The sequence below is a fragment of the Vidua chalybeata genome, chromosome 14 (genome assembly GCF_026979565.1).
Source record: "Vidua chalybeata isolate OUT-0048 chromosome 14, bVidCha1 merged haplotype, whole genome shotgun sequence".
NCBI lineage: Eukaryota > Metazoa > Chordata > Aves > Passeriformes > Viduidae > Vidua > Vidua chalybeata.
In genome coordinates this window covers 4,370,255-4,637,127 of record NC_071543.1, presented here as the reverse complement: position 1 = coordinate 4,637,127, position 266,873 = coordinate 4,370,255, and the positions used below count along the sequence as shown (strand labels likewise).

At 56.5% G+C, this 266,873-nt stretch overlaps 21 protein-coding genes across 51 annotated transcripts; 16 read left to right on the top strand and 5 right to left on the bottom strand.

The window, feature by feature from the left end:
• The first annotated feature begins 7,129 nt into the window (after positions 1–7,129).
• On the top strand, positions 7,130–35,730 carry NHSL2 (NHS like 2). 4 transcript variants are annotated; one of them, XM_053955926.1, is made up of 8 exons: positions 7,130–7,473; positions 26,892–27,044; positions 27,876–28,012; positions 28,095–28,299; positions 29,237–29,317; positions 30,395–32,593; positions 32,688–32,820; positions 33,142–35,730. In XM_053955926.1, the coding sequence occupies exons 1-8, from the start codon at positions 7,218–7,220 to the stop codon at positions 33,452–33,454; spliced, it is 3,477 nt and encodes a 1,158-aa protein (XP_053811901.1). In that variant the 5' UTR covers positions 7,130–7,217; the 3' UTR covers positions 33,455–35,730. The 4 variants fall into 4 exon arrangements, with proteins under 4 accessions (XP_053811901.1, XP_053811900.1, XP_053811902.1 ...); XM_053955925.1 differs by having other exon boundaries at positions 29,186–29,317; XM_053955928.1 differs by lacking the exon at positions 7,130–7,473 and adding an exon at positions 18,093–18,181 and having other exon boundaries at positions 29,186–29,317.
• Positions 35,731–36,154: 424 nt separating this feature from the next.
• Positions 36,155–37,342, top strand: PIN4 (peptidylprolyl cis/trans isomerase, NIMA-interacting 4). 2 transcript variants are annotated; one of them, XM_053955745.1, is made up of 4 exons: positions 36,431–36,538; positions 36,733–36,800; positions 36,916–37,035; positions 37,167–37,342. In XM_053955745.1, exons 1-4 carry the CDS (start codon positions 36,487–36,489, stop codon positions 37,323–37,325), a joined length of 399 nt encoding a protein of 132 aa, XP_053811720.1. In that variant the 5' UTR covers positions 36,431–36,486; the 3' UTR covers positions 37,326–37,342. The 2 variants fall into 2 exon arrangements, with proteins under 2 accessions (XP_053811719.1, XP_053811720.1); XM_053955744.1 differs by lacking the exon at positions 36,733–36,800 and having other exon boundaries at positions 36,155–36,538.
• Positions 37,343–39,654: 2,312 nt separating this feature from the next.
• Positions 39,655–44,052, bottom strand: ERCC6L (ERCC excision repair 6 like, spindle assembly checkpoint helicase). Its single transcript, XM_053955453.1, has 2 exons — positions 43,908–44,052; positions 39,655–43,748 (listed from the first exon to the last, which is right to left on the bottom strand). Exons 1-2 carry the CDS (start codon positions 43,985–43,987, stop codon positions 39,929–39,931), a joined length of 3,900 nt encoding a protein of 1,299 aa, XP_053811428.1. The 5' UTR covers positions 43,988–44,052; the 3' UTR covers positions 39,655–39,928.
• A 233-nt stretch (positions 44,053–44,285) lies between these two features.
• Positions 44,286–66,201, top strand: OCRL (OCRL inositol polyphosphate-5-phosphatase). Of its 6 annotated transcripts, none has more exons than XM_053955455.1 (24): positions 44,286–44,432; positions 44,523–44,602; positions 45,056–45,135; positions 45,996–46,034; positions 46,471–46,578; positions 46,651–46,734; positions 47,044–47,164; positions 47,253–47,414; positions 48,292–48,393; positions 48,823–48,937; positions 50,681–50,797; positions 50,933–51,123; positions 52,481–52,592; positions 54,021–54,130; positions 55,058–55,193; positions 56,432–56,542; positions 56,840–57,005; positions 57,200–57,435; positions 60,814–60,837; positions 63,014–63,133; positions 63,365–63,449; positions 63,876–64,003; positions 64,582–64,693; positions 64,796–66,201. In XM_053955455.1, the coding sequence occupies exons 1-24, from the start codon at positions 44,400–44,402 to the stop codon at positions 64,918–64,920; spliced, it is 2,697 nt and encodes an 898-aa protein (XP_053811430.1). In that variant the 5' UTR covers positions 44,286–44,399; the 3' UTR covers positions 64,921–66,201. The 6 variants fall into 6 exon arrangements, with proteins under 6 accessions (XP_053811430.1, XP_053811429.1, XP_053811431.1 ...); XM_053955454.1 differs by having other exon boundaries at positions 46,468–46,578; XM_053955456.1 differs by lacking the exon at positions 60,814–60,837 and having other exon boundaries at positions 46,468–46,578.
• A 2,723-nt stretch (positions 66,202–68,924) lies between these two features.
• On the bottom strand, positions 68,925–70,863 carry APLN (apelin). 2 transcript variants are annotated; one of them, XM_053955804.1, is made up of 3 exons: positions 70,706–70,863; positions 69,752–69,923; positions 68,925–69,658 (listed from the first exon to the last, which is right to left on the bottom strand). In XM_053955804.1, the coding sequence occupies exons 1-2, from the start codon at positions 70,779–70,781 to the stop codon at positions 69,757–69,759; spliced, it is 243 nt and encodes an 80-aa protein (XP_053811779.1). In that variant the 5' UTR covers positions 70,782–70,863; the 3' UTR covers positions 68,925–69,658; positions 69,752–69,756. The 2 variants fall into 2 exon arrangements, with proteins under 2 accessions (XP_053811779.1, XP_053811778.1); XM_053955803.1 differs by lacking the exon at positions 70,706–70,863 and having other exon boundaries at positions 69,752–70,044.
• A 4,027-nt stretch (positions 70,864–74,890) lies between these two features.
• Positions 74,891–80,828, top strand: XPNPEP2 (X-prolyl aminopeptidase 2). 3 transcript variants are annotated; one of them, XM_053955603.1, is made up of 21 exons: positions 74,891–75,019; positions 75,774–75,847; positions 75,936–76,046; positions 76,126–76,189; positions 76,367–76,471; positions 76,611–76,697; positions 76,797–76,943; positions 77,038–77,139; positions 77,248–77,329; positions 77,699–77,894; positions 78,010–78,099; positions 78,202–78,311; positions 78,398–78,475; positions 78,564–78,635; positions 78,738–78,798; positions 78,990–79,059; positions 79,173–79,277; positions 79,679–79,738; positions 79,917–79,993; positions 80,116–80,208; positions 80,484–80,828. In XM_053955603.1, the coding sequence occupies exons 1-21, from the start codon at positions 74,974–74,976 to the stop codon at positions 80,682–80,684; spliced, it is 2,031 nt and encodes a 676-aa protein (XP_053811578.1). In that variant the 5' UTR covers positions 74,891–74,973; the 3' UTR covers positions 80,685–80,828. The 3 variants fall into 3 exon arrangements, with proteins under 3 accessions (XP_053811578.1, XP_053811579.1, XP_053811577.1); XM_053955602.1 differs by having other exon boundaries at positions 74,892–75,019; positions 80,110–80,208; XM_053955604.1 differs by lacking the exon at positions 79,173–79,277 and having other exon boundaries at positions 80,110–80,208.
• Positions 80,829–80,913: 85 nt separating this feature from the next.
• Positions 80,914–86,386, top strand: SASH3 (SAM and SH3 domain containing 3). Of its 4 annotated transcripts, none has more exons than XM_053955607.1 (8): positions 80,914–81,616; positions 83,804–83,896; positions 84,124–84,273; positions 84,356–84,503; positions 84,577–84,725; positions 84,857–85,063; positions 85,335–85,485; positions 85,565–86,386. In XM_053955607.1, exons 1-8 carry the CDS (start codon positions 81,563–81,565, stop codon positions 85,750–85,752), a joined length of 1,140 nt encoding a protein of 379 aa, XP_053811582.1. In that variant the 5' UTR covers positions 80,914–81,562; the 3' UTR covers positions 85,753–86,386. The 4 variants fall into 4 exon arrangements, with proteins under 4 accessions (XP_053811582.1, XP_053811583.1, XP_053811581.1 ...); XM_053955608.1 differs by having other exon boundaries at positions 84,353–84,503; positions 85,568–86,386; XM_053955606.1 differs by having other exon boundaries at positions 84,353–84,503.
• On the bottom strand, positions 86,183–99,029 carry ZDHHC9 (zinc finger DHHC-type palmitoyltransferase 9). The gene is made up of 10 exons (XM_053955609.1): positions 98,968–99,029; positions 98,312–98,605; positions 91,490–91,650; positions 90,775–90,933; positions 89,818–89,955; positions 89,614–89,667; positions 89,243–89,340; positions 89,006–89,109; positions 88,727–88,892; positions 86,183–88,007 (listed from the first exon to the last, which is right to left on the bottom strand). The coding sequence occupies exons 2-10, from the start codon at positions 98,476–98,478 to the stop codon at positions 87,903–87,905; spliced, it is 1,152 nt and encodes a 383-aa protein (XP_053811584.1). The 5' UTR covers positions 98,479–98,605; positions 98,968–99,029; the 3' UTR covers positions 86,183–87,902.
• Positions 99,030–99,337: 308 nt separating this feature from the next.
• Positions 99,338–106,232, top strand: UTP14A (UTP14A small subunit processome component). 2 transcript variants are annotated; one of them, XM_053956052.1, is made up of 14 exons: positions 99,338–100,594; positions 100,860–100,924; positions 101,118–101,182; positions 101,295–101,437; positions 101,541–101,696; positions 102,581–102,700; positions 102,821–102,915; positions 103,014–103,137; positions 103,220–103,297; positions 103,739–104,090; positions 104,240–104,697; positions 105,092–105,279; positions 105,346–105,445; positions 105,786–106,232. In XM_053956052.1, the coding sequence occupies exons 1-14, from the start codon at positions 99,551–99,553 to the stop codon at positions 106,113–106,115; spliced, it is 3,318 nt and encodes a 1,105-aa protein (XP_053812027.1). In that variant the 5' UTR covers positions 99,338–99,550; the 3' UTR covers positions 106,116–106,232. The 2 variants fall into 2 exon arrangements, with proteins under 2 accessions (XP_053812027.1, XP_053812029.1); XM_053956054.1 differs by lacking the exon at positions 105,786–106,232 and adding an exon at positions 105,562–105,756.
• Positions 106,233–114,395: 8,163 nt separating this feature from the next.
• Positions 114,396–140,052, top strand: BCORL1 (BCL6 corepressor like 1). 2 transcript variants are annotated; one of them, XM_053955932.1, is made up of 14 exons: positions 114,396–114,467; positions 123,150–123,288; positions 125,673–125,763; positions 126,015–128,582; positions 128,864–129,038; positions 129,500–129,580; positions 129,736–130,152; positions 132,146–132,375; positions 132,475–132,681; positions 132,768–132,934; positions 133,059–133,204; positions 134,073–134,150; positions 137,422–137,575; positions 138,625–140,052. In XM_053955932.1, the coding sequence occupies exons 2-14, from the start codon at positions 123,203–123,205 to the stop codon at positions 138,899–138,901; spliced, it is 4,677 nt and encodes a 1,558-aa protein (XP_053811907.1). In that variant the 5' UTR covers positions 114,396–114,467; positions 123,150–123,202; the 3' UTR covers positions 138,902–140,052. The 2 variants fall into 2 exon arrangements, with proteins under 2 accessions (XP_053811907.1, XP_053811908.1); XM_053955933.1 differs by lacking the exon at positions 114,396–114,467 and adding an exon at positions 115,796–115,875.
• LOC128795372 (basic proline-rich protein-like) lies at positions 114,899–116,917 on the bottom strand. Its single transcript, XM_053956098.1, has 3 exons — positions 116,729–116,917; positions 115,538–116,687; positions 114,899–115,167 (listed from the first exon to the last, which is right to left on the bottom strand). The coding sequence occupies exons 1-3, from the start codon at positions 116,915–116,917 to the stop codon at positions 114,899–114,901; spliced, it is 1,608 nt and encodes a 535-aa protein (XP_053812073.1).
• Positions 140,053–140,803: 751 nt separating the features above from the next.
• On the bottom strand, positions 140,804–157,934 carry AIFM1 (apoptosis inducing factor mitochondria associated 1). Of its 6 annotated transcripts, XM_053955338.1 has the most exons (19): positions 157,607–157,710; positions 156,369–156,511; positions 153,678–153,771; positions 153,053–153,082; positions 152,517–152,629; positions 152,293–152,423; positions 151,635–151,725; positions 150,936–151,020; positions 150,121–150,197; positions 149,625–149,733; positions 148,895–149,002; positions 147,989–148,077; positions 147,732–147,908; positions 147,053–147,195; positions 144,915–145,039; positions 144,217–144,413; positions 142,881–143,125; positions 141,481–142,789; positions 140,804–141,340 (listed from the first exon to the last, which is right to left on the bottom strand). In XM_053955338.1, the coding sequence occupies exons 1-17, from the start codon at positions 157,671–157,673 to the stop codon at positions 143,054–143,056; spliced, it is 1,851 nt and encodes a 616-aa protein (XP_053811313.1). In that variant the 5' UTR covers positions 157,674–157,710; the 3' UTR covers positions 140,804–141,340; positions 141,481–142,789; positions 142,881–143,053. The 6 variants fall into 6 exon arrangements, with proteins under 6 accessions (XP_053811313.1, XP_053811316.1, XP_053811312.1 ...); XM_053955341.1 differs by lacking the exons at positions 156,369–156,511; positions 157,607–157,710 and adding exons at positions 155,469–155,596; positions 157,915–157,934 and having other exon boundaries at positions 141,481–143,125; XM_053955337.1 differs by having other exon boundaries at positions 141,481–143,125.
• Positions 157,761–161,378, top strand: MARS2 (methionyl-tRNA synthetase 2, mitochondrial). Its single transcript, XM_053955343.1, has 3 exons — positions 157,761–157,993; positions 158,146–158,480; positions 160,148–161,378. The coding sequence occupies exons 1-3, from the start codon at positions 157,792–157,794 to the stop codon at positions 161,348–161,350; spliced, it is 1,740 nt and encodes a 579-aa protein (XP_053811318.1). The 5' UTR covers positions 157,761–157,791; the 3' UTR covers positions 161,351–161,378.
• A 78-nt stretch (positions 161,379–161,456) lies between these two features.
• On the top strand, positions 161,457–166,382 carry RAB33A (RAB33A, member RAS oncogene family). The gene is made up of 2 exons (XM_053955345.1): positions 161,457–163,354; positions 165,874–166,382. The coding sequence occupies exons 1-2, from the start codon at positions 163,130–163,132 to the stop codon at positions 166,330–166,332; spliced, it is 684 nt and encodes a 227-aa protein (XP_053811320.1). The 5' UTR covers positions 161,457–163,129; the 3' UTR covers positions 166,333–166,382.
• A 242-nt stretch (positions 166,383–166,624) lies between these two features.
• On the top strand, positions 166,625–168,880 carry RBMX2 (RNA binding motif protein X-linked 2). Its single transcript, XM_053955344.1, has 6 exons — positions 166,625–166,663; positions 166,745–166,860; positions 166,934–166,985; positions 167,055–167,184; positions 167,285–167,465; positions 168,015–168,880. Exons 1-6 carry the CDS (start codon positions 166,659–166,661, stop codon positions 168,419–168,421), a joined length of 891 nt encoding a protein of 296 aa, XP_053811319.1. The 5' UTR covers positions 166,625–166,658; the 3' UTR covers positions 168,422–168,880.
• A 314-nt stretch (positions 168,881–169,194) lies between these two features.
• SLC25A14 (solute carrier family 25 member 14) lies at positions 169,195–176,309 on the top strand. Its single transcript, XM_053956051.1, has 9 exons — positions 169,195–169,332; positions 169,424–169,571; positions 170,318–170,412; positions 172,100–172,185; positions 173,016–173,111; positions 173,498–173,622; positions 174,719–174,854; positions 175,219–175,299; positions 175,880–176,309. Exons 1-9 carry the CDS (start codon positions 169,269–169,271, stop codon positions 175,919–175,921), a joined length of 873 nt encoding a protein of 290 aa, XP_053812026.1. The 5' UTR covers positions 169,195–169,268; the 3' UTR covers positions 175,922–176,309.
• A 2,591-nt stretch (positions 176,310–178,900) lies between these two features.
• Positions 178,901–179,941, top strand: GPR119 (G protein-coupled receptor 119). Its single transcript, XM_053956097.1, has one exon. The coding sequence runs from the start codon at positions 178,901–178,903 to the stop codon at positions 179,939–179,941; it is 1,041 nt and encodes a 346-aa protein (XP_053812072.1).
• Positions 179,942–183,314: 3,373 nt separating this feature from the next.
• On the top strand, positions 183,315–208,272 carry ENOX2 (ecto-NOX disulfide-thiol exchanger 2). 2 transcript variants are annotated; one of them, XM_053955422.1, is made up of 15 exons: positions 183,315–183,379; positions 190,848–190,985; positions 192,704–192,835; positions 194,419–194,574; positions 195,272–195,478; positions 195,957–196,190; positions 197,042–197,254; positions 198,721–198,827; positions 200,900–201,014; positions 201,388–201,569; positions 202,127–202,234; positions 203,031–203,087; positions 204,063–204,171; positions 204,436–204,521; positions 205,848–208,272. In XM_053955422.1, the coding sequence occupies exons 3-15, from the start codon at positions 192,739–192,741 to the stop codon at positions 205,977–205,979; spliced, it is 1,803 nt and encodes a 600-aa protein (XP_053811397.1). In that variant the 5' UTR covers positions 183,315–183,379; positions 190,848–190,985; positions 192,704–192,738; the 3' UTR covers positions 205,980–208,272. The 2 variants fall into 2 exon arrangements, with proteins under 2 accessions (XP_053811397.1, XP_053811396.1); XM_053955421.1 differs by lacking the exon at positions 183,315–183,379 and adding an exon at positions 183,551–183,817.
• Positions 208,273–208,648: 376 nt separating this feature from the next.
• ARHGAP36 (Rho GTPase activating protein 36) lies at positions 208,649–221,602 on the top strand. 5 transcript variants are annotated; one of them, XM_053955425.1, is made up of 11 exons: positions 208,966–209,042; positions 211,293–211,462; positions 213,364–213,426; positions 215,270–215,526; positions 216,069–216,264; positions 216,786–216,841; positions 216,999–217,149; positions 217,614–217,762; positions 218,131–218,301; positions 218,746–218,843; positions 219,767–221,602. In XM_053955425.1, the coding sequence occupies exons 2-11, from the start codon at positions 211,348–211,350 to the stop codon at positions 219,903–219,905; spliced, it is 1,395 nt and encodes a 464-aa protein (XP_053811400.1). In that variant the 5' UTR covers positions 208,966–209,042; positions 211,293–211,347; the 3' UTR covers positions 219,906–221,602. The 5 variants fall into 5 exon arrangements, with proteins under 5 accessions (XP_053811398.1, XP_053811399.1, XP_053811400.1 ...); XM_053955423.1 differs by lacking the exon at positions 211,293–211,462 and having other exon boundaries at positions 208,649–209,042; XM_053955426.1 differs by lacking the exon at positions 213,364–213,426.
• Positions 221,603–222,755: 1,153 nt separating this feature from the next.
• On the top strand, positions 222,756–226,028 carry LOC128795169 (regulator of cell cycle RGCC-like). Its single transcript, XM_053955732.1, has 5 exons — positions 222,756–222,855; positions 223,448–223,603; positions 224,057–224,137; positions 224,441–224,503; positions 225,513–226,028. The coding sequence occupies exons 2-5, from the start codon at positions 223,450–223,452 to the stop codon at positions 225,518–225,520; spliced, it is 306 nt and encodes a 101-aa protein (XP_053811707.1). The 5' UTR covers positions 222,756–222,855; positions 223,448–223,449; the 3' UTR covers positions 225,521–226,028.
• Positions 226,029–233,706: 7,678 nt separating this feature from the next.
• Positions 233,707–260,887, top strand: LOC128795009 (H(+)/Cl(-) exchange transporter 5). Of its 4 annotated transcripts, none has more exons than XM_053955388.1 (14): positions 233,719–233,805; positions 234,425–234,477; positions 243,118–243,267; positions 248,866–249,017; positions 250,039–250,138; positions 251,438–251,622; positions 252,080–252,202; positions 252,632–252,838; positions 253,127–253,207; positions 254,408–254,950; positions 255,568–255,754; positions 256,862–257,260; positions 258,746–258,962; positions 259,305–260,887. In XM_053955388.1, the coding sequence occupies exons 3-14, from the start codon at positions 243,135–243,137 to the stop codon at positions 259,393–259,395; spliced, it is 2,418 nt and encodes an 805-aa protein (XP_053811363.1). In that variant the 5' UTR covers positions 233,719–233,805; positions 234,425–234,477; positions 243,118–243,134; the 3' UTR covers positions 259,396–260,887. The 4 variants fall into 4 exon arrangements, with proteins under 4 accessions (XP_053811366.1, XP_053811363.1, XP_053811364.1 ...); XM_053955389.1 differs by having other exon boundaries at positions 233,720–233,805; positions 234,428–234,477; XM_053955391.1 differs by lacking the exon at positions 234,425–234,477 and having other exon boundaries at positions 233,707–233,805.
• Positions 260,888–266,873: the final 5,986 nt, after the last annotated feature.

Below are 266,873 nucleotides of genomic sequence, written 5' to 3'. Positions count from 1 at the left end.
TCTGAAACGGACACCAGCTGATGCTAACAGGGGACAGGGAATTAAAATGTCACAAGTTAAAACATCAAGTGCCTCTGGATGTTTTCACCAGGAATGCTGAGTTTGAAATGGCCAGAAGTGCTGGGACGTAAATGTCATAACTGCTGCAAGAGAAAAGGAGAAAGCAAAACCATCAACTTTTTGTCTCGGGTGGATCTGCTTGTAAAAGGAAATAGAGGCATTTCCACCCCACATCCCACCCATCCTCCCACCCCACCTTCACCACCAGCGATGGAATGACACTGCTGGGCTGCTGCGGACACATGTGACTCCTCAGTAAAGCTCCCTCAGGGAAGGAGCACGGCTTCAGCTGGAGTCCAGGCTGGTCTCATCTGTACTTCTGGGGAAGGAGATGACTAATGGGGTCAGGGATCATCTGGCTGCTATTTTTAGGTATTTACTGAATTCAGACTTCAGTTGTACGGCAGAGCCCCCGGCTCCCTGCACTGTTTCCCGCCGGGATGTCTGAGTGGGATGAGATGCTAGAAAAGTGCCAAACCTGCTGATTCATTGATTTACCGATAAAAGAAATCACAGCTCCGCACATTCCCTGCCATCGCTTTCCTCCCTCTCCAGACTTGGCTGCTCCATTCCCACCGGGGCTGCTGCACAGCTCTGGGCTCGTCAGGAGCATTTCTGCCCCTGCTCCCCTCACTGTGGGACAGGCTCTGGGGCTGCCTGGGCACTGAGTGGGCAGAGGCTGCACCTGCACCCAACATTTTGGCATCTGGTGGTTGTGTCTTCAGGCAGGAAGAAGGGTCCTGAGCAGTGAGAAGTTTGAGGTGGATCGAGTTCTTCCTCCAAAAAGAGCTTTTTATCCCAAAAGTGAAATGTGACCTGAAGAGAAACTGGAACAAGTGGCTTTTGAAGGTGTGGGAGGCTCAAAACAGATGAATGCATCAGAGCAGAGATGAGAGGGGATCATAAATAAACCTGCACCCACAGCAGGTCCTCTCCTCCATGTCTGCTTCCCACCAGCTCTGGACTTTCAGGAGTTACCACAGCCCTTCAGAGCCCCACCATCTGCCCAGGAGGAGCGGGAGCCTGAGCCAGAGGCAGGAGGAGAGAACCAGAGTGAGGTCCAGGATTTTAGCAGGAGGGGGAGAGCAACTGGAAAAGGACAGGCCAACAGAGACCAGCACCCAACTCCAAAGCTCTTGGCCGTCAGTAACACTGGCAGCATGTCAGGCTATGAGAAATATTTTCCTTCCCACTGCTGGGCCAAATCCCCTCCCAGGCAGCGCTGCTCAGCAGCTCGAGAGCGATTGCACAGTGACACCCAAAGGAGAGGTTCCCAAGCTGTCCCCATCACACCGTGCCAGTGCTGGGATGGAGCTGACAACAGGGACATCGTCACAGAGGAGCTCTTCAGAGCCACCCAGGGGTGAGTACAGAGTCAAATGCTCCCTTCCGTGGCCTGCATTGGTGCTGGATGTGCACATGTGAAATAACTAATTTCAGTTATAGAAATATGTATTGCCATACCAAAAAGTGACACTATTTATTTTCATGTACTGACACCACCCCCCTACCCTGGGCCCTATAAATATTTATATGAAGCCAGGGAAAAATATGTAGGTGAACTCTACCTTTGAGGTAGAGTTTGCATATAAAGCAGCCCCTATTACTGCTGCACCACACACAGCTGCAATTCAGCCATTCACAGCCACATCAGACATTAAAAGTTTGGATTAGGAAAGGACACAGTGTGAAGCCCAAAATGCAAAGCCACATTTTGGCAGAGAGGTGCTTTGCTCTAAGCCCCCCCAAGTCTGTGAGTGTGTCCGTGACTGTTCCCCGCGCTGCTGTGAGTCCAGCTGGGGCAGAGTGGGTGAGTGCTGATGGACAGAGGTCCTCTGGGATGATCCACACGTCCCCTCTCCTGCCTCACGTGCTCTTCATTTCACAGCACTTACTGGGATGTTTTCACACTTGGAGGATCTTGTGGTGTAGGAACAACACCCCCAATTCAGTGCCCGCTCCGAGACTCTCCGAACCACAGTGCCACTCTCTCCCTCCCCTGCATCCCCTACCCCCTGCAGTGGCTGGAGAGGGATCCCACAGGGACTAGCCATGGGAAGCACTGCACAAGCTCTTCTCCAGTACTGGGGTACTTTACTTGGGAGTATGAGGGAATGCCTCTCTCATGGAGGAAGTCCCCAAGAGACAATCCCTCACACCCATGTTTGTGCTGTTCTGCAGCGCGGGACTCCAGGGCTCACCACAGAGCAAGCACAGCACAGGCTGTCCGGGTGTGGAAGGAAATATGGAGGGAGTAAACTCAAAAAATACATGAAACCTGTGAAATCCACATCACTTCCTCACTGAAGTGCAGTGTGTCATCCTGACATTCCCTCCCCAGGAGGGACATGGGGCCAGGAGTCTGTCCATACACCTGGGGCATCAGGGGGATTCAGCATCTTGGCTTGAAGGAGCTGAGGTTTGTAGGGAACAAAAACCAATTTGGTGCACAACAGTGACTCAGTGGGTGTAATAATGTGGTCATACAACAAGGGAGATGTTAGTTGCTGGTCTGCTCTCAAAATTCTTCCCTGTGAGGGAGATGGGGCCCTGGCATAGGGTGCCCAGAGAAGCTGTGGCTGCTCCTGGATCCCTGGAAGTGTCCAAGGCCAGTTTGGATGGGACTTGGAGCAGCCTGGGACAGTGGAAGGTGTCCCTGCACATGGCAGGGAGGTGGAATGAGGTGGCCTTTAATGTTCCTTCCAACCCAAACCTTTCCATGATTCATCCTGCTAATGCAGGCTCTGCTCTACCTAGCAGCAATTCATGTACCTGGAACCAAAACATCACCGGGGTTGAAGGAGTTACAAGCCAGTGAGTCTGTGTTTGTTCCTGGAAAATGGCTTTAAATTGTGATTAAAAATAGGCTAATGGAGCACAGATGGGATGACATGGATTCTGTGATGGAAAATGTGTCAGTGTCTCCAAAACATCCCTGCTCCTGCTCCCAGCAGGAGGTGTGGATGGTTGGGGTAGCCAGAGGCCTACAGGACTACAGTCAGGTAAGAGCCAGGGGAACGGTGCCTGTATGGAAAAAGTTACTTGAACAGAAAACTGAGGGACTTATATTCAGTTTTTCACCATGGATCTCACCACAGCACGTGCTAATGTTTTCCACAGCAATCTGGAAAGGACGAAGGGATGAGCAGTGCAGCCCAGTGCACAGATGACACAGAGGGAAGTTAATTGAACCCAGAAAGTCCATTGCACCTCCAAACAGCCAAGCCAGGAAGCTGGAGGAGCAGTTTGTAGCTGAACATTCTCTTCAATGAACAAGTTATTCTGCACCTGCATTTCAGGAGCGCAAAGCCCAGCCCCTGGAGTGCACAGTGGGGACTGCCAGGGTGGGAGGGAGTGAATTTGGAGGGAAAAGGAGCTGCTATAATGATTAGGACCGTGTGTGAGCCAAAAACAGGGGATGTTGTAGCACATTTTGGTAGCAAATGGCATCAGTGACCAGCCTGGATTGTGGGACAACCTTGGGGTATTGGCTGTGCCAATTAATTTTTAGCAGGAGGACAGGGACTGGGAGGTGGTGGGAGCTGGATCCATGGGCCTGGTTGGGGATATTTCACTCTCCTCGGATGAAGTTCTGAAAAACCTGTGTGTAGCTTGGGAAATAAAGTGAATTGTGTGGGAGAAAATCTTGATCTCAGGTGCTGTTCCCTGTCCTGCCTCAGTGTCCTGGGCCACGGAATCACATCTGAGCAGCCCCATGGCCCCAGCAGCCTGTGTGCCCACGCTGGATCTCCTTGGCACCATTGCACAGCATGGCTGGAGGAGACACAGGGAAATCAGGGGGGCTGCAGGAGCTGTCAGGCTCTGGAGCAGGAAAGGGACTTCCCAGAGGCACCCCAAAGGGTGGCCTGGGAGGCACAGGCACACAGGCTCCAAGGCAGTGGGCTCTGAGGCTGCGGAGAGGGGCGCAGCGTGGGATGGAGGTGTTTACCCACAGCTCGGGCACAGAACTCTGCCCCACAGCAGAGCCTGGGAAGACAAATCAAATGGGGGGGAGCAAACGGGGGCAGGACCTCATCCTGGGGCATGTGGCCGCGGTGGGGATCCTGCGTGGTGCCCAGCAGTGTCCAGTGCTGTCTCTCGTAGATTCCACCAAAACCGCTCCAACCCGTCCCTTTTTTTTTTTTTTTTTTTCTCATCAAGAGCTGCTTAGAAGCATCCACGGTGCAAATCTTGGCAGAGAGCACCCTCCAGTGGGCACTGGGAGGCCAGTAGGGCCCCGCGCTGGGCACGGGGGGGTTCCAGCATCCGTGCAGCAGGAGTGAGTCCCTGGTGAGGGGTGGTGAGGCAGCTGGAGCAGCTCCCATCAGAAGCTGCCCATGAGGAGCCACGCTTGGCTCCCCTGCACGGCTGTGGGCTCCAGCTGAGTGTTGCCCTGGCACCAGAGGTCTTCAAGCAGTAAGAAACAGTTCTGCAAAAGCAGAGAATTTGGCTGTTGGACACCGAACATCTTGGGGTTGGCCCAACCAGTGACACTGCTCTGGATTCACCAGCATTCAGGGATGTGACAAGGGACAGGCAGTTGTTTGGAGAGCCGATGATCCCCAGTCAATCACCAGATGTTTAGTGAGTAGACACGAGGCAGAGGCAGTGGGAGTCCTCAGGACAAACTGGGGAGAAGGTCAGAACCTCCTGTTGACCCCCTCCAGGGTCTGGGCACCACCATCCCCTGACCCCCAGTGAGACTCACAAAGCCCCACAAAGCCCACCCGAGGTGTCCCCTCTGGGCATGCCTCCCCTTCCTCGGAGGGGATGCTCTCCATGGGGCGGAGCGGAGCCAGAGCAGGGAAGGCAATCCCTGCAACATCTGGTTGTAATCAGTGTTTGCAGAACTGGCCTCACTCCTGCCGGCCACTGGCCAGCGGAGCTGTTTCCCACGGGATGCCGAGCCCGTGGCTCCCCGCGCCAGGGTTTCACACATCTGGCACAGCAACTGCATCCCGGAGAGCCCCTGGAGCTGGCTCTGCCCGCGCCGAGGGAGCCGGTCCCGCCGAGAGCCAAAACAATGTTCTGGCACTGCTTGTCCCGGGATCTCTCCCTGGGCCTGTCCACAGCTCCAGAGCCACCACGGGGCTGTGGCTCCTCATTTCCAGCCCTCCCACCCTGGCCAGCCCCACTCCTGATCATCAGAATAATGTGGTGACTTCATGGTGCAGTTTACTTCACATGGAAAGGGCCCTTGTAATTTTCTCACACTAAATATTTGACAGAAGACTTCAAGAAAACACAATCCATTTAGGAAAAAAAAAAAAAGCCAGTTTAAGTTGCTAAGTGACCAGATTTTTGTCATTTATTGAGGTTGTTGCACTACACAATGGTTTTATGAATCCCTTGGCTCCCGGAGTCTGGATCTCGGCTCGCACTCAATGGCAAGGTGTTCACACCTCTCCATGTACAGAAAAAGCTTTGGAAACAAGGCAAAGGCACACAGAAAGCAAAAGGAAAAGCTCTTGGCACTTACCTGGCTTAAAATCCTCCTTGCTAAGCCAGCCTCGAGACCTGGGCACTGCTGTCACAACAAACCTGCATCATGAGTCAGAACAAGAGGAAATCACCTGAAAACCAGACAAAAAATTCAATAAATTCCCATTTCAGCAGGGTTGCTTGCCCTTGCCCTGACCAGCAGGACATTGCCCAAGTGGGTGTTGAGGTTGCTGGGGAGGACAGTTTAGGCCTCGTGCTTGAATTTCAAGACACACAGATCTGTGTTGAATAAACCACAGAGACAGGCCCACTGTCCATGTGCTCCTTCTCAGCTGGCAGGAGGAGAGGTCAGTGCTGGGAAGGGCAGCTGGGCTGGGAATGGGGAGTGAGCAGAGCCCTGATGGGCTCCAGATGCTCTCCTTACCCGGATGATGATTCATGATTTAGTCTGCCCAAGCCAAGAGAATCAGCTGACTTCACCCTTGCCGCATCCTAGCAGGGTGTGACACTGTGCCTCAGTTTTCCCATCTGTGCTGGGAACAGAGCCAAGGCACCAGCACTCCTCAGCTCCTTCTGCCTCGATCCCGTCCCAGGCAGGTGGCAACCACTACAGTCCATCAGCCCAGGGAATGACAGCACAGGAGAGCTCCAGGACTCCTGCAGGAGACATTGTTCTGTACAGAGAGGAGCTCAGAGCACTTCACAAAGCTGAAAGGGAAAGGGAAAGGGAAAGGGAAAGGGATAGTTCTCAGTGGTAGCACCCCATGGAGCTGGGTTTGGATGGACAAACATTTACACAAAGCCAAGCAGAGCAGGAATAGTTCAGGAGTCCAGCAAGGTTCACCACACAGGGAGAAATTGTATCACAGGAAATTCTCAGTAGGAATTCTAGTCCTGCTCTGTCCCAGGCAACTGGAGCTGCTGGGGATGGAGTGCTGGGCCATCTGGATTGGAGATTACATCCGCCACAGCCACTCTTCTCTCAGCTTTTGCTGCTGCCCTCACTGCTGCCAGGAGCCTGGATCTCCCTGAGACTGGGCAGCCAGGACATCCCCACTGCACCCTGGTGCCACCCCGGGGCCACCCAAATATTGCTTTAGCGGGAGCTGGAGCAGGGAAGACGGGGAGGGAGCAGCTGCTGGAGCAGGAACACCCACGGGAAATTCGGGAAAATGCGGGATTAACGGTCTGTCCTGCTGGGCACTGCCTGCCTCGGGGAGCCTGAGGAGGCCGGGGCAGGACACGGGGAGGCTCCGCAAGCCCCCGGTCGCCGCACGGGAGGGACGTCTGCAGCTGGAGACAGCGCTGGAGGAGCCCGCAGCGGGGAATTGCCGATACCGAAGGGTGCCCGTGCCCTCGGGCAAGGCAGCGGGAGGGAACAGGCGGCACTGGCAGGGGTGCCCGTGCCCCAGCCCGAGCCGCGCCAGCTCCGGGGCTCCGGCCGGCAGCCAGCCCGCAGCGTCCCCGCAGCTTCTGCCGCCTTGCCCCGCCGCCGGCCCGAGCATCCCCGAGCGGGGCCGCCCCTCCCTCCCCTTCCTCCTCCTCCTCCTCCTCCCACAGACCGGCTCCGAGCCCCGGCGCTGCGGCCGGACCACAGCCCTCGCAGCTGCGGGGCTCGACGGGGGGAACAGTGCCTGCCTTGGCTGAACCGAACCGGGCCGGGGGCAACCGGACCGGAGGAAATAGAGGCGATCCGCCCCGAGCCGATCCGCCTCATGCCGTTCTACCGACGGAGCGTGGCAGTGCGGGTCCGGCCGGTGGGGCCGCTGACCGATCTGCGGGACACCTGTAGCGTGTCGGCCCTCGCCCTGCTGCGGCAGCTGGCCGAGCTCTGCGGCCACTCGGTCTCTCTCCTGGGGGACATCGAGGGCCACCTGCGGGCTCTGGCCCGTCGCGCCGCCCGCCTGCACCGCCGCGCCGCTCGCCTGCAGTCGCTGCTGCGGGGCCGCCCGCTCCGCGCCACCGCTACAGGTAAGGGGACACCCAGCGAGGGACGGGGTGTCCTGCAAGCCCCATCCCCCTCTGCTGGGGCCGCTTCCCGCTCCGAGGAGTTCCGCTCCCTGCCCCAGTGCCGGAGGGCCAAGCTGCTGCTCCTCCGACGTCGTCACCCCGTGTCCCCTCCCCGGGCGGGTAACCCACGGCAGCTCCTGCTTTCGGGGCCCATCATCCCTGCTTCATCAGCAGGGAGAGCTGGGGGAGCAGGGTAGGGGTGGCAATGCCTTGCCAAGGCCCGTGGTGCCAGTGGCCAGGGAACCTTGCCAGGCCCTGGGGTGAGGTGTCATTGGGATGCTGGTGGCCAGAGCAACCCTGTCCTGGGGTGAGGCCTGGACAACCCTGCACCCTTTCCCTCTGCCCAGACTTTATTTCCCTGCTCACAGTGGGCATTTTCCAGGCTGCCAGCAAGCACATCTCACGCTGTGTCTGCAATTACTGGGGGCTGTTTTGAGAAAGCAGGGACACCGGGCTGTCAGGGCCGGTCCTTGCCACCCCAATACTGTCCCTGCCTCAGGTGTTTCACCTCATCCTGGGGCAGGGGACCAAGGGGGCTGCCCTGCCCAGCGTGGGGCAGTTTTTCACTGGGGGAAAATGTTGGGTTTTTCATCTGGGGAAGATGTTGGGTTGTCATCCAGGCATTGTGTCAGCTCGTCCCCTCTCCTGGCAGCCACAGGGTTTGGGTTGCCTTGGACTGCTTCCACTTCCCATTCCAAGCATTTCGATCTGGCACAGGCTGCTGTGCTGGGTCAGGAACAGGCAGCGCCGTTTCAGAGGATCTTAAAATAAGCTCATTTTGGAATTGTTTATAGAAGTTTATTTTAAAGGCTTTGCGGGGCGGGGAGAGCAGTGCTGCTCCAGCACGTTCCTCTCAAGCACCGCGCATTTCCCAGGCCCTTGGCAGAGCGTGTGCCTCTGCTGTCGGCAAATCCCCTTGCAAGAGCTCTCCTTGCTGCTCCATCTGCCTGGAGCCATGGGAAATGACTACCAGATCCTCGCAGTCCCGGATGCCGGGAGCGAGCGGAGCACTCAGCCCTGGTGTGGGAGCTGCACTGCTCCTGACAGCGACAGCGCTGTGGACCCGTCATTAGACTGGGAAGCGGTTCCCACTGTCCTGTGCATCGACCAGGAGGGGACAGCGAGGTTTCACAGTCACCCAAGCTGACCCGCACACTGCACCAGCGTGTGCCAAACCTGGCAGCATCACCGTACGTGCTGGACCAGGGTCTGCTGGAGGAGGAGCTGATCGTGCCCATAGCCAGATGGTCCCTCACTGCCTGTGTCTGGCCAGCAGGCTGGGACTGCTCCAGGTGGCCACAGGAGTACTGCTTGTGTGCCACCGTGGTGGCAGGGCGTTAGAGCAGGGGGACCGTGGAGGGCACCATGGAGGAGATGGTGTAGGGGACAGGGGTGAGCAGAAGGATGGTGTGGGGGGATTGTCGGGGGATGCCTGCAGTTGCTGCTGTGGGCAGGTGGAGCCCGCCTTGTGTGTTCAGCTAATTCCATGCACCTGGAAAGCAACACCACAGGTAGCTGCAGGTGTGTGTGTAAGGCAGCAGCAAATTGTCCTCCTGTGCTACAGCTCCTCATCAGAGCCATGAATAGGCACGTGAGTAGATGTACTGGGCTGCCTCAGAGCTGGGGTCAGAAGTGTGTAGTGATAAAAATGCTGTGATTTATCTTGTGGGAAGGCCTGGGGCAGTGTGAACAGAAGCAAGCTCACCTTCATTGCTGCTCAGTGGCACAGAGGCTTAAGAGGTTCATTTCTCCCTGCATCCTAAGGGAACACAGCCCATTCACCCCCCCCCCCCAACCTGTTCCACATCCATCCACCACCAGCCAGTGGTGGGATGCCAGAGTTTCCAGTGTGACTGAACTTACTTGGGTAAAGAGCAAAATTCTGACTGGTACTTCAGCAGCAGTTTGCTTTGCTAAGTGCTCCAGCATCAGCCCATGGTGGGGGGTCAGATCATGTCTTGGGGGGATGGGAGCTCCTTGTGAGGCCCCAGCACTGTGGGGGAGTGATGGCTGCCCAGGGCTTAAGAGGACACTTCCCACTGAGCTGCAGCACAGCAGGGACCCAGGAGTGAGGAGCAAACACTTAACAATGCCCCACACTGAGTTTGGGGCTTATTTTCTCCTCTGGTTTCATTTCTTGAAGAGGATCCAATGGCAAAAATCACAATTCCCCTCTTAAAATTGAATGGAAGCCCATGGAAGATGCTCTAGGGGAGCTCACCCAGGACCAGTCGTGCCCTGGCGCAGCCTCTACTTAGCCAGTGTGGGTCCAGGTGACATGTCACAGCCTGTCTGGCCAGCTTGTAAGGACGGGGATGGATCAGGCTGGAGATCCAGCAGGTGCCTCCCAGGCAGGGCTGGAGACAACACCAGCCCAGCACCAGCCACAGCATGTCCTTGCTGCAGACTCAACATCATCCTGGGCTGGAGTAGTTCCATCCTTTAGCTCCTCTGAGGCCACAAGATGGGGACCAGACAGTTCTCAGGAAGTAGAAATGCTCCAGGCATGACCAAAGCCCAGCTGCAGTGCAGGCAGGGCATGGGGGTGGCTGTCCAGCTCTCACAGATGACCTGATTCAGCTTCCATAGGCCTGTGGTGGTTTGCCCTGCCCAAGCATGGTCCTTGGGCCAGCTCCCAGATTTGGACATCCTCATCTGGGTCACAAGCCTTGCCTGGTTTTGGTTCCTACCAGACAGGTTTAGAAAGATTCAAAAGCCATGGGCCTCCTCACCCCATGGCTGGGGAGTTCAGGTCACCACTGAGCAGAAGGACATGTCCACTGGTGTTTCCAGAGGCTGTGAACTGAGGGAGCTGCCTCATCCTCTTCAGGAAAGGGAAATGCTAATGGAGCAGTGTTGCTTCCAGATGAAGAAATCACCCAGCAAAGGGCTGGGGAAACACTTGTCCAACAAGGCAGTGTGGCTGTTTCCAGCAGGAGACGGCAGCCAAGGGCTGTTGGATTCCTCTGCTCTTATTCACCAGCCGTGCAGGGAGCGGGGAGGGCTCAGCCTGTCACCGGGAGCTGGGAGCATCCCTCATCCCTTGGTGCAGCCAGCCAAGGATGCCACAGCTGGGTGCAGGGTCCCACTGCAGCCAGAGCAGAGCAGGGACCAGGCCCCCTGTCCCACTCCCACTGGCACAGCCATATCCTGGAGGGTGACACATGCCAGTATGGCTCAATCTCCTCTTCAGGACCCTGCAGCTCCAGAAATAAATCTCAGCGAAGCACAGGATGGAGCCAGTGCCGAGAGCTATTCAAGGTGCAGTCCCTGAAGAGCTGCAGGACAGTTCTCTGGAAGGAACCCCAGACTGTGCTGGCAGGAGCAGCTGTTTACTGCTCCTGCTGAAATGTGCAGCGTTCCCATCCTCTGATCTCCCAGCCTTCTCTGAAAGCAGCCATGGAGATAGACAGAGCTGTCGGCCAGCCAGGGCTGCTGCCCCCCATGCCCTCTGCTCAGCTCTTCCCTTACTGAGCTAGCACAGATGTTTTCCCCCATATTCTGAGACTGGATTTTTTTAAAAAGGAATGAAAGAAAAAAAAAAAACAAAACCCTTCTGACATGCTGGAGTTTCCTGCGAGGCTGAAGTGGCTGTCTGTCCTTCAGTTGCTGGGACAGGGGACAGGGGCTTCAGCTGTAACTGCAGTCCCAAGGCTCACCCACGTGAATCTACTGAGCCCCACTCCTTTGACCCCACAGCTGCCCTTGTCAGCACCTGTCCATGGGGTCAGTGCCCTTCAAGTTAAAACAAAGTGCCAGGAATGGTGCAGGGCTCTCACTGCAGCACCATGGGAAGGACATGTCCCAAATTCAGGGGACAAGAGGTGTTGGTTTGGAGTGAGATGTGGTCTCAGTTCACCCTGATGCTCTCTTCCCAAGCAGCCCTGGCCTGCCGTGGCCACAACCACCTCTGAGAAATGGCTCTTGGAGCCTTCTTAGCCACCAGGCTGTGGCCAGTGTGGGGTGAGAATTGCTCAACCCACAGAAGTGCCAAAGCCTCACAGTAGTGCTGAAGACGCTTGTGGGGGCCCCCCACTCAGGAGCCCAGCACTGCTCATTCCAGCCACAACCCACTGCAGCCTCCTCTGCAGGGCAGAGCAGCTCCCAATACCCTTACAGACCTTCCAAGACATTTTCTCTGCCTGCATTTCCCCAAGCCAGTGGTGACTGCAGTGTCAGAGGGGTGAGCACATCTCCCCAGGCTGCTGGTGTGGGTGGGAAGTGGGATGCTGACCAAGGCTGGATAGTTGGCTTGGCTGCCGGAGGAGGAGGAGAGGAGCCACACCCTCCTCTTAACAGGAACCGTCTGCCGGCTCAGCGAGAGGTGGATGGATGGATAACGCACGGCTCCCATCAGCCTGCTCTGGATGAAAGCTGTCTTCGGCAGTGGGCTGATGGCCACTCCCTGAAAATGCGTGCTGCAGGCAGTGTGAGGGGAGGATACCCTGCTGATGTTCCTGCAAGGAATGGACAGCCCTGTCTGGGCTTTTCCAACCTCCAGTTTCCCCTGGCTCCCCTGCCCATGGGTGCGAGGTTCCTGCAGAGCCTGGCCATGCTGGTGGAGGGGGGCACGTGGGACATCCTTAGAGCTGATGTTGAGGATAGCATCTCCAGCTCATTGCTGCAACCTCTCTCCCACCCTGCTGGGTTTTTTTCAGGGCTGAGATTCCTGCTTGGATGGATCTAAACGCTCATTCAAAAAAAAGTGTTTTCACCCTTGGGTGGTGTTTTGGAAGGATTCATGTGAGAGCTGAGCTGGTGGCCCTTGCTCAGGAGCTGGGCTGTGGCCCTCAGGGGCAGTAAGTCCCCTGGGGAGAGCAGGTCCTCGGGACCCCCATCACCCAGTCAGAACTGCATGAAATCACAAGGGAGTACAGCCACTGCTCTTCCGTCACAGCCTCAGACACCCCTGGTGTTTCTGGTTCCTCCTGCCTGGACCCGTGCAGAGCAAGCTTAGAAGGAACTCCACGATCACCAGTGTTCCTGGTTCTTCTTAGGAAGCACTTACAGCCTCTCTTTGGCTGGGAATATGGCAGCACTTACGGAACAGGAACATGGATTGGCTTCAGCTATGTGTCTCCTTGGAGTCTGCGTCATCCTAAGTCAGCATGTGGGATGTGTTCACCTCCGTGTGTAAGGAAGCGCTGCAGCGTGCCTTTGGCAGCTGGTTCTCCAGCTGTAGGGAGCTCTCTGGTGCTCCATGGAGGCAGAGGTGGGAGTGCAGGATGGCTCCCCATGGCACCCGTGCAACTTATCCATGCAGCAAGGCACCAGTGGCTGCAGGGCTGTGCTTTGGAGAGTAGATGACCCTTGAGGAGGGACACAGGAAGCCACCAGGGACCCACCTGGCTGCTTAGGAACCCAGCAGTCCCTTGGAAATGCGTATCCAGCTCCCAGCCTAGTCTGCACTCCCCAGGTGCCCAGTGCCGTGCCCACTGGCCATGCCCATTGCCCTGCAGGTGCTGGCACAGGGCTGGCCACACGCCAGTCCCCACGCGTGCACGGGAGCCCCAGGCTGCCAGCACAAAGTCTGGATTGAGCAGGAGCTGGCGCAGCGCCCAACAGGCCAAGCATGCTGGCAAGGAGAATCTTCTCTTTAGCTGTGCCAGCAGGTTCTGCCATCCTCCTCCTGCTCTCCCGCTGGCTGCCCACCTTGGCACCGGGATGCCTGGCAGGGAATCAGGCTGGCACCTTGGGCAGCGGCAGGCGTGTGGCTCTGTGGGAGTACCCATCAACACGGGGGGTTATCGTCCCCTGTCTGTCTGCTGGAGCCTGACCCCACACAGATGCCAGCCCGGCACAGCACAGTGTCTGGCAGCTGGGGACAGCTCCAGGAGCCAACATGGAGCTGCGTGGCATGGGGAAACTGAATGTGGTGGGGAGAGACCAGGGGATGGTCATTACTCCTTGAGTTAATTAATGGCAGCAGATCGAAGCAGACAGGGAAAAAGGTAATTCCACCTGTTACCCAGAAAGTGTCTGTGAGAGGCCATTTCCTCCCTTCCTGGCACCCTGAGTGGCCAGCTGCATCCATATGGAGCAGCATGGCCCCACTGTGAGCTTGGATCCTGACTCAGTGTCCCCATAGCCAGGAAGGAGGAAGGGGACAGCAGGGCACCGTACATCCCCAGCGCAGAGCAAACCCCCCTGGCACACATGTCCGTGATTCTGTTCATGTCTGAGTGTGCACACGTGTGTCTGTGATTCTGTACATGTCCGAGTGTGCACACATGTGTCTGTTGCAGAGATGGGGGCTCCTGGCATGCTGAGGGTGCCAGGATTTGTCCTGTCAGTGCTTCCGGAAGGGTTCTCCCAAGTTGTCTTGTGCTTGGTCTGTGCTCTGTGGAAATGGGGGGACTGTGGGGTCAGCCCTGAGATCACCCCCCACCCCACCCCTGTCAGATTTTGCTCCAGTGCTTTCCCATCCCTCCCAGTGGCTGCTGTGGCCATGGCTGCCCAATGCCCACACCTCTCCACTGGACAGGGAGAGGTCCATCACCATCCAGTCATAGCCATCCCCAGGGCCTCGCACATAGCTGCGTCCTGCGAGCAGGGAGAGCAAATCCCCCATTGCATACCCAGCATGGGGTGGCCATCCCCCGGGTGTTCCCCTCCCCACAGCTGCAGCAGCAGCCTCCCGGGTGGTCCTGGCTGTCAGGCAGAGTGTGGGCTGCCGAGGCCACCTGCAAGGCGCTGCCTGTGTGGGACCAGCTCCCTTCCTGCTGCACTGGGACCCCAGCCAAGGGCAGGGGGGGACAGGGGGGGATGGACAGCCACCTCCCTGACAGCCATGGGGTGCTGCCAGCAGCAGGAAACCTTCACCTGGCTACCTGACCCCTGTTAATTACGGGAGGGTCAGCTGGCACTGCCCACAGCACCCACGCAGGCTGGCACAGCTGACAGCAGAGGTGGTGGATGCCATCTCCTCTCCACCAATCTCATCCCTTGCTGTGGCTCTCAGACTCACCGGAAAGATGCCGGCTGGCAGGATGCTCCATCCCCACTCAATCTCCACGGCTCCAGCACCCGCAGCAGGGTTGTGTAGCTATGTCTTTAAGAAGGGCCTGGGCTGGGGTGGGAGAAGCGTTTCCATCCAGCCTTTCTCCAGAAACCTGGTTCGATTTAGTGCGAGCAAGCGACTGCCAGAGCTGGCGCTGTGGCCGTCTCCCGCTCCCGGCCAGGGCAGCCGCCAGTCCATCCCGGCCATGGGGGCTCGGGGCATCCACTGAGGTGTGGGGCAGCTGCCGTACCCCCGGCCTGGGGCCCGCTGGGGAGAGGAAGAGGAGGAGGCAGAGTTGGGTAAGTAAGAGTTTTGTTCTTTCCTGCCTGTGGGACTCCCTGCCCCGCCCCGGGAGGGTTTGGCAGCACCGCAGGACAAGGGCAGGGAGGCGTGGGTGCACGACATGGTGGCTGTCACTGCAGGTGGGTGCAGGCAGCAGCAGCCCCAGGGTGGCACAGCCGCCTGCTCGGCTCCTCGCTCCTGCCTGCGCGCACCAAGGCATGGGGGTGGTGGGATGGTGCTAGCTGGGCACCCCGTGCCCATCACGGCAGGGCTCGCAGGCAGGACACATCGATGGCGGCAGCAGGCAGAGCCCCGGGAGACGTGTGGTGCCCTCTGCTCCCTAGTAGTGCCCGTGCCCAGCCCAAGGACTGGATGTGTCCCTGCTCTTCTTCCTCACGCGCTCGGGCTGGGACAGAAGCCTCCCCAGAGACCCCACCGGGAGGAAGGTGCACGGCGTGCCCCTGCAGAGGGGCTGGGGGATCCAGTGGCAGTGCGGGGGCGGTGCCAATGCCACCCCTCGCACCCCGCGTCTCCCGTAAGAGGCTCAAATGGCAGGTGCTAGTGATGGTGCCACGGCACGTGGTGGCAGCCTGGCTCTGTGCTGCTCTCTGGCATAGCTGTTTTGGGGGGCATTCAGAGGAAGCTCTAGGGGTGTGGGTGAAGGTTGTGGGGTAATCAGGGCTGGGACAACCCTGCCCCCTCTGCCTGACTCCACACACCGCTTCATGCCGAGCTCTCACACTGCCGGGGTGTAGCAGAGCCGGGTGACTGCATCCTGCAGCCCTGGCACACCGGGAGCAGGGAGGGCAGCCCTGGCAGTGCCGGTCCTGGGCAGGACGGTCAGGCCCCCAGTGCAGTTACCAGGACACAGAGCAACGAAATATGTTTGGTGCACTGAAGGAATCCCAGGAATGCAGAGCCTGGAGGGGACTCGAGGTGGCACGAGGGTGCTCCAGCCCTGCACGCAGATCCCCTGCCGGGCCTCGGGGGGCAGCTTGGGGGTCACCTTCAGCAGCATAAGCTGTTGTGGGGCTCGGTGTCCCAGCTCTGCCCTCCAGCTTGGCGGGGACCCTGCCGGTGGCTCTGCTGGGACGTGGCACCTCTCAGGGTCCAGTACAGCCCTGGGAGCGACTCACCATGGTGCCGGCGCGGGGCCGGGAGCCCTGGCCCTGCTCCTCGGCTCTGGCCCGGCCCCAAGCCGTTGTTCTCCAATGAGCTCATCTGCCTTGCTGACTGTGAGTTTTAATATGGCCTCTTGGCCCGAAAATAACCAGCTCGGCCACTTAGCAAATGTTTATGGCTTCTTCATAGCCGGGTTCTCTGCCAGGAGAGGGTCTGCTCCGGGAACGCGGCGCGGAGCCGCTTCCGCGCTCGGGCTGGACTGAGCCGTGGCACCGGCGCTTCCCCACTCAGCCACCTGCAGCCTCCTGCCCTTGGCCCCGGCACGGTGAGCCCGGTGTCCTGGATGAGCCACCCGCATCTGCCTGGGCCCCCAGGAGCCAGGACAGTGCAGGCAGCCGTGTGTGCCCACGGGGCTCGAGGAGGATGCGGGGTCTGGGGCTGCCCCGCACAAGGTGACAAGTGGCTCGGACTGATGGGCACCTGGCGTGGCTCCCCAGGGCAGGGAGCAGAACAATGGCCACGCTGTCGGATCGCAGCTCAATGACCCACAGTGGGGCTGTTTGTACAGGGGCCGCTGCCACCCCTGCCTAGCTGTGCTAGGCTCAGCTGGGGCTTGGGGAAGTGGCAGAAAGTATTTTCTTGTTGGAATTTCTGCGAACCACCCCCAACTCACTCCAGTCCTTCACCTCCCTGGGGAGTGCAGAGGCTGGGTGAGGTACCTACAGCCCCATGCTCGGGTCCCTTTGAGCTGAGGCACTGCCACAGACCAGCCCCAGAACAGGGGCACAGCATGGGGTGCCACCGCGGGGCCCCCGCACCACTGCGGCTGTCACACCCACCTGCTCCCACATCAGTCACACAAACTGCTCCTTGCACCAAGTACTGATCCAATTTGTGGCTGTTTCCATAACAACCTCCCAGCGCTTTCTGGTCCTTTCTGTTGCTATATGGATGCCGAGATCCGATGTGTCAGGGATGCTGGGTCCTGGGATACAGCGACTGGGCTGAGGCGTCCCAATGCTTCTTGGCTCCCAGGGGTGAAGTGCTCTGCACGTGGGAAGTCTTGGCATGCTAGACAGGTTTCCCCACTCTGGAAGGGCTTTTTTCCCCATGAAAGGGATATGGTGAGGTTTGGGCCAGGGGAAGAACCCCAAGGGCAATAGCTGATCCAAGACTCCTGGGGGTCCCTGCATGCAGCTGAGCTTTGTGCAGTCGTGGCATTGCCCGGGACACTCAATACCAGGATGGGGATCTTGGAGGCATTGGCAGACAGAGACGACCCCGTTTCTGTTATCTGACATCATCACCCCCAGGCCTGGCTCTTGCAATATCCTGCAGCTCTCACATAGGTTTCCTGACAGAACCCAGCCCCAAAGCTCTTCCCATACCTCCTATTTCCCTCTGTGCATGGCTCCAGGTGCTCTTGGATCTGACCTCTGCCTCCTGTCAGAGGTCCCCGATCCCTTGCCTCCATCCATCCCCTACTCAGCCACCCACCCCACAGGGCCAGCATTGGCGTCCCCACCCAGCCCCAACACCCCCGGTGTGCCCAACCCCAGGACCTCATATGCAGCCCCATTGCCTCAGGGGTTGCCCAGCCCTGGCACCACCTCATCCCCACCACCCCCGGGGGCTGTCCAGCCCCCTCCACTCATCCCTAAACCAAACTCCACTCATCCCCAGGGGCTACCCAGCCCGAGGGCCCCCAACCCAATCCTATCGTCCTGGGGGCTGTCCAGCCCTGGTATCCCCACACTAGTGGTCTGAGGGTGCCCGGCCCCGGCACTGCCTCACAGTCACCCTGACACCCCCTATCTCCTCGGGCAGTGTCCAGCCCCGGTACCGCCATCCCCATCACCCCTGTACTCCCCAGCCCCAATCCCCCCACCGCATCCCCATCACCCCGGTATTCCCGAGTCCCGCACCGCCCCCGCCCGGCCCCCGCAGCCGCCGCCATTGGGCGCCCGTTCGGCTCCGAGGGGGCGGCGGGGCGGGGGCCGGTGCCGGTGCCGCCTGGAGCGGCTCGGCTCGGCTCGCCTCGCCCGGGCTCGGAGCGGCGCGGAGCGGAGCGATGCGGCCCGGCCCGGCCCGGCCCGGCCCCGCGGCTCCTCCCCGCGCGGCGCGGCGGGCCCGGCGGGGGGCGGCCGGGGGGCGGCCCGGGGGCGGCGGCGCGCGGAGCCCGGGCCGGGCGGCGGCGGAGGATGGGCAACGCGCAGCGGAAGGGGCCGCGCAGCCAGCGGCGGGGCAGGATGCCCTCGGCAACAGGTACCGGCGCGGGCGGGGCGGGACCGAACCCGCGCCCCCGCCGCCCCCGGGAGCGCCGCCGCCGCAGCCGGCTGCGGCGGCGGGCAGGGGGCGGCTCGGGCTTGCTCGGGCTGGGCTCGGCACTTCTCGGTCCCCCGTCCCGGTGGGTCGCTTGGAGGACGCGGGCAGAGGTCACCCCGGCCGACGCTTGGCCTCCTGACGGGGACGGCACGGGATGGGGCTGGCGGTGGGGCCACCGCGGTCCCCCAGCGTGTGGGACAGGTGCTGGCTGTCCGAGCTGCTGTGATCCAGCCCCGGGTTACAGGGAGCCAGCCCCATGCAGTGGGGAACCAGTCCTGGGCACGGGGATCCAGCACCAAGGTGGGGGGATCCAGCCCTGGGCATGGTAATCCAGTCCTGAGCTGTGGGAAGCCAGTGCTGGGCATGGGGCTGCAGCCCAGGCAGTGGGGAGCCAGCCCTGGAGGCAGGGATGCAGCCCCAAGGTGTGGGGAGCATTGACTGTAGTTGCTGTCTCCGGAGCTGAGCCCCCCCAGGCAGGGAGCCCAGTGCCTGTGCAGCCCCCGCAGCCCAGCTCCCTTCTCCCACACATCGCAGTGCTGGTGGGTGTCTGGGGGCTCCTGTACCACAAACAATCTCGGGGAGGCGGACAGCCCTGCAGCCCTGCAGGGAGCTTTTTGAGGGGGAGCAGAGGGAGCAGAGGACCCACTTGGAGCTGGGAGTGGGCAGTGAGGGCAGGTGCCCTCTGAGGAAGCAGGGTCAGACAAGCAGGACCTGTCTAGTCACTCCTTTGTCCCCATGTAGCTGGTCCAGGCAGTTCAGCAACCCTCCCCAATGCTCCAACTCTTCTTCCAGCCCAGCTCCTGGGAATGCCAGAAGAGCTGCGAGCTGGGGTCTGCCACAACTCCTGGCGCCAGGCCCATCAGAGTCCTGGAGTCCCGGAGTGCAGCATGCTGGGCTCTGCTGGCTCCAGCTCCTGCTGCCCTTTCCCTGCCTGCTGGCTTGGGAGCGGGACACAGCAATGTGGGCAGCAGCAGGGAACTGAGCCCTGGGAGAGACCTGGGAAGATTGCTTAGAAACTGTAGAAGAATGGGGACTGCTTGTCACAGCCCAAATGACTGTCACAGCTTAATAATCAGTGGCAGAGAGGGTGGCAGCACAACCGCTGTCTAATTTTGCAACCGCTGTTGTAGCAGTGGGTGCAAAGCACCGAAATGGGGCACAAAAACTCAGGGTTGCACAGGAGGCGGCCAGGAGAGAGGCTGAGCTGTGGGTCGGAGGGGGTGAGAGATATGGGGCTGGTCAGTATCCATCACATCATCCTTGGCTCCCCTCTTGGGTCCATGGGAAGTGGACAGTGGTTGGACAGTGGGGCTCAGAGGGATCATGGGATGCTGTTCCCTACCAGGAGGCAGTGCCTGGACCACAGGCCTGCAGGTCACGGGGGATGAGGGATGCTGTGCCAGCTACTACCCAGCACAATGCCCTTGGCTCCCATTTGCAGGCATGGAAGATGAGCAGTGCCCAGACCACTACTGCTCTGCTCCCTGCCTGCCTCTTCCACCTGGTGCCACTCAGAGGGAGAACTAATCACACTTCTGGATTGTCAAAGGAATTCTTGGAGCTGTGGGAAGGGCCCAAGGGGGATTGTGGGACCAGGCCGTGGCCAGAGCTGGTTCATCTCTGTCCTCAGGTCACAGTTCCCCACCAGCCTGGAGATCTCCAGCAGATCTCCCTCAGGTGCCTGGTCTCCCTGGAGAGACCTGCATGTGGCTCCTGGGGTCAGGGAAGGGTGGGATTTGGCATTGCATGGCTCAAAACTCATCTTGGGTGTAAAGCTTGAACAAATACTTGGATACTCACAGGGCTGCTGAGACCTTAGTGCCTGGGGCATTCCTGAGCAGTTGCACACAGGCTTCCATGCAGAAAGGTGGCAGCAGGTCCAGGCTGGAGCTTATCTGCCAAGGGGAGGGAGCTGAAGCTCCATAAGGAGCAGCCCTGTGGCGGGTGTGGGTCGCTGGTGGTGTGGGATGTTCCTGAATTAAGCCTGTGCTTGGGGCAGCATTCTTGGCTCTCCTGCAGCCCTGGCTCCCAGGAGCCTCCATCCTCTGGGAGAAGCCAGCTCAGCTTTACAAAGCCCTGGGGCACTGGGAAAGTGGTCCCCGAGGAGCCTTTGCTCCAGACTTTGGAAGGAGCTGAAGTGTGATGAAGCTCCGGGCGCTCTGGCAGCTCCCAGGTCAGAGCCAGGGCGTTCAGAAGGGCCCCTGGTTTTGTAAGCTGTAAGGACTGGGGGAGCTGGCGGGCAGCGGTTCAGCCGGGCTGGGGGCAGCCACAGGCTCCAGGTGCTGGTTTCCCCACAAGGAGTCTTGTGGTTGCTCCATGTGGGAACGGCCATGCTCTGCTGAAAGGACAAGACCCCACGTGCTGTGTCCCCCCAGGTCACCCACCACTCTCAGATGGTGCTCCAGCCACAGCTGGGGGATATTTTGGTTCCATGACCCTGTCCAGCTCGAGGAGTCCAGCCTGTCCTGGCTATAGCATCCCTCTCCAGGTGCTGCAGCAGTGATGTACATAGAGGGATGTGCTTTCCTGGGGCTGAGGGCAGGTGGATGTGGATGGGCTGTGCAGAGTCACGGTCCCTCCACCATCCTTCCCCGGGAAAGGAAGAGGGGCCGGGCCAGGACAATGGGCTGTGGCGCTGACTCAAACAGTCAGTTCCTGGTCGCTTCCTCTCCCCGCTTGGAGCTGGAGGCAGCGAGGACAGGGAAAGCTCAGTGCTCTCGGCTTGGTTTGAGGCAGGAGCTCCTGGGTGGCTGGAGCGAGCGGCCTTCCCCCGCCCTCACAGCCATGGCCAAGGTGGAGTGGCTCCTGGCACCCTGGCACCGGGCAGGTAAGACAGGCAGTAGGGCAGGGCTGAGGTGGGCAGTGGGGGCGGTGGGGTCTGCAGGCACTGCTCACTCTGCAGGGCAGGACCCTGGGCTGGGGGCAGCTCTTGGGCACAGACCCTCTGGAGGCCATGCAATAGCCCCCAGGGTCAGCGCTGTCCAGCAGTACCAGTCTTGTGCCACTTCCCCAGACTGACCTGAGCTGTAGAGTGTCCCTGTCCCTTTTAATTCCTTCCACCATACCCCAGCCTAGTGGGGTGTCCTTGCTCTGACAAAGCAAGAGAAAGACAGACTCCCAGCCCACGTGTCCCACTGACCACTCATCAGTCGTGCAGGGACAGGTCCTTCTTGTCCCAGAGGTACTGTGCCCTCCCAGCAGCTTCCACGTGCTGCAGACAGCAGGAGGGAGGACCATGGGACCGTGGGACTATGGACCGTGGGTCAACACAAACATCACAGAGACCCTCACTGTTGTCACTGCTCTCAGTCCTGCTGTAGCTGATTTCAGGTCTCAGGCCCCTTTGTCCCAGGGCCTCTGGCCACATTCCCCTCTCAGGCAACTTCCTCACATTGTCCCAGCCCTGCGGAGTGTAAAACCAGCTGGGCACAGGGGAAACCATGCTTTCCTGGAAGCAGCCTCTAGAAGCAGCCTCTGGCACAGGCAGCCCACACTGGGCAGAGTGGTGAGCACTGCCTGGGCTTCCATGTGCCACCAAACAGTCCCAGCCAGGCTGGGGACATCACTGTGGGAAGGCTGGTGGGCAGCCAGCTATGGCCACCCTGTGCCCAGTGGCTCCTTCGGCCATGATGCAGCGATGTTGCTGCTGGGACTGGCTGGGTCTGACAGGTTGCCATGCCAGGCTTCCTGAGGCTCTCAGGAAAGGTTTGTGGCTGGAGTTTTGCTGGGAAGCATGGGAGAGTGAGGGTTGCAGTATGAGGAGGCTGCCAGGCTCCCAGGGAGCCACCACAGGGCTGGGAGAGGGCTCTGGGCGCCCATGGTGCCCATGGTGGAGGGCTTGGTGCAGAAATCTGGGTCCAGCCAGACTCTGGGGCTCCAGTGCTTGCCCCAGTGCTGCTGCTCTGGCCCTGGGAGCTGTGGATCTCAGCCCCTTGTCAGGGAGCAGCCTGAGTCCACCTTGGCTGGTATGGTCCCAGGCCAAGCCCTGCTGCCAGCTCAGCTGCGGGCAGTTCCCATCCCCACATCACGGGCGAAGGGCACAGTGGGTTCCTCCTGGGCCAGGCTCAGTGGCCAAATCCTGCAGCACACACACCTCCCCTCCTGCCCAAACTCCCTGACGAGGGCCCATCGCACTGCTGGGACTGAATATCCTTGCACACTGCAGCTCTGAGTCCCGCCGAAGGACAGGGATGTTATTGACTGGTTTGCTGCTAGTGGTTTTCATAGAAACCTCTCATAATCCAGCCTTCTCCCCATGAGCTGAGAGACCCCCAGAGCTGCCAAATCCGCCCTGCCGCCAGCAACTTCTGCAGTGCCTTTTTCTCCCATCAGTACAAAAAGCAGCTGATTCCTTGTTAGACAGGGAGCTTGGAAGAGCCGAAAACCTCTGGCAGATCCAGTGTGTCGAGACAGTGTTGTTTCTCAGGGCCTGTGGTCCTGCTGGGCACCTGCACGGGAGCACGGGGACATGCTGGACCAGGGTCCTGGCATGGCCAAGCTGGGGTCTGGGCATGGCACCCCTGAAAGGCTTCCTGCCCCTCTGGCCTCAACCACCAGCAGGTCAGACACCTGTGCAGGTGGCCCTGCCTCGCTGGGGGATTGAAGCTGAGCCACCAGACATGTGACAGTGGGAGGTGTCCTGGAGAGGGTCAGATTTGGAGAGGGCACAGTCTCTTGGCTTTCCCAGTGAGGGTTCATCCGAGGTACAGAGTGTGCAAGTGGCACACAGGGCAGGTCTGCTCAGTGAGCACCGCTGCCTTGTGGCATTGGGCCTGGGGGTGTCAGCAGGGTGCCACTTCAGGATTTCATTCAGACCCGGGTGGGCATCGGGCCCTGGGGCTGCCGTGCACATGGACGCGGCTCCACATCCCGCAGGGAGCTGGTCCGGCAGGTCCGGTTCAGCAGGGGGTGAGCTTGGGACAGGAGGTGTTTCTGCGGCTGCTGCCAGCTCCCTCTGTGTGCTCTTTTCACTTCCTCTCTGCTCGCCGTGGAGCAGCATGCGCTTGGCTCATAGCACGGGAATGTCCCCAAGCCGCACACGCCGGCAACGAGCAGTCCAGGATCGAGGGCAGGCCGCAGCACTCGCTTGAAGCTGGTGGCACACGGTCCCAGCGCTGCGGCACACAGCTCCGGCCAGCGGGTTCGGGGTGCTGTCAGCATCGGTCTCGGCCCCCAGGTTCACTGCCCTCACTCTGGCGTGCTCAGTGCTCCGGACCGGCGGCGGCAGCTGCCGCTGTGCCTATAGCCGTTGCCATGGCTGCTCTGCTGATGGCGCATCGCCTGCTGCTGCCGTTACATCATTCCTGACAGTGCTCCACGCTGGCAGAGAGGGTCCGAGCGGCTCCAGACGCACCCCCGGCATCTCCTGCACGTGGGGAGCGAGCCTGAGAGGGAGAAGTTTGGCAGTGAATTCAAGCGAGAGGCATCGTTTCACAGGAGCTTCAGCCTGGATTGAAACAGCTTTGATGGCTCTGTCAAATATCTCCCTGTGGATTCGGGATGCCTGGGCTGTGGGTGAGTAGGGATGCTGGCATGGAGCAGGGGTGACTCAGGAGATACTGAGGGGCTGGGGGTCCTGCAGGGATGCCGTTCCTGCAGGAGAGAGCAGAGCTCAGCTCCCCTTCAAGCGCACTTCCCTGGAATTCAGCCTCAGTCCTTGTGAACCCACCATGGCCACAACACCCCAAGCCTGGACACTGGCTCATGCTCAGCAGGACTCCAAGGCTGCAGCATCTGCTGCAGCTGATGGTGCTGACTCCAAGAACATTCCAGGCAGATGTCCATCGGCAGGCAGGGTAGGGGATGCTGCCTGCTTCTCTCTGCATGCCCTGGGGCCAGGAGGGGGCCTGGTGCCAGCAGGCAGCATGGTGAACCCCCTACCAGCCATGCCTCAGTTTCCCTCATCAGCAAGGCTGGCCAGGCTCAGGTCTAGACTGCTGAGGTTGGTGGGATGGAGCTGTCCCTCTGGCTCTGCTGTCCCAGGATGCCTTCATCTCCTGTAGACATTCACCACGGGGTGGGAGCCCCTCAGAGGTATTTTGTGCTCTCAGCCTGCCGCTGATAAGCGTGGTAGGAGGGTCACTGCCAAGGGCATTGGCTCAACTCAGCTCCACTATCCTGGCCAGCCACTGTGTCCTCCTGCTAGACACTCCTGCTTGGCTGGGGCATCCCGTGCCCACAGATGGGGTGGCAGCTGGGCTTCCTTGGACACTTAGAACCCAACCTTCTACTGAGTCTGCATCAGTGTGCTCCCAAATACTGCCTGTCCCTCGGGAGCACTGTGGCAGTGGCACTGAATCAGGACTGCCGGCTCCTTACACCCCATCACCGAGCTGCCATGCGGTGTTGGGCTTGGCATGCTACTCCCAAAACACCCTCAGAGCCACTGCTCCTGAAACACCCTCGGAGTGGCTCCTCCCAGGGAGCCAAAGCCTCAGGGTGCTGCTCACTCTGGCACAGTGCTGCCATTGCAGTGCAAGTTTGGGGCATCTGGGTGCCAGGAGAGTGCTCGACTCATCGGTTCTTGCCCCCACCCCTTCTCCCCTGCTGGGGAGATGGAACCCACGATGCCTATGCCTTGGTGATGCCAGCACCTCGGCAATGCCAGCGGCCCAGGAGTGCCTGCACCACAGCCCACACCGGCTCAGGACTTCACTGTGTTACTCACAGTCCCAAAGGAGCATGTGTCAGCAAAGAGGGGGAAGCTCCACGGGGGAGGACCCCCGGCACTGCGTGCTCCCCTTCTGGCCGAAGCTGCCTCCGCGGCGGGGCAGGGTGCTGGGCGTGGGTGCTGCCACGTTTCCGCCGCGCCCAGGGCGGCCCCGGGTTTGGTGCTGTGGTTTGCCCACGTGGTCGGCGCCCGTGGTGGGTGGCGGGGGTGACGCGCGGCAGGGCCGAGGAGCAGAGGTGAGCTCCCGTATTCCGGGCATGGCAGCAGGGGCTTGGAAAGCTGCAGGGGCTGCTCAGGATGTCCCTGAACCCTTGGTGGGGGGTGGCTGCAGGGAGATATATGGGCAAAAGGTGAGGAGCATCAGCTGTGCTGAGGCCAAAGGCTGGGGCTGCGTGAGCTAGGCAGGAGGTGCAGCAAGCCAGGATTTGGGGTGCACCGTTGGGCTATTCTCAGAAATGACACGGCAGCACTGGATCCCCCACCTTGCCAAAAACAGCAGGTTGTGGGGTCTGGAGTCTGCAGAGGGGAAGGTGTGGTCTCTGCCCCTGGCACTGGAGGTCAGGTTTTTTGGGAGATGCCCAACCTTGCCCTGTGCATGGCACACACATGCACACATGCGCCCCAACACCTCTTGGTTGGTATGGAAACAAGTCAAATTATTTAGAGGAGGAGGAATGGAAAAAAAAAAAAAAAAAGGAAAAAACCCAGTGTTAAGGATCGTTGTTATGGAAACCAATTATAAAAGTAACTAGGGTGGGGACATGGCACCTTGCTTTGGGGTGCTGGGCGTTGTGCAGGCTCCATCAATTGGTGGAAGGGTGTGCATGAGGGCACCCAGGGGCACAGGAGTGTTGTAGGCAGGAGGGCATCTGGGGGCAGGATGGCACCATGAGCAGCAGGGGGGATGCTCATGATGCAGTGCAGATGAGCTGGACCGCAGCTGCCTGACCAATGGGGGCAGAGGGAAATGTGGCTTGTGCTGGGGGTCCCTCGCCAGTTTTCGGGCCATTCCCCTTTCCAGGTATGTGGGATTGCTTCCACTGCCTCAGCTGGGGCCTGGCACAGAGCAGGCTTTGGCAGCAGGGCAGTGGTGTGTTCCTGGGGCCAGGCACTGCACTGCAGGTGGCAGAGGGGAAGTGTTTGTCACACACTGGTAATCGGAGCATCTCAACTGATGGGGAAGGGGACAAGACCTCCTCAGCAGAGGATGAGCCCTAAATCTCCAGGGATGAGACCTTGGTCATCCATATCCCTGTGTAAGGCTCACAGAGACCCACTCTGTGCCTGACAGGGCATGGATGCCCTTGGAGACAGTGTGCCAGTGGTGGCACTCCCTTGAATCCATGCTGGGTACAAAACCCACATCCACTCAGAGCAGTGCAGTCAGGGCTGCAGTGTTCCCATGGCAAAGCGTGTTTGTGGGAGCAGCGCTCAGCTCCCCACAGGGCCAGCTCACTGCTGATCCTGCTCCCAGGGACTTTTCCACCCATCAAGGTGTTTCAGAGGGTCTGAGCAATCCTCACAGAGGTTTCCTTCCCTGGAGAGCTTTGGGGGTGTCCATGCCAGGGCAGGGCATGTGAGCCCCAAGCTGCAGTGCAATGGAAGCGGCAGGTCCCTGGGTCCTGCCTTTCAGTTGCAACTTCTGCTCCTCCACAGCCAAGATGTTGCTCCACCAGAGCGTGCAGCGTTTCCTGCGCCCGGGCGCGGTTAGGCACGAGTGGCAGAGCTGGTTTCCTTCCCCAATTTCAGCCAGCTCCTATCTTGGCAGCCCTCAGGGACAGCGTCCAACCCCCAAAGTGGTGGCGATGAGGGCTGGTCCCAGCAGGCAGCAGCCTGCCAGGGTGGGATGCAGCCACATCCCAGCATTCCTGGAGAGCTGGGGTGGGATGAGCATTGTGCTGGCAGCATACTATGCCACAGCAGCAGCCGCAGGGAAGCTGCCCCCCACCTGCCTCTGACCCCACTCTCCCCTGCCTGCAGCCACCTCTAACCTGGACGTCGAGAGCAAGAAAGCCGTCCCCACCAAGCTGCCATGGCAGCAACCCGTGAACGTCTTCCTGGCAGCTGGGCGCCCACCGGGCATGGAGCAGCTGCACCAGGAGGCCCAGCTCAACCTCCAGAGCTTGCTGCAAGGTAGAAAGGAGAGGGGCTGGAGTGGGCTAGGTGAGGGTGGTGGGTGGGTGCTGCCCAGGCTAGGTGGCCACCATGAGCCTGAGCTCATCTCCCACATGCATGTCTGAGCCACTCCTTGGACCTCACCAGGCTGCAGGAGTTGGGTCCTGGGGGTCCCAGCCTCTGGTAGTCCCTCACCGATCTCTGCTCCCAAGTCACAGCTGCAGGTGCCAAAGCAACTGGGACCAGGATTGCCTGCTGGGGCCGCTGATGCCAGTGGGGCCACCAGGGCACCCACGAGCTCCACCACAGCACAGTTCTCACAAGGGCCTAAGGGACCTGCCATGATCTGTCTAACTGGATCAACGTGGCCAGTGGTTTTGTTTCCTTCCAATCTCTGGCCCAGGCTGTCACGCGGCCCTGGCTCAGATGCTCCTCAGGCATCAGATGAGATCAGCAGCCCAGCCACCCCCCAGCTTGTAATCTCATTAAGTCAGCCTGAGCAGCCCTGCTTTCCGCCAGTCCACAGCCACCAGCATTAATTAGCCCAACAATTACAGGATGGGGACACACTGAGTTCCTGGCTGTCCCCAGTGGGGCTGTTTCCCAGTGAGACCCACCGCATCCCCTGACTGCACCCCAGGAGGAGTGGGCCAAGCTGCTGGCATCTTTGCACTTCTTCAGTTCCCCTCCTTGGGGTCTCCCTTCCTCACCTTCTGAGCTGCCTGTCCTGAGCAGGGATGGCCAGCTAGGCTGGGGACAGCCAGAGGGGACAGTCACCATCCCTTCACATGCCCCCTGCTCCGGGATCTGGCAGTAGGAGCAGGGTCCCAGGTGCCATTTTTCTTGCAGAGGAGTATGAGGAGCAGTACACCGAGAGCAGGGTCACTGGGCAGACCTTCCGCACTGCTGGTCACTTGCCCCCCGACACCTCCCCTGAACCATCACCTCGACCCCCACCTGCCAAGCGCCTTGAGTTTGTGCTTATGGTGAGTTCTGAGGTGGCAGGGTGGGCAGCAAGTCCCTGTTTGTGTTCCACCTTTAGTGGTTGACATGCCTTTCTCCCCATAGCCCCCGAGCCAGCGAGCGGCTGAAGAGGAGACCAGCAGCAGCACTGTGCTCAGTGCTCGGCCTCCTGACACCTCCCTGAGCCTCCCCACCAGCCCGGACAAGCAGCCCCCCTGGCCCAGGGCCTTCCCCTTACCCCCTGTGGAGGAGAAGCAGTGGCACCAGCCTGGCTCCATCCAGACCAACATTGTCCCCATCAATGTCTCCGGTAGGGCAGCACCCCATGGCGAGGTGGGGGGGACACGGGGTGCAGGCAGGGATGCGCTCCAGCAGCCATTTGGGGCAGGGGATGAGTGGTGGGAGGGGGCTGTGGCTGTGAGCTGTGTTCCTGTGGGTTAGGTGGGCACCGGGGCAGAGAGGGGACAGCAGGGTCATGCTGGTGTCCATCACTCCCAGCCATCTCTCGTGCCATCTGCAGCTTTGTGCGTCTGGTCCACTGGCCATGCTGCTGGCAGGTCTCACATCCCTGATGTAATGCCCAGCCAGCCAGGTCTTTTGCCACCTGTGTCTCCACACACCGTGCACCCTGTCTGCCTCACCTGTCTCCCCTGTCTGTCCATCTGCTCATCCTCTCGGGGCCGCAGGTCCCAGCAGCATGGTCCTGTCGAGGCCTTGCAGACACAGGTGCCATGCTCTGGCCCAGGTCAGAGTCGGGGGTTGGTGGCTGGGTGAGGTGCCCCTTCTGAAGGGCAGAGGTGTTTCTCTTCACTTTCCCTCCATCATGGATAGCTGTGCCAGGGCCACACTGGTCCCTTTCCCTCTTAATGCCTCATGTACCCATTCCCGGTCTGGCTCACCACAGTGGTGTGGGACCTGGCCTCACCAGCACAGACCAGTGCCTATCACACAGCACAAGGCTGGTCTCTGTGGCTTTCCATCCATCTCACCTCCCTCTGCAGCATTCCCACCATGCCTCCATCTCCCCCGTGCTCACCCCACATGGCTCACACCATCATCCTGCATCCCACACTCCCACCTATGTCACCATCCCAGGCTGGGGACACACAGAGAACACGGGTGATGGAGGGGGCCGAGCGCCCGGCCCAGCAGCAGCTCCCAGCACTGCGGCGTACCGCTGTTTGTTTTGGCTACAGGGCAGCACTTTGCTAGGCACGCGAGTGCTCGTCACTCCCTGTTTAACACAGAGACTGCGATGAACCCAAAGTCCACCCTGCGGCGTAGACGGACCATTATTGGATTCCCTAACCTGTCCCTGCGAGACCAAGGTGACGGCAAGAACCGCGCAGGCAGCACCCGGGCAGGGCTGGCAACCCCCAGAGCTGCCCTGATGGTGGCACAGCCATCCCAGGGCTGGCAGCCAGCCCAGGCATAGATGGGCTCCCGGGGACACCCGGACCACAGGGAGGTGCAGGCACCACACTGACTCTGCCCCCTCCCAAGGCACTGAGGTGCTGGGCTCACTGGTGACACTGGGCTGGCCTGAGGCTGGCATGGCATCCGGGACAGCCCCTTCATCCTGAGTCAGGGTTCTGAGGCAGGAGTCGCCCAGCCTCGGCTCCAACAGCTCCCTGTGCCCACCTTCCTCATGAGCAGACCCTGTCTCAGGGTGCCATGGCTGTTAGGCACACATCTGGCCAGGTCTTTGCTGGGGCTGGCGGGCTGGCCATGCCATGTGAGAGTGCCTGGAGTGCTTCCAGGCTGGCACTGGACCCTTGGGAACACCAGCCACTGTGGTGGTGTTCAGGAGCTCTGAGTTGCTGTCCCCTATGGAAGATGTAGAGAAATCAGAGCCAGCCTCTATCTAGAAGCAGGTAGAGACAGGGGGAGAAGCCGTGGCACCAGCTGCTCCAAGGCAGTTTTCATTGGGCTAGGGGGAAGGTTTCTTCCCATGACAGTGGTCAGACCATCAACAGGATGGTCACGGCTCCTCCTTGGAGTCAGTCAGACCTCAGCCCACTACTTGAGCATCCCTGTCTGCTGGGGGTGTTCAGAGTGGGGCTGCTGGCTCTTGTGCTGGGGTGGCACTGTAAGCCACCATGTCCCTCCCTGTCCCAGCTGGCAATGCCTGACCTGGCTCCTCCTGAACCCCATCTGTGTCCCCACCATGGAGCAGCACTAGGGCAACACTTTGGTTGCCATGGGACTGATGTCCTCATGGGTAGAGCCTCCTGCCATGGCTGCTTATTTGTCCATGGCACATTCCAGCCAACAGATCCACATTTTATGCCTGGGCAGAGGTGCAGCTTCAAGACTGGCTAGGGGCTGGGACAGCATGCAGAGCAGGGCCATGTCCCTGTGAGGGAGACGGGAAGGCGCTCACCAGGCTGTGTCTCTCCATGCAGGCAGCGCCAACGGCCCCACATCCAGCACACACGCGCCCATCGGTGAGTCCCTGTCCTGCAGCTTCGTGCCTGAGACCACGAGCAGAGGGACGAAGCCCCAGGAGATCAGCCCTCGCCCGCCCCTCTCAGCCCCACTGAGGAAGACCTTCAGTGACCTCGGGGCCTGCTGCTGCCAGCCACCTGCTGCCATGGATGGGGCAGCCAACCCCTGTGCCAGTGCCTGCAATGGGACACAGGGCACCCCTTTTTCCCTGCCCTGGACCCCCCTGGGTTATGGGAGCCCCCCCAGCCTCACCACTGGCCCAGGCAAGGGGCCCACCTGCACCTCGCCAGGCGGCTTCATCCCATCACCCAGCCCAGGTTCACCCACCGCCTCCACCTCCTTCTTCATCGCCACAGAAGAGCGCATGGGCAGCAACGGGCCCAGCTTTTTCTCTGGCCCAGTGCCTGCTTCCCCCCCTAGCTCCGAGTGCATCCAGGGAGCCCAGGGGAATTTCTTGCCAGGAAGCCGAGAGGAGCTGGAGCCAGCGGCAGGGCCAGCGCAGCTGAAGGTGGAGCGGGCAGGGTGCCGGTTCCGGGAGCGGTCGCTGTCAGTGCCCACTGACTCGGGGTCCCTCTGCTCTGTGGACATCGCATATGCCGAGACCCGGCGGGGCAGTGCCAACTATGCCCTGGGCTACCCCAGCGCCAGCTCCGAGGGCAGCACCAGCACTGACAACATCTCCCTGGGGCTGGAGCCTGAGGGGCAGCGGCGGCAGCGCTCCAAGAGCATCTCCCTGAAGAAGGCCAAGAAGAAGCCCTCGCCACCCACACGCAGCGTCTCACTGATCAAAGAGGGGCAGGATGGTGATGAGGGGCTCAGTGCGGCACTGCCCAAGGACCAGCGGCCCAAGAGCCTGTGCATCCCACCAGAGCTCCAGGGTCACCGGCTGGTGCATGCCAACCCCCAGGGAAGTGCAGGCAGGGAGCCCAACAGCACAGCTGCCCCCCACCAGTGGCATCTCACAGACTGGAGGGCTGACGGTGATCCCTACCAGTCCCTCTCTGGCTCAAGCACAACCACAGGGACCACGGCTGTTGAGTGTGCCAAGACACGGGGCAGCTCTGAGTCCCTCATGTCCCCTTCAGTCTCCAGGGCCACAACGCCCTCTCAGCTCTCTGCTGAGGTAGACCTCAAGACCTCCTCACCAGGCAGGCCCACAGGGCTGATGTCCCCCTCCAGTGGGTACTCCAGTCAGTCGGAGACCCCAACCCCTACTGTGCCCACCTCCACCATCCTCGGGCACTCCCCGCACCAGGTGCGTGTGAGGCCACTGGTCCCCGAGAGGAAATCCTCTCTGCCCCCCACGTCCCCCATGGAGAGGAGTCCCAAGGGCAGGCTGTCTTTCGACCTCCCACTGACTCCACCCACCCACCTCGACCACATAGGGCTGAAGATCTCCCTGAAGGGGAAGACAAAGGTCAGCCGGCACCACTCTGACTCCACCTTTGGCACCAAGCTGGCCCAGAAGACCAGTCCCATCACACCCATCATGCCCGTGGTGACGCAGTCTGACCTGCGCTCTGTCCGCCTCCGCTCCATCAGCCGCTCAGAGCCAGAGGACAATGTTGATGGCCCAGAGCACACAGAGGAGCCAGCGCACATCCCCTGCCCAGGGCCGGAGAGGAAAGTGAAGCCACCCGTGGCAGAGAAGCCACCACTGGCCAGGCGCCCCCCCTGCATCCTGCCCAAGCCCCCAGTTCTGCGGGAGGAGGGTCCCCTGTCCCCCAAATCCCCACCAGGCACAACCGCCAAGGAGAAGGGGCTGGCACAGGACACCTTTGTGGTGCTGCGGAGAGGGGAGCTGAGGAGGGGTCTGGGGGAGCCCCATTTGTCTCTGACCCCAGCGGGGCCCCGGCGGCTCTCGCAGGGCAGCCTGGATGAGCTGCGGCCAGAGCGGAGCGGTGCCGAGGGGGAGCGGAGGAAGGCCAAGGTGCCCCCACCAGTGCCCAAAAAGCCCAGTGTGCTGTACCTGCCGCTCATCCCAGCCCCAGCACAGTTGGGAGCTGGTGTGGGGGACCTGCCACCCACCCCCAGCCCCATCATCACCCTGGACACTGACCCCACCTGCTGCGACCCTGACGCTGAGGATCCACCAACCCCCAAGGCTGTGGGCACGTCTGCCAGTGAGCCTGCCAGCGAACCTGCCTCAGAGCAAGGTGAGGGTCGCTCCACCCCTGTGGTGGGATCACCCCAGGGACAGGGGTTCCCCATGCTGCACAGGGGGAACTGCTGTATTCTCCCTGCCCACAGGCAGCTCAGCAGAAGCCGGCACGGAGGAGAAGAGCTTTGCCAGCGACAAGACGGCCGAGTCCATCGTGGAGGAGGATGATGAGGTGTTCACAACGTCCCGCACTACGGAGGATCTCTTCACAGTGATCCACAGGTAAGGCTGGTGCATGCACTGGAGGGGACAGCCCCTGCACCCACTGTCACAACTCTGGGTGTAGTGTCCCTCCACCATGACACCTCCATTTTCCATACTGGGGCCAATGTTCATCCTTGGGGACAGCCCAGTTGCTGCTACCTTGAGCAGAGTGCAACCAGCAGGGAGGGTCCAGATTAGTCCTACTGGCCAGGAACACCACCTGCCATGCTCATGTTGTCACCTTCCCCCAGCAAAGCAGGCTGGGGACTACCATGCCCCTCGCTCTGGGACCTCACCACAGCCCCAGACTGCTCCAACCCATGTCTCTTTGGTGCCTAGGTCAAAGAGGAAGGTCTTGGGACGAAAAGAGCCTGGTGACACCTTCAGCAGCCGACCCACCTCCCACTCACCTGTAAAGACTTCAGGCTCCCCAACTGGCGAGTCTCTGGCAGCAGCAGGCAACAGTGGGAAGTCTTCCAGCAGGAATGAGGATTTTAAAGCCCTGCTCCAGAAGAAGAGCAGCAAAACAAGCCCCGGTACTCGGCCATCTGCTGCCGAACTGCTCAAGACCACGAACCCGCTGGCCCGGAGGGTCATCACAGAGTTTGCCCCTGAGCTGGACAGTGCAAACAGCCCCAAAAGCCAGCCCTGACCACACAGGGGCCCCTCCAGCCGGAGGGGTGGCAATGGCTGCAGAGGGAGCGCTACTGCAATGGGCTGTCCTGGCTGCTGGGGAGCCCCTGTATCCTGCTGGGGGGGTTCTTCTGCTTTTATTCCTTACTTGGAGAGCTGCTGGCAGAGAGGCAGTGGCTGGAGCCCAAGCTCTCATGACTCTGGGCCCTTCCCATGCGGGAAGTGGCTGGAACTGGCCCTGGCTGAGCCAGCTCCTAGGATTGAAGGCACCTGCCCAGGATGCAGAAGAGGATCACAGCCCCTGGTGTTGCCCCGTGCCCACAGCAAAGCAGCTTGAGACTCTTCGGTCCCTTCGGCATGTGGTACTTTAAACAGATTTTCTAATGCACAGTGGTGGTGATGTTTGATTCTCTTCCCTTTGACATTGTACCTTGAGTTTCCCATGCAGACATCCCCTGGGTAAATTCAGCTGGACACACAGATGCACTTTGGGAAGATGCCAGGGGTTCGGCTGGATCTGCGGTTGCTTTTGAAGAGTCACAGGAGGTTCCCTGTCATTGCCCTGAGCATCCTCCCTGTCACACAGGGAACCGGCACCCGGCGTCCGCAGCCAGCCCACCACCTCAAGCCAAACCCCCACCCCTTGAAAGCCCCCAAAATGCTGCATTTTGGAGCTCCTCAGCTCTCAGTCCAAAAACAAACCCTGGGGTCACCTCCACTGCCAGTCCCCCTGGCCTCACTGCACAGGGGGTCTGGCAGCCACCCCACCCCCTACCAGCCCCCACGCCAGGGGTCCTGCACCCAGCTGCCAACTGGGGCAATGAGGGTGCTGTGCCATGGGAAGGAAGCTCGTCCCCAGCTCTGCCTCCTGCATCGCCACGACAGACCCTGCGACAACTTCTCCTGCTGCCCTGGCCACCGGAGGTCCTGAGATGCTACCCAGATGGTGGCTGGAATCCAGATGGACATCACCTGAGCCACCTCCCTGGTGACTCCTGGGTCCCCCCAGGGGTGCCCACCACTCACCTGTGCCCACTGGCCACCAGGGAGCCGAGCAAGGCCGAGTGGGACATGTGCCATCAGGGCATGTGCACGGGGCTATGGAAGAGGGTTTGCACATCCCTGGATGGGATTTGTCCCCCTCACCCCCAGCTCCCTCTTCCTGGCCTGGCTTCAGCATGGGGGCCCAGCAGCCAGTAACAGAGGCTGTGGTGTGGGGCTCAGGGCAGGGCGGGGAGGAAACATGAGCTCCAAGCAGGAGCACGGCCACACACCCAGAGAAACAGGAAGGGCCAGCCACAGCTGACAAGGAAAAAGGGCGTTTAGGGTAATTTCTGCCTGGTTTCCTGATGTATTTCCACAAACTCCAGCCCTCCTGTGCTGGCGGGGAGCGGTACAGTGGGTCCAGGCAGCAGCAGGGCACCACAGCAGTGCTTCAGCTGCCCCTCCGAGGGGCCTGGGCTGCTCTGGAGGGTCTCTGCCCCACCAGGAGCTCTGCATCCCTGGGGAACACAGCCCAGGCAAACACTTCCCCATCCTTGCCACCACCCTGGATCTGATCCCACCGAGGCTCCAGCTGGTTCCCCTCTCCTCCCTCCTGGTACTCGCCCATCTCTCTCTTTCCTCTCCCAGAGCTGCAGATTTAAGCCTGTAATTAAGAGCCAGGCTGAGAAACTCAGGAAAAAAAAAAAAAAAACCACAAAAAAAGCTCTAATGAATGTCCACATTTCACCCCCATCCCATGGCCCCAGCCAGTGGCAGGATGCTGGCACGGGATGGGGCCAGGGCACAGCTTGGGAAGCTCTGGGGACAGGTACATTTTGCACATGACTGCTCAGGAAAACAGGGACAGAGTCGGCAAAGTGGGCTGGGGACAAGCACAGGGCAGGGACCTTCCTGCAACACCCCCAGCACCACTGGCAGCTGGAGTGGCCAGTGCTGCTGGGGTAAAATATCCAAGTGGGCCAGAGGTCAACTGTGGGACAGAGATTTGCCATGGGATGGAGATCAGCTGTGTGATGGAGATTGGCCATGGGATGGAGATCCTAATTTCCCTAGCCGAAGGAACATGCTCTTCCTGGGGCTCTTCATGGCTGAGTGCTCGTCTTTGGCCACTCACTCCCTGCTCCCTGCTCCCTGTGGCTGCGGCTATTCCGCTGGGAAGGCAGTGGGTTCCCGGGAAGAGTCCAGCTGGCAGGACAGCCCTGCCCCGGGGTGGGGGCCGCCAAGGTGCCAACTACGGAATGTTGTACTTTTTATCTCGCCAGCTTGGTAAAGTGCTCCCTGCTGCCCGCCTGTGCCTGTGCTTCTTTGGGCTGCCGAGGCACCGGGGCTGGGGAAGTGGGCAGCCCCTGACACCCCTGGGTTACTCGAGGGGAACCAGCCCCCTTAGCTGCGGCCTTTCACAGTGTCTGCCGCGCACTGCCCCCAGTGGCTCTGGGGCGGGGGGACAGGGACACCGTGAGGTGTCAGGGACAGCCCAGGCTGGGCACTGCGGACAGGCCGGAGCAGGGGCCGGGCATGGTGTGAGGGGCTGCGGATGGACTTGACGTCCCGGGAGCAGGTGGGATGGATGAGAGGGACAGAACAGCCGGCGGGACTGCTGGGGTCAGCCCCGTGCTGGGGAGAGCTGCGGACAGCCCTGGGCCCCGGGTACAGGCCGGGGGCAGGACTGGAAGTGGGGAAGAGTGGACTGGGATTGGAATCCTGGGACCGGTGGGATGGATGAGGGCGACAGCCCTGAGTGCTGGCGACAGCCCTGGGCGGGCGCTGGGTACGGCCGTGGATGCCGAACACAGCCTTGTGTGCCGGGTGGCTCCAGCCCCGTCCGGGTGGGCACAACCCCGTGTCCCGCGGCCCCGCGTCCATCGGCCCCGTGTCCATCAGCCCTGTGTCCATCGGCCCCGTGTTCATAAGCCCCGTGTCCCGCGGCCCAGCCCCGCGCGGCAGCTCCGTGCCGGCACAGCGCGGGCAGCCGGGGAACCTCGGGGCGGGGCAGGGGCGGCCCCACCCGGCGTGGAGTAGGCAGCGCGAGGGCCTTACGGCGGCAAGATGGCGCCCAAAGGGAAAGGCGGCGGAAAAGGCGGCGGCAAAGCCGGGAAGGGTGAGCGGGACTGGGCGGCACCGGGACCGGCCGGGAGGGGGCTCAGGGACGGCACCGTGACCGGCCGGGAGTGGGCTCGGGGACGGCACCGTGACCGGCCGGGAAGGGGCCCGGGGGCGGTGGGGGCCGAGCCGGTCTCAGAGCCCGGCAGGGTCGGCGGGGACTGGGCCGGTGTCAGGGTGCTCGGTTCACAGGCGGCGACGGCGGCGGCGGCAGCGAAGGCAAAGCACAGGGCCCGAAGGGAGGCGGCAGCGCCGTGAAGGTGAGCGCGGGAGGCGTCGGGGACCCCGCGGGGTGCGGGTTCTCCGCCCCAGCACCTGCCGGCTCGTCCCGCCCGCCGGCCCCGCTCGCCACAGCCCCGTTGCCCGCCCCTCTAGGTTCGGCACATCCTGTGCGAGAAGCACGTCCGGGCCATGGAGGCCATGGAGAAGCTGAAGTCAGGACAGCGCTTTAGCGAGGTGGCGGCACAGTACAGCGAGGACAAGGCCAGGCAAGGGGTGAGTGAGTGCTGCACCCGGGACCGGGCAGTGGGGCCGGGCAGCGGCTGCGGGAGCCTGGCCCACGACCTCATCACCCACCCTCCCTGCTCTGAGTCTCAGAGCTTAACCCTGACGGTCCCTTGCTGCAGGGGGACCTGGGCTGGATGACCAGAGGCTCCATGGTGGGACCATTCCAGGAGGTAGCATTTGCCCTGCCTGTGAGCAGCATGGACAAACCCGTGTACACGGACCCTCCCGTCAAGACCAAGTTTGGATACCACATTATCATGGTGGAAGGCAGAAAATAAAATGTGAATGACCACGATGACCTTGTTGACTGCTTGAATCCTGAGTCCCAGACACCTTGACCTTGGAGCAAGTTGGGCACAACCAGCAACGTGCCTGGAGGCAGCTAGCTGTCCCTGCCACTGTGCTAGCAGAGCAGGGCCCTGCCTGGAGAGGTAAAATGTCCCTGGGAGGGGTGGAACAAGAGCCTCTTACAGAAGTTGAAGTCTCTGTTGCCTGGCTGGCCAGCCTCTTGCTTTTCCACATTATCTGTGGAGATAATGGCCTGTCAGTGGAATGAGGTGTCCAGGTTTTTATCTGCAAACAGAAATAATGCAGAAGGGGACAGAGGGGGCCTCAGGGCTTGGTCTCCATCTCCATCCTTATCAGGAGGATGCAGACAGCTCCCATGGTGCAGTTTGTGCTTCAGGGCTGCAGGACGGTCCCTTCCGTGGCGGGTGGGTAACACTGGAGCTGGGTCGGGTCAGGCCAGGCAGGGAAGGGAGCAGGGGGCAGCAGGGGAGGAAGAGCTCTCCTGAGCACAGACTCATCTCGTCCTACAGCTGTACCTTGCCCACTCAAAGATGGGGAAAAAAAACTGGATAATTCAGGTTTGAATAAGAAAAAAAGCCACTAAATGCTTGTGTGCCACTTCCTGCACTTCCTTGTGCTCTGGAGAGTGCAAAGGAAGCAGCCCAGCAAGATTCCTGCCATCTCAGGAATCCAGCCCAGAGCCATGATCCCCTTCCTGCCCACAGAGCCCCCAAATGAGCTCCAGCAACAGGCACCAGCTTTGTTTACAGGTGAGCACCCTGCACAGAGCTCAGAGATGTGGAGGAAACATCAAAGAAAAGGTCCTTCTCTTCCATCCCTTTTCAGGGCGTTGGTTTTGCTGAGTATGGAACACTCAGAGAAGCCAGTGAATGGCCTGCAATGGAGGGCAGACAGGCTTCCCAGAGCAGACACTGCCCCATGGAATGGTGCTCTGTTAATAAACCACTTGTTTCCAGGCTACCAGAGCTCTGTTCTTTCTTTTGGCAAAAACACATTGACACAATTGCACCAGCAGAATTTGCCATGTTTGCTGTGGTTCTGAATTCAAAGAGTTCCTCTCCCAAACTGCACAGCTCAGCCAGGTGTTGTGCTGCAGAAGGCAATGCCAGGGCACAAGGACACATCCATATCTGCTGCTGCACTGTTACCAGGTGAGACTGGCAGGAGTCAGTCCCAGTGACGAGCACACCAGACTGAGGCTGTGTTGGTAAGGGAAGGGTCACTCAAAGCCAGAACCAGGAGCTTTTGAGCTGCTGGTTTGTGGGATTGAGGCACTCTCAGCCAGTTTGCTGACAACACTGAGCTGTGTGGTGTGGTCACACACTGGAAAGGAAGGATGGATCCAGAGGGACCTGGATAGGCTGGAGAGGTGGGACCACGTGAAAAGTACAAGGTTCTACACCTGGGTCAGGGCATTCTCAGGCACAGCTGCAGAAGGGCCAGAGAAGGGATTGAGAGCAGCCCTGGGAGAAGGGTTTGGGGGTGATGGTTAACAAAAAACTCATGAAAAACCATGATCCAGCAGTGACCATTCCCAGCCCAGAAACCCCCTATGTCCTGGGCTGCATCCAAAGGAATGTGGGCAGCAGGTGAGGGAGGGGATTCTCCCCAACTGCTCTGCATTCCCAAGATCCCACCTAGAGTCCTGCACACAGTTCTGGGGCCTCCAGCATGAGAAGGACATGGAACTGTTGGAGCAAGTCCAGAAGAGGCCATGAAGTTGATAAGAGGACTGGAACATCTCCCATGTGAAGAAAGGCTGAGAATTGAGGTTTTTCAGCCTGTTCAACCTGGGAAAGGTTGTGTGGACACTTCATAGCACATTTCAGTATCTGAAGGGGCCTACAAAGGAGCCAGAGAGGAACTCTAGAACTGGAATGACAGGATACAGAGTAATGGATTCAGGCTGACAGGGCAGGGTTAGAGGGGATATTGGGAAGAAATTCTTTCTTGTGAGAGTGATAAAATACTTGCACAGGTTGCCCAGTGAAGCTGTGGCTGTCCCATCCATGGAAGTGTTTCAAGGCCAGGCTTGGAGAAACCTGGTTTAGTGGAAGGAGTCCCTGCTTGTGGCAGGGCTTGAAACTGGAAGATCTGTAAGGCACCCAAATGGCAGGTGACCTTCAGGCACCCAAATTGGCTTCTTTTAAACCCAAAAGGAGGGAATAACCAAAGCACCACAGAGCTGGGCTGTACAGCGGCCATGGGGCTGTACTGTCCCCATCTGCTCGGGGGAGAGGAGCAGCAAAACCTGGAGGGTAGAAAGGTGAATCCAGGGCTGCCAGCCTGGAGAGGGTCTTAGACATCAACAATACCATTCATTTATTGAATAATCAGACAGGAACGTGAACCATTTTCACCTTTGTGAGTTGACTCCACTGTGACATTCCCTCCCCAGTATCCAACACCTGGATGTTTGGGCTGTTTCCTCAAGCAGGAAGTGCTGAATTTGCTCAGTCCCATGAATATAGGGCAGGCACCAACCCGGAGCTGGCTCAGGGATCCCAGGGCTGTGGTGCAGACACACAGTAACAAGGAACAGCCAGACAGTCTTCACAGAGCCACATACACGTCACTTCTGGGCCAGCTGTCGGTACAAGTTCAGAGTCAGCAGCATAACTTCAGGATCTCCATTTTTTATGTCAAGAGCTTGCAGGAAGCAGTCCAAAGCCTCCTGGAGTTTTCCATCATTCTGAAGTTTCTTCCCACTCTGTACCAAAGTGTCATAATCTGCAGCAGGAGAGGAACTCTGCTCAATGCCCTTTTCAGAGCTGCTTTCCTGGGTAAAGTAGTCAATCTGCTCGCCTGACTGGAGCTCAGTGTCACCTGTGGATTCCTCCTGAGATGATTCCATCTCCTCTGCCTCAGACTGCTCAGATTCCACACTGTCTGTGTGGGAAGACTCTTCACTTGTATCAAGTGTTTCTCCACTAGGTTCTTCTTCAGGTTTAGCAGATTCCCCAGTGCACTCCTCAGCTTCATCTTCCACAAGCCCATCTTGCTTCTCATCACCATCATCATCATCATCATCTTCTTCTTCATCAGTGGTTCCCATGCTTTCCCCCATATCCTCCACCTCATCTACCAACCTGCTGATGAACGAGCGCCTGGAAGCATTAGACCTGTTTCCACTGTTATTTAGTTGGGGAGAAAAGATGGCTCTAGCTCTTGTTGTGTCATATTTAGGGGTGGAAGCGCTAATTCCTTCCAGAAGTCCATGCCGAGTGCTGTCCAAGGGAGAGGAGGGCACTTGTTCAGGCTGCTCTTCACTCTCACTATCTGAAGAAATTCTGTTTAAGCGTTTCTTCCTACCAAAAGTAAAGAGACCACTGCTTTCCTCCAATGATTTACTCCCTTGCAGGGAGGCATTTGGCTCCTCTTCAGCTGTGGGACAGGGTTTGCCATGGCTACTGGTCTCACTTGGCCAAGTTTTGTTTGGAGATTCTTTGTCTGGAGATTCACACAAGCTTTCTGCCTGGAGTTGTAAGCTCTCCTTCTCAGGGTGTTGCACTGATCCTCCTCTATTTGAGGCATCTTGCCATTCCTCATCAGACTCTTCCAAAACCAGATTGAAGTCAACTTGATCCTGGAAAGAAGGAGCAGATGTACCCTCCAAGTTGTCTTCTAACACGTGAGACTTGCAGAGCACAGCATTGATTTCTGGTGTAGCATTTGATAAACTCAGCACTGCAGAAGCAGAAGCTGGCTCAGAAACATTGTTCTGCTCTGTCCCGAGGGCAGTGTGTGGGTCACATACCTGAACTGACAATTCTGCCTCACTTCTGGGATCATCAGCCATGCCAGACCCAGAGGGATTGTGACAATGCCAAGACAGGTCATTCCTTGTCTTGGCCAAGCTGTCTGAATGTACCTGTGAATGCTGTTTCTCTTGGAGGCTCTGACTCTCTTTCTCGAGTGCAGGGGATGATGGTGTAATGCTAGATTCAGGATTTTGCTCATATTCTTGTTCTGCTTGTTCTTGTTCAGATTGTTCTGCTGTCTTGCTAGTATTGAGCACTCCTGTCTCCATACTGGACACACCTTGTGCCAGTTGCTCTTCATCCAAGTCACCAACAGTCAGAGCTGTCATTCTGGAGCTGACATCAAGCATCTGAGCCTCTTCATCCTCTGTAAGATCAATAACTTTGTCTTTTTCATGTGCATCAGCTACTGGTGGTGAAACAAAGTGATTTTTGTTGTTCAACCCTGGAGACAACTTCTTTGGCCTAGAAAGTGATCCCGATGGTCTTTGCCATGTCTCTTCACAAGCATTTCTGATCCCCTCCATCCTCTGATCTCTGAGCTGGGACTCCAGCTGGACCAGCTCATGGGCTTTCTGTACCCTCCGCTGGATGTACTGATGGGCTTCCTCACTCTCCACCTGCTCCTCATGAGCCATCTCCCTTGTGTAGATCAGGTCATGGTCAGAAATGCCGAACATTGCCAGGGAATGCAAGTAAGCAAGATGCTCATCCAGCTGCAGGTCAGACTTCCTTTGCATGGCGTGCAGGGACTGCAGCTGGATCTGAGTTGCAGATGTCCGAGTATCTTCCAACGTGAAGAGCTCCCTTAGTTCCTGTTTGGAGAAATAACGGAACGGGTTCTTTTTGTCACCGGTGGTCTGTCTGATTAACGAGTCCTTGAATACCTGCCGCCTGTATATCTTCTCTTCCACGGTGCCACAGGTGATCAGTCTGTAAATCACTACGTTCTCTTTTTGCCCAATTCTGTAAGCTCTGTCCACAGCCTGAGCATCGGTTGCTGGATTCCAGCTGGGATCAAAGATCACCACTCGGCTGGCTGCCGTCAAGGTTATGCCAACACCCCCAACCTGCGTGGTGAGCAGGAAGACAGAGTAGTTGGTGTTGCTCTGGAAGGCGTTGATGCGCCTCTCCCGCTCTGTCAGGTGGGTCACTGTGCCGTCAATGCGCAGGATCTGGAATTGTCGGTGAGACAGGACGAGCTCTATGATATCCAGCATCTTCCTCGACTGTGAGAACACCAGGGTTCGGTGTCCCTCTTCTCTCAGGCGTTCCAGCAGTCCCACAAGGAACTGCATCTTCCCAGACTCCTGGATCACAGTCTCATCAGAGAGATGATCTATTTTGTTCATGCCTGAAAACATACCTGCTTCCATCCTGTAATCCTGTTCAGAGTCCACCTCCTCTTCCAAGCCCAGCTGGACACAAGCTCTCGCAGACAGAAGCCTGGGGTGGTCACAGAGTTTCTTCAGGATTGTCAGCTCAGCCAAAGGCGATCGGTTCGTCATCAGTACTTCCTTCACATGATCCAGGCAGAGAAAGTTCCTGTAGATTTCTTCCTGCACCGGTGCCAGGTACACCCACACAACAAAGTCATTTTTCCTAGTGAGAGATGGCATCACAGGAGCCTTGTTCTCACTTGGATCCTCAGGAAGAGGAGCATCAGCTTTATCAGCATGATAGCTTTTGATGTCTTCCTTGGTCCTTCTGAGGAAATAGGGCTTTATAATTGACATGAGATTCTCTGATATCTTTAGCCCCAGTGCTTTCTCACCTTGAGTTGCATCCTTCTCCCTTGCCCTGGTAATGGGATTCTCATATTCCATTTTAAAAGTTTTGGCAGTTCCCAGGAGGGAGCCTTGACAGGCAAAGTCAAACAAGGACCACATTTCCCGCAGGTTGTTCTGCACAGGGGTGCCTGTAAGCAGGATGCGGTACCGGGCCGGGATTGCATACACACACTTGGTTGTCTTGTTTGACGGGCACTTGATCTTATGTGCTTCATCGAGAATTATGTAGTCCCACACAAACTCCTGCTCATGGTGGCTGGCCAGCTGCTTCCAATTGTTAATGAGCATCTGGTAGCTTGTGATGATGATGCCATTCTTCCTCTGGACCCTCTCCAAGTTCCTGGTGCGCTCTGTCTTGCTGGTGCCATGGAACTCCTTAACGCGTAGGCCGGGGGTCCAGCGAGCGAACTCAGCCAGCCAGCTGCTGACCAGGGTGGTGGGCATGATGAGCAGGACATGCTGGACGAGCTCAGCATCGAACATACCCGAGAGGAAGGCGATCACCTGGATGGTCTTGCCCAGGCCCATGTCATCTGCCAGGATGCCACCAGGCTTGCCCTCCTGGTGCAGGCGGTACAGGAATGCAACACCTTCCCGCTGGTGTTGGAACAGCTTCCTGTGCATCTCCCCGTAGATCAGGAGGCCGCTGCCGCACACGTCCACGAAGCCCTCATCCTCCTCCTCCTCCTGCTGCTGCTCGGCCGCCGCCAGTGCCTCCTGCACACGCTGCATGCGGTTCCGCAGCTTCTCGCTGGGGCGGATGGCAGCCGCCAACCGGAACAGCCGCAGAGCCTCTTCCAGGTCCCCGTTGGCCGCCGCCGCCTTCGCGCTGGCCACGAGCCTGTGGGAGTCACCGTGAGCAGTGGGTGGCCAGGCCCGGGCTACACCCAGGAGTGCCGGCCCGCCACCGCCACCGCCACCCCCGGCCCGGCCCGGCCCGGCCCAGCCCAGCCCAGCCCAGCCGCGGCCGCCCGGCCGCTCTAGTCCCGTCCCCGCTCACCCCCGGTAACGGTCCTCTTCTTCTTCTTCTTCTTCTGCTGCTGCCGCCGCCGCCGCCTCTCCCGGCCCAAGAGCGGCCATGGCGCCAACGCTGCCGCCCTGCGCTTCAAACCCGGCCCTTCCCGGCCTGCACCGCGCCACATGTAAATCAGCAGCGCCCGCAGCCAATCAACGCCGGGGGCGGGAGCAAAGGGGCGGGGTCGAGCGCTGCCCGCACCTCCTCCCTAGTCGGGGCAACACCGGGATGAGCACCAGTCCCGGCCGGTCCCTTTCCCGCCGCGCGGTGGGGAGCGGCGTGCGGGACATCCAGGGGAAACCCAGCTGATCCACAAGTCCACCCAGCCCCGGTGCACTGCCGGTTCCTGTCGCGCAATCAGTGCGCGTCACGGGCACGGGCGGTGGGGACCTCCCACCAGCAGGGGGCGCGGCGGCGGGCGCCGCTCTGCTCCGCGCCCGTGCCCGGCCCGGAGTCGCCGGGAGACCGAGCGCTGCCATGGAGGCGCGCGCCGCGGGCTGCGGCCTGCTTGTATCCACCGGTGCGGGGGGCCGGGCGGGCGGGGGGCAGCGGTGGGGCGGGGCAGGCCGGTGACCGGAGGTTTTCTTAACTGCGGCGCAGAGCGTTGCTGGTGCGGAGGTGCGGGCCGGGCGGCGGGAGCCGTGCGTGCTCGGCCTGGAGCGGCGGGCCGGCCGTTACGGGTGAGTGCGAGCGTGGCGGGGCCCGGCTCTCCTCGCTTGGTGCCGCCGCGGCGGGGCTGGGGGCGGGACACACCGTGCCCGGGCACGGCTCGGTTCTCCGCCCAGCTGCCACAGCCGTCGTGACTCTCGGGATCCCTGCGGGCTCACCTCACCCTTCGGGCGGGGACCCGCGGGACCGGCGCTCCGGAGGTGCCTTCCCGGCTCCCCGATGCTCCTCCGGTAACCAGAGCCGTTGCCACCCCGGTGTTGGACCTGCCCCGTGGCAGGGAGAGTTCATCAGCTCTTACTGCTCCCCCGGGTTATCCGCGTCCTGCACGGTCTCACCTTCGTTGCCTTTTTCTCCTCCTGCCCCAGAAGCTTAGCGATAAAAATCAAACATTGTGTCTCTGTACGCACAGCTCCCGTTTGTGTGCGTTGCTATCGGGTTTTTACAAGCCTTCCTTCTATCTGCAGGGTCGTTATTCGCTCCCAGGAGAAAGAAAACTCTGATCCAGATTATATTCCCATCAATAGCCGTTTTAAGTGTGTGCAAGGTACTGACTGCTGGGGGGAAGGTCGAGAATCCCCTGCTGTTCATCCACAAACCTTAAACTTAATGGTATTTCCTGAGCTGTCTCCTGAGCTACAGCAGATTGAATCCTTTCCCTGTGAAGCAGCAAGTCACATTTTATGGCATCCCCTTGTTCCTCATTCAAGCAGGTTGTCATTCCTTGTCAGCATGCACTTGTGAGGAGCTTGGCTGGCTCCAGTGTGTGATGAGCTTGGCATCACACAGAGCCAACACATGCAGCACCTGGTTTCAGGGTCTGGAATTTGGTGTCTGCTGGTGTCTGTCTCTCAGACTTCTCTGCTATGCCAAGAGTTGGGAGCTGTTGCTTTTTCCTGCATGATTGCATCTAAACTTCCTAAGGTCTAGCAATCTCTCAGTATCCCAGGTGTTGAATGAGGAAGGGCTTTAGGTCTTGTCTTGGAAGAACTTAAATAGCAGCAAGTGGCCCTGGGGTGAATCCTTGTAAGAAGAAAAAAGTCATTTTTTCTGAATTTGCTCATTCCCTTGTGTGCAGTTCAGGATGTTCTGCCCCTGGTTTTGCTCTGTAGAGAAGCTCTGAAGTTCCTTGTCAAGTGGGTCTTTCCCAAAGTAGCTGCACTGATGGGGAAAAACCATCCAGGTGGATGAGAACTGTGTGGTGGGAATCTCTCTGGGACACTTGTTGGGAGGTGACTGTCGAGGTTCTCTCTGCCAGAACCGTTAGGAACGTACAGGTGTAAATTAGAGCTCTTTGTTCCTGTCAGGACTCTCTCATGGCTGGTAGCAGGCAGTGTAATTATATGAGTCCTCAATTACTGCAGCATCCAGCGTCAGCTCTACTGATCCCGTTTTTCTCTTTTCTAGAGGCAGAAGAAACTCTGCTGATTGATATAGCTACAAACAGTAAGTTTCATTAGGGTAGTGGTGTAGCTAAAGGTCCTGTCATGGAACAGCCACTGGTGCTTGTTTTGCCTTCCAGTCTTCCTGCAGGCTCTGTGTTTGTCCTCTGCTCAAACAGGGATTGTTTTCCCTCTGACATTATCATCTGGCTCTGTGAGACACTCAGTTGTGACAGACAAGGTTTGAAATGCAAACGGTCAAAATGTTTGCAATTTTTCTTCCTGCTTTTAGAGCACTTCTCTGCAAAATTGCAGTAGGGAGGATTCCTAAAGCCAGGAGAATGTGCTGGGGATACCCCAAGCAGGGCGGGGGGACCTCAGAAGCGCAGGGAGGGTAACTTAGGTGCAGGTTTCCATCACAAACAACACCTGGAAGCTGGGTGGGAAGCCTGGGGACTCTGAGGCAGCCTGGGCTGACTCAGTGAGTGTGTTTGAAGCAGGCTGCAAGGTCCGGATCCAGGGTGACGAGGCGCCAGAGCGGCTCTTTGAGATCCCTGACGAGGAGCGCTGCTTGGGATTCCTGTCAGAAGTGCAGAGCATACAGGAAGGTGAGCAGAGTTGCCCCTGTGCATGTGAAATCCTCTGACAGCAGTTTCTGACAGAGATGGATTTTTTTCCAGCCCACCTGAAAGCATCTCTTCCTGAACCTAAGGACTCAGCCATTTGGCATCAGGTGGAGAAGAGCCTCACAGGTCTATCTCCAGGTACAGCTGACTTTGCTCTGCGGCCTGTGCAGTGCTGGGGTGCCAAGGGTATGAGCTGGGTCTGGCCATGCTTCCTTGTCTGTTAATTCCTTCCTGAGTGCTATTTTCATCCTAGGTTTGTGCATTTTAAGCTTCTTCCTGCCTTGCCTTGTGGTTAGTGCCCCTTTCTCCCATTTCCAGGGTCACACAGTTGATGTATTCCTACTCTCATTTGATTTTTTGCTTTATATGGAGTTACAATTTTTCCTTCTTGATCTGAGCTGTTTCAGATTGTTTCTCAGGGTGTTTTTCTTGGATTTTTCATTATAGGAGCTCTGGGGTTTGAGGATGACTTCAACACTCTGAGCCTAGAAGAGAAAAGAAACATGCAAAACCACCAGACAGGATCTCGACGGGAACCCCCACCTCCTCCTGTCCCTCAGAATAAGCAGTAAGTAACATAGGGGATCTGTTCCCTTTTTTACTTTTCTTCCTAGATAGCAGAACTAGTTCTAGTGCTGCTCTTGCTTCCTTCCTAGATTTCACCGGGAGAGAGAAGGCACATCCAGAGACCCGCCCAAGGTGACCAACACGATGCGCAAGATGTTTTTGCCCAGCACACAGTCAGGGCAGAGAGAGGGGCTCATCAAACATGTGCTGGCCAAGAGGGAGAAGGCCTACATCAACCTGCACAACTTCAGGTGAGACCTGGGAGGGAAGGACAGAGCTGCAGGATTTCTCCTTTGAGCTTGGATTTCACCCAGGATTGGACCCTGGCAGCTGGTGAGGGGTTGCAGCTCAAGTGGCCAATGAGGATGGTACAGCCCAAAAGTCTCGTGTCCATGGCACAGCTGCTCCTTTTGTCTTCTCTCTGTGTGTGTCAGATCTCCTGAACCTTGGTGAGGCTGGAGCAGGTGGGCAGAAAGAGTGAAGACAGAGGTCCCACCACAGTGTCGTGGTGTTGCCCCTCGTGACGTGATGTTCAAAGAGCCAGGTGTTTGCTGGTGGAATGCCTTACTCTGAGGGGACTGTCACTCGGAGCGAGCCAAGCCTGGGAGAATTTTCAAGGAGCAGCTGAGGGAGCAGGGAAGCTTCAGCCTGGAGAAGAGGCTAAGGGGGACCTTATGGCTCTCCCCAGCTCCCTGACAGGAGGGGGCAGCCAGGGGGGTTGGTCTCTGCTCCCAGGGAGCAAGGGAGAGTACAAGAGGAAATAGCCTCAAACTGCAGGAGGAAAGGTTCAGGTTGGACACCAGAAGGAATTTCTTCATGGAAGGGGTGGTCAGGCATTGGAAGGGGCTGCACAGGGAAGAGTCCCCATCTCTGGAGGTGTGCAAGGAATGCCTGGATGTGGCACTCAGTGCTCTGGGCTGGGTAACAAGGTGGGGATTGGGCACAGATTGGACTCAATGATCCTGCAGGTCTTTTCCAACCTCAGTGATTCTGTGACTTTCAGTTCCCCTGTGGCAGTTATTGCCCCATGCAGGGACAGCTCACAGTGTGTGCTTCCAGCCAAAACACTGCTGTGCTGCTGTGGTTTTAATTGTGTTTTCTAACAGCTCAGCTGCTTTTGTGTTGTAGGTTCTTTGTGGGAACCTGGAATGTGAATGGGCAGTCTCCTGACAGCTTCTTGACCCCATGGCTGGTGTATGACATGGAGCCCCCAGACTTCTACTGCATCGGGTGAGCAGCTGGGGGGATCCAGGAGGGCTGGGTTGGGTTTGGGTTCCTGTCATGCTCTCAGAGGCTGCACAGAGCTGAGCTGTGCCACATAGGGGCCGTCGAAGGGCAAAAAGCCATTGGATGAGGCAGAGGATCAGGTTGAACAAAGCTAGCATGACATAATAGATTTTCCTGGAGAGCTGGAAATATAGATTTTTATCTGCAGAGCTCGCTCATTGTCCTCTGCCTAAAGTGGTGTTTCTCAGGGAAAGGGCTGCTGGGGGATTTGGGGTGGAATCTCAAAGGCACTATGGGGGAATTCTACTGCTTTATTTAGCAAGTGGCCATAACGAGCTGTTCCTCCAAGGGCTGTTGCTGGAGGTTTCCCATTCCTGTAGGAAGAGGGGGATATGCAGGAAGGCTGGAGGTGCTAAGCTCTTGGGTTTCCAGATTCCAGGAGCTGGACCTCAGCACGGAGGCTTTTTTCTACTTTGATTCTACAAAGGAGCAGGAGTGGCTGTCTGCTGTGGAGAAGTCCCTGCACCCTAAGGCCAAATACAAGAAAGTGAGTTCTGCTCAGTGGCATGGGGGATTGTCATGGAGCTGGCATGATGGGAAGGAAAAAGGAAAAAGCTGCCCTTTTCCTCCCTGTTCAAGGAGCAAGGCTTGGAGAAACCAAGGGTGATACTGGGCATGTGCATGCCTGGGCATGTGTCAAATGTGTGAAGTTAAATCTGGAGAGTCTTTTTCTGTACCACAGTTGTAGGAAATACTGTGCTTTGAAGTAGAAATTGGTAAAGGTGGGGACTACAATACCTTTATCAAGTAGGAGGTAGGTGTAAGGGAAGCAGCAGGTTCAAATTCTCTACTTATATTACCTTCTCATCCTGTACTATAGAAGCCAGGGGTGTCCTGAGCTGGTAAATTAAATTAATAGCTTTTCCCTGAAGGAATGGGATGATTTATGAAGTGAAATCTTCCAGATGCTGCTGCCTTGAGTCAGAATTGCTTCAGCTGTGGCAGCAGGACTTTGTTCTGGCTGGGTTAGAGCTGGGTTTTATCTCTGCTGTGAGAAACCTTCCTGCTGCAGGGATCAGCCCTGAATACACAAATGTGTTTCCCTTTCTTCCTTTGCCTGTGTTTGCTGTCACACCCCATACTGCTTGCTCTGAGCAGGTGTTACAGGAAATGAAGCAGGGAATAGAGTGTCTTGCTGAACTGAGACCTACCAAGAAGAGCCAGGAGTCAGGGCTCAAAACTGCAGAGAGGCTCCTGCTCCCTCTCCTCCCTTTGCTTCACTTTAGTTTCGGGTGAATTTCTCCCACCTTAGTGAAAGGGAGAACACAGGATATGGCTGCAGGAGGAGGAAGTGGCTGAAGCTGTAGATAAAGCTTGTGGTCACTTGCAAATTCTGCTCCTGCAGAGCAGACTGGGTGCTGGGCTCTTGCAGCCAAATTCTCTGCTCTCAGCTTCTTTCCTCACTCGATAGACTTAATCCCAACACATGTGAATGTTTCTGTGCATAGAAGTGAGCATGCAGACTGTGCTCAAGCAGGCAAGGCCTTGTCACTGTTTCAGAGTGGTGATGTCACTGTTTCAGAGGGGTGATGCCACTGTTCTGGAGGTGCAGGAAGGTCACAGACTGGTCAGTGTTGGCTTAGCACATGTAAAAGATCAGCAGCAGACCTGAGATTCCCATTGGGACAGGGCACATGAGCACTGTGTTAGCCTCTGTGAGCTGAGCTCTGTGGAAGCAGATAACTGCTCAGATCCAGAGAGGCCCTTGGCTTTAGGGAACAAGTATTTCCTGAGAATGAGTCAGTCTCTGTAGCTCAGAGATGCCTTTTGCTACCCCATGCATCAGGCACATCTGCCTCAGGGAAATAGGAACATCTCTGTCCATTCCCCTCTGCACTGGAGTCCACAGTAAGCCAAGGTGGGCTCTGACTCCCACTGCATCTGCAGCCTTCTCTGCTTGTGCTGGTTAGAGCACGGCAAGGGCTGAGACCTGAGTCACAAACTTCCTGGGCATTTATTCAGTTTCTCTTTGCCCACCCTGTTGTAGGGAGGGACCAGAGTAGGGAATGCAGTGGGCTCAGCACTGCCGACAGCTCCTGGGGGGTGACAGATAGACCCCAAGAACCTTGCTGTGGACAGGAGACCCTTTGGGTTCTGTTGTTGCAATTAGGGATTGAGTAGAGAACATGAGGAACAGGGAGAGCCAGAGCAGCAGAGCATCAGGCAGAGCAGATCAGACCTGCATTCCCACTGCCTCTCTGGGAATTCAGGATCCTGTTTATTTTTGCAGGTGCAAGTGGTCCGCCTGGTTGGGATGATGTTGCTCATATTTGCTAAGAAGGATCATCTGAGCAATATCAGAGAGATTGTGACAGAGTCTGTGGGCACAGGAGTCATGGGAAAGATGGTGAGTCACCAAGGCCAGCTTGTTGCTTCCCTGTATCCATGCAAGAAGTGGCACAGTCTGGTTTGGTTCACCTGTGCCATCCCAGTCCCCTCACCTGCCACCTGCTCCAACCCCACTGGTCCATCCTGTCCCTAGGGCAACAAGGGTGGCGTGGCCATCAGGTTCATGTTCCACAACACCACCTTCTGTGTCGTCAACTCCCACCTGGCTGCCCACGTGGAGGACTTTGAGCGCCGAAACCAGGACTACAAGGACATCTGTGCCCGGATGAGCTTCCTGATCCCCAGCTCAGACTGCCTGTCAGAGTTCAACATCATGAAGCACGAGTGAGTTGTACCCTTTGGCAGTGGTGTTGAGTAACCCAAGTCAAGTCAGAACTGCAGCAACAGGAGGTTTAATGCAGATAAGTTTTCTGGCTTAATAAAATAATTTGAAATTGAAGGGCTGTGGTGTGCTGCAGTTCCTGCAGACAACTGGTCACCTTCTTGTTGCAGTGCCTTGTGCATCCTGTCCCCAGTGTCTCTCTCCTTGCATTTGTGTATAACTTCCTTTTCAGCAGGCCTAAACAGAATACAAATGGCTTGTACCTAAACAGAATACAAATGGTTGGTACTTCCATAATGACTACTTAAACCATTTAAAAACCAAAAATGAAGAGTGGATTAGTACAGAAAAAAGCCTTCAAATATTAGATTATCCTTGATAATCCACTAATGGAAATGTTGAGGTTTGACTATAAACAGGAAGAGCTTTGGTACTAGCAAGAGGTTTAAATTTTAATCTTTAAATGAAACCTTTATGGAGTAAAAAGTCCCATGACTGTTTCTTTAGCTGCTGATAGCAAGAAGGCTGTAGACCTGGAGAGGAGCAGGGTGGATGCAGGTGTTGGTGAGGTGTGGCTGATAGCAGGGATGGGAAACAATGTCCAGAAGGTTGTAAACTACAGGAACCTAATTCTGCTCCTGCTAATGCTGCTTCAGGCGGTCGTGGCTCAGTAGGTGGTGCAGCAGTGGCCTGCTCTGCTTGAAGGAAAGGCAGTGAAAAACCAACAGGTAAAAGCAGGGTGTCACATGAGGGATGACCCTGCAGATACAGATGCCTCACCTGTCTTGCTGGCTGACAGGTTGGCTCCACTTAATGAGCTCCACCATGGCCCTCTTCTTAACATGAGAAGAGCCTCAACATCAGCTGGATTTTGTGTGAACACTAGTCTTGCTTCATTAGAGAGTCAGTGCTGTTCTCTGGCTTTTTTCAGACTGAGACAAACACATTATCTCCTACTAAACCAAGTTTTCCATCTTTGGGGAATTCCAAAGGAGATGTACTTAGTCCTGTAGGATCTGCTGTCACTAGAAATTTCTGCTTTGGACTCAGTCTTTAAGGTATCCTTTCTGTCTTCCACATGTCTCAGCTTTAATGTGGTTTCAAAAGGGGAGCTCTTAACTGCTGATCTGCTCCCAGAATTCTTTCCTGTGAGGTTGCTGAGGCCCAGGCACAGGCTGCCCAGAGAAGCTGTGCCTGCCCCATTCCTGGAATTCTTACAGGCCAGGTTGGACAGGGCTTGGAGCAACCTGGGATAGTGGAAGGTGTCCTTGCCCATGGCAGGGGGCTGGAACAAGATGAGGTTAAAGCTCATTTCCAAACCAGACCATTCCACAATTGTATGTGTATCTTTGTTTGCAGCGTTGTTATCTGGCTGGGAGACCTGAACTACAGGCTGTGTCTGCTGGATGCCAGTGAAGTGAAGAATCTCATCAGCAAGAATGAACTTCAGAAACTGCTGACTTACGACCAGGTCAGTGAACTCGCCCCATCCCTGGGAAGTCATCTTGGTTTGGGACATGCCTCTCCTAGGGAGGAGCTAGCAGACATGGAGCTGGGGAAGCGGCTGGAGCACAAATCTGATAAGAAGCAGCTGGGGGGGCTCAGCCCGGAGAAAAGAAGGCTCAGGAGGACCTTCTCGCTCTCTACAACTCCCTGAGAGGACAGTGCAGCCAGGTCAGGGTTGGTCCCTTCTCCCAGGTAACAACTGGCAGGACAAGAGGAAATGGCCTCAGGTTGTGCCAGGAGAGGTTCAGACTGGATATTAGGGAAATTTTTTTAATGGAAAATGCTGTCTAGCCATGGAACAGACTGCCCAGAGCAGTGATGTCCCCATTCCTGGAGGGATTTAACAGACATGCAGAGGTGGCACGTGGGGACATAGGTTAGTTGGGGCCTTGACAGTGCTGAAGGAACTGTTGGACTCAATGGTTTTGGAGGGCTTTTCCAACCTACATAATGCCATGGCAAACTGCAGTAAGGGTCTGGACACAGACATAGACAGTGGACTCTGACAGAGCTCTGGGTGTGCTGGTTGCAACATCCCCATAAAACCAGATTGTCCATACTGGGGTAACTGTGTAACTCAGGCAGTCACTGAGTAAGTGTGTCTATGTCTCAGTGCAGGAGTTCTCTCTTAAATATAAGCTACAAGCTGAACACAGAGATTTGTAACAGCAACAAAAGCTGCTGTGATCGGTGTTGTGAAAGAGGTATTGATTTGGAGTCCAAATCTGCTCAGCCAGTTTGACCTGAATTCTGTGCTGTCGCCTTCCCTGCAGCACATGGAAGCTGATGGCAGGTGCTCTTCAGGTGAAGGGTTGCACTCGGGAAACATAAACAGCAGTGGTGTAATATCACCTCTGACACAGTTTTAACAATAAATTTGGTTGATTGTTCTCTGTAGCTCATTTTTGCTACAGAGCTTTGTTCAGGAAACAGCTGTAGCTTAGGTCTTACTGAGGAAAACATGCAGGAGGTTTTTCAGAAGAGGAAAGGAGCAAAGGAGGGTGGTGTCAGGTTGTCAGGCAAGTGCAATCCTGGAGGCTCTTGCTAAAATGATTGGTGGGGAACGATTAATGATGCCAGTCTTAAGCCTGAAAACTGATGAAAGCATTTAGTAATTAATATTTCCCTTGACTCTTGCTTGATGCTGCCTGCATGGTCTGTTGAGCAGTACCGCGCCCATTTGTACTTGGTCTGTTTGGAAAACATTCCACTTGTGTTTTAAAGGTGTGAGGTCTGAGAGGCAGTTTGGGGGTGTCTGTGAATCCCACAGAATGGCCACAGGCCATGATTGCTCTGCCTGTAGATCTGCTCTCTAACACTGCGGTGGCAAGGGAGGGTTTCTTGGGTTTGGTTTGTTTTTTTTTCTTTCTAAAGCTTTCTTTTTCTGCTTTAGCTGAATATTCAGCGCACTCAGAAGAAAGCATTTGCAGATTTCATGGAGGGAGATATTGACTTCATCCCCACGTATAAATATGACTCTAAAACAGATCGCTGGGACTCCAGGTACAGTGGCTGCAACTGGGTGTATTTACCTATGACATAAAATGTATTTTCTCACAAAACCTGATTTCCTGCTTCTTAGAACTGTGCATACCCGTCAGTGTTAGTTTGGCCTTCCTTTCTTTCCTGCTTTCTGCAATAAGCAGCCCCTGTGTACGTTGACCAGGCACATCCCCTAAATCTCTGTAGCTGCTGATCCCACTAGATGAAGGCGGGTGAAGTGTGAGCTCAGGTCACCCTGCAGTGGGGGCTTTTTCTATTACCAGAGAAAGGCAAACAGTATAAAAAAGGAATCGAAGAGCTAAGGAAACAGGCTCTCTGAGTCACCCTGTCCCCTGACTGGCACACTTACAGGGTGGCTGCACTGTGATAGGAACTGTTGTTCCTGCTTGGTTCCTTCCACAGACATGGCTGCACCTGCTGCAGGGGCTGCTCTGAAGGGAGAAACTCCTAAGAAGGACTTCCAAACTATGTAGTGATTGAATATGTCTTGCCATGTTTATGAATCATCACAGTAGTTAATCTGAAGAAGGATAACCCAGGATTCAGGCTTCACAACATAATAGTAATCACTGAGTAGACTTTCTGTAGCAGAAACAATAAGCGATGGGTTGGACTGTGGGCAGAAGGGCCTGGCAGCACAAGAAAGTCATGCAGCTTGGGTCACAGAACACATGGGTTCAGGCTGTGGAAATGGGCTCAACTGAGCATTGCTTTGTTTCCTGGTGCTGGAAAGGATGGGAATTTTGTCTGCTGTACTGGGAAAGGGGGAGAGAGCAGAAGAAATAACAGAATTCAAGTTGGGGTAAGTGATAGGAGTTCATCCCATCACTGCTGTGATGATATGAGTGGAGGGAACTGCCTTGTTGCAAAGAGGAACAGCTTGGACAGGATTGTTGGATTCTCCTGATAACCTGTTTTTCTTTGTAGTGGGAAGTGTCGTGTGCCAGCGTGGTGTGATCGGATCCTTTGGAGAGGAGGGAACGTCAGTCAGCTCCGGTACTGCAGTCACATGGAGCTCAAGACCAGTGACCACAAGCCTGTCAGCGCCCTGTTCCGCATTGGGGTAGGTTTGTGTGTTTGTTGGGGCAGGATCCCAGCACTGCCAGGCATTCCAGGCATTACTGTGGGAGGCAGTGATGGTGTCGGGGCACATCTGCTAAGGCTGTTGCAAGAGGACAGATGAACCCAGCTGAGGTGTGCCTGCCCAGATGCAGGCGTGCCTGCTGCATCTGGCAACACTGGAATGGGTGAGCCCCGCTGTTCCCTGCTCCACATGGAGACACAGCAGCAGCCTGGACCTGGCTGTACCTGTGCTGCATCAGATGTGTCATCCGGTTCACACCTGGATGTCTTCGGTGGGGAGTGACAGCAAATTCAGGTTTTCTGGTGCAGCAAATGGGGACATTCTATGTCCATTTTTGCTACCTCCTGTTCCCTGGGTGGCTGGTGGTCAGGTTGAAAGGCACCAGAGTGGGTTGTTGGGTCCCATCTCCCTGCTCCAGCAGGGCCATCCCAGAGCACATGGCACAGGATTGTGTCCAGGCAGTTCTGGACTCTCTCCACTGAGGGAGATTTCACAACCTGTCTGGGAAAACCATTTCAGTGCTCTGTCACCCACACAGTGAAGAAGCTCTTCCTCATGGTCAGGTGAAACTTCTTGGGATCAGTTCCTGTCCATTCTTCCTGTGCCATTGCTGGGCCCCACAGAGCAGAGCCTGGGCCCTCTCTGAGCCCTCCCTGCAGACATGGAACCGACAGGGCTAAGAACCCCTCTCAGCTGTGTCTCGAGGGTGAACAGCCCCAGCTCCCTCAGTCTTTCCCTGTAAGGGAGATGCTCCAGGCACTTCAGCATCTCTGTAGTTTTTGCTGGCCCCACTCCAGGGGCTCCATGTCTCTCCTGTACTGGGGAGCCCCAAACCAGACACAACACCTCATGTGTGCCTTACCTGCGCTGAGTAGAATAGGCTGAGTCTATTTAAAGAAAAGCCTTTCTCCTTTCCCTCTGGAGAATCATGAGGAATGCTGCAGCATGCCAATGCTGTCTCACAGAGGTTGCCTCCAGTGATCTCCCAGTTGTGTGACCAGTGGTCAGTAACACCTGGTAACACCTGCAGGGGTGAAATCTGTGTAGAGTTGCAGATGCAGCTTGGGACTGCACACGTGTGTGTGAACTCTCTCAGCCTTGCAGCTACAGAAGCAAGTGCTTAGAGAAATAATTCACTTCTGCAGTTTGCTCATGATCAAGAGAGTTCCTGTGAAAGCCAGTCAGAAGTTTCGCTGAGTGTTTTTTGTCTCCCACAGGTGAAGGTTGTGGATGAGCAGAAGTACCGGAAGCTGTTTGAAGACATTGTTCGTATCATGGACAGGATGGAGAATGACTTTCTTCCTTCGCTGGAGCTGAGCAGGAGAGAGGTGAGGATGAAACTGGGATCACTGTCACTGCCCAAACACAGGAGCCTTCAAAGTGCCAGAACTTCTTTCAAAGACTTTGTTTCAATGAACTGGATTATAGAAAATTGAACTCTATCCTTTATCTTATGATCAGGAATTGGGTTAGCGAGGACATGTTGACATGGCAGGACTTCTGTGAGGAATTCTGCATTAGGTGGGCTCCTCTCTGCCTTGAGGGGCCACTGCAGAGTCTGTGGGGGACTGGCCATGGGCCATATCCTGGCCAGTAATATCACTTGATTTCTTTTTGCTCTGCAGTTCGAGTTTGAGAACGTGAAGTTCCGTCAGCTGCAGAAACAGAAGTTCCAGATTACCAATAATGGGCAGGTCACCTGTCGCTTCTCCTTCATCCCCAAGCTCAATGACAGCCACTACTGCAAGCCATGGCTTCGGGCTGAGCCTTGTGAAGGTTACCTGGAGCCAGGTGAGTGTAGTGCTGTAGACCCTCCCATCCCATCTCCATTCAGTCCTTCTTGTATTTCCTGTGTTCCACCTTCCTTGCTATCAGTCTTGTATGTTTGTCTTTTCTGTGTGGCCTTTGTCCCTGCTACTGTATGTTTGTCCCCATCATCCCTTTTGGAGAGTATGTGTGTTCTTGAGAGCTCCAGTGTGTTGCAGATGAGAGCACGGAGATCTCCCTGGACGTGTACGTCAGCAAAGACTCAGTCACCCTCCTGAACTCTGGCGAGGATAAAATTGAGGATATTCTTGTCCTGCACCTGGACCGAGGGAAGGACTATTTCCTGACGATCAGTGGGACCTACCTGCCCAGCTGCTTTGGCACCTCGCTCGAGGCCTTGTGCCGGATGAAGCGACCCATCCGAGAAGTTCCAGTCACCAAACTCATAGACCTGGTGAGTTCTGAAGCGGCTCTTCTAACCTGGAGAAGCCTGATTCCCTTCTGATTGCTCCCAAATCAGGAGCAGTACCTGCAGGTTGGGTTGTCTGTGCTGGCTCTGAGCTGAGTGACTTCACAGAGCTTGAGGTGCTCTTTTATTCTTCCTGTCTACCACAGCCAATGGCTTTTGACAGCCTGTACTTTATTTCTTTTTTGTGTGTGGGCTCTGAATATTGTTTGATGGGACAAAAAATTGATCCCAGCACCTCATGTTGGTGTTACTGGTGCTGGCAGGCTCAGCTGGGTGGCACTTCGGTGTCATAAGAGATGTGATTAGGGTCCTCTCATCTAAGGTATATGGGCTGCTTCTGCTGTGGTGAGTGCCTCAGGGGCCTTTTCCTTCTGGATACATTCCCACTGCTCAGGGGAAGGATTAAGCAGAAGTAGGAGGACTGAAGGAAAGTCTGTGGTGTGGGTGTGGGGTGCTGAAGGACACAGCTCAGCAGATGAGCAATGGTGCAGCCTCTCTGGCCATTTCCTCCCACACCAGCCACAGTGAGAGATAATGCCTCGGGTGAGAGATAGCTCATCAGGGAAAGATCTGTCTTTGGTGCAGCGAACTGTTCCTCTCCCCAGCCTATGCCAGCCCCCAGCATCAGTATTCCTCCTCCCACAGCTCGTTGTGTGCATGAGAGAGGGTGCAGTGGTGCCCTAGCCACCTCTTGTTTTTTGGCTACTCTCAGCTGTTTCTGGGGTTGTCCCATTTTGGGGATGTAATTCTGATTTCCAGGCTGGTTTCATTCATCTCTCCTTACTGCCTTACCTGGCCATGTTCCAGTGAGGTGCAGCAGCTCCTGAGTGCCAGTTCATGTCCCTATTCTTGTTCAGCCAGGAGAGTCCTTTCTTTCTGTCCACCTGAAAGCTCAGCCCAATTGTTTGAGTCTCTCTGCCATGTGATACCTTTCCTCTCCTCTCCTATCTCACAGTCTCACCCTTACATAAGGGGTTTTTGTCCAGTAAGCTGCTGCTTTTCCACCTCTGTAGATTTGCCACCCTCCACTCCCATTGTTTTCATGTTTTCATATCCTTTCAGCAGTTGTCCAGTGCCTCTCCAGTTCCCGTCTTTTATTGTAGGTATCTACTTTTCTCACAAGTCCAATATACAGAGAAGTCCATTTTATAGGAGAATTTTGCCTTTTTAACACACTATTCAGGCTAGGCAGGATGCAGGTGGCAAGATACAGTGTTTGCCTCTTCAGGTCAAGCAATTGATCCAGGCTTCAGGTTCCTCAGATTTCTGAGGATTTGGTTATAGTCAGCCTTGTTCTAGAAGTGGGTCTGGAACATTTCACTGGCCTTGGTTGCTTTTCCACCTGCTTTTTCCAGCTCAGCACCAACTTCTTGCTTGATAGAGAGGAATTTGGGCCCAAACTCTTGGCTCTGCCCTCATAGACACACACTTTTAGATTTCTAAGAGGCTTCTTCTCCTTTCATATATAGATTTCCTTCTCCTGTTACTCAGCGAAACACCTGGAAATAAAGCAGGCAAAACAATCAGCAAGGAGCACCTGCTCCAGTGTCTGCAGTAGGGACACAGCTCTCCTTATGGACATGGGGGATATTTTAAGTTTTTTCGTTCTGATTTTACCTGTGAGCTGAGAAATCCTTGGAATCAGACCAAGCTGAGCACTTATTGCCTAGGTCGGTGGTGCTGGTGCTGTGTGCCCTGCAAGCTGGAGCATTTGGGTGCAGTTCCTTGAGTTTTGGTGCTGCTCAGGCTGTGTGAGGCTGGCAGTGTCTGTGCATTAAGAACCTTCTGCACTTGCATGGGCTCATCCTTCACTGCCTCCAACATTTTCCTCAGCCTGGCTAGACTTTGTCTATAATTTTCAGTGGAGAGAGGTCTGGAGATCCAGTCACTGAGTGGCTGAGGTAGGTGGGTGCAGGGTAGCACCATGTAGGTTGGAGTTTGTCTGGGAATGGCTCTCCTGGTTCTCCCAGGAGGCAGACAGTGACATGGCTGCTGTCACTTGAGCACGTCTCCTTTGGGATTTGAGTATTAGTGTCTCGTCCTGTTTTTTCTTGGGATCCTACTTGGGGTTTTAAAAGCCTCTTGAAGAACCCCTGTCTGGAACAGGTGAGTCTTGTGGAACAGATTGTGCTGAGGGCTCAGCATTAGGGAGAAATTGTTCCCTGTAAGGGTGGGGGCGCCTGACACAGTTTGCCCAGAGCTGCCCTATCCCTGGAAGTGTCCAAGGCCAGGTTGGAAGGGGCTCGGAGCATCCTGGGATAGTGGAAGGTGTCCTTGCCCATTACAGGGGAGTGGAATGAGATGAGCTTTAAGGTCCCTCCCAACCGAAACCACTTTGTGATTCTGTGGAGAGGTGAGCAGGCAGGCTCAGGTTGGGGAGTGAGGTGGAGATGACTCACGCTTTACAAAATGTGCAGGTGGCTGTCTGCCCTCCCAAACCTGTGACTGTGTCCCTCCCCCTTGCCTCAGGAGAGAAACCTGTGCCAGCTCCTGTTTGGAGCAAGCTGTTCTCAGGAAGAGGACAGTCTGTTGTGGCTCTGTAAGAACTCAGGGAGGCTCCAGAGGAAGCAGGCACTGCAGAGGCCACAGGGGACCCTGAGATACTCCTGCCTCCATGCGTCCCTGTGCCATAGGAGCTGCAGCTGCTCCCAGCTCAGCCTGGGAATGCGCTGGGGCTGTTCCCAACCTGAAGAGTCCATCTGCCAAGACTCATCATGGACAGCCTGCTTCTGTTTCCTCCTGCAGACCCATGAGCAGTGTCCAGCCGGCCCTGGCTGTACAGGGATGGCTCTTTGGGGATGCTGAGGGCTTGGCACACTCCTCTCTGGGCTATGCTAATGCTCTTAGGCTGCAGCAGCAGCAGCCGGGTTTGAGCACAGACCCTCATTTCCCTGACCCTACCAAAAGCTGCTTAGGGGCCCTGTGAGCTCCACAGCTGCCACACACTCAGAAACACAGATTTAGCCCAGGGAACGTTTTATCTCTGGCCTGGTCACAAGGGAAGATGGCTGAAATAACATGGGGACAGTGATTCTGACCAGGGAACTTCTTCCTAGCAGACACGTCTCACCTGCCCGTGGTCTGTCTGTTGGCCAGTGAACAGTGCTGTCTAAGCCCCTTGGAGAGCTTTCCAGAAATCCTGACAAGGCTGTACATCATATGAGCAGGATTGTTGTTAATTGGCAGGCAAATCTCTCACCACAGGTTTAATTTTGGCCGTGTCAGCAAAATGTGTGAAGGACCTGGTGTTCAGTGGGTTCTTGTAATGCAAATTAGGCTTCTGCTTAATCGCAAGAGTTAATCCAAGAGTGCTTTCTCCCTCTTAACCACACTTTTTCCTCTCCTCTTTCCTGCTGCTCTCAGGAAGAAGACAGCTTCTTAGAAAAGGTAACACAAGCATTGCTGCATGGCAGTCTGCTTCTCAGTGGTGTGTTTGTAAAGAATGAGAGCTTTTCCCTTGTTTTCTGTGGCAGAGGGAAGGGGAGGGGAGCACAGAGGGGACAGGGCTGCCAGCAAAGCTTCTTAGCACAGCTGTGGGCTGGATGAGAGCTGGATGAGTGACCCCAGAGCCAAGTCCAATTGCGATGTTAAAGCTCACCAAATTTGCTTTGAGGGGGGAAAAATTACTCTCCTGATCTGACAGCAATGCTGGATATTCCCAAAAAAAATTGGCAGCTTTTGACATACTTCTGACCATAAGGAGGGGTTCACCACAGCATCCTGTCAGACCTGTGAGAAGAGGGCTGGAGTAGGAAACTCAGGTCTTTTGTTCCTTCCATCTGATGGTGTCCCTGTGGAGGCTGGGGGAGGGCCTTGTGCAGGAGGAGCTGGATGTTTCTGTGCCTCCTCAAGCAGTGGAGCTGGGGCTGCTTCCTCTGATGGCCACAATGCCTGAGCGGGATCACTGCTTCCCTTGGCATCCGTGCTCGGTGCTGCAGCCAAGCAAGGAAAACTTCCTTGGGAGAGCAAGTGGGAGATGCTGGGGCTGTTCATACTCTCCCTGCGCTGGCTCTGCACCGACTTCCCAGTCTGAGGGACTTGTTCCTCTCTAGGCTGTCAGCACAGTGGCAGAGTACAACAGGAGAGGGAAGGAACGTTCCCTCTCCAAGAGGGGATCGAGCTCGGGTGTTTAACCACATGAAGCTCACAGACTCCCTCCTGGCGGAGGAGAAGAGAGGAATTTTGATTTTTTGGGAGCATCTTCCCGTGGGAAGGACGTGGCCGTGCCTCCCTTCCTCACACGCGGCAGGAGAGGGCGCTCGGGGCCCGGCCAATGCGCACCCTCCTTTTCCCCCTGCTCCTCCTCCTCCTCTTCCTTCTCGTCTGCCCCGAGGCACCTCGAGCCTTCTCCGAATACTTGGATCTCCTGTACGTGGATCTCCACAGCTCTCCTAGTCATGCCACAGGCTGCTCCAGCACTGGGCTCCAGTGATGCCCTGGCACAGGGGATTTCTGTAGAAGAGCCTCAGCCCGGGAAGAGTGTCCACAGCCCTGGGAGAGGGCCTGCAGCTCTCCCCCTTTCCCTCTTAGAGGAATTTTGTAGTGCTCTTGTCTGACATGCTGCTTCCCGACCTTTGGCAGTGCAGGTGACTGAGTGAGGCAGCCATGCAGCCATGACTCCTTATCTACTGGCGGGGTCAGACTGGTGCAGGGCAGAGCTGTGCTGTGTGGCAAGTGGGGCTACTGCCCATGCCACCAAGGCTCGTGTCAGCTGGGGGTGTCTCTGGGCATAGCAGGGAAGATTGAAGACTGACTGGCTGCTGTCAGTGGCTCTGTGTGCTGCAGGGACAGCCATAGCAGTTGTTGTCTCAGCTGGAGTGAGGTGCTTTCTGTGTGGCTTGTGGAGTCCTCTGCTGGTGGCAGGGTTGTGTTCCTGCTTGTGCTGGTTCCTGGGTGCTTTGGGAGTGCTGGGCATGGCTTCTTCCTTGGAGGTCACAGGAATGTGAGTGATTGTGAAGTGAGAGTAAAATCAAGCCAAGAACATGGATCCAGTTAAAGCTTGGTGTGATGGAGACATCTGAGCCATGGAGCTCATCAGCTGCTCCACAGGAGTAAGCAGGAACTGTGACAATGGTGGCCCATATGCAGTGAGAGCTCTCCTTGGGAAAATCAAGGAAGAAACTTCAGGAATCAGGAGAGTTGCAGAGCCCTGAGAGCAGCCGTGGCTGGAGCACCCTGGAGTCAGGGAAGGCGTGGGATCAGCGGGGATGGGGCTGGGCTCCCCAGCGTGGCAGCTCCCTCAGCACAAGGACTTGGGGGGTCCCGGCCTCTGTTGGCTGCAGGGTGGGAGCTGGGATGGGGCCAGGGCACCGTGGGCAGCCAGACCCACTTCCTGGGGGTCTGAGGGGGCTATTGGAGAGACCAGGCAGGTTGTTCCATGGGGCAGCAGAAGGGAGAGGAGCCAGGACCGGTGGAGCAATGGCTGGTGCTGTGAAAGCGAGTCAGGGCTAGAGCACCCCAGGGTCCTGCTGCTTCCCCTCTCCCAGCTTTCTCTACCAGGGACTAAGGGCCTGAGGCAGAAGGGGTTGAGGTTTCCCTGAGCCCTTGTGTGCTTTCTCCCCAGGAGAAATCCATCCTGCAGATGGGCTCCCTGGACAGCGAGGAAGCAAGTGAAATGCCGCTGCAGGTGCCAAAGGAGATCTGGCTCTTGGTGGACCACCTATTCAAGCATGCCCTCCACCAGGTGAGAGGGAGGGCGAGGGAGAGGGCCTCTGCCACGCTGGAGATCTCCTGGTGACCTGGTTCCTCACACACACCTGGAGTTTGGTGTTTACAGGGCAAGGCTTTTCCCTGTGCTCAAGGCACTGGCTGGTGTCCCGGGGTTCACCATTCACTGGGACTCACCATCAGTCACCATGTGCCTCAGCCTTTGTGGGGAAGGTGACTTACTCCATCCCTGTGCTGTTTTTGACAGGAGGACCTGTTCCAGACTCCAGGCATGCAGGAAGAGCTGGAGCAGATCATTGACTGCCTGGACACCAGCATTCCTGAGACAATCCGTATCCTTCCCTGGTGGATCTCAGCTCTGCTGGGAGAGCTCACTCTCGGGAGAGCTTGTCTGTCACCTTTACCTGGCAGGGTTCCTGGAAGGGATGGGCTCCCCTTGGTCCCCCCACAACCTCTCTCAAAGTTGAAACTGTGCTGGCCAAAGTAGCCAGGGGCTCTGGAAGCTTCTGCAAGGCTGTGCCAAGTGCAGGAGCTGGGATACTGAAGAGCATGGTCTGGAGAAGAGGCTAATGGAGCAGGGGGCTCCTGTGCAGCCAGAGGGTGAGAAATGCAGTGTAGGGTTTTTCATGGATGGGGGAGAGCGGAGGAGGAGGAGAGGTTAGACAGGCAGGAAACTTGTGTGACCTCCTGCGAGATGAGCATCTGGGGAGGGAGGGTATCTCTCTGCTCAGCATGACCCTTGATTCCCAGCGCTCCAGCGGGCAGTAATCACTCTGTGGCTGAAGCTCTCCTCATCTTCCTGGAGGCTCTGCCAGAGCCTGTGATCTGCTATGAGCTGTACCAGCGGTGCCTGGAGGGGTCCCACAGCAGCCGGCTGTGCCGACAGGTGTGGGGCTATGCTGACATGTGGGGCTGCTGCTGGCTCAGGGCAGCTCCTGCTACCGTGGGCTGTGCCATGCCTCTGGGCCTGCTGGGCCCTGCTCCCTGCCTGGGGGCTGGCAGTGGCTCTGAGAGAGTGGGCAGCTCTTCCAGAGACCCCAAGTGAGCCCTGTCTCATCCTGAGCACCTGGGGAACACGGAGGGGCGAGCCACCCCTGGTCCTGAGGGCTTGAGCACCTGCTCAGAGCTACAATTCCTGTCCTTCATGGAGGGCTTTGCATGGCTTTTGACACCTGGTGGGGCAGCAGGCCAGCTCAAGCATGTCTCTGAGCAGAGGGGGAAGTTTTGGGGCAGTGAGAGCTGGGATCTGACTCGAAACAAGCAGGAAGCAGCCCCAGGGCACTGGGGACTTTTTCCTGGTGACACAGCTTTCCTTGAAGCAGTGTCAGCAGGAGCCACAGCCCGCAAATGCCATCAGTAGCGGGCTGCAGCTGTGGGTAAGTTGCCGTGGAGCCTGGAGTGCCACACATGCCCAGACTGCAGCAGTGGGAGCTGGGAGAGCTTCCTGACACCATTTCCTTGCAGGTGATCCTTCAGCTGCCGAGCTGCCACCGCAACGTGTTTCGGTACCTAATGTCCTTCCTGCGAGAGCTGCTCAGGTACTCGGAGGACAACAACGTCAGTGCCACCATGATTGGTGAGTGTTGTTCCTCTGCAGCCCTCACTCCATCCCAGACTCTTCCTGCACCTCCCAAGGTCTTCGTTCCTCACCAGTGACTGATTTTACCTGCCTCCACAGCCGCCCTGTTCTCCAGCCTCCTCCTGCGCCCTCCGCCCAACCTGATGGCCAGGCAGACCCAGCAGGACCGCCAGCGTGCCATCAACTTCCTCTACAGCTTCCTGCTCACCGGGGACGAAGAATGACTCGTGCCGTGTGCCAAAGCCGGGCCCGCACCTCAGCCGGGCCTCTGACAGCTCCGAGGGGTAAAGGCTCGAAGCTCTCCAAGTGCCGTGTTTACAGTCGGAAGGGACGCATTCCCCCTCCTTGCCATGCCATACCCCACGCTGCAGAGGACCTGCACGCTCATTGCACTGCCATCCATCTCTGGAGCCTTCAGCTTCCCCGTGGGAGCCAGGTGGATCTGTCGATACCCGAGCACTGTGCCAGCACCCATCATCCCGTGGCAGTATCGCCACTTCCCCAGGTCACGCTTCTCTCTGTGTTACCCCCATCTCCCAAGAGCTGCTGTAGAGGAGGGTGGGGATGGCTGGTGCTCTTGGAGGCCGTGGCACACTGCGTCCCTCCAGTGCCAGGTACATGTGCTGGTGTGTACACCACCCCAGAATGCTGTGGGACATGTGCCACCCTCTGCTACACAGCCGTGCCAGCCCTGATGCCATCACTGTGCTATGGACCGTGCTGACTCAGGAAGGTTGTTTGGACATTCGGCCTCTCCCCCCTTCGGCATGGCCTTTCCCCTCTCCCCCCCTGCCAGGACTCAGGGCCTTGGCACACAAGTCTGTCCCTCACTTTCCTCTCCCTTCCCTTCCCCAGCTTCCCCCGAGGACACAGGATGGTGGGTGGCTCACAGTGACCAGGGTCAGGAAGAGCCATGAACTGCCCTCGACTCCTCCTGGGCTGTCCTGTGCGTCAGGATGGGACTGTGAGCAGGATGGGACCGCTCAGCCTGCAGTGCCCAGCCTGCAGTGTGGGGGTAGGACAGGCTGGGTCACCAGGTGCCACTAGATGGAGTCCATTCTCTCCCTCCTGCATGCTAGCAGAGGGTGCAGGTTTTGGGGGAGTGAAAGGAGCCTCAAACACTCCTTGGGGGCCAGAGGAGCAGCTTGGGGGGGCTGTGCAGAGGGGCTGCAGTGCAAGGGTCACACTCAGCTGGCTGAGGGGACAGCCCTGGGGCTGGTGACTGAGGGTGCAAGAGTGACCTGTCCCACTGAAACACTAAGAGGCCTGTGGGGCCATGTGGCCTCAGGTGAGGGAGGCCAAAGCCAAGGGGAGGGGTTGTGGTCACAGAGCCCCTGCCGGTGCCTGGGTTTAGCCCAGGGTGTCGTGTGGCCCTGCAGTCCCCATGTACTGGCTGAGCTGCTGCAGGCTCCCCTCCCTACTGCCTTTTTCTTATCCTTAAAATTTTTAAATTACATAATTTATTGGAAAACCATTAGTTCCAAATAAACCTCCGTTGTGCAAGGCCTGGGGGCTGTGCAGGGCACGCCTGCCCTCCCTCATGCAGTTCTGCACTGTCATGGAGCCCTGCCTGGAGCTCCAGGCTCGCTCCGGGGGCAGCTGAGGGCTGGGCTCTGCCCCAGCCACTACTGAAGCAAGCTGGGGACAGTGGCAGAGGGTCCCATGCCACTGGTTCCTGCTGGATGAGCTCCTGGGTGCACCCCTGATGTGCTGGCACTGCAGCTCAGTGCCCGTCTCACGGTGGGTGGTGGCATGTGCCACACCGGGATGGAGATGGCACTGGGTCTGGCAAGGGGCAGCAGGGTGCTGGTGCCTGTGTGTGGCACACGGCTTTGGCAGCCTTGAGCAGTGATGCCTGTGGTGCCCAAGGCCCTGCTGGGCCAGCAAGGGGAGCGCTGGTGGAGAAAGCCCTCACATCCTGCCGCAGGAAATGGCGGCCGTTGTTATCTCCATCTGCTTCCTGCCAGCTCCTTGGGAGCAGGGCTGTGCCTGGGCAGCTGCTCCCGTGCTGTCACGGAGGTGACCAGCACTAGGTGCCGGCATTGTTCCCGCGGCTACCGCATTCCTGCCACTGCCGGCGGAAATGCCAGAGCAAGAGGGAAGCTCTGATGCTCCTCGGGGATGGGACAAAGCCTGGGCCTGCCCATCCTCATCCTCAGGAGGGCATCCTCCTCCTTGTGGGGCACCCTGGAAGCTGTTGGGGTGCAGCTCCAGGGGTCTCACGCATGCATCAGCCCACCATGAACATGGGCACTGAGGGATGCTTGTGGTACCCAGGTGGTGGTGCTGGAGGAGCTGGTGGTGTCCCACAGCCACACTGAACATCCCTTGCCAGGCCTAGGTGAGCAGTGAGCTCTCGCTCTCCCCCCTGGGGACAGCCAGAGGTCCCCAGGGCCACAGGGCTCCTATGACTGCTCAGCCCTCTCCCCATGCCCCCAGCACCCCTCTTTCCCTGCTCAGTGAGCTGGGACCTGGCAGACCCCATCCTTGCCCTGCCAGGACAGACCCTGCTTGCACAGCAAGTGGGACAGGACTGCCCCGTGCCCCTCTGTCCATGTCCCCAGCACTGCCCTGTGCCCGCTGCCCACTCTGCCCCACCTGTTGCAGTACAGGAGCTCTGGCACTGCCGTGGCACACAAGGCACGGGCAGCACAGCCGAGCTCAGCAGCTCCCACCTGCCTTGGGCAGCTGGCCAGGCCAGGAAGAGCCAGAGATTCCTTAGGTCTCCCGCCCCAGAAGCCTTTTCCTCCTTCCAGGCTGGCCACAGCCCAGCCAGGAGGTCCTCCCTGGCCTCCTCCTTTCAGGCTAGTGCAGGAGGGCTGGGGTCAGGGCTCAGCTGTGCAGCCCCTGGCTGCAGCCCAAGCACTTGGGGCGATGCCTGGGGGACGTGGGACATCGCTGCCTTGCTGCCACGGCCTTTGCTCGAGGGGTCTACTGGGCCCCCCACTGCCAGTCCTGCAGCACGGACCTCATTGAATCTCTTGGGCAAGGTGCCTGCTGCTGCAGCTGGGGAGGCAGACCATTGAGGGGTGGTTTGAAATGCAGGGGGAGAGCCCTCCCAGTTCAAACCAGTAGCAGCAGCACTGTAAGCTGGCAATAGAGGAACGATAACTCCCCCAACATCCCACAGCTGGGGGCAGCTGGAGGGGGCTGTGGCTGTGGCACCATGTCCTGCCCCACTCCAGCTCTGGGAGGCTGCTGGGTCTGGAAAACTGGGTATGGGGGCCAGGACAGGACTGGGCAGTGAGTGGGCAACCCTCGCCCACCTACCCAGACCATCATGGGGGCACTGGCAGTGACTCCTGGGGTGGCCATGAAGGCGGGTGGGGGTGGCAGGGTCTCTCAGGGCAGCTGGCACTGGGGACGTGGGGCAGCAGTGGCTCACAGGGCCCCCGCGGGTGGCGGGGCTGGTGGATCGCGCGGTGGCAGCGCGGCCGGAGCGCTGGCGCGGGGCCGGGCAGTGCATCCCTCCTGGTCCCAGCGGATGAGCTAATGGAGGCCAGCTGGGTCCCGGCGCTTCCCCAGCTCCGCTCCCAGCCCGCAGCTGCAGCCCTTCCGCTCCTCCACAGCCCCTTAACCCCCTCCCCGCCGGCACTGCTGACCCCTGCCCACAGCCCCGCGCCCAGGATGTGGGCAGCCCCCTGCAAACAGTGAGGGGTTTGGAGGCCTCGCATGGGCACCCCCTCTCCCAGCTTCCCAGCCACGGCTGGGGGGGTCCTGTCCCATGGGGTCCCATCCCTTTGCAGGGCTCAGCTCCTCCTCCCCACCTGCAGGGTCCTACTGGGACCCTCAGTCCCCTGAGCCTTGACCCCCCCTGCCCCCCATATGGGTCCTGCTCGCATCCAGCCCCATAGGGTGGGAACACGTAGGGGAGGAATGCCAGGGATACCAGGGACAGGGACACCAGAAACAGGGATGCCAGGGATAGCAGTGTCTGAACACAAGGGACAGGGATGCCCAAGAGGACCAGCATCCCTGTGCCCTTCCAGCATCCCCTCCTCCATCTCCCAGCCCCTCTGACCTGTGTTTTCCCACCCTCCTTGCCAATTCCACAGGCTTAGTGCACAGCTTCATTCCTTGCTGAGCACCTTCTCTGCCAGCAATGGGCTGGGAAAGGGGCTGCCATGGCCCCAGCCATGACCCAGAGGCAGTGGAGGCACCTGAGATCCCTCCCCACCAGCAGGAGAGCAACCCCTACCTGCCCTTCCAGAAATCAGCATTTTCTGAGTTAATAATCATAATTCTTTATTATAAAGATGTATTTACATGGAATAAATCTTTACAGACACAGGAGACAATCAGCAGGGCCCAGCTCAGAGTCAGGGCCTCTCCTTTGGAGTACGGCAGAGCTTGAGAGAGACCCCAGTGTCCCCCCATTCCTACTGTCCCATGGCATGAAGCAGAGGGGCCCAGGGCCCCACAGTGTGTCCTGGGTGGGCACCCCACTCCACCACGAGGTGGGTCTGCCAGTGGGAAAGGGAGGACAACTCACCCAGGGTATGGGATGAGCACCATGGGAATAAATAGACCCAGGAAAAGCTGTGTGCTCCCCCCTGGCGTGGGGGTGACAGACACGGCTGGGGCAGGACCCTGAGGGAGCGCACAGACCCCTGAGGAGAAGCTGCTCTGCCTGACAAAGTGCTGTGCACAAAGCCCGTGGTCCCAGCGGGCCGATGCCCGAGCCAGTCCCATGCCCACCGGGACAGGGCATTGTAGCTATCCTGGCCCCTCTGCAGGCAACCCCCATCCAGCCGGCCCTGCGAGGCAGTGAGGAGGGGCAGAATGCAACCGCAGTGCCAGACATGGCACCGGGGCCAGCAGGGGCAACCACCGGGAGCAGGTGGGGCGAGCTGAGGGCTTACAGAGGGGACCTCAGGCTCAGGAGGGCCGGAGGATGAGCAGATCGGGCAAGAACGCGGCGCGAGCAATGGAAGCCGTGTCCGTGGAAGGCTGGTGGCAACCCTGCAACGAGAGCAAGCCCAAGTACATATGACTTGTTCCCTCATGGCACCGTCACACGTTTCCCCGCATCCCCCGTGCCCCACTGCATCTCACCTGGCTCAGAATGGCATGGGGCCCTTATGGGAGAGCCGCGGCCGGGGCCGCCGGGACCTCCGCCAGCCCCCGAGCCGCTGGCCGGTCCCGCGGCGTGCACCCCGCGGCCGCACCAGCCTTCGGGTGAGGCCATCCTGGGCATCCTTCCCGTCCGGCGACTTCCCCAGTGGCCCTGAGGAGATCAGGAACAGCGTTAGCCACGTGTCCCCCCACGCAGGACAGGGACGGCAGTACCGTGGGGTTGCCTGGCCCCGGGCCGGCCGCTTTCCTGGATTGTCCCCAACAAGACTCATCACTGCCAAGTGCTTCCTGTGCCAGCGCGGCCCGGCCACCTGTGCCAAGCACGGCCATCTCGTGGGCCACGGCCACCAACCGCACCACCGGGCATGGGGCTGCTCAGCCTCTGCTCTCGGGACCAGCCCTCCCCACAGCCACCCCCTTCTCTGAGCCACCGAGACCCTCAGCCCTTCACCCTGAGCCAGTTCCTGCCTCCCCGTCGTGCCTGGTGCCGGTGCTCCCAGCAGTGGTCCCATTCCCCCGGGACCCTGGAGCCCCTGGCCGGGATGCTCTGCTCCCTGAGCACTGGGTCCTGCTCCCCTGGGTGCCTGGCGGGGATGTTTTGGTCCCAGCTCCTGTCTCAGAACCCCCGCGGGGTCGGTCGGCAGCCGGGGCTGGGGCTGTGCCCCGCGTGGGTCCAGTTGCAGGACCCGGCGATGCCCGGGACTGTCACCGCGGCTCCGGACGCTCCCGCTCTGCACGGGGCCCGGGGGGGGGGGTTTGGCTCCAAAGAAAGCGCTTTGTCTTTCACCAGTCCAGCGGCAGCGGATCCCGGCGACCCCCAACCCGCGGTCACCCCGGCGCGGTCCCCGCGGTCCCCGCGGCCCCCTCTTTCCTCACTCCCTCCCTTCATCCCCCGCTGCCGGCGTGGGGTCCCCGCGGGTGTTCCGCTCTCACCGGGGGCGGCCAGGATGAGCCCGAGCAGCAGCAGCAGCAGCAGCAGCGGGGCCAGGAGCCGGCGCGGGGAGGCCATGGCGGGGGGCGGCGGGGGGCGGCGGGGGCGGCCGCCGGGGGAGCCGCATTTGTAGGCGGTGAGAGCCCGGCCCGGCCCCGCCGCCTCCCGTCATCTGGCCCCCGGGATGGGGGGGCCGTGTCCGCCCTCCGCCCCGCCCCGCTCCGCCGCCCGGGCACCTCCGCGGGTTTCCCCCGATCCCGGTTTGCCGTCTGATCCTCTCCCAGCGCATCCTCCGGGGGATTCCCCGCCCACAGTCCCTTCATCGCGTCTCCAGTGCTCTGAGACCACCCCAGCTTGTGCAGGGACCACCATCCAGGCCGAATCTGGGACCGGCTCCCAGCCTAGCCCCGGCCTCTGTGCCCAGCCTGGACCAGGACTCCCTACCCCGGATGGTGCTGGGACCCCCACACCCAGAATGGCCCCCAGACCCTAACACAGTGGCCAGCTTGGCATGGGACCCCTGCAACAGCCTGGATCCAGCATGTCCCCTTCCACCCTAGTCCTGGGACTCCCCCTCCCAGCCTGATCCTCAGGTTCTGGGACCCTCCACTTCACCTGGCTCATGCAACCCCTCCCAGTGCCCCCCTTCCCCCAGCACCCAAGGGGGCAGAGGCCTGTCCTGCCCGCCCACTGTCCCCTCCAACCCCCAGCCAGGCAGTGTCTGCAGAGGGGTCGGTGTGTGCGGAACTGCCCACAGTCCCCACTGCAGAGGGGAGAAGGGAGAGAAATCGGGAATGACTTTGGGCCCAGGAGGAAGGGAGAGGTGGGAAAAGGGGTTAAGGTTTGGGGTTTTTTCTCATTACTCTGCTCTGATTTAATTGGTGATAAATACATAAAAGGGGAGATTTAGATCAGATATTAGGAAGAAATTCATGGCTGTGAGTGGGTGAGGCCCCGGCACAGGGTGCCCAGAGCAGTTGTGGCTGCCCCTAGATCCCTGGCAGTGTCCAAGGCCATGTTGGACAGGACTTTGAGCAGCCTGGGATAGTGGAAGGTGTCCCTGCCCATGGCAGGAGCTTGGAACAAGACGGGCTTTAAGGTCTCTGCCAACCCAAACCATTCCATTATTCCATGATTTTATGAAATTCCATTAATTTCCCCAAACTGAGTCTGTTTGACGCATGCCTGTACCTGGTGATGTACTGATCTTATCTTGATCTTTTCCTTGTATTTTCCCTCCCTGCCCAGTTGAGGAGGCAGTGCTGCAGTAGCTTTGGGGGCACCTGGCTAGGGTGAGCCTCCACAAAGGTGGGTGTGATGAACTCTCAGAAAGGTGGATGACAACTACAGCTGCACCCCGAGAGAGCCCCTGCCAGCGGGGTGAGGGGGGTGCCCCTGCCAGGGTGTGGGGGCAAAGAGGAGCATATGGGGGGACTGCAGGAGGAGTTGTATGGGGGCATGGGTAGAGAGAGGTGCTCTAGGAGGGGCTGGTGACTGTATTGGGTGTGAGGGGATCTCTAGGAGGAGCTACAAGAGGAGTGGGGGGATCTGAGGAAGGGCTGTACCAGGTGTGGGGGTACCATGTGCACGGCCCCACACATGTCTGTGGTACCATGGGAGGGCCACATCCCCTGAACCTGTTCCAGCCCTGTTGGCTGCAGCCTCTCACCCCAAACAGGTTCTCCTGCAGCCCCCACTTCTGGCACAATGTGGGGTCAGCATGCCCCACCAGTGCTGTGCACCCCCAAAGTGGGGGTGCTTCTTCAGGGGGAGCAGGAGCTGCAGCCTCATCCCTGCAGCCCGGCTGCCGAGCTCTGTGGTGCAGGGAGGACACCCCAGCCCATCCCTGGGCAGGCATCACTGGGCACACCCTGCCTGCCAGGGCACCCTCAGGAATCCTGGCAGCATCCCGGTGCCACCACCAGCTTCCGCATTCCTGCGCCCGCACACCCTCCCCGCGTCCTGTTTGCCAGGCGCGTCTCCCTAGCCTGAGTCACCCCGCGGCCTCTGCAGGTGACGGAAGGCCAACAATAGCCCACAAAGGGAGGATGTCCCCCCAAAGCCTTCCTCCGGCTCGTCTTCGAGGAAACCTCCCGTGGGAGGGACGGGCCCCACCGGACGCACGGCGGCCAAGGAGCTTCGTCCGGTTGACGCTGGTCGGAGCGACACGTGGCCCTAGGGTCCCCGGGGATGGCCCGTGTCACCCCCGTGCTGGGTGAGGAGGAGGCTTCCACTGAGGGTGATGGCACCACGGATGGCACTGGGTGTGAGGGCACTGCAGGGTGGAGCTCAGAGGGTAGGAATAAAGGGGGTGGGGACCCCCCTCGCCGTGTGGACCCCCCGGGAGTGGAGTGCAGCCGTGGGGTGAGGAGTGCAGCCCCCAGCAGGGAGGACGAAGCACCATTAACGCGTGTCACTAAGGAGCAGGATGGCAGCAAAGTGCTGCCTGACTGTCCCCATGGCACCGCATTGCATCCTTGGGAAACTGCGTAACAATCACAGAAGCTTTGGAGTCCCTCTGCCACCCGTCCCTGTCTTGCCCCTGATGGGGACCCTGCCGTGCCCCTTCCTGGGTTCCTCTCACAGAGTGGGGAGCAGCGGGTGATGCCAGGCACAGGCAGCCCGAGAGCATTCGTGACATGAGCGTTCCAGGGCTCAGACGGAGGGAGCGGGTGGCCAGGGGTACCCCCGGCTCTGCCGCTGCCGGAGCTGCAGGTTGGTTAGGGACAGGACACAGGACAGTGGGACACGGGACAAGGGTCTGCAGCTCCACGGCGCAGTCCTGGTGCCACCTCGTGGTGAGCAGGGTCCCAGTGCCACAGCTGGACAGTCAGAGCGGTGTCACGGCGGGTGGAGTGGTGACACTGCTGGATACACCAGACAGTGTGGGGACACAGCCGGACAGTCCCTGAGGGGACACAGCTGGACAGTCGGAACAGTGACGCAGCCAGACAGTCACTGCAAGGACAGGTGGGTAAATACCTGTGTGCCCACAACAGGCCATGAAGTGCCACTGGGAAGAGGAAGCAGCTTGGAGGGTTTGTGGTCCCCGCACAGATCCAGTTTTGTCTGGCCTTGAGCCGAGCCTGTGAGAGCTGGGGTGCAGGGACCCCAGGCCCAGGAAGAGGGAGGCATATCCCAAAGATCTTCATGGGCTGTGATGAGCAGTGATCCTGCTGGGAAGCCTGGGAGGGTGGGGATGTGAATCTGTGGGCACAAACGTTTTGGCAGGGCCCATTGCAACAGATCAAGGTAGGGTGGTTTTAAATTAAAGAGAGTTGGTGTGGTTAGATAGAGGGAGGAAAATCTTCCTTATGAGGGTGGGGAGTCCCTGGCACAGGGTGCTCAAAGCAGCTGTGGCTGCCCCATCCCTGGAAGTGTCCAAAGCCAGGCTGGAAGGGGCTTGGAGCCACCTTGAATGGAAGGTGTCGCTGCCCATGGCAGGGGGTCAAAACTAGAGGATCTCTAATGTCCTTTCCAGACCAAACCAATCTGCAACTCCATTACCTGTCCTGGGTGGGGACGTGCACTCATCCCTGGAGATCTGTCTCCATGCCAGGGGTGGACACCTCCAATGCCTGTGGCAGCAGGTCTGCCCCTCTCCCAGCCTTTCTCTCCACAACTAGAGTCATTAAAGCCGCTGGAGGAAGTAGCTGTGCAATCAAAGTGACAGCCCTCGGGGTCAAGGCTCCTTGTGATGAAGATAATGAGGTTTTAGCAAGGCAGATGCACGGAGGTGCGCTGCTGATGGGCCTGGAGGGACAAAGGGCACATCCCAGCAGGATCCTCCCGTGGAGCACAGGTCCCTGTGTGCAGCCTCAGCAGAGGCTGCTGCTCCCAGGCACTGAACAGGGGCTGGTGTCCCCCTGCATGGCTCCGTGTCCTGTGGAGGAGGAGGGATGGCTTCAGGGCCTGACTGGTTTGGGGGGCATCTGACCCTCACCCCAGAGATCCCATGCCAGCTCTCCATAGATCCAAAACACAGGGGTTCCCCAGGGAGCAAAGCCTTTCCCTGACCTCTCCCTGGCCATCAGGTGGTGCCAGGCTTAGCTGGCACGCTTCCCCTTCTGCTCCTGCAGGATCTTTGGACTTTGTGCTGATTCTGCTGTTTGCTTTTATTTAGCAGCAGAATTCACTTTTCAAAGGGGCAACAAACCCTGCTCCGTCCCTCCCATTCTGCATCCCTCTGCCCCTGGGGCAAAGGTACAGGAGGAGGGACCTGTCACGCACAGTATCCCCTTGGTGCCCGTCGCACCTGGCCGGGGCAGCCATGTCCCCCCCGCTCTGGATCGCAGCCTGGGCACTCCTGCTCCACGGTATGGCAGCCGGCGGGCGGGGCGCTGGGGTGGGGCGGCACAACTGGGGACCCCAGGAACCAGATGTGGAGACCGTGGGATGTCCCAGCCGCAGCTCTGGGTGAAGCAGAGGTGGGTCCACCCCGAGGTATGAGCCAGACTGTGTCGCAGGGCTCACCCTGCCTGGCTGCCTCAGGGATGGGCCTGGGGCAGGCAAGAAGCAGATCCAGCGTGCACACACCTGGTACCCAAGGCCCCTCATGCTGAGGATGACCCCATCACTCACTGTCCCACGGACACAAGCTGTGTGCCCTTGGCACAAAGTGAGAGGCCAGGTGCCAGCTGGTGATGGAGAGCCCAGGGAATAGTGGTGGGACCCCGTGCCAAGCAGCCCTGGGGAGAGGTCAGGTCTAGCTGGACATGGCCCCACCATCAGCCAGTTCCTTCCACAGCTCCAGGGCTGGGATGCTCCAGGCAGGCACCTGCCAGCCCCTCCATGCTCTGTGCTGGGCACAGCTGCTCCCCATGATGATCCCACTGTACCACGGGCACCGGGAGATTTATCTCCTCTTGAACCAGGGGATGACGTTGCTTTTCATCCACTACTTCTGAGGCTAAAAACACCGGGTTTTGCAAAAAGCCCCAAGCTTGGCTGGCTGGTGTTTGGGGCTGGGGACGAGGGTCACAGCTGCCTGGTGCAGTTCCGGGCTGGAGCAAAGGTCCAGCAGGCCCCCAGGCTGCAGCCTGAGGCTCCTGGGTACTGTCATGCCCACAGGCTGTGCTGCAGGGCAGGCGCCACAGGCTCCTTCCACCAGGAATGACATCCGGGATTGCTCCGCGGACCCACCGGTGAGCCCTGCCTTGCTCCCCCTCCCTGTTCCTGAGACCCCCAGCATGGGGTCCCCACCAGTCCCAGCACGTCTCCCTGTGCCACCAGTACCTGCCACCGACGGCCACCAACACGACGGCGCATCTGGCCATGCTGCGGGGCATCATACAGACCCACGGTGTCCACGCCTACATCGTGCCCTCCACGGATGCCCACATGGTAAGGTGGGAGTCCCCCGCACCCCCGGGGACCTGCTCCCTGCCCACAGCCACCTCTCACGGCTCCATCCCGGCTCCAGAGCGAGTACATCTCCAAGCGGGATGCCCGGCTGGGCTGGCTCACTGGTTTCACCGGCTCCGCAGGTGAGTGCATCCCGCAAACAGTCGGGTCACTGCTCGGGGGCTGGCACCTGCCTGCCTGTCCTCATTCCTGGGATCCATGCGCACGGCATGGTCCCACTCCCTGAGAGCCGCTGGGGGTCCCTGCCAGCTGCAGGGAGAGAGAAAGAGGTGACCCCTGAGCCCCCAACCCTGTCCCAGGCACCGCTGTGGTGACGCAGGACAAGGCTGCCCTGTGGACTGACAGCCGCTACTGGACCCAGGCAGAGCGGGAGATGGACTGCAACTGGGAGCTGCAGAGGACAAGTCAGTGGGGGCAGGACAGGGCCCTCTGAGTCTCCCTGCTTCCAGGGACCCCCCCCAGCCCCTGCCACAGCCGCCTCTGGGCTTAGCATGGGCCAGGATGCAGTGCAAATCCGCGGTGCCACCCAGCTCTCTCCTGCAGCCTCGATCGAGTCCATCGGGATGTGGATCCTGAAGGCAGTTCCTGCGCAGGGGAACGTCAGTTTGGACCCCTTCCTCTTCTCCATCGGTAGGGCTGGCTGACACTGTGGGTCACCCTGCCCAGGGAGGGCAGCCCCTGGGTGCAGATTTACCAGGAGCCCAAACCTGCGGGCTGCTCACCCCACAGACACGTGGAACAGCTACAGCCAGGCTCTGCACGGCTCTGGCCGGACCCTGCTCCCCCTCGAGACCAATCTTGTGGATCAGGCATGGGGTGACCAGAGACCCCTTCCCTCCTCCAGCAAGATCTACAGCCTCCCAGCAGAGTTCACAGGTCTGACCCCAGCCTCCCGCAGCTCACCCACAGCACCCCCAGCCTGTGGCCACGGTGGTCCCTGCACTGAGCCAACCACTTGCCCGACTCGCAGGGAGGAGCTGGCAGGAGAAGGTGGCTGGGATCCGGCAGCGGATGGACCAGCATGTGCGGCGCCCCACAGCCGTGCTGCTGTCGGGGCTGGAGGAGACGGCCTGTAAGGACCCACGGTGCCATGGTGGGGCCGTGGCAGGGGCCGTGGGCTCAAACCCTGGGGGTGGGAGGGCAGTGGCAGTCGCGGGTGCAGAGGTCTCGTTCCTGGCAGGGCTCTTCAACCTCCGTGGAGATGACATCCCCTACAACCCTGTCTTCTACTCCTACACCCTCCTGACCAACACAACCATAAGGTGGGCAGCACATCCCTGTGGGCATGGGGTCTGGAGGGGGTTACCACCCACCCCTCTTCCACCCTTCCTTTCCTGAGCCAGCCTCCATGGGACCCTCCTCTCAGCCCGTTGCCCCTTATCCCCAGAGCCACCCCATCCTGCCATGCCCAGCCCCACTGACTGTCCTTCCGAGCCACACATCTTTCCCAATCCATCCCCTCGTTCCCAGGGCATGGCACACTCCCTTTCCTCACCACCTGAGTTCCTCCCATTCCCAGCCCAGCATCCCCTCACAGCCCCCCATCTCTGCTGGTGTGGCCGGACTTGGGGGGACCAAAGGCAGCAGGTGACCACCACGTCTGTGCCCGCCCCATCCCGCTCTCTCCCCAGCCTGTTCGTGGAGGAGTCCCGGCTCTCGGTGGCGGCACGGGAGTCCCTGCGCTCAGGCTGCCCGGGGCCGCTGTGCGTGGAGCTGCAGGAGTACGGGCAGGTGAGCACCCACCTGCGCGGCTACACCCAGGGCAATGTCACCGTGTGGCTGGGCACCGAGTACACCACCTACGGCCTCTACGCCATCATCCCCCAGGTGAGCACCGAACCTGGCCACGGGGCATGTGGGTCCTGCAGGCTCAGGAACAGCCCCATGTCACCTGACGCCTGAGGGGACAGGTAGCTGTGCCACCTTCTGCCTGCCCCCACAGGAGAAGCTGCTGAAGGAGAGCTACTCGCCTGTCATGATGGCCAAGGCTGTGAAAAACGCCCATGAGCAGGAGATGCTGCGAGCCGCCCATGTAAGGGCTGTCCCCCTCCCCACAGCCCCCTGCAGAGAGGGGGAGAGACCGGAGGAAGCAGGGTGCTGATGTCCCCTCCCCGCTGTCACCGGGCACCCCCAGGTCCGGGATGCGGTGGCCATCATCCAGTACCTGCTGTGGCTGGAGAAGACAGTCCCGCAGGGGCAGGTGGACGAGTTTTCAGGGGCTCAGCACATCAATGCATTTCGCTGGTCAGTGCTGCCCCCGGGGCCTGCCCTGCCCAGGGAAGGGCAGCCGGGGATTCCCAACACCTCCCTTCCCCCCTGCTGCCCTCCAGGGCCCAGGAGCACAGCCGTGGGCCCAGCTTCCAGTCCATCTCGGCCAGCGGGCTCAACGCAGCGCTGGCTCACTACAGGTATGGCTGGGGCAGCGGTGGGCAGTGGGCAGGGGGCAGTGGGCAATGGGCAGCTGGGAGAGGGCTCTGACCCCCCCTCCCATTGCAGCCCCTCCAACGGGAGCAGCCGGACACTGTCTGCGAGAGAGATGTACCTCTTTGACACCGGAGGGCAATATCTGTGTGTAGCTTTGAATGAGACCCCCCCACCACAGCCCCACATCCAGGGGCTCCCACAGCCAGTGCTGGGGCTGCATCAGCCCTTTATGACCCACCTTTGCAGGGATGGGACAACAGACATCACTCGCACAGTGCACTGGGGTGAGCCCACCCCGTTCCAGAAGGTACCAGCCCCTCCCATGTCAGCCAACATCCCCCTGCACTGCCCAGGGCACCCCTGAGATGCCCAGCACCCCCCTGCACTGCTCAGCACTCCCTATGGCACTCAGCATCATGGTCCTGGCCAGGGCTGGATGTGCAGGGGTGGGTGTCTGGGTACCACCCCACTGGGTATCACCCCTGCCATGCCCTACAGGAAGCCTACACCCGTGTGCTGATGGGCAACATTGACCTCTCCCGCCTCATCTTCCCATCCAACACAGCAGGTGGGTGCCAAACCCAGCATTGGCCCTGCACAGAACCCCTGGCACAGGGAGCAGGAGGGCACGGGGGAGCCCCATAGGCTCCTTGGCCCCCATCCCACCTCTTCATTCCCCAGGGAGAATAGTGGAGTCCTTTGCCCGCCGGGCACTCTGGGATGTTGGACTCAACTATGGCCATGGGACCGGCCACGGCATTGGCAACTTCCTCTCAGTCCACGAGTGTAGGTGTCACTAGCACTGGTGCTGGGCATGTGGGCTGAGCTACAGGGACAGGGATGAGGACAGGAGCTCACCAGGGGCTTCCCAGCAGAGCCTCTATAAGGAGCAGGGAAATCCCTGCTTGCAACATCTTGCAGTCTTTGCCTGGGTGGCCCCGTGATCCTTGCTGAGGTGGTCCCAAGGTCCTTACTGGGATGATCCTTGTCCTTGTAGTGGTCCTTGCCATGGTGGCTCCATAGTCCTTGCCTTGGTGGCTCTGTGGTCCTTGCTGGGGTTGTGTTGGCCCTTGCTGGTCCTTGTGTAGGCCCCATGGCTCTCTCCAGTGTGGCACCTTGCTCCTTGCTGGTGTGTCCCTGCAGCACATGTCATCCACAGATCTCTAAACCACCTCGTGTCCCTGCAGGGCCCGTGGGTTTCCAGTCCAACAACGTGCCACTGGAGGCTGGCATGTTCACCTCCATTGGTATGTCCCGGCACCCCGACTGGCACCCCAGCTCTCTGGGACAGCCCTGGGCACAGAGCCCAACCAGGGACAGGGTGTCAGCTCTCAGCCCCACTCAGGGGCCAGATCCAGCCCCACTGGGGTGGGCTGGGGGAGCCGCTGGGGTTGGGGGCTCACCAGGCGTGTTCCCGGCCCTCAGAGCCCGGGTATTACCAGGATGGCGAGTTCGGGATCCGCATTGAGGACGTCACCCTCGTGGTGGAGGCACAGACTGAGGTAGGGCAATGGGGACGGGGTGACAGAGGTGGCACACCATGGGGGCCTGCATCGAGTCAGGGGTGGGGACAACTCCAAAGGGGTAGGGGACATCCAATGACACCTCTTTGTGGCAGCACCAGAGCGGGGAGAAGCCTTTTCTGACCTTTGAGGTGGTGTCCCTGGTGCCCTATGACCGCAATCTCATTGACCTCAGCCTCCTGTCCCCAGAGCAGGTACAGGGGTGTGCTCGGGGTGGGGAGCAGAGCAGGGATGCGAGGTCAGCACAGGGGCTTGGGGGGAGGGGATGCAGGAAAAAGCCAGGACCATGGCATGAGGCTGGAGTGGGTAAATGAGGACAGAGCAAGGATGGGTGCACGGATGAAGAGGGGCAATGAGCTCTGCAGGTGGAGCCAGTGGTCAGGGTGTGGGGCAGCTGGATGGGGATGGCCAAAGGCAGGGGCAGCACCCAGGCCATCCCCTGGCAGCTCCCCGTGGTGCCTGGCTGCAGATCCGGTACCTGAACTCCTACTACGAGCGGATCCGGGCACACGTGGGGCCGGAGCTGCGGCGGCAGCGGCTGGAGGAGGCGTACGCCTGGCTGCAGGAGAGTACCGAGCCCTTCCCGGTGAGCAGCGCCGGCACCGCCGCCGCGGGCACGCTGGCCCTCGCCTCGCTGCTCTCGGTGCTGCTCAGCCGGCTGGGGGCCTGACCCCGCACCCGTGGCCCCACCACCCCCTCCCACCACGGCCGGGTCTTCCCCTGCCCTCACTTCCTTTTTTTCTGGTGTATTCGATTTATTCGTCTGTGATTAAACAAGAGCGAGGCGGGCCCTGCTGCGCCCTGCTGTGCCCGATGTGCTGCGCGCTGCCTTGCCGGCGAGTTAGGGCTGGAGTCCGGCCCCCATCCCCACCCCTGGCACCCTGCTTGTGCCACCTTGTCCAGCCCTGAGGCGACCAAGCCAACGCCGACAGTGGGGAGATGGATTTGGGCAGATTTCAACTGTCATCTGGTGACAGGGCAAAAAGATGGAGGATTTGGAGTGAGATCCCGGCGGGTGCTAGCAGCGGGGTGACCATGAGCACGTCCCATGTGCGTGTGAGGACATGCGGATGTGAGGGGACATCCCAGACCAAGTGTCACGCAGAGGGCTTGGCTATCGTGTCCCAGCAGGATGAGCAAGCACGGCGGTGGGCACGACAGAGGGGTTGGGGACTGTCACCTTCTCCATGGGGGGACGCACGATGCCCATCTGCAGATGGCCAAGGGGCAGCATCACCGAGGGGCGGCGGCATTGCCAAGGGGAGGCAGGGCACGGGCAGCATCACCGAAGGGCGGCACGGCCGAGAAGTGTCAGGGCGCAGACACCGTCCCCACCCAGGGGCCCCGGGCAGGGCAGCAGCTCGCTGGAGGGTTTCCTTCCTCCTGCCCCAGCCCGCGCTTCGCCAGCCACCCCGAGCACGTCTGCAAGCGCCTCTCATGTGACCGCCAGCTTCCTGTGCGCTCCCCGCTCGGTGCCGGTGCCGCGGGACGGGACGGGCCGCGCTCGCCGCTGTCGGACGCTGAGCCCTCGCCACCGGCCCCAGCGCCATGCTGCGCCGCAAATCTTCCAACGCCGGCGACAAGGAGCCGGGACACAGGAAGGTGAGTGCTGGCGGCATCCAGGTGCCCTCGGCACCGCAGATGTCCCGGCACATCCAGAGCTCTCCAAACCTGGGCTGCCGTGGGATGCTGAGCAGGAGGGCTGGTGCCGGGGGACTGGGACAGCACGGCAGCTGCCCTGCCATCACTTTGTCTCTGCTGCCACCAGCTACTGTGGCCTCGCCCGTGCGTGATCCTAGCCTTGTCCACCTCCCACTCTGGCTTCCATCCTGGTGGGACGTGTGGCTGGGATGCACAGCACTCGGGATCAACATGGGTGCCAGCTCAGGTGCCGGTGGGACCCGCGGAGCTCTGCTGGGGGAGGATGTGGCCCCCCACCCCCCATGGCCTCCCCAGGCGTGGGCGGCCGCCTGTCATTTCCGGGGGGGCGGGGGACATGGCTGCGGTGGCGGGTGTGCAGCTCTCTTGCGCAGCAAGGTGCTGCGGTCGAGCCTGCAGCTCCGTCATGTGCGTCAGCCGCTTCCTCCGGCAGCACCGCTGCGAGGTGGGAGCCACAGGAGCGCCAGCTGCCAGTGCCACGGCCTCTCGAGAGCCCCTTGCGTGGCATGGCCGTGTGCCACCCTGTGGCTGAAGTCTGGAGGCTGAAGTCACCAGCGGGGGCCAAAACTGGTTCTTCATCCCCTGCCAGGTCTCGCACCAGCTGGCACTTCAGCTCTTGCCAAGCTTTGCTGGGCTGGCATCAACATCAGCAAGTCAGCACGGGGAGCAGGGGCAGTGCCTGGTGGCAAGGTCCTGCCCATGACAGGCACAAACCCTGCCATGGCAGCTCCTCCGTGCTGCCAAGCTTCCACAGGAAACCTGGGTGAAGTCCCCCTCCCTGCACTGGGGTGGCCCATCCAGCCCGGCCAGTCCCAGTGGGCATCCCCTGCCCTTGCCCAGCGACAGCCACTCTCACTTCCCCCTCCTGCTCTGCTCCGGGACAGCCCGGCCCCCCTGACTCACATCACACTGCCAGGCTCTCCATGGCCCCTCCAGCCCCAGGGCAGTTCTGTCTCAGAGCTGTTTTATCTCAGCGCTGAAACCCTGGGAGGTTCAGTGGACCTGGATCTGGTGGATTCAGGGCACTGGGGTGGGAGCAGGGCAAAAGCCAGCATCCCCTCTGCACGGATGTACCTGGAGCTGGCATGAAGCCACAGTGGCTCTGCAGCTGGGTGTGGCACCAAGAGCCAGCTCTCTGCAAGGAATGGCAAAATCAAGTGCTCAGGGGTGCTCAGTGGAGCCAATGAGAAGGAGAATAAAGAGGGAACACAGCACAGGGCCAGGCTGTGCAGGGCTGGGAAAGATCTCCACCACAACAGGAGCTGGCAGAGCTGCTTGAGAACAGAAATCTCTGGTTGTGGTGGTGGCAGAGCAAGCACCAATTGTGTGCTCCAAGGGCCTCAAGAGTGCTGGCAGTGGCAGCCGAGCTCACCGTGCCCCAGTATGCCAGCATGCTGGTGCTGGCATCCAGGGTTGAGGGACACCTGGGACCAGGTGGCTGTGCTGGCACCAAGGACGTTCCTGGCATGGAGAAACCCTTCCATGTGAGACAAGCACCTGAGGCCATGGAGAGAAAGGCAGGCAGGGGGCACAGGAAAGACCAAAATGGGCAAGGGATGGAGAGGTGTCCCAGGACTGAGATCCAAAACCAGCTTTGATGGCTTAGGCATGGAGGTGGCACCAAGCCAGCTGGTGATGCTGGGGGTGTGCTCTCTGGGCTATGGTGTGACACTCATAGGTGGAAAACATGGATTTGTGATGAATCCTCCAGGATTTCAGTCCTGGAGCTGACCCTGTGAGTAGCAGCAGGGACATGGCCCTTCACTGCCTGCCCACCTGTGCTGAGAGGAGATGCAGAGCCCTGTGTGCCCCCACATCCTGGCCCATGTGCCAGGGTGGCATCATGGCACAGCCCTAGGCTGCTCCCAGCATGGCAGTGCCAGGCTCCACACCAGAGCATCCCTGCCCTGGGAATGCTGTGCCAAGCAGCTGCACAGACACCAAGAGCTCCACATCCCAGTTCCAGGGGGTTGATGACACATGGCCACTCCTGGAAGAGAGCAAAAATCTCTTCCCAGCACTGGCATCACCCTGGGATGGGCAGAGCAGCCCAAAGGGCAGAGAGGACCTGGGGCAGGGAATGCAAGAAGAAGCCCATCTCCCTCCTCACACCTCTGCCCCTGCTCCCAGCTTTCCCTACAGCGTTCCAGCAGCTTCAAGGATTTCAGCAAGTCCAAGGTCAGCTCCCCTGTGTCAAGCGAGGAATTCAACCTGGAGGAGAATGTGAGTTCCCAGCACCCTTGGAGCAGCAGCACCCCTTGACACATCCTGCTCCCCTGGGAACAGCCCATTTCAGGGCTGGTTTCCCAAAACTCCTGGTCTTACCAGTGGCACATGGAGCAGCCCCAGGGTGCCAGCACTGGTGGGATTTGGGATCTCACAGCCCTGTGTGACCCTGCTGAGGCTTGCCCAGGGTGGGGGGCTCTGCCTTCACTCCATGCCTCTGGCAGATCCCTGAGGATGATCCCAGCAGTGCCAGCCCTGAGGAGGCTGTGCGGAGCAGTGGGACAAAGCTGGGCAGGAAGTGGCGGGCGGTCATCTCCCGCACCATGAACCGCAAGATGGGCAGGATGGCCGTGAGAGCACTGGCCGAGGGCAAGGTGAGCAGGGGGTGTGGGGACACGCATGGGTGAGTGGGTGACAGCTCCCCCTCCCTCGGCCTGACCCCGGTACCCTCAGCAGGGAGAGGTGGAGGCAGAGGGGACCCCATGCCCCCTGTCCCCAGCCAGCAGCGTGGAAGAGCAGAGCCATGACAAGGTGCCCCTGTCATACCTGGAGCTGGAGGAGGAGGAGGATGGGCGCCCAGCCCTCGGACGCCAGATGTCCAGCGGTGAGGCCAGCCCCGACGGGACACTGGCCCTACGTCCCCAGCCAGGCACATCCTGACCCCTTCCTCTCTGCAGGCAGCAACATTCCCAGCCCTGGCGATCCCAGGGACAGCCGGTCACTGGAGGAGACTGTCCCAGCCTACACTGGCCCCTTCTGCGGCCGGGCCCGCGTCCACACCGACTTCACCCCCAGCCCCTATGACAAGGACTCCCTGAAGCTGCGGGTGAGCCACGGCCACTGCGGCCCTGGGGAGGGAGGGAGGGAGGGAGGGTGGCCAGGGACCCCCTGAGCTGGGGCTGTTCCCTGGCTGTCCCCAAGCCTGCACCCACCACCATCCCACATCCCTTGGCCTAGAAAGGGGACATCATCGGCATCATTGAGAAGCCACCTGTGGGCACCTGGACCGGGCTGCTCAACAACAGGGTGGGCTCCTTCAAGTTCATCTACGTGGATGTGATCCCTGAGGAGACAGTCCCTGCCCGCAGGAGCCGGAGCTCCAGTCGGAACAAGCGCCTCAAGCCCAAGACCCTCCATGAGCTGCTGGAGCGCATCAACCTGCAGGTGAGGGACGGGCTGAGGGGGAACAGCAGCACCCAGCACGGGACCAGCAGTGTGACCGACCCCTCTCCCCTTCACTATCCCCCACCTCGTGGGTCCCTCCACCAAGCACCCAGGGGCACAGAGGGGACACGGGGGGCATTTCTGGGTAATGTGGGGGTAAGTGCCCACCATGGACCCACTGAGGGGGGAGCTACAGGACAGCACTGGGGATCAGGGGGAGCCAGGGGAGCCACCCAAGCCCTGCTTACCCCTACCCACACCCCCCACCCAGGAACACACCCCCACCCTCCTGCTGAACGGGTACCAAACCCTGGAGGACTTCAAGGAGCTGCGGGAGACCCACCTGAATGAGCTGCACATCACGGACCCCCAGCACCGCGCCAAGCTGCTGACGGCTGCCGAGCTCCTCCTGGACTATGACAGTAAGAGTCCTGGGGAGGGGCAGGAGAGCCCTGACTGGGTACCCCAGCAGCACCACTAACGCCACGGCCCCTCTCCCAGCAGCCAGTGAGCCAGAGGACGGTGACACCACCGAGGCCCCGCCATCACCCTCAGAGCCCAAAGGGGACATTCCCCGCGACTCCGGCTGCTTCGAGGGATCAGAGACCCTGGATGGCAGCCGGGAGGAGGCCGAGCTGGGGGGTCCTGAGGAGCAGCTGGGGGCTCTCTCCATGGCAGAATCCCCCTGAGCCTGCCGGCACCGCCACTTCCCGCTTTGGCCCTAACAGGGGGGCTGGATTGGAGGGGACGGCTGCTGGTGGGGGACAGGGGAGCCCCAGTGGTGGCACCTCGGGGCCTGGCCCGGCCCCTGCACCAGAGCCCAATGCTGGGTGGACACAAGGTGCCCCAGGACATTTTGCATGGCAATGCCTGGCATCACTGCCCCGAGGAAGGGACTCTGGGCACGCTGGGCCACCGCACTCCTCACCACAGGCATTGGCTGCTTTTCCCAGGTTTACCAGCAGGCTCAGGAAGGGAGAGCTGGGGATGGAAGCCGTGTGTGCAGGCAACTGAAGCCTGCCCAGGACACTGTCACTTCTCAGCATGGACACACAGAGACTTCCCCCCATCACCTGCCATGGGGGACAGCAAGATGCAAATAACACAGTTAAGACACCCTGGAAGTGTGAGATGGAGAGTCCTGGAAATGCACAGGAAAGGGGGAAGAGGCAGCTGGCTTGGGGCAGCACAGACACACAGGGGCTACAGCTCAGCCGTTTTCAAACCAATTAAGTTTCCTTCATTGTTTTAAAATAAAAAAAAAAAAATAAAAAATAAAGAACACCCAACCCTCACCCAACCCCTTTCCCTCCTTCTGGAGACCCTGACCCGTGCAGGCAGGTCCCGGCAGGCAGCACTCCACACACCTCGTGGAACAGGGAGCAGCAAAGCCAAAATACACTTTCGCACCGAATTGGAGATTTGGTCAGTAGCGTGTTGGGGCGACTCCCACGGGGTGGGGCACAGGAGCCCTGTCCCCGGAGGATGGAACGGGATGAGGCTGGGCTGGCTGAGGGCCATGGCAGGGTGGCTGGGGCTCCTTCCCAGCCACATTCCAACTGGGAACAGCTGTGGCAGCTCTGCCCTCTCACCCGGGAGAAGAGGCCCTGCACCGCGGGAGAGGGGGCAGTGCCAGTGCCACGCTCACATCACACCCCTCACTGCCAGCCAGGAGCATCATGGACACACACACAGGACTGGCCCGGCAGGATGCCCCCAGCAGCCATCACACACCTGCGGGGAGGAACGGGAGTGCCCAGCACTGTGGCAAGGGACACAGAGCTGCCAGGGCATGGAATGGCCTCTCCTCCACCAGCGACTCTGCGGAGATCCCAGAGGTGTGAGGGTCCCCTGACAGGGACTGTGGAGTGGGGGAAGCCCTGCCATGGCACAGAGCTCTCCCACCATCCCCCCAGCCTCTCCTTCTCTCTGTTGAGGACACGTAAGCCCAGCCCGGGGCAGCTGGCACAATCCTGGGAAGATCCAAGGATCTTCCAAAGCCAGTCTAGGATGGCTGAGAACAGCAGAGCAAGGTAAGGTGGGGACAAGGGGATGCAATGACACAACACAGATCGGGGCTGAGGTCCTGCAGAGCTGCTGTGCCACAGCTGGGGATGGCTCAGTGCAGACACCCGGCAACAAGCGCAGCCCCAGCACCAGCCAGGAGCCAGTGGCACAGGCAGATCCTTCCCTGCAGCTGTCCACCCTGGCTGCCCTCTCCCTCCCTTGAAGCCCAGGGTGGTGTGAGCACCAGGGCAGGATAGGAAGGAGGGTCCCCTCATAGCTGCTGCCTTGTTACATCACATGTAAAGGAAGGGAGCACAGGAAGACAGCTACTTAAAAACGCTGCCAGCAGAACTCCTTCCCACTTGTTTGGGTCCTTGGGGCACCGTCTCCTGACAAGCCTTGCCACGCCAACCACAAAACAACACAACGGATTAGAAGAAGGAGGGAGGAGGGGAGAGAGGACATTGCTGCCACGATTGCTTTCCCCTTCCTTGGGGATTCCTCAGCAGGAGGGAGCAGCCTCACCCTGTCAGAGCTGGACCCAGGTGGAGGGACAACCCCAGCCCTGAGCTGGGATGAAGCATCCAGGACAGCCCACAGAGCCAGAGGCCCAGCCTCAGGCAGACCTGGTGCTGGCGGTGCCCCACAGTGACCAGGGCGTCGCTGTCCTGTGCCACCGCACAAGGCCAGCGCTGCCCACACCACGGTGAGTAATGACTAAAGCAAAATGGCCACGGGGAATCAGGTGCCTGCCATCCAGCCCTTCTCCTCTCCTCCACGACTTCCAGCTTTGATTAGACAAAACAACAAAGTTCTCCCTTCCAAGCAGATGCTAGTGCTCCGCTTGCCCAGGGTCTGGGGAGGGCACCGGGAACTCCCCAGGCGTTCGCTGCTTCTCCTCTGGCATCTCGGTGTCACTCACAGACGGCGCAGGGACCTGGAGAGAGAGGACAGAGTGACCTCCAGGGACACTCCCCGTGCAGAGCCTGAGCACACAGGCCCCACCGCTCCGCTACCACCTCCAGCTCCACTAGCAGCGGTCTCAGCTGGGCTTGGGAAAAGGAGAAACCAAAACCAGGGGCCACCCAACAGGCACAACAGCTGTTTCAGGAAGAGCTGGAGCACTGGACTGCTCCAGCAGAAGGTGTCGGGGCTGTGTCCATCAGAGAAGGGCAGCTCATGCCCAAGCAGGAGCAAGCTGAGCCATTTCCCACCATGCTAATGGAATAATTTAGGTGGGAAGGGCACTCTGGAGGTCTCCTGTCAAACTATGTCCTTAATGCAGGACTAATTTCAAACACAGAGCAGGTTGCTCAGTCACAACAGCTTTCTCCAAGGGACAGCCCTGCAGCTCACACGCAGCACCAGAACAAGATGTCTGCAACCTCTCAGCCCTCCCCAGTCCTGCCAAACTCCATGGGCAACAGCTCCTGAGTGCTCTCGTGGCAGGACTGATCTCCAAAACCGCAGCCAGCTGTGCTCTCCTTTGAGGAAATCCAAGGAAACCAAGACGCTGGTTTCCAGGGTCAGAGCAAACAAGCTTTTCAGCAGCAGCCTCTCACATGGCTCCCTATGTCGTTTTGTCCTTCCTAAGTCACACTCTCAGCTTTCTCCCACTGTCCCAGAGCCCCCCCAGCTCCCAAGGGGATCACTCACGGCACTGGGGAGAGGAATGCTGCCATCCTGCTGCTTCACGCCACCCTCCTGGGCCTGCCCAGGGCCCTGCGTGGACGGGGGCTCCTGCGTGCCGGGTCTCCGCGGGCACGACCCCTCCTGAGCTGTGCTCTCCTCCTGCTGCAGGATGCCCCGTCTGTCCAGGACACTGCAAGAACACAGCCACGCCATCAGAGACCCATGTCTCCCCAAATCCCACCTCTCTTCCCAGCAGAAGTGCTGGTGGAAGACAGAGGTCAAGGCAGCCCCTCAGGAGTTCACCTGGGGGGCAGGGGCCCGCAGAGCACCTCGCAGCAGTTCTTCACTATGTTGCCGTGGCTGTAGGGATTCTGCACGCGGTTCTTCCCAGTCCAGGACCCCTTAATCTGAAATAGTTGGGCACAAACTCAGGTTTACTCTAAGGCCGTCCTGCCCCAGCCCCCAGATCCCTGTGTTGTGCACAGCCTTGACACACTGAGAAACAGCAACAGCTCAGAGGAAGAGGAAGGCTCTACTTACGTCTTCGTTGGTTGTCTGATTCAGTGCCACCAGGAAGGTGTGGAACCCAGTTAACCCCACCACTGACCACAGCGTGAAGAAACAGATGAGCACCTCCAGTACAGTGGGAACAGTTAAGGACTGGGAACACCTTGAGAGCAGGCTCAGCCCACCTTTTACTGCCCCCACAAACACCAACTTCTCTTCCTCTCCTAGCCACTGTTTCCTGTTTTATTCTCCTCCCAAAAGCCAAGAAAATGCTCCCCACATTGTCATCCAGGGGAAAATGCTCAGAAAGACTCAGAGTGACCTAAGCAGCCACTCCCCAATGCAGCTCCCAGTTGCAAAAAAACCCCAGTTTTGGAGAAGTCAAGCCCTTGGAACTATGGAAGGATATGTCCCTGGGGTTTCCTTCAAAGTGTTCAGAAACCCTATCTTCAGAGATTCTGCAATACAAAAAGAGAGAGATTTTTTCACCTGGAACATCCCACTGAGTCCAGCTCCCTTTCCCACTCCCTAACTCTGGTTTCACACCACCATCTGTAGCCCCACTCCCTCCCTCCCCCCCTCCCTCCCAGCTCTCCAGGCAGACTCACTCAGTGCTACGTAGACGATGTTGAAGGTGAAGATGTAGATGGTGAGGAGGGAAAGCGAGAGGATGAAGAGGTAGAAGTAGCGGTAGTTCCTCTTTCCCACACAGTTGCCCACCCAGGGACAGTGATGGTCAAAGCGCTCTGAGGAAGCCAAGATGAAAATTAGCACTGCCCTGGCATGGCCCTGCCCGCCTCTAAATCCTTGCTCCTGTGCTCCCACCTCAAAAATCCCCCAGGCTGACACAAACTGCCAAGTTCAACCCTCTGCTCAGTCAGGATCCCATATCCTGACCTCCTATCAGGAGGTCAAAAAGTCCAAAATTATTTTATAATGAGTGATTTTGCACATCAAGAGAGAGTTTGAGCTTGACCCCCCATGTGTCTTCTCTCCCTGGGGTACAACAGCCACAGCACATTCTTTAGATGAAGGCCTGGGAGTCCCCAAGTTCTTACCCTGGAATAATCAGGAGAAGGTTCAAGAAACTGCATAAACACACAAAGGCTGGGAATCTGAAGAGGAGGAAAGGGGTCCAAAAGGACAGGATTTCCACCTGGAGCAGTGATGCTGAACATGAGCTAGTTACATACACAGAAGGAAGACTACGACCAGGGCACCCCAGGGAATGGCACAATCTCTGTGCTGATGAAGGAGCTGCTGTCACCTGAGACACAGCTCTCCACCAGAACCCTCCAGTCCTGCAAGGCCAGAGTCCAGTGGGACTCAAAAATGGGCTGCTCATGTACACAGAGCAGCTGGACTCAATTATTGCCAAAGTCCTGGCAAAGAGGAAGCACCTGGCTCCAGGTTCTGAGCAAACTTCAAGCTCCTCGAGCACAAGACGAGGCAGGCTGGACACTCCACCAGTCCAGAGCTGCCCAGCACAAGCCTGGGTGCAGGTCTGCCCTGTCCCAAGGCTCTGTGTGAGGAGCAAGGCCAGGCCAGCCCCGAGCACCACTCACCCACGCAGTTGTCGCAGATGCTGCAGTGCGAGGCGCGGGGCGGCCGGAAGATCTTACACGTGTAGCAGTACTTGAGCTTCACAATCTGGTTGTTGATCTGGAAGTTCTTGATGCGCGGGGGCGGGCGCTGACCCTGCGGCACAGTCCCGTTGGTGGCCTCTGCAAGAGAGAACCGGGCACAGATCGGACCTGCTGCTACAACACGACAGGCCTCAAACGACAACTCGCTTCCCTGCCTTTCCTCCCAGCAGGATCAGAGCCCGCTGGCTCCGGAGCCGGAGGCTGCAGCTCTGCTCACGCAGGCCAGAGCCAAACCTGGCAGCCTGGAGGCAGGAAAAGGGATGCCAGAGCTTTCATTGGCATGTTGAGAGTGGGCTGGGTGTTATCACCTGCATCCACCAAACCTCCTCTCTCCCTGAAGGATCAAGGGGACCACTCCAAGCTTTCTGCACCCCATCTCAAAAGCAAACTGAGTTTGTATGTACACAGCTATGGGAGAGAAAGCAGCAGGTGAAACGGCTCCCAGAGAGGGACTCAGGTGCATCGTGCTGCCTTCTTGAAATTTGGCCAAGTAAAGTGAGCCAGCAGATTGGGGCAATCCTCACTTTTGGAGGTCCAGCCAGGAAGGTAAGCTTTGCAGGGACTGTAACCTAGAAATATGCCATAAACAGGGAGGCTTTTCCAGCCCTCACCAGCTTGGCCACTCCACACTCACCAATCTCCATCTCAATGAAGGCTGCCTCGTCGGGCAGGGCCCTCGGGATCACGCCGGGGTCACTGAAGCTCGTCCGCAGCAGCGTGGCCATGGCGAACAGGAAGAGAACTGCTGCAAACACGGGGATGGCTGGGGAGAGCTGCACAGCCAGGTACCGGCACCTGCGGACATGGGGCAGGCGACGATGAGTCAGAGTCTCATGGCCTGGCACAGCCTCAGAGCCCGGGCACTCCGCAGCACTGCTTAGATCTGGAGCAGAGAAGCGGTTCAGTACATCCTTCTGATCCCACCACCACAGGGGAACACACTCCTGGGGCAGCTCCAACAACCAGGCACCATCACAGCATCTCCACGTTTTCCACCAGCTAGGCACAGATACTTCCCAGCATTTGTTGTTTTCAGCTCCCATTTTAAGCAATGCCAAAAACACAACCAGGCAGCTGGAGAGTCCTTACCCATTACATTCCTGCTGCCAAGGGATGGGCCAGACCACTGGGAGAAGCACCCAAGGCCTGGTCAGGGACCCCACAGCTGGAGAGCCAGAAGGCATGGAAGCCTGTGGGGATGGTGGGAATCTCTGGCTAACCCTTAAAGAGCAGGAGCTTCCAGCACGACAGAAATTATTGGGATTAAGTGCATCCTGTGCTTCTTAGGAATGGATTCCTGTGGAAGCACAACATTCCCATGCAACAAGACATCTGGCTTCCTTTGGCTTTCCTGAGACAACAGACTAGAATGCTTCAAATAAAGCAGAAAGGCTCCTGCTCCAAGACTCCCCCAGCTCAAAAGGGAACAAGGTTTGTTTGCTCTATAAATACAGCAAAGCTCAACAAGGAGTTTATGGTGCTGATCCCACTAATAGAGGAGATGCAAAGGGAGCATGGGACTCATCTCACCATGGCCATGCTGCTCCTGGACACCCACAGCCATGTCCCCAGAGGTGCTGCAGCCCTAGCTGTGTGGGAGGCCTGGGCAGAAGTCATGTTTTAGAGATATACTGGGCTGAAAAAAAACATATTTTACCCTGATTCCTTCAGAAAACCCTACTGATGTTGGGGTGAAGTTCCTATGGAGCTTTGCCACGGTTTAAGGGAAACCCCATCTAAATCCCACCACTTGTGCCATGTCTCACCACTCCTCACACATCCCTTCCCCAGCCTCCTGATGCAGCTGAGCACCCAGGCTTTCAGGCACCTGGCTTTCTAGGATCCACCTTTATCCCTGCTGCTGAGGGATGGATCTAACCCAGACTCCTGCTGTTCCACTGTTACTCTCCATGGGAGCATCAGGCTACTGCAGTGATTATCCTCCCAGGGGGGCTGCCATCCCAAGCAAGGCCATTTCCATGACCTCCACAGCACTGTTTAATTCTGGATGGCATTCCCACCACAGATTCCCCAAAAAAAATGCAGTTTCCAGCTCCAGCTGGCAGCACCAGGCTCTGCAGGCCCACTGCAGGAACATTTCCTGGGCCATTGACTCCATTGACTCCAGCACTGTCCCCCACGTGTGACAGGGACAGAAGGGCTGCACACTGAAGCTACAGCTTCAGTCACAGCTGCAACACCAAAGCCCACAGCAACACACAGGGCCTGAGTCTTAAACCAACATCCTTCATTTCAGACACTGCACACTCTGCTGTTCCCCAAAACAATGTCCCTGTGCCCAGCCCTGCCCACAGACAATGAACTGGGGGGCCGAGCTCATCATCTTCAGGCAGCCCAAGATAACTTTGCATTCCCTTTGCAAGGGCAAAGTCCAGGGACAGCTGCAAGTCAGTCAGCAAATAAACAAAAACCTTGGAGCCCATTTGGGGTAGAAATATGGAGTTAGGAAGATGGAACATGGATTTAGGTGCAGGTCAGCCTCTTCTCCCAGGCAATCAGTGACAGGACAAGAGGACACAGCCTCAAGCTATGCCAGGGGAGGTTCAGGTTGGACATTAGGAGAAGGTTCTCCATGGAAAGGGCTGTCAGGCATTGGAAGGCGCTGCCCAGGGAGGTGGTGGAGTCCCCATCCCTGGAGGTGTCCAAGGAACAACTGGATGTGGCACTCAGTGCTCCGGTCTGGTTGACAAGGTGGTCACCAGTCACAGAACTTGATGGTCTTGGGGGGTCTTTTCCAACCTAAATGATTCTGTGATTATTCCTTTAAAAGCTGGACACCGTCTGCCCCAAAGGGCTGCAGCCTGACCCTTGTCCAGCTAATATGACAGCTTTTGGAAACTGCTGTGACAACATGAACATATTCTGGGTTTAAATATGGATCCATGAGCTGTGTTAAAGCTGAGCCATGTCCCTTCTGCTTCCACACAGGCTTAGCTTAGCTCCCCTTAGCTGGGCTGGCATCTGTGGGCCCCTTGCAGGTGAGGGCAGAGGTTAGAGCCAGAGGAGCTCCCACCACGGTGAAAATGCATCTCCAGGCCCAGCATGGCGCCCACCACGTGCCTCCCACCCTCCCTGTGCTGATGGGGCCTCGCTCTTCAGGTGACTTCCAGGGAGCACGTCCAGGGCAGGGAAAGCAGCCACTCAAGTACTCACTAGCACTGGGGTATCTTCAGTCTACGCCTTGTCTCTAAGACAATTTCACTGCTCAGGAACAGACATTTAAAGATCTTTTGTTTGGGAGAGCTCAGAGCCAACAGAGATGCTCTGTTGGCATGTGAGGATGCTGCTCCCCCATTCCCAGCACCATATCTGTGCTCTGGAGCATTCTGTCACCAAAAAGCAGACAATAACAGCACTATCACAACTCATCACCACAGCGGGGTGGGCTGGGGCAGGAAGGCTGAACAAAGGGATCATTGGAATGGGGAGCAGGGGGAGAAGCAGCTGGGAGGTGCCATGAGTTACGGTGCTTGGCTGGTTACTCTGCACCCGTTTGGGAAGGTCTGTTGTAATCAGCACATTGAGCAAAGCTTTGGAGGAAGGGGAAAGCCACAGGGACTGCAGCCACAGCCACAGGACAGCACATCTCCCAGGCAGGCACCACTAGGGCTCAGCACAAGCTCCGCAGTATCACTCACCCACATCTCACCTGTTTAACCTCCCTCAGCTACAGCACAGCCACATCATGTGCCTGGTCTGAGTGCCAGCAGAGCTGTATCTTTACCCAGTGCCTGTCCCTCAGCAGGGCACTTCAGTCTGGCTGTGCTGGGTGTTCACACCAGGGAAGCAATGGTGTCTAGCAGCCACTGTGTTTGCAGTAAGCATGGAAGCAGCTGCTCCAAAGCCCACACCACAACACTGTGTCCAAGCCCTTCCCAGCAGCATCAGGCAGGGCTGGAGCTCTCCCTGGAACCTCTCCCCACCTGCCAGCAGTGACACATCAGCTGTCAGCACACGCCATGTGTTTCTGACACAACTGAGGCAGGAGACAGGTGTGTTATACCGATGTCATTGCTCTTTTCCCAGCTAAAATCTCAAATCTCCGCACAGACAAATCACCCCAAGATCCACCCGGGAATGGGGGTGCCACAGAGGATGTGGAGGCTGCAGAGAGGGCAAAGTCATCTCCTGAGAAGGAGCCCACATATGAAAAAAAGCTCAATCCAAACCCCAGGAGTGGCCACTTCCCCCAGAAACAGGCACAAAACAAGCTGAACTCTGGACACCAAAAAGTTCACTTCTATTGAGAGAAATTGCAATGACTAAAAAGCATGAATTAACTCACATGTAAGTTTTGACCACACTTGACATAGATCTAACCAGAGGTAATGCCAGCTCAGAGGCCCCTTTGTGAGTCTTGGGACTGGGCTTTGGAAATCAAAACCAAAAAATAAAGTCACACAAAGGGCAGTGTACGTGTTTTCAACTCATCAGAAAACAAAGACATTTTCATCTGTACAAAGATAAAAAAGTAGGAAAAACAAAGTGACAAATATGCTTGGGCATTGGAAAATCCAAGAGCAGCCCCTTCCCATGAGGAGCCGGTGTTGCTGGCGCTATCATGCCTCTAACATTTACAGATGTCAAGTTTTGTGCTGAAAAGCCAGAGACAAAAGAAATCCCATTCCCTTCAGTTGAGCATGGAACTCACTTCAGAAGAGACAGGAACTGCAAAGGGAACTCCCAGCCTGAGAGTTCCCTGCATCCCATCATCCCAGTTCACAAAGGGATTTTTTACAAGTGCTCTATCTGGTCTCCTCATGCTGGAACACCTCAAGCAGACAGCAGCTAAGTGCCCAACCACAGGGCTGACATACCATTAGGAGTCTGAAATAACGCCAAGAGGATGTGAAACTGTATTTTATGGGACGTGTTATGGAGTAGACCCAGTTAAACACAGGTCTCGGACTCTGCAGGGAGCAGCCCCAAGCAGCGGGAGCTGCTCCCATAGTGGTGAGAGAGGTGCCCTTGGGCAGAGGACTCCAGTTGGTCGCTGCAGAGCCCTTCCCGGGAGCCAGCACAGCTCCGTCCTTCTGCCTTATCTAAGAGGGAGGAGTCGGATCTCAGGTACAGCACTGAGTTCTGCCAGCTTCTGGCTCCTGTTTGCTCCTGGAGAGATTTCCCCAGTCCCAGAACACAGCGCTGCGGTTTGGGGGATCAGCACAGAAATTCCCACCCACAGGGTTGAGGCGGCTCAGCCCGCTGGCCTGTGGACACCGCAGAGCAGCTGGCGGCACTGGAGAAACCTGGAGGAAAAAACCAGCACCAGCAGCAGCCCCGCGAGTGCGGCCATCGCTCCAGGGCTGGGAAGGAAGGGCCGTGGCTTTCCTCCTGCCGTGGGTGCCGGTCCCCACCGGCCTCAACTGTAACTGGAGCCAGGGCAGCCCGGAGCGCCGGGATCAAGCCCAGCCCGGCGCAGGGCGAGCAGCCAGACAGATCCTGGCTCCAGGCACCCAGAGCCGCGCTCAGACAAGGTGTGACTGCGCAAGTGATTCAGCTGAATGAAGCAGGCAGCACGGCACAGGCAGCGTGGCACAGGCAGCCTGCAGTGAGGGACAGCGAGGGAAAGGCTCCTCCGCCCACCGCCGGCTGCCGCGCTCCAAATCCACACGCCAACTTTAAGGGGGAAACCAGGAATTTCCATGCAAACACTAAAGAATCTGCCAAACACTGAGACAAACAGACAACACAGTGAAAAATCGAGGTTGAGATCCTCACCCAGAGCTCCCTACACAAGCAGGGCAGGTAGGGCTCCTGAGCAGCCAAGCTGCTTATCTCAGCCTGATCAGTGAAACAGAGACCTTGGGGAGTGTTTCCAGCTGGGAAGGCAACATTTCATCCCTATCCCAAATTCAAAAAGCCCCAAACAAGTTCAAAACAACCTCCTCTCTTCCAAACAAAAAAAAAAAAACACTGAGGTGTTCTGCACTGAAAGAATCAGTTTGTTGGGTATTTGGATTTTCTCAAACTTTTCCATATCTCCCTCAGTTGATTTAACTAAAATTCAGAGGTGATCCTGTTCCCAGCAGCATTCCCCCCGCAGAGCCCACGCTCCAGGTCTAGGCATGGCCTTGATGTCTTGGTGCAAGTGACTCCTCCACAGACCTCTGCCTGCCAGAGCACGGAAAGGGGCTTCTCAAGGAATTTCCAGTCACGTTCCTGACTAACCACAGCCTAGGTCTATAAAACAGCCTTGGCTCACTCTGCCTTAGTGCAACCACGGCAGAGCGGGATGTGGTTCACTCTCTTGCTACAGACAGGATCCACAGGGAGCCAGAGCAATTATCCCTCAAATCAGTGTTTCTGGTGCAGCAATAAGCATTTCTGGAGCAGCAACACTTATTAGTTCTTCCTGTATGGCAGGAAGGCTCAGCCCTATTTTTCAGATGGAAAAAACTCCAAACATCAAACCAAGAGTGGTGTCACTTGGTACCCCGGAATTCAGACTGAGCCAGGGATAATTTGGACAGGGAACTAGGGAGAGACACGCTGGGTCAGGGAACATGAAAACAAGTTCCCTGGCTTAGGAACGATGCTGAGGAGGACAGCATCTGGGCCGAGGGCTTTTTGGATCTGCAGGAATAGCCAGGGCTTAGCCAGCGAGCAGGTCCTTCCACTCGCTCTTCTTGGCTTTGCGACCTTTTGTATTACCCAACCCTGTTTCAGCCTTTCTGCTGCCCCAGAACACAAACATGCCCATGGAGACCGAGGAAGGGAAGTTTTTCAGTTGTTTAGCTGATCCAAGTTCATCCTCTAGCCAGGCAACAGGGGTGTCCTGCCCCCTCCCACAGCATCAGCCCAGACAAACATAGGCTTTTCCCTTTTTGCTTGTTTTTGATTTTAAGATTAGTCTAACGCCAGCCCAACTCCCCAGCCCAGCTCCCAGGGAGAGCTGAGGGGAGGGGGCAGATCCCTCTTTTTCAGCAGGATCAAAGGTTTTGGCTGAAGGTCTTTAGGCTGCCGAGGTGATATAAGGGGTGGTCGGATCCTTCCGAAATACCAGTGTGGCTCCGGCTGCAGTGCAGCCTGATGCTGGGGCTAGCTCAGACTAGCAGGACCCCCAGGCTCACTCCTTATTAATCCTCCAGCTGGGGCCACCTCCCTAGTGGGGCTGATGTGGGGGCTGCACATCCCCCCGTGGGCAGGTACACAGGCTGCGTCCCAGGCTGCACCTCAGGGACAAGGAAGGACTGCCAAGTCCCAGACAGAAGGTGACCCACAGGGAAGCAGGGCCAGTGTCACCCCTCGGCAGGGCTCTGGCAGGGCCCGTTCCTCCCCCAAAACCTCCAGGGTCAGTCTGCTGAGAGTGAGGAAGCAGATCTGGACAGGGAGAGCCACACTCCGACCGGCTGCGCCGTGCGCCTCCCTCTCCCGAAGGCCCCGGGCACACGGGCCCATCCCCATCCCCGTCCCGTGGGGTCCCCGGGGAACTCACTCGAAGGCAAAGAAGAGGGCGCAGGTGCCGAGGATGAGAAAGAGCGTCAGGTAGAAGATGCCCTTCTGCCGGGCCATCATGATACGGCCGTCGCAGCAGAAGGTGTTCCTGCCCGGCAGCTTCTCCCATTTCCGAACCACCTTCTTCCTCGCCACCATCACCGACATGGCGGGGCCGTCACTGGGGCGGCAGCGGCCGCCGCACGTTCGGGCGCTGCTGCTGCTCCTCCGCCGCCCGCGCGCCCAGCATCATCGGGGCCCCGCGGGGCCGAGCTGGGCTGGGCTGGGCCGGCGGCTGCGGGAGAGGGAACGGGGAGAGTGCTCGGTCAGCACCAGGGCGGCGGCGGCACCGGCACGGGGGGAGGTGGCCGCCGTCGCCATGGAAACCCCGCGCCCGGGAGGGGCGTTGCCCTGGGAATCCACCAGGGAGGGGGCGCGGGGCGCAGCCAGGAAGACCCTCGGGTGGGCGGCTCCGAACCGGGAGGGGACGCGGCAGGGCCGGGCCACAGAGGGCAGGGCAGCCCCGGCTCTGCGGGCGTGCCGGGAGCCGGCGAGGAGAGAGCGGAGGGAAGGGTTAGAGAGGAGACGGAGGGGAGGGGAGGGGAGGGGAGGGGAGGGGAGGGAAGGGGACGAGAAGAGCCCCGCGCCGCCGCTCACCCAGTGCCGGTGCAGCTCGGGCCGCGCCGGTCGCTCGCACCGCGCCGGGAGGGGCCGCCACGCCCCGCGCCCGAACGGGGCGGGGCCGCCGCGGCCATTGGTCCCTCCGCGCCCTCCGCCCCGCCCCGCCGCTTCCCGCCCTTCCATTGGGGGCGTGCGCTGTCAGTCCTTGGTAGCTCCTCCCATCGCGCCTCTTCTCGCCTCTCCATTGGTCACTAGCGCTGTCACTTCGCGGTGACTCCTCCCACCCCACCGCTTCTCGCCGGCCCATTGGCCGTACGCGCTGCCACTCCGCGTGGTTGGCCCCGCCCCGGTGCGGACAAGGGAGGGCGGGGTGAGGGCGGGGCGCGGCACGTGGTGGGGGCGGGGCCGGGGGCCGACGGCGGAGGGAGGGGCTCCGGTGTGGCCCGGCCCGGCCCGGCCCGGCCCGGCCCGGCTCCCCAGCTGCTCCCGCCAGACCTCCCGGTGCAGCCCTCGGCGGGGCAAGACCGGCGCCGCCCCCCGTTCCTCTTTTTCGTTTTCTCTCACCGGGTGCCTACAAGGACCGGGTTTCCGAGCCCCAGCGCCGCGGGGAGCGCACGGGATGCTCCCGTCGTGGGTGCCCCGCCCCGCCCCTCCCACCTCATCCGCACATTCCCACATTTCGCACAGTAGTTTTCACACGGTTTTGCACACCCACACCGTGGGGTTGGGTCCGCAGAGCCCCCCAGGACTCCATCGCCGGCACCCTGCCACCGGCATCCCATCGATCCCTGTTATCCCACCTCGGGGCGTCCCGCCCCGGGCATCCCAGCCCCGGCAGCCCTCTCTGGAATCCCGCACACAGCGCTCCCGCTGGGCACGTGGCTGCCAGCAAAGGCAGGGCCCGGAGCGCCAAACCCGAGGGGAAAACACAGAACTTTTCCCGCGGTTGTTGCTATGGAGACAGGAGCAGACGGGGAACAGCTCGTTGTCCCTCTCCCTCCTGCCCCGACCGCCCCGCGCGCCCAGCTCGGGACGGAGGAGAACGACAAAGAGGACGGGGAGGACGGATGCTGCGGGCGCGGTGGCAGCCGCTGACACAGCAACTGACACCGCTTCGTGCCTGAGAACCCCGTGTGTTTGCTCCAACGATATTTTGGGTCCCATCGACCCCGAAATCGCTCCCAGTAGCCGGCTCCGGCCGGGCGGGAGGAACCGTAGGTGCGGCAGCTCCGTCCCCGAGCCCGCGGCACTGGCGCGTCCCCGGGGAAAACAGCGAATCCTGACCGACGAGGGTCACAGACGGAGCGAAGACCCCCTGAGCTGCTCTGGCCCGCGGTGGCACCGGCGGCTCCCGCTGACCGGCGAACCGGGGGCGTCCCGGGAGGGCCAGAGCCGTTCCAGAGCCCCCGGGGGCTCCGTCCGAGGCCGGGAGGGCGGTGTCCGTCCTTCCCGGGCCCCCCTCCGTCCCCGCCGGTTCTCCCACCCCGCCCGCCGGACCCGCTGCCATGGCAACCTGGACGTCACGGTGGCGCGCTTTGCGGTAGGGCGGAGGGCTCGGCGCGACATTCGGTGGCGCTTTGCGGCAGTACCGGCGTGCGGAGCCATGGCGGAGGAGGACCCGGCAGCGGCGGCGGCAGGGAGCGGCAGCGAGAGCGAGGAGGGGGTGAGCGGGGCCGGAAAGAGCGCGACGGGCTCTCCGGGCGGCCTCCACCGCTGTTTGCGGGCCTTCGGGCGCTCTCCTGGCCGGGGTGGGCGCAGCGGAGGACGGCGTGGCCTGGCCGGGGATGTCGGGCCGGGGATGTCGGGCCCGGGACCCGGCCGGGCGGTGCCGTGGGGGCACCGGGGAGCACGTAGGAGCGGACGCTGGGGCTATCCCCGCGGCCGCGCTCTGCCGGGTTGGGTCTGTGACCGCGTGTGCCGTGTGGCAGGAGGATGGCGAGCGGCGGCACCGGCAGCTCCTGGAGGCCATCAGCGTCTTGTCCGGACGGAAACGGTGAGTGGCGGCTACGGGCGTCGCGCGTTTAGGCCCCGGGGCTCCTGCAGCAGCCGCGTGGCGAGAGGCTGCACAGGAAGGGGTGCAGGGGGGACGGTTCTCGGCCCCTGCCCTCGGCACCGGCCCCAGACCCTCCAGAGCACCCGGCGGACACGAGGAACCTTTGGGGTTGTTTGCTGTGTCTCTCTCGCAGGCGGAAGCTGGCGGAGCGCTCCGAGGCGAGCGGGCAGGTGTCCGAGTTCAATGTCACCTGCAAAGGTGAGGCAGGGAGCTGGGCAGGGCTCGCGGGTCTGGGATGGCGCTGCCCACCGAGAGCCACTGTGAGGGCTGGGACAGCTTCCTCACCTGGCAGTGCCACACCTGTGCATAGGTGCTGGGGAAAAGCTGGTTCTGTCAGAGCTGCTGCAGCCCATTCATCCCAAATCCACGCTGGGCAGTGTGAGGAAGGAGCTGGCCAGAGTGAAGCAGAAGGCAGCAGTGGAGCTGCCACTGAGCAAAGAGGAGGCCAAGAGGGTGAGTGCAGGGAGCCAAGGGGGTCTGAGCTGAGCCCCCAGGACCGCCGTGCTTCTCCCTGATGCCACCATCACCTTTCTCTGCTCGTCCTGTCCCCCCCCAGGTGGTGAGGGAGGCCGCCTACATGACCAGCTCGAAGGAGGTGGGGAAGTGGCAGCAGGTGGTGCTGCAGAACCGGCGCGCGGAGCAGCTGGTGTTCCCCCTGCGGCAGGACATCGCCACCGTGACCCCTCTGGAGAGAGTCACCTCGGCGTGGAAGGTGGCCACTGGGGGTCACACAGCTGGGGCGGCTCTGGGGTGCGGCCAGGGTGGCTCCAGGATCAGCTGGGGCAGGTCGATGTCTCCTGGCTGTGCTGGGGGCAGTGATGGCAGGCCCAGCCTGGGGGTGACACCGGACAGGTGCCCGCTGAGCTTGGGAAGAGTAGAAGGGCAGTCTGTGCTCGTCTCACAGAGCAGGTGTGTAAATTCCATCTGGGACAAGCCAGGTAGGGTGTGAGCAGAGGGTTTGGAGCCTGCTCTGTCCCCTCTTGTAGCCTCTCAGGGCCAGGCACATGGGAATGTCCCCTGGCCACAAGTGCTGAGACAGAGGGGGTTGGTTTGCCAAATCCTGCATGCCTGGAAACATTCCTTACAAAAGAGGGGTGTGTTTGGTTTTGAATGCAAGTTCCTGTGGGGTTGTGCTGCTGGCAGGAAAGTACTGCTATCCCTGGGAGTTGTCAGATGCCCAGGGGAGGGAGGGGCGGCCCCTGCTGAACTCCCAGCAAACCTGTCGCTCACACTGATCTGCCCAAAAGTCCCTTTCTGTTTTGAAGGGACATGGCATTGCATGGCCTAGAACTCCTGCTCCACACTTCTTGAGTGGTGCCCCCTGGGCAGCACTGCCTGGCAACAGGGAGGCCATTTTTCTAATGTGGGAGGAATTCTAGCTGCTCTCACCAGGCCATGTGGCTGGGAGAGTGCCCAAGGGCTGTGGTGTGGGACCTGTGAGTGGGGCTATGGCCACCCAGTCCCTCAAGGCAGGGGATGCTTCTGTAGGCCTTCCACAGACCATCGTGGGGGCAGTGAGAATCGATGGGGACATCCAGGGGAGCACTGGCACTTGCAGTTCTCCTCATTCTCTTGCCATGTCTACTGTCCCAACAGGCCCGAACTCCACTGGAGCAGGAGATCTTTGGATTGCTCCACAAGACACAGCAGCCCATCACAGACCCGCTGCTGACTCCGGAGGAGATGGCCTCACTGCAGGCCATGAGCTTGGAGGAGGTGAGGCTTCACCCCGCCGGGCCCTGGCTCTGGGGGCCTCTTCCTTGGCCCCATCCCTCACGCCCTGCTCCCCATCCCTCACGCCGTGCTCCCCATCCCTCACGCTGTACTCCCTGGCAGGCCCAGCACCGGCGGGCAGAGCTGCAGAAGGCCCGGGCAGTGCAGTCCTACTACGAGGCCAAGGCTCGGCGAGCAAAGCGGATCAAGAGCAAGAAGTGAGGCTGTGCCCGTGCTGGGCTGGGCATGCTGGGAGGGCAGGGCGGCCCTGCCTCGCCCGTGGCTGCCCAGCCCCTGAGCCACCCCTGTGCCACAGGTACCACCGTGTGCTCAAGAAGAGCCGGAGGCGCCAGGCCCTGAAGGAGTTCGAGCAGCTGCACAAATCGGACCCTGCGGCCGCCTTGGCACGGCTGGAAGAGCTGGAGCAGCTCAGGATGCAGGTGCTGCCTCAGCACCTCTGCCTCACCCCTTGGGAGGGCCCTGCTCCTTGGGGAGCTCTGTGTGATGCTTCTCTTTCCCCAGGAGCGGATGAGCCTTAAGCACCAGAACAAGGGAAAATGGGCCCGATCCAGGGCCATTATGGCTAAGTATGACCTCGAGGTGAGATGGAGCCACAGAAGGGTTTGGTGAGAAGGGACCTTAAAGCTCATCCAGTTCCACCCCCCTGCCATGGGCAGGGACACTTTCCACTAGACCAAGTTGCTCCAAGCCCTGGCCAACCTGCCCTCAAACATTTCTGGGGATGGGGCAGCTATAGCTTCTCTGGGCAATCTCTGCCTGGGCTTCCCCACCCTCACAGGAAAAAATTTCTTCCCAATATCCCATCTATCCCTGCCTTCTGTCAGTGTGCAGCCATTCCCCCTTGTCCTGTCCCTCCAAGCCATGGTATAAAGTCTCTTTATCTCTTATAATCCCATTTATATATTGGAATGCCATGACAGGGTCCTCAGCATTGCTTGGGGAAGGAGGGGAGGCTGAGGTGGGCAGGGAGGGTTGGGAATGTTGTCTCTGCCCTGTGTTAGAGCCTCTCGGTGCCCCCAGGCCCGCAAGGCCATGCAGGAGCAGCTGGCCAGGAACAAGGAGCTGATGCAGAAGGTGTGGGTGGAGCCGCCCAAGGAGGAGCTGTGTGAGGTGCCCGAGGAGGACACCACAGCCTTGCCCATGCCCACCGGGGCTAATCCCTGGATGCTGGGCAAGCCCAGTGGCCTGGCCCCGGGGCCTGAGGCACAGCAGGGTCCAAGAGATGACACGGTGCCTGCTGCTGTGGAGAACAAAGACAAGATGGAGGAGGAGGAGGAGGAAGAGCTGTCAGAGGAAGAAGCTCTGCTGCAAGACTTTGAGCAGAAGCAATGGGAGCAGACAGGGAGCCCCAAGGGGCACAGCAAGGAGCATGGTGAGGAGCTTAAGGCCCAAAGCTGGGTGGGCTGGGAGTGCTGGGGGCTGGACAAAGGAGGAGGGATCTGGGACAGTTTTTGTCTGGTTTCACACAGCTGTCCTTGCTTTCTGCCCTGTGGAGTGACCATTTCTACCTTCAACATGTAGGTGCTGATGAGACTGAGACTGGTGCTGAGCAGCCCAGGGATAGCCCAGTCCCCCCAGACTGTGCCAAGGAGCTGGGGGACAGCCCAGTCCTCCCAGACTGTACCGAGGAGCTGGGGGATCACCCAGTCCCCCCAGACTGTGCTGAGGAGCTGGTGAGCACAGGGCTGGAGCCTCCTCCTCAGGCCCAGGAGCAGCTCCTGCTCTCGGAGCAGCTGCGCCACGTGCAGAGCATGGAGGATGTGGAGAGTCTGGCCAAGGAGGAGCTTGTGGAAGAGCAGGAGAAGCTGGTAGCCCTGAGAGCAGGGAAGCGAGCACGGCAGCAGGAGGAAGGCAGAGCTGGGGACAGACATACCAAGAAAGCACCAGCAAAGAGGAAGATGATCAGCCTGGAGGCTGTGCTGGATGGGAAGCCCCAGGAGATGGACTGCCCCAGCCTGCCGGTGGTCCTGGAGGAGGAGGTGAGCAGGACGGGCCTTCCCCATGCTCCCCAGTACCCAAAACACCCATCCAGTAATGCCCAAACCCTTAAGTTTCAGTAACCCCAAACCCTCTCCTGGTAACCCTAAACTCCCTTCCAGTAACTCTAAACCTCCTTTCAGTAACTCCCAGTAACCCCAAACCAGTAACTCTAAACCTCCTCCCCGTAATTAGAAGCCCCAAACTAGTAACTTCCAGTACTCCTAAACCCCCTTACAGTAACCCCAAACCCCCACCAGTAATGCCCAGTAACTTTTACCCCCTTCCCACTCTTCCCAGTACCCACAAACCCTCTCCCAGTGCCTCCCAATTTGTCCCAGTCTCTCCCAGTTCCCCCAATAACCCTTAAACCCACTCTGTCTTGTCCTCGTGCAGGAGGGTGGCATGGAGCAGCGCGGGATGATCACGGAGGCCTTTGCTGGGGATGATGTGGTCGCTGACTTCCGCCGGGAGAAGCGCAAAGCAGAGGAGGCAGTGAAGCCCCAGCCGGTGAACCTGGTGCTGCCGGGCTGGGGCGAGTGGGGCGGCACAGGCCTGAAACCCAGCGCCAGGAAGGTCAAGAGGTGAGTGGGGGAGTCTCAGGGTTCTGCCCAGCCCTGTGCCAGCCCTGACCCCTCACTTGCCCACAGGTTCCTGATCAAGCCGTGGGCGGCGCCTCCACGGAAGGACCAGCACCTGCCCCACGTCATCATGAGTGAGAAGCGTAACATCCACGTGGCAGCGCATCAGGTGGGCCACACCTGCTCTCCATGAGAGCTCCAGCACCTGGGCAAGCCTGGGGCATTCCTGTGATCCCTTCCCAAAACGTCCTCAATCCCTGCCTCTAATCCCTGCCCAATGCTTAGCTTCCAGCTAAAACAGCTCAGAAATGAAGGAGGAGGGATGTACAGGGCTCCTCCCTTGGTGGTGGTGGTTGTTCCAGCCCTCTTGGGCTCTGCTGGCAGCGGAAAGGGAAGCAGAGTGTGAGTGGGTCCTGGACAAGTGGGAAGCATTGAGCATTGGGGGCAGCATGGACTGGAAAAGCTGGGCTGGGTGACTCAGGGCCATTACCCCTGTGGTGTCCCCACAGGTCAGCGAGCTGCCCTTCCCCTTTGAGCGGCACCAGCAGTTCGAGCAGAGCATGCGGACGCCCGTGGGCTCCACGTGGAACACTCAGCGTGCCTTCCAGAAGCTGACAGCCCCTCGAGTCATCACCCGCATTGGCCACATCATCCAGCCCATCTCAGCCGAGGACGTCCCTGACACGGCCCCTGGCAGCAGGGCCAGGCTTGGGGGGGAGGCCATGCCTGAGAGGAAGGCTGTGCCCAGGGGGAAGGCTGTGCCTAGGGGGAAGGCTGTGCCCAGGGGGAGGGCTGAGCCTGGGCAGAAGGCGCAGCCCCGGCACTCCAGAGCACGGTAGCTCTGTGTCTGCAGCCTGGAGGCTTGAACTGGAGCGAGCAGAGGAACCAGGAGCACCTCCTGGTTCTGTCCAGGTCCTTCTACCTCTTTCTCTGCAATAAAACCCAGGGCTGTCTTCCCTGTGCTGTCTGCATGGCTGCCTTGGCAATGTCCAGGGCTAGGTTAGGCCATCCATCCTGTCCTTGGGGTCCGTGCAGGGTTGGGTGCTTTGGCTGAGTTGAGAGTGAGAGCTTGGTCAGGAGCTCATAGTGGGGTACTATGGTGAAGGACTAGAATAGCTGCCAACATCCTGTCCTTTGTCTTTTATATCCCCATTTTTGTACCTACATAGATTTTTAAATCTTGGCCAAAGGGGCTTTCTCCCCACCTTGTCATGCTGAGCCTGGCCTCAGGGGTTTTTCTCAGGTCCACCTGCACTCCCAGAGTACCTGCTCAGCCCTAATAAACCTGATCACCTGGAAATGGCTCTGTCAGGTGCTTCTGCTGCTCTGCACGTGCTGGGAGCTAGCTCTGTCCACGGGCAGCCCCCACTCCTGCTGCCCACCTCCCAGCCCATGCTCTGTGCCTGGCCCCCCTCGGAGTGTGACAGTGAGGTGCCTCTCGGGTTGGTTGGTGCATCCAGCACAAGTGGAGCCATGTGCCAGAGCCTTACGGACTGGGCAGGGATCTCTCCAGGCTTCTCCCCCCACTTACAACGTGGGCTGTACTCAGCAGCAGTTGGAGGAGCATTTCCCGGCCCCAGCACAGGAGCTGGAGCTGCTGCTGATCCCAGGAAACATGTCCCTCGTGTCAAGGACGCCTCCTCCCACCTTGGCACTGCAGCCCACGCCGGGCACGGCCTGTCCCCAGGGCCGCCCTTCTCCCTTGTAGCTGTGTCAGACCGGGAAAAGGGGGCCGTTCTGTAGGGTCAGGGTGCAGACACCCTCCGTGCTGACTGACTGCCGGTATCCATGACTTCCCAGGGCCCTCCCTAGGCAGGGAGGGGACTGGGGGCTGACGTGGGGCAGGTGTTGCAGCTTTGCCGGGGACCCATCCAGAGTGTCTGTGGCCACTGCAGCACCAGGGCTGGGGAGTCAGAGGGCACTGGACTGTGATGGGGCCACGGTTGTGGGGAGAAAAAAAAAAAAAAAAAAAAAAGCAGAGAGCATTTCTGTGCCGTGACACCGAGAGCCCCTCACGAGGCTGGTGGCCCCAGCAGAGCCTGCGGCCCTCTGCCATGGGAATCCTTCGCCCCGGAGATGTCGTGAAGGGTGGGGGGGGTCGTGTTTGTTTCAGTAAAAGGTGAAGCGCCCTGAGGACGGGAAGGCAGCATCTCCTGTAAACCCCTCCACCTGCCTGCAGTCCCCCAGAGCCGCCCCCACTCCCCGGCTACTGAGGTCGGGAGATCCCTGCGACACTGCTGTTCCTGTCCCTCTTGCCGGGACCCTCCCTCGCCTGCCCTGGCCAATGGCTCTGCTTTCCTCTTCCCCAGCCCAGACAGTGTTTGGCTGGACACAATGGGCTGTCCCCATCCAGCCCACCTCCTCAGCTCCAGCCCCAGGACACTCAGGGCACCCGGGCAGGGAACGGTGTGGGGGACCTGTTACAGCACAGCCCCCGAATTTGGCCCTGCCCCACCGCAAATGATGCTGCTGCCGTGCGTGCGTGGTGTCACCTGTGTCCCTGAAGAAGGGAGCACTGCCCCGCGAGGTCTGGCCCTGCCCCAGCCGGAACTGAGATCTCCTCAGCTCCGATGCGATGGTCCCTCCAGGGCCAGGAAGATGGTGGCACCAGGGCAGTGCTCAGGTGCAGGTCCTGCAGAGGACCGAGGCCGGCAGATGTAACACCAGCTCAGACTGGGAGTAAGCAGGTCTGCAGCTGTCACAAGCTGGAGCGGCGGCAGGACCTGCTGAGGTGCAGATCCCTGTATGGATCCCTGCCTCACACAGAGCTGGTGGGTCTGGCAGACTGAGTGGGGGTGATACTCAGCGTGGGAGAGAACAGCTGTAGCCACACATCTGGATCTGCCTCATCCTGTGAGGAACGGCAGCACTGGACTGGAGTGGCTTGAACTGGGGTTTCCAGTATCCAGAGATGCTTCAAAAATAAATGGGGACAACGTTAGCATGAGCTGGTGGGTTCCGCAGGAGGGACCCTGGTGCGGGGTGACCACTGGCGCTGACAATCCCACTCCTCCAGGCTCCTGCTACAGCACAGGCTCCTCTGGAGACCTCACATTAAGGCAACGCTTGGCTCTCGACTTCTCTGCAGAAATGGATTTGCTGGGCACAGGAGCTTGGGGTTTTTCAATTAATAACCCATTCCAGGTCTGCTGCAGGAAAGGGGGATGCCAGGGATGCCCATTTACAGCCTCCCGGGTCGCCGGGGAAGGGGGCGAGAGCCCTTTGCAAGGGGACAGAAACGGGCCGGGGAACCCGGCACGGCTGCGGGCTGGGGTGGCTCCCTGCGGGGACTTCCCCAGCCTGATCGTCGTTCTCCCCATGACAGCAGGGCCGGCTGCAGGCTGCCAGACAGGATGCGAGTCGAGGAGAACCTGGACAAGGCCCTGTTGTCGCCGGCCACCTCGTGGGCCACGGGAGCCCCGGTGCCGCGGAGCGAACGGGCAGCCCTCCCTCGGCCGCCTGAGCGCCGCGTCCCCCGAGAGCCGCGAGTGGCTGCGGTTGCTCTTACTGGCCTACTTTCCGGGCTACGTCAAAGCCGGGCTTACGGAGCAGGGAGCCGCGGCAAGGGCGGCCGAGCTGCTCCCCGTGCCAGCGGGGAGCGGGGGCTAATCCGGGCCCGGGGTCGCCCAGCCTGGCTGGCACACGGGCGGCGAGCAGCGGGGCAGGGCCGGCGGCGCTGCCGTGGGGCTGGGGACGAGCACGGCCACCGCGAGGTCTCCCGGGGCAGGGACCCACCCGGGAGCGGGGGCCACTCCAGCGCCGGGGAGCTGCCGGTGCAGCCGGGCTCCTGCACCCGGCGTCCCGGGAGGCCAGTGGGAGCGGGATGGAGTAAAAGGCAGATTTAAAATCAACAAACAAAAGGCTTTTGGTCGCTGTTTTTGGGGGGGTTGGGTTTTTTTGGTGTTTTGTTGTTTTTTTTTTTTTTTTTTTTTTTTTTTTCTTTTTTATCTTTTTTAAATGCAGGCTATAAATAACCTGTAAGATATTTCGTCTGGGCTGTTTCTGCAGCTGAAATCTTGTCCCTCTGGCTTCCCAAGCTCAGGAAGTGAATATGAGCACTGCGGCCGTCATAGAGCACCCCTGGGTCCCTGGGGTGGATCCCTGGGATCATGCACCTTTGCCCATTGGGATCGGGGAATTTCCGTGTCCCTGAACACCTCCAGCCCCCATGGGCTGGAAACGCTCCTCCCCAGAATGGGCCCGAGCTCCACTCTCCGGAGTGTGAGAGGGGTTGAACACCGCCCCCCGACTGGACGGAGGCGAGAGGCTCAGCCTGGCACAGTGCGGGACAAACAGGACAAGGGAGGCAAGTCTGAGGTTGGAATGTCAGACTCAGAAATGCTCTCCCCAATATATCCCGTGCCGGGGACAGGGGTGGTCCCTGCTCCCCGAGTCTCTCAGCCTCCATCGCCCCGCACCAGGGGCGCGCTCACACCCCGCTCCTTCCGCCGTGGTACCCGGTGCCCGGCGCATCCCGGCCGCATCCGGGCGCCGCAGCGGTTTCCGTGGAGATGGCATCTCCCAAGCCCGCACCGCCCGAGCCGGGGGTTTCCATGGAGATGCCGTATCCATCACGGCACAACCTGAGCCGGAGATTCTGCCGAGATGCTGTAGTCGGGACCCTTGCCCCGCAGCGGGGCCATTCCTGGGGATGTGGGTGGCCGGGGCCCTCTGTGGCTCGGGGGTGCCTGTGGTGTTACCCACTGCTCCACACACCAGTTCGGTGACAGCACTGAGACACCAATACCTGCGACTCTGAACATCCTGGGGGAGCTGTAGCCAGCCTTGTCACCCTCCAGAGCGGGAACCCACTCACTCAGGCTGCGTTGTCACATTCTGTCAGGGTCTCCAAGAGATGGCGGGTCCCTGCCTGTACCCAGCTGCCTGGAGAGGAAAGGGGGAAATCCCCGTGTCCCTGTGTCCCCCGATGACTTTCTCCCAGCTGCCACCCTGCAGCTCCCACAGTGACACGTCAGGGTGGGATGTCAGTGGCACCAGGTGGGAAGCAGGCACCGTACTGCACTCCTGCACCAGGGGATGAGGTACCCAGCCCCAAACCAGCAGCATCCCGGAGCTGAGGGACACCTGGTTGAGTTCCAGCACAGCCAGCGCACCAAAAACTTCCCGGGGGGGACATGAAGGGCCTCAAAGGGCAGGACTGAGGCCAAGCTGAAGGGTGAGCAGAGGCAGACGTCCTCCTGACAGGCAGCTCTCTGTGTGTACATGTGCCCTGGCCAGTGTTATGATAGCAGCTTCGTTTGAGCACAGCTGCTGCAGAGGTGGCACCTTCCATTCTGCACACAGCAGAGCTCTGGCAAACCCCAAGCTCCCACTGCAGAGAAGGGGGAGAAGCTCGGGAATGCCCCTGGGGCACACACTGGGACATGCTGGGACACTCTCCTGCCCACTCGGTTCCATGGGAGATGTGGGGCCGGTTCAGCCCCCATGTCCATCCTTGCCTCAGCCCCCTCCATGCTCCTGCTCCACCTCTGCTCCCAGATGGACCTTCCTTGGCCACCCTTGTCCTGCCCAAGCCAAGGCCATCTGGAGCCTCCATGGGGGCTTCTCAGCTGGCAGAGCAGCAGCAGCCAGGAGCCTGGGGATGATGCCTGAGGCTGGGCATTGCTAGCCATTCCAGCCTCCAGCTCCTGGGGGGCCTCAAGCCCCCACACAGCCTGGCCACTGCCAGGACTGCCAGCAGCACTTGCAGCATCCCCAGGCACAGGCTGTCAGATGCAGCACTGCGGTCAGAGCTCAGCTCTTTGTCTGCTGTTATAATTAGGAGCCCCTCGGTGGCTACTGAGGCCAGACCTGGGAAGCTCAGGGCTGGGGGACAGACACTAAAGGAGCTGAAATTTGGCATGGCAGCCTGGGAGCAGGGGTAGGCCCTGTTCTGCCCACAGCCAGCTACTCTTCAGAGCCTCGTGCTGCATTGAAAAGGGCTGGAGTGTAGCCAGGGCTCTGTGTGGTCACCCCTCTCAGTCCTGCCAGCCCTGCCCTCACCTGATTTCTGGGGCTCCCTTGGCACCCCAGCCTCTGCTCATCCACTGTATTCTCCTCCCGTCCATCACTTTGCCCTTGCCCTGGCTGCCAGCTATTCCCTTGGCTCCCAGGCACAACATGGTTCCTCCCTGCCTTATCCCACATTCTCACCCATCAGCGGTGCTCTCCCAGCCCAGGGCTTCTCCTGGGATGTGGAGGAGGAGGAGGGCAGCAGAGACAGTGTGTGCCTGCTGACTCCTGTCTGTGCTGCTTAGCATGGGCAATACACACTTCTCTAGCCAGCGCGGAGGCCTGCAGTGGATAAGGAGGAAGAGGCCAGTCCCAAACTCCCTTGGATGGTCCCAAGAGAAAGCCACCTAAAATCTCAATCCATGAAATTCCCTTCCCGAGGCAGGAGCAGCCTTGTTTTGGCCCCAGCAGCTGGGTTCAAAATGTCAGCCTCTGAGCTCATAACAGATCCAGTTTCTCACGCAGGAGGTGGGACTCTGTCCCATGTCCCTCCTGAGCACCATGTCCCCTGCAGAGCAGGGAGAAGAGGGGCTGCACAGCAGGACATTAGGCAGCAGCCTGGCCTGTCATGTGCCCTGCAGCACTTGTGGCCTCCCTGCCCACCATTCCCTGTCCCCGACTGCCAGCAGGGAGAACAAGGCAGCCACTCTGACACCATCACCTTCTATCTGCACTGCCACCCATGCTACCAGTGTTTGTTGTCAGAGTGGGACAGCCCATGGAATGCGAGAGGACGAGGGCTGCAGGTAGAGGTGGCAACTCTCCTCAGTGTCACTGCACCAGCCAAACCCAGGTGAGCTCTGCCCACCTCAGAGGGAGCAGCACGGAGGATCCTTCTTCAGAAAAGTCCCAAGAAACTCAGTGAGAAGTCTCCAGACCCCACAGAAATGGACACACTATTCCTCCCAATGGGACACCCGTCCCCTGGCTCCACAGTCACAGCCCCACCTTTCCAGTGGAAGCTGAGGTGTCCAGGGCAGAAGCAGCCCTGGACATGGAGGTGACATGGAGCACATGAGGCTGAATCACCTCATTCCTCTTCCTCTGGTGCCAAGAAATACAAGCCACCTTTGCTGCCACCACCCTGCCAGAGGAGAAGGCTCCATGATCCCAGCTCATCCAGAGATGCCTGCCAGCCCTGCTGCTCAACTGTGGCTGGCACTAACGTGATTCCCAGAAGGGTCAGGGTCTCCCCTCAGCAGCCTGGCAGGAGCAGAGTGTGCCATGCCCAGCTGGTTGTGTTAGCCAACACGTTCTGGTTTCTGGTCAGGGAGGTGGCAATGATGTGGATTCTACCCAAAAAACAGTGGGGAGAGGAGAAATAAATTTTTAAAAGGACACAAAATGGAGCAGTAATGACAAAAGCAGCAGCAACAGTACTGCAGGCCAGGTCAGAGCTGAGCGCTCAGGCCCTGGTGGCTCAGGGGACCAGAGCAGGCAGGGGACACACATGTCAGGGGCTGCCCTGAGCACTTGGAGGGTTAATGGGTGCCCTTGGCCCTGTGGAACTTGGCAGAAGTCCTGCTGCCCAGGAAGGTGGTGAGGAGGAAATGCTGAGGTGAGGCAGCAGCTGGGGTTGCCCACAGCTGGGTGTCCTGGGGGATGTGTAAAGAAGCCCCCAGCTCCCCCTGCAGCACAAGGCCTGGCTTGATTCCCTTGAGGGACTACTATGAGGGCTCTTTATCATATTTTTGCTGCGACAGATCATTCCCATTGGCATTTCTTCTAGTTAGTCCACGACTGGTGCCTGATTAGCTCCACTCCCTGATGGAGAATGCCCCTTATTCCCCAGACTTTGCCATTTCCCTGGAACATGAGAGCCTCAGAATTTTTCACCACCACCTTTTAAAGTCCTTTGGTGCAAATTATCCCATCCTGAAGATTTTAAAGGTTCTAATTAATTGGGGCAGGAGCACTGGCGTGTCAGAGGATGCGATGGTGGGATGCAGGGCTCTTCCAGTCAACACCATGCAATCCTGGGTGTGATTCCTGCAGGGATGGGGTGAGGCAGCTGCACGATGAGGCTGTTACTCAAACTGTCTGTTTTTAATTGCACCAGGATGCAAATAAGGCAGGTCTTTATGAACCTGGGGTCATGTGCCTGTCTTAGGCTGTGCCAGCCTGACTTTCTGACCATCATCCAACCTGAAATGCCTCTTGGAGCACCTCTTTTACCCACAGTCTACCTGGAGGCAACAGTGGGAAAAGGTTCAATATAATGTGGAGAAGTGGAGTAATTCCCCTCTGCAGGAAGAAGAGCTTCCTCCCTCATGGCCTTCCTCGGTGGAGCCCTGGCTCTCTGCCTTCCCATGGTCCTGGCAGCCCCATGTTTCACTCTGCCACCCCTCACAGTGCCGCCTACAATTCCCGAATCTGTTGCCCCACAAGCTCAGCACTCTTCTGCCCACAGACCCCTGCCCCAAACTGCTCTCCAAGCCCCCACAGCCCCAAAAGGGGGACAGGCCGTCTCCTGTCCCAGGCTGCTGTGGCCTTTTCTGCAAAAAAAAATAGACCTCAATCTCTGTGTAAGATGTTTTTCCCTCTCCTTAGGCGCTGAAAAGGTTTGGGCTGAGGCTGCAGAGGACTCTCCCGGCAGGTGACACCAGGGTGTGGCTGCCAACCCAGATGTGCCATCTGGGGGTGGCCACACCCTACAGCCCATGCCCACCTCCTGGACGCCCCGGCCATAGCAACGCTGAAGAAGAGACTTTGCCATCGGATGGACCAAACCGGGGGAGTAAAAGAGTCCTGCAGGGGCGAGGGCAGCACGGATGCCATGGAGATCAGCAACGGAGCCCATCGGGGTCCGAGCAGCACGCCACGGGTGCGGGACGGTGACATCCTCCAGCCCCCCCCCGGCCCCCACGCAGGATCGCGGGCCGCGGTCACCGCAGCACCGCCCCGTTCCGAGCCCACCCCGCAGCCCTGCGGGGCCCGGCCCCGGGGAGCCCCCGGTCCCTGCCCGCCCCCGGGGCCGCTCCACGCCGGAGCGCGGTGCCACCGCACAGGGACGGGGGACGCCGCGGCGGCATCGCGCCCCCCGCCCCGGGACCAGTCGGTCCTGCCCGTCCCCGTGCAGCCCCCGCGCCGCGGGCCGGGGGGGGGGGGGGGGGGCGGGTCCCGCCCTCCTCTCCGGGTCGTGCAGGAGCAGGGACCCCCGCGGCCCCCCCCGGCTGCCGGTACGCGGGGGCCGGGCGGAGGGGGGCGGCGGGGCCAGGGCGAGGGGCCGCGGGAGAGGAGCGGGCACGGGGCGGTGCTGCGCGGGGCCCGGCACAGCCCGGGGCGGCGTGGCCGGGCAGGGCCGGGCCGGGCCGGGCAGCCGGTGCCCGCACGGCGGGGCCGCGCCAGGGCGCAGTTAGGCCGCCGGTCTCCGAGGCCCGTGCGGGTGCCGGGGGCGGCGCGGCCCCGGGCCGGGCGAGGCTGTCAGCGCCGGGGCGGTGCGGGACGGTGCGGAGCGGGCCTGGCCGGGCACCACGGGGGTGCGGCGGCCTCCGGGCCTGCGGGCCCCAGTGCCGTGGGCGGGGACCGGTGACAAACTTGCGGCCGCCGCACCGTGCCGTGCCGCTCGAAGTCCCGCATGGCGTGGGGGAGGCGCCTCGACCCCCGCCCCTCAGCGCTGCGCGCCCCGCGGGGCATCGAGCCGGACGGGGGGGGGTGGGCCCGGGGGGTCACCCAGCGGCAGCGTCGCCGGGGTGGGGGCCACACGCCCACCTGGGCTGGGCAGGCGGGTCCACGTTCTCTCAACCGGCCAGCCCCGCTGCGCCCGGGGACACCCACCCTCCCGCGGCCGCGGCCGGCGGTGGGCACCGGGCGGGGAGTACCGGGCGGAGGGCAACGGGGCGAGGGGCAGCGGGGCGTCGGGGACCGGGGCTGAGGACGCTAGGGCTGGGGACATCGGGACTGCGGGCAACGGGCTGCGTACGCCGCGCTCGCCGTGCGCTGCCCGTCCGGCTCTGCCCGCTGTCGGGCTCCCGGCGCTGCCCGGGCGTGGAGCGAGCGCCCGCCCCCGCTGCCGCCTCCTCCTCCATCCTTCTCCTCCCCCCGGTGCGGAGCGAGCGTCGCTCCCCGGTGCGGGAGCCGGTACCCCGGCGCGGGGTCGGGCGGGCGTGTGTGTGTGCGGAGCGTGTGCGCGTTGGGCTCCCCCCCGTGCCGAGCCACTCCGCTCTGTGCGGTGCCGAACCCCGGGCGCGGCGGCCTCCCGACCCCCGCCCCTCCCGGGGCCGCGCCGGGCGCGGAGCCCCCTCCCTACCTCCCCGCGCTCCCTCCCTCGTTCCCTCCCCGCGCCCGCCCGTTCCCTCTCCGGACCGGCCCCCCCGCGCGGGCCGGAGCGCGCGGCACGCCGGGACCCGCAGTCCGCGGGGCGGCTCGGCGGCTCCCGGCCCCGGCAGACGGACTACGGCTCCCGGCAGCCCGCGCGGCCGCGGCTCGCTCTCGCCCTCACACTCCGGCTGCCGCTGCCAGTGTCTCCTCCGCCGCCGCCGCTGCCGCCGAAGCGCCGCTCGCAGCACCCGGGGTCCGACCCGCCGCCTGGGGCAGGGGCCCGCCCCGGCCCGCCGCCCCCCGCCGCCCGCCCGCCTCGGGAAGCAGGTGCGTACCCACCGCCCCGCGCCGCCCCGCGCTGGACCCCGGCCCCCGCTGCCCGGGCACCCCGGGCCCGTGCCGCCCCGCACCCACGGCACACGGGGGCAGGCGGGGGGGAGCGGGTGGCCCGACCCCCCCTCCCGGCCGTCCGGACGGGATCTCCATGGAAACGGTCCCGGGACACCCCCGGCGGCGGCGGTGGGGCGGCGCGGGGGGGGTGTGCGGGCTGGGGGGACCGGCGACGTCCTGCGGCGGGACAGCGGCGGGGGCGCGGCGGGCACTGACAGCGCCGGGCGGGGGGCAGCGGGCGGCGGCGGCGGCTCCGCTCTCCGCCCCGCGACGGCGCGGCGGAGCCGCTGCCCTGCCCGGCACGGCTGCTCCGGCTCCGGCACCGGCGGCACCTGCCGCTGCCGGGGCGGTGCGGGGGGTCCCGCGGCGGGGCGGGGCGGCCGCGCAGCGCGGCGCTCTCGGGGCGGTGGTGGGACGGCGGCGCCGGGTGCTCGTGGAGTTTGGCGGCATGGCCCCAGCCCGCCCCGGCCGCCGCCGCGCCCGGGGCCGGTTCGGCTGCGGGTGCCGGTTCGGCTGCGGGTGACAGCCGGCCGTGTGCCGGGCGGTGGCGGAAGAGCCTTCCCCGGGGGCAGCGCGGCAGCCGCCACCTCCATGTCCGGGGCTGCCCCGGTGCGGCGGCGCGGGGGCCCGGCCGCAGCTGCCGGGGCTGCGGGACGCTCCGCCGGGGAGCGGCCCCGGGGGCAACTGTTGAGCCGGGGGCTGCGGGAGCGGGCGCGGGGCAGCACGGCGGGGCCTAGCCCTCGGCAAGGCTGCGGGGTGCAGGGCGAAGCCCCCGGAGCGGCCGCGAGACCGCCGTGTCCCGGGCGGGGGGGTGCTGCCCGCCCCGCGGGGCCCCGGCGGCGGCCCGGGGCCGTGGGCCGTGCCGTGGCCTCGCGGGGCTCGGGAGCGGGACGTGCCGCGCCTCGGGCGGGGGGCTCGCCGGGGAACCCCCGCGGACCCAGACCCGGGGCGGGCTGCGGCCGGGGCGGTGCCGCTCCATGCCGACGCCCCCCGACGCCCGGGGCGGGGCGGCGGGGGCGGCCGGTCCCCCGCCCGTGCCCACGGTGATGGCCGGGCAGCGGCAGGACCGGGCGAGGGAGGCGGCGCTTCCTGCCGCCCTCACCGGGGAGGAAACCAGCCCTCCCGCGGTAGCGTGGCGGTACCAGGAGGGGTCCTGGCTCCTCGGCGAGCGACATCGGTCCCCTCATCCCAGTCTGGGTGAGGCCGGTTCAGAGCAGCACCGGGAGAAGGTCTATCAGGCTAAAATAGAGACGAAGTGAGTTTCTCCTGTCACAGAACATCCGCTCTCTGGCACCCTCATCCCCTGGAATCTGGGGATGAGTACTAGGGCAGGGCTGGTGCATCCCGTGCCCTTCGCAGCTCCTCTGCATCTTTTTGGCCCTGTCTGTAGCAGCCTTCCCTTCCCTGTCTTCTCTTGCCTTCCTTCCTTCCCCTTTCCACTGTGCTACTTCCATTGCCCTGGTCACCCTTTGGGTTTAGGTGGTCCCAGTGCTAGCGCTGGCTGGAGGCTCCACGGTGCCAGTCGAGGACTCCGGCTGCATTGCTGTCACCTGGGTCTGGAGGCACATTCCAGGTGTCAGAGCCCAGGCTCCAGCGGGGTTTGGCCTTCAGAGCTGCCCTTGGGACCTCTGGGCTCTGGAGCACCAGTCTGGCTCCCAGGCATGGGAGGCTGCACTCTGCTTTTGGGGTTTTGGATGATGTGCACCTTGTCAGAGACATTTTTGAATATTATCATCCCTTAATGGCTCTTTTTCAGTCCTTAAAATTTTGTGGGCTTCAGGGGGGGCAGCCTGGTTGTTGCAGACAAGCCAGGGTTTAGTGACACCAGTTGTCCAGCAGCTGGGACCAATTATCACAGCACTGCCCAGTGTGCAGCAAACTTTTTTTTTTTTTGAAATAGGGATGGATTTTTTCTTTTTTATTTCCAATTCATTGTGCCGAGGATCTATAATTACGTGTGGTGTTACTGTGTCTTTAAATCAGCTTAAGCAAATGCGTGTAGGCAAAGCCTGGCTCAGCTCTGCAGCGGCCGGGGTGGCTGTGCAGGCAGTGGGGACCAAACCCGGCTCGGGGCTGCCCTCGCCGGGCACCACTCTGCCCAGACAGCCCCAGAGGTGGCCTGGCCCATCCTTACTGGATTTTGTGCCACTTTAGTCATTCCTGGTACATTCTCCTACAGTTTCTGACCTCTGCATGAGTGGTAACATAACATAAGATAGTCTGTTCTCTTTTTTTTAGTTTTCTTGTTTAAATCTTTCCCTCATTGCATATCGTACCCACTGTGAGTCCTGTCATAGGGCCGTCATCGTTTTTTTCTATTTGATTTTTTATTTAATTTTTGATTTTTTGCCATCAGTTTACTCCACCAGGTTTTCCAAAGTGGTGCTCAGAGCTGAGGTGCTGGGGGCATCAGTGCTCACTCCGGCCCTCTGCACCTCCGATGGACACCAGACCATCCCATATCAGAACACATAGAATTCCTTGCCTGTGTTACTAATGGCAACAAAGAATTGCCAAAGTGAACAAACTATGACAAGGGAAGGAGACCTGCCTGTTGCTGCAGACCGTTCCCTTCTGGCCCACCTGACCCCCGGGAAGAGCTGCAGGGCACTTTGCACTGCATTTCCGCTCCTGTCAAAGCGGCCAGCTCTGCTCTGAGTGCTGAATCCCACCCGAGTTTCCTGCAGCTGACCTCGTTTTATATTTTGTAGCCATCCACGGGATAAAACCCCCCTTCCTTACAGGTTTTGCTGCTCTGGGAATGAATGTTTCAAAGGTGTCTCCCGCGGGTGTGTTTCCAGGGTCAAAGTGCATTGCTCCCGGCTTTCCGCAGTGTCCCCTGGCCACAGGAGCCACATGGTGCTGTGGGAGGGCACCCAGAGCATCCTTCCCATCTCCTGCTGCTGAGAGATGTGGTAGCCTTTCTCTATTCCACACCCTAGGGCTGGGAAGTCCTTTTCCTTCCTCTGTGCTGCTGGCCCACTCAATGCCAGCATGGATAGAGGCACCACCGACTGGGCAGCATTTACTGTGTCCATAAAGGCTCTGGAGCAGCTGAGCTGCACCAAGTGACCCACACTGGGATTCCTGGAATCAGCTCATGCTGCCACTCATGCAGGGGGAAAGGCAAAGCTGATGTGCTCCCTGGGTGAACTCGTGCCATTGTCTGAGCTCTCGTTGCCAGCAGTGGAGCAGGTTGCTGCCTCTTGGGTCTTTGCTTGGTGCTCTCCCACCTATGTTGGGAATGATGTGCCTGCCAGAGCAGGCAGAGGGGAATCCTTGTGCTGGGGGGGCTGCTGGTGTTTCAGTACCTGTCAGCTCCCACCTGCCTAGGCAGGGTGCAGCGGGACACTGTCCATCTCTTGATGCGTAGCTCATGTGCTGGGGCTGGCACAGAGGAGAGGAAGAGTAAGTGCCTTGAAATCCAAGTGATTTCAGTACTTGGAAATGCACAGAGCAGGAAAACAGAGTGGAAAGCCTTTTGTGGGGGATCAAGGCAGCATGGTCTCCCAGAGGGATGTGTTTGCACCGTGGAGAAGTGATTGGCACAGGCTGCCTCTGGGGGGAGCAGGGAAAAGCCCCCTTCCCACACTGGTAGGCCTGGCTCCACCACAGGTGCCATAAGGTGGATGCTGTAGGAGGTCATGGCTCTGGGTAATCTGATCAAAGTGAGTTAGACCAGGTGGCAGCATAATTGGAACGTCTGTGAGGGCAAACACCAACAGCACCAAACTCCCCAGTGAGAAGCAAACCCTTGGATATCCATGACTGGCAGGTTGGTGCCAGCCCAAGAAGTTGCTTTATGTGTTTGCCAATGCAAGTACTTGAGGAGCTGAGAGTTGTCAGGTCGAGGACCTGATCGGGCCAAGGGATTGATGTCATTGGGAAAAGAGGGTGACTTGCAGTGGGATGGCTTCAGAATCTACTTTGCAAGTCCTTAGCTGCATTAACTCTGGGGTGGGAGGTGTGACTGTGAGGGGCTGTGGGAAACAATTAGGCAACCTCACTTCAGGCAACTCAAGTTGGGATCCCCAGGAGCCAGGGAACAGACACGGTTTAAGAAGGGTCAGTGTGGAGATGGCATGGGCTTAATTCTTGTCAGCAGTGGGAGCTGGTAGGTGAATGCTGGGGGAGCCTGTCCTGGAACCTTTGCTCAGCCTGCCCTGAAATGATGGTTGTCTTGGTGCTGTTGGGGTTTCATTGCAAAGAGGGCTTGTCAATAGATAATGTTAAAAAATGTCCATTCCTGAAGAACTTCATCTCTGGAAACTTGTTTTATTATTAAGCAATATTTCAGAAGAGTAATTTCTTAATCCAAGGGAGCTTCCATGGGTAGCCAAGTCATCACTAACCTGAGTAAAAGCACACTTTCACTGCAAGGAAAACATCTGCTTTGCTTTTCCTAGAGCCTGGAAGAGGCAGGTTTGCAGAGCAGCATCGTTTCCTTTTGCGAAACGATGAGATGTATTGCCTTAATGAACAAAATCCCCTTTTCTTTTAATTTGCCATAGTAGTTTCATTGCAAACCTCTCAGAGGGTTTGTCGGAGGCGAGTGTGTTCAGCACCTTCCTTGCTCACAGTTCTTAGGACATGCTTTGTTTCGGGAGGTGAAGGAACTTTAATATCGTATGAGCTTCCCCACACAGAATGCCTCAATGTTCTTACTTCATTCTAAACTCGTTTTCTTTGGCGTTAATTAGAATTGGCTGAGCACCTATTTAGCTAAATCAAAATAAGACTGTGGTTTCGTATACACTTCCTTTGGCAGACGTTGTGGATTAAGTAGAGTCTGTGCCAGGTTCTGCCCTCTCTCCCTCTTGGTGAAGCTGATCTAGGAGCTGGTATGGGTTAAAACCAGTCCAGCCAGGGAAAAAAAAAAAAAAAAGAAAAAAGTGTTTTAAACAGAGATCAACTCCCTGGCCAGGTTTACTGGGATACTGCAGGGCTTCAGTGACATGACTGAAGGGGTGAGGGGAGAGAAGGGCTTCAGCAGTTTCTCAACATCTTCTTCTGCTCGAAGACAGGCATGTGAAGCCATGCCCTAGTTGTGTTCTCCAAGGGTTTCCTATGAGTTTAATTACATCCCTTTAATGTTGCTTCCAACTCCACCAGTGTAGATGGGAGATGTGCTCGCTTTCCTTGTGCCGACTCGGCTAAGAGTGTTCTGACCCAGGGAGGCTGCAGTTGCTCTCTGTGGTTCAGTGCTGCATCGGGAGGCTGCTCATCCCTGCATTTCCCAATAAATTTCCTGGTCTGCCTTTTTAAAATGCTGTTGCTCCACTGGTTTGTGCTTGAATCCATGTCTGTTGCTTGGCCCCTGTTTTATTCCTTCTCTGAGTTCATATCTGGATTATTTTTCTTTTCTGTTCTTCGTTCCCTGTGAAATGCCTGTCTTTGGCATGTGTCCCACTTTGTCTGTAGAGGATAGAGGCCAAGAATCCATGAAACAGTGTTGATCTCTGTCACTGTGTCCTCCCAGCTCTCCTCCTGTGGCCGTCGTTCCAGCCCTTTTGACCAGCTCTTACTTGAGCACTCCAAATGTGCTGTTTCTTCCAGCTCCCCATAGCACCCTGTTATCACTCCTCCCTTGTCAGACCTATTCCAGGGTCATGCCTGATCTCTGCTTGTCCCCAGCACCACCTCGTGCAGCCGCATGCATCCCTGTCCCCTGTTGCAGAGAAGGTCCCTTTTGATTCCTCCTGGAACATCTGTCCTGCTGCTGTGCTTGGGGGCAGAACGTTCCTCCTTCCCTTCTTTCAGTTTAGCCTAAGATGGTGAAATCCCCGCAGATTGTTTGTTCCCCTATTTCCTTTATGTTGCATTTCTCTCCAAGCATCGAAAGACTCCTCCCCTTCCTGCTCCAAGCCACCTCGGTCTCTTTGGGTATGACCTGCTCTCTGCCTTGGCGTCTGCCCGTCTCCCCCATCGCTACTGAGGATTTCTCCTGTCTCACATTGTGTGTTTTTAGCAGGTTTCCCTCTTCCCCTGACCTCTGATTTCCGTGCACTGTTTGCGCACTTGTGCCCTCATACGTGCAGATGGGTCCGTCGGTTTCTCTTTGGCACACCAGCTGCTTTGCCCCCGTTTCTACCGTGTGCCTGGCCCCTTTTTCCTCCTCCTCCTCGGATCCCCATCAGCACGTTCAGGCTGCAGCGAGGACACCCGGCAGCAGCTGCGCTTGGAGGAGCCGCTCAGCCCTGTGGCTCGTCCCTTGAGCTGTGGCTGGCAGGTCCCTGTGTGGCTCCTTTCATGGCACAAGATACTGCTTGTCCCGTGCAGAGCTGGTGTCGCCAGGAGTTTGTCAGGCAAAAGACAGCCGACAGAGATTATGGATCACGTGCTGCTTCCAGCTAATTCCCACTCCCACCGCTGCACTGAGAGCGTTGCCGTGGCTCTGTGCCTGCTTTACCTTCAGGGTTTAGTATTCCCCTGAACCTCCTTGACGGTATCTCTCTCCCTTTTGCAGTCAGTCCTGCTTGGTTTGGCTGAGTCCACTTGTTAGCCCAGGAGATCCTCTCTTCCTCCTCTGCCTTTTCCCTGGAGCAGCAGAGCTTCTCAATGCTCCAACACCCAGCGCTGCACGATTGGCTGCAACATTCTCCCCTGAAAGCTCCACCCAGCCGACAGTGCCTCATGGATGCTCCTGAATCTCTGGATTCCCTCATATTTTCCACCCATAGCTCCAAAGAAAACCAGCACCTTCTTCATTGAAGGAGGGGATAAACCCTTGGCAGCACCACTGGCAAACCTCTACTCCCTCCAGGAGCCCTCAGTTGTGGAGAGACCCTCCTTTGCCCCTAGGACCTGCTATGGGCTGCTTTAGGAGAGTCCTGTGCAGCCTTGAGGTTTCAGTGCTGTAAATGACCATCACCTTGTACAGCTCTGCTTGGCGTCTTCTAGTGCTGGAGGTTCCTCTGGAGGAAGAAGAAAAGTGGGGGGATTGTTTCAAAGGATGTGTGAGTGTGTGAAGACACTTGCGTGAAACTCTCGTGGTAGCCAGTGGCAGTAACACTGTTTAATGAGAGGATGAGTGGATGGTGGATTCTGTCCAAAGGCACTGCTAATTCCTCCTAGCCCTCTTCCAGAGCTGTGGTATCCCAGGGCGTTGTTCCCCATCTGCCTGGCAGCAAAGCTGGGGATGAGTTTTCTCAAAGGGCAGTTGAATTGATTATCCCGAGGAGAGTTCCCGACCTTCTGTTTCCCTTTTGCAGGCAGAGTGGTCCCTGGAGCCCCAGCAGATCCTGGAGGGTGAGGAGTAGCTGTCATGATCTCTACAGCACCTCTCTACAGCGGGGTGCACAACTGGACCAGCACAGAGCGGATTCGCATGTGTGGCCTCAACGAGGAGAGGTGAGGTGCGTGGGTGGCGGGCAGAGGAAAGGAGGCACGAGAAAGCCACTTAGAGATCTAGAGAGGCTGTAGGAAGGGAGCTGGTGCTGACTCAACCCCTTTTCACTGGGGTCTAAAACGGCCTGAAGTGCAAATGAGCCACATTTGGAGGTATCGGATATGTTGGCATTCCAGGAGGGTCCCCACATCCCCTGCTCCAGCGAGGAGTGTGCTGGAGGTCTCAGCAGAGGATCTGTTGCCCATGTGTGGTTACGTTTCCTCCACAGCTTTGATGCTGACAAGGCCAACTTGTCTGCATGTGCTATTGGCTTCAACAGATCTGTGCTCTCAATGGCCAGGGAAGGGAAAGAGCTTGAACTAAAAGCTTTTGGTGACCCAGGAGGGTTTGTGCCAACCAGATGATCAGATGGGAGGGTTGTGACTTGCCACCAAACAGGAGATTAGGGAGGATTAGTGGCTGGGAGGTAGGATCGATCCAGCCAAGCTCTGTCGCTTTGCATCGCCTGTTCATTCCCATGGCTCGGAGTCTTATTCTCAGAACAGACTAGTCTGTGGCTTCCTCAAGACCACCACGTCTGTTCCATCCATTTGCCAAAGCCAGGGAAGTTTAATGTGCACAGAGGCCGTGTGTGGCTGTCATCGCTGGCCGCGGGTGCCGAGGGTTTTGGCGGGCGTCCCTCGAGGCCGGTGCAGCAGCGGTGGGCAGGGACGAGCCCCAGGTCTGGCTCGGGCAGAGCCGATCTGCCGCCCGCAGCACCGCCGGGCGCTCTGTGTCCCGCAGATAAGGGCTGCGATGGCGATACCCGCCGAGCCTCTCGGCGCTGCTCCGAGCTTACAATAGGCGTCAAATTTTGAGATGTTTGGGCAGGCCGGGGGGCTGCGCCCGGGCGCTCTCTCGTCCCGGATCCTCATCTCATTCCTTGTGCCCCGTCTGCGCGGGGGCATCGCGCACTGCCCCGGGAGGAGCCCCGGCAGGGAGACCACGCACCGCCCTCAGGGCTGCTCCGGGGCAGCCGAGAGGAGCTGGGCAGGGTCATCCCGCCGGCTCTGCCGGTAGCGGCGGGCGAGCTTCGGACCGGGAAGCGCCGCGACTCTCCGGGAAGCGCCGGGAGCGCCGTGCCCGGGCGGGCCCCGCGGGGCCGGGCGGCTGCGCTCGGGCTCCCCCTTGCGTTCGGTCCCGGCCCCGCGACCCCGGCACCCCCGCCAGCTCCGGCCCCGCGACCCGCTCACCGCCGCCCGCTCCGGCCTCTCGGCCCGCTCACCCCCGCCCGCTCCGGCCTCTCGGCCCGCTCACCCCCGCCGCCGGGTGAGGCGGCTTGGCCCCGGCCGCCATCCCCGGCCCGCGATCTGTGACGGCCGGGCCGGGGAGCCCCGAGAACGCGGGAGCCCCTGGAGGGACCGACCGGGCTGTCACTGAGCCAAAGGTCGGTGGGGATGGCACGGAAACAGCCCCAAGCAGGGTCCTAGCAGTAGGGGTACAGAGCAGCATCCTGGTGCTGAGCATGCAGAGCAGGTTCTTGGCACTGGGGGAACAGAGCAGGGTCCTGCTGCGAGGGGTACAGAGAACATTCCTGGCACTGGGGGTACAGAGCGGAGTCCTGGAGCTGAGGCAGCCCAGAATGAGGTCCTGCTGCTAGGGGTATGTAACAGGGTCCCAGCACTGTGGGTACTGAGTCCAAAGACAAATCATGTGCCCACAGCTCTGTGTCTGTGACTGCTGTGAAAGCCCAGGACATAGGAAGCAAATCTGTCTGAAATTATGTCATCAACAGAATCCAAACTTGATCTGTTTTGTGCTGGCACGAGCAGCTTGTCCCAAGCAAAACACAGGGGAAGTGCTGTCTGGTGAATACCACCGAGGAAGGACTGTGACCAAAGAGGTCACAGTCCTTGTCCTTGTCCTGTCCAGGCTTTCCACTGAGGAATCACATTCCATAAATGAAGGGTCCAGACACATTGGCCAGCAAGACATGGCACATCGGGATGGCCCGCTGCTCCTCTCCAGGCTTCCTGAGCCCAGAGAGCTTTGGCACCAGAGGGAGGTCCTCACTGGCAGCCAGGCTGGGCTGGGGGTCCCAGGACAGGGAGGAAACAGAAGGAATGGTAATGAGGAGGTGCCTGTTGGGGAAAAGACAAGCAGGATAAGACTCAGGGGAGGATGGAAAGGTGTGGTGGGTCAGAATGGGAAATGGAGGGGACAGGAATAGGTCTGTGGCACCAGGCTGTGACACTGGGGAAGGCTGGGCTGGCCCATGATGAGGCTGGGTGGCCATAGGTAAGGAAGGTGTACAGCTGCTCCACTGTCCCACACAGGGACAGGGAGGGGTGGGATTCTGGGAGGGTATTTTGGGGTTTCATAATGCTGTGTCTTCTTCTTCACCTAGGAGAGCCCCCATTTCTGATGAGGAGTCAAAAACGAGCAGCTCCCAGCACTTGGGGTCTCAAGAGTTTTGTGTCAGCAGCAGCCTTTCCGAGGTGAGTTCTTTGCCTGCTCAGCTGAGTCCAAGAAGGCCATTCCCTGATGGAATAGGACAAGCAGGAGCATTTTCCCTAGTGGATTCATCAACTCCTTTTTGAGAGACATGCAGTGAGGCAAAGCCATGCTCTTCTTTGGGCAGAGCTGTTTGCTGCTTTTCCCTCTGTGTCTGGGGTTGGGCAGATCCTTCCTGCTTCCCTGGGTGCCCCTTGCAAAGCTCCCAGGAACACCTTCTCCCTTCTTGCTGCAGGTGGAGCTCACAGCAGTCAGCGGTGGTGGCAGCAGTGCCCAGGGGCTGGATGCTGATGGCAAGGTGGAGGAAAATCTTGGACCCAAACTGGAGGAGCAGCCACCCGATCGCAACCCAAACCTGGAGTGTGTGGGAAAGACTGTGACAGATGACGCCCTGAGCCCTCTGGCAGATCAGGGGGATGGCAGAGGGCAGGAGCCAGCGACCCCCAGAGCTGTGGAGCAGGAGAGCAGTGGTGCTGATGCTGTCTGGACACCAGCAGATCCTCCCAGCGACAAGCAGGCTGATGCTGCCCCAGCCTGCTCCGTGGCTCCAGAGAGCGAGCCTGCTAGGAACGAGAAAACCCCCCCAAGCACTGCAGCACAAGGGCCAGGCGTGCTGGCAGAAGGGACATTGTCTGTGGTTGTCTCCAGCTGCAACACCTCTGCCTCCAGTCCCGCCACCTTCACATTGAACAGGGTTTGCTTTCCCCCCTCTCAGGCCCCTGCTATGCAAAAGCTGCCCCTGTCCTTCCAGGCTGGGGCTGTGCTGAGCCCGAGCCAATCACTGGTGTACATCCCCCCTCCCAGCTGCGGGCAGCCACTCAGCGTGGCCACGCTCCCAGCCACTCTGGGGGTTTCCTCCACACTCACCTTCCCCGTCCTGCCTTCCTATCTGCACGAGCGTTGCCTACCGGGCATTATCGCTTCCCCAGAGCTGCGTTCCTACCCCTGCACCTTCTCTGTCACCAGGCCCTTGGCTTCGGATGCCAAAGTGGTGTCTGTGGAGGTGAATCAGCTCAGCTGCCCCCCACCCTCAGGTGGAAGTAGTGCCCAGGCTGCTGCTGAGAGCGCTCCCCTGTCCAGCACTGGCCTGGCCCTGCCCTCCAGCCAAGCTCTGCCGGCAGCACCAACACCAGGTGGGAGCACTGCTCCCTCCTCTGGCACGGCGGTGCAGGCCAGAGCCCCGGCAGCTCCCGAGCCACATGCTGCCACTGTGGCTGCCACAGAGGCTGCCACTTCCCTGTCACCTCTGAAGTCCCCTCCCCAGCTAGAGCGTGAGATGGTCTCATCCCCGGAGTGCAGTGAGATGCCTCTTGATCTCTCCTCCAAGTCCAACCGCCAGAAACTGCCTCCGCCCAGCCAGCGCAAGACCCCCCCCATGCCCATCCTCACCCCCGTGCACACCGGCGGCAAAGCACTGCTCACCACTGTCCTCTCCAAGTCCCAGCGCGCGGCACAGGCCACGGGCAGCAGCGTCACCTCGTGCCTCGGCACCACCCCACCCTTGGTCATCTTTCCTGAGTTCCTGCGCAACGGCGAGCAGGGCTCCTGGGTGAAGAACACCACGCTCATCAGCACCATTCCCGGCACTTACGTTGGTGTCGCCAACCCGGTGCCGGCCTCGCTGCTGCTCAGCAAGGATGTCGGCGTGAGCCTCAGCAGGGACCCACGCCACCTGCCCAAGCAGGAGCCCATCTCCATCATTGACCAGGGCGAGCCCCGCAGTGCAGGCGTTCCCCGTGGGAAGAAAGCCAACCAGGTTGGCACAGAAGGACAGCAGGATCCTGCCAGGAGACTTCTTCATGGTAGAGTTGCTCCAGGAGCTCCTTTGTGTCAGTCCAAGGACATCGCCACCTGGAATCCTGTCCAGGGAAGTGTGTACCCGCGATGCCCCATCAATGGAAAACCTTCCAATCCTCAACTTCTGCCTCTGGGCTGGTCTCCGTACCATCAAACCCCGCTGCTTTCCATCGGCATCTCCACGGCAGGACAGCTGCCCCTGAACCAGAGCAGCCCCTGCAAGATGGCCGGGGTAGGCAAGCTGCCGGCATTCCTGAGCGTGCAGCCCGCCGAGCCCAGCACAGCCGCCCAGAGCCTGCCGGAGGGCGAACAAGATGCTGTGGCCAAGAGCAAGAGCTGCCAGGCCTTGCCCAAGCCCTGTGAGGAGCCAGCCAACCCAGCACCACCAGAGGCAGGTCCAGCTTTCCATACCAGCGCTTTGGATGGGAAAGGGGGAAAGGGGAAGCTGGACAACGCTCCAAAGAGTCAGGAGTGCACTCAGCCAGAGGCTGACTCCGATCAGGAGAGCAATGCACAGACTGAGGCTCCTCAGGGGAGCTGTAGCCTCAAACAGCCAGATGCAAAACCCAAAAACCAAGTGTTAGCGGCGTATTTATCACATGACCTGCCAACCGCTGGGCAGCAGGGCCTGCAGATGGTGCCGGAGGTGCCCACAGATGGCCAGCGCAAGGAGGTGGGCTGCAAGGGCTCCCAGGAACCACCGGCCACGGAGCTCCTCCCGTGCACGCAGCAGGTGGATCTGTGCAGGGTCAAGAAGGAACGAGTGGAGTGTGATGTGTCCTTTCCCTCGGTGACCTGCCTGCGGGCCGGGGTGGCTCCCCAGGCCTTTGCTGAGGCCAAGCTCAAAGGAACGGGGCAAATCAAGCAGGAGGGTGGCACACGCTGCAAGGCCAAGCGGCAGCATAATGGGGACACCAGGCAGAGCCACAAGAGACTGAAGTGCCAAGGCCTGGACAGCGAGGAGTCCCCAAGCAAGTCAGGAAGCCGGAGCGTGCATGGCCGGAAGGTGCATGGGATGGGCTGGGACTCCTGGGTCAGGGGAGAGGAGGGCACTCTCATGGGGGGACAGCTGAAGGCACGGGGCTTTCTACCTGTGCTCCTGGGCATTGCCTGGCTGTGGGGGAACGTACCTGTGCTGCAGGTTGTCCAGGGCAAAAATGTATCTGGATTGTCAAAAAAGTTGGAGGGGACCAGTGTAATCAGTGGAGATGGAGTTTTGTCCTTTTTGTGCTGCTCCAGCTCAGTCAGTGGGAAGCTCCGGCTTCAGGTCATGTCCTCCTTTCACAGTGGCAAAAACACCACGACAATCCACATGAGCTTGGCAAGCAGGAAGGCCAGGAAGGCCGAGGCGGCCCGGGTGCCATCACGGATCACAACAGCCTCGGGGTGAAGCGCAAGCGTAGGAGGCCAGCGAAGACGGAGTGCCCATCTCCGGCTCACCACGGAGACAGCCATGAGGAAGGTACTCTTGGGAATGGCAGTAGGCTCCTGCGGGATCAGGCTGCCCTAGGGGCCAAACTGCTGTTCTCCTGAAGCCAAATGGCCTCTGGAGCTGGGTTGGGATCCAAAATAGAGCTGCAGCATGATCAGACTCCCAGAATGGAGAAGGTTGGGAGGAACCTTAAAGCTCATCTTGTTCCACCCTGCTGCCATGGGCAGGGGCACCTTCCACTAGACCAGGCTGCTCCTGGTCGAGCCTACCCTTGGATGTTTCCAGGGATAGTGCATCCCCTACCTCTCTGGAGATCCTGTGCCAGTGTTTTAGCACCCTCATTTTCAAAAACTTCTTCCCTATGTCCAATCTAAACCAACCTCTGTTCGTTTAAAGCCTGGGGCCATCACAGCAGCCCCTGCTATGGTGACACTGCACTGCCCTTCCCACATGAGCTCTGTGATCGGCTCATGGCTTCATTTTCCTCACAGGTTACTTGGAGAAGAAGCCCAAGAACAACTTCCGGGATTTCATTCCAGTGGTGCTGAGCAGCCGGACGCGCAGTCAGTCGGGTGAGCTGGTGCCCAGGCTCCCGGTGACAGTCCTGGTTGGACTGGGAGCATTCCCTTTTCACGTCACCTTGTCCCTGCATTTTGTCCTGCTTTGAGGCTTTGCTTTGTGGATCCTCTTGGCTTTTTTGTCAGCTAGAAATCTCACTTTTTTGCAGGAAGCATTGCTGGCTCTTCTGCTGGTGTGACAGGAGAGTGTGATGTGAGTGGTCAGGAGATTTTACCATTGCTGGAGGAGGATCAGGAAGAAGAGGAGGAGGAGGAGGAGACATCCTTGAAACATCGCAAGCTGCGCAAGTCCCACAGGACATCCCGCTGCCACAGCCGCAGGGACAGGGACAGGACTGTGTCTGAGAGGAGCAGCTGTCACACGAGGAGGACCCGGGAGCTGCCCTGGAGAGCAGAATCACCCAGGCAGGTGTGGGAGCCCAACGAGGAGGAGGAGGAGGATGGCCACATCAAAAGGAAGAAAAGGAGACGGCAGAAAAGTCGGAAATACCAGACAGGAGAATACCTGACTGAGAGGGAGGAGGAGCAAGTGGGATATCCCCACCGGAGGCGGAAATCCAAAGCAGGTACAACCTGGGAAGGGGGTTTGCGTACTAAACTGGGGACCAACATGAGAATTTTTTGTTTTGTTATGTCTGCAATTTTTGGAGGGATTTGGTTTTCATTATTTTTTTTTGTAATGATGAAACTCCCTCACTTTTAATGACTTGGTGGCTGTAGCATGGGCTGCTTCAGTTGATCAGCTCTTCTTTCAAAAACATTTACAGTAAATTACAGAGCAATAAACAGCAATTTATGTGGCTAATTAGACACTGATCTTACCCTTGGATTAAGACAGAGGGCGTGGGAAAACAAGAATGGGATGAGGTAGCACAGCAGAATATTTCTGGACAAGCAGGGTCCCTGGAAGCCATGCTCAGCAATCTGTGCTAATGCAGGAGGATGTGGAGCCATCCCAAACCAACTAGGCTGCTCTTGGTTTTGTCTTGCTCTGTGAGGGCCACTTGCAGACTTGCACCAGGGAACACAAGGGCAAGAGGATTAGCAAGGGTGCAGTGATGGGGGATCCCCCTCTGTGGTTTGTAAGTGTGAGGAGGAACACGTGCCTGCCTGTGCCCACCTCTGCTCTGCCACTGCTCCTGCACCTTCCCCTGCCACTGCCAGACCCTCCATGAAACCTAAATCCATGATGAGCACATCCCTGAGGGCAGCAGTCTCTGCAGTCCCATGTCCCTGTGCAGGGACAGTTGAGGCTGTGGGACCTATCCAGCCGTGCATGGTGGCTTGGTATGTGCTGGAGCTTGGCTGTGGTTCATAGTCCAGAGTGACACAGGTGACTTCAGGGGGAAAACTGTCATGGGCAGCACTTGTGCCAGCCTTCTGCATGCTTGGGCTGTGCTCTTGGAGGGCATGAAGTGGCCACGGCCCTGTTGCCTTCTGCCACATTGGAGCTCAGACTGGCACTCCTCAGGTGCTGCTGAGATGCTGTGGGGAGCAGAGGTGGCTGCTGTCCTCCCAGCAGCTGGTATCTGGTCCAGCACGGTGCTACACTATCCTGTGGTGTCTGAGAGCCTCTGTTAGACCAGGAACAAAGTTTCGAGTCAGGTTCCTGGTGTCTTGGCAACTCAGGCACTCTCGGGATGCCTCCTTTTCAGGACAGGAGCCTGGAAGGAGCTTTGCAGTGGCATTCAGGAGGGTTTGCCAGCAGCTTTTCTACATATGTTAAAAGTGTCTGTCTGTCTGTCCAGCTTCCCTCAGAGGCTGCTCACTCAGCCCTCAGGTAGGGGACCTGCTGTAGTTTGGATTCAGAAGTTGTGGCCTGGAGCCACCTCCAGTGGCAGTAGAGTCCTGAAGTTCTCTCCCTGCTGTGCAAAGTCCTTTCCTCTGTCTCTTTTTAACGGATCTCTTTTTCATTTCATGGAGTGCCTGTAAGTCTCGTGCTGCAGGATTGGGTGAGCAGGATTCCTCCATTCAGGGAAGACAAGACTGGATTTCCCTTGAGGAATCCTGGTGCTTCCTAACTAGATGCGTGTTAATGAAAACTTAAATATGCTCCTTAACTTCAGGGGAAGATGTGAGAGGGCAAAGCAGGCCTGTTATGTTTAGGCAGCAAGCTCTGAATGTTCACAGACAGCTCCTGCTTGTCCTGCCCCTTTAAGACATATCCCAGTGAATCCTGCTCCCATCTTTCCTTGTGTGTCCTACGAACATGCCGAGTCCATCCCAGATGGGAGAATCTGTGTGTTCTTCCTGCAGTGCCCCTGCCCTGGGGCTGGCTTTAGACTCATGGAACCCCAGAAAGGTTTGGGTTGGAAGAGACCTTAAAGCTCATCCAGTGAGCTGCCTGCCATGGGCAGGGACACCTTTCACTATCCCAGGGTGCTCCGAGCCCCATCCAACCTGGCCCTGAACACTTCCAGGGATGGTGCAGCCACAACTTCTCTGATTTCAGTGCAACTCTCAGAGATGGGCAGTTTGTCTTGGCTGGTGGCAGAGGTCTGGGTGACCTTCAGTGTGGTACCTACAGAAGCTCCACACTCATTCACATTTCTCCTTTAGATTGCAGGCACCGGAAGCAGAAGGAGTCTGGGAAGGGCAAAGGCACAGAGCTGCAGCTGAGGAGCAGGCTATCCCCATCCCCCCGGAAATCTCAAGGACGCACGGACTTTCGGAATGGCTTCTTCCTGGAGCACTCTGACACCTCTCCTGTCCAAGAAGAGCTAGAGAAACCATCAGGAAAACGCAAGTGTAAAACCAAACACCTGGCAGGGATCTGTGACGAGGGGAAGGTATGGCTTGAACAGATGAGGGGAACATGTGAGAGGAGAAGGAGGCTCCCACGAGTCATGGCCACATGTGCCAAGGACTTGTATTCCTTTCTTTCCCAGGGGAAAGGCTGCTGCAACCAACCCAAAATGTGCTCTCCGAAGAAGCCCCAGGACTTGTGGACACTTTGTAAGTCCCATCGGGCCAGCCCGGGGAGCTCCCCTGAGCTGCCCACAGCCCAGAATGTTCCCCCCGGAGCTCGGCGGCTGATTGTGAACAAGAACGCAGGGGAGACACTCCTGCAGCGAGCAGCTCGCCTGGGCTACAAGGTGAGTCCTGTGCCCTCCTGCATGTGCCCCTGTGCCCCTGCTGCTCCACCCGGGCTGGTTGTCACAGCTGTGCTCTTGCCGTGCAGGACGTGGTGCTGTACTGCCTGCAGAAGAAGAGCAGTGACGTGAACCACCATGACAACGCAGGGTACACGGCCCTGCACGAGGCCTGTGCACGCGGCTGGATCGACATCCTGCACATCCTGCTCCAGCACGGCGCCAACGTCAACTGCAGCGCCCAGGACGGCACCAGGTGAGTCAGCACAGCGTGGGGCAGGGAGCAGAGTGGGTTCTTCAGGTTGGTCATCACTAAATTGATCTTAACCCAAACCAGAGCATTTCCTGAGCGAACTCCCGGACCCTTTCTGCCCTTGCAGGCCTATCCATGATGCAGTTGCAAATGACAACCTGGAAACCATGTGGCTTCTCCTTTCCTATGGTGCTGATCCCACTCTGGCCACATACTCTGGGCAAACAGCAGTGAAGCTGGCCACCAGCGATGTGATGAAGCGCTTCCTCTGTGGTAGGTGCCAGGCCTGGGGTCACAGTGCTCCCAACCTTCCCCTCTGGCAGCATACAGGGACAAATCTGGGTGTGAAAGGGCCTGAGCAGAAAATTACTCAGTCTTCAGCTCTGTCCTGTCACACAAGCATGTTTTTACCATCCAAACTTTAATTATAGAATTGTATGTGTTTCCTATATAAGATAAAAGTCAGTTTTCAGTTTCAGTGTGCAAGGGGATGGCTGCACTGTGGTCACACAACTAAAGACAGTGCTCTGCTTGGAGATGCTGTTCCACTGTCCCTGGTTCTACTACTTAACCTAAGGGGACAGATTTTTGTTGCCAAATAATGGTGCCTTCTATGGCAAAAGAGCCCTACCCAAATACTGCTGCTGGCAGAGGTGGCTGTTTTGGATTCCTATGGCCGCGCTTGGTGCCATTAGTGTACACACAAGACGAGTATTGTGGCTTCTCCACAAAAGCAAGGAAGGGACAGCCAGAGGTGGCTCCCAGACAGAGACAAGACAGAAAATATCCAGTGCTGAAAAAACTCTCTTTCCCCACTGCTGTGTAAGCTCCTCCAGGGTCAACTACTCACACAGGTTTTGGGGATGGTGATTTGGAACTCAGGACTGTTCTACGAATCTTTCTTTCTAAGCCACTTCACACTGTCTGTTGTTTTCCCTTTTCAGCTCCCATTTCCTGGTTGGGGGCCTGGGGTGATGCCCACTCCTGAGTGGTGACACCCTTCCTGCAGCTGTGGTTCAGCTTTTGCCGTAATGCCCAAGTGGGAAAAGCAGCAGGGGTGAAGCAGCTCCCCCTGGATCTGTGGGTGTGCACATCGGGATGATGCTTTGAGCCATTAACCCTCTCGATTTTCTTGCTCTAGAATACCTGTCAGATCTGCAGGGCCGGGTTGACGGAGACCCTCAGACAGCCTGGGATTTCTATAGCAGCTCCGTGCTCGGTGAGTGCAGCGTGGGCCGGGTTGGTGGCAGCAGAGCAGGAGGTGGTGCTGTGGAAAACACGTCATTCCCTTGGGTTTGGCCACATCCCTCTCTAGTCACATTTTGGGTAGAGACCTTGTGGTGATACATGCTGGGAGTTGCTCCTGGGAGGGAATTCTTTGGGAAGCTGAATATGTGCATCCCTTCGAGTGCTGATTCCTGAGGGTCTTTGATTGTCGATCCCAAGCATGTCACTCTTGCAGCAGTTCTTGTTGCTCCCCTGCTAACTGGTCACCAAGAAAGGTGAAGGACATATTCCTTCAAGGTGTAGAAGTCTTGAACTTCCAGGTTCCCAGAGCTGCCCATCCCTCTCCCCTGCTTTGGAGGGGAGATGTTGATCCAGGGAAGGTCCTGTTCTTACAACACCAGGTATTTTTCCCAGTGAAGAGCTGACTGCTGCCTTTACTGTCACTTCTTCAAAACTGTGGTTACAATGGAAGATGTTCTGTATCTCGCATGGGCACACTGGAGTCCCTCCAGCCTCTTCCAAGTTCAGCGTTCCCGAGCGCTCTGTAAGGACTTGCAGCATTTACGCTGGCTGAGAGGCTGCTTGTTGATTGTAGTTGTTCACCTGCATAACTTCCAACATCCTTCTAGAAATAAAAACAAATCTGATACATTCAGGAGGGTGTTCTTGGAAGAGGACTTGTCCTTGGAGGACCCTGATATCTTTCCATTCCAGAACAGGAAAAATTCTGCACTCCTGAGAGCACTGTTTGTAGGCTGCTGCACCTCAGCCCTGCCAAGGGAACAGTTCAAATCTCAGCCTCCTTCCTCACAATTTCTCACTCTCAAAGCTGTCACAAGCCTTTACAAAGAAAAACAGCTGTTCTTTGTGATATTTTTAAAGATACTACTCCTTTTGATTTATCACTGATTTCCTGTTGCCCCATCCACGGGGCATTCCCAGTGTTGCCTTTGGGAGGCTGCCTGGCAAGGCAGGAGCTAACCCAGCTGGGAAGTGATCCCTTACCCTGCCAGGTGTGTTTCCAGCAGGCACAGGAAGGGACCCTCCTCCCCATCTTCCTGGGATCAGTTTACAGCAGCAGCAGCTGTGTCACCTGTGCTGTGCCAGGCACTGCTGCTGGACACTGCCAGAGCCACAGAAAAACCAGGGAGCCCCAGCCTGAGACATGGGCTGGCTTCTTTACAGCCTGTTTACCGTGTGTTCTGCAATGTCCCTTTCTGGCTCAGGCACCTCAGCAATCACCTCGGGTCACCTGAACAGGTACAGCCCAGGGCAGGGAAGTACCTGGTTCTGCTCTGGAATAATGGAGCAGCAAACAACTCTCCTCCTCCCGTGGATCAGTCCTTTAAAATCTCCCTTTCCATCAGCTCCAGCAGCTGAAGCACTGTATGTCCCTCGAGGATACAGGAGAAATCCCAAGCCCTGCTTGAGCTGTTCCTATTCTTTGAGGCAGGAATGCTGTCCACATTTTCCTTGAGGTCTGCAACTCTCTGGGGGCAGAAGGATAATGAAGGAAGCCAGGGTGTGGGATATCTGAGGTGTGGAAAAGTCATCAGTGTTCTGCACTCGGTGCTGCTGGAGCTCCAGACACAAAGTCCCAGTCTGGGGTTTGTCTCCACCTGGGACAGGCATTGTTGTGCCTGATTGTCTCCCTCAGTGGTACAGAATGTTCCTGTCCTTGTCCCAGCCTTTGCATAGGCAGATGGACAGGACTGAGCTTTCAGGACAGACAGTGAGCCCTATTTTTGCCACATTAAATGTATTTAATTATTTTTTTCTGAGTTGCTCAGGATATCTGAGGTTTTTCAGTGATGGCATCTGAGCTTTGCCAGCAGCAACATTGGATCAATAATCACATCACTTATTTTCGTCCTATTCTACAGCAAGTTTGGATGATTTCAACACCCTGTTTCTTAGGGAATTTTTTTCCCTTGGCAGCACTAGGAAATAACTGGTTTTCCCCAAGACCCTGCCTGAGCCAGTGTCCCCTGTCATCTGCTGTTTTCCTCAGTTGGAATCCCACTTGTGCTGGGTGAGCAGCTGGTTGTGTGAAGCTTCCTTGTGCAGTACACCAGAAGATTTTCTTTTTTTCAGCCTTTTCTCTTGTGCATGGGGTTAAACTTTTGCATGATTGGTTTATTTGCTTAGGGACACATTGGGTATCACTGTTCTTTGTAGAATCTAAACTGTCTTATCTGGAAGTTTTTGGACTTCTCCTGTATTATCTCAGTGGGACAACACCACTCTGCAAACTTAAGACTACTCACACCTCTTCATAATAAAATCCAGGCAGCAAGGTTCTCTTCAACTGGAGCTTTTCAGATTGGTAAATAGGAAAATAACCTGGTTTTAAGTGGTTTTGGATCCAGCCTGCTGTTCTCCATCCCCTCTGGACACAGATCCTGCTGGAGCTCAGATGCCTCCTGGAGTACCCAGGCAAATTCTCTAAGTCATGGAATCATGCACTGGTTTGAGATGAAAGGACCTTAAAGACCATCTTATTCCACTCTTCTACCATGAACAGGGACACCTTCCACTATCCCAGGTTGCTCTGAGCCCCATCCAACCTGGCCTTGGACACTTCCAGGGATGGGGCAGCCACAGCTTCTCTGAGCCCTGTGCCAGGGCCTCACCACTCTCACAGGGAAGAACTTCTGTATATCCACCTTAAATTTCCCCTCACGCTTGTTGCTTGGTTGGATTAGTCTCTGGTGGCTCAGCCTTGCTGTCCTCACTGAGATGGGTGCTGGCTTCCCTGGATCACCTGCCAGAGGTTCTGAGGGTGGGATCTGGGTGGAGAAGCTCTTGAGGAGCAGAGTGCTCGCTGTGCCTTCCTTGGTAGGGCCTGTGCAGGCAAAGCCTCTCTACATCCACCTCCCTCCTCACTGTTCCAGGCTCTTCCATGCTGAGGATATCTCTGCTGGCATGGGAGAGGGGCCAAGGTCATTTTGGAGAGAGTCCGGGGTCTACCAGTGGGGTGGCTGATGGTGCAGGCTGTGCCCTGTCCCACCTGTGGGACCAGAGCACACCTGAGCTTCCTGCTATGACTCGGGATGTTCTCCCCACCTCACCTGGCCAGTGAGCAATCTCTCTATGCAGAGCAGCCAGCACTTGCTCCATGTTCCTCTGGGACGAGGGGCTGGAGGGGAGCAGGAGGGGCACAGTTCTCACATGGCTGTGGAAATGTTGTGGGAAGGTGTCCGTGGGAGTACCAGCATGGGCTGGTGTGTGACTGAGCAGTGCCAACCTCTGTCCTTTTGCAGAGGGGAAGGACAATATCGGCTGCGACCTGCTGCTCAACCCTCCAGGGAGCTCAGACCAGGAGGAAGAGGAGCAAGAAGCAGATAACTTCATGTTTGAGTTCTCAGACAAGCCACTGCTTCCCAGCTACAACCTCCAAGTGTCCGTCTCCCGGGGGTGAGTGCCTTTCCCTGGAGCACCAAGCGGGACCACGGGTGGCTGCAGCCCCGGCAATTGGTTGTTCCAGTGGGGTTAATAGCTGCTCGTGTATCTCAGGCAGTTTTTTTCATAGAATCATCACAGAATCCCAGAATGGTTTGGGTTGGGAGGAGCCTTACAGCTCATCCCATTCCATGCCCTTGCCATGGGCAGGGACACCTTCCATTAGACCAGGGTGCTCCAAGCCTCATCCAAGCTGGCCTTGGACACTTCCAGAGATGGGGCAGGCACAGCTGCTCTGGACAGCAGAGGGAAGCTGTGGCTGTGGCACTGGGGAAGTTGGGGAAGCAGTGCCTGGCTTGGCACAGCCTGGAATGTTCTCAGGGAGTAAGGAAGGCTCATCAGGGCTCCCCCCACCCTCTATGGCCAGGCACATCCTGCTGCCCTGAGTGTCCTTGTGCTGTGCCTGTCAGGAAGCTCCCCTCTCTCATCCCTGTGATCCTGCTAGTTCTACCCATGTTCCTTCAGCAGCAGCTCACACTTATGGCTCTGAGATAGTTTCCTTTCCATCATGGCTAAATCAGTCCCAGCACTGGAACAGCACTCCCACCTGCACCCCCTGTGACACAGTGGCTGCTGCTGGGGCAGAAGGGTGACTTGGAAGAGGCAGCAACCAAAGCACCACTCTTCTCTGCAGCAAATTTCTGTGCCTGCCAGTGTTTGCCCATGCAGAGGGACACATGCAGCAAGCCCTCCAGCAATAAACCACACCAGAAGCTTCATTTCCTGACCATGTGGCTTATTCCTGGCAGGGAAGCTGCCAGGACCTTGTTGAAGGCAGGACTTTCACGTCGGTGTCCCTGCCTGCCTGTGAATGTTTTAAAAAGCTGTGACCTGTGAGGCCGTGATCAAACTGCAGTCTGTGGACTCCTGAGGGGAAGCAGCACACGGAGAACAGTGCCAGGGCCAGAGGGGGGGGACAGCATGCCAGGAGGCAGGGGGGGAGGGCACCATGCCTGCAGCCCCCTCCACCCCTATAACCCACCGTGCTCTTGCCATCTTTGCAGGCCCTGCAACTGGTTCCTGTTCTCTGATGTGCTCAAGCGGCTGAAGCTGTCCTCCCGCATATTCCAGGCCCGCTTCCCGCACTTCGAGGTGGCCACGCTGCCCCAGGCAGAGTTCCAGCGCCAGGTGTCCCTCAGCCAGGTGCTGGCACAGGAGGAGGTGCCAGCAAGCCCCGAGCTGGCGCCGGGCACGGCAGAGACTGTGGAGCTGGTGCATTACGAGCCCGAGCTGCTGCAGCTGCTGGGCTCGGTGGTGGAGTACGAGGCCTGGAGCAGCTGACGGGGACAGGCCACTCCCGGCATCACGAGGCAATAATAAGGACCAAGGGGAAGCAGCTCTCTCAGCGCCAGCAGCAAGGACCCGAGTCTTTAAGCAGCCTCTCCTCAGGGTCTCCGCCAGCTGAGGAGGGAGGACCCTCGCCTCCAAGGCATTCCCGAGGTCCCCCGCCCACGAGCAGAGGCGGTCGCTGCCGCCGCCGCCTCGTCCAGCTCCGGTGGCAGATGGAACCCCCTGCACGGGGCTCAGCGAGGGGTGGGAGCCGCCGCCCCTCCCCATCGGACCCTACGGAACTGCGCCTCTCCGTTTGTCCGCCCCCTCCCAATGTCTTCCATAGTATTTATTTAATTAGTATTTAATTTGTAATGTTTTCTTTGTTTTTGCTGAGTCTGTATCACTGTGATGGTGAGCTCCGGGCTGTGGGATGAGGCTGTCCCCCGCCCCTCTCCAGCGTGCCCCGAGGCCAGCCATGCCCAGGGGTTCCCGTCCCTCCCTGGCAACAAGCCAGGGGACAGTCCCTCCCTTGGCTTTGGAGCTGGCTCCTGCTGCCAGCGCTCAGCCCCAGCCGGGAGCCAGCCCCACTGCTCCATCCCCTCCCGTGCTCCTCCCCCACCTCATTCGTGTTGCTGCTCCCTGTCCCCGGCGGCGCCGCCCGGGCAGGCGCAGCCCGCGTCCCCCAGCACGTCCCCCGCTTCGGCAACTTGTGCCTCGCCCCAGGCTCTGTCCCCTGGCAGGAGCCGCCCCCGCGGCCCGCCGGGGTCCCGGCAGCAGCGTTCTGTGCGGCAACGGGTGTGGCCGGGCTGCTCTGCCTCGGGGCCGGTACAGTTTTATTGTACAGGTGCTAACAGGACTGAGGTCGGGACAATCGGGGGATTTCTGGCTCTCCCCGCTCCGCAGCGGGAGCCTTGGGTGAGTTTTTTTGTTGGTTCGTTTTTTCTTTGTGTTGTGTTTCTCCCCAGCCAGGGCAGGCGTTTCCCCCCTTGGAGCCCCACTGCCAGCCTTCCCCCGAGGGCCCGGCAGCACCTTCTTTAGGCCAAGGGTTTTTTGCCTTTGGGTGTGTATTCTGGTTGCTCTTTCTGATTTCTGTTTTATTATATGCAGCAACAGGCTGTGGTGTCAAAAACACTGATGTACAGAAAAAACCTGCATCAGGCTCCCTGGCTCCTGCCTTTTTTTTTTTTCGTGTCCAGGCAGATTTCTGTGCATGTCAGCCTGAGTCTGTGGCTCAGGGAAGGGAGAGGGGAAGTGGCCTGTGGGACCTGGAGGGCCCATGTGTCTGCACAGCCGGAGAAACAGGGAGACTCCACTGCTCCTCCCAGCTTCCTGCCTGACCCTGGTGCTGGGAGCACTGCAGCCAAGCCCAGCGATCCCCAAACACAGATGTCGGGAGAGCCCTGTCTGATCCCAGCACCCCACAGCCTGTCCGTGGGGCAGCTGGTCCCTGGCTGGCTTTACTCACCCCTGTGGGAGCAGAGGGAGCTCAGGGCAGTGCTGTAGGTTTGTTATTTGTTTCCTTAGGAAGGGCAACAGGAATGCCATGATGGCAGGTCTAGGAAGAAAGCTTTGCCCACACACCACCAAGAGGAACTCCCCAAAGTGGTACAGGAGCAGTCAAGTCAGGTCTTAGATAGAGGAGAGGTGCTCCCACACTGGGGGAGGTTCCTCATGAACCTAAGGAGGTGCAGCCATAGGGAAAACTCACCAAATGAATGATCTGAAATGATCACTTGGAAGCAGGTGGGTGGAAGGGAGCTGACAGGGTTCAGCTGGGGCAGCAGCCCAGGGATCTCAACCAGAGGAGCTGGAGCACCTGAAGCCTGGCAGAGGCTATGGGGCTCTCCTGCTCTGCACAGGCCTCACCTGCAGCTGACTTTCTCATGATACACTACGCACAGGTGGGCACGATTAGAGAAATGAAATATTTTATTAAAACTGGTTCATCTCAATGAGCCATGACCAAGAGTAGGGTGGCAGTGCCGTCCACCCCCACTTGTCTGGTGTGCTGTGCTCAGGCCATTGTGGCTGCCTGGAGCAGCGGCTGTCCCTGAGGTCCTGCAGGGCGCTGGCAGCACGAGGCTGTCCAGCCGTGCAGGAGCGCCAGAATTCCCTACAGAACAGGGAGTGCGGCTGCTGGTGAGCCAGGGCATCAGTGCCTGTGGAGGGGGCAGAGCTGTGGGCCTTGGTCTGTGTCCACTCGTCAGTGATTTGAGGAGAAGCTGAATTCTTCTCTTGTATTGGAGTCTCAGTTTCTGTCTCCTGGTCAACCATGAGGGGAGCAGCTGAATTTTTCTCCTCTTCTGCCACACTATCTGTCTGTGTCTCCTGCTCAGCATATTGAACAGCTGAATCTGCCTCTTGTGCCCAGGACTCAGTCTGGGTTTCCTGTTCCACACGATGAGAGGCCTTTCTCTGAGGGTCAGAAATTACTTTCCTCGTGGAGGCCTGGAAAGAGAGTTGGGGATTTGTAGAGGTCACTGGGCTTCCCCCAGCAGCAGCCACTGGGACAGGAGTGCAGGAGCTGCTGGGCCTGCAGCGCTGTGGGCAGGGAAGGCCTCGTCCAGCCCTCTGTGCTTGGCCCTCACCGGTTCTGGCCCCACCGGGCCGCTGCTGGCCCGGCGGCTTCTCACGGGTCGGTGCTGGCCACGGGCTGTGGCTCTGCTGGCCAGCATGGCCGGCTGCAAGGAGCCACCAGGGCGGGACTTGCGTCCCTGCGGGCCTTGTTCCCGCCCCCCCTCGTCCGGGCTGAGACGGCTGTCGGTACCCCCCGAGCTCAGGGAGCTGCGGGACGATGTCAGCCAGGACACGGACCGGGTCTGGCTGCCCTGGGAGCTGCGGGACGATGTCAGCCGGGACACGGACCGGCCCTGGGAGCTGCGGGGCAGTGTTAGCCGCGTTAGGGACCGGCCCTGGGAGCTGCGGGGCAGTGTCAGCCGGGTTAGGGACTGGCCCTGGGAGCTGCGGGGCAGTGTCAGCCGGTGCAGGGACCGGCCCTGGGAGCTGCCCTGAGGCTGCTGCAGCTGTGGGCGGGAGGAGGAAGAGGTGCGGGATGGAGGCAGCTGCTTGGGCAGGGTGCTGGTACAGCTGGTGCCATCCTCCCGTTGGCCTTTCCCTCTGTCTCTCAGCTGGTGCCTCTCCTTGGGGCTCTGGGGACTGGGGTTCTGCTCCTCCATGGCTCCTTTTCCACAGGTGTCCTGGGAAGCTCCTGGGGGGCTCCTTCCTCAGCAAGGTGGTTGAGTTGGAACCCCAGAGGGGTTCCTTAAACACCCCACAGGCAGGATGTGACCCTGCTGTGTCACAATGGCCCCTTGGTGTCATGGGGCTTGCAGTGTCACAACAGCCCAAGGGCACCATGAGGCCCTGCATCACCCAATGCAGTTATCAGGTGTGTTGGGTTTGCATGGCCAGGTTTTGGCAGCAAGGGACTACTGGGGTGGCTTCTGTGAGAAACTGCCAGAACTTTCCCCATGTCCGACAGAGCCAATGCCACCGGCTCCAGGATGCACCCACTGCTGGCCAAGGCTGAGCCCAGCAGAGATGGTGGTGACACCTCAGGGATAAAAGATTTAACTTCAGCCCATGGGAAGGACTCACGCTGGAGAACTTCATGGAGCACTGGCTCCTATGGGAGGGACCCTACCTTGGAGCAGGGGACAGAAACAACATGTGAACTGACCATGGCACTCATTCCCTGTCTCCTTGTGATGATGGGAGGGAAGATGGAGAGCCCAGGAAGGAAAGGGAGGGAGGGGAAGTGTTTTTAAGATTTGTTTTACTTCTCATCATCCTGCTCTGATTTTGATTGGTAATTTATTTTCCCAAGTTGAGTCTGTTTTGACAGTCTGGAGAACAGGCAGAGAGTCTGCAGGCCTGCTTGCTCACCAGTAGGAATTCCTGCAAGGAAAGATGGAGTTCTGCAGGCTTCTCCAAGGCGCACACAAGGGAAAACTGACCCCAGTGGGGCAGCATGCTCCCCTTTCCTCACCAGCCAGGCAGTGGTGCAGGAAGGAGCAGGTGACTAGAGCAATCTGACTTTATTGGTGCAAACACTGGGCTTGGGTGAGTGGAATATTCCCAAGTGCTTCCAGGAAGCTGCCCAAGGTGCAGGGGTGCACACAGCCAGCAGCCCACTTCCTCCAGGTCTTCCTGCTGTGGAGTTCAGTCTTCATGAATGTTGAAGAGTTTTGCTACTTCATTGAGGTCCTCATGCTCCTCCCCATCTTTGATTATCTGGAAGAAGGAGAACACATTAAATCCTGCGCATCCTGTAGAGAGCCAGTGCTGCAGGACTGTCACAGCCAATGCCAGGAATACCTTGGATCCTCTCTGAAGCACCAGACTGAGACAGCCACAACACAACAGCACTTTCTACACCCAAATTCACATGGGAGTCTTAAATGTACCATCACCTGCCTACAGGAAAAGCAGGAAAACCAACCTCCTGTCCCTACGGCATTTGTTTCTGGGTTTCCCTTTACAGCCAGGGAGAAAAAGTATTATAAAAAGTGATTCAGCTCTGCAAAGAAGAGCCTGGCCCTGACTTGGAGCCAGGATACCTGGCTTGAACCTGCAACTTTTAGAAAAGATGAAGAGACCACGGATTTAGGGTCAGGACTGCTGAGGAAGGGAGGGAGGAAAGGAGGACGGCAGGAAGGAAGGAAGGCAGGATCTCCCATGGGGATGGCAGAAGCAATATGTTTCAATTGCATCTTCAGATTAGATATCAACACTTCACCATGAATAGTTTGTCTTGGGACAGATCATCCAAGGGTAGTGTGGGATCACTCCCATGGTTCAAACAACCAAAATTCTTCAAAGGTTTTAAAACCTGACCCGAGTCTGGCTCAGCTGAGCTGAGAGGTCTGGGCCAGGCCACAGGGGTGGGGACACACCAAGCCCCTGCTCAGGGCTGCACCAGCCCAGCTATGGTGGCTGTTTCTGAGATGGTGACATTTGAGACTTTTTCAGACACTTGGCCATGGGACAAAGCAGCACAAAAATGGAACACTTCGCTCCTGTGCTGTCACTGTGACTCCAGCCTGTACTACAGACCTGGAATTTCAGCCATGCCAAGGCAAGGCTTAGAGCACACACCTGATTCGAGTTATTTCTGTAAAAAATTTGCAAACAATTCAAAAAAGCACAGGGACAGTTCCCCTAATTCACCCAGAACAGTGCTCCCATTGGATATTGCCCAGCTCTGCACCAGACAGAGCATCTGCCTTTATTTATCCTCACTTTGAATTGACAGATTGATTTTTCCACAAGAAAAGCCCCACTCTAACACACCCTCCAGTCTGCCATCCTCGCCCTGCACTGACCTTCCGAGCAATGGGCATCCTGTTGAAGATGTTCCACAACACAATTCCCACCACGACTTTATCCCTGAGGTAGAAAATGACACCTTTGCCGTAATCTTCTCCTTGCTTTGGGACTTGAGGCATTGGTGAAGAGCTTTGAGAGATCTGAACTTCTGAGGCTTCCGCTTCTGTTTCACTCTCAGATCGAATTCCAGTCCCTAGGGCAGAAATAGGAGGAGTCACACACCCAGTGCAGGACATGTGATGATGAGAGCAGACTAAAGAGCATGTTCTGCAGGAGCATGAGGTGTTTCCCAGAAGTTAAGTTTCATTAACAAAAGGATGAAACCATCCCAACATGGAGCATAACACCAACAATCCCCAACTTCCACCCCCAAATGCAAAGGAGAGCACAGTCTGCTTCCTCCAGGCAGCGGATACAAAATAAACATGCTTGGATCCAGAGTCTCTGTTGTCCCAAACTGATCATTTTATTGCTGTGGAGGAGATCAGACTTCCCTGAGAGAGGCTGCATGGCAGTAGAGGTGTTCCCTGATACCTTCTTGGAGGAATGTTTTAATCACATTTTAATATAAAAGCCAGCCTTTAAAGCTTGGTGGAGAAATGAGACAGCAGATTGCTGTTTCCTCATGCTCTCAGAGGTCAGGGTGACTCTGTGGTCCCCACACCAGCACGTGCAGGAGCTCCCCAGTCCCTACCTGACTGTTCTGTTGCACTTTTTGGCGTGTCCTTCTCTGTCGCCTTGGCAAACACTCCCACTGTGGGCAAACTGCTGTCCACGAGGCCAATGGCTTCGTACCCCACGTTGGGGCCTAGGTCACTCCTAGGAATGAAGTGGGAACAAAGTAATTTGTAGCAGTAGTGAGACAAATCCAAGGCAGTCCCATCCATCCGTGCTCCACTCCTTACTCCAGCATGGCGTGGGCAATGCTGGACACTGACACACTGACTGAGACACGCAGGCTACTCTGCACACACAGGTGGAACAAGGAGTCAAGACATAACAAGCCCATGGCCGTGAGCTTCAGAAAAACCTGCTCACTGGCCAAAACTTTGAAATCCTTCAGGCCTGCTCCCTGGGAGGCAGCTGGAGGCTTCCCAGCTTCTGGAGTGCTGTTACCCATACCAGGCTTGGCAGCATGGACAATCATTCAGTGAATATTTTTGAGAGCATTTAGAAAAGACTAAAGAGAAGAAAACCTTGCCCTAACACCTTCTTGAACTGGGCACCTGGATCTGAACCGGGGTGCTGATAGTAGATAAAGCAGCTGTGGTTTGGGACCAGTAAGTAGCAGGTGTCTGAAGTGTTTCCCAGGATGCTGAGGAAACAGGTGCATCACAAACCATGAATCTATGTACAACACAACCTGCCTGGCCAGAATCCTCCAGCACAGACTGGGGTTAATGCAAGCAACACCAGTAACATGGCAGCTGTGATCAGCTGGAGCTCAGGAGGGATCAGTGAATGATTTGGGTTGGAAGGGACCTCAAAACCCATTTCATTCCACTCTTCTACCATGGGCAGGGACACCTTCCGCTATCCCAGATTGCACCAAGGCCCATCCAGCCTGGCCTTGGACACTTCCAGGGATCCAGGGGCACCCACAGCTTCTCTGGGTACCCTGTGCCAGGGCCTCATCACCCTCAGAGGGAAGGATTTCTTCCGTATATTGAAGCTAAATTTCCCCTCTTGTCAGTTTGGAGCCACTCCCCCTTGTCCTGTCACTCCAGTCCCTCTCTGGCTTCCTTGCAGCCCCTTCAGGCACTGGAAGATGCTGTGAGGTCTCCACACAACCTTCTCTCCAAGAGGATCAGGATCCTGAGCACACTGACAAAATGCATGAGGAATTCCTGTCATTTCCTAGCTTTTCAGCACGGGGGAAGGAAGTGTCAGTCTTTGAGGGCTGGCACAGTGTGACACCTGCCAACAAACACGGGGCTGCAACTACACAGCCCTCCACCTGCATTTGGTCCTGGCTGAGAGCATCCCAGAGGAAAGCACCCGTGGGAAATGGCTGTCTTTGTCCTTAGCTGCACTTGATGACCTCTGAAGTTTTTCCCAACCTCAAGGATTCTGTGGCTCTATGTTTCTTGTTTAAAAGTGAAGTGAGAAATGAATCCAGGCAGGACAGACCAAGAATTCAGATAAGTGACAGCAAGTCATAAATAACTATTTCTGTGGGAATTTCCCTGAAAAAAACTAAAACTCTTTTACCCATATTTGAAATCCTGTTAATAAACAGGATTTGGGATTTTTAATTGGGCTAAACTAACAGCCTTTTGGATTTTAATTTTTTGTGAAGCTTTTTGTTTTGTTTTCTCATTCATTTTGTTTTAAAAAGAACTTCAGGAAAATACAGCAAATTTGCCCATTTTCCTGATACCTCTCTCTGGAAAACAAACTTTCAGTACACCTGGATGCAGCAATGCTTTGCCACTAAAACATCAGTTCAGCAAAAGTGCAACACTCAGACCCACAGACTGGACTGGGGAACTTCAGATAATCATAACAGAAAGCTGCTGCTAAATTCAACCTGTAAATCAGTCTGCTCTGAGGAAGGGGCTGTTCTGTATTGCTCCTTGCTCTGCGGAATGGGACTCGTTCAGGGAGAAACTGGGATCTGCAGGAAGGGAAAGCACTTGAGAGAGGTGAGGGCAGAGCAGCAAATGCTCAAACACCTCCCCGGCCCTGAGCTTTAGGAACATGAAGCTGTACAAGGTGTTTGCTGAGGTGATTTCACTCCCCTTGGGAAACAGACACTTCTCAAGGTGTATTCTGTCCAAGCTCCTGCAACATGGCCACACATGGAACCCCCAAAGAGGAAAGGACTGTTACCAGAACATGGACTGGTGCCAGTAGGGCTTTGCAGCTCCTGTCATGTTTTCTCCAGCCAGTCTTCCGCTCACCACGGCGTGATCATGGTGCTCCACACGCCTGCGGCCCAGTTTGATGTCATAAAAACAGGCAGCATCCCCTGCCTTGGAGAGAACCATCCTATGAGCACCATGAAAGGGAAAGCTTCCACCAGTGCCCCAACAAAAAACATCGGGAAGAGAACAAGTGGAACAAGGAACTGAGTTTTTCTGAGAAACCCCAAACACCACCACTACCTCATCCCACTCTCTGGACTACACAACTCCCAGTTTCTCAGCATTTTTCCCCGATGTTTGGCAAAATAAACCAGCATGAGGTACGTTTTCCAGAGGAATCAAAGTATCAACGCCCACCAAGGGACTCTTATGCAAGCAAGTGATCCAGGCTATCTTTAGGTTACCCCAACTCCTCTTACACAGCATAAATATTCCAAACTTGCCGTGGTTACCACGGCAACAAGGTGGCTGCAGCGCCTGACCATGCTCTGGGCCTGCGCTACAACTGCTCTCCTTACTCGCTCCTGTTCACTTCCTTCACCTCCTCCTGTCACTCTGTGTGTCCCACTACAGCAGCAGCAGCACTGGGAAGCTGTGCCCACATTCACCACCCAGATGTTGTAGGAGGCTGTGCCCACACTCACCACCCAGATGTTGTGGGAGGCTGTGCCCACACTCACCACCCAGATGTTGGAGCGTGCCTGCAGCTCTGCGTTCACCCGGAACCCCCCAAAGTCCGAGTCCACCTCCAGCCCCGCTGACTTGGCCAGTTCCACATTGGGCTCCAGCCCCACTGCAGCCACAATGTGATCTGTCTCCACCTGTTTGGGAATGTATAATTAGGATGTTAATTCCCTGTGTGCCCCTGCAAATGTGACCCTCTCCCTGCTTTCCCATTTACCTTCCGGCCGTCCTTCAGTTTAATCACCAGCCGGTTGCCGGAGACAGAGACTGATTTGACCACGGCATTGGGCAGGACATTGACCCCCTCTGGAAACAAACACAGGACACCTCACTGCCTGCTCAGGGCTGGGCAGATTCCCACCTACAGCAGGTGGTTGGTGCAGACAGATGCCGCGTGAGGAACCAAGACAGAGCCCACCCGAGCTTTGCTGCATGTGCTACTGCAGCTCTGGGGGAAACAGGACGAGAAACCCAGCTTAAAAGTCTGAAAGCTGCTTAAAAGACAATCCAAAGTACATCTCATGATGACAAGGCCACATCCAAAAGAATTCCCTAAAACAGGTGTTCAGGAACTAAGGACACTCAATTACCTATTGCTGTGCCACAGCCAGGCCGAGAGGCCCAACAACGCAGCTTGCAAAAAAGAAACTAACTCAGACCTGTAGATTATCAGGCCCTGCAATCCACACTCCAGTGACATTCCTACTCCCTCTCTCCCTCTCCACTTCCCAATGCACAGGATTATTTTACACTTAATGCAGGAAATGGAAAAAGGTGTCTTGGATCTTACTGACTTTATCAGCTAAATACTACAGCAGCTGGCCTGACCCAGGTGTGTGCATAGACACAGAGATCATTCCAGGGAAACAGCCACAGGGAAGGAAAGCCTCCCTGACATCAGCAAGCCTGTTTGCTCAGCCTTCCCAGAGAAACTGCCAAGAAGCCCAGGATTCATGGCAGCTTTGTGCTGCCCAAGCTCCCTGAACTGCAACTTCCCCTGTGCTGCACCTGGGCCACTTTGCAGGGCGCAGCCCTCCCAAGGCTCCAGGGACAGAAAGGAACTGGATGTCCCCAGGAGCAGCTACCCGGCAGCCACCAGCCCAAGCCCGCTCAGTAGCTTCACCTCTTCTGACTTTCTCCGTGGTCCAGTTGCTCAGGTATTCAGGCAGGACTTTGCCCATGTTGCCGTTCTCTGGAAACAGCTGGATCACCTCCAGGCCTTGGGTTCGTGCTGGAAGAGAAGCATGGAGCAGCAAGATGTTGGAATACACACTTTACTTTACACAAGGAGCTTGACAGAAGTTTCCAAATCTGGGAGTTCTGACTCCCAAGGAGTCACTAAGTGACTGACTACTGTTTCACATATACCTGCAAAGTCTAGATAACAGACTTTTAGGAAAAATGCTTGGTATTTTGGCAAAAACGTAAAAAAATTACCATAAAGGCCCTACGCACACACTGACAGTTAGAATCCAGCTACTCACCACCTCTTTGAAATCACAGAATTATGGACCGCTTTGGATTGGAAGGGACCTTAAAGATCATGCAGTTCCAACCCCAAAATCATAGTTTGAGGGTGGCATTGAGCACAGAGAACAAATGTAACTTTTCAGAGGGTGGAATGACTTTGCAGCTCGCACTGGCCCGCAGAGCTCCCACCTCTGTCATCAGGGGATGCTAATGAGGGAGAGACTGGGAAAACCTTGGCCACAAAGGCAACAAAACACCCATGTGTTGTTTCCTTTAGGCAAACACAGAGTCTGTGCAGAAACTGAGCAGTTGGGGACTGAAAAGAAGTTTCTAATGTGAGGCTGCTGCCAGTCAGTGCCTCTCATAGCTGGGGACACGCTCACCTCTCCTTCCCAGAGCACAGGCCAGCTCGCTGCCGAGGAAACCACCACCAATAATTGTGATGGACTTGACTTCCCTGGAAATCTTCTCCAGCCTTCGGAAGTCCTCAATCTGAAAGAACATTTACCCCCATTTCCAATCCTCTCTAACAGGAATGGCAGCATTGGTCATACTCAATGGCTTTTATTCACTTTGGAAGGTGCAGCAAAGTCACACAGGAGGGAAAATTTACAAAAATACCTAAACTCCATCATCCCACATACTGTTACAGCTCTCAGGCTGAGGAAAGCAGGTGAGTGGTTGAGTAGACTCTACCCTGGTTTCCTGCCTGGGAAAAAGAATAAGCAGGCAATGGATTCCTGGGCATCATCTGAGGGAAGCATCTGAGTCAAGGCAGGACCATCCCAACCCAAAGCAGAAGAGTTTAAAAACTGAAAAGAGTGGTAAGTGGCTCTGATTTATTCAGCCTCACTGGGGCTGGCAGCACCTGGAGATTACCTTTCGGAACAGAGTCAGCCTTTTCTGCACGTCCTTTCCTGCTCTTTCGATGGCAGGCAGCTTCCTTGGGGATCCCCCTGTGCACAACAAGGAGAGAAGGGAGACTATTGACACCACAGCCATGGCACTGAATATCCAGACAGCGCAAAGCTGTCTCTGATCTCTATTGTGCTTCCCAAACTGTTCCAGTATGGGAATATCCCAGTATCCCTGTTGCTGCCTGAATGTCCCAGAAAATCCCAGATGCAAGGCAGGTGAAAACCCCAGCATGGCTATCTGCACAACTATCCTTCAAGTGACTGCTCCACATCATGTTCGACACTATAGAGACTTCTCAAATACAACCAAAGAATCATGGAATGGTTTGGTTTGGAAGGAACCTTAAAGCTGATCCAGTTCCACCCCCTGCCATGGGCAGGGACACCTTCCACTGTCCCAGGCTGCTCCAAGCCCCATCTAGCCTGGCCTTGGGCACTGCCAGGGATCCAGAGGCAGCCACAGTTTTTCTGGGCAACTTGTGCCCAGGAAGAATTCCTTCCCAGTATCCCACCTAACCCTGTCCTCTGGCATTCCCCATTGTCCTGTCACTCTAGACCCTTGTCCAAATTCCCTCTCCAGCTCTCTTGGAGCCCTTTTAGGCACTGAAAGGCTCAAAGATCTCCCGAAAGCCTTCTCTTTTCCAAGCTGGACTCTCCCAGCTCTCCCAGCTTGACTCCACAGGGGAGGTCCTCTAGAGAATTTATCTCTAGCTAAATGTCACTGAAATAAAAAGCCTGGCACAAGACCAGGAACAAGAGAAAAAACACAGCACCTACCAGTGGCAATGAGACATTTGTCATAGGATATCTGGGTCCCATCACTAAGCTTCACTGTGTTCCCTCTGACATCCATGTGCACAACCTGCAAGGTGAACCCAGCTGAGCTCGAGCTCTTCACTTCATGGATTACTGAGCAGAGGTACAAACTTGGAATTAACATTCTCCCACCTTTAGGTTTAGGGTGGGGGCAGGAGTGGGGAAGTGAGAGGACTGGAAGTGGTAATTGAGACAACTTCTTTGAGAGTCACCATAACTCAGGTTGATCTTCCCAAGGTCTGACTGTGAAATGGGCTCAGACACAGCACAGCTCAGCAGGAAGAGGAATCACTGGCATTTATCATGGCAACATACAAACAACCGAGGATATAAGTATTTTAGAAGGTTCACCATAAATTTCTCCACCTTCCTGCTGCTTCAGCACAGTGCTCCTGCTCACCTTATCACCCACTACCTCGATCTCTGTGCTCTCTTCACCTCATCCTCCAGCCCACACAGCCCAGTTCCCACTGTCACACCCTGTCTCTAAGGTCTACGTATTTTTGTCCCATGCCCAGACTCCAAACTTATCCTTCTCTCTTCCTCATCATCTTCCCTCAGCTCACTGCTATTCCTCCAACTCCAGTGGTTCAGTACCAGCTTAGAGTGCAGGTTCTGTTCAGGAAGAGCTGTAGGAACAACAGCCAGTGCTGTACCCACCTTCTTGCCAGGCAGAACTGCCACCCCACCATTCTCCACAGAAGGCAGGTCCTCGACAGGCACGTAGAAAGACGGCGGCTGGAAAAAGATACTGAGAAAAGCTCCATTACCAAACAGGTTCCCCTTGCTCTGGGATACCAGAAATCCAGCTGTTCAGCAACTCCAATTAAACAAAGACAGTTCTGTGCATCCACAACAAGCTCCATAATTATTTATCTATTTTTAAGAATTAGGGTCTTCACACTGTTGAAGTTCTAGGGTTTGGATCACGGAATCATAGAATCTGTCAGGTTGGAAAAGATCATAAAAGTCCAACCACCAAGTAAGACTTAATCAGAGAAGTCACAAAAATAAAGTATGATCCCATGTCCTTGGACCTCGGCTCTAACCTGTGGAGCTTCATCTTTATCAACTTATTTCCCAAGACTCCTGCCCATAGAGGAGCATATCTAAGGGGAATCACAGCAAAGTTCAAGAGGTATTGAGTACTGAGCTAGCTCTTGTGGGAAGCAGAATTCTTCAACCCCTGCTAGCACCAACACACCCTTCCCTGCCCTCAGTGCTCCACTGGCTGATGGTTCTCTCCCAAGAACAGTTTGGCCATTGTCACCTTGTCACTAACCACTTCCTTTGCCCTGTCACCTGCAGTGCCATGTACCTCCTCTCCTTGCCGTTCCACTGCTTGAACCGCAACGTCTCTGTCACGTCGGGATCATCAGAAAACCACAGTTCTTTGGAAAGGGGTGGACGCATGTAGGGGAGGGCAGGATCTTCAGACACAATCAGCACCTTTAATTGGCCAGGAAACATATCCGCTGGAGCAAGAGCAGGCAAACAGGAGCACACACAGACCAGGACAGGATGGAGCAGGACAGCTCTTACCCGCGCACCAGGGTCACGGGCCCGGATGGATCTGGCAGCAGCGAAAGCAGCAGTTCCTCCCCCAATGAGCAGGAAAGGGACGTGGGATGGGACCTTGGGAGGCATGCCCGGAGCTGCAGGTGACAGATGGGACAACGTACTGCAAATACAGGCACACAGCCCAGCCCCAGGGCACAGAGTATGTCACCAGGGGGCCTTCCACATTCAGACTTCCTTTGGAAATTGTCCTTCTTCTGCCCCAGTGCCCTTCCCAAGAACCCCGCTGCTGCTTCCCCCAGAGCTGCTCCCTGCAGGAATCAGTCAGATTTCAGCAAAATGGTTTTTCTAAGTAAGCCTGGAAATCTGCGCTGGCCAACCCGTAAGCAGTTTATAAGAAAGGGCAAGGCACGTTTTTTGGTAATTTTGTTCAAGGAGACAACTTTTGAGTTGCCTGCAGAAGGCACCTCCTCCCACAGGCAATCCTGTTGCTGAGAAACATGCGGTTAATCCATGGGCAGGGACAAACCAGGCAGTTAAGTACTGGCACCAGAACTCACCTGCTGTGCCCTGAGGAGCAGCACCTGCATCTGAAAGAGAAGAAAGACATAGCTTAAGTCAGCGAAGCATAGGCTGTAATTTGGGAGCTGCAGTTCAGGGCTCACTCGAGGATGAACAGGCTCTCCACTAGCCAGGGAAGGAGGCTTTCTGGAATCAGTGTCCTTGCCAGACAATGCAAAGGTAAAAGCCAGAAGCAAGGTTCACTTTTTTTACCACAGAAGGAGTAAATGGCAGAAATCAGCCCCAGGAGACATCCTACTTCATCCTCAGGATTGTCTGTAAAACAGCCTCTTTTGGGTCATGGAACTTCATGGGTCACTGTTTTCTGTGCTGGGAAGTCACAGAACAACAGAATCCCAGAATGGGTTGGACTGGGAGAGATGTTAAAGCTCATCCAGTTCCACCCCCCTGCCATGGGCAGGGACACCTTCCACTAGACCAGGTTGCTCCAAGCTCTGTCCAACCTGGCCTTGAACGGGAATTCGAAACAATGGCACACACTGAGAGGTGCAATCCTACAAAGGCACATCTGTGATTCCAGAGAGGCTCTGTTCTGTTTGTTTTGGAGGCCTCAGGCTCATGAAGAACAGAGCCAACCCCCTGACCTGGCAGGCTGGTACCCACCTGAGGCAGAGGACTGATCGTCTTGGGTTTGCCTGGTGATCCTCGCGAGCCGGCTGGCGTATCGCTCTTTGCTCTCCTGGATTGTTTTGTACACCTGCAGACAGACAGGAGACTTTTACCTCATGCACCTTACAGCACCAAGGCACCATCCTGCTGCTGCCCCTGACAGGCTTTTGTCCATCCCACGTGCTGGAAAGGCCAGTGACAACACGTGGGGCAAAATACACCTCCCTGGACAAAGTGCCCATTGAGAATGTGCTCAGAAAATGACCTGCTCCCCAGGTGTAATGAGCCTTGGATGTCTGGCTGCTTCCCAGAAGCAATGAACCTTCCTGCAGGTGTTTGGCTGCACACCTGTTCCAAGGGGAACCAGCTCCAGTGAAGGAAATGCAGCCAAACCAGCCCCAAGACCACATGCAAGCTGGGCCATGACACAACACAAGACTGCAGAAACAGAAGACAAATCCAAAGAAAAGCAACTCCCAGCTTCCAAAGCCCAGAGCAGCTGGGCAGAGCCAGCAACCTGACTGGCTTTCTCTAGGCACACTGGTGGCAGGACAGCCCTGACATCAGCACGGCCTTGAGCCATGGGAGTGGGGCTGTTCCAGGCACTGGCCCTTCGATGTGGAATCTCTTCCAGCTGAATGCTGACCTGTTTGTTTGACTGTGAAACTCGGGATACAGCATAAGCAGAGCCTGCATGTACAATTTACTGGTACAGACAAGGAGGAAACATCTCTTATATCACATTAACTTACAAGAAAAACTGGTAATGGACAGGAGCTGAAGACACTGGGAGTGCTGGGAGCAGGTCAGAATCCAGTATTTTTCCCCAAGGGTAAAAAAATTAGAGGGAAGCAAACCTTTCTTTGAGGTAAAACCCAGCCTTGCTAATAATCTCTATCATGTGCATGACATCAAATTTCATTTGCCAATCCTCACAAGCTGCTGTTTTATAGCAAATAGTTTTAAACAAGAATGAAGGAATTTAATACCAGGCACAAAAAAGAGCACAGGACAAAAGCCTGTCCAGGGAACTGGACAGAAATGTTGGAAATATTAGAAAACAAGAACTTGTCAGTGTTTAGAAGAATTAAGATAAAGGTATTTTTAAAGCCTTTTGCTCAAAGACAGAAAAGTCAAGGTTAACAAACCACCTCTGCTTTTACAAGCAGAATCAGGAAGGTTTTAAGCGAGTCCAAAGGGCAGCACACAACAAATTAAATCCGATCCTTTAGGAAAAAACACTATTATGCACAGGCAAAACATCAGATCAGGCCTTAAGGATAAATATTTCCAATGGGACAATGTCAAGTTCTTTCTAATTAGAAGCAGAAATATACTCTGCCAGGACATGGGGTGATGTTTCAGTGCTCTTCCATGAGGAAATCACCAAGTTGGACAAGTTTTCTTTCCTTCCCTTTAGCACAGTTATATTCAGGTATTATTTCCTTTTCTGCATGCCAAGATTACTGATATCAGGAGAGGTGCACTAATTAATAATTTGTGCCCTTACACAGTCACAAACAAAGATGGCCAGTTTGAGTTTAGATTTACTCAATGTGGCAAGGTTAATTCTAAGGCAGGTTTCTCCACTAAGAACTGCACCACCCGAGAATATTCAATTTGTAACCTTAAATTATTTGGCAATGTCCCTTGAAAATTAGGTACCTGAGGCCAGGGAGTACAAAGAGGGCTGGAAGGAAGGGCTGAAAGAAGGGCTACAGGGTGGGAGGTACAGACAGGTGCCCACCCTCCCACCCCACAAACCCCTTTAGTGAAGCATCTTACATAAACTCCTGTCCCAGTGACTGCTCCTCCCATTATTAAGTATAACAAGAGGTTGTTGCCAGCTTTGCCAGGAACACCTGAAGACGTCAGGGATCTAGAAGGGCATCTTAGCTGATGGCATTGCAAAACTGCAGGGGAAGACAGGCAATGGAAGAGAAGAGGGAAAGAGCTGAATATTAGGAAGGATTCTTGATTAAACAGGTCTTGGGAAAAGCAGAGTGTGCTTTGTAATTTCAGCTACCTTGTCTGCCAAAAAATAAAAAAAAAAAAAAAAACGGGCAGCAGGGCACAGGAAAGAATTATATTTAAAGGAGATAGGAAAATATTTTTCTTCCATGCACTGTTTTGATTTTTTTTTCCTCTTTCCCAGGAGCTTCCTTTGGAGAAAATTGGGATTTGGAACTTTTAATGAATATGATCATCCTAGAGAAAGATCTTGCAAACAAAGATTTGTGTGGTGTAAACTTAGGATCTATCTTGTCATTTTCTCTTTCAGTGACGCTGCAAACCTTTATCCTTTTTAAGTAGAACATAAATACTCCCCAGCTGGGGGTTGATTTGGTATACTTACACAAGTTAAGCAAATGTTCTGAACTGAGATTTGGCAAGGAATTGTTTGTCCCATACAAGACAACAGACAAGAGCTGTGCCTGGTCATAACAAAAAAACCCAAGAGTGCCTTTAAGTTAAAAAAACTTAAAAGGTAACTGAAATTACAGTTAAATCCTAAGTAATCATAAGAAGTTACTTTCCATTTAGCTCCCCTTGAAGCTTTCTGAAGGAGGAAACAGGGATAAAGCTACAGAAATCAAAGGCTGAGTAAATAGAGCTGGAATACAGCAAATGCTCGACAGGAAAGATGGACTGCAGCTTCTTCCCAGGAACCACCTTTCTACTTACATAGGCACCTGCTCCTAAGGTGGACAAGCCCATAATAAGGACAAAAACCGAATTACTGCCCTTTTGCCCAGGCATGCCTGTGCTAGCCATTTGTCTGCTCAGCTGTAGGTCTGGGGGCACATTCCAGCGCTGCAACAACGTGCCTAAAGAACACAATTTATTGGAGAAACAACACAAAAACACTGTCAATACAAAGGTAAGTCTGGAAATTTAGAGACTAAGTAAGTTCTGAACCCAAACAAACTCCTTGTTTGGAAAACCCAGCCCCACATCTGAGCAACCACAGGGCATTACCCTGAGCCACAACAGTGTGCTCCGGCAGCTGTGGAGACCAAATTATCTGTAAAATCAAGGGGTAACTGAACTAACTGATAGCAGAGGCATCTCTAGGCAGCTGGAAAGGCTGCCTGCAGCTGGAGCCTCCAGCCTCTCTGGGCTGGCCGAGCACAGAGATGTGTATTGGTGGTTCCAACACCTTCTCCAGGCCCTTCCTGTCCGAGGATGCACCTGGCTCCAGCAAAAGCAGGAGCCAGGCCAGGGCGGGCGGCAGGGATGGTGACACCGGCACCAAACTCCCTCTGCTCACACAGCTCATTCCACCGGGATAAACCACCAGCCAGCAAGGAACGGGGTTTTGCTGGCAAAAAGGGCATCCCCGGTGGAAATGAGCAGATCCAGATGCAGGCACCTCTCGCCGTGCAAGCCGGACGAGGAGCACCCGTGGCTGAGCCGCTGCACCGCGTTTGATTTCTCCATCACCAGATCAGCCAGCGGCCGGCCCAGTTCATCCCTGAATGGAGCGATGCGGGGGACGGCTCCGAGCGCTGCTCCCAGCACCGCCGATGCTCCCGGGAGAGATTTGGGCTCTCTCAATCCCCACCTCCGCCTGCCCATGCCCGGTGAGAGCAAAACCCGCTTCACCCCTGCCTGAAGGCACTTATTTGTGACAAAAACCACAGCAAAGCCAGCAGCACCCGAAAAGAGACCGAGGTCCCAACCAGCTCCGGGTCACTCACGCTGTCCCAAACACGTTCCCGAAGCATCCGCGCCTCCGCCGCCCGCGCCCCCTCCCGCAGCGCCCTGGGCACGGCCGTGTCCGCACCGATCCCGCGGGATGACCGCCCGGCCCGGTGCCCTCCGCAAACCGCGGTCCCGGCCGGGATCGGCCCCGGGCCTGTGCCGGCCGCGTGCCGCAGCGGCGAGAATCGCGCCCGGTGCGCCCCGGTCCCGGCACTGACCCGCGTAGGCGCGTCCCCGCGGCGGGGGGCGCAGGGCGCGCGCCAGGCCCGCGCGGCAGCGGAACATGTCGCCGGTCGCCGGTCCCTCGGTCGCGGCCCCGCCGGCCCGGCCCCGCCGCGCACGCGCCTCCCGCCGCTTCCGGGCGGCCGCTCCGCGCCGCCGCATCGATGGTGCCGCTGCCGACATGTGGCGGCCGCCCCCCCGCCTCCCGCGCCCGCTCCGCCGCGCCGCCGCCACTGGGCCCGGCCGCCGCCTGCTGCTCTCCACCCCCATCTTCTACGCGAACGGGCCGCCGCACATCGGACACCTGTACTCGGCGCTGCTGGCCGACGCGCTGCTCCGCCACCGCCGCCTGCGCGCCGCCGGCCCGGCCCGGCTCTGCACGGGTCAGCGAGACCCCCGGTCCGAACCCCTTCCCCCGGGGATGACCCCTTCTGCCGGGGCTGACCCCCCTCCCCGTGTCCCCAGGCCCCTGTGTCCCCGCGGGGCCGCGGGCTCCGGCCTCTCCCCACGGCCCCGCGGCCTCTCTCCGTTTCAGGGACCGACGAACACGGGCTGAAGATCCAGCAGGCCGCGGCCGCGGCGGGGACCTCGCCTGCGGAGCTCTGCGAGCGGGTCTCGGGGCTCTTCCGCCAGGCCCTGACCCAGGCCGGCGTCGCCTACACCGACTTCACGCGCACCAGCGAGCCCCGGCACCAGCGAGCCGTGAGGCACTTCTGGGGTGCCCTCCGCGATGGAGGGGTGCTCTACAAGGGCTCCTACGAGGGCTGGTACTGCACGCCCGAGGAGAGCTTCCTGCCCGAGAGCCAGCTGGCCGAGGGCACGGATGCCCAGGGCCGCCCCTGCAAGGTGTCCTTGGAGACCGGCCATGAGGTAACGGGCTGCGGGAGCACTGCGTGCTCACCTGCTGCTCTGCTCCAGCCAGATTTGGGGTGTTTAATGCTTCCCGTAGGCTTTTATTAATTTGTGTTGGCTGACACTCACCTGTATTTTAGTGGAGTGTCAGAGAGCTGCCAGACCTCTGGCAGGTGCACATCGCAGCTATGTGCAACGGGAAGGATTCAGCCCCTTCTGAGTCCACAGGCTGTCAGCCTGGGAATGGTGTTCTACAGGAGTGTTGACAGAAGTTAGCTGAACAGGAGGATAAGGGTGTATTTCACTGAGGGGTTCCGACTTTCAGACCTGTTTTGTGAGACAGTTCAGTTTGCCCTCTGGACACTTAAACATCTCTTAAGTGGATTTTGGCCCTGCCTAAAGCACTGTAACATCACCTGCCTGAGGTCAGCCAGAATGGGTGTGCCCAGGGGTGTGGTACCTTCCCGAGCATCTCTCTGCCACTGTTTTCTTAGAAGGTGTGCAATTACACGATTTGATCCAGCAGCTACACATAATCCTGCTCAGAGCTTAGCACAGGTTATGCTCCTGTGCTGTTTGTATGAGGCTGGGATGTGGGAGCGTTGGCCCACACAGAAAAGGCTATATTGGCAAATAGGAATTATTGAGAAAGCACCTAAGATAATTGGGGAAAACATAAGTTTCCAGGCAAAGTAATAATTCTTTAGACTTAAAACAGCAGACTTCAAAGTCAAGCATACCCTGAGAATACTTCCTGGCTTCGCCTGTGTATTAAACTGTCCAAGGAAACGGGAGTGTGCATGGAGAAGAGAAGCTCTTGCAGTGTGGTGAGAAGGGATGGGAGGGTTTATTTCCAACCTGAAAGAGGCAATTGGGCAGTTTGTTCCTTGGATAATTTGTGAAGGAAAAGGGGGAGTTTGTACATGCCATAAACCCCAGACTTCTGGTGAGTGAGTGGGTTCTGGCATCCAGTGGAGCCTGGGGCTGAGGATGTACAGCTTGTCTTTGATGATGCTCTTCAGGTCTTCCTTGTACACTGCAAGATTGCTGACCCAGCCATGGATGCCTGAGTGCCTTACACAGCTCACTTGTACTACATCCACCCACCAGGTTTTCACTGGTTTAGTTGAATGTGTCATTTAATGGCTTTAACTGTGGGGGAGAAGTGCTGTCAGTGCTGTAAGCAAACAAAGTTAGTGACTTAGATGCATTAAAGCATAAACTGAGGAAAAAGATGAGTATGGCCCCAGGAGAACAAAGGCAGGCACTAGGAGTGGCAGTAGGGCAGGAATTACAGTGTCATTTTGTCTTTTGATTTTCCACTATGATTGCAAAACTACATTGTCAAGAAGGTGTATTCTCATCTCCCTAACTCCTTTCTGATGTCACATCAGCCTGGCAGGTGGAAAGGTGTTCCTTCCTACGGTTACCAGTATTTTTAGAAACAGGATGCTTAACCATCTCAGGTGCCTGAGAGTCCTCAGGTGTGTTCCTGGGGATGCCAAGGAGGCACTGTCTTGGGTAAGAAGGTTGCTGCTAGTCATGGAAAGGTGCTGACAGCTTCCCATGGCATGGGAGGACATGCAGATACGGGCAGTGTGCGACAGCCTCCATGCTGAGAACAGTGCGTGCAAATTGTCAGCCTGTTCTTGGGGCCATAATTCTTTCCTCTCCTGCTGTTCCAGGTGCACTGGACCAAGGAGGAGAATTACATGTTCAGGCTCTCAGCTTTCCGGGATCCCTTGCAGAACTGGCTCCGGGACAACCCACGTGCCATTTTTCCTGACCCTTTCTACCAGTGCGTTCTCCGCTGGCTGGACGAGGACTTGCCAGACTTGTCGGTGTCGCGTGAGCGAAACCGGTTGCAGTGGGGCATCCCTGTGCCCAGTGACCCCACACAGACCATCTACGTCTGGGTGGATGCCCTGGTGAACTACCTGAGTGCGGTGGGGTACCCCGAGAGCCACGGCGCGTGGTGGCCGGCTGTGCACCACGTCGTGGGCAAGGACATCCTCAAGTTCCATGCACTGTACTGGCCGGCGCTGCTGCTGGCGGCAGGGCTGGAGCCCCCTGAGCGTATCCTGGTGCACTGCCACTGGACTGTGCGGGGCCAGAAGATGTCCAAGAGCCTGGGCAACGTGGTGGACCCCAGCGTGTGCGTGGGGCAGTACGGCGTGGATGGCTTCCGGTACTTCCTGCTGCGGCAGGGCGTCCCGGAGAGGGATTGTGACTATTACGATGAGAAGGTGGTGAAGTTGGTGAATTCAGAGCTGGCAGATGCGCTCGGGGGGCTGCTGAATCGCTCAACAGCCCCCAGCATTAACCCCAGCAACACCTACCCACGCTTCTCACAACCCTGTTTCCCAAAGGTCCCGGATTCCAGGGAGGTAAAAGGCACAGGCAGGGTGTGTGTTGAGGACTACAAGCTCGTGGCAGCAGTGGCCTTGCTGCCTGCGCAGGTGGACAGTTATTTCAAAGGCTTCCAGATCTACAAGGCTTTGGAATGCATTGCCCAGTGTGTGAGGCAGACCAACGGCTTCTTCCAGAGGCACAAGCCTTGGAAACTTGACCGAAGGGATGCTGCAGAGCAGCTCTGGCTGGACACCATCCTCCATGTCACGCTGGAGTGCCTGCGTGTGTATGGGACGCTCCTGCAGCCTGTGGTCCCACACACAGCAGACAAGCTGCTGTCCCGGCTGGCTGTTGGGCCAGGAGAGAGGGGTCTCTCTGGTCTGACATTCCTGGCACGCTATGATGGAAAGCCATGTCCCTTTGAGGGGAGGCAGCTGGGACCTGACACTGGCATCTTGTTCCACAGGCTGGGCAAGTTGGAAACTATGAAGAAGAGAAAGCAAGAAGCTCAAGTCCCTGACAAACATCTTCTGTGAATAAAAACTTCTCGGAATTCCTGGAAAACACTGTCTCTGTTAAAAGTACTTTCCTCCCATTCCTGGTGGTGGTGTGGAGGGGTGGGAAGCCAGCCTGAGCAGGGAGGATGAAGCAAGCCCTGAAGAGAGACGGGCTTGGTCCTGGGTCTCCTTACTGTTGTGTCCTTGCACAGGGAGATGGATGAACAGTTGCTCTGCAATGCCCTCATCTCACTTTTGGTCCACAGGTTTTTGGCCAGGTCAGAAGTAGCTGGGGGTGGTCAGAAATGGTTCTGTGGGCCCATTGGGTCTCTCAATTGAGCTCCCTTTGTGGGCCAAAACTAGTCTGAGTGAGCCTCAGTGGGGACAGTCCTGTGTGGTTGCTCTTTATTCCTAGGGGAGGACAGTGCCATAGTGGGACAGTGTGTCTCATTCAGCAGTGGAGGACCTGCAGATGTGACCAGAATGGGAAAGAAGGGGATGTGTTTCATGAGACTCAGCTTTCTGAGGCTTTTCCACCTGTTGCGAGGCTTAGTGCACTCTGTTTCATGTCCATGCTGCTGAAAGCAGATGAGCACTGACACTCTGGGGTGGTGGTGCAACTGGGGATCTCTGGTAAATCCTTCCCAGCCTCTGGCTTCTGCAGGTCCCATCAGTGCTGGCACTGGAGGAGTCATCTTCCAGAGGCCTATTTTGGGACTTTGGGTTCTTTTGGGATCACTCGGGCTGTGTGAGCAGGAGCACTGCAGCCCCTGGGGTTCTGCCCCATGTTCCCATCGGTCCCCGTGCCACTGTTGCTGTGCCACTGCCTGATGTTGTCCCAGTCCAGCTGACCTGAGTCCCCTCATCCCCTCCTGCCATGGCTCTCCTCTCCTCCTGCAGATTGTCACCTGCTCCCCTCACTTCTGCAATCCTTGTGTGCGTCCTTCCTGCTGCAGCCCCCGTGCCCTCGTGCCGTGGGTGCTGGCACCCCACTGCCCTGTTTCTTGGGGCAGGAGGGACACATCCCCTTCCCAGTCTCTCTGATGCTGGCACACGGGCGCTGTGGCTGCCCAGCTGGACATGGAGAGGGTCATTCTGGCACCGGCGGTTGTGATCCCACTGGCACCTCTTGGCACTGGGAACATGTGGGTGTTGGTGTCCCCTGGTGTCCCCCGGTGTCTGCTCCCGCTTCGCTGTGCCCCTGGGTCTCTTGCTCCCTCCCGGGAGGGGCCAGGCCCGCTGCCCGCAGCCCTGCCGGTCCCTGCCGTTCCGCTGGGAATGCCCGCGCCGGCCCGGGCTGAAGGCACTTGGTCCCCGGTGTGTGGCTCGGCGCAGGGCTGGCCCGGGGTCGGAGCTCTGAGCCGGGTCAGTGCCGGTGCCAGAGCTGGGAGCGTAGGGCGGAGCCGCGCGGTGCCGGTGCCGCTACGCGGGGCGGGGACGGGCCGTACCGTAGCCGGTGCGTGGGGCGGAACCGTGTGGTGCCGGTCCCGGAACGTGGGACTGTACCGGTGCCGGTACGCGGGGCGGGAACGTGCAGTGCCGTAGCCGGTGTGTGGGGGCTGTGCCGGTGCCGCTACGCGGGGCTGCGCCGGTGCCGGTGCGTGGGGTGGAGCCGTGTCGTGCCGGTGCCGGTCCTCGGGGCGGGGACGAGCTGTGCCGTAGCCGGGGTGTGGGGCGGAGACGAGCGGTGCCGGTGCCGCTATCCAGAGCTGTGCCGGTGCCCGTCCGCGGGGCGGACCCGGTGCCGTGCAGTGCCGTAGCCGGTCCGCGGGGCGACGCGCCCCTATGAGCCGGTGAGGCGGCAGCGGTGCGTGAGGGATGGCGGCGGGCGGCGGCGGAGGGCGACCGCCGGGCCCCGACCCCGCGCTGGAGCCCTACGTGCAGACCCGCATCTTCAAAATCATCGTGATCGGAGACTCCAACGTGGGCAAGACGTGCCTGACCTTCCGCTTCTGCGGGGGCACCTTCCCCGGCAAGACCGAGGCCACCATCGGCGTGGACTTCCGCGAGAAGACGGTGGAGATCGAGGGGGAGCGCATCAAGGTGGGCCCCGCACCGGCTCCAGGCTGGCTGACACCGGCCCCGGAGGGACCCGCTAAGCCCCCGGTGGGTCCCACACCGTGCGGTGGCCCCTGGTGGGCCTCGCTCCGCCCTCTGTGGGTTCCACACCGGTTCCAGTGGGCCCCGCTCTGTCCCCGGTGGGCCCCGCACTAGCCCCGATCTGGCCGGCAGCAGCCCCAGCAGCGATGGCAGCCGGTCCCCTTCCCTGCCTCTTGCCAAACCACTCCTGGGGGCTTTTCCTTTCATCCCAGTTGGAGGGAGGGAGCAGGGCCAGGGAAGAATTCTCATCCCTGTGTTGCAGAGATGGCCCTGGACCAGTCCCTGCTGCCTTGTCACTATTTCTGGGGTTGGCTTGAGCATGCAGAGATCAGAAGTGATGGCTCAGGGTGAGTCACCGCCACCCTTGCAATGGGCACAGCTGGATCCTCGCAGCATTGGGGTGGCTCCAGCTCCGGACACTGGACCAGTGGAGGGGTAGAGCTGCGGTGGGATGGGGGACATGACTCTGTACCACAGCCAGGGGGCCTGGGGGGCAGAGAACGATGGGCTGGCAGCAGCCACAGTGTAAGGCTGAGAGCTCACATGGGTCAGCGGCAGCGGGCTCGGTGGTGGCAGCAGCAGTGCAGGAACCTGCTCCCAGCTGCACCTGGAGCTGCGATTGCAGCGGGATGCATTTTCTTAGGAAGGCTGGTGTGACACCTGTAAAGAATGATCAGTTCAGACCTGAAGAGCTCTGGCTGGTGTGTCAGAGCAAATCTGCCACTAGTAGGAAACCACCCAGGAGCAGAGTTTGTGGTGGAGCTTGGCCTGCCCAGCTGTGGGGATCAGCACCCACAGCCCCTGAGGCTGGTGCTGGAAGAACAAACATCGCTGCTGTACTGACAGATGGCTGATTGAAAGTTGAACTCACAATGAAACCCGACCTTGTGTTGGTGGGTGAGAGCTTTAGCTGTGCTCCTAGGCTGTCCATGAATGTTTTTCCCTCTCTCCTTTAGAGGTGCTCATTCTCCCTGCCCTCCCTGGCTCTGTGCAGCCCCACGGAGCCGTGCCAGTGTGAGCTGTGGTGCAGGCTGGCATGGAGCCTGTTTGCTGCCACTATCCGGAAAATGTTGCCAGGTTTTCTACCTTTGGAAATTATTTGAGCTTCAATGGGCAGGAGTGGGAGGTAGTGCAGCAAACCAGCCTTTTCCTGGGATATGTATCCTAGAGAGGAGGTGAGAGGTGGGACAAGGACCCTCCTTCTCTTGCTCTGCCTGGGAGAGACTGGCTCTGCTTTGCCAGCATTTTTCAATTGGAAAGACTCCGAGGCAGTTACTGTCTCCATGGGTACAGGGCAATTTGGATTAACTTGGAAATTGCCACTTCCAGGCTACAAAACATTACCAGGAGAACCCAGAGTGACCCGTGGGGCACTCTGCTAGCTACCGGTGTTCAGCCAGACTTGGTGTCACTGAGCAGCACCGTCTAGGAGCAGACAACATTCAGCCAGTTCCCAATCCACCTCACTGTCTGCTCATCCAGCCCAGAGACCTCCTTGCATCTCTGTCACTTGGGTCAGGAAGTTGTCATCGATGGTGTCCTGGAATGTTCTGGATTGCCTGTGCTCTGCTGTGCTGTCCTTCCATGAGATATTGGGGTGGCTGAAGTTCTCTGTGAGAACCAGGGGCTGCAAACACAAGGCTGCTGCTCACTGTCCACAGAGCACCTCATCTGCTTGCTCTTCCTGGCCAGGTGGTCTATAGCCAAGACCCCCTACAATGCCATCTGTGATGTTTGGTTCTTTAATCCTCCCCCATGAGCTCTGTTGGCTCCTCATCCATCCCCACAGAGCTCCTGGCCCTCCCACTGTGCTCCTACATAAAGGGTGGCTCCCCCGCCTCATTTTCTCTTTTCCTCTGTGAAATCGTCAGCGTTCTCATTCATGGCGTAGGATTTGGTGCATGAATAGACATGGATCTGTTGGAATGAGTCCAGAGGAGGATGCAAAGATGGTCTGAGGGCTGCAGCTCCTCTGAAGTCAGGCTGGGAGAGCAGGGGTTGTTCAGCCTGGAGAAGATGAGCTTTAGATCCCCTTCCAGTGCCTGAAAGGGCTCCAAGAGAGCCGGAGAGGGACTTGGGACAAGGGATGGAGGGACAGGACAATGGCCTTAAACTGAAGGAGGCCAGGTTTAGATTGGATATTGGGAAGAAATTCTTGGCTGTGAGGATGGGGAGGCCCTGGCACAGGTTACCCAGAGCAGCTGTGGCTGCCCCTGGATCCCTGGAAGTGTCCAAGGCCAGGTTGGAGAGGTCTTGGAGCAACCTGGGACAGTGGAAGGTATCCCTTCCCATGGCAGGGGGTTAGACTGTATGATCTTTAAGTTCCTTTGCAGTCCAAACCATGCTGGGACTCTCTGAAACCCAGAGAGCAGGGAGCCCTCCTGCAACCCCCTCCCCAAGGCCTTGCCAGGGCCATGCTCCACACTCCTGTGGCATCTTTTCTTGTCTGCTTCGGTTCCCAGGTGCAAGTGTGGGACACAGCTGGCCAGGAGAGGTTTCGGAAGAGCATGGTGGAGCACTACTACCGCAACGTGCATGCCGTGGTCTTCGTGTACGACGTGACCAAGATGAGCTCCTTCACCAACCTCAAGACGTGGATCGAGGAGTGCAACGGGCACGCGGTGCCCCCACTCGTCCCCAGGGTGCTCGTGGGGAACAAGTGTGACTTGAAAGACCTCATCCAGGTGCCATCCAGCCTGGCCCTCAAGTTCGCCGACGCTCACAACATGCTTTTGTTTGAGACCTCGGCCAAGGACCCACAGGAAAGCCAGAACGTGGACGCCATTTTCATGTGCCTGGTGTGCCGGCTGAAGGTGCAGCGCTCGCTGCCCTGCCGGGACACGGAGGGCTGGCCGGCGCAGCCCCAGCCGCACCCCCGGCGGCTGGACGAGGCCAGCGGGAAAGGCTCCTGCCCGTGCTGAGCGGGACCCGCCCGGACCCCAATAAAGGCTCTGAGCCCCCTGCGCTCCGACTCTTGCTTTGCGTTATCGTCTGTGATCGGCTCGGCTCGGCCACAATCGGCCGGTTCGGCCTGTAGTGCTCGGCTACAATCGGTCCGATTCGGCTACAATCGGCCCTGTTCGGCCGTGCTCGGGCTACCTCGGTAATTATTGCCCTGACTCGGTTACAATCGGCCGACTCGGCCACACTCGGTTACAATCGGTCGACTCGGCTGCTATCGGCTACGTCCGCCTCGGCTCGGGGCGGGGCGGTGCCGCGCGCAGGCGCAGTGCGCGCTGCCGCCGCCATGAAGTAGGTGTGAGGGGTGTGGGGGCGAAGGTCGGGCTCGGTCCTGTTCCGCCGGTGCCGGTGCTCATGGTACCTCGCCCGCAGCCCCCTGACGAAGGTGAAGCTGATCAATGAGCTGAACGTGCGGGAGGCGGAGCTGGGCGTGCAGGAGGCGGTGTCGTGGCACGCGGAGTACAAGGACAGCGCTTGGATCTTTGTGGGTACGGAGCGGGCTAGGGGCGGAGGCCGGTGCTGGTGCTGTTGACCCGTTCCTTCCCTCCCCTCTCCCCGCAGGCGGGCTGCACTACGCGCTGACGGAGGGTGATGTCATCTGCGTGTTCTCGCAGTAAGTACCTCGGCCCCGGCCCCGCCGCCGCGGGCGCTGCCGCGGTGCTGACGGTGCGTGTGGTCACAGGTACGGCGAGGTCGTCAACATCAACCTCGTGCGGGACAAGAAGACCGGGAAGTCCAAGGGCTTCTGTTTCCTGTGCTATGAGGACCAGAGAAGCACCATCCTGGCTGTGGATAACTTCAATGGCATCAAGGTGAGTGGAGCTCAGGTGCTGCCGTGGCTCCCTGAGCGCTCCCTCGGGTCGGCAGCGGCCCTGGGGGCCGGGAGCTGGCGGTGACAGCCCGGCCCCGCAGATCAAGGGACGCACCATCCGTGTGGACCACGTGGCCAACTACCGGCCCCCCAAGGAGTCTGAGGACTGGGATGATGTGACTAGAGCCCTCCATGCCAAGGGCTGCGGGGTGAAAACGCCGCCTCACACCTCGTCCGACTCCCTGTCGGAGGATGAGGAGGTGCCTGTGAAAAAGCAGAAAGGTGAGGAGTGTTCCTGGCAGGCTGGATCCCAGGTGGGCATGCCCATGGTAGGGTTTGGGGGCTGGAGTCTGCGTGGAGGGAAGGTTGGAGGAACAAAAATGGGCACAAAATCAGGGTGGGAATAAGGTGTTGCTACAGAGTGCTGAGGAGATGCTCAAAAATGAGGGAGAAGAAGAAGAGCCATGAGGGAAGAGTCCTCAGGTCTGGAGAGGTAATTTCCACAAAGCGGATCACAGTATTACTGAGGAAAGGGAATGAAAGGGAAGTTGGAAGAAGTTCTCAGCATTCCAAGTGGTGTGGAAATGCCCAGCTTTGCTGGGAAGAACATGATGTGTATGTTGAAGAAAGAAGTGGGGTGGCTGCAGCTGGAGGAGAAAAAGTTGTGATTAGAAGTGGACTGGGATCTCCCTGAGGTGGAAGTAGGCTGAGAAATTAGGTGGAGGGGGAAAATTTGTAGTGGAAGAGGAGTTGGGATGGTGGCAGGGGAGCTATGGGGAGCAAGGTGCTCCTGGAGTTTGGTCCATCCCGAAATGTGAACCCTAATTCCAGAGAAGCAGCGGAGCAGAGCAGAACGGTCAAAGTCGAGCCCACAGGCTGGGAAGCAGGTGAGCACAGAGGAGCCCCATCCCAGGATCAAGATCAAGAAGGAGAAGGAGGACCCTGGGTATGAGCGCTACGCTGGCGGGAGCGCCAACAGGAGCACTGGGAGCAGGACGCAGCATGATGAGGAGCAGCGGCGGCACCAGCGGCACTCGGACAGCAGTGGGGACAAGAACTGCCGCGAGCAGAGGGGCCAGAGCGGCTCCTGGGAGGAGTGGGAGAGGAAGGAGGAGGCTGGCAGGAGGGGTGACAGGCACAGCAGCCGGCAAGATGCGTCCCCCAGGGGAGGCAGATCTCGAGAGCCCCATTCCAGGCACAGGGAGCGGGGCTCTGGCAGAGACTCCGGCCGCCACTGAGCCCTCGGTGAGCATTTGGGGTGAGGGGGGCTCTGAGCCTGCCCAAACCTGCTCCAAGCTCCTGGGATGCTATGGCTGGACCTTTCACCTCGGAGCTTCCCCTTGCCTCTCATCCCACCCTGGGCCAGGGCTCTCCACGCTGCCTGTGCTGCTGGCTGGGAGAGGGGTTTGTCCTTTGACTGGGGAGGATGTCAAGTGGTGAAGGCTGGAAGCAGCAGCAGGATGCTCCCCTTCCCTAAATCCCTTGGGGCAGTGTCCCCCTCTTGCACTGGGGGCAGAGGCTGCTGGGTGTCTTGTCTGGCCTCGTGGGCCAGGTTTGGGCCCTGTGCCCACCCAGCATCATCTGGAATTCCATGATGTATCCCCCAGGGATACACCGCTGTGTTGGGGTGATTTATCATGGATTTGTTTAAAGGTTTCTTAATAAAAGTTCCTGTTAGGGAGAAGCTGGTCCCGGGAGCAGTGTTCCTGTCTGTTTTTCTTACGCTGATTTTAGGCTTATTTTGGCTGGAAAACCGGGAGTGCTGGAGTGTGGGATTCGCAGGGTGGAGAAGGGAAGAGCTTTAGCTGGGTTTGGTTCCTATAAGGAGTAATCCCTCCAGTGCGGGTCCGTGCCGGTTCTAGGCGCAAGGGGGAATTTCCTCCACGGAGCAGCCGGGACCGTTCCCAGAGACAGCCGAGGGGGTTGCGCCGGGGCTGGGGTGGAGGCGGGCCCTGCAGCTTCCACCGGCGCGGTGCGGCCGGGGCCGGCAGGGGGCACGCGCGGCGCGGCGGTGCAGAGCCCGGTTCCGGTTCCGGTCCCGGCCCGGTGGCGGCGGCGTGCGCGGCGGTGTCCGCCCGCCATGCGATGTCCGCGCTCAACTGGAAACCCTTCGTGTATGGCGGGCTCGCCTCCATCGTGGCCGAGTTCGGTGAGGCGCAGGGGCCGGGCGGGACCTGGACGGGCGGGACCGGTACATGTACCGGCGGGCGCTGAGGCCACTGTCCCCGCTGTCCCCGCAGGCACGTTCCCCGTGGACCTCACCAAGACGCGGCTGCAGGTGCAGGGGCAGAGCACCGACGCGCGGTTCCGCGAGGTGCGGTACCGGGGCATGTTCCACGCGCTCTTCCGCATCTGCCGCGAGGAGGGCGGACGGGCCCTGTACTCGGGGTGAGCACCGGGACCGGGCCTCTCGGGGCCAGGGCCCATCGGCAGCGGGCCCCGCTTCCCCCGGGTCCCCATCCGTCCGTACTGGGACACCCACGCATCTGCCACGGGTCCTCCTCCCTGCCCGGCTCCTCCTTGCAGCCACCCGGGCCTCCCCGGTGCCTGCCCCGGATCCTTCCCCTCTGGCTCAGGCGCTCCCACCGCCTGTGCTGGGCTCCCTCTTCGGCCGCAGCCTCGCCCCGTCTGCCATGTTCGCCCCTCCATCCCGGCATCTCCCTCCGCCCACCCCGGGACCTCTCCTGCATCCCGGCATCTCCCCCTGCCTTCCCCGGGTCTCCCCCACCCATCCCGGCTTCCTTCACTCTGCCCACCCCGGCCCTGCCCTGCCTCTGTCCCGGTACCCCCTCTCCCCAGCCCGGGTCCCCTCTTCCACCTTCTGTCACGGCATCCCTGTGCTCCCTGCCCGTCCCGGGCCCCCATTTCCTGTACGCTCCTGTGACCCCCTGGATCCCTCCCTGCCTTGTCCCCCTGAGTGGAGCCTCCCGGTGTTCCCGAGGCGAGGAGCAAGGCCAGGGCTGCGTGGGTGCCATCCGCTGGCCGTAGGGTGCGTGGGGCAATCCCGAATAACCCGGGCAGAGCTGCATTTCTCAGAGCCCCAGCGGGGTTGTGCCTAGCCCCGGCAGTTTGAGGGCGGGTGGGGAGTGGCCTGGGCTGGCCCGCAGGGATGCTCAGGGTCCATTCCCCCTCAGGATCGCCCCGGCACTGCTGAGACAAGCGTCCTACGGCACCATCAAGATCGGGATCTACCAGAGCCTGAAGCGGCTCTTCGTCGATCGCATGGAAGGTCGGTGCTGGGGAAGGGCAGCACAGGCACCTCCCAGCTCCCCCCCTCACACTCTGGGCTGTGTGTTCTGCTTATTCCTTGCTCTGTCCTTCCCACCCCAAGATTCCCACAGGAATGGAACTCCATTACTGGGTGCTGCGGTTTTGTTTGCCAGTGAGAGCAAGGATTAGGTTCAATCCCGATGGGAACCTCACTGTGCTCTGCACTGCCTGTGGTCCCTAACCAAATACCTCCTTCCAGCCAGGTTCCTTCCTTTCACGGAATCATAGGAGAATCACAGAATCCTTTAGGTTGGAAAAGATCTCCAAGATCACCAAGTCCAACCTGTGTCCTATCCCCACCTTGTCCCCAGCCCAGAGCACTGAGTGCTACACCCAGTCCTTCCTTGGACACCTCCAGGGATGGGGACTCCAGACCTCCCTGGGCAGCTCCTTCCAATGCCTGACCATCCCTTCCATGAAGAACTTCCTCCTAATGTCCAAGCTGAGTCTCCCCTGGCACAGACAGGCACGTTCTGGATAGGAATTGTGCAGTCCAGCTCTAACTTTGGCCCTGACTGTAAAGGTGAGGTTCCATCAGTGCCCTCTGCAGCTCCTGCCTGGGGAGTGGAGCAGCAAGAGTCTGGTGGATGTTCCCTGAGGGAGCACCGAGATCTGCAGGTGAGATTTCCATCCCTGCTGTGATATGAGGGAATGTTGTAATGCCATTCCAGCCTGGGGAAGCGGGATGGGCAGGTGAAATGCAGCACACTAATGATAGGAAGCTGTGTCAAGGGAGGTTTAGGTTGGTATCAGGAGAAGGTTTTTTCCCCAAGAGGGTGCTGGGCACTGCCCAGGCTCCCTGGGTATGGTCCCGGCCTCAAGGCTGCCAGAGCTCCAGGAATGTTTGGACAGCACTCCCAGGCACAGGATGGGATTGCTGGGGGGGGTCTGTGCAGGGTCAGGAGTTGGACTGACTGATCCTTGTGGAACCCTTCCATCTCAGGAGGTTCTGTGACTCTAGAGGTCCTTTCAGGGCTGCTGTCCTGCTTCAGTAAGGCCTCTCCAACATCTCCTTGCCTGGTTCTGCCTGTGTACATGGCCCCCATGCCCCCCTCGCTGTTCCAGCCTTTCCAGCTGTGAGCTCCATGCCTGAATGTTTGTCTCCCTACAGGCCTGGGGCAGCCAGTGGCCTGGTGTCCTCTGGGAAGTGTCGTGGTCAGTACCAGCAAAGGCCTGTGTGTTTTCCCAATGTAACCATCATCCTAACACCAGGCCTGGAATCTGGGGTTATTCCCTGGCACTAATCACATCTAATTCCCTGCCTGTTCTCAGTCCTCAGCTGACTCCAAGTGGCTATGTGTAGGCAAATCCGGGGGCCTGGGGAAACGCTGGGTTGTCCCTCTCTCTCTGTCTCTGTCCTGGCTCATCCCTGCAATGAGAAATCTCAGATAATTGTTCACAATTTTTATATGTCCCAGGATTTTCCTTCTCATCAGTCAGACCCTTTGAGAGTGCATTGCTGATATTTCAACTGCCACCTTCTGTCCCTGACAGGTGTGGGGACAGACCTGTCACGGGCTGTGGCACCTACCCAGGCCCTGCTCCTGCAGCTTCACCGTGTGATTTGAGAGCTGAGCTACCCAGCCCTTGTTCCCTCCTACTGTGCCCCCTCCTGTGAGGGTCTGACCTTCTTTCCTTGCTTGCAGATGAAACGCTGCTCATCAATGTGATCTGTGGGGTGGTCTCGGGGGTCATCTCCTCTGCGCTGGCCAATCCCACAGACGTGCTGAAGGTAAGGTCTGCTCCTGCCTGGCTGTGGGACCTGTGGGAGGAGCAGCTCAGTGCTCCCTGAGCCACCAGTTCTGCTTGTTTGGGTTTTTTTAATGAATGGAGACCAAAGCCCAGGGTCATTAATAGATATTTAAAAACACAGCTCTTAAAGATCACAGAATCCTGGAACGGTTTGGGTTGGGACGGACATGAAAAACCATCTCCTTCCACCTCCTGCCATGGGCAAGGACACCTCCCACTAGACCAGGTTGCTCCAAACCCTGTCCAGTTTGGCCTGGAACACTTCCAGGGATGGAGCAGCCACAGCATCTCTGGGCAACAAGGATGACATTTGTCCTGGTGAGGGGTGGGAGCTGTGTTACCTGACCTGGGCCAGGTGAGCAGGTGGCAGCCAGCTGCTCCTGCCCCCTTGGTCACGGTGCTGGCACTGCCCCAAGGGCCTGCCTGTTACATGGAGTGAGCAGAGCCCAGTGGGGACTGCCTAATGCCCTGGGCTCAGGGTAGCCCTGCTCTGGGCAGAGAGAGCCTGGAGAACTTCCCCATTCTTCTCCTGGTGTAGATCCCCCTTCTGGGACTGCTTTCAGGGGGAAGGCCTTGTTCCTCATGTTCCAGTGCCCCCACCCTGCTGCTGCCCCTGCCATCTGCCTGCTGCCGTCCTTGTCTGTGTGGTTTTCAGGGAGGGATGTGGAGAACAGTGTGTGCTCTGAGCTGCTCTGTTCCTTCTCCCAGGAGTTCCGTGGAGCTGCTGTCCCTGTTGTCCTCACCCTGTAGACAAGTGCTGGTGTCAGGGCAGGTGTTGACTCTTCCTGCTGACTCTTCCTTTTCTTTCAGATCCGAATGCAGGCTCAGGGCAGCTTGTTCCAGGGCGGGATGATTGGCAGCTTCATTGACATCTACCAGCAGGAAGGTACCCGTGGCCTCTGGAGGGTGAGCACCAGCTCCTAGAATCCCCCACCAGCAGTAGAACTAAGAAAAATCTTAGGGAAGCAGGTGCTCTCCTGCTGTTCTGTAGCAAGGAGCCCTTGGAGCCCCTCCTGCTGCTCTTGTGGGGCAGAATCTTTTCTGGTTTTGAAATTGGTGCAGAAGGTGAGGGGGTGACAGCTTAGTTCCTTTGTGCTGGTGCTGGGAGCAGGGAAGCCGTGTGGTGTTAATCCAGCTGGATTAACGCTGCCAGGGTGGAGACATCCTCCTTGGTTTTGAAGCAAAGCTGGGAAGCAGTTGGTGTGCTTGCAGGGAGGGTACAGGGGAGGTTGTCAGGAGAGGGCCCTGTGGGGGATGTGGCTGTGGTTGGTGACAGTGTCCCTGCTGCACAGGGTGTTGTTCCCACGGCCCAGCGAGCGGCCATCGTGGTGGGGGTGGAGCTGCCAGTCTACGACATCACCAAGAAGCATCTGATCCTGTCAGGCCTCATGGGGGACACCATCTTTGCCCACTTCATGTGAGTATCTGCTGCAGGCTTGGGGGGGGTGTGTGGGGCAGAGGAGCCAGGTGGGACTGGGGAGAGACCATTCATGGAGCGAGTGCTCTGGAGCTGCAGGGAGCAGGGTTAGTGCTTCCAGAGGATCTGGAGCAGGGTTAGTGCTTCCAGAGGATCTGCCCTGTCAGCTGGAACAGCTCAGAGGTATGGAATCATTAAGGTTGGATAAGACCTCCAAGACCGTGGAGTCCAGCCATTCTCCCAGCACTGCCAAGGCCACCACTAATCCATTCCCACATCCCAGAGACCTCCTTGGAGAAGGACCTGGCAGAAATCCTTCGGTGACATGAAATTCCAGCTTGGTTTCAGCTGGCTGATGACAGAAATGCTCTTGCCCCACATCTGCACCCTGGTATGAGCCATGTGTGTGGCTACGTGTAACAATCCCTCAAAAGCTGCTCCAGTCCCTAGTCCTCACCTGTCCAGACCCTGTCATCTTGCAGCCCTTGCTGGAAGAGCCTTGAGAGAGGAGAAGGCACAAAGCTGGCAGGACCCAGAGCAGTCAGTCAGTGTTGCAGTCAGCCTGCTCTGGGCAGGGCTGTCAGAGAACACGGGAATCCTTTTTCACCTCCATTCCTCAGCTGCAGGTGCTGCAGTGCTTCCATTGGCTGTGCGTGCTGGGGTGAAGGTGAGGAGCACTAGACCCTCCATGGAGGGAGAAACTGGCAGCTCTGTGGTCCTTTCTGGTGTCTTTGCTTTTCTTCCCTCCTTCCTAAAGGAAGCTCTGGTGGGAAGGATGTGCACTTCCAAGGGGTGCCTTCAGGTCTGTGTCACCTGGGCAGCACCTGGGACCCTTGCAGGGCTGCCAGTGCCCTGTGGAACCAGCTGTGGGCTCAGGTGAGTGTCTGGGTTAGCTGAGCTGAGCATTTCCTTCCCCTGAGCTCCACAGGGTCCTGTGGCAGCCCTGCCGCTGCCCCTTTTCCAGGTAGGAGCAAGTAGTGCAGCTCACGTTCATTGCTAAATGCCTTTGCTGAAGTCCAGTGGAAGGTATTTTGTGCCTGTCTGAACGGGGGTGGCTGTGTCCGGGGCTGTCCCTGCTCTGATTTGGTGTGTACAGTTCCAGCTTCACGTGCGGGCTGGCGGGGGCCATCGCCTCCAACCCCGTGGACGTGGTGCGGACGCGGATGATGAACCAGCGCGCCATCGTGGGCAGCACTGAGCTCTACAAGGGCACTCTGGATGGCCTCGTCAAGGTGAGGGGACAGGTGGGCACATCCCTGTCCTGGGAGGCTGGCCAGGTCTCAGCACCATGCTGATGGGGGCAGTGAGATCCTACGGTGACAGAATGTGTCATCAGCGAGGCGGGAGAGGGCCCAGAGTCACTTCCCTGAGGCCACTGTCAGCCTGAGCATCCTCCCAGCCTCCTGGGATAAAATTCAGGCTATGATGCAGTTAGCTGGGTTCAGAGACTGTAAGTGATGCTTCACACACTGGCACGGGCCTGTCTGCTCCCAGCAGCAGCTGGGCAGGGCCAGCGGGGCACACGTGGCACTGGGGAGGGATGTGGGCAGGGCATGGGCCTGGTGTGTCTCCTCATCCATTTGTCTCTCCTCCCAGACATGGAAGAGCGAGGGCTTCTTTGCACTCTACAAAGGCTTCTGGCCCAACTGGCTTCGTCTAGGTCCCTGGAACATCATCGTATCCTCCCTGTGCTGCTGGGAGGTGGTGGAGTGGGATGAGGGGAGAACCCTGTGGGAAGGGCAGGGCAGGGCTGACACCCCCCTGGGGTGCACTGGGGACCCCAATGGGCACTGCTGATGGTTCCTGCAGAGCCTCTGAGGGCTTGGCTGAGACCTTGCGTGGCCTGGGCTGCAGGAGATTGCTGGATGAGCTCCTCTTTGGGAGGGAATTGTGGGGAACATTCTGCTGCTGAGGCAGGTGCTGACTGTGCAGGACCAGCACTGCTGTGTGCTGAGCCAGACCATTCTGCCTGCTGAAACTGGGTGGGGAGTTCACTGTACAGAGCTCCCAGGCTGGGCTTGGAGCCACTTTCCTCTCCCAGTGGTCTGGGCAAGGCTGGCTTTGCTCTGGGTCCATCTCCCTGCTCTTGCCCCAGCTCTGTTCTACCTGGGCAGGTCAGGTTGTGCTGCCTGGACAGGGAGTTCCATGGGTGGGTTTAAGGAGCTCCCTGGATGGGTGTCCAGCCCAGCTGAATGCTCTGCCCACCCTGCCAGGCAGCTGCCTCTCATCTGTCCCAATTCCTTGACACTCCCTTCAGTTTTTTATCACATACGAGCAGTTGAAGCGCCTCCCCTTCTGAGAGCTGCCTTCATCTCCCCAGAATCATCCTCGGGGCTGGCAGCAGAGCTGTGCTGCCGCCTCCCTCTTCATCGCACTGTCCCCATGTTGTGCTGTTTGGTCCCTGTGGGCTGGGCTCTCCCCACATGCATGGTCCCTGGAGCAGGAGCTGCCTGGCACAGGCAGGAGCCACACGTTTCCCACCCGGAGGTGTCTGCGTGCCTGAGCCTGCAGGAATATCTTCTGTGAAGATCTGTGCATTCCAGTGGCCTTTGGGGCACTGTGGCTCGTGGCTGGCAGGTGTGGGTCTCCTCCCGTGCCCGTGGGGCAAGGCTGGGGCCTGTGAAGGTGCCATTGTCATCATGTTTCTTGCAGAACTTGTAACTTCATTAAATTATTTATTGACTGGATGGCTTGAGTTTGGGTCTGTGCTCATTCACTGCAGGGGTGTCTGCCCTTGGAGAGCACAGAAGCTGTTTTTCACCATGCTATAGACCCCTTTTTTCTCCATATATTTATATAAAAACAATCTGTAGGATTCATTTCAGTAGAGATGTTTCTAAACTCAAGTTTGTTAGTGTCAGAAAATGACCCTGTTGACCTCTCAGCTCAGTTTTGCCTCAATCTCTTAAATTCCTGCTTATTATTACAGTATTTTTGTTTAAATAATCTGTAAAGCCACATAATGTGCTTTAAAGGTGAGCTCAGCACTTGAAAATGGTGGTTCTGGTGCTGAGCAGGATATTTTGGTCATCCTCTTCTGATTTTTGGTTATTTTTTAATGTTTATGGCTATGGAAGCAAATGGTTTTTATGTCCCTGCTCCCTTTCCTCTTCGTGGGGTGGCTTTGGGTGACACAACAGCATGTCTTGGCTGAGCCTGCTGTGAGCTGAGTTTCTGTGGAAGTCACACAAGGAGTGTTCAGCCAAATCCCGCTGGGAAAAATGGGAGGGAATTGGTGTTACAAAGTCAGAGCTGCCTCTAGAAGCTGCAGGGGAAGGGAAAGTGACTCCACTGCGCTTGGGCTGAAATGAGGCCTGAGCAGGGCTCTCCATACCAGGCAGCGTGTGGGAACCTGCTCCTGCACACACAGGAAGGTCCAGAGGGTGGAACTCCAACATGGAAGGCTCCATGGGAACCAGTCAGCCCTCCCCAGGTGTTTAAGGTAGAAATACATGTCCTGATACGTGAAAGCTAAAAATGGCAGTCAAGCAGGAGAGGGAGGCACTGGCTCCAGCCTGTACTTGCTCCTCACTGCCCTGCCACTTCTCCCTCATCCTTGATCTCATTCTGAGGGTTTGGACTCTCTCCAGCATCAGGGCAAAGGCTCCCCAAATGTCTCCCTGGACAAATGGAAGTAGAGGATGTGTAAGGCCACCAGAACCCTCCCGTGGCCACCCACAGTGCAGAGCCTGGGTGTTGTGGAGGGTCCTCCCGGCTCTGCAGCTGCAGCGAGCGCCCCCATTCCCGAGCTCCTGCCCTCCAGCAGTGCCCCTCCCGCCCCATCCCAGCTCAGCCTCTCCCCAGTTACTGTTTGAAAGACAGACGCTCAGTCCTGCCTCTTTCCTGGCAGCTTGGATTTTTCCAGCTCATGAGGCAGGAGAGGCTTGTGACACTTTGTGTAGGGGCTGGAGCTGTCACTGTCAGTCCCCGTGAAGGTCAATCCTCCCCGGGAGGTGTGAGGGGTGTTGTGGGATTCAGTAGCACAAGGATGCAGAAACTTTGCTTTCATGAATTTCTTTGTTACAAGTTACTATTAGATAAATAACAATCATGACTAGCAAAGTAAGTGTATACATAGAAACATTCTTTTTTACTGTTAGTAGCACTTAGGTTTCACTGGAAGTATCACAGCAAAGTCCATCAAACTCCTGCAGGAGTGAGGTCAGTCAATGATGGACAAGGTGTCCCTTTGGATATGACCCGTGTCATGGAGCCTGGAGCCAGTCTGGGGATCTGAAGGGCTGTGCAGGGGGAGCTCCAGGACAGAGAGAGGCTCTTTGGGGCCTCTCTGCATGGATCCATGAGTGGGCAGAGGACACCAGCTCTTGGAGGGCCATATCTGCCTTCTGTCTGGATCCAAGGCCCCTCTGCAGGTTGTGGTGGTTTTTTGCCCTGCAGGTTCCATCAATTCTCTGGTTTCAGCCTCTCCAAGGATACCCTGGGCTCCCTGTTGTGCTTGCTGAGGGCACTGCAGGTTCCTAGCTGTGAATGCTGCTGTCCCAGGCTGGCAGATGTTTCTCCATCTGTTTGAGCACACATCCCTCATTGGTGCTTTTCCCCATTGTAACCAGGTCACCTTCAGGGCTGCTGTTTCAGCAGGGTGTCAGTGTGTTCCCTTGGTCCCAGCAGCAAGAAGCTGTCCTGGATCTGGCAGTGACCCCCAGGAGCCCCACGAGTTGTGCTGGACATGGGGAACTCTCTGTGCTTGTCCCCATTCCCAGCCTCTGTGTCTCAGCAGGCACTGCTTTGCTCCAGTCCCTGGTGCCTGGGGGGGACAGCCACCTCCCCATGTGCCACCATGGCAGCTTCCTGCCCAGGTGTTCCCTGCTCACCCCCTGCTCCAGGGTTGTCTGGAAACGTGGCTGGAGGGGAGGGACCTCCGCGGGCACAGCAGCAAGTCCAGCAGTCCCTTCCGCCGGCAGCTGCTGGCAGAGCTCTGCTCCCCCCTGAGACACCCCTGCTCCCCCAGCTCCTTCTCCCCCCTGAGACACCCCTGCTCCCCCAGCTCCTTCTCCCCCCTGAGACACCCCTGCTCCCCCAGCTCCTGCTCCCCCCTGAGACACCCCTGCTCCCCCAGCTCCTTCTCCCCCCTGAGACACCCCTGCTCCCCCAGCTCCTGCTCCCCCCTGAGACACCCCTGCTCCCCCAGCTCCTTCTCCCCCCTGAGACACCCCTGCTCCCCAGGCTCCTGCTGCTCCCCAGGCTCCTGCTGCTCCCTGCAGAGTGAGGGTCTGTGCCTGCTGCCAAGTTGCTCCTGCTGAGAGGCCCCAGGTGAGTGATGGCTGAGAATCGTGCTGGGGGTGCACTATTGCCGTGGTGGGTCTCACATGAGGCAGCCACAGCCAGCTGGGCCCTGGGAGCCATCTTCGCCATGCTGGCCTCACTCATCATCGCTGCCAATGTGCCTGTGGCCATTGTCCTGCTCTGCCACATCCGGAGGAGCGGCTCCAAGGGGCTCTGTTTTGTCCTCAATCTTGCCTTGGCGGATGCCATGGTTGGCTTCACAGTTATGGGCCTGGCCATGGATGAGCTTTCCCAGCCCTTTCATCCTTCCCAGAACTTTTGCATCCTGAGAATGGCTTTTGTGACCTCTTCTTGTGCTGCCTCCATCCTGTCCCTGATCCTGGTTGCATGTGACAGGCACCTGGCGATCCGGAAGCCTTTCCACTATTTCCAGCTGGTGACAGGCCCACGGGTCAGGGTGTGCTTGGTGGGGCTCTGGCTGTTTGCTGTCATCGTCGGCTTCCTCCCGGTCTTCATCCCGCGCTTCCAGAGGGTCTCCAACCATTGGAAATGCTCCTTCTTCAAAGTCTTCCAGCCTTCCTACATGCTCACCATGTTCTGCCTCGGCTTCTTCCCCGCACTCTTCCTCTTCCTCTACCTCTACTGTGACATGCTGAAAATTGCCTCGGTGCACGTGCGGCACATCCAGGAGGTGGAGCAGGCAGGGCTGGGGGGAGGCTGTCCCCCATCCCGTGCCACCAGTGACCTGAAGGCCATGCGCACGGTGGCCATGCTCATCGGGTGCTTCACCCTCTCCTGGCTGCCCTTCTTCATCGCCAGCATCGTGCAGATGGCCTGCCCTGACTGTTTCCCCTACAAAGTCATTGAGAACTTCCTCTGGCTGCTGGGGCTGGGCAACTCCCTCCTGAACCCACTGCTCTACTCCTACTGGCAGAGGGACGTGCAGCTCCAGCTCTCCCAGCTGGCTGCAGGTGTGAAGAGGAGGGTCCTGCTCCACCTGGGCAACAGGCGCTGTTTCCCTGGCAGGGGCACCAAGGCTCCTCCTGCTGTGTCCTGCCTGGAGCTCCAGGACTAACTTGGTAGGGAGTGGCTGTCTCTGGCTTGCCAGCTCCTCTCCTGCATTGTGACCATGAACTTGGGGCCTGAAGGAGATCACAGATGGGTAGGACCAGTCTGGATGTTAATCCCCAGACACCAACACGGCTGGATTCCAGCCTGCCCGCTGCCCCACAGCCCCCAGCGCAGCCAGCTTCACCCCAGCCCCAGGCACCCCAGGTTGCAGGTATTCTCTAGAGAGCCTCTGCTGGAGCAACCCCGTGTCTCCTGGACCAAGCTGTCCCACTCAGTCTGCAAAGACCCTTCTCCCATTGCTTCCCCTGCCAGGTGTGCACCCCCTGCCCTCCCTTCTGTCTGCAGCACTGGCTCCATGGGCAACAAAACCCCTGTTCCTGGGGCAGGTGTGGGCACAGGGAGGGCTCTATACCCTTGGCCCTGGCAGCAGAGGTTGGGCAGGCTGTGAACATCCCTGAGCTCTCCTGGACCACAGGTGCTCCCCCTCCCTTCCCAAACTCTCCTCTCAATTCTACACAGGGCCATTCCTGCTTTGGGCTGTGCCCACACAGGGTAGCAGAGGTGAGGGGGGGGTGGGTTTGGGCATGGGGGACAGAGAGGGCTCGGCAGTGGCCATGCCTGTGGGGGGGGGTGGTGTAACCCTGGGCAGGGGGGCAGCCCCAGCGCAGGGGGACAGCCTGGGCACTGCTGTCACTGTTTACCCAGGCTGTAAAGTGAGTAAATGAGTAACTGGCTGAACAAGGAGAGGGAGGATTGGTTGCCTCAGAGATCCCCACGAAGGAGAGCTACTGTGTCCCACCCAGGATTTGGGACTGGAAGGGTCCCTGCACACCCACTCTGCCCATGGGAACCCCCCCTTCTGCCCTAGTGGCCAGATGGCTGCCCCTGCCAGAGGCTATAGCGATACTTAATTGCTTCTCATAAAATCATTTTGTTTCATCCACATGGCAAGAAAACTTCCCTTAGAAGAGGGTTATTTGCTAAAAAAGTACCCTACTCTGAAAATGAGGGTGCTCAGCATGAAACAGCAGCTGTTCCCACCTCTGTCCTCGCCCTCCTAGCAGAGACGAAGGCTCAGGGCCATATCCACTTGCCTCCAGAACTTACCACAAAGCTAAGGTCTTCCCCATCCTAGAGAAAGAGGCAAAAATGAAAGTGTGTTTAAAAGACCCCAAACAAGAGGCCCTCTGTGGCATCCCCCTTGGCCAAGGACAGGCCTGGGACCAGGTCCCACGTGGCAGACACCGTTCCTGGCTGTGCCGGATGGACTGAACCTGGGGGAAGGCTGCCCAGCGCAGGCTGGCTCTGGGGGCTGCTGTAGGGGGATGTGGTGGGTGGATGCAGCTCTGGGCTCAGCCCATCATCTCCCTACACCGGGGATTTGCTGCCTGTTCTTGCTGACGCCTGAGCTCTGCCAGCTGTGGCTTTGATCATCCTCATCCTTGCTGAGCCTCTGCCTCCCTCCAACGCCTTCCTGCAGCAGGTCCCAGCAGGAACAGGGACACTTTGGACATGGGCCTTGTGCTGCTTCCCGAGCTTTCTGACTGCCAGCTCTGCTGCATGAGTCCATCACTGAACTGGCCAGGCTGCAGGTCTGAATCAGCGTGAGGAGCAGGAACCCTGGCTGGGCAGGAGTCCTGTCCAAGTGGGATCAGGGCTGTGCAGGAACCCTGACTGTGCAGGAACCCTGTCCAAGTGGGATCAGGGCTCAGGCAGCCTCCTCGGTGCCATGAACATGCTGCAGTGGCTTTAAACCTCCAGCACTAGAAGGGAGCCTAAAATAGAGATGGAGAATGTGAACTTTGAATAAGTCTGAAGTGATGGGACAAGGGGGAATGACTTCCTGCTGTCAGAGGGCAGGCTTGGATGGGGTATTGAGAAGGAATTGTTCTCAGTGAGGGTGGGGAGGCCCTGGCACAGGGTGCCCAGAGAAGCTGTGGCTGCCCCTGGATCCCTGGAAGTGTCCCAGGCCAGGTTGGGGCTTGGAGAAGCCTGGGACAGTGGAAGACGCCAATGACAGAGGGTTGGAATGGGATGGGCTTTAAGTTCTAATTCAAACCATTCTGAGGTTCTGTGACACTGTGCAGGTGGGGGACAAGGTGCAGCTGGAGGCAGAACTCCTCCTGCAGTGGAGCGTCCCTTTCTGGGCATCTCACTGTGGCACTGACCCCTCTCCTCCGTCTGCAAGCCATGGGCTGGAGGGGGCTCACGGGCTGGCACAGCTGGGGCTCCATGCCGGGATGCATCTGCAGCTCCTGCTGGGGTAACCCGGAGTGGCAGCCATTCCTTGTGAGGCCAGGCCTGCTCCCATCCCTCATCCCAGAGAGCCCCTGCCGCTGTCCCACTCCAGCCTGCGGTGACCGCGGCACCGAGCGCCGCTCGCGGGAGCGGCTGGACCTTAGTGCACAGGGCGGCAATGGAGGAACGGGATGGAGCCATCCTGCTCCACTGCGACACTGGCAAGGATGGAGGGCGCTGCCCCACTGCTGCCCTGCGCTGAATAAACGCCCTTTGCCCGGCTGGTTTCTGCTCCGCTACCGGGGGCTCGGGGCGGCACCGGGGGCGGCTCTGCCCCAGGCCAGGGAGCAGCAGTGGCACGGGGGGCGAGCACAGAACCGGGGTGGAAAGGAGGGCGACAGCAGCAGAGCTGCGGCCGCGGGGCCGGCCCTGTCCCGGTGAGGTGTTTCCGGTGGGCTGTTCCTGCTGGGATGTTCCCGGTCCCGGTGGGATGGTCCTGGTCGGTGTGGCCGGTCCCGGGGGGGGTGTGGCCGGCCTCGGTGGGATGGTCCCGGTGGGATGTTATCAATCCCGGTGGGGTGGTCCCTGTCCGGGTGGGATTGGTCTCGGTCAGGCTGGGTTGTCGGTAGCCCCGTTGGGATAATTCCGGTCCCGGGGGGGTGTGGCCGGTCCCGGGGGCTGTTGCCGGTCCCGGTGGGATGGTCCCGGTCCCGGGGGTGTGGCCACACCCGGTGGGATGGTCCCGGTCCCGATGGGTGTGGCCGGTCCCGATGGGATGGTCCCAGGTCCGGTGGAACGGTCCCGGTCCCGATGGGTGTGTCCGGTCCCGGGGGGATGGTCCCGGGGGGGTGTGTCCGGTCCCGGGGGCTGTTGCCGGTCCCGGTGGGATGGTCCCGGTCCCGGGGGTGTGGCCAGACCCGGTAGGATGGTCCCGGTCCCGATGGGTGTGGCCGGTCCCGATGGGATGGTCCCGGTCCCGATGGGTGTGGCCGGTCCCGGGGGGATGGTCCCGGTCCCGGGGGGTGTGGTCGGCCCCGCCCCACACGCTCCCGCCCCACCGGACGCCGTCACGTGTCCGTCACGGTGCGCGCGCAGCGCCCGCCCCGCCAATGAGCGCGCGCGGCGGGGGCGGGCCGGGGCGTGCGGCGGAAGTGGCGGCGCGTGCGGGAGCGGCCGGGCCGGGCCGGGCCGGGCCGGCGGGGCGGTGAGTGCGGGCAGCGGGGAACTGGGAACCGGGACCCTGACTGCCGGGAGCGGGGGCGGCCCCGGCCCCGGCCTGGCCTGGCCTCTCCTCTCCTCTCCTCTCCTCGCCCCGCCCCGCCCCGCTCCGCTCCGCTCCGCCCCGCCCCGCCCCGGCGGGAGAGGCCGAGTGGCGGCCGAGACCGGCCCGCAGCGGGCGGTAGCCGCGGTCGGGGCCGGAGCGCTCCCCCGCCGGGGCCCGGGCGTGCGGAGGAGCCGCCCCGGTCTCCATTGCCCTCCGGGCCGCTGTCCGACCGGCAGCGGGGCTCGCCGCGCAGGAGCGGCCTCCTCCGCACCTCCGCCCCGGCCGAGCCAGCCAGGGAGTTTTGCGGAGGGCCCGAACAACCGCGTGGGAGCCGTCGGGACTTCGGGAAGGCTGGCGGGGACACCCGCAGGGCTCCGGGTCCGTCCGAGTGGTGGGGGAGGCTGTGTGGGAAAGTTTCTTCCACCTGGGAAGTGTCTGGGCCACTGTTTCACTTCAGTGGTAGTTAAAGTCACTTTAAAGAGGACATTAAAATTACATCAGAAAAGACAGAGATTGTCACGGAAGGGTTTGGAGCACCAGGAGCTGCTGGGAAAAGGGCTCTGCCTGGCGACAAGGAGGGACCTCAGGGGAGACCTTTTGGCTCTGCACAGCTCCCTGACAGGAGGGGACAGCCGGGGGGGTCGGGACCTTGTGCCATGTCGTGTTTGCTCAAGGTGAGAGGAAAGAGGCCTCAAGGTGTGCCAAGGTAGGTTCAGGTTAGGAATTAGCAACAGTCGTTTCCCTACGAGAGCATCAAGTCTTGGAATAAATTGTTCAGGGTGGAGGCGCCATCTCTGAAAGTGTTCACGAGGCATTTGGGAGTGTGTTTTAGGGTTATTGTAGTGGCAGTGGTGGGTCTGGATCATCTTGAAGGTCTCTTTCAACCCGATGATCCTGTGAAAGTGGCACAAGGAGAAATTGGTTGCATATAAAGAAATTACTCTGATGTTCCAAGCATATGAGCAGTTTACAAAAGAGTTGGGCAGTGAAGGTGGCAGCAGCTTTCCCCGAGGTGGGATGCACCTGGCTGTGCTCTCTCCCCCCCGAGCCTCACGCTGTGCTGGGTGTGTGGTGCCACAGCAGATGGTCCGTGGGCAGCACAGGGAGCTTTGGGGACGCTCGTGCTGGTGCCCACAGCTGCCGTGGGCTGCAGCTCTCCCACAGCCCTGGACTGTAACTAATATATGCACATGCATGCATTTATTTGGTTCCTTGAGCATTTGTATTGAACTTCTTTGGTTTACGTGCTTCTTACTCTCTTATTTTCCTCATATTTTGGTGCTGTGTGCTGTTCCCAGTAATGTCTATCCAGGTCATGCTGCATGGAGGTGTTTTTGTTCTTTAGTGCCACGTATTTGTTACACAAACATTAATCCTTGGGTAAGCTCCTCGTTAGTCTACACCATCCCTACCTCCCCTGTCTCTACATTAATTAGCCAGTGTATTTCTCCATATTTTCCTGCAGAAAGTTGCAGCAGAGTTGTGACACCATGGGAGAGCATGGAGGTGACCCGGGGTAGGAGTTTGTCCCTCCAGCTCGTGTTCCTTCTTAATCCAGCCGTACTCCTCCTGTGCTGGAAGCCAAGGGGTGGATTCTCTGTTTCTTCAAGGCTTATTTGAGGAATTTTGAGGATCTAATTAAAAAGGCCCTTGAGCTGAGTTGTTGAAAGCTGTGTAGGACCTGGGTTGAGATCAGGTTTCTGTGTTGAAGGTCATGTGTTTGGAGCTCATAGCAGGGATGAGGTTCAGTCACTGAGCCATTGCAAAGATCAGGTGTTGCTACTGAGGTATTCTGTATACCTTCCAAAGATGGTGTGAGATTTCTCCCTTAATCCCCAACTTTTCTGCTGACATTATTTCAGTTCCAGCATGTCCATCCTGTCCAGCTGCTCCACTCTCAGCCAGCAGTTCCTCACGTTGACGCTGGCTTTCCATGAGGCTCTCTGGCCATCAATCCAAGCTGCACTGGGATTTTCTGATTATCCTGACTGCTGGCTTTACTGGAGTTTTCTTTGTGTCTTCCCCTTTTTTTCCTCCTCTTTTCTGTCTTCCCCAGTAGCTCTGTCTTGTTAGTGCTGCATCCCTTTGCCCATCAGCTTTCTTCTTCTAGCTTTTCCGAAAGATATTTCTGAAAACAGGAGCTGTTGAGCGTTGTTCAGAGGTGCTGAGGGAGTCTGGAAGGACAGAAGGGGATGGGACTCAGCTGCCTGCTCTGCACCCCTGGAGCACAAGCAGCTCACCCCCTGGAAATGCCAGGGTTAGAATTCCTAGATCTGTGTGCAGAGGGAGAGGGGTTTGGCAGAGCCTTGTGAGAATCCTGAAAACATTCCATGGATTATTTAATGATTTGGCATGGTGGGCATGGCAGGTTTCACTGTTGGGAAGCACCGAGGGCTGTGTTAGGTCGCTGCTGGTGACACATACGTGTACACATGTGCTGGTAAGGAGTTTTTCCCTTTGTTTTGGGTTACAACATCGAGTGAAGAACACAGCTCATACAGGACTTGGTCAAACTCCCCTATTTTTGCTGCTGTGGCTGTATTTTTGTGAAAACTCTGCAGGTTGGTGTCCCTGACTGGGGTTGCCGACTGCTACATTCTCAGGCACAAAGGAGGAAGGGGCTCTTTGTGTCTCTTGGTTTTATAGAGCCCTGCTAGAATAATTAGCTGCCTGAAATTAATATATTTCTTTCAAATACAAGCTTCCAGAATCAAGGAAAGTGAGCAGTGTGCCTCTTACCATCAAGGATTACCAGGAATTAATCTTTCAGTGCAAAGGCTACTAATCTCAGGCATGCAAACAGGGTTTATTGAGCTTCGTGCCAATGCTTAGAGCAGTGATGGATGAAATCCCTGGCAAATTCAGATGCTCTGGCTGTTAATTGCCTCTCCACCTGCTCATGCACCTCCGTCTCCTGCATGCTGGAGTCTGCCTATGGGTGTCAGTCACAGGAGATGGACGGGGACACATGGAGCTGCTGGGTGCCAGCTCTGGGCCAGCTTGGGCTCTCATGCCTGGGCTGTCCTGCCTGCCCCAGGGCACTTCTGCTGTCACTGGGTCCCAGCTTTCCTGTTGTGCTGGGAGCTGAGTGAGGGAGCTCAGCCTGGCACTTGGATTTTCAAACACAAAGCCAAGCTGGGAGCAGTGGGAGAACTGTCTGAACTCCTGCCTTACGATGAGCATCTTGCCATGTTCCTCGTGCAGCTTGCAGGTAACACGGCCGGGGGGAGGTTCTGGGATTCCCTGCACGAATCCTGCTGCCCTGCAGGATTATCTAGAGTTAACAGAAGTCACTGTCAAAATTGTGCTGCTCTCATCAGTGTGCCTGGCCAGCTCCTGGCTCAGACTGATGTTTGGGAAGCTCCACCAGTGATAATTGAGCCAGGAGTATGGTAGAGGAGCATGCACAAACCCAGAAGTAGTTTCTGAACCTGGGAATTATTTTCCAGAAGGAAATTATTGGGATCAAAATGTAACTTCAAAGCTTTGGTATCCCTCTCCTCTGCCTTCCCTGCTGGTCTCTTTTCTCTTGTGGTCTAATTGATTGCTGCAGATGTACTTCGGTGTCTTCTCAAGTTTATTTCTTGAGGGTTTAAAACCAGAACTGTGTAATCAGTGGCACAGTGTATCCCAGAATCCAGTTTATTCCCAAAAACACAGGTACCCTGCTTACACTGAGCACTGCTTATTCCCTAAATTTGCCAATGCTGGCAAAAGTAAATCCATATTTATAGTAAAGCCTGTGTCAGCCGATTTCTGGAGTTCCCCTGATGCTCAGTAAGAGAAGCCTAATATGTTTTCAGAGGAGTCTAGGGGACCCCAAAATGTCACCTGAGGGGTTCAGAGGGAACTGGGGCACCCCAAAGTGTGACCCAGCGTAGCAGAGATGGTTCCAGGGCACCCCTAAATATGACCATACAAGCACCAGCCGCACAGGCTTTTTGAGTGTATCATTGAAAGGCTTTTAGGTGTGTGACATGTTGGAGTACCTGGTCGTAGTTGTAATTTAAGTTTTGGGGCAGAGGTTTATGTTCCTGCTGTTTATTAACTAGTTGGATAGCAGGAAACCTGTTCCAGTGCCTGGGCAGAGTGAGGCTGCAGTTGGAGCTTGTGGCTCCAGAGCAGTGCCAGGCTTGTGGCAGAGCTCATGCCACCACTTAACTGAATGTTCCTGAACCCTGCAGGGAACATTTTGCCCAAATCCCGAGGTGGCAGCCCTGTGGCCACTGTGTTGTTTGTAAGTGGTCCCAGGAGTGTTGCACAGGAGCTGCACAATCCTGTGTTTTGGTTGTGATTTCCAGTGTTTCCAGCTCTTGGTAATGGAAGTGGTCTTAAAACAGGCTTTTCAGTTTGCCTCAAGGACTTTCGGGGGTTTATTTTTCCCCTGGTCATTAAGGCAAATGGCCCAGCTCTGTTAGCAGGATTGGGAAATCAAGTCCTGTCCTGGGTCTGGCATGGGACCCAGTGAGGATGGATACTTCCCTAGATTTATGCCTGGAACATTGAGATCTTTCCTCTCTCCCTAGCCTCTTTCTGAAGCTGTGCTGTGGAAGCTGCAGCCATATTTAGCCCCAGCACAGAGCTGGATTGATCCCAGCCCAGTGGGACAGTGGCTGTGCATTGTCAGTGCTGCTTAGGCCAGTGGGAAACTGTGGACGCCTCCCATCAGGCTCAGCTCAGCACCTGTTTCCAGAGGGGAAAACCACCCACAAGGACCTGCTGTGCTGTGGGAGAGGCCTTACTCATCGCCTTCTGCTCATCTTTCATCCCTCCCTTCTTTCCCTGATCTGTGTTTCTGCTGAGGAATCTTCTAGCCCAAGCTTTTATTTTTAAATGTTTAGTCACTGTGTTATGGCAGTGCCTCATGTCTCACTCTTAAAAATGGGCTCTTCTGAAAATCCCTGGAGATAGGAACAGAGAGATCAAGGGCACACTGACACCTGTGTCACATATGGCTCTGGAAGTGCTGACACCAGTTCTGACACTTGCTGGAAACCCAGATTTTCTCCTCTCCCCTTACCTTCTGTGTAGCATTTCCCAGCAAATGCAGAAATCTTATTTTGGCCTTTCCAGGCTGGCTTACTACAGGAAAACTGAGCAAACCCCTGTGGTTTGCTCCTGTGCCGATGCCTTCCCTCCTGAGCAGAGCAGCTTGGAATGGCCAAGGACACCTTGTTCTGGTTGGCACAAAGGACAGAGAAGTGCTCCTGTTTGTGCCTCCTGGCTGTACTGGCTGAGCCTGTCAGCTTTTATCCTGCTCAGAGCCCAGGAGAGAGGATTTTCTGCAGCTTCAGCTTTCTTGTGAGCCCTTTCTCTGTACCCAGTGGGGTGCGGCTGGAGCTTTGGCTGCTCGCTGAGATGACAGTAGAGAGGCAGGTGGGTCTGAAAGTTGGCTTCCGTCTATGGCATTTATCCCATGTAGGGTGGCAAATCTGACATAATGAGGGGTTTCTTACTCCAGAGTGTGTTGGGAATCTCCTCTCTGGCTTGTTTTAATCCTTGGAGCAAACTGTGCTGCTAGAGAACAGCAAGCAAGGTTCCTTTCTAACAGCTTCTATCATGCACTTTCCACACTGCCCTTTTCTGGGACATTTGCTTTTTCTCCATCCTGGTGAAGTGAGAGCAAAGCTTTCACAAGGAGTTTTCTGCTCAATGTTTCTTGTTAGGTTCTGGTGGATGGTAGCTGGTCCTGTTTTGGGGAGCCCTGAGGACAAGGCTCTTGCTCCATGTCACACGGGTGCCTCCACCCAGAGCCTTCCAGCTGACGGCTGCTTTGTTTCTGGCTGTCATCTGGCCCTGGGTACATGCTGGGACATTTGAGATTCCCGCTCAAACCAGGGCTGGAAATCCTTGGAGTGAGTGGCTACCTGTGTTCCCCAGTGGATTGGGAAGCAGTGGCTGGAGCAGCGTCCATTGGCATTCAGGCGCTGGTCAGTGCCAGGTGTCTCCACAGCACTGTCTTCAGCCAGAGCAGGGTGTCTGTCCATGCTGGTGACAGCACTGTCTGGCTGTCCCACTGCTTCTCTCCATCCTTCCCTATTCCCAAATGCAGGAAAACTCTTGTTCAAGTTCAATTTTGCCTTTACTATCACATGGATAACACCAATGTGAGCTTAGAACTGCTCCTTTTCCTTCCTCCTGCTGTCTTCCCTGTGCACAACCTCTCTATTTTTAACCTGCCGCATTCAGATTTGTTTTCCTGAGCCCTCATGACCTCCATGATATTTTGACTTTGGAATCTTTAACACAGCGTTGTAGGCATCCTGCGTGGCCGGGCGTGACTATTGTTGTTGCCAGCTAAATAGTCCTTGTTTTTTTGGCTGCTTCTTGTGTTCTCAGCTTTCAGTGGCTCGGAGAGGAGCCCTCCAGGCTCCCTGTACCCACTTGGCTATTTACAGCCAGACCCAGCAGCCATGTTTATTAAGTTCTTGGAAGTGGAATCCTCTGGAACAGAAATCACAACGCTGCAGAGGGTCTGGAGGAAGGTTTGGTACAAATGCCTCAGCCCATCAGTGCCCTGGGATGGGATAATTGTCATTGTTGCTGCTTTCCTAGTTCTGCTGATTCCCCTGGCAACACAGAGCACCTTAGAAACGTGCTTATTTTTATCACTTTATATGGGTCCACAGAAATATTTCTTTGTATTTTTCTTCTTTTTTTTCCTGTATTGGCTGTTCAGGGTGAATTTGCTGAGACAAAGATAAATCAAACTTGATATTTCAATACTCCTTTGGCCTTGCATCCCTGCAAGTGCTGACTGTGACAGAAGGTGGAGTGAGGAACTCAGTGGTCAGTTCAGGGCTCTGGACCCATCTCTTCAACCTGGAGAAAAGGAGGCTCATGGGAGACCTTGCTCTCCACAGCTCCCTGACAGGAAGGTGCAGCCAGGGTGGGGTCTGGAGCTCCCCTTTTTAGGATGTGCATCCCAGAGCCCCTTCCACAGCCACGACCAGGAGCAGTTGTGAGGCAGACTCTTTGAACAAAAATTCCAACAGCATCTTCTCAATTTGAAGGTGTTCTCAGTTGTGCCTTGGTTTTCAGGTGAATTATCAACTGGTGAAACTTAAATAACTCTTAACAGTGTGTTCCTGGACTGAAGAAATTGGGAAAAATCCTGTCCTTTGAGTTTCTAGGCTTGAAATGCTGCTCAGCCCAGGAAGATGCACCCCTTGCATCTTGCCTGCTTACACTCCCAGGCAATTTGGTTTGTGTGGGTGGAATTGGTGCTAGTGAGTAATATTTTATTGTGTAACATTCAGATCAGGCAGAGCTGGGACCAGAAGTCAGGATTCCTTCAAGACCAGGCATGCTGCTTGTGCCCAGAACTGGGCATTTCTTTAACTGCAGTGATCCAGAAGCATCACAAACCAGTTTAAGTCAAGTCCCTAAGTGTGCTTTTCTCTTTCAGGTTTAAACCACCTGTCCTTTGACCCTGCCAGCACCGAGTCCCTGGGGCTGGGCAGCGCCGCTGGCCCACGGGTGTTGGACAGCCCAGCTGAGGATGGAAGTGGCCCAGGAAAGAGGAAGAGGAGCAGCATTCCCCCAGGTGAGCTGCTAGCTGCTCCACTGCTGCTAGCAGCTTCACTGCTGGCAGGACTCAAGGGATCCGTGAAGAGTGGCCTGGATCTGGGGGTGTGGCTGTGCAGGGTGGGCAGGGGGAGCTGTGTGCTGCTGCTGCTGCAGCCCCACTGCTCTGCCTGGGGCCAGGCTTGGACTGTGGGATCTCCCCAAGGAATACATAGTGATAGAACAGTGGGGAATGGCTTCCCACTGCCAGGGGGCAGGGATGGATGGGTTATTGGGAGGGAATTGTTCCCTGTGAGGGTGGGGAGGCCCTGGCACAGGGCAGCTGTGGCTGCTCCATCCCTGGCAGTGTCCAAGGCCAGGTTGGACAGGGTTGGAGCGCCCTGGGGTAGTTGAAGGTGTCTCTGCCCGTGGCAGGGGTTGGAATGGGATGGTCTTTCATGTCCCTTCCAACCCAAATCCTTCTGTGATTCTCTATACTTGTCCAAATAGATATATTTTCCTAATTGAACAGAATCTCAAGATTAAAATCATGACCTTAATTAAAAGCAGGATAAGGCACCTTGGGCTGAATGACTGGAGACATTCACATTTAAGATAATGTCATAAAAACAAAGTGTTAAAAGAACTGTATGATATTGTAATGTCAGATCAAGGAGTCTTGCAAGGAAAACTTCCTAGATGCCAGCTTCAGGATTTCTCACAGAGCATTGGGAAAAAAGGGAACACAGAATAATGTCCTTGCATATTATATTGTGGCTGAAAACTGCAATCCCACCAGCGTGACTGGGGAAATGTGGCACCTGCTTGTGCTATGGAGGTGGGATGTTACAGCATGGACAGAGCAGTCTGTGGGAATGAGTTGGGAACTTCCCTAGGGAGGTTCCAGGTGCAGAGGGGAAGGATGAGGCTGCACCTGAGGCAGAAGGAAGGTGATGTGCAAAGCTCTTGCTGCAGAAAGAGAGGGTGAAATGCATCTGTTTCCCTGGAGAGTTAAAAATCCTTGAAGGAGAATCGGGGACTTTACAGCACAGTTTAATGATGGTTTTGATGAGCTGACAGAGCACTTCCAATGGCAGTGGGAGAATCCTGCTGGGACAGCTCCCTTCAGTTCAGTGCAGTCTTGTCGCCTTAGTTATCAAGAGTTTTCTAAAGCCTTCTGAGTTTACATTCTTGTAGAGAACTTTCTCACACAACTTTCTGTAAATAACCTATTGTTTTGCATTCTTTCATAGAGGCGGAGAAATTTAATGTACAAGTAGTTTGTCCAGTGTCGTTAGAGAGGTAGCACGTTCACCCTCCAATCCACTGGCATCTTTTGAGAACTATAAAAGATTGGAGTCAGAAAAAATAAATTAGTCTCTTCATCGTGACCAAAACTGTAGTGCGTCGTTTTTGCTTGTGTCATTTGGTGACACAGTCTGACAGTTTATACCTGCTGGATGTGTCCTTTGTTCCTAAATCTCTTGTGAGGAATCAGTGTCTCCTTATCTTTAATCAGTGTTCCTTCAAGGCCCCTTAGAGCTGTTAATTGCAGTGGATGAGCTATAACTGAGGTGCTTTAAGGTGTTTTCCAGATCCCAGCTGCTCCAGAGGCACAGCACTGCTTGTTTTTTATTTTCCTGGCTCTTCCCTGAGAGTGGGTTTAGCTCTGGTTTTGGGTGCTGACACTGCAGAGCCTCACTGGGCAGAGCTGAGATCTGGTCAAGCCCTTAATCACTTTTGTGTTCCTCTCAACAGATGGTGGCAGAAATCTGAGCCTGGACTCCATTCTGATGGGATTGCCAATGTCCGACCCGACTGCCTGGGCCACCGCCATGAACAACCTGGGCATGGCTCCCATGGGCATGACAGGACAGCCCCTGCTGCCTGGTGAGCTGAGCCTGTCACAGCTCTTTGGCAGCAGCCTGTTGCACTGAGGCTGGGTAGACACCCACCACGTACACACTGAGCTGTGTTTGAAATGCATTCATGCTGCAAGTGATTTATTTAGAGACCTGAATTGAGAGGAGATGAGAATATATGCATTTTAATGCAAATAGTAGTTATTGTGGGGTACCCCTAGATATCCTGCAGTGGAGCAGGAGGAGGGTGCCACACAGAGGTCAGGAAACCAGTAATATCCAGGAACATGTTACTCTAAACTGAACTGCAATGGCTGGTAAGGAAGGAAGGGAGGAAGATGAAGAGGAAAGCAACAGGGTAGCAAAATGGATATGGCAGAAATTAATGGAGAATTCTGCTCCAGAAACGACCACCTTGTAGTGTGAAATACGTGTGCATGGCTGAGTCATCTTGAACTGGATGAAAGAGCTCCTGCAGGAACAGAGCTGAGCTGTGCCTGATTTCCCAGCAGTGAGGATGCTGGACATCAAAGTCCTGAATGGAGCTGACTGTTCCAGTGCTTTGCTGCTCCTAAGAAGGATGCTTTCCCTGCCATAAGACATGCCTGCTCACCTGGGGAGGGAATGTCTGTGTTGGCAGACAACACAGCCTTCTCTCCTCCAGTTTGAACAGCCCCAACTCTCTCAGCAATAATAGAGTTCTCTCCTGTCCCCAAGGCCTTGTTTCACATTTGGCTTTGCTGTAGAGATGGTGTTTCTGTGTCATTCTCCTGCTGACATTCTTCCATAAAGGAAAAATCAGCACAAGCCTATCCCATGGATAAGGATACAATTCCCATGTACTCCTCCACCCATGTTTCACAGTTGGAACAAGAAGGTTTCTTGTCCCTTCCTCTAAAAATGCTGGTTGGTGGCAGAGGATTGGCCTCATATCTATGTTTTTGCCATGACTGTGTTTCAAAATACCGAGGAAATGGCAGGTTCTTAGCTGCTGGATTGTTCCACTTGTGTGCTTGGTGAGATCATGCCCTAAATCCCGGAACCATTTAGATTGGAAAAGGCCTCCAGGATCATCGAGTCCAACCTGTGACTGATGCCCACCTTGTCAACAGCCCAGAGCACCGAGTGCCACATCCAGTCATTCCTTGGACACCTCCAGGGATGAGGACTCCACTCCTTCCAATGCCTGACAACCTTTTCCATGTACAAATTCTTTCTGATGCCCTTAAGCCTGTGTCACAACTGTCTGTGCTGCTGAACTACTTAATACAACCAAACTGGGTCAGGTTTTCCACTGTTCCCATATGTCACAGGTGTCTTTTTGTGGACAAACCTCTCTGGGAAGGGTTGGACACTAGATGGGAGGCAGTGTCTACAGAGGTTAGAAGGAAGTCATTTATTTTAACAGAGAAAAGTTAATTGACTGTGGCAATGAGCAATAAAATAGTTTTAAAACATTATTTTGAGGGCACAAATCTAAAGTTTGATGTTGGCATGTTCCTGATTTTCACTGGCATGTGTGGGAGTGTTCCCCGTTTGCTGTCAGAGCTAACAGTCACTGTATGACTCTACCCCACCATGCTTGACTCCCTTATTCTCTGCCCCATTTAGATTTTGATCCTGCTCTTGGAATGATGACTGGAATCCCTCCGATCAACCCCATGATGCCAGGCCTGGGGATTGTCCCACCTCCCATCCCTCCGGACATGCCAGCTGTGAAGGAGATCATCCACTGCAAGAGCTGCACTCTCTTCCCACCTAACCCACGTAACTGTCTGCTTGTGCTTTGTCTCTACAGGGTGTCCCTGTGTTTATGTTTATATAAACCCCAGGTGTGTGAGAGAAAAGGGCCATTCCTCGGACTCACTGCTGGCAAGAGGGTGACAGAGCAACAGGAAAAGCCTGTTCTTGTCACTGTTTGCCATTTCCAGAAATAGCCTTTTCAGCTGCTAGATTGATAAGGACTGGGGAAGAAGCCATTCCAGTTGCTGAGTGTTTGAAGTCCTCATGGTTTGATTTGCAGTGTGAGGTGTAGCTCAAACACACAAATCTGGAGTGTGTGCAGTTGCAGCACAGAGAATTCTCTGAGTATGTTTTTTGTGTGTTATTTACATTAGGGCAGTTTTTTAAGCTGTGATTTTGTAGCACCTTCCATGATGAAGTTGGGAGCTCCGGGTGCTGCTTGTGTTCTTTGACAGCAGCTTAGTGAACCTCCTGCACTCAGGAGAGTATTTGGAGAGCTCCAGACTCTCAAGATCTTCTTTTTGCAAACATGCTGGTGAATGTGCTTATTTTTATCCAGAACCTCAGCAGTGTTATGGATCCACTCCATAAATCTGAGTGTGGCACAGACATTATTTGGAGGAAGCCAGGAAATTGTGGTCATCTCTCAGGAGAGAGGGGCAGGTGGAAGGAATGTGTGCTGGCAACCCAAAACCTGACCTGCTCTGCTTTTTCTCTTCAGATCTTCCTCCTCCGGCCACGAGAGAGAGGCCCCCAGGGTGCAAGACAGTGTTTGTTGGAGGCCTGCCGGAAAACGGGACGGAGCAGATCATCATGGAGGTGTTTGAGCAGTGTGGGGAGGTCATAGCTATCCGCAAGAGCAAGAAGAATTTCTGCCACATCCGCTTTGCTGAGGAGTTCATGGTGGACAAGGCACTTTACCTGTCTGGTGGGTGTGTTTGGCTCAGAGGGAAGCTTAAAATTCTGGGACAGAACTGTGGTGGTGTGTTATAGGCAGAACAATAGAATTGGGGCAGATTTCTCTGTGTCAGTTTGCCTTCTGCTGCCGTTGCATTTCTGCTTAAATATATGAAAACAGTTCTTGAGAGGAAAGGCAGCAATGCTTTGTCACCTGAAAACGTTTACAAAACACTGGGCTGAGGTGCAGAGTCTATTTTCATCTTACATGGATAAGTGTCTGGCTAATTCTGTAGATAGTGCCTAAAAAAATGGACAGTTGCTCCTAATTTGCTGACTGGTGGGCTGGACTTATTTGGCTGGTTGGCTTGCCTTAGTGGGGGTTTACTTGGCTGGTTGGCTTGCTGTAGTGGGGTTTTTTTCCCTGTTAGCCGAACTGTCTGGGCTCCTTTTGCCACAGGAGCCTCAGGTAAGTCCCCTGCCCTACTGACCACTCTCCCTCCTGCCAGGCTACCGCATCCGGCTGGGCTCCAGCACGGACAAGAAGGACACAGGCCGGCTGCACGTGGACTTTGCGCAGGCACGGGATGACCTGTACGAGTGGGAGTGCAAGCAGCGCATGCTTGCGCGGGAGGAGCGGCACCGGCGCCGCCTGGCCGAGGAGCGCTTCCGCCCGCCCTCCCCGCCCCCCGTCGTCCACTACTCCGACCACGAGTGCAGCGTGGTGGCCGAGAAGCTCAAAGGTGAGAGGGGCTGGGCAGGCAGAGCTGTCTTCTCCAGGGGTTGGCACATAGCCACTCTGCCACCATATTCCTTCTTTTGTCAAAAAAACCCTGCACTTGAATCGTATTCATAGAATCTCAGGATGGAGAAGACCTGAAGGCTCACCTGGCCTGACCTTTCTTGGCAGAAGCATGGTCTAGACCAGATGGCCCAACACTCTGCCTGGCCAGGTCTTGAAAGCCTCTGGTACTGGGGAGTCCAGCACTTTCGCAGTGCTGCCATTGTGAAAAGCTGTCCCCAGGAGTATCCGTTCCCCCTCATCCTTTCCACATGACTCCCTTGTAAAAGAGGAGTTTCCATCTTCATAGCCCTCTCCAGGACAAAGTGATGAGGTCTCCCTTAAATCTTATTTTCCCAAGGCTGAACAAACCGATTGAGTGCAGGAAACTTGTGCAAATCAAAACTGTTCAGTACGAGTTTCTTCCACATAATTTTGGTTAAGGTTAAAAGACTAATGTAAGACCTTCTTGGAAGCCTGGGATTCATGTGTTACCTGATGATTTTGGAGCTGGAGGTCATTTCCTCTCACAAAAGGGTCCATCTCAGTAGACGTGAAGTTTTCCAGTAAGTTTCTAGTGCTTGTTCCTCCTCTTGCTGCACCTCAGCAGGTGATTTGCTCCATCAGCTTGGTGCTGGACTTGCCTTCCTTTGTACAGCCACGTGTTCAGATCCTTCCCTGCTTCCAGGAGTTGTGATGAGTCACCTGAAGGATACTGACCTTTGAAGGAGCAGTTCAGCTCGGAGGAAAGGACCTGAAATCTGGCCAGGCCACCCCAGAGCTGTGGTGTAAAGTTGTCCTTTCCTGCTGCAGATGACACCAAGTTCTCGGAAGCCATCCAGACCTTGCTGACCTGGATAGAACGTGGGGAAGTGAACAGGAGAACTGCCAACAACTTCTACTCCATGATCCAGTCAGCCAACAGCCACATACGCAGGCTCGTCAACGAGAAGGTGGCTCACGAGAAGGAGATGGAAGAAGCTAAAGAGAAGTTCAAACTGGCTCTCTCAGGGATCCTGGTGCAGTGTGAGTAGTGTCTCCACACTGGATGTTGGTTGTCTGGTGTAGGGAAGACTCCAGAGTCTGGAGAGGCCCCACTAAAAGGGCTCTGGGAAAAGAAGTAGCAATTGCTTTAGTGCAGGTCCAGCTGATTTGGAATCACTTGGCACGAACCTGGCAAAAATCCCTTGTGGTACTTTTTACTGGAGTAAGAGTCCACATCTGGGGGGAGGAGAGAATGAATTCTGAATTTGTTTCCTCTTAATTATCATCTGTTACTAGTTCTGTCATCTTTTCAACCCCTCCTGTGCACAGACAAGGTAAGTTCCTGGGAATCTGGTGCCTCAGCGAAGTGTGCAGGATTTGTTCGCAAAAGGTAGGAGCAGCAGAGTGCTTCCAACACCCTGTTGCACACCCTGGGTCTTTCAAGTCCCAGTACTTAATAAAACCAGGAAATCAAGGAAGAGGCATGGACTGTATTCATTCCAGAATGTGATTTGTAATAGTTCCTCAGACCATTCATTGCCTGTTACACATCCTTGCTTTAGTAAATCTGAATATTTTTACTTTTTTAGAAGCACCTTCTCCACAATTGTACTAATTCTCTTTGAGCCCCTTGCCTAGCTTTTGAACATTCTTAACTTTTGGTTTTGTATCTAGTAATTTTAGAGCTTACTTGATTTTTTAAAATTATTTTCTTTTAAATTCTGTTAATGGTAAAAACTATGGGCACACGGTCCAGAGGGACATACAGTGAGCACTGCAGAGGAAGTAGTAATAGAGACCAGTAACTCCATTCTCTAAAACCAAGACTGATATCTCAGCTACTCTTAGGTTACTCTAAGGAACAGGGAGCAGTGTTTTTATTTTGTGAGAATTATGGATACTGCATCACAAGCGTAGAAAAAATCAAGTGGATATGCTTTGTGCTGTGGGTGAGCTCTCAGGCAAGGAGAAACACTTGGTGTATTCCAAATCCTCTAAATTTTCTAGAGAAGCAGGAGGAATAAATCCCAGGACCAAGCATAGCTGATGGCTGGTGCCTTTGCTTTGGTCCTGGTCCTGTAGCTCACACAGGCTGTGGCACTGTCTAAAGGCCAACTCGTGGTTGTAGCTCATCACCCCATTTCAGAGGTGAGTCCTGCCCCTCTGAACTTACACTCCCAGCCAGCCTCACACAGCACACTTGGATATTTTTCAGCACCTGTGCCGCCTTTTTTTCCACATGTCCTGCTTTTTTCCCAGCTGAGAGCAGAGCCCATGCCCCAGTTGGTCGTCGCTCTGTGAGCATTTGGCACTGGCCTGGTGAAGCCCACAAGGCTTTTTCCAGGCACCGAGCCCCCTCCCTCAGTGTAGCGTCAGCACAGAGCAGTGTTATAAGAAAAGGGGAGCCAAACCACCTGCCTGATTCCACTTTTTTACTCCTTTACTCCTCTTGTTCGCCCTCTCTGGATGCTATTCGGGCCCGATTTGCTGCTGATTTGCCACTCCAGTCGAGCAGATAGTGGCCGTGTACCATTCTGCCTCCAAACAAAAGGCTTGGGACCATTTCACGAAAGCTCAGCGTAAGAACATCAGCGTGTGGTGCAAACAAGCAGAGGTTGGTAATCTTTTCTTGTGTTAGATCCTCCAGCACGGTTTCTTGCTTGTCAGGATGTTGATGTTCAGTTTGCGCGATGCTCGCATGGATAACACCTTCCTTCACAGTGTGAGGTGGGAATCACTCAGGAGGCTCTTGTGGTACAGGTAATAAATTTTCTCTTGGTATTTGTGTCACCAGTAGCAATACATCGAGACCTGTCTGCTGATGGAAGTTGTGCACAACAGTAGTCACAATAATGATAATAAATGCTGATTTTTCTGTTGGTTTTAATATTGAAGTGAGAAGGATTTCTAGAGAGATGTTAAAGAAACCCAGGAACTCTTAGTTTCATCAGAATCTTTTATCACATTTTTATGTGATAATTCCACCTTGGGGTGAAAATAATTGCAGATGGACAGCCTGGAAAGCTTGAGGAAGGATGTTGTCATGCTTGTGTATTTATCCCATGAAGTGACACGATGAAATGTGTGGTTTAAAGATAGTGATCAGAAAGGAGCTGATTGAAGAAAGCTTGACACTCCCCCTGCTCTTCCTGCAGGAGGAAGAACAGTTCTTAGTCCAGTAATATTGGATAAAATCAAATAAGGGAGACAGGCAGAATGTCAGAAATAAAGAAGCTAAGGTAAAGAAAGGGTGTCCATTGGAAGGTGATGGGTGGGGAGATGTTTGTCCTGGGGGCTGTGATGAGATCCGTGCTGCCAGCTGCCACCTTGGGGGTGCAGGGCCTTGCACTTGGCCTTGTTGAGTCTCATGAGGTTTTATCCCTCTCCTCCACCCTGTCCTGCTCCCTTTGGCTGTCATTCCTTACCCCTAGTGTAAATCTTCCTGTGGTTCTAGATTTATCTGGGATATTGAGTTCCTTACTACAAACTTGGAAAGCAAGTCTATCTCAGCAAAGCAAGGAGGTGTCTTTCACCTTTAAGATTATTTAGCATCCAGAATGAATCTCAGTAAAGCTGAGAGGCTGCTGATCCATGATCACCACAGGTCAGGGACGTGTAGGCCTGGGATCCCCGTGGGCTGGAGGTGTCCAGGCCTGTGATCCCTATGGATTGGGGTGTCCAGGCTACCTTCCTGCAGAGCTGCAGCCTGGGAAGACTCTGGATCACGCCCAGCCAGGGCCCTGCTAGTACCAAGCAGATGGTTGATCCTCCACCATGCTGGAACACTAAATGCCCACGTTGGGCTGGGAAGTTTCCAGCTGTGATCTCCCCATGAGACTGTACCTATGGGACTTGCCAGATCCCACAGAGTCAAACCTTTGTAGCAGCTAACAGAGGAGCCAAGGTTTCTTTTGCACCTGAGAAGCCAAGTGCAATCTGATTCAGATTCACTCTGAGCCCAGTGCTCCCATTCTTCCCTGCCTTCTGATTGCTGGCTGTGGCTGGGGTGGGAGCTCTCTCTCCAGCTGGAGCTGTCTTTTGTTCCAAGGTAAGTTCTCCCAGTAGGAAGAGGCTGTGAGACCACTGGTGAGGCCTCTTTCAGGAGCACTTCAGCTGCCAGGCGCAGTCTGCTGCTCTCCCCCATCTTAGGGACTGCTCTTAAAGGAAGATGGAAGCCACAAGATGCAGCTTCTTGGTACAGATTTTGGCAGATCCATGTATATTTATAAAAATGCTGCTAGTATATGGTATATTTTTAGATGTTATTTAAAATGTCTCTTACCTTGTAGATATCAGATGCTGGCTAAAGGATCTCTCAGCCTTTTGGGATCACCTTGAAGAGATCCCTGTACATGTAGGGGTGCAGCTGTAGCTTGGTTTGCTCTGTCCCAGCTCAGGTTGGGACTTCTGGCTCAGAGAATTAGGGCTGACTCCAGTTCCTCATGGTTTGTACAGCAAGGCTGAGCTGCCTCATCACAAGAGCAGAAGGGAGATGGAAGAGTCCGTAATCCCAGTAGCTCTGACAGAGTGACTTGTGCTGGATATTGCCCTTGATCTAATAATCTGTGCCAGTTTTAAGTCATGTCCTGGAGTTGTTTTATGCAGACCTAGATTTCAGAAACTTTTCATCCAGACAACCTGTTCCTCAAAATCTGCATTGAAACCCTCTCTGTTTCTGAACTCCAGGAGATCCGTAACATCCACAATGATGAGCTGATGGGCATTCGGAGAGAGGAGGAGATGGAAATGTCTGATGAAGAAATAGAAGATCCATCAGAGATGAAAGAAACGGAGGAGTCAGGTAAAATCCCTTTTTACAGCTGAGAATGTGCTTCTCTTCAGTGGTTTCTTGCTGGCAGTAGGAAGCCATTCCCCTTGTCCTGCCACTCAATCCTTTGACCAAAGTCCCTCTCCAGCTCTCTTGAGCCCCTTTAGGTGCTGGAAGGGGCTCTGAGGTCTCCCTGGATCCTTCTCTTCTCCAGGCTGGATAGCCCCAGTCCTCCCAGCCTGACTGCAGAGCAGAGGGGTTCCAGCCCTGTGGTATCCCAAACAGCTGGAGCCATTCCTTTGTGTGCTCAGAGTTTGTAACCCGAGCTGCTGAGCCCGTGTGCAGGGTGGGGAGAGCATCCAGGGGTTTCTTGCTGTCCTCTGTTTGATTGGTGTGCTGTCCCCAGCGCTGGTGTCGCAGGTGGAGGCACTGAAGGAGGAGAACGACAGCCTGCGCTGGCAGCTGGACGCCTATCGCAACGAGGTGGAGCTGCTCAAGCAGGAGCAGGGCAAGGCCTCCAGGGATGAGGACACCACCAAGGAGCAGCAGATGAAGCTCCTCCAGCAGGCTCTGCAGGGCATGCAGAAGGTGGGCCTGGAATTTTCCATAGCTGGGGCCGTGCTGCAGGGGAAAGAGGCTGGGATGGGTGGCAGAAACACTTGGAAAAACACTCTGGATTTTAGCAGGATCCAAACTGGCAGGGGGGAGCAACTTTGTTGTGTCCAGTGTTGCTTAAAAAAAAAAAAAAAAACCCAAGCAAATATTGATACCAGGGATTGTGTATGAGCTGATAAGTCCCACAGAAGCAATCCATAGTTGAAGGATTCCTTGTGTACTCTTTACTGGGACTTCCAAAGTACCAAGTCTGTCCATAATGAGCTCGGTTAGGAAGTGGGAAATCCCATCCATTGGGGATGGAATTACTGCCCCATGTTTACACAACTGTGCTTTTTTCTATGCTAATAGGCAAAGGCATTTCTAAGGTAGATCCTTCTTTTATACTTGATCTTGTAATGGTTCTGGATGTGATCTGTCTGGTATTCATGGAAAAGCCCTTCCAAATTTTATGGTCTTTGAACAATAGTTATTGGAAGGCAGATTAAGAAGGTGGAAGGCAGGTTAAGAGTTTATCTTTTCTCTTCCAGCATCTTTTGAAAATCCAAGAGGAGTACAAAAAGAGAGAAGCTGAGTTGGAAAAAGTGAAAGAAGACAAACTTAAAATAGAAACATTACTAGAAAACCTGAAGGAGCAGGTATGTGCCATGCAGGTCTTCCTTGTGCAGTCTTTGGGTTTTGTGGTGAAGGACATCTGTCCTTCTGCACTCCTGCTGAGAATGCCCAGCCCTGTTTTTGAGCAGTTGTCTTTGGAAAGTGAGGGAAAATTACCTGTCAAATTGCAGGGTGTCTGTCAGGAATGGACCTGCAGTTGCTTCATGTACCTATGAGACAATCTCAGCAAATGTATAAATAAAATTGGACTGTCACTGGACAGTGTACAGTGGTATCACAGTTGGAACGGGGTTTTCTGCAGTGGGATCTTTTAAAAGATAAGAAAAAAGGTCTCAGTGATCAGATACTGATATTTACAACTGTGGTTTAGGAGCACATTTTGATCTGCCCTCCATAAAACAATTTGGAACTGGAATTTTTTATGAGTGTTTTAATATTTTATTCTTGCTGTGTTTATTCCAAACAAAAATCCATGCAGAATTCCAAACAGAAGTCCATAGTGCTGCTTCTCAGATTTGATCCCCTCTGTTTTGATTGTGGATCTAACTCTACACTTGCTGGGTCCTTTCATCTATAGCACAGGCATAATTACAAAAGAAGCATGAGGCAGCAGTTCCCTCTTGGCCCACAGAGCCTGATACTGGGTTTATCTCATTCTCCATCTTAAGTCCCGCTTCTTTGTGCCAAGAGCTAGGGATGATAATGCCCTTCTACTAACTAAAAATGTTTTGTGTATTCCAGTAATCATCAGAGCAGGATCTTCAAAACAAAAATAACAGATTATCATCAGTAATCTTTCCTTCCTTTGCCCATATATAGCAGAGCATGGCAGACGAAGAGGACAAGGAGGGAGATGCAGCTGACTGCCAAGGGAATGTAAGTCCAGGTGCTCTGGGATAGTGGAAGGTGTCCCTGCCTGTGGCAGGGGATGGAATGGGGTGGGCTTTAAGGTCCCTTCCAGCCCAACCCATCCCATGATTCTGTGATCGTCAGGAGAAGGCAGGCTGTGGGTTTGCAGTGTAGCTGCTGGGCTGTAGTCCCTGGATCAGCTTCCACAAGGCAGAGCTGCTCTTTCTCCTCTGGAAGCAAATGTGGAAGCTCAGGCCATTCGGACACAGCCTTGGCCCTGTGAGCTGAGAACTGCACTGGTGTAAGAATTTGAACAAACCCAGGGGACCATTCAGTTCTATCTTGGTCACTGGCCTCCCTCCAGCCCATCTCACTGGTCACTGGAAGCTGTTCCCAATTACAGCTGTCCACAGCTCTCAGGCCACTGGAATTCCGCATAAAACTAGGGAATAAAAGCAAGGTCTGCTTTTAGTGCAGCCACCGTCCTTGCATTGTTGTGTTTATGTCAGGGATAATAAATTATACCCAGTTCTGTTTTAATTCAGTACCACAAACTCAAGTCAGGGACAGTCTGATCCTAAGCCCTGTGCAGCCCCATGGCATTTGATTAATCCCATTTGTGTCAGTGTGGGCATTTGAAAAATAAACCTCTGCAGCTTAATCAGTCATGGCAAGGCCATGATCTGGTTTGTATTTTGTTGTTTAAAGCAAGGCCCTTCTGGAGCAGATGTCATGTCAGGGAGCAGGGCTGATGCAGAGTGTGTGGTGGCATCTGCTGAACTTTGTGACCTTTTCATCTCACTTGGTGGATGACACCCAGCACCATGCACATAGCTGTGCTTTGCCTGGAGTATTTTTGAAAATAAATTTCAGATACAGCAGTGATGGATGCAGTGACTCAGAAAACCTGGAGAACACCCCTGCATGCTCTGTGGAGCCCGCCCAAGCCAGTCCCTGGTGTGCCAGCTTGTCTGGAACGTGCCCTGTGGGTTTGTTTTGCAGGAAAGCAGCATGTCCAGAGTTTGTGCCTGCAGCCAGGAGAAAGAATGTCCAGTGGAGAAGACCTTGAGCAACAGTCCTGTGAAATCTGAACGAGAAGTTCTCTTAGTTGGTGAGTTCTGCTTGCTCAGTGGTGATTCTGGAGACCTGAAATGGGAGGACCTGCTTCAAGGTGACCTTGCACTCCTCCTGCCCACCTCTGGCTCCTTTGGTTATCCCAAGGGAGGTGGGAGTCCTGGAACTGAGGAAAACCTCGAGCTTTGCTGGGGTCAGGGTGTGACCTTGTGACCCCTGGCTGCCTGCAGGGGCACAGGGCTGGTGTTCCCAGCTGGCTTTTGTCTTGTAACCATGACCTTTGTGGTGTTCCTTTCCCCAGGAATAATCTCAACGTTTCTCCATGTGCATCCGTTTGGAGCCAGCATTGAGTACATCTGCTCCTACCTGCAGCGCCTGGACAGCAAGGTGGGTGTGGGCCAAGCTGGACAGTGTGGGGTGGGCTGGCCAGGCAGTGAGGCCTGGGCTCCACTCCCTGCAGAAATCTGCTGGAAGAGGATGAGGGACAGGGTGAATTTTGGATGACAAGATGGTTTGTGTTGGGAGGGACCTCAAAGCCCATCCAGTTCCACCCCCTGCCATGGGCAGGGACACTTGCCACTATCCCATGTTGCCCAAAGCAGCCCAGCTTTGGGGTTCACCACTAACTACATTCCCAAGCACTCCCATGTCCCGCTGGCTTTGTGCTCCTTTTCAGAGTAAATGGGAGAAACTGTGCAAAGGCTTCTGGATGTGGGAAGGAATTACATCTCATTCTCCTCTATCCTGGTCTCCAGCTGTCTTCCTTAAAGAGCCCCAGGGACAGGAGGCCCCACAGGCATGAGAATCCTGTCTTGGGATTGGAACTTATCTAGCTGCTTGTGTATATAAATGAATGTTTAATTTACCCTTTCCTAAGAAAACATGGCTCCCTGGCCTTGCTCACTCCAGCCTTATAAAGACAGAGTTAATAATTTTATCTCCTCATTCTAGCTTGGAATTTGTCTGTGGGGCCGCCAGCTGCCTTTATTTTGGTTTGGAGCTCCTATAAAACTATCATCATAGCACTCAGCTGCCTTCTGGAACTTCCTCTTCGGTACCCACAGTGCAGAGAAGGGCTCCTGGGAGCTTCTGCTTGTGAGAACCCCTGTGAAGAACCCACCCTTTAACCTGTACTATGGCATCAGTCTCCTCGTGTTCACTCACACTTTAGGGCTGTTCCCATTGTCCTTTGTGTTCCTTCTGAGCTCTTCTGTCTCCTCCTTGACTCTTGTAGGAGCTCAGATTAGGTTGGGATGTTAATTTTAACCCTGAGCAGATCTTTGGGCCTGAGGTGTGAGGCAGGAGGAGGGGGAGTACTTGGAAGTACAACCTGGTTTATTGAAGCTGCCAACAGAAAAGGAAGGGGAATATCTTTCCTCTGTTCCCTGTCCGTCATTCTCACCAAGAAGATCAGCAGAGAGCACAAAAATTAAGATCCAAGATGGTTTGGAGCCATGGAAGAGCCCTTCAGAAGTTGCCTGTAGCCCTGAGTGTGGCTTGGCAGGACCTTGGGCTCACCTGAGGTTCCTTCTGCGCAGTGGTGCAACCCCTGTCTTAGCTCTTGTCACAGCTCCTCGTGTCCCAGAATTATCTCCAGGAGTTCAGGGAAAGCCTGGATGAACTTCAGCTGTGTACCTGTTTGAGTTTGAATTATCAGCAGCCATCAGGGCTTCCATCTTCCCTTTCAGTCCTGTTTTCTTTGTGTCCCTCCAGATCTGCACGGCGGAGGTGGAAGTTCTCATGACACGACTGCAGAACACGTTCCGGCAGGAGCTGAGCGGGGTTGGGGCCAGCCTGGAGAAGAGGTGGAAGTTTTGTGGCTTTGATGGCTTGAAAATGACTTGAGCTTTGACTTAACGCTGGAAACAGTGGGATATGGATGCTGAGAAAAGCCGGGATGCTCCTCCCTCTGTTCCTGATGATTCCCTCACACCACGGCCTCGGGGTACAAAGTATAAAAGTGAAACCAAGTCCAGAGCAGCATGGGAAGAACCTCCAAGTTCTGCAGCTGCTTTGATCAGTTATTTGTTAATGGGCAAGTGCTGTTCAATATATTTGGGGAAAAAAGCTCCTGCCTGACCCTTTGAAGCACAGCGTGTTGACTCTGTGTTCTGCCAATGTTGTATGTGCTTGTGTGCCCAAATTCCTCCTCTTCAACCTTCCTTCTGCTAGGAGCAGCCACAGACTGTCCTGAGGCAACAACAAAGGGGCATCTTCTGATTTCTAGATGACCAAAAGGGAAAAAAAGGCATTTTTTAGATATTTCTATGGGTAAAAACCAAGGTATATTTAAACAGAAGATTTAGATTGCTCAGGAATTGTTTCTTTTTTTGCTGTTTTCTCTGTTAGCAGTTAAGCTGAGGTGGGCGCGGAGGGGGATGCTGGCAGTGCCACTCCTGCTCTGGGTCAATCTGTATGGAATCTTTTACATGGGAAGGGTGTTTAATTTTCTGGGGATGTGGGTGGAGCAGAGCTACATCAGCCTGGCTTTTGGTGATTTTTACCACCCAGTTCCTCCACCTACTTTGCTGTGGAGACCAAGCTCAAGCAGCACAGACTCTTCTGCTCCTGATCCTTCCCAGCCCTGTTCTTCATGTTCCCAGTGCATGCCATGCTCTTGCCCAGCTGTGCAGAGGTGCAGGGTAGCACAGCTCAGCCCATCTCAGCCTGCCTGGAGCCTCTGGATCCTCCTGCCCGCAGCAGCCCCACGTTCCCAGCTTGGTGTCACCTGCAGAGCTCTCAGCCACCCCATGCAGTATTCCTGTTCTGCTGGACATCCCAGCGTGCTCCCAGCACAGCAGCTGGCACAGTTCCAGCCCCTCCTGCTTGTTCCCCATGCCCCAGGTGTTGGTGCCCTTCACTTGGGCTGTTGATCCCACCTGATCTTTAGGGAGAAGCCCAATTCCTAAATTCCTGTTCTCAGGCATTTCCCGCATGTGTGACACATCCCCAACCCTGGTGTCATCCTGCCAGGTGCTTCTCAACCCTGTGCCATGGCCAAGGTGGTGCCCAGGTGAGTACAGGGACATTTCTGGTGTGTTCTGTGTACCTGGCACAGACACCCGGTGTTATGTGAACCAATTCCTCATCCAAAACCCAAAATTCCACTGGGGACACCAGGCTTGAAGCCAACTATTGACCTGCTGGCTCTGTTTCTCCCTTCACCATTCCCTGCAATGGGAAGGACAGAGGAGAGCACTCCCTGTACTCCTGCTCCCTTTCCCACTCACCCCAAGGCCCTGAGGTCTCTCCAGATCCCTTAGATTTCTTCCTGCTCTTTCATTCCTTGGATTTCATCCTCCAGCCCCGATGAACCATCCTCGTTGTTCCCACTGGCAGAGCCTGGCACCAGTTCTCCCCAGGCACTGGGGGCCGGGGTGGTCACAGAGGAGACACCCCTGCTGTGCTAGGTGGGAATGTGGCACCTGTCCCTTGGGGTCAGCCAGGTGGAGAGAGGGCAGGGTGGCCTGTACTCAGTGAGAGCTCTCCTTAGGAAAATCAAGGAAGAAACTTCAGGAATCAGGAGAGTTGCAGAGCCCTGTGAGCAGCTGTGGCTGGAGCACCCCGGAGTCAGGGAAGGCGTGGAATCAGCGGGGATGGGGCTGGGCTCCCCAGCGTGGCAGCTCCCTCAGCACAAGGACTTGGGGGGGTCCCAGCCTCTGTTGGCTGCAGGGTGGGAGCTGGGATGGGGCCAGGGCACCATGGGCAGCCAGAGCCACTTCCTGGGGGTCTGAGGGGGCTGTTGGAGAGACCAGGCAGGTTGTTCCATGGGGCAGCAGAAGGGAGAGGAGCCAGGACCTGTGGGGCAATGGCTGGTACTGTGAAAGCGAGTCAGGGCTAGAGCACCCCAGGGTCCTGCTGCTTCCCCTCTCCCAGGGCCTTTCCAGAGGGGCTGAGGTTTCTCCCAGGAGAAATCCATCCTGCAGATAGGCTGCTGAGGTGACATCCAGGGATGGGTGACAGAGACCTTCCCTTGGGACCAGGCTGTTCCCACATGGGCTGTTGCTCTCCCTGCTCCCAACACTGAGCACTTGCTACACTGGGAGCAGATAAAAACCCTTTTAAAAAAATGTTCTGAATAGTTGTGTCCCTGCAGATGAATGCTGTATTTTTAAGGAATAAACATTTTTTATGGGCAGATCTTGGCCCTGCTGCTTTCTTTGTCATTCTAACCCAAACTATTCCATGATCATGGGCCAGGAGCCTGGCTCTGGCCCCCAAAGGGCTCATGGGTTTGTTAATTGGCAAGGAAGTGCCAGTTTTGGGTGTTGGTAGAAGTTTGGGAGGCTTTCCAAGGTCTGTAACACTCTGGGAACAACCTGAGCTGTAGATCCACCCCATGAAGTCTGTGAGCTCCTCATCAGTAGAGCTCTGCAGGGACCCTGGCTGTGCTAGACCCTGCCAGACACTGTCACAGGGACGATGCTGTGGTGGAGCAGCAGGAAGGTCTGCATGGAGAGCTGAGGTGGGAATCATCCACTGGCCCTCCCCAGGCAGCACATTCCCAGTTCAGGTTTCACCTGGCAGCACAGCTGATGCTTTGGGGGTGTCCTGGTTGCCCATGGATGGGAGTGGGGAAAGCTGAGGATGGAGGGGATTGAGCAATGAGTAATCCCTGCCAAGGCTCTATGTCCAGCGTGGGAAGTGCAGTTCCATCCAGACCTGCCCTCTCTCCACACGCTCTTTCTGGCTCTCATTTCTTTGGCAGAAAATTCACATTCTTATCCCCTCTCTCCTCCCCTTGGCTGTGGCAGCTCCTTTCCATCACTTCCCCACTTTTCCTCCCGCCTGTGGGCTGGAAGAGCCCCTGGAGCCTTGGAGGAGATGCTGCTGTGAAAAGCACTGTCCCAAAGGAAGAGCTGGGAGCTCCAGGAGCTGCTGGTGCTGCTGCGAGAGGACACGGGCAAGGTAAATGTGGGCCCTTTGCTCCAGCTGGGGAGAGAGAAACTGCAACTGAAATTGGGGAGCAGCCACTGCTCCCTGGGAATGGAGGGGGCAGCTGGACTGAGCTTTCCCCATGAGATTTCCTGAAATAAGCACTAGTCCTGTTTTTGAGTTTGTGAGATTCCTGCTCTGGCATCCCCTCCAAAGGAGGATTTTTGTGGGGCTCTGGCTTTGCCCCCACTGTGGGCCAGCCTTTCCTTCCTTGTGGGGAGCCTGGTGCCTGTCCAGGCTGAGTGAGCTCTCCTGTCCCAAGGGATTCACAGGGATCACCAATCCCTGTCCCCTGCAGGGACACCCACGCTGCTGTTGTGCCTCTGGCTTGGAGGTGCTGGTCCCCATCTCAGCTGTTTCCAGGGACAAATCCACACCTGGGGTGAGAAACAGGACAGGTGCTTGGGGTTAACTCCTGGAGGATGAGCTTTGGCAGTGCCAGTGGTGGTGGCACGTCACAGAGCTCCTTGAGTGGCACCTGTGGTTGGGCAGATAAGCAGCAGCCTGTCTGGCCTTCTCCTTCCTGCCTTCTCCTTCCTGCCTTCCCTCTGCTGCTCCCTCTCGTGACTGGGATTCTTCCTCCTCCTCACTCCACGGTGGCCACATCCCCCAGGACTCCGCTCAGGCTGGGGATGTGGCCGTGGGCTCTGCTGGAGTGTGGAGCTTCACCTGCACGAAGGTAATTCCCTGCAGTGTGTTTCTCTGGGGGTTTATCCATCCATCCATCCATCCATCCATCCATCCATCCATCCATCCATCCATCCATAGCAGAGCTGCTCCCGCCCTGCTGGGAGCTCCTGGTGCAGCAGAGGAATGGGAGCTGTCCCTGGCGTGTGGGGATGCTCACATCTGTGATACCCAAGGAATTTCCTGCCTCAGGCCATCCCAGGGGAGCAGGATGGAAGTTATAAAAATCCCTGCATTGTGCCTCTTTAATTTGACAGAGGGCAAGGATAGATGGGATATTGGGAAGGAATTCCTTCCTAGGGTGGTGAGGCCCTGGCACAGGTGCCCAGAGAAGCTGTGGCTGCCCCTGGATCCCTGGAAGTGCCCAAAGCCAGGGTGGACATTGGGGCTTGGAGCAGCCTGGGCTAGTGGAAGGTGTCCCTGCCCATGGCAGGGGTGGAATGAGATGGTTTTTGAGGTATCTTCCAACCCAAATTAGTGTGGGATTCTATGATGTAGTTGAATTCCCTTTTCAGTGTCCTCTTACAGGGAACTCTGAACAACTCCTTTATATTTGTTTTCTTCTTTAATTTATGTAACTTTCTAAATTCTAATTTCTAAATTTCCGATTTCTAACCTTTAGAAACTGAAATTTCAAACCTGGCCAGAAGGAACCAGTCAGTCTCAGGGGCTGGAGGGGGGTGGCAGAGACTACACAGGAGCCCTGTTCCATTCCTGGGGGCCTCACTGCATCCCTTGAGACTTCCAGACATTTATTTTTCATTCTTGCCTTAAGCGTCTTTGGGGAGGATCTCTCCAGAGCCCGTACTCTGACCTCAATCCTATCTTCTCTCTGGGGCTGCTGTTGCTCTTTGGACCGTGCTGGGTGGTGCCAGTGCTGGGGCACTGCTGGCACAGGTGGCATGAGGAGGAGGTGGCACCAGCTGGAGGCAGCCAGGTCAGTGTGGAGTGAGGAACCAGGTCCCTGTGTGGGATCTCCCAGAACCTGCACACAACAAGGAGGGCTCCCCAAAGCTCTGGGAGAGCAGATGGGGTGTCCAGGGCGTGTCCATGGGCTGTTGTCCAGCCTGTGCCTGGGGTAAAGGGCTTCAGCACCTCTGGTCATGTGCGGTGGTTTGTGATTTAAAAGAGATAAATCATAGAATTGTGGAATTGTTTGGGTTGGGAAAGACCTTAAAGCTTATCTCCTTCCATGCAGGGACATTTTCCACCAGTGCAGGCTGCTCTAAACCCCATCCAACCTGGCCATGGACACTCCTAGGGACACAGCTCCTCTGGGCACCCTGTGCCAGGGCCTCCCCACCCTCACAGGGAAAAATTCCTTCCCAATATCAAATCTAAATCTCTTCTCCTGCTGCCTCCAAGGCCTTTGCTTGGAAGGTTGAAGCAAGATGATGTGGTTGGGGCATCTGCAGTCCCACTGGCTCTTTGGAGAGGTGACAGAGGGACAAATGTCTCCTGCAAAGACTCCCTGAGGTGCTCCCAGCAGTTTCTCTCCTAAAGGGGGTATCGCTGCTATGTGTTCCTTTCATGCAGGTGTGTTTTCCAGAGGACCTTTGGCTCGCCCCCTGTGCCAGGCCCCAGCCCTGGGATGCAGCCCGTGGCCCTGCAGAGCCTGTCTGAGCTGGAGAGGGCCAGTCTGCAGGAGCTGGCGCTGTTCCAGCTGCAGGAGAGGCTGCCTGTGGGGCACCTCAGTCTGGACAGAGGTACAGGGGGAGAGGAGGGACAGGAGGGGAGAGGACGGGAGAGGGGACCCCCCTCCTGCCAAGGGGAGCTGAGGCTGAGCCATTCATGCTGCTCACCCCTCACCACAGCCCGGGATGATGGTTATGGAAAGACATTTGTGACACATTTTGGTCCATGTTGTTTCTCATTCCTGCTTTATTCTGAGCCCCAAAGGCCTGATCAGCCTGGGTTTGCGTGTCCGCAGCAGTGTGAGAACATGACCCTCCAACCCCCAAACCCAAACCAGATGTGGCAGCACTGGGATTGTCTGAGTGCCCTTGGGGTGGGACGGGATTTGCTATTTGGATCCATGTCCAGCACTGAGTCCTGATGCTGGAAAGGGGCTTATGGGAAAGTGGATAATGCACTGGCACATTAAAGTGTGGATAAATTTAGGAGCTCCACAGGAACTGAGCACAGAGGCCCTGTCAGGGTTCCCAGGGCTGCCTGTGTCCCCCACCAGCAAACCCAGAGAGTTGTGGTTCCCAGATTCCTTCCCAAATTCATTTCTTATCCACTTGATGTGCCTCCTGTGCTCTGGGCCATATTTTGGCATTCCAGCAGGGCAGGGGATGCCACCAGCTCACCACGTCTGGAGCTGGGGGTACAGAGGGAGCCTGGGGGTCTCCAGCCCCTCCCTTCCATCCTGGCACGCTAGGGCAGGATGGAGGCCACAGGTCTCTGGAATCCTCTCCCAGGGACAGATCATCTCCCAGTGCCCAGCCTCACACTGAGCACCAACTGCTTGAGGTGACACCCAAGTCTGGTTTCCCATCTTAATATCCCAAAGATTTCATGCCATGAAGAGTCCAGCACAGTTCCCCTCTCCTTCCCAGAAGTCCCAGTTGCTCCAAGGCTGCAGCCCTGGAGGACTTTGACCACAAACATCCTGATTCCTTTTCTATTTTGTTTTATCTTGGACTGTTGTGATCCAGCTTGCAGTGACACCCTGCAGCAGCAGCTCCTCTAGGGACCAGTGCAGTGCCAAAAAAACCCCAAACCCCAGTATTTCCTTCCTGGTTGGTCAATGTGCTGCTGGATAATTTATGTTGGCTTCTATGCTCATGTTCCTCATTCCAGCTGTCAGAACTTTCCTCTAAGTCTTACAAAATAACCCAAACAAGTAGATATAAGCTGTTCCTGGGAAGAGAATTCCTCAGGAATGAAGAGTATGAGCCAGAATAGGGTGATGTGTCCTGGAAGGATTTAGGGTGAGCAGTGAGTGAATTCTCAGTTCCCTGCTGCTGGATGTGTGAGGTGGGAGTCCTCCAGAGCAGGATGGGATTTATGATGGTGTTTTGTACATCTTTTTATGTCTGTGCTCTGTAAAATATTCCCAAAAGCCTTTCTGGGCCTCACTGCTTGTGTAGAGCCACGGGGTCCCTCCACCCCTTCACCCACAGCCCATCTCCAGGGCTGTTCCCCAGGCACTGATGTCCATCTCCAGGGCTTTTCCCCAGGCACTGATGTCCATCTCCAGGGCTGTTCCCCGGGCAGTGATGTCCATCTCCAGGGTTGTTCCCCAGGCAGTGATGTCCATCTCCAGGGTTGTTCCCCAGGCACTGATGTCCATCTCCAGGGCTGTTCCCCAGGCACTGATGTCCATCTCCAGGGCTAGTCCCCGGGCAGTGATGTCCATCTCCAGGGTTGTTCCCCAGGCAGTGATGTCCATCTCCAGGGCTGTTCCTCAGGCAGTAATGTCCATCTCCAGGGCTAGTCCCTAGGCTGACCACTGTGTGTCCCAGGGGACTCCTGGATCCCCTCAGGGCCGTGGCTGTCACTGCAGGGTCTCCTGGCTGGAGGCTGCAGAGGGACAGAGAGCCTATGCTGAACCAGCCCCAAGTTGCTGGTGCTGAACCTTCCCCTTCTCTTCTCCTCCTAGATGGCTCCAAAGGCATTAAATCCATCCGGCAAAAGCTGGAGAGCTTCTCGAAGGAGAGGAAAGGTGAGCAGCCACACTTTTACTTGGGCTTTGGTCCCTGCTCTCAGGGGGACTGGGTGATTTTTGGTGGGGTGGAGTGAGAGGTGCCCAAATCCAGCAGGATGCTTCATCACAGGTTGTTCTGCTGTTCTTGGAATGGCACAAGCTTGATGGAGCCTGGAAGGCACAGAAAGATGTGTGGAATATGTGCAGTGTGAAATGCATTTTCAAGGTGAACACCTATAAATGTGTCTACCTGCACATTTTGCCCCAGTCTTGCTGCCTCCAGTTCTATCTTAGCATCCCTTGAAGGACCTCAGTGACAACCCTGGGGTACACAGAATCCTGGAGCAGAGCCAGGTGGGAATGAGCTTCCCCACACCAGTACAAAGCCCATTCAAGGAAACGACTGAAATTAATGCCTCATATTTTACTTAGAATGTTTAGTAGAATGTTTAAACATATCAATCATTGTACGACATGCTGGTAGCAACTTAACAACTGTTTGATCTCTGTTTAAAGCAGCCGTTTAAAGCAGCTTAACAATTGTTTGATCTCTGGTAAAAGCATTGTATGGTTTCAGTCCTAAAAGTTCTCAGAGAGGGAGTGATAACATAGAAGCTTCATCTGCAGCTGGAAACTTGTTCTGAATGCATAATAGTAAATCCTTTAACTCAGATTTTGAAACGTTACAGGAATTAGATTTGACCAGATCTTTAAGATGTTTATAAACAACATCTCTAGGCAAATTGGACATCTTGTGTCCTAATGTGTTCCCCGAGGCTTACCTGATGCTGAACAACAGGCAGGTCCTTGTCGGATCTTTGTTCTGATTGAGCCAGCGACGAGGGTAGAAATCCAACGTCTCTATTTTTGCAAGAGTTATGGTCCTGGGATTTGTGCTTCTCTCAGCAACACTTTACAAAAATGACCTCGGGGCTTTCCAACATGTCGGACAGTTTAGCCGGGTTATCTGTGTCCTCACACAGGGCACCAATTTGTTGGACAATACTCTTTTCTTGATCTAGAGATGGGGCAACTGAGAGGACGTTTAAAAACTTCTATTCCATTTTCAGTCTCATGAGAAGAGTGAGACAATACAGATGTTATAATTCACGCACAATCAGAAGCCAACTATTTCCTAATTACAAGACACTAGAAGCGTTTCTTGGCCTATCAGCTTTTTGCTATGCTATTCTGTAGATGCCTTAAAGTCAATCCTCTAAAACTACCCCTCATGGGTCCTAATAGAATGCATTTCTCATTGTTTTATTTCTCTAAAGTATCTAGTCTTATTTGTAAGGTCATATTTTGAAACCTTTTTCTAGCTCCATTTTTCTCTCAACAATATTTGTCTTATTCTTTGGTATTTCTAAGTCAGGATTTCTTGTCTCAAAGTTTGCATACAGATGTATACTGTGTGGGCCTTCTGTTAGGCCCTGAGAACTCTCTACAAATCGATTTCTCACAGTTAGAATTTGGAAAGGATCTTTTGGTGATTTATGAAGTTGTTGCTTCATAGATGCCATGGCATCTTCATGGGGCTGTAGCCAGTTAAAGGAAGGAAACTCCAGGAAAAACTGGGATGGGCTCCAACAAGCCCGCTGATGGAGAGCAGACCCCTGTGTCTCCTCCCTCTCCCCCCAGCACCCCATTTCCCATGCCATGTCCTCCCCCTTGGCTCTTTGGCACCCAGGGTCCCCCCACACCTTTCCTGCTCTCCAGTAGGAGCAGCTCCCTTTGGGTTTGCCCGGCTCCTTGGGAGTGTACCACGCACTCCAGGTGCTCCTGGGGGCAGGAAATGCGGGGTTCATTCCTGCAGCTCCCTCACTGCAATGCTTGTCCCTTCCTCCTGTGTCTCCCCCAGACTGCTCTCCCCACACCTTCGGGGTCCCGCTCCCCCAGGTCATCGCTAACGACCGCGCCTGCCGCCAGCTGCAGGAGGCTGTGGGCAAGAGCCGGCGGCTCTGCCTGGAGGTGGAGGCCACGGTGACAAGGTTCCGGGCTCAGAGGCAGAAGAGGTTGGGAATGGGCATCAGCTGTATCCGGGCACCTGACGGGGGCTTCCCAGAGGAGCCGCTTTCCCCAGCTCTTCTGGACAAGAGCTCCTGGAGCCAGCGGAGGGTATGGTCCCCAAAATGGGCTGTGCTGGTGCTGTGGGATGGGGGCGTCTGAATTCGGCAATAAATGGGATTTTCCAGGATCTTTTCTTACTGACAGAGCTGGTTGTGTCCTGGGCTGGGCCAGTCCCAGTCTGTCCTCAGGGAAATGGTGATGTCCTCAGTCCCCCCAGAGATGGACTGTGAGAAGTGGGAGGACCTTCACTTGCACAGCTCTTATGGAGCTGAGGTTACCAGGGCGACATTTAAGGGTCCAGAGGGCATGGGTAGATGGGATATTGGGAATTAGGAATTCTTCCCCATGAGGATGGGGAGGCCCTAGCACAGGGTGCCCAGAGAAGCTGTGGCTGCCCCTGGATCCCTGGAAGTGTCCAAGGCCAGGGTGGATATTGGGGCTTGGAGCAGCCTGGGATAGTGGAAGGTGTCCCTGCCCACGGCAGGGGTGGCACTGGATGCTGCTCTTTCCCAGAAACCCATGAGGTCACAGCAGTGATGGATCTGTGGGGTCATTCCTGCCACCTGCAAACGCCCTCTGCTCCATCACAGGGGGCCATGTCTGTGGATTCCATCACGGACCTGAGTGACAACGCATCCAAGCTGCTGGAGGCCCTGCAGCTCTCACACCCCCATGAGCTGGACCCTCGCAGGAGCCAGGGCAAGAAGAAGCCGCTGAGCCTGAACCCCATCACCCGGCAGGTGCCACGGATTGTGGACAGGTGCTGCACACACCTTGAGACACACGGTAAGGGCTGGAAAAACTCCCTGTGTGTGGCCACCAGCACATCCTGGCCTGGCCACCCCCAAGGTGGGAGGAGGCGCCGGGTTTAATGGGCACCGTGGGATTCACCCAAAGGTTGGACTCGGTGGTCTTGGAAGTCTTTTCCAACCTGAATGCTTCTGTGAGTCCTGGGGCAGGGCATCTTCCAAAAAACCTCCTGTGGAGAGTCCTCAGGGTTGTATGCAGCACCAGAGGGAAATGTCAGGAGGGAATGTCACTGTGTGTGTCAGTGACCAACTCCTGGTGCCTCAACCTCTGCTGCACATCCAGCCCTCACTCACAGTGACTGTAGGGATGGGATCTCCTCCCTTCACACAGACAACCCAAGGAAATCTTATGGCTCCACAGCCTTTCCTTTTCCTCACTGCCTGGAAAAGGGAAAGCCATGCATGAGAAGCCATACCATGGTGCTGAGGTGCTCCCAGGAGCAGCCAGGGTGGCAGGGAGCCATGGGAATGCACAGCACTAACCTCTCTGTCCCCCAGGGCTCCAAACTGTTGGCATCTTCCGTGTTGGGAGCTCCAAGAAAAGAGTCCAGCAGGTAAAGGGGGATATTCACTGCATCCTCTGGCTGTGCCTTGTCAGGGATAGATGCTCGTGTGGATGGGGATGGATAGAACTGACACTGGTGTGGAGAGGTCTGAAACAGACTGGAACTCACTGTGATTTTCATCCTTCCCATTTCTTCCATCTCCAAGCTGAGGGAAGAGTTTGACCGAGGGCTGGATGTTTTCTTGGATGAGCATCAAAGTGTTCATGATGTGGCTGCCCTGCTCAAAGAGTTTCTCCGGGATATGCCTGATTCCCTGATTCCCAGAGAGCTCTATGGAGCCTTCCTCAGCACAGCCAGTGAGTACCTGTGGAGCAGAGCCTGCACAGCCACAGGAGGGTTTGTGTCAGGGGCACCTCTCACTTGGTCAGGTTGCTCCAAGTCCTGTCCAACCTGACTTTGGACACTGCCAGGAATGGATCCTCCCTCACCACCCTTCTTTTCCAAAGCCTCTGGACAGCAATGGGATGGGTGTTGTGGTCCCTGGCACTGCCACACGCAGTTATTGTAATCAGTGGGTTTGGTGGGGGTTTTGTTTGATTTTTTTTGAACTGGACTATAAAAATCCCTCTGGTCCGGGACAGTCTTTGTCTGGGGGCTGTGCAGTATCCAACCTCACCACAGCCCTTGCTGGGTTCTCCATCCCATGGGATAAAGGGTGGGACAGCAGCCTGGCTCCCACCAGAGCTCACTCCCAAGCATGTGGAGGAGGGCTGGAAGTGCCTGGTGGGCCGGGACCCTCACTAACAGCTGCTCTCCCCAGCCCTGGAGGGGCCGGCCCAGCTGGACACCCTGCAGCTGCTGCTGTTCCTGCTGCCCCCGTGCCACAGTGACACCCTGCTCCGCCTCCTGCGCTTCCTGGCCCAGGTGGCCCGGCACGCTGAGAGCTCCTGGGACCCCGAGGGATGCAAGGTAAGGCTGCTCTAGAGGAGCTGCCCAGGGAAAGGGGCTCGGGCTGCTGTGGCTGGAGCTGAGCAGAGCTGCTGCAAGCCTGGGTGAAGGCTTTGGGAAAAACAAATCCTTCACGGAATCCCGGGATCATTGTGGTTGGAAAAGGTGGGAAGGTGAGGCAGGTGGGAATGGGATGAGTGTGTGCTCCAGCACCTCAAGCCCTTTGTGCTGGCCCTGCCACCAGCTCAGAGAGGACCAAACTACACCCAGACCAACATCTCACCCTCACCTCACCCTTGTGTTCCTGCCCTGGGGTGGGTGAGGATATCCTGGGATATCCCATGCCACTGCATCCACAGTCCACAGGTTCCTTTTGTGCTTCCTTGTAGATCCCTGGGAATAAAATGACAGTGTCAAACCTGGCTACAGTCTTTGGTCCCAACATCCTGCAGAAGGAGAAGCCTGGAGAGAAAGATGACGGTGCCCTGAACTTTGAGGACAGTGCTGCCATAATCCTGGTCCTCCAGAGGCTGATTGAGCACCACCACTCCCTGTTCATGGTATGTGGGGCTCCTCAGGGCAGCCCCTCCAGCCCCTCCTTCCCTCTGAACTCTTCCAAGAGCAGCAGGGTAACGATTTTGCTCCTGTTAGAGATGCACACCTCGGTCTGTGCCTCTCCTCTGGGAAGGCTCTGGCTCCATCCTCTCTCCACACTCCCACCAGGGCTCTTGCAGGCAGCAGTAGAATCCCCTCAGGTATATTGGAATGTGACATTTCAGGTCCCCAAAAAGCCTTATAGCAATTTTTGGGGTCTGCAGGGAGCCAAAGGACTGGGGATAGTGTGGGGAAAGCAGGGGCTGAGATCCTGCAGAGCCTGGAAGGTGTGTGGGGTGTGACACCAAGGTGCTGGGTCTGCGACCACGTCCTGGGGTCCTTCCTTTGCTGCCTCTGCTCAGCTGCCTGCCGAGAGGGGCCCCATGAGTGGCGTGGCCGTGTCTCCCCAGGTGTCTCCAGAGATGCAGTGTGATGTGCTGAGGAGGCTGTTCCAGACAGACCCCGATGTCATCGAGTACCTGCTGCGCAGGAAGTTCCCTGACGTGCCGTAAGTGCCCAAGGGGCTCCTTGGGGCACAGGGACAGGTGACAGCACACCCTGCTCATCTTCCTTCAGACTGCTCCTTCCTACAGTGCTCTGGTCATGAGCTCCCCAGCAAAAGCCCTTCACACTCCATCCTTCCCATCCCCTGGAGCTCCCTGCTGTTCCTGTTTGCTCCTCAGCCTGTGCCAGCTCTCTCCAGAGCTTTGGTATCCACAGGGCTCCTGTCCAGCCCCTCCCCTGCTCCTGCCTCTCAGTGTCACACGCTGATTCCTGCTCCACCACCAGCCTTCTCCAAACCTCCTCCATCCTTGGTGTCCACATTTCCCTGCAGTCTTTGCCTGCCCCGTGTGTCTGGGTGGGGCTGCCCATACATCCACATTTCGGGTGCAAGACGGGGCAGTCCCACTGAGGCTCAGAACTGGAACTCGTGCCCTTCCCTAAGGTTGAAGATGGCGGGGCTGAAAGGACCTTGTGTCCCATGAGCTGAGTCCACCATGGCACATATTGCAGGAGGGGCTTTGCTCCCTGGTGTTGGAAGTAGGGAATGGTTGAAAACAGGGGATCCTCCGAAGCAGGGGATGCTCAAGAGCCTTCAGTAGACCTGGTGACTCTTCAGTAAACATGAATTGTCCTGTGGGAAGGGTTTTCCTGGACCACAGGCTACTTCAATACCAGTTTGCATGGGGCTTGGAGCAACCTAGTCTAGTGGAAGGTATCCTTGCCCATGGACTAGATGCTCTTCAAAGTTCCTTCCAACCCAAACCTAGGATTCTGTGATCCATTCTACAGCTTCTTGTTTGTCTTCACATTCCTTTTGGGACTGTCTGGAGACGGCAATCTTTGGGATCACTGCTTGAGCCCATTTGGGAGTGCAGTAGGCAGTAGAGGCATTTGCAAACATCATCTCTCTCTTTTTTGCTTTCTTAGGAGCCCAGAGCATGAGGATCACAGGGAGGACCTCGCTCGGTCTGCACTGCCTGGCTGGACACACAGCCTGGAGCGAGGCTCGGTCTCCTCAGAGCTGTACAGCAACGTCTCCTTCCTAAACCTGGATGTTGGCATCTAGCAAGCCCTGGCCAGGCTCTCTGGACAAAACCAGGCAGCTTTTCCCAGCAAAACCCAGCCCCTGACTCACTATGGGGGCAGCCCCTGTGCCTGTGCCCTGGGGGCAGAGCTGTACTTGGGGGTCACCTGCCAGGCTGGCACCTCCCTGCGGGTCCAACCACTGCCACGTCCTCAGCACGGCCCTCCCCTGTCACCTCCTTCTCACAGGACCTTGGGGAATGGATTTCCATCCCTAGACCTGTGGGCACTCTTGGGAGGACAGGCTGAGGAAGCTGGGACTGCTCAGCCTGGAGAAGAGATGGCTCAGGGGGAGCTTATCCATGTATCCAAATGCTTTTGTAAGGGGCTGGAGGGACAGGACAAGGGGAATGGCTTCCCACTTCCAGAGAGCACAGCTAGATGGAATATTCAGAGATATTCTTCCCCGTGAGGGTGGTGAGGCCCTGGCACAGGCAGGGACACCTTCCACTGCGCCAGGCTGCTCCAAGCCCCATCCAGCCTGGCCTTCTGGCCTTGAACGTTTCCAGGGAATGGGGCAGGCACAGCAGGGCACTTTTGGGGATAAAACAGTACTTCTGCAAACAGTATTCCATATTCCACCACAGCCTGCACCCAGTCCTGGCCTGAAAGCATCCAAACCTGCTCAGGTGCCCCGCTCAGGGCTGGGCTCTTATTTTGCAGAGGTCCCTTCCCTGCAGATCAGAACAGTCGGGATGGGTGGGGAAGCATTTCCCGGAGGAGCCTGTGCTGTGAGATAGCTGGTGAGACCCCCTGGGAGCTGATAAGCTCCAAAGAGCAGCAGAGCTGTTGTGTCTGGAGGAGCAGATAAATTTGGGACACCATGAGGCTGTGGAACCAACATTGTGTCCAGCCACTGCTCTGGGTGGGATTGTACCTGCTGCAAGAGCAGCCTCCAGCCTTTCAAATTCCTTCCTGGGGTGGTAAAACACTGGCACAGGTTGTCCAGAGCAGCTGTGGCTGCCCCTGGGTCCCTGGAAGTGTCCAAGGCCAGGCTGGATATGGCTTGGAGCAGCCGGGGATAGTGAAAGGTGTCCCTGCCCACGGCAGGGGCTGGAATGGGATGGACTTTAAGGTCCCTTTTAACCCAAGCCATTCTGTGATTCCATGATTCTAGGATGGAACAGGGATGCTGACATAGGAGGCAGCTCTTTGCAGGAAAACTCCTGTTGGATTTCTCTTTCCCAGCACCATAATGGGCGCAGGGGGAGCTCACTGGGAAGCGCCAGCTTTCTCTCCTGCTACAGAACCATCAAAGTCACCGTAGGGAGTTTATCCCTGGCAGTGTTGATGGGATATTGCTGGAAACTCCGCTTGAGGGCAGCCTGGCCACAGGCTTCTGCGGCTGCACAGAGACTCTGCCTGCCGCGGGAGCAGCCCTGGAGCACACGGGGCTGGCTCGGAGCTGCTCTATTCCAGCCTCACGAAATAAACCCCCTCCCCAGTCAGCTGCAAATGTCATTCATGGAGCCTTGGCATTGCTCTGGGCCCGCTCTGGAGGGCCTGGCTGGCTTTTGTCACGCTCCAGGTTCTGTTTTCATGGGCTCTTTGCCCCTGCAAGCCTTGGGAGTCACCTCAGAAACAATAGGGAAGGTTCTGTCCTGATCTTTCCTGATCCCCAGTGCTGGCACAGGAGGGGTTACTGCTGTTGGGCATGATTGCTTGAGGGGGGGTGCTTGCTTTTGGGGCAGTGGTGGCTTTTGGGGGGGTGGTGAATGTCTGGGGGAGTCTGCTTGGGGGGCTGGTAGCTCTCAGGAGCTGGTCACTGTTTTGGGGCTGGTCACTGTTTGGGGGAGTCATTCCTGTTTAGGGAGCAGTTGCCGGTTTTGGGGGCAGTTGCTGCTGTTGGGGTGGTTCTGTTTTTTAGCTCCAGCCCCACCAAAGCCCCCTTGAGCCCCTCAGACCATGGGGTTTCACAGGCAGAGCCAGGCCTAGGGCGTGTGTGAGGGTACAACAGGAGGTATCTGCAGGATGCTCGGATTCATGGGTGGGTTTAGAGTCAACAGCAAAGAAAGCAGAGCCCGAGGCAGAACCTGAGGTCCTCTTTTTCTAAGCCCCTGTGCTCCCTCATGCTGCTGACCAGATCCAGGGCAGGTCCCAAGCACAGAGCTCTGGGCTTGACAGCCCTCTGTGAAATCTATGGGAGAGAACTATGGAATCCTTGAGGTTGGAAAAGCCCTCCAAGAGCACCGAGCACAACCATCCCCCAGCACTGCCAAGGCCACACTGACCTCTGTCCCCAGGTGCCACATCCACACGGCTTTAAATCCCTGCGGAGTCGGGCACCTAACCCCTGCCCTGGGCTCTGTGCCAGGGCTGGACAGCCCTGCCCACGAAGGAATTTTCCCCAATATCCAACCTGACCCTCCCCTGGCACAACTTGAGGCCGTCTGTCCCTTGTTCCCTGGGAGCTGAGCCTGACCCCCCTGTTCCACCTCCTGTCCGGAGTTTGTCAGGAGTGAGATGGGACGGGGAGAGTTTGGGGGCGTTTGTTAGGGGTTGTTTGTTTGGGGGGTGTTTGTTTGGGGGGTGTTTGTTTGGGGGGTGTTTGTTTGGGGGGTGTTTGTTTGGGGGGTGTTTGTTTGGGGGTGTTTGTTAGGGGGTGTTTGGAGTTGTTTGTTAGGGGGTGTTTGGGGTGTTTGTTAGGGGGTGTTTGGGGTGTTTGTTCGGGGGTGTTTGGGGATGTTTGTTCGGGGGTGTTTGTTAGGTGGTGTTAGGGGGTGTTTGGGGTGTTGGTTAGTGGGTGTTTGGGGTGTTTGTTAGGGGGTGTTTGGGGGGGGTGACCCCGGGATTCCCCCGGTCCCGCGCGGCCGTTTGGGGGGCGGAGCCTCCCGGAGACCCCGCCCAGCCCCCGGTGCGGGGCCAAAAGCGGCGGGAGCGGAGCGGGAGGAGCCGCTGCCGCCGGGACCGGAGCGCAGGGAGCCGAGCAGCCGGTGAGTGCCGAACCGAACCGAGCCGAGCCGAAGCGGGGGATGCCGCCTCCTCGGAACCCGCGAGGGGCTCCGCTCCTGTGTCCCCTCGCAGCCTCCGGGCATTCCCCGGCAGCGGGATGCAGCCGGGGGTCCCAGGCTGCCCCGGCCGGGAATTGTGCCCTCCTCCGCTCCTCCCTGTGCCGCCAGGCTGCCGGAGCAGCTGGGGCTGCCCCTGGGTCCCTGGCAGGGCTCAAGGCCAGGCTGGACATTGCGGCTTGGGGCAGCCTGGGATGGTGGAAGGTGTCCCTGCCCATGGCAGGGGTGGGATGGGATGGGCTTTAAGGTCCTTTCCTGCTCAAACCCTTCTGGGTTTCTATCAAGCCTGTGTAGGACCAGCTCTGACTGGGCTGGCCCCAGCCCAGCTGTGGGATGAGCTGGAGGGAAGGCTGAGCTGTCTGAGGAGCTGGGTGTGCTCGGACCAGTGCTGCCCACTGCCTGCAGAGACGGGACCTGGAGCCCGGCTCTGCCCATCCCCAGCCCGGGCTGCTCCCGAAAGGTTCACGCTGGCCCTGCCTGCCAGGTGGGCACCCCAACACCCCCACGTTTCCCCCAGCTATGGCTGAGGAGCTCAGTGAGCTGCTGAGGGAGTTCGATGAGGTCATGGAGAACTTCGACCGAGGCCCTGCAAGTCAGTACCAGCAGCACCTGGAGGAGCTGAAGAGGAAAGCGGGACAGAGTGTGTATGACAGTGGCATTGATGAGCTGGAGAGTGAGTCTGGGGCTGGGGGTGAGGAGCCCTGGGGAGGGTGGTGTCTGCCAGGGTGGGAGCTCCATGGTTCCTCCATGGAACATATCTTCCTGCTGATGCTGCCTGACTCAGCCCTGGTGGGCTGGATGAGCAATGGGGGAATGACCACTGGATACTGGCCCAGGACCTGCCAAGATCTGCCAGGGCTCCTTATGCCAGTCAGGCTGCTGCAGCACCGTGAGAGGCTGTTCTCTGTAATAACCTTGTCCTTGTAACTGTACCCAGACAACCTCTGGTGCTCTTTGACCTGAGAAAGAAACTCAGTTCCATTTTCCAAGCATTCCTGGAAGCAGGGGAGGAGCAGATGGGGTCTCCAAGATTGTGCCACCCTGTGCCATGGGCGTGATTGTGTTCCTGCAAAGTGTTCATCAGGTGTCTGTGCCCAGGCCAGAGACTGATGCTTTGTCTCTGCAGGTGCCAGCACATCCCCAGGAAGCAGCCTCAACTCCAGTGAGGAGCACCTCAACGGCCCAGCTGACACTTATCCCACCAAAGGTGAGCCTGGCCCCACCCAAACGGGTTTGCAGGGTTTCCTTCTCTGTGCTCAGCTGGGCTTGGCAATGACAGCCAGCCCTGGATAGGGGGGTGCCAATGGGGCCCTACAGAGTGGGAATGAGCCCTTGTGTCCTGGCAGGAGCCTGGAAGAGGCAGAAGTTGGATTGGGATTTTCCCAGCTGAGGCTGGACTGGCTGGGACAGACACAGCTGGAGCAGCTGTGCAGGAACAAGGGGTTGGGGTCTCTCTCTCTCCCCAGTGAAAGGGGGAATGGGAAGGCCTGACTGTGTTTTTCCCCCCTAGCAAAGCTCGGAGACACGCAGGAGCTGGAGGAGTTCATCGCAGACCTGGATAAAGCCTTGGAGGGTACATGCCCAGCTTTGATCCCTGCACTTCCCATGGGAGGGGACACCTGGGCTGGGGCTCCCCCGCTGCCCCTGACTTGGCACAGCCTGGCCAGCACCTCCTCTGCCTGGGGGTCCCGCTGCAGGGGGCTTGGAACTTGATTGTGGCTGCACTGGTGGAGCCCTTCCATCCTTCCTTTTGGGGAGGGGCTCATGGATGTCACCTCCCTCTTCCAGCTTGGGAAGAAATTCCATGGCTTAAGTGTCTTCCCCCCCTGCTGCCTCAGTTTCCTCAGATGAGGTGCAGTGCTGGTGCCTGGGGGAGGGGACTGGGGACATGAAGGCCGGGTTAGCCCTGGCAGTGAAGCCCAACAGCACAGCCTGCAGAGCTGTTGATGTTTTTGGGAACATGCACAGAGACCTGCAGCCCTCTGCCTGCAGCCTCCCTCCAGCTGCTGCTCAGAGGCTGCTCTTTACTTGTGGGGGAAGGTGAGCAGGAGGAAAAAAAGGATCTTCCCTTGTGGTGTATCCTAACCTACCCCATCAGGAGGGAGGAGAGTGGTCCTGTGTGGTGGCAGGGAGGGCAATCCCAGCCTGTTGGGTCATGCTCTCCTCCTCCAGATGTTTCCCTCCTGGTTAGAGCCTGGGGGTGTCCTTGTGAGAGGGGGTGATGCTGTGCTGGGCATCTGTACCCAGCAGCTCTGGAGAGTTTGGCTGCTCCCCAATGGCTGTTTTGCTGGGGAAACTGAGGCAGAAGCCACTTCCTCCCACAGGGGCCCTGCGTGGCAGGCTGGAGGCAGAGAGAACCTGGTTAAAAAAACATTTTCCCCCATGCAGACTGTGTAAGGCACAGTTCTGGTATCTGTTCCCATCCCTGGTGTCCAAATTGAGGTGGCTGGTGGGAAGTGTTCCTTTGCAGGCCCAGCCATGCTGGGAGGGAGGGAGGGAGGAAGAGGACCAGAGCTGACCCCCTGCCCCAGATTTCTGCTCTAACCCTGCAGACTGTCATCATCTTCTGTGTCATCCTGCAGAGATGTGAGCTGTGCTGTGGAGTCTGGAGAGGAGCAGCCCCAGCCCTGAGTCTCCCTGACGCTGCCTCTGCTTCTGCACCCCTGGCTGGGGTGGGGATGGCTCCGGGGACAGGGACGGGCAGTGGGGACGAATCCGGCCGCGGGACAATGGTGGCAAGGCCCTGCCAGCGCCAGGAGAGGACAGCCCTGGGCGAACACCTGGCCCTGCCCTGGACCAGGTCTGGTGGCTCTGGGCTTTGGGGGGGACCTGGGCTGCTGCTGAAGCCCCCAGAGTAATTTTGGGGAAGATCAGCTTGCAGGACATCAGCGTGACCTCAGTGTCCCCCCCAGGCTGGGAAGCCTGGTTCCTTGGTGGCATCTGTCACTGCTGACCTTTGCTTTGCATGGGGAGCCTCAAAGCGGGCCCCTCTCTGCCCCCCAAGTGCCTCTGCCCCAGCTGCTGCTGTAAATACTGTAAAAAATATGTTTTGTGCTGTACAGAGGGGACATGGTTCTGTGAACAGGATTTTAAACCTCTGCCTGTCTGTGTCCATCTTTTTCCTGTTGGCAGGGGTGGGAGCAGGGATGCCTAGGGCTGCCAGCTGGTGGGACTGGCATTGGAAAAGGGGGAAACCTCAGGGAAGCAAGTTCAGCAGCACATGCCTCCTGAAGAGGAATGTCAGGAATCCCTTGTCCTGCCTCCCCCTTGGTGCTCGGACGCTGTGGGGTGGCAGAGGGTGCAGAGTCCATGCCTTTCCCCACCTGCTCAAGGAGATGGACCACTGCCTGTCATCCTTCTGCCATGGAGGGCCCTGCTCCGGGGGTCCTGCTTCCAAAGGGAGATGCTCTGGTGCCACTTCCCTTGGATATTGCCACTGACAGCAGCCCAGGAACAAGGCCCTGTGAGTTTGCAGCCCTCTGCCAAGCTGAGCTCTGAGTGAGGTTTGGCCGTGTATGATGGGTCCCCCCGGGATTCCCCTCCTATCTTTCTCTCTGGAGTTTCAGTTTGCCACCATGAGCACTGGGATGACAGAAGAGGAACCTGTGGTTCTGCTCGTCCCCCTCTCTCCCTGTGATCTTCACGTGGAGCAGGGTCACATGTAGCTCTGCTGCAGCCTGTCTGAGCAGAAAACGGGCAGTTTTGCTTTCTGCCCTCATCCCTGGTCCCTGGGTGCTGAGCAGGAGGATGTTGGACACCCCCTCTGGCAGCCCCAGGACTCAATGCTGCTGAGGAGGCTCTGAGCACACACAGATCCCAGCCTGGCAGTGCAGGTCCAGCAGGAGGATGGCAGCCCCTGGGCAGGGCTGGCAGGGGGATGCTCTGGGCTGTTGCTGTCCCCATGCTATGTGATGTGACCACTGATGTCTGTCCCAAATGGACCCCGAGGGGCAGCCAGGAGATGGGAGTGAGTGTGTGCCAAGGTGGTGACACCCAGAGATGTCTGTGACACTCAGGGATCTGCCCGTGACCCTCTGTGGGGACACAAAGCCCCCATCACTGGGGCCAGGGTGGTGTGGGGACTGTCCCACTGTGCTGATGGCAGCAAGCCCTGTGGCACTGAGGGCGTTTTTCCCCTCCGAGTCATTGCACTCAGCGCTTTGCCCTCGCTGTCTTGCTCTGACTCTGGTGTTTGTTCTGTTCTGACCCATGGTCCTGTTCTGCAGCAGCTCCTCCCCAGCCTGTGAAGGAAGGAGCTTTAACCCCCCCCCAGCCAGCACTGTCCTGATGGGTGACAGCGATGCTTGGGCTGTCACTGTCCCCAGTGACATTCGCCCCCTTCCACCCCCACAGTAGTGGCAAATGTTGCCAAGCTACAGAAATAAATATTTTCCAGCCCCAAATCTGCTGAGGCTGATAACCCCTGCAGCCACAGCACAGCTCTGGTGACGCTCCAGGGGTCTGTTTGCTGTGGGGGTTGCCAGGAGCAGGTTGGGGTGTCACCCCGGGCTCCTCCAGCCCCTCGGGGTGGGTGGGAGCAGCCCCAGTCCCATGGCTGAGCTGTCCCATCAGCACAGGAGCCTCTCCTGCCCCAGTGACACAGACCTCAGCACCTGCTCAGGTTGGGGCTGGGGGCTCAGGGGGTGTCACTGTGGAGTGCCAGTTCTGTGTGTGGGGTGACAGACAGAGGCCCTAATGCCAGCCCTGTCCTGCCCAGCCTGTGCTGACAGCAGATCATCCTAAACCTCTGTGCTGGGCTTCCCAGGGCAGTGGTGGAACCCCCACCCCTGGAAATATTCAAAAAACATGTGGATGTGGCATTTGGGGACATGGATTAATGGTGGCTTTGGCTGTGCTGAGGGAACAGTTGGACTCGATGGTCTTGGAGGGCTTTCCCCACTTAAATGATCCCATGATTCTGTGGCTTCTGCACATTGCTGAAGCAGCTCCCTTTGGGCACGGGGGCTCTTCTGTGGGGACAGGGGATGGATTCTTTTTCCTGGGAACCCCAGCAAGAGCTTGACAACACACCACAGTGGCCCTGAGATGGAGGTTGTGACATCCACTGTCCCATGGAGGGACAGTTGTCCAAGGGCTGTTGTGCAGCCTGGGAGGAACCCTGACCTTGCTCCCACACTCTCATCATCACAGAAGATGATGACAGTCTGCAGGGTTAGAGCAGAAATCTGGGGCAGGGGGTCAGCTCTGGTCCCCTTCCTCCCTCCCTCCCTCCCAGCATGGCTGGGCCTGCAAAGGAACATTTCCCACCAGCCAACTCAATTTGGACACCAGGGATGGGAACAGATACCAGAACTGTGCCTTACACAGTCTGCATGTGTGGATGTAAGGCTGAGGGGCTGGGGGGTCCATGAGCTGGAGGGTCTGGTGTGTAGGAATGTCTGTGGGTCAGAGGGTCCATGGGTTGCAGGGTGTGCCCTGCACGTGCCCTGGAGGTGCTGCAAAATTAATCAGAGCGAACATGCATGTCCTGCCATACAGGAAGTTCCTCCCCAGGGTCCTGCTCCCCACAGCAGGAAAAGCATCCAACCCAGCCCCGGCCAGGCTGGAGTGGGGCTGTGCTGCTGCTGCACGGGGCCACCAGCGAGGCAGTCACTGCTCCCTGCTGCACTCCCCAAGGGCCCCCGGGTGTTTTCTCAGAAGCGGTGGCAGCGGGAAGTGGGTAACGCAAGCGAGGCGGCTGCACGAGCCTGCAGCTGCTCCCACAAGCCCAGCTCCACAAGCCCGGCTCCCTGTGGCTCCTCCGCAGCCCATGGGAGCATTTGCCAGCAGAGCAGGTGCTGGGTCCCACACATTTCCTCCCACGGTCCTCAGCAAGCCCCTTTTCCAGGCTGGGGAATGCAGCTCTGGCTTGGAGCAGATCTCCTGCCTTCCTGGGGAACCAGGTGGACCTGCTGGGACATGGAGGTGACAGCTTCGTGGAGGTGGCCCTGGCTGCCAGCCAGTCACATCCTTCCTATACTGCCTGGAGGGCACCACTGTAGGGACCACCTCAGGGCAGGTGTTGCCTGTACCTCCCTGCTTTCCCCCACTCTCATGTCCCCAGGAAAAAGGGATGGAGGGATGCATCCCTCAAGGCAGGACCACCATGCGCATACCAGGGGGCTGATGGAGCTGGAGAAGCTCCTAACCCTGCCAAGGTGTGATGTTCCTCAGTGAAATTGCTCCCACCTGGAAGGATCTCCCCAGCCACTGAGGGGGCAGAAAGAGTCAGCAGAGTTCCCCTAAAAGAAGCTGTTGCCACGCTGCAATTTGGAGAAGAACCTCAGCTCTCTGGGGAGGGGAAGTCCCCGGCTGCCCAGACAGTCTGGCTGTGATAGTGGAAGAGGCTGTAACTATTTTGGGAGACAACCTAACCACAGGGATGTCACAGGCTTTCTGTCCTGTTAAGCCCCCTCATATATTTTTCTGGGATCCCAGAATGGTTTTGGTTGGGAGGGACCTTAAAGCCCATCTTGTTCCACCCCTTGCTATGGGCAGGGACGCCTCCCACTGTCCCAGGCTGCTCCAAGCCCCAGTGTCCAGCCTGTCCTTGGGTACTGCCAGGGATCCAGGAGCAGCCCCAGCTGCTCTGGGCACCCTGTGCCAGGGCCTGCCCACCCTCGCAGGGAAAAATTTCTTCCCAGTATCCCATCCATCCCTACCCTCTGGCAGTGGGAGCCATTCCCTGTGTCCTCTCCCTCCTTGTTCTTGTCCTAAGTCCCTCTCCAGCTCTTCTGGAGCCCCTCTGGACTCTGGAAGGGGCTCTAGGTTCTCCCTGGAACTTCCTTTTCTCCAAGTGAGCAGTCCCAGCTCTCTCAGCCTGGCTCCAGAGCAGAGGGGCTCAAGCCTTTGGAGCATAGAGGGATTTTTCCACATTTACAGGACAGGGAGAATTTGGGCCCTTTTGTGTTTGCCAGGGGTTGCTGCTGCACCCCAGGGCTGGGAGAATCCTCCGCAGTGCTGGGATTTGTCCCTGGGGAGCCTCTGTGTGACTTCCAGCTGCCCAGGGGACAGGAGACTTCCCCTCCCAGGGATCCCAGCCCCCACGGGTGGAAGGAGACAGCCTCCCCTGAGTCCCCGGTGAGGTTCAGAGCATGGCGGGCGCTGTGATCTGGGCTTGGTGTTGCATTCTCCGGCCGCTGTTCCCTGCTCAGCCTCTGACCTCATCCCGCAGCCATCCAAAGAGACAATGCCGGTGGCAGTGGCCAGCGCGGTATTCTGTCCCCTCGTGTCCCTCCCGTCCGGTCACTTCCCGGGATTGTTCAGCTCCCCTGGCCGGGCCTGGTCGTTCTGTCCCCTGGGAGCAGGCAGGGATGAGCCACACGTGCTGGTGGCTGCTGGAGCTTGCTCGGCTGGAGCATGGCTGGGGCACGGGATGGAGCAAGAAGTCATCCTTTCCCTGAGCTTCCTCCTGCCACCCTCTGCTCTGTCAGGAGCTGTCCTGATGCCACCAGCCCCATTCGCATCCCAGACAGGGCCCTTGGTGTGATGGTGCCGAGCCTGAGCTGGGTCAGGGCAAGCTCAGGGAACAGCAGGGTCGTGGCTGAACGGGGCTGGGCTCCCTGCTGGCTTAGTGGCATTAACCTCACAACTGAACCCGTTCATCCAATACCAGGAGAATCCAGCCCTGTGCCACCATTCCCTGCCTCCAAGCTTCCATTCAGGCAGGGGCTGAGCCTGCAAATGCCCTCCTCACCATAATCCCCAATTTCTGTGCCCAGAGGCCAGCAGCTTGCTCCAGCAGCGATCTTTGGACCTGGAATATCTGCTTGTTCCCATGCAATTCTTCGTGTTTTGGGAGCACAGTGCCCAGCCATGCTCCTTCCTCGCTGTGTCTCACCTGTGCCTCCCGTGTCCTGCCTGTCCAACTGCTGTGGACAAGTTCAGCTTGTAAAGCTGAATACTTCAGATTGCAGTTTTCAGCTTTTCCCATTTGGTTGTGATATATACTTTTTTTGAGATTTGTTCGTAGAATCCAAGATTAGTTTGGGCTGGGAGGGCATTTAAACATCCTGTTCCACCCCCTGCCATTGCAGGGACACCTTCCTCTGTCCCAGGTTCCACCAAGCCCCGTCCAACCTGGCCTTGGACACTGCCAGGAACCCAGGGACAGCCACAGCTTCTCTGGGCACCTTGCGCCAGGGCCTGCCCACCCTCCCAGGGAAGGATTTCTTGCCAATATCCCATCCACCCCTGCCCTCTGTCTGTTTGAAGCCATCATTCCTGGCTTTCTGCTGGCTCCAGTTGCATTCCAGCTGTCAGCCCTGGACAGGTGGTGCTGGGTGGGCATTGCTGGCAGCCCCTCTGTGCAGAGGCCAGGGGGATGAAGCATCCTGCTGCTCATCCCTGCTGCCGTGCATGCTCTGGAGTATCTCCCCTGCCCTCCTCCTCCCTGCCTGCCCTTGGTGTGGTCAGCTCAGATGCAGTTCTGGGTCCCCTGATCCCTCTGGGACAGCAGCTCTGGCCTGGCATTTGCAGTAGGGGCTGCACCAGGAGCTGGTTTTGTCCTCCCCGAGAGTTGCCCTGGTTTGTCCCAGCCAGGGGAGCAGCAGGGAAAGCAGCACCTCTCCCCTGGGTGCCCTCTCCAAGTGGGGTGCTGGATCCACGGTGGCCCAGAGCATTCAGGGATGGCTCCTGGAGCACCCAGTGCTTTGGGCCGGGTTCTGCTGGGATCAGCTTGGGTGGGAGATGAGGATCTGCCACAGGAGTAGAGGCAGAGGGCAGTGGGTTGATCCTGGAATGATGTCAAGGGCCTGTGCAGGGAGCTGGGGGGACACTGGATGCTCCCAGCTCCCCCTGGCCACGTGTTTCCAGCTTCTGCTATTTCAGGGCTTCCTGTTTCCCTCCATAAAGTGCCGTCCCGGCAGGCTGGGACCAGCCTGGGGCTGTCCCTGCCTTGCTGGCATGGGGCTAGGCTCCACATCCAGCCAGGGGGATTTGTTCTTCCTTCTGGTGGTGCTCCTGAGCATGGAAAACAATGGGCAGGAAATGGGGATGGGGTCTGTGTTCCTCCCCCCGGAGCAGCTCACCCCGGCTGAGGGGGCTGGGGGGGCTCAGCCCGCAGAAAAGGAGGCTCAGGAGAGACCTTTCCTCTCCCTCCAGTCCTGGAGGGAGGGTGGAGCCGGGTGGGGATTGCCTCTCCCAGGTAACAACTGGCAGGACAAAAGGAGACGCCTCAAATGGTGCCAGGGGAGTTTTAGGTTGGACATGGAGAAAATTCCTCCATGGAAAGAGCTGTCCAGTCCTGGCAGTGGTGGAGTGCCCGTCCCCGGAGGGGTTAAACCCTTTGGATGTGGCAGATGGGGACATGGGTTAGCGGTGGCCTCGGGTTCCAGCCCCCGAAATTCCATGGATCTGTGATCACTCCAGGGCTTCGTGCTCCTCTGGGTGTTCTCCCAGCAGGAACCGGCCAGGTTTCCGGAGCCGGAGGAGAAACCCGGAGGGATAACTGGAGCTCCGGGATGCTCGGCGCTGACTCTGCTCCTGCCCGGGCCTCTGCCGCCCTCTAGTGACCCCAGCACGGACACTGGGGACACTGGGGGGACACTGGGGAGGCACTGGGGACACTGGGGTGGCACTGGGGAGACACTGGGGTCGCACTGGGGGGGGGCACTGGGGACACTGTGGGGGCACTGGGGAGGTACTGGGGCAGCATGGGGGACACTGGGGACACGGGGGACACTGGGACGGCACTGGGGACACTGAGGATACTGGGTGTTATAAATAGAGGCGAATAATTTGTTCAGCCTTTCAAGAGTCAATCAGAAATTTATTGATTACAGCTAAGCGATGGCAAGCAAACAGCACTGGGTGCAGCCGGGGAGTCCCCGCTCCACCTACGGCTCACACACCGTTTTTCCCTTCCCGCAGTCTTTTTATACTCCCTTCCGTGTCTGTGGTATCTCTGGGTGTACTCTGCGCTTGCACCCTCTGTTGCTAGGGGGTCGTCTTCTACTCTCTGGTGGTCGCTTGGGGAAGGTCTTCTCTTCTTCCTTGGTGAAAGTCCACGGCCCTGTAATGGTCTTTTCCATATAAGGTTATATGTTATATGCACCTAAGTTCTAATTACACAACTAGCTTAAGTAATCAACATATTAGCTAGTTTCTGTCTGGCAGTTTTCTGTTATCTACACAAGGCTTCTCCTTTGGCTCTCTGTTATCTTACAGAAGGCTTCTCCTTTGATTTTCTGTTATCTACACAAGGCTGCTTCTTTCTGTCTTGATGAACAAAGAGTCTTCTCTAACTTATCACACTGGGGAGGAACTGGGGACACTGGGGCAGCATGGGGGACACTGAGGATACTGGGGAGGCACTGGGGACACTGGGGCAGCATGGGGGACACTGGTGAGGCACTGGGGACACTGGGGCGGCACTGGGGACACAGGGTGGGCTCTGGTGGGGGGACAAGGAGGGGGGATCACTGGTGGGGGTTTCTTCTGAGGAGGCCAGGGACAGGTCAAAGATGGGGGGTCAGTGATGGTGGTCAGCAGTGGTGGTCAGCGATGGAGGTCAGTGATGGGGGGGTCAGTGATGGAGGTCAGTGACGGATCAGTGCTGGGGGGTCCGCAGCAATGTCGGGGTCAGTGAGAGGCAGTCTCTGCTGGGGGACCGAGAGTGGGGCTGAACAGTGACAGGGCCCGGTCCCGGTGTCCCCGCCGTGTAGAACGAGACGCTGCCGCTTTAAGAGCGCGGTGCCCTCACCCAAGATGGCGCCGGCGCGGTCCGCCCGTGCTTCGAATGCGCCTGCGGGGGCGTGGTCTAGGCGGTCACGCCCACTGCTCGCTCCGCCCCTTCCGCCCGCCCCGCCGGAGGAGCTGCCGGAGAGGCCGCGGGCGCCGGGCCCGGGACGGGCCAGGCCGGAGAGAGCGGCCGAGGTACGGGGACAGGGCCGGGGCAGAGCCAAGGGGAGCTCAGAGGGCGGCAGCGCGTCCTCTCGCCCTCCCGGTGTGTGCGGCCGTGCCCTGGGTCCTGGTGCGGAGGGACGCGGCCGCCGCACCGGGAGCTTTGCAGAAGGCGGTGGTGGAGGCTCGGGGCAGTGACGGAATCCGGGGCTTGCGGATCCCCGTGTCGGGCAGGGACGTGCCCGTGACTGGCAGGAGTCAGTGACTTCCAACTGCCAGAGGGCAGGGCTGGCAGGCTGGCTAGGGTACTGGGCAGGAATTGTTCCCTGCGAGGGTGGGCAGGTCCTGGCACAGGTGCCCAGAGCAGCTGGGGCTGCCCCTGGATCCCTGGCAGTGCCCAAGGCCAGGCTGGACACTGGGGCTGGGAGCAGCCTGGGACCTGGGAAGGAGCCCCTGCCCATGGCAGGGGGTGGGAGATGGACTTTGAGGTCCCTCCCATCCCAAGCCCTTCTGTGACTCCGTGAGTCCCCTGTGTGAAGTGCCAGCAGCCCCCCTGCTCCAGGTGCAGGCTGGCCCTGCCCCACAGTTCAGCCTGGGGAGGGCCCTGTGTCCTGGCTGGGCTTCCTTGCCTGAAACCCTCTTTCTCATCCAGCAGCTCCAGGAGGTGTTAGAGTGGTGGCAGGAGCAGCTCGTCCTTGCCAGAAGGTACTGACACAGCTTGTTGGATGGATAAATGACCCTCTGGAATGGTCACTGACTTCTCTGTGGGGGAATGCCGCTGCTGGAGGCAGAGAACGGGATGGGGCAGCACAGGGATGGGATTCCTCCTGTCTGTCCCTGCTGCAGTGCACGGGGTGGAGCTGGTGTCCCTCTGGGTCTGTTTGGGTGCTCAAGGAAAACTCCCCTCTGAAGAAATCTCCAGGAATAGAGAGGGTGATTAGCAGAGCAGCTGCAATTTGGGAATCCTGTGACACTCTGTGTTCCCAGCCTCTGGGTGCTGTGAGCTTTGGCTTGTCCAGACTTTAAAGCCTTCCTTAATCTTGGATCTTGTTGCTCAGGTTTTTGCAGCCAGAATGAAATGAATGATTCAACTTTTTACATTTGTTCAGAGTAGGTGTTTGTGGAATGCACACTTTGGAATGTTCCAGGTGTTGGTGGTTCAGGGGTCCATGGACAGGACTGGGAGCACCTGGGAGGCTGTGGGGACATGGCTGGCAGACACTACTGCTCTTCTGACTCCCTTTATTCCCACAAGGACTCAAAAACAGGATTGCTTTTGTTTTCATGAGCTGCATGGGTGGTGCTTGTGTAGAATAGAGAATTGTTTTTAATTCTTTGGGATGCAGCAGCCAAATCTTCTGGCTGTGCTGAGCTGCCTCCTTGGGAAAGGCCCCCACCCTGTGCACAGGGCAGGGAATGGGCTGGGGGGTGTGACCTCACACTTGGCTGCACCAAAATATCTTTTGAGATTTGGATTTGTGCTCCTGTACTTTACATCTACCTTCCCAAAATCCCAGGTGATTTCTTTCCCTCTGTCACAGTCCCTCATTTTCGTCTTCCCTCCTTTTTGTGCAACGTGGCACCAGCTGTGTCTCCAGCTGGATGTGGCTGCTAGTAAAGGAAGGCAAGTCGGCCCCCAGATTTCTCACCTGGAGCATGTTCACACAGAGTTCATCCACGCAGTATCCCTTGGGTGTTCTGGGAATTGGCAAGGATGTCTGCAGCCCCAGGCTGCCCAGACACGTGAGGGCTGGTACTGACTGACCATGCCATGGTCTGGTCATGGACTCATCCAGCAGGTTTGTCCAGCAGCTTGGATTCGGGTGTGAGTGGTTCTGTGCATCAGGCCTTTAATTGTTCCCTCTGGGATAACAACCCCCTCCTGGTGCTGCAGCACAGCCTCACAGCAGGTGTTTGTGAGGGACTGAGAGCCCTGGTTTATAGGTCATAGAGTGCTTTGGGTGGGAAGGGACCTTAAAGTTCATCCAGTCCCACGCCCTGCCAGGGACAGGGACTCCAGGCTGCTCCAAGCCCCAGTGTCCAGCCTGGCCTTGGACACTTCCAGGGATCCAGGGGCAGCCACCGCTGCTCTGGGCACCTTGTGCCAGGGCCTGCCCACCCTCCCAGGGAAGAATTTCTCCCCATTATCCCACATAACCCTGCCCTCTGTTAGTTTAAGCCACCATTCCTTGCTCTCCATGGATGAATGTGTGTTTTAGTTGGAATAAGGATGCTATAGTTGTCCCTGGAGTTTGGGGAGAGGAGCAAGCCTAGCTGAGCACTTTGGTCTGACAGAGCAACTGGTGGCATTTTGGGATAGGATATTTCCATCATATCCCTGGATTTTCTTCTTAATAGCCCCTTTTCCTCTTCATGGCTTTTCCTCCAGAATACTTAGACCCAAAATGTCCCAGTTTGTGCTGTTGCTGGGTGGAAGGTGAGGTTGGACTGTGTGTCATGCTTTGGGAGGAGGTTGGAACCATCCCTGGAAATTCAATGAGCCTGGAGAGTGACTCCAGTGCTGCGCTGTCCCTGTGCTGTTGTGCCAGCCTGTTCTGCCTCAGTGCAGTGGGGTTCAGAGCTGCTGGGCTGTGATCCAGCACTTCCAAAGGGCTGCCTTTATTCCTTCCTTCCTTCTTCAGGAACTTCTGTTCATTTCTTAACCATTGGCATGGAAGGAGAGTTTATAGTTGAGGTCAAGGAGATGCCTGTGAGTGGAATGAGATCCTGTTGTTTGATAAAAATTTAGAAAATCATCTCCGTGTTGTGTGCTGCTCAGCTGGGATGGATTTTGTGGAGAGGGAGGGCTTGGAAAGGTACATGATGTGCTCAGCTCTCACTGTGTAATTCCCGCTGCAGTTGGCAGCACCTCTGGGTCATCCACGTGGCTCCCCAGAGGCTCAGCAGCATCCCCAGCCTGGGCTCTGGCTCTCTTCCCCTTACCCTTTCCCTTGCCTCAGGGAGGCTTTCCCAGCCTGTTCTTTCCTAGGATTTTGTGCAAGTTGGGTGTTTGTGTTCTCTGTGTGCCTGAAAATCCCCTGTTAAACCTCTTGTAGCCCATATTTCGGTATTGTGGGGGTTTTCTGCCTTTGTGAGCAAGAGGCAGGGCTTAGTTCTCATTGGAATGAGTCTGGAGCTGGTTCCATGTGGTGCTGTTTGGATTTTGGGGTGTGCTGAGAAGTGTGTCCTAAAAAGAACACCAAAAGGGGAAGGTGTTCTGCTGGAGGAGATCCAGCTGGGTGTTCACAAAGCATGGAATGACAGATTTCCAGCTGGGATTTGATGCAAGCATGACACTAAACTGGACTATAAAATATAATTGAAAATATCTGTTGAAGTCTTGGTTTTGTAGCCATGGTAGTCCTTAAAACAGTTAAAGGAGAAAGAAAAATGGGAAAAAAGAAGTGGTGTTTGAAGTGAGATGGTATTTTATCAGTGGTTATTTGACTTTTTTTCTGTCTGGCACAGTTTTGGGCATCAGCTTTCTCTGTTAGATCTGTAACAGCAGATCCTGTTTCCTTTTGAATTCCAGGAGAATAACTAAACATAGCAGATACAGGAAGAATGGGATAAGTGTAAGGCATATGATCCAAAGGTATGGATCCTCTCTGGTGGTGAATGGATAGTGACTCCAGCAGAGACATTTATAACCTGGAAAGTGGAAATGAGCTTACAAAATGCTACAGAACAAATTCACAAACCAATAACTTGCTTATTTGGGAAATAGAGAATTCTCTTTATTTGTTGCACAGAGAAGCTGTGGCTGCCCCATCCCTGGAAGTGTCCAAGGCCAGGTTGGACAGAGCTTGGAGCAACCTGGGATAGTGGAAGGTGTCCCTGCCCATGGCAGGGAGATGAACTTTCAGGTCACTTCCTACCCCAGTCATTCTGGAATTCCATGGTTCTAGGTATTAACATCTCATTTGCACCCAGGCCATTTTCTAGTTGCTTTTGTGGTAGATGTGCTGGGGCTGTTTTCACACTCTGCTGTGCACTGGGATGAATGTGTGGGGCTGCACTCTCGGGGCCATGTCCCAGGTACTCCACGGTGCAAACCAGCCCTGTTTGTTGGGGCTGTTCCCCTCTGGGTCTGCCCTGTTTGTTGGGGCTGTTCCCCTCTGTGTCTGCCCTGTTTGTTGGGGCTGTTCCCCTCTGGGTCTGTGTGGGTCACGCTCGTGCCGCAGGGCTGGGTGAGTGGGTGCCAGCCGTGTGCAGGGTGTGCTGAGCCAGGGTGCCCACGGACACCTACCAGTCATCACTTACCAGCCACACAGGTATGCTGGGCAAACAGGTGATCCTCCCACACGGAGCTGTGACACCATCCTGGATTCCCAAAGAGGATAGGAATGGTGGAGAAGCTATTATTGCGTTTGAGTATGGAAACTGCTGTAAACAACTGCATTTTGTCTGGAAAATACAGTTTAGATTCCAGAGACAACCTCCCCTCAACTGGTCACAAACTACTGTCAATTTGGTCTTGGGCATTTTTATGCTGAGCTGCTTTTAGTGAAAACATTAAGCAGAAAGGAAAGGAAGCTGGCAGTAGTTGTAAGGAAACTCCTGGGAAGAGGTAGCTGAGCTGAGATTGTGGCTTTTTAAGTGAGAGCTAAAATGGTAATGACGGAAAGTTTAGGAGGAAAAAAAGAGGTTCTGTGGTGAAACTAATGGATGGGGTGGATAGCTGTGAATAAGTAATTGAGATGTGTTCCTGATTTCTGAGTTGTGATGTACCAGTGCTCCCAGCTCAGCTGGATTTGTATTAAGCAGCGTTTATTTTGGCTTTTGGAGGACTGGTGCTGGTTCTGAACAGGGCTGGCGGTGCTTTGGGCACATCTGTGCACTCACCTGGGTCTGTAGCTGCTGCTGGAGCAGTTGCTGGGGTGGTTTTGGGATGGGTGTGTTGCTGTTTGCCTCCGTTTGAGTATTCCAGTGTCCTGGGCTGAGGGGCAGAAGCTCTGTGGAATGGTGGATTGTTCCAGAAGAGGTGTTCCTGGTGTGGATAGAAGGATGAGGGCTCTGTGTGTCTGTGCAGCCCGGGATGGCAGCGGATCCCACAACACCCTGTGAGCCCGAGTGCCTGGAAACCCAAGCTGCCACAGGATTCATGTGCTGCTCTCTGCCATGACTGGTGATATATGATAGCCCCTGTTACCTTGCTGGAGGGATGTCCAAGCAAAGCCTGCAATATTGGCTCCCAGGGCCCGTGAGGGTATGCGTCAGAGAACAGCAGAAGAGCCCCAAACAAACCCTAAAACAATGCAAGTCTTTGTGTTCAGCCTGTGTTGGTAGAATTCCCAGTTTCTCTCAAACCTATTGTTCGGGCTGGCATGGCTGGACAACCCTGGCCCAACACAGGCAGCATTCCTGGGATGTGTTTGCCTGTGCTGGAGCAGCTGCTGAGGGCGAGAGGCTGCCTGGAGAGGTCAGCCTTGTGCCAGGGTCAGCTCTGTGCCCCTGGCCCAGGAGGGACAGCTTCTCCAGGATCCTGCTCCTGCACTGGTAGGAGGCTGGGAGAGCACTGGCGTCCTCCGTGGCTACCCTGGGAATGGAGCTTTCATAGAATCCTGGAGTGGTTTGGGCTGGAAGAGACCTTGAAGACCATCTATTGCCATGGGCAGGGACACCTTCAGCTATCCCAGGTTGCTCCAAGCCCTGTTCAACCTGGCCTTGAATGTTCCAGGGATGGGGCAGCCACAGCTTCTCTAGGCAGCCTGGGCCTGGGCCTCCCCACTGTCACAAGGAGGAATTCCTGCCCAATATCCCATCTAACCCTGTCCTCTGCAGGGGTGAAGCCATTGCCCCTTGTCTTGTCACTCCAGGCCCTTGGAAATTTGGTGTAATTTCCTCTCTACCAAAGCTGGGGCTGGTTGTGGTCACTTCAGACAGCACAGGAATTGGAGGAGAGAATGGCTTGGAAAAAATAACATTGTCTTGGAACTGCCTGCAGCAAATCATCATCTCTTTTGTCACAGCATGGGGACACAGGGCTGGCCCCTCCTTGGGGTATTGATTTGGCAGCACAACTGTGCACGAGTTCAGCTCCTCTTGCAGAAGGTTCCATGTCTCGAGAGCTGGAATACAACAAAATCCAAACCGGCTCTCTCAGTTCACACATAGGTGGAGTTTCACCCTCATGGAGTCCCTTCCTCTGTTTAAGATGGGAAATGTGGGGGATTTTTTAGTGTTGGTGGGAGCCTATAGAGTGATGATGTTGCCCAGGGAGGTTGTGGACTCCCTGTCCATGGAAGTGTCCACGGCCAGGTTGGATGGAGCTTGGAGCAACCTGGAATAGTGGAAGGTGTCCCTGCCCATGGCAGAGGTAGGATGAGTTTTAAGGTCCCTTCCAACCCAAGCCATTCCAAGACTATGTAAGCCTGGCTCTTCTGGCTCCCAGCCAGGCACCAGGAGTGTTGATCCAACAGCCAAATGCTACATTTTTTTCTCCTTCCTTTTTTTATTCAGTTAAAATTGGCTTATTCTGCAGTTTTTTCCTAGTTTGTATGCCAGTGGTCTGATACTTGTGGGAAGAGATGTACCTGAGAACCACATGGGGCTGGAGAGGAAGGAGAGCCCTGAGTTGTCAAATCTCAGCTTAGATTTGCTGATCTTTAAAGAAGCCCCAGTCTTGTGATCCAGGTTTTTGGTTTCCCCGTGGGAGCAGCCACTAGGTGGTAAGCTGGCTCCTTCCCACAGCAGGAATGGCTCCCGAGGTGGCTGGTTGGGATTGCTGCCTGCTCCTGGTGTGATGTCCGTGTGGTGCTGCTGGAGCTGGGATCAAGCCTCTCCTCTGACAGGGAGGAAAAAATGCTGTGGGAGCTTTTTCCATGCTGTGACTGGGAAACCCTTGAGCCTGTGTGCTGGAAGGGCCTCTCTGAGCGTGGCGGTGCCAGAGCTCTGGAGTCTTGGTCCCATCCCCTGCTGCCACGGTGGTGCTGGGATGGGTGGTACAGCGAGACTGAGGGAGCCCATCTGGGTGACACCGAGCCTGGAACCAGGAGAAAACCTTGGAATGCTTGGGTTTTGGATTGGAAATGGCAGCGAGGCTCCGGCTTCCTGCTGCCAGTGCTGTCACTGAGTCACTTCCAGGTGGCGGCCTGGGGACCCTGCTGGGTTCTGCTTTGCTGCTTCCCTTTCTCTGATTGCCATGGGGAGCACCAGGACGGAGTAGAAGGGCAGAGGAGGCGGATGGGAGCAGCTGGAGGAGGCTGGTGTCACACGGGCGTTGGGGACACTGGCAGTCCTGGGGTATGTATGAGTGATCCGGGGGTTCAGGCAGTGCCAGGGCCTGTGCAAAGAGGCAGCTGTTGCTCTTTGGAGAATTGGGGTAAACAAACAACCGGATAAGCATGAAAACAGTCAATTTATTATTTAATTTTATTCCTTGTGCCTGGGAAAGCATCTGTAGAGGGAGTGTTTTGGTAAGAAAAAGTATCTTAAACCTCTTGTCTCGATCTGACAGGAGAAGTGAGCATGGAATTATCCTCCTGTGTGTCCTTGTGCTGCCAAGTGTTCCCTGGGCTCTGCTGTGGCTAGAAGGTGCCGTGTTTGCTGCCATGCTTTTGGGTTTTAAAGCTGTCAATGAGAACCAGCTCAGGGAGGGATTGAGGGGAACAGGAGGTGCTGTTGCTCTGCCTGTGCTGCAGAAACTGCTGCTTTCTGTGCAAAGCAGAGAGCTTTAGATGGAATACTGGGGAGAAATTCCTCCCTGTGAGAATGGGCAGGCCCTGGCCCAGGTGCCCAGAGCAGCTGTGGCTGCCCCTGGATCCCTGGCAGTGTCCAAGGCCAGGCTGGACACTGGGGCTTGGAGCAGCCTGGGACAGTGGAAGGTGTCCCAGTGGAAGGGGTAGAATGGGATGGACTTCAAGACCCCTCCCACCCCAATCATTCTGGGATTGTACAAATACAGAGATATTTTAGCCCCATTTCCCACATATTTACACCCAGTCAGCCTTATTGGAAAATCCCTGTAAAACCATGTTATGCTGCAAACGAGCCCTGAGACACATGAGCACAGCTCCCTTAATTCTCTGCCAGGCTGACTGGGCCATCCCTGCCTCCCAGGCTGGGAGCTGGATCTTATGTGCTCCCTGGAAGCAGTTTACTGGAAGAGCATCACAGCACTTCAATGCCATTGAATTATTTTCATTGTTAATGGCAAATAACTTTGGCTCTCTGGGCCACACTGTGTGTGTGCTCTCAGGGTGTGCAGCTGCTCGTGTGCCTTCCCAAGCACCTGGCTCCCCTTGTCTCTCTCCTTTCCAGGATCTTCTGTGGCAGTTTAGTGAGAAAACACGCTGTAAAAGTTAAGGAACGTGGTGTTCCACAGTGTAGGGCTCAGCAGAGAGCACCCTGTGCAGTGCCAAGGCTTTTTGTGTGTGCTGTGGTGGCTTCTTCTGTGTAATAGGAAGTGTTTTCTGCAGAGTGTGTAACTCAGCCTGTTGGGAAGTGCTGGCTGGCGTTTTTCCTTCCTGGAATAGGTCTGAGCTATGTAGTTGGTTTCCCTCTTAAATCTCTGGAAGAAATTCAGTGTTTGCAAGAGCAAAGTGCTCATGGCCAGCAGTGAGTCCAGGTAGGCAACCTGGCCTGGATCAAGAACAGTGTGGCCAGTAGGACCAGGGCAGCCTCAAGCTGTGCCAGGGGAGGTTCAGATGGACACCAGGAGGAATTTCTTCACAGGAAAGCTTGCTAGCATTGGAAGGGGCTGCCCAAGGAGGTTTGGGGTCCTGTCATGTCAAACCATGACAGCTCCCCATCCCTGGAGGTGTCCAAGGAAGGCCTGGAGGTGGCACTCAGTTTTCTGGGATGGGGACAAGGTGGGAATTTGGCACAGTTTGGACTCGATGGTCTTGGAGGTCCTTTCCAACTGAAATCATTCTGTGGTTCTGTCTTCTCATGGAGATGCAAAGATTCCCATTTCCATGTGGCAAGAGCTGTTTTCAAGGCTCATATATTACTTTTCCCCCCTATTTAGTTTGTTATGTTTTTCAGAGCTTGTGCTTTTGTAGTTCCTCTGCTGTCCTGGAAGAGAGGAGGAGAGACAATGGGTCTCTTGTCATGATGTGGCATGGGCAGCTCCTCGAGATTGGTGGGGTCAAAAAAAAAAAAAAAAATCACTGCAAACCTGTTGAGAGCACGTGTGGAGATTATTTAATAAATACATCAGAGTGGCTTTTGCCCTGGCTAACACTGGAATTCCAGCCTGAACTTCAGGTCACATCACTGCATCCAGCCTTCCCATGGGAAGAGCAGTGCAGTCTCTGGGTCTCCAGGGTCAAGTGTCAGTCCAGTTGGGTTAGAAAATGAGTTTTCCTGCTTGTGCTCTAAAAAGCTTCCCTTTGCTTGCAGGTTTGGAAGCTCTGGCCATGGATCAGAAGGGCTATCATCGGGGGAGCTTCCAGAGTGCCACCAGCGATGAGGATATGCTGGAAATAGCTGGAGCATCCATGGAGTTCTCCATGGCAGACGATGACCCACCACTCGACAGGGAGAGAGGAGGTAGCACCCACGAGCTCTCCCCTTTCTGCTTTTCCTGATGGCTTTGGATAGGATTTAATGGGAATATTTGCTGTGTGGGTCCTGCTGGCCTCTGCCCAGGATGGGTCTGGTGTTTTCTGGCACCAGGGTGAAGAGTTTGCAGGATTCCATGCTGGATTGTGTCCCTATCTGTGTGGCTTCTGGGCTGTGACATGAAGCATGTCCTCTGGCTTCAGGAGAGTCCTTCCTGGAGTTTTCCAAAGTAACTGCTGTGGAGAAGAGCTGGCAGTGGCAGGAGGGAGGGATGTGGGTGCCATGAAATTGCAGCACTGAGTCATTCCTGTGGCTGTGGTATGAGCACAGACTGTCCCCTCCCTTCATTTCTTGCTTATCTGTAATTTTGGAGGTTTTCTGTTGTGGAGAGAATCATTCTGTGTGGCAGCAGAGAGGATTTGGTGCTTCCCCTGCCACCCCTTGTCTGGCCAGAGGGTCTGCTCCTCCTTCTGGAGTCTGAGCAGTGAAATTTGTGGAGAAGAGATGAATCCACATGGATATGCTGAACTCTAAGGACTGCTTCCCCTGGATGAGGCTCTCTCTGTTGACAAGGTGCTCAGGTCCTCAGGGGAGGGTGACACTGAAGTAAAAGAGGAACTTTAAAGGGGGAAGAGCTTCTTGGCCAAATGCCAGTTTCATTTCTCCCTGTGAACTTCCCCTGCTGACTTCAGATGTTTGCTGGCAGATGTTGGGGTGCCAGTGTGAAACCTGAAGCTGTGGAGGCCCAGTTGGGAGGTGGTAGCCGAGGTTCTCTCCTCCATTCAGAGGGAAGACTCAAAAGTCTTTCAGTGGTGGAAGGTCTCCTTTTCTCTGTGGCATTTTAAAATGTTTTTTCTCCTTGAGTTTTAAAGGCAAGAATTGAGGCAGGTAGTGACAGGGATTGGTTTGAACTGAGAGAGGGAAGATTGAGGTTAGTTTTAAGAAGAAACTGTTCCCTGTGAGGGTGGGCAGGCCCTGGCACAGGGTACCCAGAGAAGCTGTGGCTGTCCTGGATCCCTGGAATTGTCCAAGGCCGGGCTGGACAGCGTGGAGCTGGGGCTTGGAGCAGCCCGGGATAGTGGAAGGTGTCTCTGCCCCTGGCAGGGGTGGAAGGAGATCAGCTTTAAGTCCCTTCCAACTCAAACCTGTTTGTGACTCCATGATCAGAGGTCTGAGTGCCCAGTTTACCCTGAATGACTCCCTGGTGCTTATAAGGACAAACAGGATTCAGCAGCGAGTTATTCTCCATCTTAAATTAAAAATTAAATTAAAACTGAAGTGGGAGCCTTGAGCTGGCTCATCTCCCCTGCTTTCTTCATCCGCCTTCCTCCTTGACCTCAGACAGAACCCAGGAGCTTTTATCAGGGAGACCAAAGTCAATGTGGGGAGTGTGCAGAGTTTCAGCCTCCCAGACAATGCCTGAATGACAAGTTATCACCAGCAAACTGGTGCCCGAGCAACTTAATCACCACCCCCTTTGAGCTCTGTGTGCATTGAATAAAGGTGAGATAAAGGCTGCTCATGTGTTGGGAGAGCCTTTGAAGTCTGACTGTGCCCAGAGGACGAAAGGAAAATCCAGTGCCTGCCTGCTGGAAAGACAGTGAGCAAAGAGCGTTCTTGGGAGTGATTAAGTAAGGAAAATGTCTGCTGGTGGGAAAAGAAAGGGGTTTGTCTGTCAGTACATCAGTGACTGACCCACCACTGTCAGGAGACTGCTGATAAATGTGCTTTCCTGTGCTGCATCATGACTTGGGCCAGAGCTTTGGGAATGGGCTGCAGAGCAGGGAGTGTCCCAGTCTGGGGTGCCAGGAGCATCCCATGTAGGAGATGGTGAGCAGAGTGCTGGGTGTCCCTCCATGGTTAAGGGTCGGGTTTGGTGGATCTTTGGGGCTGGGCTGTCGGGAGAAGCAGAACTGGCAGCTGGGTCGGGGTAATCGCAGGAACAAATCCAGCCTGGGGCCACAATGGATGGAGAGCAGCTCTGAGGAGAAGGGCTTGGGGCTGTTGGTGGAGGAGAAGCTCAACTTGCCCTGGCCATGATGCTGGAAACCCTTGGTGCCCTGGGCTGATGGCCCAGCATGGGCACCAGGGAAGGGGGGGTTCTGCCCTGCTCAGGTGAGACCCCACCTGCAGAGCTGCCCCAGCCCTGGGGCCCAGCAGAGGAAGGAGCTGGAGCCACAGGAGTGGGTCCAGCAGTGTCCCCTGGTGGGGTGCAGGGCTGGCTCTGGTGACAGTGTCCCCTGGCAGTTGCAGGGGCTGACTCTGGTGACAGTGTCCCCTGGCAGTTGCAGGGGCTGACTCTGGTGACAGTGTCCCCCTGATGGGTTGCAGGGGCTGGCCCTGGTGACGGTGTCCCCTGGCAGTTGCAGGGGCTGACTCTGGTGACAGTGTCCCCCTGATGGGTTGCAGGGGCTGGCCCTGGTGACGGTGTCCCCTGGCAGTTGCAGGGGCTGGCCCTGGTGACGGTGTCCCCTGGCAGTTGCAGGGGCTGGCCCTGGTGACGGTGTCCCCTGGCAGTTGCAGGGGCTGGCCCTGGTGACGGTGTCCCCTGGCAGTTGCAGGGGCTGGCCCTGGTGACGGTGCCGGTGACGCCAGGGGCGGGGAGGACCCAGCAGCGCTGTGGGATCGGCCCGGCAGAGCCCGGAGGAGGAGGAGGAGGAGGATGCGCGAAGTACCGCTGTGAGCCCCGGGAATGTCCCCCTGCGCCCGGCCACGGCACGGACAGACCCCCGGAGCTGCTCCTGCGGGATGGGGAGTGGCTGAGCCGGGGTGAGGAGACCTTTCTAGGGAGGAAAAGGAGATGTGAGCCAAGGGGAATGTGTCTCTGTGTCCGTGCACGCTGTGGGGCAGCAGAGCCAGGATGAGGGTGGTGGATCCGGCTGGGTGGGCTGTGGGATTTCTGCTGTGTAATGGTTGTTTGTTCACTGTCCTGTGAACACCCTGCATTTCTGGGATTTGCTGGAGCAGGGAAGCAGCCACGGAGCTCTCCAGGTGCCATGGCTGTCCCCTTGCCACTGGCAGGACAGTCAGCAAACGCTGTGGCTTTGTAGGGTGGCACATGGCACAGCCTGGAACTTCACCAAGTGCAGCCTGGTTTTCCTAAGCCCAGCAGGGTCTGAAGTGGAGCATTAATTAACCCCTTCCAGGGAGTGATCAGAACACTGAGAAATCTCTGAAATGAGCTGTAACAGGGTCACTTTTCACTCACTGTCTCTGATTTGGAGATCTGAATGTTACAAACAGGGAGATCTGTGCAATCATCTTGGATGTGTTTTTGCAGGGCATCACGGAGCTCATTTTCCTCCTTTATTCCTATCTGGGAATCCTAGGATCCTTGATTTGCAGCAAGCTGAGGCAGGAAACATGATCTTTATAAATATTTATGGCTGTCAGCCATTTCATAGTTCTGGATTACCCCTGGAAAAAAAATATAAAGATGTTTTCTCATTATCATGTGTCAAATGAACAATTGTACGTGGCTGGAGACCTTGAGATTCTCCTTTGGGAATAGAAATCCTGGTGGTGTAGGAGGGCAGGCTGGGCTGAGCAGGGATCCTGGAGAGCAGGATCAGGCTCCAACCTGCACCTGCCTGGTCTGGAGTGGGATCAGCCCATCCCATCTGCCCGTGGACTCACTGGGGCTGTGGATGGGATGGGATCACAGGGGCTGTGCCTGAGGGATCCTGCAGGTGCCATCAGGGTCTTACTGGTGGTACCAGGACTTGCAGCCCCTCTGTCATTGCAACTCTGTGCTTGCATTGTGCCTCAGGGTCTGGTTCCTGGTGCTCCAGGGCAACCTTTGAGCTGGGAGTGTTCCCAGGACCGCTCAAAGTCGCTGGGCTGGGCTGTTATTCCAGGAGAGTGAGCATGGAATGTGCCTGATCTCATCTTCTTGCAGAAAATACTTCTCAGGGTGTTCTATCAGCTTGGTTAACTCTCCTTCATTAATACTTTTCTTTAAGACAGCTGTATCTTTTATCTTTAGGAAAGATTTGGTAGCTAGGGAACAAAAAAAAAAAAAAAGGAAAGGGAATAGCCAGAGAGAGCCTTCTGTCTGCAGCACAGAGTCAGGGATGATTGGGGTGCTTCTGGGAGAGGTGGTCATTCCTGTGGGAGCACACCCAGCTCCTGCTCTGGGCTGCAGGTGGGACTTGTTCAGGTGACGAGGATGAGGCCTCTGTTTGTTCCCTGGATACCTGTGCCAGGTAGCTCTCATGTCCTTGGAGCAGCACCAGCCAGGTACCAGGAGGAGTTCCAGGCACTTCAGTGTTCCATGTTCTCCCCTTGCTCATGTTGCTGACAGGATGGTTTATTCCAGGAGGGTCTGATCCATCAGATTTAGAGAGCAGCATCTAGGATTTCCTGCGGGGATATTTCCATGGGGGAAATCTCTGGAAACCTTGATACTAATTTTGCATTTCCGAGCTTCTGGTCTCAAAAATGCTGTTGAAACCAGGGATTCCTCACAGAAAATGTGCCTCATTTTCCTCCCAGTGCAGTTGAGCCTCACAGCCTGTGCAGTCAGCATTTGGAAGAACTCTGCAGAACTCCACCTTTTTTTTTATTTGTCCCAGGTGAAGCGAGGAGCTGTTTTAAGTGGGTTATTTTGTGGTGGTTGTCAGTTCTGTACATGACTCATGTTGTTTTCCTGCAGCTGTGGCAATCTGGGAGATGGGCTTGGGAAGACTTCACAGCTCTTTTCCCTTCCTGCTTCAGATGATGGGGCAGAGGGCAGCTCTTTGAATTCCTTCTTTTTCCCATTTGGAGACACCTTTGCACCCATGATATCTGCAAGCTAAATATGCTCAAGTATCAACTATTATCCTTCTGTCTGGGAATTTTAACCCTCCTCTTCCCCCCACCTTCCAGTTTTGACTGGATTTTGGTTTTCGCTCTTCTGTTTTTCCCTCTGAAAGACTGCAAACACTCAGTGTCTTCCAGAAGCAGAATTTTGGGAACGTATACCCAAGCTAAGCATTGTTTTCCATGGGCTGGAGCAGGTTAAACTGGAAGCCCAGTGGTTTGGCTGAGTTCTCACCTGAGGGAGGCTGCAAGTCCCAGTTTGGTGTTTTGCCAAGCCCCCATTTGGTACCATTTTCTGCTTTCCAGGCCCCATTGGATGCTTTGCTTTCCCTGTATCCCTGCTCCCATCCATGCCTTCCTGCCCATCCTGCTCTCATCCTTGCCAGATCCACCTGGGATACCCTTCAGCTCTGTTGGAAGTCTTATATATTCCTTTTCTCCTCTCCCTCTCCCATCTGCTTGCCTCAAATGGCAAAATATCCTTGTGGCAAGTCCTGGATTTGGGGAAAAGGCACCATCTAGATGCTGATGGTGATTTACTTTGCTCTGAACAGTCATTTCTAGGAGCAACCCCATCTCCAGGTGATCTGCTGAAGCTGGGGAGGCTGTACCTGGCACAGATCACCTGGGAGCATGTGTCCATGGTATTCAGCTCAGGAAACACCTCAGTAGCTCTTTATTTCCATTGAAATCTTTAGTTTTCCTCCTATATGAGTTTCGTTTTTTTATAAAAAGAGGAAAAACTAAGAAATGCTCAATTTTTCCCCTTCCTCCCCCCACCAGGCTTCTCCTCATATAATGGAGGAGGGATGAATGGCACGAGCACCATGACGGATTTCCTGGAGGAGCCTCTGCCTGGTGTGGGCACCTACGAAGATTTTAACACCATAGACTGGGTGCGAGAGAAGTCCAGGGATCGAGACAGACACAGGGAGGTAAAAATCCCTCCTCCTCCTCACTGCAGGATAATTAACGTGTGACTCTTGCTGGGGTAGGGAGGCTCTTCTTGGAGACCCCTGGGATGGAGGGATTGCCCTTAGGATGGGGGCTGAGAGTTCAGTTTGAGGAAAAAGAGCACTAAATCAAACTTGTTGCCGTTTTTTTGGTTGCTGCTTCTCTTCTGAAGGTTTTGATTTATTCCAAATGGGGGTTTGGAGAACAAAACCAGCCTGGTTTTCTGCTCTCACATTTGCACTGGTGAATGGTGCTCTTTCTATTGGAATTTTTTTGTTTGAGGAGACTGGGTTCAGTTCTTCCAGAATTCCTTCCCAGGACTTCACTCTGCAATTAAAGGAATCTGCTCAGAATGCAAGGGGGGTTTTAGCTGAACACCCATGTCCCCAGCCTGCTCCTGCCTTGCTTCCTCACAGGGAATAACAGTGGGGAGCTGGAATGTTTCCCTTGGAAGAGGCAGCTGGGCACACAATGGCTGTTCTGTCATCCTTTGTCTGCCTGTCAGGAGCAGTGAGACTGACAGGCCTCAGCCATCCTGGGCATCTGGGACAGGGCTGAGTCCCACTTCCCAGTGCCACCAGTGCCCACTTCCCAGCTGGACCATTCCTCTCTGCTGGCATTAAATCTGCGACCCCAATCTCTATCCGTATTGTTCGGACTCTGGCACAGCTGCCCACAGAAGCTGTGGCTGCCCCATCCTTGCAAGTGTTCCAGGCCAGGTTGGATGGAGCTTGGGATAGTGGAAGGTGTCCCTGCCCATGACAGGGGGTGGTGCTAAGTGATCTTTAAGGTCCCTTCCCACCCAGCCCGTTCTGTGATTCCATGATCCTTGATCCATTCTCCTGCCCATACCCCGAGCTGTAGGAGCAGCCACTGTCAGATGCTTTTTCTCTCCCTCCTCAAAGCAGAGTCACAGTGTCACCAAGTAGTTTTAGAGCATTTACACCACAGTGGATCAGAGTCCTCACAGGTTTTTGTTTCTTTCTGCAAACCCTTTCCCAGATCACCAACAGAAGCAAAGAGTCCACCTGGGCCCTGCTGCACAGCGTGAGCGATGCCTTCTCTGGCTGGCTGTTGATGCTCCTTATTGGTTTGTTGGCAGGTGAGGGCAAACCTCCAGGTAAAACGAATTCCTGCATTGCAGCATCAGGATCCATTCCTCCCCAAGGCCTGGCTGATCCTTGGAGCAGCAGGATTTTGGAGTGAGGACTTGTGCTGACATTTTTAAGTGCTTTCAGCCTGTGTTTGTGCAAAACCAAAATACAAAACTGAGGCTGAGAGATGTCCTGGACACTGCTCTAGGTCTGCTGCTGGCATAGAATTCTGAAATGAATAAAAAACATTCATTAAAGCAGAGCTGATTGAAACACTGGAAGTGTCTGTGCTGAATGCTCCTCATGGGTACTGAAGGGATTAATGCCAGGGGCTGCCAGCAAGAGTTTCTTATTGTTTGATGTTTTTCCATCTATACTTAGATATAAAAAGGGAGAGATATTGCTTGGAAATCAGGTATCTTTCAGAATTCAGCTGGCTGAGACCTTTTATATTACTTAGAAACAAACTTTGGCCCCAGGGCAGCAGGAATAAATCACTTGGATACAAATCTTCCCGATAGGAAGCAGCAAGCATCTGTCACGAGGGATGGGGTGAAATCTTGTGTTAATGTTTACCCAGGAAGGCTGCTGGCCAGTTGGTCATTAATTGGGGGATTTGCTGGATGTTTATTGCAGCCTCTGAGCTTGTGCTGCCACTTGCTTCTATGGATCAGAGGTCCCTGGCCTCTGCCTTGGTGTGGGGGTTTTGGGATTGGAGGAGTTATTAACAAAAGTGACTTGAAGATTCCTCTTAAAACCTGACTTCCCTTCTGTGCTGGCTCTGCTTGCCTTGTTTTACTTGGCACAGTTGTAACTTTCCCCTCCTTTATTTTTCTTTTTTTAAATTAGGGTTGGAAATGTTTTCTCCAAATTCAGAGTTATTCCTGTCACAGTGTTGCTGTTGTTGGTACAGCTCCTGAATCCTGGTGACACATTTTGTCTGAGTCCCCCAGGAATGTGGGACATCCCTCTCTGCCCTCCCACTGCTGCTGTGCTGTATTTAACAAACAGTTACTGAGAAGAATTAATTGCTGGTGATGCAGGGGAGGGTTTGGACACAGTCAACCTTTGAAGCATCATCAGCCATGCTCTGTTTCCTGACTTGCTCTTTTCAATATATTGAAATTATTCAAAACTAGGCAAATCCTCTCATTTAGCTCTCGATAGAATAAAAGTGATTTGTAGGCAGAAATACCACACTGCTCTATGTGTTGGGAGGTGAGTCCAAAATTGGTGGGGCAGGCTGTGACCTTCAGGTGTTTTAGTCTGCTCATTAAATTATTTGGGGTTTTTTCCCTTTAAACCAGGTTCCTTGGCAGGTCTGATCGACATCTCTGCCCACTGGATGACAGATCTGAAGGAAGGAGTGTGTTTGGCAGGGTTCTGGTTCAACCATGAGCACTGCTGCTGGAAATCCAACACCACCTTCACTGACAGGGACAAGTGTCCTGAGTGGAAGAGCTGGTCCCAGCTGATCCTTGGCCATGGAGAGGTGATGGGCACCTGGAGCTGCTTTTGGTGCTGAATTTCCCGTTTGCCCAGCCTGTAGCATCCCTGGGGTGATGTGGATGCCAGAAGTCCAAGCTCTGAGTGGTTCAGTGGTTCATTGTTGGGGCCCTAAAGGAGTGTCAATAAACAGGTTATATGGGTGTTGTCCTTGGAGGGGATGTGGGAAGGCAAAACACTGCCACATTTACAGGTGCAGTGTGCCACTGGTGTGTCCAGGATGTGCTATTGGAGGGTATTTTGCCCATTCTGGGGAATGCCATGATTGCTAACCCAGCAAATGGAACTTGGCCTTGAAAGGTCAGACTTAGGGCAGGTCTCTCCATTTTTAGCTGATAACTCTGTGTGGTGTCCCGCTGATTCCCCGTGCTCACTTCAGTGCCCAGGTCTGATGTGGTTTCAGTTGAAACCATCTGATTTTAGCAATTTCCTCTATGTTTCAGGGGGCCTTTGCATATATCCTCAACTACTTAATGTACGTTATTTGGGCCTTGATGTTCTCCCTCCTTGCTGTGCTCCTGGTGAAGGGCTTTGCTCCCTATGCCTGTGGCTCAGGGATCCCAGAGGTGAGTGAGAACGAGAGTGGGTTGTTTTGCAGGTGGGATCCACCACCCAAAATTTACACATGCATGTTATGGAATAATATATTCCACTTTAGATGATGGCTTCATATGTAGGTGTTTTTCCAAGCTGTTTGAAACATGTCTAATACTAAAGTCTCCATGCAGTCCCTTGGAAAATCAGATGTTTTGGTGTTGCTGCAGGAGGTACTGCTTAGGTGTTCCTCCAGCAGGGATAGTGGCCCTCAGGGAAGGACTCAGATGGCTGCTCCTGCCTTTGTGTGGAGAGATATTTTTATGGACTCTCACTTTTGATAGCTCAGGGGGACTCTTGAAAGCTGTAGGAAAGGGCAGGATTGGGAATGTTCAGTAAATCAGGAGCTCTGACCAGGGCTTGAATGAAAGCCTGTAGAGCTTTGTGTGCTTGACTTCCAGATCAAAACTATCTTAAGTGGTTTCATCATTAGAGGCTACCTGGGCAAGTGGACGCTGGTCATCAAAACCATCACCCTGGTGCTGGCCGTGTCCTCGGGGCTGAGCCTGGGCAAGGAGGGGCCCCTGGTCCACGTGGCCTGCTGCTGTGGGAACATCCTGTGCCACCTCTTCACCAAGTACCGCAAGAACGAGGCCAAGCGCAGGGAGGTGCGTGGGGACTCCAGCCTGGGGAGGTCAGGTGGGCTTGGGGCTCTGGGGCTGAGGGTAAATGGTTCTGTTTTGGGGTAAATGGTCCTGTTATGCTAACTGATTTTTTTTTTTGAGCTCCTTCTCGTGGAATTGGCTCACTCCACCTTTTCTCTGCTGTCTTAAAGCAGGTCAGACCTAGCTGACTGTGCTGTAGATAAACATTGTGCAAATTTAAGTGAAGACATACCAAAAAAGGGGGGTCGTTTGGAGGGCTGAGAAGTCTGAGTGCCTCTGTCTGTCCCTCAGGTGCTGTCAGCAGCTGCTGCTGCCGGTGTGTCTGTGGCTTTTGGAGCTCCCATTGGAGGAGTGCTCTTCAGCCTGGAGGAGGTAACCTTGGAATGCTGTGGGTTAGAAACACAGCCTGTGGAGAAATTCCTCCTGATGTCCAACCTGACGCTCCCCTGGCACAGCTTGAGGCCATTTTCCCTTGTCCACTCTCCTGACAGCTATGTCCCAGGGTACCTGGGTGTTGCAGCAGACCTCTTGTTAGGGGTAAAAATGAGCCAAGACACAGACTCTCATTTAACAACATGAAAAGGGTCCCAGTTTATTCTTCTTTACACTTTAGCCATCCTGACTGACTACAGCAAACTCCTGCTGTTGGCTTCTCTGACAGACTGACTGCTGGCTATTTCCTGCTGGAATATGACTGCAAGTATTTCCTTGCTGCCTCTGACCACAGGCTTTTACCTAGCTGCACTATGACTGCAGGCTCCAACAGCAGGCTCTAAGTCTATCAGACCCAGACTGATCTCACAGCAGATCTTTTGCAGCAGCAACTCTCTTCCTTGTTTCATTCTTCTTTGTGTCTCTCTGGATTGTTCCTTCTTCCTCAGGGCTCCTCTGCCTCCTCAAGGTCCTCTTCCTCCAGGCTCTCCGTGACTGCCCAACCCACCCCTTCTATCACACTTATCTTAAGTAGTCACAGCTGCGACCCATTAAGGGTGAGGCTGTTCTTCTTTGGTAATTAGTACAACTGTGATTTAGCAGGGGTGAGGTCACTTGTAATCTCTTCTTCTGCATCTACACATGGGAACAAACTTTTCTGGTTTATCAATCCTCTTTTTTCCCAAGGACCTAATCCTTAATCTGTTGATCTGGATGTGAAAGGACTATTGCTGTTTAGCTCAGGGGAGTACCAGGATGGATTTCAGAGGAAGGCAGGGATAGATTTGCTCAGCTGGGCAATAGTTGGTGGCAGTGATGGCAGGCACTGCTGTTTGGTACTTTGGACCTTGCAGAGCCACAAAATTCTCTCAATTCAGCTCATGGCTGATGTGTAACAGGTTGTATTACCCAAGTGAGTTGCTCCAGGGATCACAGAGGACACATGCACGTGCTGCAGGCCAGGGTGGATCCCACTCACTGAAGTCCTCATTGAACTGGAGCTCCAGAGCAAGCCTGGGGTGCTTGGCTGGAGAGCAGGGAATGAGCCAGTGTTCATGGATCTCTGTCCTGGCTTTACTCCCTGCAGTGGGGTTGTGTTAAGTGCTCAGGTGACCAAATGTGCTTTGTTCTCCTCTTCAGGTGAGTTACTACTTCCCTCTGAAGACCCTCTGGCGCTCCTTCTTTGCTGCGCTGGTTGCTGCCTTCACCCTGCGTTCCATCAACCCCTTTGGCAACAGCCGCCTCGTGCTCTTCTACGTGGAGTTCCACATGCCATGGCATCTGCTGGAGCTGGTGCCCTTCATCCTGCTGGGAATATTTGGTGGGCTCTGGGGAGCTTTCTTCATCCGCAGCAACATTGCCTGGTGCAGGCGGCGCAAGATGACGCGTCTGGGCAAGTACCCGGTTCTGGAGGTGTTCGTGGTGACGGCCATCACGGCCATCCTGGCCTTCCCCAACGAGTACACCAGGATGAGCACCAGTGAGCTGATCTCAGAGCTCTTCAATGACTGTGGGATTTTGGACTCGTCCAAGCTCTGTGAGTACGTGAACGATTTCAACAGCACCAAGGGGGACGATCTGCCTGACCGCGCCGCTGGCCCCGGCGTGTACACGGCCATGTGGCAGCTGGCACTGGCCCTCATCATGAAGGTCTTCATCACCATCTTCACCTTTGGCATGAAGGTGAGGGTTGCCTGTAAAGGAGCTCATGTTCTTCCCATGCTCTTCAGGACCCTTAAAATTTTATTTCCTCCCTAACCAGACATGTGTCCCCCAAGCTCTGTCAGAAGGGGACAGACTGCAGTTGTTTGTCCTGCTGCTTGGATCTGAGGGCAGTAGAAACCTTCCAGTCTGACTGTGGGCACCAAATGCAGTCACAAAACTGCCGTCTCAGGGCTCCACATCCCATTTTCCAGACACAGAACGCTCCTAAATTGTCCTGCCTCAAGCTTTTTTGATAAATATGTGATTTAGATGAAAGAGCTAATTGCAAAGCAATCAGTGTCTTAATTTGTTAATGCATAATTGGAGCCGTTCCTCGCTCAGAGGGTTTGGAAGTTGTTTGGTGCAGCCTCTGGAGCTGCAGGTGTAGTTCCCAGGTGTGAGCTTTCCTGCAGTGGATGGAGCTGATGGACAGTTTTTATGTCCCTGCTCATTGCAGGGGGGTTGGACTAGATGACTTTTCCAATGTCCCTTCCAGCTCAGCTCCAGCAAAGCCTCTGCCTCACTCTGGTTTGAGGTTCCACCACTCCTCTGTGCAGTCCCTGGGCTCTGCTGCTCACTGCCCCATGTTCCCACAGGTGCCCTCGGGGCTCTTCATCCCCAGCATGGCCGTGGGGGCCATTGCGGGCCGGCTGCTGGGGGTGGCCGTGGAGCAGCTGGCCTTCTACCACCATGACTGGGCCATCTTCAGCGGCTGGTGCAGCCAGGGGGCCGACTGCATCACCCCTGGCCTCTATGCCATGGTGGGCGCCGCCGCCTGTCTGGGTAAGCTGGGGCTGCCTGGGGCCACGTGAAGAGGTGTGGTGGGTGAATGGTTGGACTCCCTGATCTTAGAGGTTATCCCTGCCTTAATCATTGAACCACAGAATGGTTTGGGCTGGGAGGGACCTTAAAGATGATCTCATTCCACCCTGTAGAGATTCTGTGGCTGAAGAGCTGTGGTTGTGGCCGATCATCAGAGCTGGTGTCACCTCAGGAAACTCTGTCACAAAGCGTGCCATGTGTTCCTCACCCTGGTGGTGTTCTTTTGCTGTCTCCAGCCTGGTGCTGGGCAGGGCAGCTGCAGTGGGGAGCTCCTGAGTGGGAGCCAGAACAGTTGAGGCTGCCCAGGGACTTGAATTTTCCTCTGAGGTTTTAATTCATTTTACTTCCTGTTCTGGCCTTAAATCTTGTGATGCAATTCTGCTTTTAAGTGCTCTGGTTTTTGGTAACACTTCTTCCTCTTAGCTGAGTTGGAGAAACTGGGTGCATGTGACTGAACTTCACTTTCACAATTCCCAGTCCCTTCATCCATGGAATAGTACAGGAGTCCTAATGGACTACTTTATCAGGAGAAACTCACCTCTAAAAACATGCCACCAAACCCCATCTTTGGCCTTTTTAGAGGGGATACACCTTGTTTGAGCAACCCAGTCTTGTGGGAGATGTCTTTGCCTGTGAAAGGGTTGGAATGAGATAGACTTCAAGGTTCCTTCAAACCCAGACCTTTCTGGATTGTTTGCATGTAATTGATGGAAGATAAATACACTTTGACTTCATTAATGGTTCTGTTTGCTGCTGGGCAGCACTGAAGGGTCTGTGCCCCTTTGGGGAATGGGTATTGGAACAAAACTCCTGTAAAATATTTGGGAGTAGTTTTAGGACTTGAATCTCAAAAGTGTAATTAAAATATGCCAAGACAAAACCCCGCAGAGACCCTGAGCTCCGTGCCAGGGCCTGGTGCTGTGGCAGGGACAGAGGTTTTGGTGCTGTTCTGATTGTGTTTGGCGCTGCTGAACGGGGCAGTCCAGCTGTGCTGGCACCACCCTTCTCTAGAGGCGGGGACTGGTGTGACACAATCCCAGAGTGACCTGAGCTGTGCTGTGTTGGCAGGGGGGGTGACCCGGATGACCGTGTCGCTGGTGGTCATCATGTTCGAGCTCACCGGGGGCCTGGAGTACATCGTGCCCCTGATGGCAGCAGCCATGACCAGCAAGTGGGTGGCCGACGCCATCGGCCGGGAGGGGATTTATGACGCCCACATCCGCCTGAATGGGTACCCCTTCCTGGAGGCCAAGGAGGAGTTCTCGCACAAGACGCGGGCCATGGACGTGATGCGGCCACGCAAGAACGACCCTCACCTGACGGTCATCACGCAGGACTCCATGACCGTGGAGGATGTGGAGACCATCGTCACCAGCACCACCTACAGCGGCTACCCCGTGGTGGTGTCCCGGACGTCCCAGCGCCTGGTGGGCTTTGTCCTCAGGAGAGACCTCATAATTTCCATCGGTAAGGGATGGCACTGCCCGGGTGAAGGTGATGTCATTAATGCCAGCTGTCACTGACCTGGGGAGGTCACACACTCCTGGTGCTGGTGGCTGGGCCAGCTGGTGCATCCCTGAGCAGTGTGGGTGGGCTCTGTTTGCCTTGGATGTGAAGGACAGGGTGGCTTGTCACAGGATCATTTAGGTTGGAAAAGCCCTCCAGGATCATTGAGTCCAACTTGTGTCCGATCTCCACCTTGTCACCAGCCCAGAGCACTGAGTGCCACATCCAGGCCTTCCCTGGACACCTCCAGGGATAGGGACTCAAGCTCCCTGGACAGCCTCTTCCAATGTTAGCAAGTTTTCTTGTGAAGAAATTCCTGCTGATGTCCAACCTGAACCTCCCCTGGGACAGCCTGAGGCTGTGTCCTCTTGCCCTGTCAGTGGTTGTCTGGGACAATATGGAATAAAATACAGGAACAAGGGCATCAGAATATGTGCATTGCCTGCCTTCTGTGGTACACATGAGTTTCTGCACTTGGGTTCCTTGGAATCTCCAGGGATTCATTAAGAGTGGTCCTGTCCCCAAGCTGTGCACAGTAAGGCACAGGATGGGATTTGGGTTTTCATGATCAAATATCCCAAATATTCTAAAGTATTCTGAATATCCAGCCTGGTTTTTGGGCTGCTGGACCTGGCCCTTCCCAGGAAGCCTTGGAATGCTGATATCAGATTGCAGTGTGGCAGGTACCCACAGTATCTCTGTGTGCATTGCTGTGAAGGTCTGAGGGATGGCCAGTACTTGACTTGTTCTCCATTCCTGACCCTGATGACGTCCATGGAGCCTGTGCCAATCATTGAATGCTTAAAAATAGTCCTTTAACTGCTCTGCATGTGACACAAATCAGTGACTCATAAAGGTACAAAGCATTTTATTTACCTCCTCTAAAAATCGGGAAGTTAAAAGGTCTCCAGAACTTGTATTTACCTGGCCGGAGTACAATGAGATGCAACAACCTTGGCTTTGGGCAAAGCTGATGTGCTGATCCTGCAGTGGAACTTGGGAGATCTTGGAGGTTCTCCCAGGTAACGAGTGGCAGGACAAGACCTGAAGCTGTGCCCAGGTGAGGTTTAGGTTGGATATTGGGGAAAACTTTTTCATGGAAAGGGTTGTCCAGTCCTGGCAGAGGCTGTCCTGGAGTCACCATCCCTGGAAGTGTTCAAAAAAATGTGTGGATGTGGCACTTTAGGACATGGGATTGTGGTGACCATGGTGGTGGTGCTGGTTGACAGTTGGACTGGATGGTCTTAAGGATCTTATCCAACATTAATGATTCCATGGTTCCCTTAGAAGAAAGGCTGGAAACCTATCACACCCTCCTTGGATGGGAACAGCTCTGGCAAAGGGAAGGAGAGGATTTCTAAGGCCATTAAATGTGAGCTGAGGAACAGGAACACTCCTCTGTTTGGAAAAGAGTGCTGATACTGATTTAAATATTTCTCTTTTCAGAAAACGCCCGTAAGAAGCAGGATGGGATTGTGAGCACCTCAGTTATTTGTTTCACTGACTACTGTCCCCCCCTGCCTCCGAGCTCCCCGTCTGTGCTGAAGCTCAGGAGCATCCTGGACCTCAGTCCCTTCACGGTGACAGACGAGACTCCCATGGAGATCGTGGTGGACATTTTCCGCAAGCTGGGATTGCGCCAGTGCCTGGTCACTCACAACGGGTAGGAGCCTGGGGTCAGAACCTCCTCTGCTCCCAGGGCAGAGGGGACTGGGAATCATCTGGGGCTGGATACTGCAGCAGTTCTTGCCTGGTAAAGGTGCTTGTGACAGCCCAGCTCCAAGCCCTGTCCAACCTGGCCTGGCACACTTCCAGGGATGGGGTAGTCACAGCTGCTCTGAGAGCCTGTGTCAGTGTTTTACCACCCTCAGAGGGTGCAATACTTTCTGTGGGGTGTCACTTTGAATCCCAAAAGACTCTTCAGCAGCTGCAAGGGGCTCAAGTGGCCCTGCCAGGGTCCCTTCTGACGGTGTTGGTGCCTTAAAAGCATTTTTTCATTTTCCAGGAAGCTACTGGGGATCATTACCAAAAAGGATGTACTAAAGCACATTGCACAGATGGCCAACCAGGATCCTGATTCCATCCTCTTCAACTAGAGGCAGACTGTAGGGATTGTGTGTCCCACATACCTGGAACTTTCTAGCCCATCCTGGGTAGACTTTCCTATTTTTATTGAGACCATGGAACTGTTTCCAGCATTTTCCTCCATGGAGCTGAAGAAGATATTTTTTTTCTACCAGATAACGAATTGCACTACGGAATCTGTGGAACATGATCTTCTTTTTAGAAGAAAAAAAAGAGACTTTATTTACATTGCTTTTGTGAAGTTGCGTTGGAAGGATTCCATGAAGGAGTAAAAGCAAAATGTTAGAGAATTGTATTTCCTCCTCTTCTTTAATTGGAACTGCTGTTACAAATGTGTGGAGGAAAAGCCAAAGGTGTTTGTGCACTTCCAGAGGTGTGGAAGGAGCAGGATGGTTTTGCACACAGTATTCAGGTGGTGGCAGGGGGACAGGGCTGAGCTCAGGGTTGTGTATTTCCAGTTGTCCACTTGGGAAAAATCACGACCTTGGGAAGCAAAAATAAGGGAGAGAAAAAGAAAAATTTGGCCGGCTGAGGCTGCTTGGCTGAAAGAAGGAAAAAAAAAAAAACAGCAAACCAACCCTCCCCCCAATCAGATCTCCTTAAAATTTGGCCCAGTTTCTAATTGGGATGATGTTGGTTTTGATTAATTAGTGAACGTATTAATTACTCTACCACTGCCTTGTCAGGAGAACCCCAAGGAGGAGGTAGGAAGAGTTCACAGGTGTCTTCCCATCCTGCTGCCTTTCTCTGATCCATTCCCAAGGATTCCTCCTCCTTGATTTCCCCTGGGCATGTCACTAAAATGCCAGAGGCTGAGTCCTAAATTCGTGCCCTTCCCCAAACCCCGGTGGTGTTGGACATGGCACAGGTGGCCTCCTCCTCACCCTGTCCCACTGGAGAGCCTGGTGCCTGGCACATGGATGCTGTTCCCTGATCCCTCCTGTCCCTGGATCCCAGCTGGAGGATTCCCAGCAGGGAATTCCCAGGTCTCTTTTAGCCAACAACTATGCAAGAAACCCTTCCCACCATGGCCCCCTGTGCTCCTCAGTCCCTGTTCCAGCACTGACCAAATGATTTTCCTGTTAATAAAACTGTGCCCATTTACTGGAATTTGGGAGGCTTCTGGATGCCTTGGGAGACTGGTGTTCTTCATCCTGGCCTCAGCTGTTTGATGTCTGTGGGGAGTGGGGACTTCTGGCTTGACTTGGCTGGGTCCCTCTCAAAATCTCTCTGATACAAACAAATTCCTTGTCTTTCCAAGGAGCAAAAGCCAGATTCTTGATCTTCCAAAGCCATTCAGCAGCCAGTCTCTGCTCTGCTGCTTCCACCTGATGTCTCAATCCTTGTACAGCTCAAAGCTGCTTCAACCTGAGGTGTCACTGATGGATCCAGTTCTTTCTGCTTGGAAAATAAATGCCTGGACTTGTCTGTGGTGGTTTTGTGCAGCAGGAGGTGGTTGGAATTCTCCGTGTTTTGCCTCAGCCCGTGCCAGCAGCAACTTTGCCTTTAAATGTCCTTTTTTGTTCTCTTTGGAGGACAGGTGGATGCTCCTGGGAGCTGGGGCTGAGTTCAGGGAAGAAGCTGCCTTCTCCCAGTCCCCTGGGAGCTCCTTTCTGGGAATGCTTGTCCTGTATGCTTCTCTTCCTGTGGCACACCTGGAATACCAGAAACGCAAAGCTTTTCTATTTTCTGCTCACCTTACCATCCTCAGGAGGGTCCCAGCTTGGGAAATGTGGTCCTGCTTCAATTAGATCCATGAGAGGATTCTTCTCCTTGTGGGAAGGCTGCAGCAGCCCAGTGCAAAGGTAAGGTGCCAAAAGGGAAACCCTTGTGCAGGGTTCTCCCAGATGGACCATCCCAGCTGGCTGGTGGCTCATTCCAGCTGCTCCTGGGGAAGGAGGGCAGGGAGCAGCTGTCACAGGGAATTGCAGCTGCTCTGCTGAATGGGGATGGGAGCCCGGGGCAGTCCAGCAGCCCAGCAGTTCCTGGCTCTCCTCAGCTGCTGCTGTGTCTGTCCCATGGATGTTTTTTTCAGTGGGAGAGGTTTCCTGGGGATGCTGTTCAGAGAAAGTCCAGTCCAGGAGGGTGGGAGTGGGAAGGGCAGGAACAGCCCAGTAGGGCCGGGCTTTAGGGAGGCTCACTTTGGGTGCCAGCAGGATCTGGAGTCCTCACGGTGCCAAACTTCCAGCTTCTGAGAAGGGCTCTGCCCAGGCCAGCTCTTGCTCTTCCATTGCTTCACTCCAGGAGGAGCCCTGTGGTTCCCTTCGGCAGACAGATGGGGATGCAGGACGCAGCTGGGGAGGTCCATCCACTGCATGAGCGACCCAGAAGGACCGGGGGGGTTGCAATATCCCATTTATGGCCCATGACTTTGGGGACCTCTCTGAGACAAGGCTGTCGGATGTTTGAAGGGCAGGATGGTGAAACAGAGATTTTTAGAGTTAAATTAACAAAATGAATTAAGCATTTATAATTTAGATTGTAGAGTTATGTATTGAATTGTAACCTTTTACTTAAGAAACCTCTGCCTGGTACAAAGGGCATAGGAAAATGCAAATTTCTGGAGCTTCTTGCATAAAGAACAATACCAGAAGAGGCAAAGAACCCAGATAAAGAAGCTCCTCTGTCTCCAAGCCTATCAAGACTGACAGACGGACTCAGATAAGCACCAAAGGACCAAAAGTGCACGCGCAGAGAGGAAAAGTTCAAAAGTTCAGCCATGAGGAAGACCACAATCTTCAGCCTCAGGACCACCGAGGGACCCCCGTATGACCACCACAGCAAACCACGCGTACCCAGAAGGGCGTGGACTTATTTAGCATGAGAGGTGAGGACAGGCGGGGCCAAGTGTGATAAGTTAGAGAAGACTCTTTGTTCATCAAGAGAGAAAGAAGAAGCCTTGTGTAGATAACAGAAAATCAAAGGAGAAGCCTTCTGTAAGATAACAGAAAACCAAAGGAGAAGCCTTGTGTAGATAACAGAAAACCGCCAGACAGAAACTAGCTAGTATGTCGATTACTTAAGCTGGTTGTGTAATTAGAACTTAGGCGCATATAGCATATAACCTTATATGGAAAAGACCATTACAGGGCCGTGGACTTTCACCAAGGAAGAAGAGAGGAGCCTTCGTCAAATGACCACCAGAGAGTAGGAAGAAGACCCCCTAGCAACAGAGGGTGCAAGTGCAGAGTACACCCAGAGATACTGTGGACACGGAAGAAAGAGAGTATAAAAAGACTGTGGGAAGGGGGAAACAGTGTGAGCTGTTTGCGGAGCGGGGACTCCCCAGCTGCACCCAGCGCTGTTTGCTTGCCATCTCTTGCTGTAATCGATAAATTTCTGATTGACTCTTGAAAGGCTGAACAAATTATTCGCCTCAATTTATAACACAAGGGTTGAATATGCATGAAAAAGTTGTGCAATGTATTGCATATGGAACATCTTTGAGGGTCAGACTGAGGCTCGGAGCACGAGTTTTGGAGAGCTATCTCACTTGTGCCAGGCACTGACATAGATACCCACTTCATAACTACCCCAGGTTATGGAGTCTATCTATTTATTCCGCGTATCGCTTCAGTTGGCGACCACGAAGGGACTGCTCTGCTCACCCGTGGGTCCGGTTGGGAGCAGACACCCTCAGGCACCGTGGGGCTTTTTCCCGGAGGGACTCTGCGCCTCGGCTGTACACTGCAATGAGCAGACCACGGCCTGTCGACAAGCGGATGAAAGCGGTATGTATTAATTTCTTTTCTTAAGGTTAGCACTGATAAGTCGCAAAAAGACGTTTTTGCGCACAGGTTCGCCCAGGGGCTTGCAAGCAGACCGCCACCGGGGGAGAGGCGGGCGGCGGGAGGACCTCCCCAGCTGATAGCGCGGCTCGGGGAGGGAGAAATCGCAATTTCAGTCTGTTGTGTGTTGTGTCCCGATTGCAGTGTGGTGTGTCTGTTACGTCCGGACGCGCGTGCTTGTGTGCGTGTGTGTGTATGTGTGAGTGAAACGGTGAAGCGCGGTGCGGCGTTGCTAACATACAGAGACGCGGCGCGGCGGTGCTGGAGAGCGCATGCGCGGAGCAATTAGCCCACACTACGTGATAGGGCGGGTAGTGCGCATGCGCAGGGCAGCTCAGCCGCACTACCTGATAGAGCGGGTGGTGCGCATGCGTGGCACAGGCTGTCTCTGGCGAGAGGGGAGCGCGGCGCGGGGCTTAAGTCGGGGTTTGCAAAGGGGCTTTAGGCACAGCCTAGCTGATAGCGCAGCGGGTGCACGGGCACAAGCCGCGGTTTGAGGAGCTGCTTTGAACACCGCTAGCTGATAGCGCAGCTAGTGGGAGCGTGGTACAAGCTGGGAGTTACAAGCACCGCTTACAAGCATCGCTAGTTGCTAAAGGGCTTGCAAAAGTAGCCACCGAACCCAGCTGGGCTAAGAGTTAAGTGTTTGTTGTGCGATAGCACTGCCCTTTAGTGTTAAAAACTGTCACTGGGAGATCCTTTGCATTACAGGGCGGATAAAGGGGGGATGAATATGTGTGAATGAGAAGCGGGCTGGTTACCCCAGACCTGCTAAGCGAGAGCGGTAGTCTCCCATGCTGCGTTTCCGTCTTTTTCGCGAGAAAAGCGGCCAGTAAAGAGACGAAGCGAGTGATAAAAAGAGTGAGAGAACCCCCCCCTAGGACTGGGTCTCAGAGAAAGAGTGGGACCCCTTGGGGGGGGGGGGAATAAAAGGTAATTAATTAGAAAAAAAAAAAAAGGTAAAAAAGAGGGTTTTCTTGGCATAATCTACTGGGGAAAAATAAAAGGTAAAATGTATAGGAGGGGCCCCTAAAAATTCTGCTGGGTTGAGGGATTAATATTCCAAGAGCATCCAGGGTTGATTCAAACCTGCTGGGTTGAGGGATTAACATTCCAAGAACACCCAAAATTAAGTTTTGCTAGGTTGAGATATTAATATTCGAGAGCACCCAAAATTGAATAAAAATTTTGCCAGTTTGAAAGATAAATCTGAGAGGATCTAGAGTTGGGAACCACACAGCTAGATTGAGGGGTATCCAAAAAAAATAAAAGGTACCTTGTTGTTGTGGTTGTTTTGTTGTGTGTGAGAGTAAGTGAAAAATAAAGTTAAGTGAATGTGGATGAATGAAATTATATGTATGCATCCAAAGTTCAATCAAATATTGCTTCCATTGATGACCATGATATTGTCTACAAGAGCGACCAAACTGAAAAGGCATTTTTCTTTAGGCTACTGAAATACAAACTGGGAAAGCAGTGGGGGATTCACAAATTTCTATATATGCCCAATTCCCCTGAGCCACTTTTGGGCAGAGATTTACTGGGACAATTACAAACAACTATTACATTTAAAAATGGGGAGATGACTCTGGAGGTAAATGATCAAAAGTATGTAGAAGTATTGAGTTTAACATTAACCACCAGTGAAGTCATGAGAGAAACTGAAATTGATTAAGAGATAATGAATCAGGTATTTCCTGGAGTATGGGCTTCTAATATACCAGGGAGAGCGAAAAATGCTCCCCCTATACAGATCAGGCTAAAAGAGGGAAAGCAACCTGTCAGGGTTAAACAGTATCCCTTGAGGAGAGAGGATAGGGAAGGGATTAGCCAAGTAATTGAGAAATACCCCTATCCTACCAGTTCGCAAACCTGATGGGTCATATCGGTTAGTACAGGATCTGCGAGCCGTGAACAAGGTAACTGAGGATCTGTATCCTGTGGTGGCCAATACCTATACATTATTAATTTGCTTAACACCCAAGCTAACTTGGTTTACTGTTTTAGATTTAAAAGATGCCTTCTTTTGCCTTCCTATCCACGAAGCCAGCCAGAAAATTTTTGCATTTGAATGGGAAAATCCTAAAAGCGGGCGAAGAACTCAACTGACATGGACCAGACTCCCACAAGGATTCAAAAACTCACCCACTTTGTTTGGAGAACAACTTGCAAAGGAAGTAGAGACCTTGGAAGCCCCTCCAGAGAAAGGGAAGTTGCTACAGTATGTAGATGACATCCTGATAGCCACACAAACAAGGGAAGCATGCATGGCCTGGACGGTAAGCCTCTTAAACTTTTTGGGGCTCCAAGGGTACTGAATACAACGTACCTTGGGCTAAAGCCGAAAGAGGCAATATGCCAGACTGCAAAACCTCAGACTGTAAAGGAACTACAAACTTTCCTGGGTATGACAGGGTGGTGCAGGTTATGGATCTATAACTATGGACTGTTTGTTAAGCCCTTATATGAACTGATTGCAACTGAAAGCAGGAACATCCAATGGACAAAAGAAGCTATGCAAGTTTTCAACCAGCTGAAAAAAAGCCCTCATGTCAGCTCCAGCCCTGGGATTGCCGGACGTGAGTAAGCCTTTCCTTTTGTTCTCCAATGAGATGCAAGGAATCGCCTTGGGCATACTAGCACAGGACCTCGGCCGGTACCAGAGGGCAGTGGCTTACTTCTCTAAGCAATTAGATACAGCAGCTAAAGGGTGGCCTAGGTGCCTCAGAGCTGTTGCAGCAGTCGTACTGAATATCCAAGAGGCACGCAAATTCACCCTGGGCCTGAAAATGACTGTGCTGGTGTCTCACACGGTGTCTGCAGTGCTAGAGGTAAAAGGCAGACATTGTCTTTCCCCACAACGGTTCCTGAGATACCAATCTATTACTAACATTGTCAATCCAGCCTCCTTCCTCAGTAGAAACCAAGGGGAACCAGTGAAACATTACTGCCTGGAGACCATCGAAGTCACCTACTCCAGCCGCCCTGACTTGAAGGACACCCCCCTTGAGAATGCATAAGTCCACTATACTGATGGAAGCAGTTATATCATCAGTAGAAAACGGCATGCCGGGTACGCAATTACGACGTGCAAGGAATCTGGGCCCCTGCCAAACTCGGGCCCTAGAACTGGCAAGAGGGAAAGAAATAAAACATATACACGGACTCAAAGTATGCATTTAGAGTAGTGCATGCTCACGGAGCCATTTAGAAAGAGAGAGGACTGCTGAACTCTCAAGGGAAAAATATTAAACATGTATCAGAAGTACCGCGACTTCTAGAAGCAGTCCAGTTGTCAGAGAAAGTAGCGATCATGCACATTAAGGCACATCAGAAGACAAACTCAGAATTAGAAGAAGGAAACGAGCTGGTGGATAGGGAAGCAAAAGAAGCAGCAAAAATTGAGGTAATAACTGAGCCCTGACTCCAGACGAGCAAATTTCACCCGAAGGTAAGCCAAGATACAACAAACTAGAAAAAAATATTGATCCATGAGCAAAAAGGAGACTATAACCAAGAGGGATGGGCCACCATAGAAGGAAAATTAGTTATACCCTCCTATTTATAATAGTCCCTAATAAGAGAGGAATACCAGAAAACCCATTGGGGTATTGATGCTCTATATAAATATCTAAGTGAAAGGATCATAGCTAGACATTTACGAACAACTATCACCCAAGTGACTCAACAATGTGACCTTT

What these genes read in the sequence shown, in the direction of transcription:
- NHSL2 (XM_053955925.1), top strand. Translation starts at nt 7,218, where the DNA reads ATGCCGTTCTACCGACGGAGCGTGGCAGTGCGGGTCCGGCCGGTGGGG. An exon ending in TGTCCCCATCAATGTCTCCG is followed by an intron (nt 28,300 to 29,185) that starts GTAGGGCAGCAC and finishes TTTTGGCTACAG; the next exon opens with GGCAGCACTTTGCTAGGCAC. An exon ending in CCTGTCCCTGCGAGACCAAG is followed by an intron (nt 29,318 to 30,394) that starts GTGACGGCAAGA and finishes CTCTCCATGCAG; the next exon opens with GCAGCGCCAACGGCCCCACA.
- PIN4 (XM_053955744.1), top strand. Translation starts at nt 36,221, where the DNA reads ATGCCGAACACAGCCTTGTGTGCCGGGTGGCTCCAGCCCCGTCCGGGT. An exon ending in CGGCGGCAAAGCCGGGAAGG is followed by an intron (nt 36,539 to 36,915) that starts GTGAGCGGGACT and finishes CCGCCCCTCTAG; the next exon opens with GTTCGGCACATCCTGTGCGA. An exon ending in AGGACAAGGCCAGGCAAGGG is followed by an intron (nt 37,036 to 37,166) that starts GTGAGTGAGTGC and finishes CCCTTGCTGCAG; the next exon opens with GGGGACCTGGGCTGGATGAC.
- ERCC6L (XM_053955453.1), bottom strand. Translation starts at nt 43,987, where the DNA reads ATGGCCGCTCTTGGGCCGGGAGAGGCGGCGGCGGCGGCAGCAGCAGAA. An exon ending in GAAGAGGACCGTTACCGGGG is followed by an intron (nt 43,749 to 43,907) that starts GTGAGCGGGGAC and finishes TGACTCCCACAG; the next exon opens with GCTCGTGGCCAGCGCGAAGG.
- OCRL (XM_053955454.1), top strand. Translation starts at nt 44,400, where the DNA reads ATGGAGGCGCGCGCCGCGGGCTGCGGCCTGCTT. An exon ending in CCTCACAGGTCTATCTCCAG is followed by an intron (nt 46,735 to 47,043) that starts GTACAGCTGACT and finishes TTTTCATTATAG; the next exon opens with GAGCTCTGGGGTTTGAGGAT. An exon ending in CAGCATTCCTGAGACAATCC is followed by an intron (nt 63,450 to 63,875) that starts GTATCCTTCCCT and finishes CCAGCGCTCCAG; the next exon opens with CGGGCAGTAATCACTCTGTG.
- APLN (XM_053955803.1), bottom strand. Translation starts at nt 70,044, where the DNA reads ATGAGTCTTGTTGGGGACAATCCAGGAAAGCGGCCGGCCCGGGGCCAG.
- XPNPEP2 (XM_053955602.1), top strand. Translation starts at nt 74,974, where the DNA reads ATGTCCCCCCCGCTCTGGATCGCAGCCTGGGCACTCCTGCTCCACG. An exon ending in CTGGGCACTCCTGCTCCACG is followed by an intron (nt 75,020 to 75,773) that starts GTATGGCAGCCG and finishes TCATGCCCACAG; the next exon opens with GCTGTGCTGCAGGGCAGGCG. An exon ending in AGCCCACCCCGTTCCAGAAG is followed by an intron (nt 78,799 to 78,989) that starts GTACCAGCCCCT and finishes CATGCCCTACAG; the next exon opens with GAAGCCTACACCCGTGTGCT.
- SASH3 (XM_053955605.1), top strand. Translation starts at nt 83,654, where the DNA reads ATGGCCACTCCTGGAAGAGAGCAAAAATCTCTTCCCAGCACTGGCATC. An exon ending in GAGCACTGGCCGAGGGCAAG is followed by an intron (nt 84,274 to 84,352) that starts GTGAGCAGGGGG and finishes CGGTACCCTCAG; the next exon opens with CAGGGAGAGGTGGAGGCAGA. An exon ending in GCTCCTCCTGGACTATGACA is followed by an intron (nt 85,486 to 85,564) that starts GTAAGAGTCCTG and finishes CCCCTCTCCCAG; the next exon opens with CAGCCAGTGAGCCAGAGGAC.
- ZDHHC9 (XM_053955609.1), bottom strand. Translation starts at nt 98,478, where the DNA reads ATGTCGGTGATGGTGGCGAGGAAGAAGGTGGTTCGGAAATGGGAGAAG. An exon ending in CTTCATTGAGATGGAGATTG is followed by an intron (nt 90,934 to 91,489) that starts GTGAGTGTGGAG and finishes TCTCTCTTGCAG; the next exon opens with AGGCCACCAACGGGACTGTG. An exon ending in CATCTGCGACAACTGCGTGG is followed by an intron (nt 89,956 to 90,774) that starts GTGAGTGGTGCT and finishes TGGCTTCCTCAG; the next exon opens with AGCGCTTTGACCATCACTGT.
- UTP14A (XM_053956052.1), top strand. Translation starts at nt 99,551, where the DNA reads ATGCTCCCGTCGTGGGTGCCCCGCCCCGCCCCTCCCACCTCATCCGCA. An exon ending in TGGAGCAGCTCAGGATGCAG is followed by an intron (nt 103,138 to 103,219) that starts GTGCTGCCTCAG and finishes CTCTTTCCCCAG; the next exon opens with GAGCGGATGAGCCTTAAGCA. An exon ending in TGGCTAAGTATGACCTCGAG is followed by an intron (nt 103,298 to 103,738) that starts GTGAGATGGAGC and finishes CGGTGCCCCCAG; the next exon opens with GCCCGCAAGGCCATGCAGGA.
- LOC128795372 (XM_053956098.1), bottom strand. Translation starts at nt 116,917, where the DNA reads ATGGAGCGGCACCGCCCCGGCCGCAGCCCGCCCCGGGTCTGGGTCCGC. An exon ending in CCCCCGCCCGGGACACGGCG is followed by an intron (nt 116,688 to 116,728) that starts GTCTCGCGGCCG and finishes TGCACCCCGCAG; the next exon opens with CCTTGCCGAGGGCTAGGCCC. An exon ending in GAGGGAGGGAGCGCGGGGAG is followed by an intron (nt 115,168 to 115,537) that starts GTAGGGAGGGGG and finishes CCCCAGCCCTAG; the next exon opens with CGTCCTCAGCCCCGGTCCCC.
- BCORL1 (XM_053955932.1), top strand. Translation starts at nt 123,203, where the DNA reads ATGATCTCTACAGCACCTCTCTACAGCGGGGTGCACAACTGGACCAGC. An exon ending in GGATCTGTGACGAGGGGAAG is followed by an intron (nt 132,376 to 132,474) that starts GTATGGCTTGAA and finishes TTTCTTTCCCAG; the next exon opens with GGGAAAGGCTGCTGCAACCA. An exon ending in CAAGTGTCCGTCTCCCGGGG is followed by an intron (nt 137,576 to 138,624) that starts GTGAGTGCCTTT and finishes CCATCTTTGCAG; the next exon opens with GCCCTGCAACTGGTTCCTGT.
- AIFM1 (XM_053955337.1), bottom strand. Translation starts at nt 157,673, where the DNA reads ATGTTCCGCTGCCGCGCGGGCCTGGCGCGCGCCCTGCGCCCCCCGCCG. An exon ending in CCCGTGACCCTGGTGCGCGG is followed by an intron (nt 152,424 to 152,516) that starts GTAAGAGCTGTC and finishes GGCCAATTAAAG; the next exon opens with GTGCTGATTGTGTCTGAAGA. An exon ending in CCTCCCACAACATCTGGGTG is followed by an intron (nt 147,196 to 147,731) that starts GTGAGTGTGGGC and finishes GTTCTCTCCAAG; the next exon opens with GCAGGGGATGCTGCCTGTTT.
- MARS2 (XM_053955343.1), top strand. Translation starts at nt 157,792, where the DNA reads ATGTGGCGGCCGCCCCCCCGCCTCCCGCGCCCGCTCCGCCGCGCCGCC. An exon ending in CCCGGCCCGGCTCTGCACGG is followed by an intron (nt 157,994 to 158,145) that starts GTCAGCGAGACC and finishes TCTCCGTTTCAG; the next exon opens with GGACCGACGAACACGGGCTG. An exon ending in CCTTGGAGACCGGCCATGAG is followed by an intron (nt 158,481 to 160,147) that starts GTAACGGGCTGC and finishes CTGCTGTTCCAG; the next exon opens with GTGCACTGGACCAAGGAGGA.
- RAB33A (XM_053955345.1), top strand. Translation starts at nt 163,130, where the DNA reads ATGGCGGCGGGCGGCGGCGGAGGGCGACCGCCGGGCCCCGACCCCGCG. An exon ending in TCGAGGGGGAGCGCATCAAG is followed by an intron (nt 163,355 to 165,873) that starts GTGGGCCCCGCA and finishes TTCGGTTCCCAG; the next exon opens with GTGCAAGTGTGGGACACAGC.
- RBMX2 (XM_053955344.1), top strand. An exon ending in CAGCGCTTGGATCTTTGTGG is followed by an intron (nt 166,861 to 166,933) that starts GTACGGAGCGGG and finishes CTCTCCCCGCAG; the next exon opens with GCGGGCTGCACTACGCGCTG. An exon ending in GCCTGTGAAAAAGCAGAAAG is followed by an intron (nt 167,466 to 168,014) that starts GTGAGGAGTGTT and finishes CCCTAATTCCAG; the next exon opens with AGAAGCAGCGGAGCAGAGCA.
- SLC25A14 (XM_053956051.1), top strand. Translation starts at nt 169,269, where the DNA reads ATGTCCGCGCTCAACTGGAAACCCTTCGTGTATGGCGGGCTCGCCTCC. An exon ending in CTTCGTCGATCGCATGGAAG is followed by an intron (nt 170,413 to 172,099) that starts GTCGGTGCTGGG and finishes CCTTGCTTGCAG; the next exon opens with ATGAAACGCTGCTCATCAAT. An exon ending in ACCATCTTTGCCCACTTCAT is followed by an intron (nt 173,623 to 174,718) that starts GTGAGTATCTGC and finishes TGGTGTGTACAG; the next exon opens with TTCCAGCTTCACGTGCGGGC.
- GPR119 (XM_053956097.1), top strand. Translation starts at nt 178,901, where the DNA reads ATGGCTGAGAATCGTGCTGGGGGTGCACTATTGCCGTGGTGGGTCTCA.
- ENOX2 (XM_053955422.1), top strand. Translation starts at nt 192,739, where the DNA reads ATGGGATTGCCAATGTCCGACCCGACTGCCTGGGCCACCGCCATGAAC. An exon ending in TCTCTTCCCACCTAACCCAC is followed by an intron (nt 194,575 to 195,271) that starts GTAACTGTCTGC and finishes TTTTCTCTTCAG; the next exon opens with ATCTTCCTCCTCCGGCCACG. An exon ending in CAAGGCACTTTACCTGTCTG is followed by an intron (nt 195,479 to 195,956) that starts GTGGGTGTGTTT and finishes CCCTCCTGCCAG; the next exon opens with GCTACCGCATCCGGCTGGGC.
- ARHGAP36 (XM_053955423.1), top strand. Translation starts at nt 208,739, where the DNA reads ATGAGTAATCCCTGCCAAGGCTCTATGTCCAGCGTGGGAAGTGCAGTT. An exon ending in CACACACCTTGAGACACACG is followed by an intron (nt 216,265 to 216,785) that starts GTAAGGGCTGGA and finishes TCTGTCCCCCAG; the next exon opens with GGCTCCAAACTGTTGGCATC. An exon ending in GGGACCCCGAGGGATGCAAG is followed by an intron (nt 217,763 to 218,130) that starts GTAAGGCTGCTC and finishes GCTTCCTTGTAG; the next exon opens with ATCCCTGGGAATAAAATGAC.
- LOC128795169 (XM_053955732.1), top strand. Translation starts at nt 223,450, where the DNA reads ATGGCTGAGGAGCTCAGTGAGCTGCTGAGGGAGTTCGATGAGGTCATG. An exon ending in TGGCATTGATGAGCTGGAGA is followed by an intron (nt 223,604 to 224,056) that starts GTGAGTCTGGGG and finishes TTGTCTCTGCAG; the next exon opens with GTGCCAGCACATCCCCAGGA. An exon ending in TGACACTTATCCCACCAAAG is followed by an intron (nt 224,138 to 224,440) that starts GTGAGCCTGGCC and finishes TTTCCCCCCTAG; the next exon opens with CAAAGCTCGGAGACACGCAG.
- LOC128795009 (XM_053955391.1), top strand. Translation starts at nt 243,135, where the DNA reads ATGGATCAGAAGGGCTATCATCGGGGGAGCTTCCAGAGTGCCACCAGC. An exon ending in ACTCGACAGGGAGAGAGGAG is followed by an intron (nt 243,268 to 248,865) that starts GTAGCACCCACG and finishes TCCCCCCACCAG; the next exon opens with GCTTCTCCTCATATAATGGA. An exon ending in GGGCGCCGCCGCCTGTCTGG is followed by an intron (nt 255,755 to 256,861) that starts GTAAGCTGGGGC and finishes CTGTGTTGGCAG; the next exon opens with GGGGGGTGACCCGGATGACC.